At 47.4% G+C, this 288,358-nt stretch overlaps 2 protein-coding genes and 1 long non-coding RNA gene across 4 annotated transcripts in view; all 3 read right to left on the bottom strand.

Annotated features, from left to right (window-relative positions):
• Window positions 1–104,207: 104,207 nt before the first annotated feature.
• Window positions 104,208–240,441, bottom strand: LOC137561088 (zinc metalloproteinase-disintegrin-like halysase). Of its 2 annotated transcripts, none has more exons than XM_068272331.1 (23): window positions 240,370–240,441; window positions 201,901–201,974; window positions 200,864–200,940; window positions 186,169–186,247; window positions 183,475–183,551; window positions 177,574–177,754; window positions 175,093–175,155; window positions 173,780–173,851; window positions 170,101–170,270; window positions 168,214–168,298; window positions 164,639–164,769; window positions 163,159–163,336; window positions 150,826–150,915; window positions 145,729–145,924; window positions 123,415–123,511; window positions 123,189–123,333; window positions 120,437–120,520; window positions 118,639–118,720; window positions 117,017–117,113; window positions 113,650–113,746; window positions 111,563–111,784; window positions 109,791–109,853; window positions 104,208–104,417 (listed from the first exon to the last, which is right to left on the bottom strand). In XM_068272331.1, the coding sequence occupies exons 1-23, from the start codon at window positions 240,428–240,430 to the stop codon at window positions 104,391–104,393; spliced, it is 2,448 nt and encodes an 815-aa protein (XP_068128432.1). In that variant the 5' UTR covers window positions 240,431–240,441; the 3' UTR covers window positions 104,208–104,390. The 2 variants fall into 2 exon arrangements, with proteins under 2 accessions (XP_068128432.1, XP_068128433.1); XM_068272332.1 differs by lacking the exon at window positions 240,370–240,441 and adding an exon at window positions 218,789–218,857.
• Window positions 240,442–274,921: 34,480 nt separating this feature from the next.
• Window positions 274,922–279,346, bottom strand: LOC137561087 (uncharacterized). Its single transcript, XR_011029871.1, has 3 exons — window positions 279,174–279,346; window positions 278,351–278,413; window positions 274,922–275,529 (listed from the first exon to the last, which is right to left on the bottom strand). It is a non-coding gene; the product is annotated as an uncharacterized lncRNA (long non-coding RNA).
• Window positions 279,347–286,870: 7,524 nt separating this feature from the next.
• Window positions 286,871–288,358, bottom strand: part of LOC137562203 (zinc metalloproteinase-disintegrin-like 4a) — a 112,704-nt gene continuing 111,216 nt past the window's right edge. The window contains exons 22-23 of the mRNA XM_068273535.1: window positions 287,024–287,452; window positions 286,871–286,957 (exon numbers count right to left, since the gene is read on the bottom strand). Of these exons, the coding sequence (XP_068129636.1) occupies window positions 286,871–286,957; window positions 287,024–287,452 (516 nt within the window). The remainder of the gene's footprint in view (window positions 286,958–287,023; window positions 287,453–288,358) is intronic.

Raw genomic sequence — 288,358 nt, 5'->3', positions numbered from 1 at the left:
TGCTTATCAATTAGCGCTGTATTCACAGACATGTTCAAAGCATCTCTAGAACTCTCAATTGTTCCTGCCTGTTTTAAAAGCTCAACTATTGTACCAATTGCAAAAAAAAAAAAAAAAACTACATGCTTAAATGATTACAGGCCTGTTGCCCTGACATCATTGGTCATGAAAGCATTTGAAAAACTGATAATGACTTATCTGAAATCCATCACAGATCCCCTGCTGGACTGTTTGCAATTCGCCTACAGGCCTAATAGATCCGCAGACAATGCCGTGAACATGTGTATGCATTATGTACTACAGCATCTAGACACCTCAGGAACCTACACCAGGATTTTATTTATAGATTTCCGCTCTGCATTTAATACCATAATTCTATCACTGCTGCACAGCAAGCTCTCCCAGCTACACATACCTGAATCCATCTGCAAATGGATAACCGATTTCTTAACCGACAGAAGACAGCGTGTTAGACTTGATAAACACACATCAAGCTCTCTGACAGTCAGTACTGGTGCACCCCAGGGCTGTGTGCTTTCCCCACTGCTCTACTCACTTTACACCAATGACTGCATCTCCACAGATCCATCTGTTAAGGTTCTGAAGTTTGCAGACGACACAACAGTAGTTGGTCTCATACAAAATGGTGACGAGTCTGCATACAGGGATGTGGTGGGACAGCTTTCCTCCTGGTGCAGCAACAACAACTTGGAACTAAACGCTCTCAAAACTATGGAGATGATAATAGACTTTAGGAGATCCCCCCCCAAGCACCTACCCTTAACCATAATTGGATCCACAATAACCCAAGTAGAGTCATTCAAGTTTCTTGGGTCCACGATCTCAAACGACCTAAAATGGGACAACAACACTGCCACTATTGTCAAGAAAGCGCAACAGAGGATGTACCATCTACTGCAGCTGAAAAAGTTTGGCCTACTTCAAAATCTAATGGTGCAGTTCTACACTGCAATCATCGAATACACCATAACATCATCTATGACTGTATGGTTCGGCTCCTGCTCAGCATTAGAAAAGGGGAGGCTGCAGCGCATCATCCGATCAGCAGAAAGGATAATTGGCTGTAGCTTACCTTCCGTGCAGGATCTTTACGCTAGCAGGTGCAGAAAGAGAGCGACCAAAATTGCCTCTGACCCCTCTCACCCAGCTCACTCCATCTTCCAGCGCATGCCTTCAGGAGTAAGATTCCGGTTAATCGCTACCAAAACCTCTAGACACAGGAACAACTTTTTTCCTCAAGCGGTAGCCATACTTAATGCTGAACCACGTTAGAGCTGCTAGGACTTGAAAGTAATCAGCACAGAACTGAAAATGAACAATTCTCACATTGCTTACTGCCACTATACTTATAATGTCCTTGACTTGTAATATACACACTGTCTGTCCTTGTATTGTTTTTGTTTGTGTTTGTTAAGCAACTGCCAAGACAAATTTTTTGTAGGTGCAAACTTACTTGGCGAAAATAAATTGATTCTGATTCTGATTCTGATGCACTTTTATCACAGAAGCTAATGTAATTAGTTAATTAGTTACAATATTACTTAATTTGTTAATCCATTCTCCTGCTCCTTGAACTTTCAGCAGCTTTTGACATAGTGGACCATCCCCTATTCCTCCAGTCTCCCCAGTCCATGTGCATTCATGACCTCTCCATGGCCTGGCTTTCATCTTACCTCTCCAACCGCGCCTTAACGACCTCCTTCAATGAGTCCTCATCCACCCCCAACCACCTCTCGGAGGGAGTCCCCCAAGGCTCGGTCCTTGGCCCCCTACTGTTCTGCCTATACACATCCTAAACCCGCAGCTGAACTCTGGTCCCCTGCCTTTTGTGTTCCTACCTCCCCCTCTAGATTGTAAGCCTTCATCAGGGTCCTCCTCCTTATGTCTCCTACCTGTTCATGCACCTCCATTACTGTACAACCTTCCTATGGATCTGAGTAAACTCTTAAGTGAACCTAACTTACCTAATCTCCATGCTCCCATCCAGTGACTGACTAAGCATTACCTTGTACTCATACTGTGCTGCAAGATCTGGTTTGCATGTATTCCTGTTTTGTCGTATTGCTGTATGTCTCCCCTAAATATTGTCTGTAACCTTAACTAATGTCCAGTGCTGCGTGATATGTTGGTGCTTTATAAATACAATAAATAAATACATTGAAAGAGGAAATGCTTGCGTCACTGCTTTTTTAGTTGTTTGCTCATCTGGGTTAAAAAAGATGTTAGACTTGATTAAAGTGACCAGATTTTTGTGGGTCCAACCTGGGATGGGGAGGGGGAGCGCGGGGGGGGGGGGAAGTGGGGAGGACTGAGGAGCGCGCCGTGGTGAAAAATGGGCATGGCCATGACATTGTATGGGCGGAGCTAACGTAATGATGTAACAGCGAGGCATAAGAAAGCAGTGTTTACGCCATGATGTGGACAAACGAGACTTTGCTTCATGGGTGTGCAGAAACTGTGTGATGCTAATAGTATACCAGAACCACAAAGCAGCAAACATAGCCATCTATGACCATTAAATAATAAATGCAGTAACAGTTACCCCGGACACCAGAAAATAAACGCAATGGGCAACATGTCAGCAGAAAATAAACGCAATGCGGGCAACATGCCAGTATAAAATAAACGCAATGCGGGCAACATGTCAGTACAAAATAAACGCAATGCGGGTAACATGTCAGTACTCGAGATGTCGCGAACCTCTGATTTTCGGTTCGCGAACTTCTGCGGAAGGTTCGGTTCGCGTAAAAGTTCGCAAACCGCAATAGACTTCAATAGGGAGGCGAACTTTGAAAAATAGAAAAAATTATGCTGGCCACAAAAGTGATGGAAAAGATGTTTCAAGGGGTCTAACACCTGGACGGGGGCATGGCGGAGTGGGATACATGCCAAAAGTCCCGGGGAAAAATCTGGATGTGACGCAAAACAGCGTTTTAAGGGCAGAAATCACATTGAATGCTAAATTGCAGGCCTAACGTGCTTTCAAACATCTTGCATGTGTATACATCAATCAGGGAGTGTAATTAGAGGTCTGCTTCACACTGACACACCAAACTCACTGTGTAACGCACCGCAAATAGCTGTTTGTGTAGTGACGGCCATGCTGGACTACTGCGCAACATGGCGAGATTGCTCTTCCTCACTCAGTGATGTCAGGTAATGTGTGACTTCCTTCTCAACTTTCCATGGCATTGTTAAAAAGCTTACGTTTTGTTTTTAAATTACATTTTCTACTTGCTGTGTACTTGTGCAGTACCGCTACAATGAGAATCCTGTGGAGGCGGGCAAGTCTGCCATTGTGACCCCGGGTAATGGCCGGGGAATGAGGGGTTTGAATCCGGTGTGGAGCCTGAGCAACGGCTACCACTACACATCCAAGGAGGGCAGCGGGCAGGCATGCACGCCCGCCCGCCCCGAGGTAGTGACCAAAAATAACAATACAGGAGGAGGACTTTCGAGGTCCTGCTGTGTATTTGAAATGAATGTACTTTAAATCCTTGAACGAGAACCAGTTATGGCGGGCAAAGATGACACCACATTCCTTTCACGAGAATCATATGGAGGCGGGCAAGTCTGCCATTTGTGACCCCGGGTAATGGCCGGGGAATGAGGGATGGAATCCGGTGTGGAGCCTGAAAAAAGGCTACCACTACATATCCAAGGAGGGCAGCAGGCAGGCATGCACGCCCGCCCCGAGGTAGTGACCAAAAATAACAATACAGGACTCAGGAGGACCTTTTGCGGCCCTAATTGAAATGAATTGACTTTAAATCCTCTAACGGGAATCCGTTATGGCGGGCAATTCTGCCATTGTCACCGTGGGGAATGAAGGTTGGATTGTGGCCCAAAGTGGGAGCCTGCTGAGACCCATGCTGTAGCTGCCCTGACCGTGCTTTGCAGACCAGGCATCTGTGGTCAGATGGACCCATGAGCCAGCGGAAGACAAACCAAGTGGAAAGCATTTGCCAAGAATGTTTGACGGAGGGCAAGTTTTTTTTGCCCTCTTTTTAAAATTTTTTGAAAATGATAGATGGTTGTATTTTTAAATTGTTTGAAAGTTTAGATGGTTGTATTTTTAAATTGTTAGAAAGTTTAGATGGTTGTATTTTTAAATTGTTTGAAAGTGTAGCCATTCTTCCTCCCCCCAGCCACGAACAATACCATGGGAACGTGGAGCAGCAGAAGCCCCCTGTGACGGCTGCCGCGGTTGTTCTCCGCGGCGTGTCTTTTGAGGGGTGCTGCTTTTCCTCAGGTGTTCTTGCCATAGCTGTTTGTGCCTTCCAGGGCCGGCCCGCCCATGAGGCGGGGTGAGGCGGGTTCCTCAGGCGGCAGGAAGTGGAGGGGCGGCACCAGGCATTAAGAGGAAGTGCCTGCGCCTGGTTCTTGCCGCCCTCAGGAGAGACTGGAGTGTCACTGTAACCTACCGGCTACTGCCGCCCGCCTGCCTGGCCGCCTCAAGTGCTGCAGTGAAGTCTCCAGGTGAGTGACCCTGGCCTCCTGTGTGCAAAGTGACGCGGCGGCGGCGCCAGCCTGGCCCCTGCCACTTGCGTGACGGCCCACGCCCACCCACCATGCCGGACTTCCGCGGCGAGCTCTGCCGCCTACTAGGCTTCTGACTGTGAGGCTGTCCTGGCTGCTCCGCTGCGCTGCCTCCGCTCCACCTGCAGAATCCGGCGGGAACGGAAGTAACTGAAGTCACGCAGCACGCTGCCTCTGCCCGCCGCCCGCCAATGCGATGATAGTCACGGTCACTGAGTGCTGCCGCTCGTGACCGTGACAATAAAGAGCCCGCCGTTGCCCCCCGGCCTTGCCCGCCTGCTGCCCTCTGCCCGCCGGCACAAGATGGATGCTGCCTGGCTCGTGCCCGCCGGCTGGCCTGCCCTCCGCCATCGTCGTCGCGGTCCGGACCCCACCATCCCTGGACCCTGGAGAGTCACTTTGCTGCGGCTCAGCGGCTGCCCCTGGCTCTGGCTGCTCTGCTCTTAGCGGTGGGGTCGGGTCGGATTCCGATTTTGTATTTTAATGTTTTGTGATTGTGACTGTAGTAGTCAGTCAGACTGACTGGCGGATGAGGTGGTGGTATATTTATTATTTGGAATGGGTGGGGAGGAGGGTAAGGGTGCCTGCTGTGGGTGGGGAGGAGGGTGATGGTGCCCATGGGTGGGGAAGATGGGGATGGTGCCTGCTGTGGGTGGGGAGGAGGGTGAGGATGGCCATGGGTGGGGAGGAGGGTGATGGTGCCTGCTGTGGGTGGGGAGGAGGGTGAGGATGGCCGTGGGTGGGGAGGAGGGTGATGGTGCCTGCTGTGGGTGGGGAGGAGGGTGAGGATGGCTGTGGGTGGGGAGGAGGGTGATGGTACGTAAAAATATATGCAACCATCAGCAGGAACCACACTGGTCAAAAAACCAAGTACAAAACACCACACACTACCAGTATATGTCGCTCAACTGCTGGCAATTTATTCAGTTACAAAAAGAAAAAAGGTCAGACATAGATTGCATAGATATAATATAATGGCAGACCATTACATTCACCAATAGCTGCATATACCTTTTCTGTGCAGCAAGAACTATGGTGGGGCGATCCATACCAATTGGGAACAATTGTTCCTCTTTGAACTGAATAGATGGACGTGGGTGAGGAGGAGGGTGATGGTGCCTGCTGTGGGTGGGGAGGAGGGTGAGGATGGCCGTGGGTGTGGAGGAGGGTGATGGTGCCCATGGGTGGGGAGGAGGGTAAGGGTGCCTGCTGTGGGTGGGGATGAGGGTGAGGATGGCTGTGGGTGGGGTGGAGGGTGATGGTTCCTGCTGTGGGTGGGGAGGAGGGTGAGGATGGCCGTGGGTGGGGAGGAGGGTGATGGTGCCTGCTGTGGGTGGGGAGGAGGGTGAGGATGGCCGTGGGTGGGGAGGAGGGTGATGGTGCCTGTTGTGGGTGGGGAGGAGGGTGAGGATGGCTGTGGGTGGGGAGGAGGGTGATGGTGCCTGCTGTGGGTGGGGAGGAGGGTGAGGATGGCCGTGGGTGGGGAGGAGGGTGATGGTGCCCGTGGGTGGGGAGGAGGGTAAGGGTGCCTGCTGTGGGTGGGGAGGAGGGTAAGGATGGACGAGGGTGAGGAGGAGGGTGATGGTGCCTGCTGTGGGTGGGGAGGAGGGTGAGGATGGCCGTGGGTGGGGAGGAGGGTGATGGTGCCCGTGGGTGGGGAGGAGGGTAAGGGTTCCTGCTGTGGGTGGGGAGGAGGGTAAGGATGGACGAGGGTGAGGAGGAGGGTGATGGTGCCTGCTGTGGGTGGGGAGGAGGGTGAGGATGGCCGTGAGTGGGGAGGAGGGTGATGGTGCCCATGGGTGGGGAGGAGGGTAAGGGTGCCTGCTGTGGGTGGGGAGGAGGTTGAGGATGGCTGTGGGTGGGGAGGAGGGTGATGGTGCCTGCTGTGGGTGGGGAGGAGGGTGAGGATGGCTGTGGGTGGGGAGGAGGGTGATGGTGCCTGCTATGGGTGGGGAGGAGGGTGAGGATGGCCGTGGGTGGGAAGGAGGGTGATGGTGCCTGCTGTGGGTGGGGAGGAGGGTGAGGATGGCCGTGGGTGGAAAGGAGGGTAAGGGTGCCTGCTGTGGGTGCCTGGGGCCCGGGGGGGGGGGGGGGGGGGCGCCTTCACGATCTTTGCCTCAGGCAGCAGAAAGTCCAGGACCGGCCCTGGTGCCTTCTCTCCAGGTGCCTTCGTAAAGCACTTGTCCCGACTCCCTACGTGACAGTTGGCCTTTCCACGGCTCAATATTTGCTGGCAGAGTCCGATCTGAGGCACACACGTTAAAAAAAATTCCAAACCGCTGAGCCCCCCTGGGCTGATGGCGCTACGGTGGCATCAGCAGCTGACGTTGAAGGGCATGTTGGCTGTCTGGCCATAGCGGGCGATACATGGCGCCGGACACTGCCCCCAGCTGTTTCTGAGGACGAGCTCCCTCTTGTATTGCGTTCCGGATTTGGAGCCTGATCAACGGCTACCACCACACATCCAGGCAAGGAGGGAGGCAGGCAGGCATGCACGCCCGCCCCGAGGTAGTGACCAAAAATAACAATACAGGACTCAGGAGGACCTTTTGCGGCCCTAATTGAAATGAATTAACTTTAAATCCTTTAACGGGAATCCGTTATGGAGGGCAAGTCTGCCATTGTCACCGCGGGGAATGAAGGTTGGATTGCGGCCCGAAGTGGGGGCCTGCTGAGACCCATGCTGTAGCTGCCCTGACCGTGCTTTGCAGACCAGGCATCTGTGGTCAGATGGACCCATGAGCCAGCAGAAGACAAACCAAGTCGAAAGCATTTGCCAAGAATGTTTGACGGAGGGCAATTTTTTTGCCCTTTTTTTAAATTGTTTGAAAATGATAGATGGTTGTATTTTTAAATTGTTTGAAGGTTTAGATGGTTGTATTTTTAATTAAATTGTTTGAAAGTTTAGATGGTTGTATTTTTAATTGTTTAAAAGTGTATCCATTCAAGTGCAAGTTATGCACTGACTGCCAGGTATAATGTGCAGTCACAGATGCAGTGAAAGGTATGCAGTGACTGCAAACAGCCGTTTGTGTAGTGACGGGCGTGCTGGACTGGTGCGCACCATGACGAGAGTGCAGGTGATGGTGTCTTTTCAGCCCATATGCTCGCCCGGCTGATGTAGCTGAATGACAGAACAGTGACTGTCCAGCTGATCAAATTTGGTCTGATCACAATGAAACAACGACCTTATTATCTTTGGTGTGCCACCCCCACCCGAGACACTCATATAGCCAGCGGTCATTGCTTCATTGTGATACGCAAGCCCCTTCACCGCGGCAAGGTAATGATCACGAAGGGGGATGGGCACATGTACACGCACCAGAAAAATTAGTGTAGCGGCCGCTGCTAGCAGCGGCCTTAAAAATTCAGGAATCCGCCTAGAGTCCTGGACCCTGTTGGTGGTGGTGGAGAAGGCAGTCAAGCGGCCTGCAGGCAGAAATGCTGTGTGTGGGGACTGACTTAGTCTTCGGTCATGCAGTAGCCCTCCGTGATCCATTCCTCATTCATTTTGATAAAGGTCAGGTACTAAACACTGTCGTGACTTGGGCGACTTCTCTTCTCAGTAACTATGCCTCCAGCTGCACTGAAGGTCCTTTCTGACAGGACGCTTGCGGCAGGGCAAGAGAGAAGTTGTATGGCAAATTGGGACAGCTCTGGCCACAGGTCAAGCCTGCGCAACCAGTAGTCCAAGGGTTCATCGTCACTTTTCGCAGAGTCTACATCCACACTCAAGGCCAGGTAGTCGGCTACCTGCCGCTCCAGGCGTTGTTTGAGGGTGGATCCAGAAGGATTATGGCGAGGAGTTGGACAAAAGAACGTCCGCATGTCCGACATCAACCTGAGATCGCTGGAACGTCCTGTCCTTGCCTGCGTGGACTTGGGAGGAGGAGGGTTACTGCTAGTGGTACCTTGATTGCGTTGTGCATCCACATCACCCTTAAATGCATCTTAAAGCATCATCGACAGCTTGTTCTGAAAGTGCTGTATCCTTTCCGCCTTTTGTTGAGTTGGTAACAGGTCGGCCACTTTGTGCCTGTACCGAGGGTCTAGTAGCGTGGCCACCCAGTACAGGTCATTCGTCTTGAGTTTTTTGATACGTGGATCCCTCAACAGGCTGGACAACATGAAAGAGGACATCTGCACAAAGCTGGATGCAGACATACTCTCCATCTCCTCTTGCTCTTCCTCAGTGACGGGACGCAACTCCTCTTCCTCCCCCCAGCCACGAACAATACCACGGGAACGTGGAGCAGCAGAAGCCCCCTGTGATGGCTGCTGCAGTTGTTCTCCTTCCGCCGCCTCTTCCTCCTCCACAGAAACACCTTCCTCATCATCACCATCATCAGAGTCGGACTCCTCTCCTTCCCCACACGACTCCTCTTCTTCCTCCTCCTCCCCCCTCTGTGCTGCCGCCGGTGTGGTGGAAACATCGGGTTCGGGTGTAAATGGCTCCCTCGACTCCTGCTGCCGTAACTCTTCTCGTTCACGCTCCTCCACAGCTGTATCCACCACTCTACGCACGGCACGCTCCAGGAAGTAGGCGTAGGGGATCAAGTCGCTGATGGTGCCCTCATCGCGACTCACCAGTTTGGTCACCTCCTCAAAGGGCTCCATGACCCTGCATGCATTTCGCATCAGTGTCCAGTTGTTGGGCCAGAACATAGCCATCCTCCCAGATTGTGTCCTTGTACTGTAATTATACAGGTACTGGGTGACGGCTGTTTCCTGGTCTAGCAGGCGAGAAAACATCAGCAGGGTGGAATTCCAGCGAGTCGGGCTATTGCAAATCAGGCATCTCACCGGCAAGTTGATTCTACGCTGAATCTCCGCAAAGCGTGCCATGGCCTTGTAAGAGCGCCTGAAATGCCCACACAACTTCCTGGCCTGCTTCAGGACGTCCTCTAAGCCTGGGTACTTGGACACAAATCTTTGCACGACCAGATTAAGCACATGTGCCATGCAGGGTATGTGTGTCAGCTTTCCCAAATTCAACGCAGCAATGAGATTGCTGCCGTTGTCACACACCACGTTGCCGATCTCAAGCTTGTGCGGGGTCAGCCATTGCTCCACCTGTTTGTTAAGAGCAGCCAGCAGAGCTGCTCCAGTGTGACTCTCCGCTTTCAGGCAAGACATGTCTAACACTGCATGACACCGTCGCACCTGGCATGCAGCATAGGCCCTGGGGTGCTGGGGCTGTGTAGCTGGAGAAGAGATGGCGGCACCAGCCAAGGAGGAGGAGGAGGATGACGACAGCGAAGCGGTGATAGCAGGTGGAGAGGAGGTGACTGGAGGCCTGCCTGCAAGTCGTGGAGGTGTGACAAGTCGGTCCTCTGCGCAGCCACATACTCCCTGCTTGCTGCCATCGGTCACCAGATTGACCCAATGGGCTGTGTATGTAATGTAGTTGCCCTGCCCGTGCTTGGCAGACCAGGCATCCGTGGTCAGGTGGACCCTTGACCCAACGCTGTGTTCCAGAGATGACACCACTTGCCTCTCAACTGCACGGTAAAGTTTGGGTATGGCCTTTTGTGAAAAATAATTGCGGCCTGGTATCTTCCACTGCGGTGTACCAATGGCCACAAACTTACGGAAAGCCTCCGAATCCACCAGCTTGTATGGTAATAGCTGGCGAGCTAATAGTTCCGCCACGCCAGCTGTCAGGCGCCGGGCAAGAGGGTGACTGGCAGACATTTGCTTCTTCCACTCAAATACTTCCTTCACGGACAGCTGGGTACTGCTGTGGGCAGAGGAGAAGGAACCGCTGAAGGGAAGAGGCGGTGTGGAGGAGGGTGGCTGTGTAGGTGCAAGGGAGAAAGTGGATGAAGATGATGCACCTGAAGGAGGAAGAGGAGAAGGAGGGTGGCTTGTCTTCTGAGGGTGCTGCTTTTCCTCAGGTGTTCTTGCCATAGCTGTTTGTGCCTTTTCTCCAGGTGCCTTCGTAAGACACTTGTCCCTACGTGAGAGTTGGCCTTTTCACGGCTCAATTTTTGCTGGCAGAGAGAACAAATGGCTTTGCTCCGATCTGAGACACACACGTTAAAAAATTTCCAAACCGCTGAGCCCCCCTGGGGTGATGGCGCTACGGTGGCATCAGCAGCTGACGTTGAAGGGCATGTTGGCTGTCTGGCCATAGCTGGTGATACATGGCGCCGGACACTACCCCCAGCTGTTTCTGAGGACGAGCTCCCTCTGCTTCTATCATGGAGTCGTCTCCTCCTACTCCTCTCTGACTCCTCCTCTGAACTGTCCCCCTGGTCATCTCCTCTACCGGGAACATATGTGGTATCCGTATAATCGTCATCATAATCCTCCTGGCCAGCTGCACTTTCCTCAGACACCTCCTCAACTGCACCAACTTCAGGTGTTTCATCAGCCCCCTCCACACACGTTATGTCCATACTATCGCCACCTAACTCAGACGTAGGAGGTGGTGTACCTGCGCCTTCTTCTTGTTGTTGCAGTAGTGGCTGTGAATCAGTGATTTCACCACCACCACCACCACCACCAAATAACTCCTGCGAAGTGTCAAATGCAGCGGATGTGGTGCTTGTTGTAGCGCTAATGGCTGCAGGAGATGAGGTGTTCTGTGTTAAATACTCAATCACCTCCTCACGATTTTGGAAAATGATGACACGTGCCTTCTTCTGAGCACTGTATTTTGGGGCAGGTCCGCATGAAATCACAGCAACACCACCTCGCACAGACCTGCCGGTGCATGGTGGGCTTCCTCTGGGTCTGCCTCTACCTCTTCCTCTACCTGGTTTGTCAATTTTGTCCATCTTGGGGGGATGCTGGGTATATGCAGTGAGCTGGGTTCACTGAACAGTAAAGGTACTAGGATGCAGTGAGGTGGGTTCACTCCACACAATAGGTAGTAGGATGCAGTGAGCTGGGTTGACTGAACAGTAAAGGTACTAGGATGCGGTGAGGTGGGTTCACTCAACACAACAGGTAGTAGGTATATGCAGTGAGCTGGGTTCACTCAACACTACAGGTAGTTGTGTGCAGTGATGAGGTGGGTTAACTAAACACAACAGGTAGTAGGTGTATGCAGTGAGCTGGGTTCACTCAACACAACAGGTAGTAGGTATATGCAGTGAGCTGGGTTCACTCAACACTACAGGTAGTTATGTGCAGTGATGAGGTGGTTTAAGTAAACACAACAGGTAGTAGGTGTATGCAGTGAGCTGTGTTCACTCAACACAACAGGTAGTAGGTATATACAGTGAGCTGGGTTCACTCAACACTACAGGTAGTTGTGTGCAGTGATGAGGTGGGTTAAGTAAACACAACAGGTAGTAGGTGTATGCAGAGAGCTGGGTTCACTCAACACAACAGGTAGTAGGTATATGCAGTGAGCTGGGTTCACTCAACACTACAGGTAGTTGTGTGCAGTGATGAGGTGGGTTAAGTAAACACAACAGGTAGTAGGTGTATGCAGAGAGCTGGGTTCACTCAACACAACAGGTAGTAGGTATATGCAGTGAGCTGGGTTTACTCAACACTACAGGTAGTTATGTGCAGTGATGAGGTGGGTTAAGTAAACACAACAGGTAGTAGGTGTATGCAGTGAGCTGGGTTCACTCAACACTACAGGTAGTTATGTGCAGTGATGAGGTGGTTTAAGTAAACACAACAGGTAGTAGGTGTATGCAGTGAGCTGGGTTCACTCAACACAACAGGTAGTAGGTATATGCAGTGAGCTGGGTTCACTCAACACTACAGGTAGTTGTGCGCAGTGATGAGGTGGGTTAAGTAAACACAACAGGTAGTAGGTGTATGCAGTGAGCTGGGTTCACTCAACACTACTGGTAGTTATGTGCAGTGATGAGGTGGTTTAAGTAAACACAACAGGTAGTAGGTGTATGCAGTGAGCTGGGTTCACTCAACACAACAGGTAGTAGGTATATGCAGTGAGCTGGGTTCACTCAACACTACAGGTAGTTGTGCGCAGTGATGAGGTGGTTTAAGTAAACACAACAGGTAGTAGGTGTATGCAGAGAGCTGGGTTCACTCAACACAACAGGTAGTAGGTATATGCAGTGAGCTGGGTTCACTCAACACTAGTGTTGGGCGAACAGTGTTCGCCACTGTTCGGGGTTCCGCAGAACATCACCCTGTGCGGGTGATGTTCGAGTTCGGCCGAACACCTGGTGGTGTTCGGCCGAACTGTTCGCGTTCGTCCGAACGGCTCAATTCCTGGCCGAACCTGGCCGAACAGGGCCCCTGTTCGGCCGAATAGGGCCCTGTTCGGCCGAATACGGCCCCCCTATGGGGTCGCAGGCATAAGGGGGGAGCATGCCCCGATCGCGGGGGGCGGGGGTCGGAAATTCCCCCCACCCCCTCCGCTAGCGCTCCCCCCTCTGCCCACTTCCCCATACAAAAGTTTAAGCAAAGTACCTGTAATAGTGGATGGCCTGGCAGTGGCACTGTGGAGTGAGGAGGAGGAGTCCGGAGAGTGACGCGTTGAGGGAGGCCAGGCAGCGAGCGTGAGGTCAGAGAAAGGGCGGAAGTACCACAAGGGTACTACCGCTGAACCGCCCGCTGCCCGGCCTCCCTCAACGCGTCACTCTCCGGACTCCTCCTCCTCACTCCACAGTGCCACTGCCAGGCCATCCACTATTACAGGTACTTTGCTTAAACTTTTGTATGGGGAAGCGGGCAGAGGGGGGAGCGCTAGCGGAGGGGGTGGGGGGAATTTCCGACCCCCCCCCCGCGATCGGGGCATGCTCCCCCCTTATGCCTGCGACCCCATAGGGCCCCCAAAAGCAGGATGTTCGGGAAGTTCGGGGTTCGGCCCGAACATGCCGAACATCTCGGCCATGTTCGGCGAACTTTCCCGAACCCGAACATCCAGGTGTTCGCCCATCACTACTCAACACTACAGGTAGTTATGTGCAGTGATGAGGTGGGTTAAGTAAACACAACAGGTAGTAGGTGTATGCAGTGAGCTGGGTTCACTCAACACTACTGGTAGTTATGTGCAGTGATGAGGTGGTTTAAGTAAACACAACAGGTAGTAGGTGTATGCAGTGAGCTGGGTTCACTCAACACAACAGGTAGTAGGTATATGCAGTGAGCTGGGTTCACTCAACACTACAGGTAGTTGTGTGCAGTGATGAGGTGGTTTAAGTAAACACAACAGGTAGTAGGTGTATGCAGTGAGCTGGGTTCACTCAACACAACAGGTAGTAGGTATATGCAGTGAGCTGGGTTCACTCAACACTACAGGTAGTTATGTGCAGTGATGAGGTGGGTTAAGTAAACACAACAGGTAGTAGTAGGATGCAGTGAGCTGGGTTCACTCAACACAAAGCTAGGTATATGCAGTGATGAGGTGGGTTAAGTAAACACAACAGGTAGTAGTAGGATGCAGTGAGCTGGGTTCACTCAACACAAAGCTAGGTATATGCAGTGATGAGGTGGGTTAAGTAAACACAACAGGTAGTAGGTGTATGCAGTACTGGGTAGTACAATGTGCAGCTCCCTGTTACACACACAGGTCACTGAATGTGCTGGGCTGCTGGCAGTGGCACACACACACTATCAATTAGCAAGGCTGTGCATGCAACAAAAGTGTCAGTTTGACACACAGTAAAAAAAAAAAAAAGTACAGGATGAACTCTGACAAAAGCTAGGGTGCTAAAAAGCAATAACAATCAGCCAGGAGCAAACTAAGCAGCCAAGAACCTAACTAATCTGTCCCTAGAAGCACAAGTCTGCAGCAGCTGTCCCTTTCCTCTCACTAGCAGGCACACGAGTGAGTGTAATGGCCGCCGGACCCTGCCTTATATAAGGGGGGGTGGGGCTCCAGGGCTTACTGTAGCCTGAATGGCTACAATGTGCCTGCTGACTATGATGCAGAGGGTCAAAGTTGACCCTCATAGAGCATTATGGGGCGAATCGAACTTCCGGAAAAGTTCGCCTTGCGCAGGCGAACGCGAACCCCCAATGTTCGCCTGGAACCGTTCGCCGGCGAACCGCTCGCTACATCTCTAGTCAGTACAAAATAAACGCAATGCGGGCAAACATGTCAGTACAAAATAAACGCAATGCGGGCAAACATGTCAGTACAAAATAAACGCAATGCGGGCAACATGTCAATACAAAATAAACGCAATGCGGGCAAACATTTCACCAGAAAATAAACGCAATGCGGGCAAACATTTCACCAGAAAATAAACGCAATGCGGGCAAACATTTCACCAGAAAATAAACGCAATGCGGGCAAACATTTCACCAGAAAATTAACGCAATGCGGGCAAACATTTCCCTAGAAAAGAAACACAATGCGGGCAACATGTCAGTACAAAATAAACGCAATGCGGGCAAACATGTCAGTACAAAATAAACGCAATGCGGGCAACATGTCAGTAAAAAATAAAACGCAATGCGGGCAAACATTTCACCAGAAAATAAATGCAATGCGGGCAAACATTTCACCAGAAAATAAACGCAATGCAGGCAAACATTTCACCAGAAAATAAACGCAATGCGGGCAAACATTTCACCAGAAAATTAACGCAATGCGGACAAACATTTCCCCAGAAAAGAAACGCAATGCGGGCAAACATTTCCCCAGAAAAGAAACGCAATGCGGGCAAACATTTCACCAGAAAAGAAACGCAATGCGGGCAAACATTTCACTAGAAAAGAAACGCAATGCGGGCAAACATTTCACCTGGAAAAGAAAGCATTTACTCACCTGGCAGAAGTCTCTGGCCTCTGACGCGCTGCTCCTGGGACCACCTTCCTCCTGCTCGTCTCCCGCGCTGACAGGGCTACGGCAAGATGGCGCCCGAAGCCCTGTACTGGAGACACAAATAGTCTCCAGTACAGGGCTTAGGCAGCCATCTTGCCGTAGCCCTGCTCGCCTGCCGGTGTCGGAACAGACACCGGAAGACTAAGGAGGCTGGAGCGGGGCTGCAGGCAATGAACTGGCATCTATAGACGCCGCTGCCAGTTCATGAGGATAGAGTGGCCAGAGTCCCGAGGCCGGGACGTCCCGCTGCTGAAAGCGGGTCGTTTCCCGGGACCTCATGCAGCCTGGGACAGCGGACCCCGAATCCGGGACGCGTCTCGGGCAATCCGGGACATCTGGTCACTCTAGACTTGATGCAATTTACCCTATTTGTATAGTTTCCCCTTTAAAAGAAGAGTGTTCAGATATTTTTGGGCTCACATGGTCTCTCTCTCCTCCTTTCTCTATCCCTTGATTTAGTTTATAGTAAATCGAAGGAACCCGCTTCTCCGTATACCAAGCCAATACCCTTATTTGGCCACAAGATGGCAATGGTGCAAACCAACATACAGGCCAAAATAAGGAGGTTTTGCTGCACATCATTGCTTGGCAACCACTAGTGTTGGGCGAACAGTGTTCACCACTGTTCGGGTTCTGCAGAACATCACCCTGTTTGGGTGATGTTCGAGTTCAGCCGAACACCTCATGGTGTTCGGCCTTTTTAGTTCGGGTTCGCCCGAACAGCTTAATGCCCAGCCGAACAGGCCGAACAGGGCCCCTGTTCGGCCGAACAGGGCCCTGTTCGGCCGAATACTGCCCCCCTATGGGGTCGCAGGCATAAGGGGGGACATTCCCCCCACCCCCTCCGCTAGCGCTCCCCCCTCTGCCCGCTTCCCCATAAAAAAGTTTGATGAAAGTACCGGTGGCTGGCCTGGCAGTAGAGTGAGTGAGGAGGAGGAGTCCGGAGAGTGACGCGTTGAGGCCGGGCAGCGGGCGGTTCAGCGGTAGTACCCTTGTGGTACTTCCGCCCTTTCTCTGACCTCACGTCCTCTGCATACGAGGGTACGCGTCACGCGTACCCTCGTATGCGTCATCACGTAGAGGACGTGAGGTCAGAGAAAGGGTGGAAGTACCACAAGGGTACAACGCTGAACCGCCCGCTGCCCGGCCTCAACGCGTCACTCTCCGGAACTCCTCCTCCTCACTCACTCTACTGCCAGGCCAGCCACCGGTACTTTCATCAAACTTTTTTATGGGGAAGCGGGCAGAGGGGGGAGCGCTAGCGGAGGGGGTGGGGGGAATTTCCGACCCCCCCGCGACTGGGGCATGCTCCCCCCTTATTCCTGCGACCCCATAGGGCCCCCAAAAGTGGGATAATCGGGGAGTTCGGGGTTCGGGCCGAACATGCCGAACATCTGGCCCATGTTCGGCGAACGGACCCGAACCCGAACATCCAGGTGTTCGCCCAACACTAGCAACCACCACGTGAGACAGAGGCCTGAAATGCAGCACGTTGAGTGACGAGGATACGCCAAAAAAGACAGAAGTCGGCAGCCTGTGCCACACTGGAATCCAATGACACGCTGGTATGAGGGCCCTCATCTGGAGCTCTCTTCCACACAGGGTTGCCAAGCGTCCGTCAATTCACGGACAGTCAGTAAAAAATGAGGCAAATTAGTCCCGTCCGTACTGCCCGTACTTTTGCACTTTGGCCTCAATTCACGTAACTTAACTCCTGTCTTTAATAACTCTTCTGAGCTGTTTTACAGTTATCACAATTATATCACCATGGTGATAACTGTAAAACAGCTCAGAAGAGTTATTAAAGACAGGAGTTAAAGAGAAACTGACCAAGAATTTAACTTTATCCCAATCAGTAGCTGATACCCCCTTTTACATGACAAATCTATTGCATTTCACAAACAGACCATCAGGGGGCGCTGTATGACTGATTTTGTGCTGAAACCCCTCCCACAAGGGGCTCTGGTACCGCGGTACTCTGGGCAAACTGCCACAATGTAACAATGTTCACAGACAGGAAATGGCTGTTTACAGCTGTCTGCAAGGCCAGAACAGCTAGAAACAGCTACATAACCTGCACACAGTAAAAATGTCACCATGTAATACATGTCAGAATGTGAATCTGGGAGAGGAAACATTTTACAATGAGCAAACACTGACTAAATCATTTACACATAATTATTGTAAAAATGAAGCACTTTTTTATTACAATATTTTCACTGGAGTTCCTCTTTAAGGTTAGTGAATTGAGGCCTGTGTGTCCGTTTAATTTACTTAGCAAGTCGGCATGTGCATTCTTCCAATTGTGATGTACTGCAGCTCCTCCCTCTTGCTGCAATACATCACTCGGCCTCACCCCTTGCAGCCAGTAAGATCCCTTCTCTCTGTAGTCTGTACTGGCGTCCTCCAGCGTGCCTGGCTCCGCCTCCAGCCTCGTGAGCTTTCTTCAGATGACTGGGACAGCATGGGACAGAAACAAGTGAGTCACAATTGGGCTCACTACACCTCGGAGGGTCTGGCCAGCATGCAGCACAGTAGCTGGCTCAGTAAATGCTGTCCCTCCTCACATTCCATCGGGGCTGCTCTGGTCTGGCTGACGGTGTGGTGAAATTTTTTGCAACTTTATCAGATTTTGCAACCGGTTGCACTTATTTATAGGTATAGCTATCGGAAAGTGCAACCTAACCATTGACTTTAACCTATCTGTATCAGAAAATGCAACCCAACCAAACCCTATTCTCACACAGAACCCTCCCCTCTTGCTCAACTAATAACCCCCCCCCTGGTGGGAACAATCCCCCCTCTTGCCCAACTAATAACCCCCCCTGGAGGGAACAATCTCCCCTCTTGCTCAACTAACCCCCCCTGGAGGGAACAATCCCCCTTGTACAGGGGTCTAGTCCTGGGAAAAGAAGTGAGTGGACTTACGCGGCGCGCCAAAAAATGGGCGTGGTCAAGCACACCGTGGGCGTGGTCATGGGTGGGGCCAAATATACATGACCTTAGCAGTGATGTAAAAGGTCTGCCAAGGAAGTTTGAGCTCTGCCGTAGTGTATCCCCCAAAAATTGATGTAATCTGACAGCATTTCACCAAAAAGACACATAATCTGGTAGAAGTTCCTCCAAAATACAGATAATATGGAAGTGGTTCCCCCAAAATAGACAATGTGGCAGCAGCAGTTCCACCAACATACACATAATTTGGAAGCAGTTCCCCAAAATACGCGAAACCTGACAGCGGATCACCCAAAATACACGTAACACCCAAAAGACATAATCTGGCAGTAGTGGTCCCCCAAACATACACAATCTGGCAGCAGTTCCCCAAAATACACGTAATCTGGCAGCAGCCGTTCCCCTAACATACACATAATCTGGCAGCTGTTCCCCAAAATACATAACAGCGATTCCACAAAAATGCAGATAATCTGACAGCAGTTCCCCCAAAATAGGTACCCCCAGGTAGCCAGGTCTATAGGTGTCCCCAGTATAAGTAGCCATGAGTATAGTAGTCCCCAGTATATGTAGCCAGAGGTATAGTTGCCTAGTGTACAGTATGTAGCCAGGGGTATATGTGCCCAGTATATGTAGCCAGTGGGATATGTCCCCAGTATATGTAGGCAGGGGTATATGTCCCCAGTATATGTAGGCAGGGGTATATGTCCCCAGTATATGTAGGCAGGGGTATATGTCCCCAGTATATGTAGGCAGGTGTATATGTCCCCAGTATATGTAGGCAGGGGTATATATGCCCAGTATATGTAGGCAGGTGTATATGTCCCCAGTATATGTAGGCAGGGGTATATATGCCCAGTATATGTAGGCAGGTGTATATGTCCCCAGTATATGTAGGCAGGGGTATATGTCCCCAGTATATGTAGGCAGGGGTATGTCCCCAGTATATGTAGGCAGGTGTATATGTCCCCAGTATATGTAGGCAGGTGTATATGTCCCCAGTATATGTAGGCAGGGGTATATGTCCCCAGTATATGTAGGCAGGGGTATGTCCCCAGTATATGTAGGCAGGTGTATATGTCCCCAGTATATGTAGGCAGGTGTATATGTCCCCAGTATATGTAGGCAGGTGTATATGTGCCCAGTATATGTAGGCAGGTGTATATGTCCCCAGTATATGTAGGCAGGTGTATATGTCCCCAGTATATGTAGGCAGGGGTATATGTGCCCAGTATATGTAGCCAGTGGGATATGTCCCCAGTATATGTAGGCAGGGGTATATGTCCCCAGTATATGTAGGCAGGGGTATATGTCCCCAGTATATGTAGGCAGGGGTATATGTCCCCAGTATATGTAGGCAGGGGTATATGTCCCCAGTATATGTAGGCAGGTGTATTTGTCCCCAGTATATGTAGGCAGGGGTATATATGCCCAGTATATGTAGGCAGGTGTATATGTCCCCAGTATATATAGGCAGGTGTATATGTCCCCAGTATATGTAGGCAGGTGTATATGTCCCCAGTATATGTAGGCAGGGGTATGTCCCCAGTATATGTAGGCAGGGGTATGTCCCCAGTATATGTAGGCAGGTGTATATGTCCCCAGTATATGTAGGCAGGTGTATATGTCCCCAGTATATGTAGGCAGGTGTATATGTCCCCAGTATATGTAGGCAGGTGTATATGTCCCCAGTATATGTAGGCAGGTGTATATGTGCCCAGGTAGCCAGGTGTGCCCCCAGCCCCCCACCCGGAGGGAGCAGAGCAGGGAAGGCGAGCTATAGGGACAGCGGGGATGGGCGGACATCTCCCCCCCCCCCATCCCTCACCTTTGTGCTCCCCTTCCTGCCTCTCCTCTCCGGCGTTTTTAAGTGTCGGCCCGGCGGCGAAAGTGGGCGGAGACTTACCTAGTTCCAGTCGCATGGGACGCTCCGCTCTGTGTGCGGCTAGAAGACCAGACTAGCCGCACACAGAGCGGAGCGTCCCATGCGACTGGAATGCAGGAAGTCTCCGCCCACTTTTGCCGCTGGCCCGACACTTAAAAACGCTGGAGGGGAGAGGCAGGAAGGGGAGCACAAAGGTGAGGGATGGGGGGGGAGATGTCCGCCCATCCCCACTGTCCCTATAGCTCGCCTTCACTGCTCTGCCCCCTCTCCACACAAGCCAGGGTGAACGGCGTTCACTTTGAAGAAAAAGTGGGTGGACGCCGTTCACCCGCGTTCACGCAGGACTCGACCCCTGCCCTTGTAGCTCAATGGGATCTGTGATTGCAAAAAATTACAGGCGTGTTAACATAGAGGAGCCACGCCTACACAGTCATACACTGTCCTCTATGGCAAGTTGCAAAATATGATGGGTAGCTAAATTTTTCACTACAGCGGCTGTCTGTGACCACTGACCAGGTCACATATAGGCCTTTCATGCCTGTATTCAGCATCAAATGCAGAGCAAATTCACAGTTCCTTCTATTTAGGGGTTTCCTGCTGCAGTGTATGTGTGAGAGGTGAGGAACAGTTCAATCACTGCTAAATGAGTGAAAAAAAAAAAAATAATAAAATATATATATATATATATATATATATATATATATATATATATATATATATATATATATTCAATGTGTAGTGGCATTGTTTTCTCCCATCCTGCCACTTCTGCCAGCATCTTTCTAAGGGGTTTGTTCACTGCTCTTTCTATACAGTATAGCAGACCTCCGCTGTGGCAGCGCTGATGAATTCAGGGACATGAGCATATTATCTATCGTGACAGGAAACTATGAACTGCATCAGCAAGGATCACTTATTATTTAGCATTTATATAGTGCTGATATCTTCTGCAGCGCTTTACAGAGTACATAGTCATGTCGCCGATTGTCCTCAGAGGAGCTCACAATCTAATCCCTACCATAATCATAGTCTAATGTCCGACCATATTATTATTATTATGTATTTACATATGTATTTATATAGCACTGACATCTTCTGCTGCACTTTACAGAGTGCATAGTCATGTCACCGACTGTCCTCAGAGGTGCTCACACTCTAATCCTAGCATAGGAGGAGGAGGACGTGTGTTGAGAGAGCTCCTGGACTTCCAGGGGAGGTCTTTTTGCCTGTAGAGCCGGATCCAGCCTTGGAGCATCTTTTCTGGGCACAGCTTTCACCTGAAGTCCCTGCTCCGGGCCTTGCCGGGCAGGGGCTTACCCTAAGCTAACTGGCCGCTCCAGCCATGGAGCGGCCAGCTCATTCCCCCCCTACGGCTTCATCAACTTACCTAGGGGATGATGAGGTTTCCTCAGGAGGGGATATCGCCAACAACGCTATAGCCTGGGTCAAAGCCGCGAAGACCTGCGAAGAGACCCTGAGCCAGCTGAGGTATAACTTTGCAAGGGCGAGATTCCGTTATGGCATCAAGTGGAAACCTGAAATGCTGTGGCAGGACGAAGAGATGTTAGAGCTGAGGAAACAGATAAAACAGCAGAAATCAAGGTTGGTAGAACTTGAAAAAGTTGGCGGTCCCTTTGCCGAGCAATTGGGATACAGGAAGCGATTTAAAAAAATGTTGTTACCTGAGCAGTATGTCGATGATAGCGACACGGATGATGAGTGCGTGATTGTAGAGGAGGAATGCACCCCCCCGGAGAGACCACTTTGGGTGAAGGAGGAAGTGTCCCAGTCTCCCATCCCACCCGGGCAGAGGGTATGTGATGAAGACCCCATGGAGGGCAGCTGTGCGAGTGAGGTGCAAGGGATGCCGGTACCGGGCTCTGTGGCGAGTGCCCAGGTGAGTGCTGATGGTGCTGGTGCCGCTACCCCTGCTGCTGGGGGTCCTGGTAGCATGGGTGCTGCTGGGGCCCTCGGTGGGGTAGTGGGTGGCGGTGCCGGTGCTGTCCCCGCTGTGGCTGTGGCTGGCATGCCCCCCTCTAACTTACCTGGAGGTGGTGGTGTGGCTACAGCTGCAGGGGCCTCCCTGGGTGCTCGCATGGTCTCTGCTCCTGGTGGACCCCTGGTCCTTGCATCAGGGTCACCTATGGTGGCCGGTGTAGGGTCAGGGGTAAAGCTGGGAGCGGGGCTGTGCGCCCAGGGTCAGTGGGAAAGCTCCCCACCTGGCATTACATTCAAGCAAGATGGCGCCGGCTCGCCGCGAGGTGCCCCGTCCACGCCGAGCCAGCTTCCGGTCGGCGGGGCGGATGTGACGTCAGCGGCTGCCGTTCTGTCTGAATACAGAACCACCATTGAAAGCAATGAAGAGGAACGCGGAAAGTTTGTATGCGTTGACGCGGCGGTATTTCCGCGTCAAGGCGAAGTTTGTATGGCGGTTGACGCGACTGAGAAGCCGCATGGAGGCGAAATTGTCAGCAATGTCAATGCGGTTGACGCGACCGAGAAGCCGCATGAAGGTGGAATCATCAGTAAGGCCAATGCGGTTGACGCAGCCGGGAGTCCGCATAGAAACGGAATCACCAGCACTGTGGATGGAGATGGATGCGGAAACTGCCGTGATGACGGAATCTCCATAGGGATGAATGAGGAAGAAGGCGGAATGCAGCAAAGGGATGCAGGGGATGCATCTACACCACTGTTGGAGGCAGGGGATGCAGGAAGTCAATTGCCAAGCGGTGAAGTGCAAGCTGAGACGGCTGCTGTGGGCGGCGATGATGCAAATGAGGAGGAGGATGGTATTAGAGCCCAGAGAAGACAACCTGGAGCTGCACTGGCAACCACGACCACAATGCTGCGGGAGGACCTGGACGAGAGCGGGACAGCTTTCCTAGGTCTGATAAACTCATCCCTCAGCAAAGAGCAAAGCAGAGAAGTCTTGTGTATGGCCATGCAACCAAGTCTGGAAATGGACTTGACCGTGGAGGAGTTTATGGACGAGGATGTTCTTCAGAATGACAGATCAGAGCAGCTTGAGCCTGCTGGAATAAGTGAGAGCGACGCTGATCAGCTAGCTCAGGAATTCTTCCAGACCTCTGCTGAGGAGGGCAACTCCAGCTTTTCTGAAGCGCAGAGTGGGGACGAGGACACTGAGCACCGGATAGGTGAGATGAAATCCTCTTTACCTGATAAACTGCCTAAGAAAAAGATTAAGAAAAAAGGGAAAAATAGAGTAAGCAAAGTTAAGAAATTACGCATTGATGTTGGTGGGAGGAGGGGGAAAAGTGGGAAAGTGTCAGTGGTGGAGGAGACTGATATATCTTCTCAGGGTTCTCAAGGTGGAGAAGGTGCTCAGGGTGAAGAGGGTCCCCCCGCCTTTGTGCAGGAGAATGAGGGTGGGGAGATTCTAATGGTGCAGAAAAAAGGGGGAAGTGTCTCCGGGAAGAGAGGTGATGGATATAGGGATCTTGATTCCCTTTTTGAGAGAAACCTCCTCTCAGACCTAATATCTGAGAGTAGTAAAAAAGGAGGGAAAAAGAAGCAAAAGACAGATAGATACCCAGAACCTCCCCCTGTTGTAAGTGGCGATGTTGTCACAGAATTTAAAACCACTGACATGACATACCGGTTAGAGAAAACCAGATTAATAGTCGTGAACGAACACTCTGGTGAGGCTGTTGTTATGGCGGTGGAGCCGGGGGGTTACTATGGGGGCCTGCACCTGGTAGGCTCGGGCGACCCCCAATGTGGCCTCCAGCTCGAGTTTCGAGCAGATGGAAAGAAATTTACGGTCCGTAATGATACGATTACGAGATTTTCCTTCTCAGGGGAGATGGAGTGGATGGAGGCCATATTCGGGCTCGGGCCGAATGCCCCCAGGTATAGGTCCCCCCCTCCCCCCGTCTCCACTGCAGCCAGCTTAAGCCAGACAGGTGTTGAAACCCCTACAGCCACAGTTGATGCTGGCAGGGAAGGTGTTAATGCGGATGTGCGTATTGACACTGGTGATGATGTTGTGGTGGATGTTGGGAGGGATGTTGTGGCTGGACCGGGGCTGCCAGAGTTGGAAAGTGTGATAAGAGTTGGGTTCCCTGAGTTGGGTCCTGCCCAGAATCCTGGGGCGCTTGCTCCTCTGGCAGCCTCGGCCCAGGGTACTTCAGCGGCTCGGCCGGTGTCTTATTCAAGAGTGGTTAGGAGCGCTGCTCCTGGTAGGAGGGTGTTGGCTCCCCTGGAGACAGGATTGGAAGATGGCACCCCAGGTCGGAGGAACGTGATCCGCCTCAAGTGGGACCATACGCATACTCCTATCCCGAACAAAAAACAGTTCGTAAAGTACCTCCTTGATCTGGGGATAAGGCCGGCAGACCTCTTTGCGATCCTGGCTCCAGGGGACCCTCCGCCTTACTACGATGTGTCCTTTCTTTCCCAGCATGGCATGGAAGCCTTTCTCGAGGAGCGTTTAAGGCATTCAGATGGTAATGAATGGCATGGCTTTAAAGTCATTCCCTTATCCAGGCAAACGCTGGAAAGAAAGGCACACATCGTGGTGCAGAACGAAAGCATTCCGGTGCGGGACCTGATGACTTGGGTCCAACATTACTCGGACATAATGTCCCCGCCGCACAGGGTCCTGGATGAGCTCGGGATCTGGTGGGGGGAGTATGAGGTGGCGATCCGGCTCCGTACAAAGGAGGGGGTCGTCACCCATATTCCCCGTTCCGCCCTCATAGGGCTGGACAAAGTTATAACCTATTACCCGGGCCAACCCAGGACCTGCAACAGGTGCGGCAAGAGGGGACATTTGGCCAGTGGCTGCCCGGATCCGAGGTGCAGTCGCTGCCAGGAGTTCGGGCACTCTGCGTCGTCTTGCAAGAGAATTAAATGCAATTTTTGCTTTGAATTCGGTCATCCCTACACAGAGTGCCCGACCTCCTGGGCGACGATGCCCTCGGATCTGAAAGTCGCCATGTTGACTACTATGGTAGAGGACCAAGATGTCTCAGTGGCTGATCCTAGTGTGTGTGTTGAGTCTATCCCAGCTCCTACCGTGTCTACGTCTAGTGTGAATCCGTCCTCTGTAGTCCCTTCCCTTGGTCCTCTTTCAGTTGACATGGCTTCTGATAGGCAGCCTGGGCCTGAGTCATCGGCTCCCGCCCGGGGTGCTGTTCCAAAAAGCGGAGGTCACCCTCCTCCCAAGGAGCAGCGACTCAAACCCACAAGGAGTAGGAGAGATGGTGGCCTTCGGCCCCTCATTGCTGCTCCTCAGGGTCGCTCTCTAACGCCTAAGTCTCTCTCTCGGAAGACAAGGGCTCCCCCTGCCACCGCTCCTCCTGTTGGTGGCTCTACTTTGCCCCCTTCCACTCCTGCCCCTTCAGTTCCTGCCCCTCCAGTTTCTGCAGAGCCCCTTCCTTCTCCTGCCCCCTTGGTTCCTGCAGTGTCCCCCCTCCCTCCTAGTCCTGTCATTCCAACTGCCCCGGACCCCCCCGCCCCTCCTGTTGTTGTCTCGTTCACTCCCCCCCCCCCCCACCCGCCCCTCCGTGTCAGCCATTAGTAGTGGATTTACTATGGCTGGCCCTGTTCCTTCTGGATATGCCTTTTCGGCCCCTTGTCCTACAGATGCGGCCCTTGCCCCTTGGAAAAGGGAACACCTCTCGCAGGAAGATAAGTTCTACCTTGAGGAGCGATTTAAAACCAAAAAGAAAAGGGGTGTTAAACCCCTGTGTAGGGGTCTCCCTGAGGATCCGAGAGAGGCAAGCAGGACAGCTGCCTACCTAAGGAGACAAAGGGACAAGGAGATTAACCTGACCAACAGGTATGAGTTATTAGCCACTTCTCCTCTTGCTTCCGAAGAGGAGGAGATGGTGGTGGAAAGTCCTGTTTCCGTAGGGGCGGCATTGTGATTTGTGTTCTGTTTATTTTTGTAGACGTTGTCTTTTTGCTTTGGTTTTTGTCTTCGTCTAAAGAAGGATAAAGGGAAACTTTAATCACCCTGATGGCGGTTCCCCCACCACTTATATTGGCTACAATCAATGTTGCCGGTATCAAAATGACCAGAGCTCGAAAATTGGCTTTTTCGATTTTGGCTGCCCATGAGGCTGATGTGTTTTTCCTGCAGGAGACCAGACTCACCTCTGCAGCCGACCTCTGGTTGGCTGAGAGGGATTGGGTGTCCGGTCCGAGTTTTTGGTCCCTTGCGGGAGAGCCTGGTAGTGGTGTGGCGGTCCTCTTTAGGGCCGACATGGTAACTTGCCGGCGGGTAATTGAGGTGGAGATGGGTAGGTGTCTGGTCCTAGACGTCTGTGTGAGGGGGCAGGATCTCAGGCTTATTAACATCTATGCCAGCCCCAGATTTAAGGGGGAGAGAAAGCGCCTTCTTACACAGGTCAGGCCATACCTTTTTTCAGCCTATCCAGTGATCCTGGGTGGTGATTTTAACACCATCACTAGGGCCATGGACAGGGCAAGGGCCCAGGTCCGGATAGGTGTAGATAGCAGGTTTTTAGTGAAGATAGTTACTGAGTCCGACCTGGTGGATGTGCACGTTCGTCACTCCCCAGGTCTCACAGGTTTCACCTTTCAGAGAGGTAGTAGTAGGTCCAGGATAGATAGATTTTTTGTTTCAGAGGGCCTCATCACTTCAACTCCTAAGTTGTTGGCGGTGGAGTTCTCGGATCACCTTATTCTGTCGGTGGGCTTAAATGCTTCGGATGCTCCTCCCAGGGGTCGGGGTATCTGGAGAATGAATTCGTCCCTGTTGCTGGAAGATGAGGTGAGACAATCCTTTGAGGAGTTTTTTCAAGCACAAGTTTCCATCCTGGACTGCTTTGACAATAGGTCTGAGTGGTGGGAGGAGGTCAAAAAACGTGTTGTCAGATTTTTCAAGGGTCTAGCTACCCGTAGAGGTGTTGATAGAAACTTGGCTTACCAGGCTCTAAGGGAGAGATTGACTATCCTTGTCTCTGAGGGCGGAGATCCGGGGGAGATCTCTGAGGTCAAACTTCGCCTTAAGCAGCAGCAATACGACCGGCTGGCTTCTTTGGCTTTGGAGAGGGATCATGGTAAGTACCACTCGCCTGACCCTTACCAGAGTTTTAAACAAAGTTCAGCGCTTAAGACGGTCATCGGTCTCAGGGATGGTTCGGGGTCTCTGGCAAAGTCCAGGTCGGAGATCCTAGCCATCGCTAGAGAGTTTTATGCTGATCTGCTTGGGGAGAAGCCACTTGACCAGACAAGGATGGAAGACTTCTTGGATTCCACACCGGGTCTGGGAGATATTGATATTTCTGCCATAGACTTGACAGCGGAGATTACTGCAGATGAAGTAGCAAGAGCCATTGGTGGCCTTGCGCCTAAAAAGACCCCGGGTCCAGATGGACTGACGGCTGAGTTTTACAAGGCTTTTGTGTCCATTCTGGCTCCTCAATTGGCTGGAGCTCTTAATGATTGCCTTGCTGAGGGTCGGTTACCACCCTCCATGAGGCAATCTGCGGTAATCCTGCTGTCAAAAGGTCGTGATCCGGAGATGATTGAGAACTGGCGTCCCATCAGCCTTCTCAACGTCGACAGGAAGATCCTGGCGAAAATTTTGTTCTGGCGGTTGTCCCAGGTGACAGATGTGCTTTCCTGCCATCAGCACTGCTCTGTTGTGGGAAGGAGCACGCTCTCAGCACTGTTAGCTGTCCGGGAGGTCCTGGAGCGATGCAGAGCTGAGGGTTGGGGAAAGTACCTGCTGACGTTGGATCAGTCCAAAGCTTTTGATCGGGTCAATCACAAGTATCTGTGGCGGCTACTTACTGTGTATGGTTTGCAGGGGAGGTTTGTAGATTGGTTGCGAACTTTATACAAGGAGGCTGAGAGTTTTATGCTGATCAATGGATGGATAGGCCAGCCTTTTGAGGTGAGCTCGGGGGTCCGCCAGGGTTGTCCGCTGAGTTCCCTGCTGTACGTGTTCGCCATCGACCCCTTCGTGAGAAGGCTAGAGGGCAGCATGCTTGGTGGGGTTCCGGTGGGCATCTCTGGGAACTCATCTTTGAAGGTGGTGGCATATGCTGATGATGTCACTGTGGTGGTCTCGGATGCAGAGGAGGCGCTGGTGGTTGCTGAAGAGATCACCCGGTACTCATTGGCATCTGGTTCCAAGATTAATCCGGATAAGTGTGAAACTCTCTGGATGGGCAAAGATGGAGAGTCCTTTAGTCTTCCCGGATCCTTTCCCGTGCCTCAGGATGAAATCAAGATTCTCGGCATCAAATTTGGCCCAGGCGATTATGGCCTGCGAAATTGGGTTAGCAAACTATCAGATGTCGACAGGAAAGTGGTTCGCTGGAAAGGTTGGAGTTTGACCTATAGAGAAAGGATTGACCTGATCAAGACTTACCTGATACCAATATTGTTGTATGTCAGTTACGTCACGATTTTGCCAGCATCCCTGTATACCAGGGTCAATGGCTTGTTTTTCCAGATGTTATGGGGAAACAAGCTAAACCATGTGCGTAGAAATATTACCTATAAAACTAGACGGGAGGGTGGCCTAGGCATGGTCAACCCGATTGTTTTCTTCTCCTTAATTTTTATTAGGTACAATATTGGTAGTATGTTAATGGAGAACCCGCCTGGTTGGGTAGGGATCTTTCAGATTTGGTGTGAGCCTTACCTTGGGGAATGGAAGAGCGGTGGCCCAGTGAAAAATCTGAGGAGGCGTCATGGCTACCTCCCGGCCTATGTCTTGCCGTGTTTGAAGAAACTGTTGCAGTGGGGATTGACAGTGGAGGACATCAAATCGGTCGACAGGAAAGCCCTGTCGGCATGGGTGGTGGACTCCTACTTTCCTGACTCACTGGCCTTGAGGGATTGCCCAGGCACAATTTTGGAGGAGGGATTGCGTTTATTGAATTCGCCGCGGATTCCGAACAAATTGTGGGACATCGCCTGGCTTACCTTCCAGGGCAAGCTTTACGTTAGAGGGCTCATGAAGTATCGGGATGTGGAGGAACGTGGTTGTCCTCGGCAGGGGTGTGCTGTTGAGGAGACCATGGACCATTTCTTGATGTCATGTCCCTTTAATGTAGAAGTTTATAATCAGGTGGGGAGGGTTCTGAATATCCCGTTTCTGGCGCATCTTGGTTATGCCGAGTGGGCCTATGGAGCTTTTAATCAGCGCCAGGGTTATGATTTGTGCACTTTGTATATAGTTAGTCTAGTGGTCAGGAGACACTTATGGTTAGCACGGTGTGATTTAGCTATTAGGAAGAAAGACTTGCCCGTCCAGGTGGTGGTGAGCACTATTCTCGGTGAGGTGGGAACCATTCGGTACTTGGAGAGGAAGAAGCTGGGGAGAGGGGCTTGGATTCTGGCATGGCAGAATATCAAGCCTCCTTGACTTGGTGGAAATCTCTCCTGGGTGCAGCTTACTGTCTCTTTCTCTTTTTTCACCCTAGATTTTGATTTTTCTTGATTTTTGAAGTATTGGCCGCAGGCACACAGGGAGCATCCCTTTGTGTTTCTCTTTATGTGTAGGTGAGGTGTTGTCTTGTCTTTAGGTATTATTTTAGTTTCTGTCTTGTCCTGTGTCTTGTCCTCAGTCTTATGTTGCTGGGTATTCTTGGGCGTAAAAGTCCCATGGTATGTGTGAGGTGTGCATGGTGTTTTGTTGGTGCTGTCTTTCACTTTTTTGGAGTGGGATATGTTGTATTTTTTGTGGTTATGTTGGTTATGTTAGTATGGATGGTAGTGAATGGTGTCTCCCCTAATACGGTACATTGTGTTGTTTTCTTTTATTGCTTATGGTACAGTGCAAGTGTTGTTCTGTTTCCTTTCTATATATATACATGGAATATACATGGGATAAAGCTTGTCCTTGATTTGTTGTGTTTTATTGCATACCTTATTTTTTATATTATGTGCATTGGAGTTATCCTTTCAGCCTTATGATGGCATACCTTTTAACCTTATTTATTATTTGTGTATGCTTCGATTTACTTTAATAAAAATTCACAATCTAATCCCTACCATAGCCTAATGTCTTATAATAATATTATTATTATTATTATTATTATTATTATGTATTTATATAGCAGTAACATATTCTGCAGTACTTTGCAGAGTACATAAGTCATGTCACTGACTGTCCTCAGAGGAGCTCACAATCTAATCCTACCATAGTCATAGTCTAATATCTTACCATATTATTATTATTATTATTATTATTATTATTATTATGTAGCATATAGCACTGACATCATGTTTCTTTTATGGGTAAACAATTCTTCTTAGTTCAGTAGGGCTGTTTCACATGACCTTTATGCAGTAATCACTTGCTTTAGCTATGTTTCTTCTTCCCGAAATAAACAATAAGTTCTCTAAAAAGCCCCCTACTGACTCCACCCTTGACTCCGCCCCCTGTCCGGCCAAAATTTGGGGTGTCCAAATTTTTTTACCATTTTGTCCAGTAAAAATGAGAAATTGGGTTGCCATCCCCGCTTCCACAGCCTGTTCGTCATGCTCCAAACCTGGTCATCTTCCAACGCACTCTTAAAACACACTTTTTCAGACAAGCTTATAACATTTTATAGCCCCTATTTACTTACTGTTCACAATGTAATCAGAAGCAAAGGCTCACTGCCTCATCTAGCCCCCCCCCCCCCCACCTAGTGTGTCCCCTGCCCCGCAACCCTTTAGATTGTAAGCTTGTAAGGGCAGGGTCATCCTCCTAATGTTTACTGTTTTTGTTGCAATATTTGTGCTGCTTGAGACTCTGCTGTACATTTTTTTGGGTTGTACCTATGTTCCCCTTGTCGTCTTATTGTGCTTTATAAAGCGCTACAAAATATACTGGCGCTGTATAAATAATAATAACACAGCAAGTGAGCACTTCACTCCCTTGGACGAAATGGCTGTTAGGTTGCTCCGCCCCTGGCACGGACTAAGTAGATGCCATCCTTACACACCGCCAATCAACATCTAAGAGATGCAAGTATTATGGAGGCTTGCACCGCACAGCTCCACTCCATGTCAGCATGCTTTGCGATATAACTGAATGTGTTCACAGTATATGGAATAGGGTCTTTTGAAGAATCACAAGTAAAGAGGTGTCTTTTTATCCATCTTGTGCCTGCCTTGTCTTTGGTACTTCAGCAAACAGAATGTGCGCTCACTGCTCCAACGTGTGAGAGATGGATCCAAAACCAGTTCTCCAGGACGTGCTCACAGCTACAAGGAGATCCAGGCTGGACAGTGAAGCATACATGAACAACATTCACCAAGTACAGTCCAAATGCAGGTCATTTATTGAAAAGTCCTATGCAATTCCCTGTCATGCATATGCATTAATACTGGATTGGTGTGTGGTGCAGAGATGTCGGTGCTCAGGCACAAAGGATCGGCAGAGTAGACCCGGATGTCTCCCCAGACCCTCCACAGCAGAGTAACGCAGCAGGCAGCATTACTCTCCATCTCCAGCGTCCACTCTCCAAGTCCGGAAACATCTTCTCTTCCAGGCGTCTCCCCCTAGCATCTGAGAATTATAGGATTTCTAGCGTCTGATTCATTCTCAGACACTAGGGGGAGAGGCCTGCAAGAAAAGATGTCTACAGACTCCGGGGACTAAGCGGCCGGAACAGCTGAGTACTGCAGCCTGCTGTACAACTCTGCGGGAAAGGGGGAGGGGAGAACATCCAGGGCACCCCAAAATAGATCAATGGCACATGCTATCACTGGCGTAGTTAAGGAGCTGTGGGCCCCGATGCAAGTTTTACATTGTAGCCCCCCAAGCACTCTATACCTAACAGTTGGTACGGCGCACCAAAACCTGCCAATGGCATTTACAGTGTCCGAGGTTCAAAAAAGGAATGGGGAACAGTTTGCTAATGATTACCACTATAAAAAGTATCTATAGAAGTGATTGTTATGAGCACAGGACCATTAGAAAGCAAACACTGCAGTTGAGGGAGGGCCCCTCCGGCCCAAGGGTCCCGATGCTGTAGCAGCCTCTGCACCTCCTATTGCTACGCCCCTGCATGCTATACAAACAGATCTATTGCACTTGCTTGGTGCTTTTAGTAAACTTCCAAGCCTTCTTACTGATTGCGATTTTGCATTGCAGTATTCTGCAATTTTTTGGTAAATACATTTTGTGACTCTCATTTTAGTGAATGAGAATCACAACACAATCACTAGGAAAATGTTACATGCAGCACGTTTGCGATTGTCAAAAATCACAAGCATGCCGTAATCACAGCAGTGTGAGTAATCCCATAGGATAATTCATATAGCAGCACTTTGCTGATCACCTGCAGTCACCAAAGCACAAATCGCAGGCCAAAAGTGCCAGAGGGTGAAGTCAGCCTTCAGATGTTTTGTCTGTCTACAACTACACAACTATACACTTACAAAATAAAAGTTGGTTGTTGGTTTTAAGACTGTGGGCCTGATTCACAAAGCGGTGATAACTCAGTTATCACGCCTAAAAGACTTTAGGCGTGATAACCTTTGCACTAGCAAAGTTATCACCGCTTTGTGCTCCAACTCGCGCGAAGCTACCGCGCGTACGCGCGCAAAGTCCCATAGGGCTTAATGGGAGCATCGCGCGAAGCGCCGGGTCCCGTCATTACCGCCAGTCGGCCGGCGGACGCGTCCAATTCTCCGCATCACAGTGGGCTCCCTCCATACAGGTACGCGTGCGGCTGCCTACTGCGCGAGTTTCTTCTTATCATGCCTAAAGTGAGTTTAGGAGTGATAAGGGGCTTTTCACTCGCGTGCAAACACTTTGCACCGCTTTGTGAATCAGGCCCTGAGTCTCTTCTATAACACTGGTCAGGGCCGCCATCAGAAATTTTGGGCCCACCCACTGGTTGCTGTGCCCGCCCACTAGCCACCCCACCCTGGTGTCTGTGCGTGAAGTGCGCTGCGGCAAAAAATGTGCATGGCTCCGACACTGAAGAAAGCAGTATGCACAGCGTGATGCGGCAAAAAGTGGGCGTGACCATGGCATGTTGTGGGTGGAGCCAAATACTAGCAAAATACAGGTATTCCCCGGTTAACAAATGAGATAGGGATTTGTAGGTCCGTTCTTATCCTTTATCCATTCTCTTTTGTCCCCCTCTTTTCTTCCTGTGCCTCTTTTGTCCACCTCTGTCTCACCTCAGTTTGTGCCTCTTTTGTGTCCTTCTGTGTGACCTCATGTTCCCATCTCATCTCTTTTCTCCCTGTGCCTCTTTTGTCTGCCTCTGTTCCCCCTGTGCCTCTTTTATCTCCCTGTGCCTCTTTTGTCTGCCTCTGTTCCCCCGTGCCTGCCTCTTTTATCCCCCTGTGTTACCCCAGATGCCCTGGGCCCATCACTGCAGTGTCAGTTGTCCCCCCTGATGGCTGCCCTGACACTGGTACTTCATTCCTCTTTGGGCAAAGACATGTAGGACCACAAGCGTGTCTGCTACTCCTTATTGGTGGGAGCTGCCCTTCCATTTGTTGTTGCTAAATTGTATCTTGTATACATTAAATTACAATCTCAGAATTTAATACAAAAAGACAAGTTACATTTTTTTTTTATTATTTTATTATAACTATGTAAATATTATAATGCTGTTGCCCAAGTGAGTAGATGGCTGGTGGAAGCTGGTATGTGTCCCAAAACAACTCACCAACCCTCACTGGCAAATTATATACGACTTAAAACGTTCAGCTTCTATCTGGCGGGACTTCTGTGCCTCAGATTTGTGATATCCAGCACAGTTATGGTCTCGCTTGGTTTTTCCTGTGGTGGTTATGGAATGGGGGCCGCTCCTCTCCGGACTCCACAGCTTTCCAGACTATGGGGCTGAAGAACGGCTCTTTCCTCAGGTTTTTCACCAGTTTTTTACGCTGGTCCTGGTCTTTGCACAGGAGCTTCTCTAGGAAGTCTTCCAGCGTGAGGTCCATCGCCTGTGAGAAATCTGGTAAATCGTTACAAATGGAGCGTCTAATGGCAGATTCTTCATCATACCAATCCTCCATGAATGGGTGTTTGTTGCATGCCATCTCACAAAGCACGACTCCCATAGAGAAGTAATCTATGGTGTGGCCGTAGTCCATCTGTAGGCACACCTCCGGGGCCATATAGTGCAAGGTCCCTTCACATGATCCTTTAATCCTGTCGTGCTCAAACACATTTTGTGCTGCTAGGCCGAAGTCAGCGATCTTTATATTCCCGACTCCGTCCAGAAGGATGTTATTCGGCTTGATGTCTCGGTGGATTATACCCTTGGAGTGGATGTACTCCAGGCCGATGACCATCTGTGCAGCAAATAGTCTGATGGAAGAGAAATAAAATAATTATTAGCATCACATGTTCAATACACAAATAAAGCAGAAAGATGTATCCATGTGGCTAGGTGCACACATAGCAAAAACGCTAGCGTTGCGCAAACCGCTGCGTTTTATGCACCAATGGTACTCCATGGGCCGCATAAAAAAAATGCATGGGTGTGCGTTTGTACTTTAGCATTTTTAAAATCGCTAGTTTTGTTGGATATTATGCATGAACGCATCAAAAACGCACAAAATGAAAGTGAATGGAAACGCAATGTATTAAGTTATGTATGCGTTTTTGATGCTTTTTGTTTTAAAAAAAATAAAGATATCTGATGTATTTCCGCTTCCTGTTGTCTTCTTAGTAATTTTCATAAATGGAAATATTAAACAGCATAAAATATGCATACAAATCTCATATGCGTTTTGTACCTGCAAACCGCAAACGCATTAAAACGCACGCAAAACGCTTGAAAAACCGCATTTGCGGTAAAAAACGGAAACGCACCAAAAAATGCACACAACTTAAAATGAAAACATGACAAAATGCAGCCTTTTTTAACGTTATGTTATGTGTGCACCCAGCCTGACTCATTCTAAAAAGATCTAATACAAATTTCAGTGTGTGTAAAATGACTTCTCCACAGTGATGTGATGTAAATAAAGCATTTTACCACAACCTTTTCTAATAAGGGTAATTTACAATATGGAATAGTTGTAACAGGAAGACTAGCAGATAACCCCCCCCCCCCCCCCACACACACACACACACTAGTATGCAGAGCAGTGCAGGAAGAAATGTATGCTACCTGCTTGCAGCACCATGTTGCTCTGATATCCTCTCCACAGTGGGTGGCCTCTGTGCTGCACACCTCCACATGGCTACTGGCTCCTCTTCCATGTCATGTGACAGGTATGCAGCATAATGCACAGCTGCTGTGAGGAGGGGAGTGGCACAAGAACAGGTAACATACGCTGCTCCCTGCACTGCTCTGCATATTGGGGATGGGGAGGTGGGCCCCCATGGGCTACAGGGGCTTTTATTAACTCCCCAGAGGGGCAGTTGTTAGCTTTATAAAATAGCAGAGCAATCTTACCTCAGGGTTGTTATGTCAAAGCGCTCGTCAGCATCTTTTATCAGTTCCATCAGTTCCATCAGTTCTCCCCCGCTCAGGTACTCCATGGCAATGTAGAGGTAATCCTGTAAAAAAATGGCAGAACAGAAGACAGGTTAAGCATATTATACGGCTATTTTCTCTTTCTGAGGGGTTATATCAAAGACAGCACCAGCACATAAAGGAATGGAGCAGAGGTGATTTCCTTAAATTTTTTTGAAAAACAGCTTAAAGGGAACCAGAGAGGAATGGAGCCTGGAAAATAGAAACAGCTTTTATACATACCTGGGGCTTCTTCCAGCCCCATAAGCCTGGATCGCTCCCACGCCGCCATCCTCCGCTTCCTGGAACCGCCGGTACCGGGCCCGTCACTTCCGGCGGACGCGGCCAATTGTCCGCATCACAGGGGCTCCCTCCATACCCGTAAGCATGAGGCTGCGCAGTAGGCAGCCTCATGCGTACTTGTATAGAGGGAGCTCCGTGTGATGCGGAGAATCGGCCGACTGGCCGACTTGTGGCAATGACGGGACCCGGTGGCGGCGGATCCAGGCAGCAGAGGACGGCGGCAGATCCAGGCAGCAGAGGACGGCGGCGTGGGAGCGATCCATGCGTATGGGGCTGGAGGAAGCCCCAGGTATGTATAAAAGCTGTTTTTTTTATCCTATCTGGTTCCCTTTATTAGTTGTAATTTTACATTGTGTTCAACAATTCATACAAACATTGAAAACGTTGTCTGTCAGCTAATCTTGAAAGAGACTTCTCCCTCTAGTGGTGAGATGCAGCACTGCCCCGAATAATATGTCTGAGCAGGTGTCCCATGTGCAATTATTATAACCAAGTCCAGATTTCTGTAAAGCAAATTTATACAAGAAGACGCAAACTATGCGGGATTGTGAGGACTGTAGCCAAAGTCCAAGAAATTTCAAAAGGTCCGCACACTCAGTCAGCTCAAATAAAGCTGTTTATTAACCATCAGGTATCAAATGAACTGACAGGAGGTTTTCGGGGCCACAGCGGGTCCCCTTTATCAAGGCATGTACAGAATGGTAACTGTTTGGTTGCAGTGCTGTACATGCCTTCATAAAGGGGACCTGCTGTGGCCCCGAAACATCACGTTGGTTTATTGAATGGACATTTGGCACCTGATTGGTTTAATAAACAGCTTTGTTTGAGCTGACGGAGTGTGCAGACCTTTTGGAATTCCTCAGATTTCTGTAAAGGCCACAGAGGCCCGGGCCTTGGGTGGCTCCCGCCTGAGGTGGCATGGCTGGACATGGAAGAGAGTTTTCTGCATATTGTAGAGGAGGCTGCAAATAGAATATGAAGGCTGCATGTGGGCAGCAACAAGTGGAAGAGGGAAGATGCCGCCTTAGGTGGCTGTACAAGAAAGAGAAGGGCTGCTGATCATAGAGGGGCTATAAGAAAGCTGGTCTAGTGCTGGAAAAAGTATAAATCTGGACTTGTTTATACCATTGCAGCACCAGGATAAAGGGGTCTCCTACTACATGGGCATGTGCAGAGCTGGCACACCTCATGACAGGTATGTAAGTGCCAGCTGGGCATTTATGCTGGATAATCATCTGTTTTACAGAGTGCTGTCTTTATACATTTATCTCTATAAGCTCTTGGGGAATGGAAGGGATGCATGGGTACGGGATCTGGTGAGAGAGCTGATAGTAGAATGGAATAATACTTACCTCTGACTGGAATGTACCAAATAGCTGGGTGACGAAGGGACCCTTCCTAAGGGTCTCCAAGACCTGACATTCCCTGAAGATGAGCTCGGAGTCTTTCTTTTTGACCATTTTTATGGCCATTTGTTGGTCACTGGCTAGATGGGAAGCAAGGTGAACCTGGAAGAGACAGAGAAGAAAACTTAATGTTCTATAGATAAGATGGACCGTCACAATACAACAATGCTGCAGGCCGAGGGCTGCCTGTCTATATCTAGTTCCACTGAGACCAATAAAGATGACTATCTAAAGCCATATATGGTCTGACATCCCCTCCCCCTCCCTCCAGGGAAATCTGTCCAATTACTCACCTTGCCATAAGCTCCCTCTCCAAGACGGTGATGGAACTTGAAGCTGTCCACAGTGAGTGGCGTCCTGATGGTCTGGATTCCACTCGGGCCTTGGAAAAGAAAGAGAAATCACATTAATATCATCATCTACTGAGATTTCCTATAAGCCAAAGCGTATACATAATCAAAGCTTATACATGGTTGTAAAGGTAGCCCTACACTGGCAGATGTCTCGCTGAGATTAATAGGTAGTGAGAGATCTGCTTGTGCTCATCCACATCTTTCCTGCCGGGACCTTCTCACACTTATCTCCACTCCTCTATATGTCAGCCAGCATTCTCCCGCATGTGGCCTCTGTGAAATAGTGATGAACCTTCTACCCTAGAATTTCCCCTAAAGGAGAGGTCATGGAGAAATGTGATGGGCTGGTCATGTGATCACAGTGCATGGGCTGTGTTACCCGGGGATAACTTACCTAGGCCGCCACCTCCATTCTAAAGCTCACCATGCCGCTCTTCATCTTCCGGCACTTCCACCTCCTACACTGGAAGTCCTTCTGTAAAGGAAGTGTCAGAGGATGGAGAGCGACGTGCAGCACATCAGAAGGCAGGTGGCAGGCTAGGTGAGTTAGCCCTTGCTTACACTGCCCCACTCACTCCGGGACAATTATTTTTTGTGTGAAATCAATTGGACCAATCATACTGCCTGATTGGGCCCATCACATTGCACAATTTGACCAGTCACATAGCACAATTAGACCAATCAGATAGGACCAATCAAATAGCAAAATTGGATCAATCAGTTTGGACCAATCAAATTGCATGATTGGGCCAATCAGATTGGACTAATAACATTGCACAATTGTATCAATCAGATTGGACCAGGCACATTGCATTATTGGACCAATCAGATTGGACCAATCACATTACATAATCAGACCAATCAGATAGGACCACTCACTTTGCACAATTGGACCAATCAGAGTGGCGCAATCAAATTCCACAACTGGATATATCAGATTGGACTGATCAAATTACATGATTGGACCAATTACATTGCATGATTGGGCCAATCAGATTGGACCAATTACATTGCATGATTGGACTAACCACATTGCACAGTGGACCAATTAGCTTTAGGGCTGTACGGTTGGCGGTAGTTTGAAATTCTCCAATTAAAATCTATGAGACAAAGTTGGGTCTTTGGTGGGCTGGCCCAGGGGCATGGAGGGTGGAACCATTAAAAAAAAGTGCAAGTAAACCTAAACCGCTAAAGGCCAAAGATGTGCAAAGTTTCACAACTATCCTCCTAAAACTGTAGGAGAAAAAGAGTGTAGAAAATAATTTTTACTGGCTGGGTTTTTAGCCCCGCCCACTTTTGGGTATCCCAAATAAATGTCAAAATTTCCGCATCAAAGTCAATGAGGCGAGTGCAAAGCACACACAGACACACAGATGCTGGCTGGAAGTTATTATGACATGATGAACCCCTTTTTGAAAGATGTGGTTTACAGTGTAGATTTTTATTAGAAAAATATTATTTACAATTATAATTCAAATAAATAAATAAAATAATTTGAACAATTAATCATACCAATTGTAACAAAAAACAAGATCAAAGAAACAAGAAAAAACAATCAATTCTGCATATATATGTGCAAATAAACGCAGGACTTCTATGTCCAAAAACAACAAAATCAAGATAACATTATAATACAATATTAATCTGTTATGAAAACCTGAGCAGAAGAATGCTCAAACATACCACCGATTCAAACAACGAGACATGACTAAACAACACAGACCCAACACCTGAACATATGCAACAAATGACAATAACCAACACCACACAATACCTGACATCACCTAAGAGCCTAGAATCATGACTTTGTACATGTAGAACAAATTAAAACCACTTCCCTACCACAGGTTATTTCCCCTTAACAACAAGGTTAACCTGTTAGCGGGGGTTAAAGGACAACTGTAGGGAGCGGGATATGGAGGCTGCCAAAGTTATTTCCTTTTAAACAATACCAGTTGCCTGGTAGCCCTGCTGGTCTATTTGGCTGCAGTAGTGTCTAAATCCAGGGCCGGCCCTAGACTTTTTGCCGCCTGAGGCAACATTTTAAAAAATCGCGCCCCCCCCCCCCCCCCCCCCCCGCGGGTGGGGAGGAGGGTCGGACCTTCCCTCCCTCGCCTGGGTCACCCGATCTGCACTCCTCTCCAGCTGTAAATGGTTAAGTACCAGCGGCAGTGTATAGATTAAGAGGCAACGGGCGGGGATCACTCACCTTTTCTGCGTTCCAGCGAGCACTCCACTGACGTCACTTCCTGCAACGCCGCCCAGTAAGTGGGCGGCGTTGCAGGAAGTGACGTCAGTGGAGCGCTCGCTGGAACGCGGAAAAGGTGAGTGATCCCCGCCCGTTGCCTCTTAATCTATACGCTGCCGCTGGTACTTAACTATTTACAGCTGGAGGGGAGCGCAGATCGGGGGACCCAGGCGAGGGAGGGGGGATCCGACCCCCCTCCCCACCGCTAGGCCCAATACCCCCTTTCTGCCCGCTACTCCTCCCGCTCGGTGGGCGGCCCCCCACCCACGGACAGGCGGGTGCCGCCCCACCAGATGTGCCACCTGAGGCAAATGTTTCACCCCGCCTCATGAGCGGGCCGGCCCTGTCTAAATCACACACCAGAACCAAGCATGCAGGTAAACTTGTCAGATCTGACAATAATGTCAGAAACAACTGATCTGCTGCATGCTTGTTCATCGTCTATGGCTAAAAGTATTAGAGGCAGAGGATCAGCAGGATAAGCCTGGAAACTGGTATGGATTAAAAGGAAATAAATATGGCAGCCTCCACATACCTCTTCCTGCAGTTGTCCTTTAACTCACCTAGGCCGCCGTCTCACTCTCGGTGCGCTCCATGCCACTCTTCATCTTCTGACACTTTCATCTTCTAAACTGGAAGTCCTGCTGTACAGGCGGAAGTGTCAGAAGATGGAGAGCGACGCGGAGCGCATCAGAAGTGAGGCGCCGTGCTAGGTGGGTTAGCTGTTGCTTACATCCACACACACTCCGGGACGATTACTTTTTAGTGAAATCGATTGGACTAATCACATTGCACGATTGGACCGATCACATTGCACGACTGGACCAATCACTTTGCACAATCGGACCAATCATATTGCATGATTAAACCAATCAGATAGGACCAATTACATTGGACAATTAAACCAATCAGAGTGGACCAATCAAATTGCAAGTGTCTCAAGGAAATAACACACTATACTGAGCACAGGGCCAGTGCTTCCAGAGGGGAAAACAAGGCAATTTCTCAGGGCCCTAGAGCAGGCTGATGCCCCCCCAGGTCTATCCCCAAGATAATAGTGTCCACTCCCTCAGGGAGTGTATTGATGCAGTACTTACGGTGAAGCACACTCACCTTTCCAGCCAACACGCCCCCTTCCTATGTTCTGCCGACTACTTGGTTGCAGTGCGCAACCCGGCTTTGTGAGTATACTTGAATATCTCTTATACTTAGCCTGTCAACCTACGATAATACACCAGATCGGGCTCCCGGTGTCCTCCCGCTCCTTTTTTCTATTTTTGTAGTATCCAGCCTAATAAGGGCTTAGCTATTCAAGACAATGTGGTGGCAGCAAGAATGTGCACTGAGAGGACACAGAACACAGGCCTACCTAACTCTCTCCCTGTCAGCAACACACTGCCCCTGCTCTCACTAACACTGCAGCCACAGAAAGAGTCTATCAAGGCTGACTTCCTGGCATTTTTATAGGGGATTGTGGTCCAAAAGGGGGTGCAATCTGATTGGTCAGCGCACATGCACGGCACACGGGCAGACGTTAGGAAGAACATGAGGACAGGGAAGGGGGGGGGGGGGGGTGATCGAGTGTGTGCTGTGCACGGTGTGCGGGCGTGTACGCTCTGACCTGCGGTTGATGCTGCGGCGATGGTGACGAAAAGAGTGGGAGGTGAGGGGGGTTGTGAGGAGTGTAGCGACAGAGGCCTAGTGCCAATTATCGTAACGGGCCCAATGCCTATTAACAGATCATGATGTAATGCTTACCAGCTTCCTCTGCTTTGACAACATAAAGGGAGATATCCGACAACTGATATCCCGGTGCTGGATTCTCAGCTACTTCCTCCACCACATGACCGGAATCACCTGTGAACACATAGATAAAAACAATGATTAGCCTAGAATCATGACTTTATACATGTAGAACATATTAAAACCACTTCCCTACCACAGGTTATTTCCCCTTAACAACAAGGTTTACCTGTTAGCGGGGGTTAAAGGACAACTGTAGGGAGCAGGATATGGAGGCTGCCAAAGTTATTTCCTTTTAAACAATAGCAGCTGCCTGGTATCCCTGCTGGTATATTTGGCTGCAGTAGTGTCTAAATCACACACCAGAAGCAAGCATGCAGGTAATCGTGTCAGATCTGACAATAATGTCAGAAACAACTGATCTGCTGCATGATTGTTCATCGTCTATGGCTAAAAGTATTAGAGGCAGAGGATCAGCAGGATAAGCCAGGAAACTGGTATGGCTTAAAAGGAAATAAATATGGCAGCCTCCACATACCTCTCCCTGCAGTTGTCCTTTAACTCACCTAGGCCGCCGCCTCACTCTCGGTGCGCTCCATGCCACTCTTCATCTTCTGACACTTTCATCTAAACTGGAAGTCCTGCTGTACAGGCGGAAGTGTCAGAAGATGGAGAGCGACGCGGAACGCATCAGAAGTGAGGCGCCGGGCTAGGTGGGTTAGCTGTTGCTTACATCCACACACACTCTGGGACGATTACTTTTTAGTGAAATCGAATAGACTAATTACATTGCACGATTGGACTAATCACATTGCACGATTGGACCAATCACTTTGCACAATCGGACCAATCATATTGCATGATTAAACCAATCAGATAGGACCAATTACATTGGACAATTAAACCAATCAGAGTGGACCAATCAAATTGCAAGTGTCTCAAGGAAATAACACACTATACTGAGCACAGGGCCAGTGCTTCCAGAGGGGAAAACAAGGCAATTTCTCAGGGCCCTAGAGCAGGCTGATGCCCCCCCAGGTCTATCCCCAAGATAATAGTGTCCACTCCCTCAGGGTCCTGTATTGATGCAGTACTTACAGTGAAGCACACTCACCTTTCCAGCCGACATGCCCCCTTCCTATGTTCTGCCGTTTCCATCACCGAACACTGGCGCCTGCCCTATGTGACCCGGCAGCATGTACATACTCACATAGCATGCTGCAGGGTCAGAGAGAACAGCCTCCAGTGTTAGGGGATGGTGACAGAAGGACACAGGAGGGTGTCTGGCTACTGGAAAGGTGAGTGCACTGCTGCCATTCTGCATCAATACAGGGTCCTGGATGACCACTATTAGCTTGGAGGGGATACCTTGGGAGGGGCAATCAGCTGGCTCAGGGCCCTGGGGGACAACACTATCTGGGGTGTGGGGAGCAAAGGGAACAACTATTGCTGCATTGGAAAGTGTAGAAACATTATGTAATGCGCCTTGATAATAGCAATGAGTCAGCACTCATTATTGGTGTCCCTGCTGTACACTCATTGCTATAGATTCCTCAGTATTAACCTATATAGTTGAGATGTGTAATAACCAATAATGATGTAGTACTTACCAGCTTCTTCCTTCTCCTCCACATCCACAGGAGGAGAAGCATCAGACAGCTGATTTCCTGGCGCTGGAGCCCTAGCTACTTCCTCCACCACATGACCAGAAACATCAGCTTCTTTCTGCTCCTCCACATCCACACGAGGTGGAGCATCCGACAACTGGTATCCTGGCGCTGGATCCCCAGCTACTACCTCCACCACATGACCAGAATCACCTGTGAACACAAAGATAAAAAAATGATTAGCCTAGAATCATGACTTTGTACATGCAGCAAAATGCAACCTTTATTATCATTATTATTATTTACTGTATTTATAAAGCGCCAACATATTACACAGTGCTGGACAATTTATCTATATCTATATATATCTATATCTATATATATCTATATCTATACATATATATATACACATATATATATATATATATATATATATATATATATATATATATATATATATATATAATCGGATGTGTGTGTATGTATGTCCGATTTGAACAAAACTTGGTATACCGATCCCTTACTACCTGGGATGATAGGTTCTGGGGGTCTTGCGTCCCCCCTGCACACCTGGGCGGAGCTAAAAAACAGCAAATCAGATTTCAACCATTCATGTAAATGGAAGAAATGTACAAGGCTGCTATTCTCACAGAAATCAAGCCAGAATCCCCACACTTAGTCATTTGGTGACCGAGGTTAAAAATTCAGAAAAGGTGGGTGGAGCATAAAAAAGCCAATCACATCTCAGCCATCCATTTTAAATTGGAAAATGTAAACAGCAGCCATTGTTACACTGTTAATCACAGGTTTTTCAAACTTGGTACATTAAGCCAATTAGATTTCCTTGGTGGATAAACTGCTTACTTTCACACATTTTTGATGCAAGGAAAGAAACGTTCACAGACTTGGTCATTGAGTGACTGTGTGTCAAGGTTACAAAAAGTGGGCGGAGGCAAAACTAATTTCACTGGGAAAATATAAACTGCAACCCTTCTTACACTCTGAATGGCAGAGTTCTTAAACTTTGCACAGTTGGTCACTGGGTGACTGGAATTAATATTCAGGAAAATGGATGCAGCCTACAACAGCCAATCAAAATTCACCTGTTAATTTTCAACACGAATATTTAAATTGCTGCCTTTCATACACTGTTAATAGCAGATGCCTCAAATCTGGTACAGTCGGTCACTAGGTGACTGGGGTTCAAATTCAGAAAGGGGTGGAGCCACAAACCACCAACCATATTTATTTAATTTCAATGGGAATATACAAATTGTTGATACCAAGGACCCAAAGGTCATAAACTTGGTAATTGAGTGACTATAAGTCAAGGTTAGAAAAAGTGGGCGGTGCCAACAACAAAACTTTTGACATTGGAAAATATAAACTGCAACCATTCTTAGGCTCCCTGCACACTGCATGCAATTCCGATTCCAATTTTTAATCGTTTTTTTACATCCAATTCTGATTTTTAATCGTTACTGCATGCTGAGTTTTTTCCTCCCCCTTTTTTTGTTGATTTCATTCAGGGAAAATCGGAATTGCAAATCGGAAACGTAATCAGAATGGGAAAACTGATTTTCAGTGTGCAGGGACCCTGTATGTCAAGGTTAGAAAGAGTGGGCGGAGCAAAAAACAACTAACTTTTTACATGAGAAAATATAAACTGCAGCCATTCTTACACTGTTAATGGCAGGGTTCTCAAACTTGACACAGTTTGCCACTACTATCTATTGATTTTCAAGGGGAATATTTACATTTCTACCATTCTTACACTGTTAATAGCAGAGGCCTCAAATCTGGTACAGTCAGTCACTGGGAGAATGGGGTTTAAATTCTGAAAAGAGGGCGGGCCACCAATCAGATTTATTTAATTTCAATGGGAAAATGCAACTTATTAATACCAAGGACCCCACAGCTCATAAAATTGGTCATTGAGTGACTGTATGTCAAGGTTAGAAAGAGTGGGCGGAGCAAAAAACAACTAACTTTTTACATGGGAAAATATAAACTGCAGCCATTCTTACACTGTTAATGGCAGGGTTCTCAAACTTGACACAGCTGGTCACTGGGTGACTGGGATTCATATTCAGAAAAGGGGGTGGAGTCTTAATCAGCCAATCAAAGTTCACCTATTGATTTTCAAGAGTAATATTGAAAATGCTGCCATTCTTACACTGTTAATGGCAGAGGCCTCTAACCTGCTACAGTCAATCATTAAGGGACTGGGGTTAAGATTCACTGAAGGAACAGAGCCACAAACAGCCAATCAGATTTCTTTGCTGAATAAACTGCTTCCATTCTCACAATTTTGATGCCAGGAACCCGAAAGCTCACAAACTTGGTCATTGAATAACTGTGTGTCAAGATTACAAAAACTGGGTGGAGTCAAAACAGATTTCCCTAGGAAAATGTAAACTGCAGCCCTTCTTCACTGTTAATGGCAGGGTTCTCAAACTTTGTACAGTTGGTTACTGGGTGACTGGGATTAATATTCAGAAATATGGGTGGAGCCTAAAAAAGCCAATGAAAATTCACATGTTGAGGGGAATATTAAAATTGCTGCCATTCTTACACTGTTAATGGCACAAGCCTCAAACCTGGTACAGTTAGCCATTGGGTCACTGGGGTTCAAATTCAGAAAAGGGTGCGAAGCCAGAAACAGCCAATCAGATTTGTTTCATTTTACGGGGAAAATACAAATTATTGATGCAAAGGACCTCAAAGATCACAGACTTGGTCATTCAGTGCTTAATCATGCTATGTGATTGGTCCAATCTGATTGCTTCAATCCATTTCACAAAAAATGAAATCATCCCAGAGTTAGCAGGGGCACACTCTGGCTGTAAAGGCGAAAGTGTCAAAAGATGCGGGCTGGGAACGCACTAGGCATTGCGTGAAAGGTTGTGTTTTGCTGCATATGTGTTTCTGCATTTTTTGTCATAATGAAGTGCATTTCGAGTGCATTTGCGATTTGCAGATGCGTTTCACATTTGTATTTGGCTGCGTTTTACTGCATTTGTGTTTCCCACATGAGTCACAAGTGCATTTTTGTGCATTTTGTTTGCGTTTTGATATGCATTTTATGCAATTTTTTTGAATGTGGCCAGTATGGAAAGTGCCGGAAGGTCCCATCTGCTTCCACCAGGCCCCTCTGGTGATGTCAGGAAAGTGATGTCATAATAGCAGCCTGTATACCTCTGGTGATATCAGGGAAGCTCAGCACCTGCTTACATGCACAGGCTGCTATTATGACATCACCAGAGGCATACAGGCTGCTATTGTGACATGCCACAATGCAGCAAAACTATATTTTTACCGCAACAATTTTAACAGTGAAAACACGAAAAAATCAATACTGATTGGTGAAACAGCCCAAAAACCACAAAAAATAACTGAACACATTGTCAATGGAGTTTTCACTCGATAATCAAATTATTTTTGCAAAATGTATGCGAAGAAAATATTGGCATTTTCGCTCATCACGGCACAGCATCACTGGGGCGAGGGAAGGGGGGGATCACTGGTTGGCCTTCTATAAATTTGGCATCATAAAAGTTTACATTAGATTTTTGATAATTAGGGACTGGGAAATGAGAATCTGATCACAGCTTATCACTTCTATGTAAATAGACTCCTAATGTATATAGTCCTTACCTGCAGCAGTAGCTCTAGACCGACGGGCTTTGCAGCAGCAAAGTCTGTCGAAAAAAGCTCTGACACGGCCCACAAATCTGCTAAATCTGCCTCCCTTCCTAGCTCTTGGCTGGGGGTCAGCAGAAACATCATCAGTGGGCTGGAGCTCTGATTCGGCATCCCGTCCTTCCACTGGATCCACAGGAAGGGCAGGCTCATCTTGAATGTTAGCAAGATTTGCACTTTCCTCTTCCTGGATCTCCTCCAAAGGTTCAGCTTCCTCAAGGATGGTAGAGAGAGGTTTCAGCTGCACCTTTTCATACCTGGCCCACAGCCGTAGAGCCAGGGGTGTGCGCCTCATTAAGAGGGCCATTGGTACCTGATTGGTGGTAATCTCAAGTACCAGATCCTCCTCCATACTTGGATGAGGGTTGTTCTGAAAAGAACAGTTGGGGTGTGTTCTGAAAAGAACAGTTGGGGGGTTGTGTTGTGAACACTTCACTAGCAAGTAGTAAAGCACGCTCAAGCAACGCAAGGAAAATCGCCTTCACTGTACAGTGAAAACAAAGCAAGTGACAGCTGGTCTGAGTGACCAGGTATATATACAGCAGGTCAGCATTGTGACATCATCACTCAGCCTTCCTGGGCAGCTTCTGATTGGCCAGCAGCAGTGCCCTGTAAGCATTGTGACATCATCAGCTTCCGGTATGTTCTGGTGGTCTCAGCTGCCTGTTTTCAGGCTTTTGTATTCTATATAATGATATTAAAGATAAACCAACCCACGGAATGTTATTTCATACAGGAAACCACACTTAACAATGAGAACACTGCATTTATTTTTAAATTGATATTGTAAAGATGATTGTTAGTAATAAATACATGTCTGTATTTAGTGACAGCTCTGACTCCATGTAAAATGTGTAATGATCAGAGGTGTAACAGCTGCTGTGTCCTCCCTCAGTGGCACACGGACGGCAGTTGATGCTGTGCCACATCTCTAACCGCTCTGAATAATTTCACAACTGTAAGAGGGGAACCAGTAAAGTAACCTCAGCAGCAGTTGACCTGCGTGTCTCGCCTACTGCAAATACTGCTCAGCCAATGGGAAATGTTCAAAGAAGAATTTAGGGCCCTACTCCACTGTGTGCTGCCATGCGTCTTGCAAGACGAATCCCTCTAGTTGTGCCATGCATGGCTATAGGGAATTTTATGCGGGATGCAGAAAAATGACACATGCTGACCAATTTTTTTCCCTGCATGCAAATCAGACAGCAGCCTATTGATTTCAATAGCCTGCGTTTCCCCATCCTAATTCACATACAGGGAAACACAGTGAATTCAACTAAATAGAAAAAGGCCCAGAGGCCTCGCTCACATTGGGTGCGTTCAGTATTTAAGCGCATGACAAAGAGGCATATATTGTTGCGCGTTTCATAAGGCATTTTTAGTAGGCTGCACTTCTAAGCGGAACCCACACGTTTTACAGGCACCTAAACACTCTTGAGCGCATTTTTGTTCAGCACGTTTTGCTTATTTGATGTAGCAGTTGTCAATAAAGATTTGTTTTCATTTGAAAATGTTTTTGTTTTTAATCAGGGGTAAAAAAACGCATCTCCAAAGCGCATTGCTATTCTTGTCTATGGGCAAAAAAAGCACACCCATTCCCAATAACCAAGCTCATAGATGTGAACGTGGTACATTAGAATTAATGGAAAAAGCTTGTCCCTAGCAAAGCACACAGTGCAATGCGCTGGGAAAAGTGTACAGCAACGTCCCTAGTGTGAGCCAGGCCTAAGGCTTGGTGCACCTTATACACATAACAACTGATACACAAACTGTCTAGAAGTAACACAGCCGTGGCAGGTTTTATTTCCCTGTTGCAGCCACTTTCACAGCCTGGTCACTACAGTGAATGATGCTGTGCAGATAATTGACATAAAGCACACCTGCACGCAAGTTTCACAACCAGAAACTCTAATCTCATGTAGATAGAGCTGTCCCATTGGAATACACTGAAGGACGTTTATCATGGGGTTTCCACCAGACGAGAAATTGTGTACAAAACCAAACACAAAGAAGAATTATATGCACATAGCTATGAACCCATCTAAATATACAGCATTCTGCTACTTCTCACTACGTCAGCACTATAGGCTATTATAGCATGATAGGTTATTAACAGAATTTTAGGTTAGCTACTGTCAGGGTCGGACTGGGACACCAAGGGCCCACCAAGGAAGTTTCAGCCTGGGGCCCGCCCCCCTCTCCTCCCCTCCCCCTTCCCATTTTGGGCTCACATACACATGTACTCTAGAAATTTTGCACGACTGTATGGTAGGGAATAGATTTTGAGCAATTCTGAGGACATTCTCCAATAGGGATATGTCTAAATGCGGCGCGCACAGCGCGACGCAGCGAAACTAAATGGGTGTCACCACGCACTGGAACATCGGCATGGTCATGAAGAGTCATGGGCAGACTTAAAAAAAAAATACAAAGCACAAAATAAGTAGCGGTGTTATTCACAGAGATTAGGTCTGACCAGATACATTTTAGATAAAATATTCAAGTAGTTACATGCCTCATGATAGTTCATAAAGTAGTCAAATGGCAGAAAATACCCCCACAAAATGCAAACAGGTTGGCTGCAGATACCCCGACAAAATGCAAACAGGTTGGCTGCAGATACCCCCACAAAATGCAAACAGGTTGGCTGCAGATACCCCCACAAAATGCAAACAGGTTGGCTGCAGATACCCCCACAAAATGCAAACATGTTGGCTGCAGATACCCCCACAAAATGCAAACAGGTTGGCTGCAGATACCCCCACAAAATGCAAACAGGTTGGCTGCAGATACCCCCACAAAATTCAAACAGGTTGGCTGCAGATACCCCCATACAATGCAATTCCGGTTGGTGGCAGATACCCCCACAAAATGCAAGTCCCCCCCAGCTTGGAAGGGGTGTCAGCGGGCACAGATCAGCGGGGAAGCCTCCCCCTCCCTCACCTAGGGGCCCCCCCTTCCGCACACACCCCTCCTCCAGAAGTGCAGCCAGCAGCGAGCGGAGAATAGCTACAGAGCTTCAGATGATGCTAGCTCCGCATGCTGCTGCTGCCCTGCTGGTCTCCGTCTCCTGTAGTCAAGACAAGACAAATAACATTTATATTGCGCTTTTCTCCTTGCGGACTCAAAGCGCCAGAGCAGAGCAGCAGCCACTAGTGCGCGCTCTATTGGCAGTAGCAGTGTAAGGGAGACTTGCCAAAGGTCTCCTACTGAATTAGTGCTGGCTTACTGAACAGGCAGAGCTGAGATTCGAACCCAGGTCTCCTGTGTCAGAGGCAGAGCCCTTAACCATGACACCATCAGCCAACTGTAGGAGACAGAGACCGGTAGGGCAGCAGTGGCATGCGGAGCGGAGCTAGCATCATCTGAAGCTCTGCAGCTATTCTCCGCTCGCTGCTGGCTGCACTTCTGGGGACCATCGGTGGTTTGGTGGCTCAGTCCGAGCCTGGCTACTGTTATAAAGGTAAATATGAAACCTTACATGCTGCATGTCAGTAATGGTGACAATGGCTAATAAGCATAATTACATACCCAGCTTTTCAGTCTGACTGGGTATCATCAGTCCCAAGAGTTTTTTCAGATGGGGCCACTACAGATACCAAACGGAGTGAGTCCTTTTTTGGACTCGGCGCGCTACTGCGACATCAGCACTGTTCTGTGTGCCGGGTTTTTCAAACCCAGCACACAGTAGTCAAATATCAGACCACAGTAGTCAAATATCAGACCAATTTTCCTGCGAGTCATCCAATGTTGTATACATGATACGCTGAATGAAATGCCCCTCAAGAGGAATCTATATAGGAGAAACAGGACAAAAACTGCGTACAAGAATGAACCATCACCGTTTTAAAATCAATGAAGGTAAAATGGACACACCAGTAGGCCAACACTTCTATGAACCAGGACACAGCATGCAAGATCTCAAAGTACTTATTCTTAAGGGTAACTTCAAAAATGAACAAGCAAGAAAGATTTCTGAGTACAAATTTATGAAAATGTTCAAGACATTAACAGAAGGTTTAAATTGTGGAATGGGATTCATGACTCCTTATGTAACATGATTGACTTGGCTTCACTATCTTCAGAAACCTGCTTGTTTCATGTTTGCTTGCATAAGCTCACTGGCTCCAGCCTGCTGATCACCTGATATCTAACTGCTAAATAGTGATGCTCGGATGTGCCTCATCCACGAATTCGGCAATCCGCGTGGTTGCAAAAAAAAATCCGCCGCATGCGGATTTTCGTCCGCGTCCACGCAACCACGCGGATTTTCTGCCGTGAATGGCGTAATCATGCGTGGATTCCCGCCCGGAGGCGGATTTTCTTTAAACGTTAATAACAAAGCCCCCATACATGCTGCAATCCCCCAAATTGCATGGATTATCGAGGTGATAAGGGGCAACATAACTTCAACATAAAAAATTCCAAAACTTTTTTTTTTTTTTTTTTAATGGCTTTTAAAGACCAATCACCACTGTAAATGGGGCTATTAATTGGTAGTACGTGGTTTTAAAAAGGGATATACGCGTTAAGCAGTCAAAGAGGTGAAGGCGAGTTCCAATGGCACTTGGCGGCGGAGGTACCGCTGGAGGAGGATGAGTGGCTGACGCCAAAAAGGCCCCAGAGAGGTTTTTGTAATTTTTTTTTTTTTTTTGCAGCAATTAGCAATGACATCGCAGCAGAGTTGTCAGTGGACACGGGCAGTGTGAACGCAGAGTGCAGTGGTGGTAGCGACTGAGTCAGGAGAAGGACTATGCGGGCGGTCAGTTCAGCAGCACAGAAGGACCACGGCAACATACTGGTAGTAGTAGTAGCAGCACAGCATCATAGTGCTGGCCAAAAAATTAAATGCACCCGGTGACCCGGGCAGTGTGAACGCAGACAGAATACATTGGTGGAAGCGAGTGAGTCAGGAGGAGGAGGACAATGCGGGCGGTCAATTCAGCAGCACAGAAGGACCATGGCAACATACTGGTGGTAGTACTAGTAGCACAGTGTCATAGTGCTGGCCAAAAAATTAAATGCACCCAGTGACCTGGGCAGTGTGAACGCAGAGTGCAGCAGCGGGAGGCGACTGAGTCAGGAGGAGGAGGACAATGCGGGCGGTCAGTTCAGCAGCAGCAGCACAGAAGGACCATGCCAACATACTGGTGGTAGTAGTAGTAGCACAGTGTCATAGTGCTGGCCAAAAAATTAAATGCACCCGGTGACCCGGGCAGTGATAACGCAGACAGAGTGCATTGGTGGTACCGTGGTAGCGACTGAGTCAGGAGGAGGAGGAGGACAAAGCGGGCGTTCAGTTCAGCAGCAGCAGCAGCACAGAAGGACCATGGCAACATACTGGTGGTAGTAGTAGCAGCACAGCGTCATAGTGCTGGCCAAAAAATTAAATGCACCCGGTGACCCGAGCAGTGATAACGCAGACAGAGTACATTGGTGGAAGCGACTGAGTCAGGAGGAGGAGGACAATGCGGGCGGTCAGTTCAGCAGCACAGAAGGACCATGGCAACATACTGGTGGTAGTAGTAGCAGCACAGCGTCATAGTGCTGGCCAAAAAATTAAATGCACCCGGTGACCCGGGCAGTGATAACGCAGACAGAGTACATTGGTGGAAGCGACTGAGTCAGGAGGAGGAGGACAATGCGGGCGGTCAGTTCAGCAGCAGCAGCACAGAAGGACCATGACAACATACTGGTGGTAGTAGTAGCAGCACAGCGTCATAGTGCTGGCCAAAAAATTAAATGCACCCGGTGACCCGGGCAGTGATAACGCAGACAGAGTACATTGGTGGAAGCGACTGAGTCAGGAGGAGGAGGACAATGCGGGCAGTTAGTTCAGCAGCAGCAGCACAGAAGGACCATGACAACATACTGGTGGTAGTAGTAACAGCACAGCGTCATAGTGCTGGCCAAAAAATTAAATGCACCCGGTGACCCGGGCAGTGATAACGCAGACAGAGTACATTGGTGGAAGCGACTGAGTCAGGAGGAGGAGGACAATGCGGGCGGTCAGTTCAGCAGCAGCAGCACAGAAGGACCACAGCAACATACTGGTAGTAGTAGTAGCAGCACAGCATCATAGTGCTGGCCAAAAAATTAAATGCACCCGGTGACCCGGGCAGTGTGAACGCAGACAGAATACATTGGTGGAAGCGAGTGAGTCAGGAGGAGGAGGACAATGCGGGCGGTCAGTTCAGCAGCAGCAGCACAGAAGGACCATGCCAACATACTGGTGGTAGTAGTAGTAGCACAGTGTCATAGTGCTGGCCAAAAAATTAAATGCACCCGGTGACCCGGGCAGTGATAACGCAGACAGAGTGCATTGGTGGTACCGTGGTAGCGACTGAGTCAGGAGGAGGAGGAGGACAAAGCGGGCGTTCAGTTCAGCAGCAGCACAGAAGGACCATGGCAACATACTGGTGGTAGTAGTAGCAGCACAGCGTCATAGTGCTGGCCAAAAAATTAAATGCACCCGGTGACCCGGGCAGTGATAACGCAGACAGAGTACATTGGTGGAAGCGACTGAGTCAGGAGGAGGAGGACAATGCGGGCGGTCAGTTCAGCAGCAGCAGCACAGAAGGACCATGACAACATACTGGTGGTAGTAGTAGCAGCACAGCGTCATAGTGCTGGCCAAAAAATTAAATGCACCCGGTGACCCGGGCAGTGATAACGCAGACAGAGTACATTGGTGGAAGCGACTGAGTCAGGAGGAGGAGGACAATGCGGGCGGTCAGTTCAGCAGCAGCAGCACAGAAGGACCATGGCAACATACTGGTGGTAGTAGTAGTAGCACAGCGTCATAGTGCTGGCCAAAAAATTAAATGCACCCGGTGACCCAGGCAGTGATAACGAAGACAGAGTACATTGGTGGAAGCGACTGAGTCAGGAGGGGGAGGACAATGCGGGCGGTCAGTTCAGCAGCACAGAAGGACCATGGCAACATACTGGTGGTAGTAGTAGCAGCACAGCCTCATAGTGCTGGCCAAAAAATTAAATGCACCCGGTGACCCGGGCAGTGATAACGCAGACAGAGTACATTGGTGGAAGCGACTGAGTCAGGAGGAGGAGGACAATGCGGGCGGTCAGTTCAGCAGCACAGAAGGAACATGGCAACATAATGGTGGTAGTAGTAGTAGCACAGCATCATAGTGCTGGCCAAAAAATTAAATGCACCCAGTGACCCGGGCAGTGTGAACGCAGAGTGTAGTAGCAACTGAGTCAGGAGGACAAAGCGGGCGGTCAGTTCAGCAGCTCAGAAGGAGGACAATGGCAACTTACTGGTAGTAGTACCATAACACCAAAAAATTAAAGAAGGTAGGCACTAGGCAGGTAGTAACTGTCTTTATAAAGGCAGGCATAGTTAACAACAGCACATGCAGCAGCCACTTCATGTCCCCCTGTGTCCGACAATAGGGGCCAGGAACTCACCTTCCACCCAAGCCTGGTTGATTTTCAGGAAGGTGAGTTTGTCCACAGAGGCGTGGGAGAGCCTTCTCTGTGACCACACCACCGGCCGCACTAAAGCATCTCTCTGAGAGGACACTGGAAGGAGGGCAGGATAGGAGTTCCAGGGCGTACTAGGAAAGCTTGCTCCAGATGTCCAGTCTCTTGACCCAGTACTCCAAGGGGTCCACGGGGCTGTCGGTGTCATTGAGCCCGCTGGATGACCCCATATAGTCAGACACCATGGTGGTCAGTCGTTGCTTGTAATGGTTGGTGGTGGATGCTGTGGCGGGCACCTCTGTTCTGGGCTGCTGCACTGCATACAGGCTCTTGCTTAGGCTCTTTAGGTCTTCGGGGCGCCAATTGCTGCTGCTGCTGCTGCTGCTGGTGCTGGTGGTTGTTGTGCTGCTAGTGGCAATGGCAGGCACCTCTTGCTGGCTTGGCAGAGCAGTTACAGTGGGGGTGAAAGGCTGGGGGAATGCTTCCAGTAGTCTGCGCACAAGGTCCTCCTTCAACTCCCTTGTGCATTGCTCGGTGGTGGATGGCGTCATTAAGTCTCCCAGCTTCCCCTTCAGACGGGGATCAAGCATCAAGGTAATCCAGATGTCCTCCCTTGAACGCATCTGGATCACCCGGGGGTCCCTGCGAAGGCAGCGCAACATGTGCACAGCCATGGGAAACAAGTGGGCCCTGCCAGCAAGATCTTCCTCGTCCTCGCCATTTTCCTATAATGCATGCCTGTCCTCTTCCTGTGCCATGTCGTTGTCCTCCTCAAACCGCCATCCACGTACAACGCCTGCTGCACTCTGCTCCTCCTCCTCCTCCTCATTCAGGTTAGGGACCTCCAACTCTTCCACTACCTGCTGTGAGCCCTCCTCTGAGCTGGACTGTGCTGCCATCTGCTCCTGTTCTTCCAACTGCCTCAGGGCTTCATCCCCACGCTCAATTAAATTGTCCATTGCCTGCTCCAGTAGACAAACCCAGGGCACCCACTGGCACACAGAGGCCCGCTCCTCACTGACCACCTTGGTTGCCTCCAGGAAGGGACTCAGCACCAGGCATACTTGCTGCATCAGTGTCCACTGAGTGGCAGTAATCATGGGGACTTGCTGGTTGCTGGGGACACTTGGGTCTAGCATGTAGGCCCTAAGAGCCAGCCTGTGCTGACACAGCCGCTCCAACATGGCCAGAGTCGAATTCCAGCGAACTGGCATGTCGATTATCAGCCGGTGTTGTGGCCTTCCATTACTGCTGCTGTAAGGTGGACAAGAGTGCAGAGGCAGTGGCTGACAGGCGGAAAAAGCGTACCACCGCCCGGGCATCCTGCAGCAGCTCGCTCATCCCCTGGTAGGTGCGCAAGAAGCGCTGCACCACAAGATTGAGCACGTGGGCCAAGCAGGGGATGTGCTGGAGGTTTCCCTGCTGCACTGCTGCCACCAGGTTGGCCCCGTTATCGGCTGCCACATACCCCACTTCCAGGCCTCTGGGGGTCAGCCACCTCCGCTCCTGCTTCCTGAGGGCGGCCAGGACGTTGGTGGCCATAAGCCTCTCCTTCCCCAGGGTCACCAATTTTAAAAGGGCTTGGCAGTGCTGAGGCTTGGCGCTGCTGCTGCCGAGGCGGGCTTGCTTTCCGGGTGCAGAGGGAGTGTCATGACAGGACCCTTCTGCATCCCCCCTGATCCCGCGTGGTGGCACCACTAGCTGGGCTGATGCGCTCTTGTCCTCCCTCCCTTCCATCAGTGTCACCCAGTGGGCCGTAAAGGACAGGTAGCGACCTGTCCCAAATCTGCTACTCCACGAGTCCATGGTCACGTGGACCCGCTTGCCCACAGAGTAGTCCAGGGAACGGGCCACGTTTTCCACCGCAAACTTGTGGAGTGCTGGGATCACGCTCCTGCTGAAATAGTGGCGACTGGGGACTTGCCACACGGGGATGCCAAATTGGAGCAGCGTCCGCATGGCGCTCCCCTCCTGCACCAGGGAGTAGGGAAGCAGCTGTGATGCCATGGCCCGGGCCAGCAAGCCATTTAGTTTGCGGATCCGCCTGTGGCTTGGAGGCAGAGGCTTGGTCAGACCCTGAAAGGTGTCGCTCAGAAGGGTCTGACGACGCTGGGATGCAGGGGAGACAGAGGAGAGAGACGAACACTGGCTGCCAGCCTCAATGTCTGTGTCCTGAGTAGCTGAGGTGGAAGAGCGCTTGCGTGCTACTACTGCTGCTGCTGTGGGGGATTCACGACCCTGAGGGAGGGATGATGCTGCTGCGCTGGTGGGCCTTCTGCTCTCAGGAACCCCTGCCAGCAGTGCCTGCTTCCTCTTAAAGTTCGCATACTCGCGGCAGTGGCGGCTTCTCAGGTGGCCCTGGAGGGAAGAGGTACCCATCTTGCTCAGACTTTTCCCACGGCTCAATCTTTTGCTGCATAACCTGCACACCGCATACCTTTTGTCATCAGTACATTCGTCAAAGCAATCCCACACTGGTGACTTTAATTTACTGCGGCCCCCACTAGCAGAGGGTGCAGCGGAACAATGTGTGGTAGTAGTTGCCGGGGGTTGCATGGTGGTGGTGCCGGCTGAAGCAGTGTCCTGTCTACTTCCTCCACGGCCACTGCTGCCGATGCCCCTGCCCTTGCCTGACATATGCGATATCCTTGCCTAGGCCGAGGTGACTCGTCATCCTGCTCTGACCATTCTTCCACGGACTCAGCAGGCTGCACATAGTTAGGGTCCACAACGTCGTCATCATCAGCAGCATCATCATAATCCAGCTCTTCCTCTGACTCCCCCACCTCCTCTTCTGTCCCTACATCCCCAGACACAGATCCCTCTTCTTCATCACCAGAACTCAACAACGCTTGTGATTGTGGCCCGATCTCAATCTCTGCCACATCAGTCCCCAGTAAGTCCTGAGCTTCTTGCATCAGCAGGTTCCCAGATGCCGGACTGAGGGACAGAACACTGTCATCCTGGGAGGGCTGCTGACCAGTGGGTGCTGGGGTGGATGTCACAACAAGCGTGGGACATTGGCTGCTGCTGCTGCTGCTGCTTGGAGTGGTGCTCACAGTAGAGGTCTGGGAGGAAGTCATGATGTCCATGAGTACGTCAGGTTCCATTTGCTCAACCACCACACGGGGACCAGAAACTTTAAAATATTTGGACAATGGCGTCCGCTGACTGGGCCAGGCTTTGCTGCCCCCCTTCCTGCTGCATCACGACCACGTACAGCTGGGCGTCCTCTCCCTGGACGTAGAGCAGTCCCAGAAGTGGCTGAGGCAATTGAACTCCCTTTCCTCTCACCCCGCGAAACCCTGCCAGACATGTTGCTAGTAATGAATCACTGGATGCAGTGGGCACAGTACAAGGTCACTGAAAGATGCAGTTGGCACAGCAGTGGGCACTGGATATACAACTAGGTCACTGAAGGATGCAGTGGGCACAGTACAAGGTCACTGAAGGATGCAGTGGGCACAGCAGTGGGCACTGGATATACAACTAGGTCACTGAAGGATGCATTGGGCACAGTACAAGGTCACTGAAGGATGCAGTGGGCACAGCAGTGGGCACTGGATATACAACTTGGTCACTGAAGGATGCAGTGGGCACAGTACAAAGTCACTGAAGGATGCAGTGGGCACAGCAGTGGGCACTGGATATACAACTAGGTCACTGAAGGATGCAGTGGGCACAGTACAAGGTCACTGAAGGATGCAGTGGGCACAGCAGTGGGCACTGGATATACAACTAGGTCACTGAAGGATGCAGTGAGCACAGTACAAGGTCACTGAAGGATGCATTGGGCACAGCAGTGGGCACTGGATATACAACTAGGTCACTGAAGGATGCAGTGGGCACAGTACAAAGTCACTGAAGGATGCAGTGGGCACAGCAGTGGGCACTGGATATACAACTAGGTCACTGAAGGATGCAGTGGGCACAGTACAAGGTCACTGAAGGATGCAGTGGGCACAGCAGTGGGCACTGGATATACAACTAGGTCACTGAAGGATGCAGTGGGCACAGTACAAAGTCACTGAAGGATGCAGTGGGCACAGCAGTGGGCACTGGATATACAACTAGGTCACTGAAGGATGCAGTGGGCACAGTACAAGGTCACTGAAGGATGCAGTGGGCACAGCAGTGGGCACTGGATATACAACTAGGTCATTGAAGGATGCAGTGAGCACAGTACAAGGTCACTGAAGGATGCAGTGGGCACAGCAGTGGGCACTGGATATACAACTAGGTCACTGAAGGATGCAGTGGGCACAGTACAAGGTCACTGAAGGATGCAGTGGGCACAGCAGTGGGCACTGGATATACAACTAGGTCACTGAAGGATGCAGTGGGCACACAAGGATGTCACACTGTGTAATGAGATGCTTATATGCCAGCGAGCGAGCAGTGGGCACTGGGCACGGCACAAGGTCACTGACAGAATGAATGAACAGCGCTGGCAGAGAGTGGCGGCGCCGGCGGTGTGACTGGCTGCCTGCAAATAGTACAAGTGTATAACTGTCACTGGAATATACAAGTGAACACTGCAGCTGCACTAAACTGCCTGCCTGCACTACACACAGATAATCCCCACTCCCACTACACTGACTACACTGCAGCACTGAACCTGCCTGCACTACACACAGTTAAATAATCACAAGACTCCCACACTCCCACTACACTACACTGACTACAACTAACTACAGCAATCACTCACTGACTAGCTAACTGTGTACCGGATCAGTGAATAATGGCGCACAGCGCCTATGCATAAAAATGGTGCCGCATTAAAAAGATACGCTTATCGCTATTTATCGTTAGTACTGCATAATAATGGCGCACAGGGAAAAAAAGAAGAAAAACGGCACACACTAACGTTATTTATCAATAGTGGCACACACTAACGTTATTTATCAATAGTGGCACACACTAACGTTATTTATCAATAGCGCCCTTCATAAGCCAAACTGCAGACAGTATTTAACTGCAAAACAGTGAATGGATTTAATGTAACACTGTCAAGGTTAGGGTTAGGCACCACGGGGGGGGTCTTAGGGTTAGGCACCATCAGGGGGGTCTTAGGGTTAGGCACCACCAGGGGTTGGTTAGGATTAGGCACCCCCAGGGGGGTCTTAGGGTTAGGCACCACCAGGGGGGTGGTTAGGGTTAGGCACCACCAGGGGGGTCTTAGGGTTAGGCACCAACCGGGGGGTCTTAGGGTTAGGCACCACCAGGGGGGTCTTAGGATTAGGCACCACCAGGGGGGTCTTAGGGTTAGGCACCACCAGGGGGGTCTTAGGGTTAGGCACCACCAGGGGGGTCTTAGGGTTAGGCACCAACCGGGGGGGCTTAGGATTAGGCACCACCAGGGGGGTCTTAGGGTTAGGCACCACCAGGGGGTGGTTAGGGTTAGGCACCACCAGGGGGGTTTAGGGGTTAGGGATAGGTTCAGAGAGGGTTCTGTGTGTTAACGCTAAATAACGATAAGGCTTTAACGCTAAATAACAATAAGGCTTTAATGTTAAATAGCGATAAGCGGCAAACGGATTAGCGGCAACACCATGCGCCATTATTCTCAGGCGCCATTTTCAGATGGATCCCTCTGTGTACAGTATAAGAGCAGTGTTAGCAAAAAAAACGCTTTGTTTTTAACACAATAAATGCACTTGCTCAAACAACAATGGCCTGGAGATAATCCTCTCAGCACCACAGTCTAGCAAGGACAGAGCTTTTCCATCATGGCCGCCGCTTTATATTCAGGAGGGGAGGGCATAGCTCCCCTCCTGTGATTGGTTGCTAGGGCCTGGCTGGGGCCCTCTGATTGGCCTGCAATGTGTCACTTCCGCATAATTTGACGCATTTCCGCTAACCACGACTTCAGCGCCGGGTTTCACGAGCGTGAATGCGGATTTCTGTCCGCATTCACGCGTAGCCGAAGCAGATTTTCGTGGTTGAAAATCTATTCACGGCTTAGTGTGTCCGAGGCGGAATGCGTCAAAATGGTCGTGAATCCACGTGTAAGCGTGATCACGACCTGGCGGTGAGCACCACTGCTGATGAAACCGGTCTCATCTCAAAATAAGAGAGACATCGGTTCCTGAAATTCTGGAAGTCTGACTTATGCCCTGAAAACCTTTCAGGGAGAGGCATCCTAGGCTCAACGACTGCAGGGGATTGCACTGATGCAGCTGGAGTCTGGAGGGCACGTACAGTCTCAGTCAGCTGATTGATCTGAGTCTGCTGGGTATTGACAGTGTTGGTTAACACATTCACTGCCACAGTCAATACCTGGACCCGGCTACACAGTGCTTCCATTGTCATATTGATCTGCTGTTATGTTACAGTGGTGTTAGCAGGATACTGATATCTGATTATTAGGTGATCTGCAGTATCACCAATAATACAGAATCTACTCCTGATAATGTGGTGATCTGCAGAATCACCAATAATGTAGGTACAGCAAGACAGGTAAACAGTTACAATGTACAGGATGTGCTTGGTGCAACAATAAGTACTGACAGATTTGGATATACCTCACCAGAGGAGCTGGTGGGCACTATCAGTACAGCGAGCGCCTCACCAGTGACGAGGGCTCACTGGTGAGTAGAGTGGTCAGACAGATCGAGTTGGCAGCAGATAGGCAAACACAGTACACAATCAGCAGGCAGAGACGAAACGGTAAACAAGCAGAGTCGGCAGAAAGATCAGATAGGCAAAGGTACAGAAACACTGAGCGGAAGAGTAGTCAGAACGAGCCAGAGTCATACACAGAAAAATCAATACAGTCCACAATCGTTTATGAGTATAGCTATCAAAAGGTCTGAGCGCTAACACGAGGTATTCGCAACAGCAGACAAGTTGCGAGTGAAGCCTCTGCGCTTAAGAGGCTACGGAGACCCTGAGGAACGCCCCCCCCCCTTCCGACGCCAGCCAATCAAAGCCGGCGGATGCGACCTGTGACGTCAGCCGACCCGTAGGTCAGCTGATACGTCTCCTGCCCGCATAAAGGTCGCGACGGTGAGCGCGCGCACGCGCTAATGTGACCTTGTGAGCAGCTGAGATACCCTTCCTCGGAGCACGAGATGCCCGAGGAGCGGGAACCGAGTCAGGCAGGGAGGCCGAGGCAGCCGGGGTGGTGGCACTGTTCGCCGCGGCTTCCTTATTTCTATTTGTTACAATGGTATGCATGACTAGGGATTTGTCAGGGGCATGTTTAGGGGTGTGGCTTGTGTCCAGCTTTCTTATCCCAATAAGTTGGGCAGTAGGGTCACATGGGAAAACGGCAACATTTTCTTGTGGCCAAATCTGCATTTTGGGCTGGCAGCCAGCTGAGAGCAGTTGACTGTCAGCAATGGGGGAATCACATGTGCGATAAGACACAACAGTGTCAGCTTTTTTTTCCCGCGGCGGAAAACCGTACAATGCTCCCAGTACACTGCGATTATGCATTAGGAAGCATTATGTGTGATTTTTGCCTAGTGTGCCCTAAACCTCAGTGTCCTTTGGGTCCATGTTGCGCCGCTGGCCTTCCGAAAGATCTTCCACTAGAACTCCATTTGCAGGCTATAGTCCTGTCCACGCGCCTCGTGAAGCATGCTCCAGCATCCATGTGCATTCTGTGCATGCAGAGTTCTTAAAGTGTGCAATGTTTGTGCAAACGCTCCTGGTGATGAGTGCGCAGTCAGGGAGTAGAATAGAGTAGCCCGCAACTGGACTTTTAGTTCATAGGGGGCAGCTGTACAACAGAGGGGACCTGGAGGACACTAAGTGATCTGAAAGACTATGTGAGGCTGGAAGAAGCCACAGGTAACTAAAAATCTTTTTTGGGCCACTTCAGGTGTGCTTGAAATGCAAACATTATTTCAGCTTGCTAATTTTGTTTTTCTGTGCATTTGAAATGCAGATATTCACCAGTGATTGTAATTAGGGCTAGTTTACACTAAGATGGCAAAATCGCAATCTCTATTTAGCCGCGATTTGCATTGTGTTTCCCGTTCAACAGAACAAGAATCACATCGCAATTGCCCCCAAAGCGCTGCATGCAGTACATTTGCGCTTTATGCAAATCGCAAATGCTGCAGTGAGAATGATCCCTAACAGAAACTGGCAGATCTCAAGTTCAAAAACACACGATTGGTTCACACGATGGCCAGGGGCCCCGGACCTCTCTCACTGGCCGGGGCCCCAAGGCCAACATGCGATACCTGGAGGGGAGTGCAGGTGGTCCTGGACCTCTCACACCCAGGCTCTGGACCTCTCACTAGTGTTGGGCGAACAGTGTTCGCCACTGTTCGGGTTCTGCAGAACATCACCCTGTTCGGGTGATGTTCGAGTTCGGCCGAACACCTGATGGTGTTCGGCCAAACCGTTCGGCCACATGGCCGAACTAAGAGCGCATGGCCGAACGTTCCCCGAACGTTCGGCTAGCGCTGTGATTGGCCGAACGGGTCACGTGGTTCGGACCCGAACGCGCTCTGATTGGCCGAACTGTCACGTGGTTCGGGTAAATAAATACCCGAACCACGTCATATCTCCGCCATTTGTCTGTGGGTTTAGCTTTGGGTAGGCAGGCAGGGTAGTTCGCGCTCCAGCCACGCTAGCCAGGGTCCCCCCTGTCACTGTGTCGCTGCTGGGAACAGTAGTACACCGCTTGCTCAGCCACACTATATAGCATTGTGTTTACTGCCACTCTGTGTACCTCGCTCAGCCACATTATATAGCATTCTGTTCACTGTTCTGTGTCTGCTGGGAATAGTGGTACACCGCTCGCTCAGCCACACTATATAGCATTCTGTTCACTGTTCTGTGTCTGCTGGGAATAGTGGTACACCGCTCGCTCAGCCACACTATATAGCATTCTGTTCACTGTTCTGTGTCTGCTGGGAATAGTGGTACACCGCTCGCTCAGCCACACTATATAGCATTCTGTTTACTGTTCTGTGTCTGCTGGGAATAGTGGTACACCGCTCGCTCAGCCACACTATATAGCATTCTGTTTACTGTTCTGTGTCTGCTGGGAATAGTGGTACACCGCTCGCTCAGCCACACTATATAGCATTCTGTTTACTGTTCTGTGTCTGCTGGGAATAGTGGTACACCGCTCGCTCAGCCACACTATATAGCATTCTGTTCACTGTTCTGTGTCTGCTGGGAATAGTGGTACACCGCTCGCTCAGCCACACTATATAGCATTCTGTTTACTGTTCTGTGTCTGCTGGGAATAGTGGTACACCGCTCGCTCAGCCACACTATATAGCATTCTGTTTACTGTTCTGTGTCTGCTGGGAATAGTAGTACACCGCTCGCTCAGCCACACTATATAGCATTCTGTTTACTGCCACTCTGTGTACCTCGCTCAGCCACATTATATAGCATTCTGTTCACTGTTCTGTGTCTGCTGGGAATAGTGGTACACCGCTCGCTCAGCCACACTATATAGCATTCTGTTTACTGTTCTGTGTCTGCTGGGAATAGTGGTACACCGCTCGCTCAGCCACACTATATAGCATTCTGTTTACTGTTCTGTGTCTGCTGGGAATAGTAGTACACCGCTCGCTCAGCCACACTATATAGCATTCTGTTTACTGCCACTCTGTGTACCTCGCTCAGCCACATTATATAGCATTCTGTTCACTGTTCTGTGTCTGCTGGGAATAGTGGTACACCGCTCGCTCAGCCACACTATATAGCATTCTGTTTACTGTTCTGTGTCTGCTGGGAATAGTGGTACACCGCTCGCTCAGCCATACTATATAGCATTCTGTTTACTGTTCTGTGTCTGCTGGGAATAGTGGTACACCGCTCGCTCAGCCACACTATATAGCATTCTGTTTACTGTTCTGTGTCTGCTGGGAATAGTAGTACACCGCTCACCCGCCACTGTATAGCATTGTGCTCTGTGTCGCTGCTGGGAATAGTGGTACACCGCTCACCCGTCACTGTATAGCATTGTGCTCTGTGTCGCTGCTGGGAATAGTGGTACTGTATAGCATTTCTGTACTGCCACTGTACTGCTGCCAGTCAGCGTGTACTGTAAGGATAAGTGAAATGAGGAAGAAATCCGGTGAAAGAGGGAGGGGCAAGGGAAGAGGTGTTTCCCCTGACGGTTCACGTACAGGCCCCAGGGGAGCACCCAAGAAAACCCACTCAATACCGCCCATGTTGTCCAGGACAACAACCCTCACAAATCCAAAAGAACAGGACCAGATAATTACTTGGATGACCTCTCAAGCGTCCAGCAGTGGGTTAAGCAGCACCAGCACATCACGCACGAGGTCCGAGTCCTCAGCCAGTTACAAGGAGCCAGTGGGCACAAAGCTGACACAACCGGCAGCGACACCACGCACACAACTGCCAGATAACCAGTCCGATGAATTACCTCAGGACACAATGGGGTATTCGCAGGAGCTATTCCCAGCCCAACAAACTTCCACCTTTCAAAGGTCAATGGAGGAACAGCCAGAAATGTTGTGCCTGGATTCACAACCGTTAACTGTGGGAAATGCACCGCGCACTGAAATACAAGGCGAGTCCGAGGAGGACTCGGAAACCCAAATCCCAGAGCAATTTGGGCAGGAGGGGTTGCAATTGCAGGAGGTCGGCCGACAAGATCTGGAAGACGACGTTGGAGTGTGCTGCGCAGAGGTTGTTGTGGGGAGCTCTACTCCACGGCGGCGGCCCACAATGACATATGACGAGTTTGAGGAGATGGAAGAGGAGGGTATGGACAATGTGGACAGAGACCCAGATTTTGTTTGTGAACGAGAACATCGCCGTCGTAGCAGCAGCACAGATGAGTCTTTTGAAGAACCCACTGCTGCACGAGTTCGCCTTGTGCCACAAGGTAGGCGGCGCGCTATTTCAGGCACCACAAGCGTGGAAGTTCAAGTGAGAGGCAAAAGAGGAGCAAACAGAAATCGCCAGCAAGGAGGCAGGTGCTCCAAAGTCTGGGCTTTCTTTGAAGACTGCACTGAGGATGTTACCATGGCGATTTGCAAGGTGTGCAAGACCCGCCTGAGCAGGGGGAAAAATATTAACAACCTCTCCACCACCAGCATGAGCCGTCACATGCTATCCAAACATCCCACTCTGTGGGCAAACGCGTCAGGACAGGGTACCAGCAACAACACTGCCTCCCTTGGGTTCACCAGACTCACCACCAGACCCGCCTCAGCAGCAGCAGTAGCCCAGCCATTGCGTGGTTCACAACATTCACAAACATCAGACGACGCTGACACTGTCACTTTCCGGAGTAGTGCTCTTGAGGTCTCCCAGTGTTCATCAAACACAACAACCAACAGCCCTTCCGTGTGCAGCGCTACGGTTCAGTTGTCTGTGTCGGAGATGTTTGAGCGCAAGAGGAAATTGCCAGCAAATGACCCCCGGGCCGTGGCAGTAACAGCCAGCATAGCCAAGCTTCTGGCCTGCGAAATGCTGCTATATCGAGTGGTGGAGACAAACAGCTTCAAGGGCATGATGTCAGTGGCCATCCCACGTTACGTGGTTCCCAGCCGCTACCACTTTGCGCGCTCTGCAGTGCCTGAGTTGCATGAGCACGTGGTCAGCAAAATAACCCGAAGCTTGAAGAATGCCGTTGCCTGCAAGGTTCACCTCACCACTGACACCTGGACGAGTGCGTTCGGCCAGGGTCGATACATCTCCCTTACCGCGCACTGGGTGAACCTTGTGGAGCCTGGCAGCGATTCCTCACCTGCTACGGCGTGGGTGTTGCCCACGCCGCAAACAGCTGCACCGCCGTCCCTCCCACTGGATAACAACAGCAGCACCTACCTCTCTGACTCCTTCTCCTCCAACGCATCTCAAAGCTGTACCTCATCCGGAAACGCTAACCCAGCAGCAGTAGGATCGTGGAAGCAGTGCAGCACAGCTGTTGGCATGCGTCAGCAAGCGTTGCTGAAGCTAATCTGCCTTGGGGATAAGCAGCACACAGGGGAGGAAATTTGGAGGGGAATAAAGGAACAGACGGATTTGTGGCTGGCACCGCTGGACCTGAAACCGGGCATGGTTGTGTGTGATAATGGGAGTAATCTCATTCGCGCTTTAAGGTTGGCTAAGCTGACACACATCCCTTGCCTGGCGCACGTGATGAACCTAGTAGTTCAGCGGTTCCTGAGGACATACCCAGGCGTGGCCGATCTTCTGTTGAAGGTGCGTCGAGTGGCCAAACATTGTAGAAATTCCAGTACTGCTTCGGGGGCACTCGCCAAGATGCAGGAGCGCTTCAATCTCCCCCACCATCGCTTGCTGTGTGATGTCCCTACGCGCTGGAATTCTACGCTGCACATGCTAGCCCGCTTTTGCGAGCAGAAGAGTGCAGTGGTCCAGTACATGACGGCGCAGTACCGAGGCGCATCCGGCCAGCTGCCAAGCTTCTGTGGATCCGATTGGGCCAACATGTTGGACCTCTGCCAAGTCCTCCAAAATTTTTAGCAATCCACGTTGCTTGTGAGCAGTGACAACTCTTCAGTCAGCATTACCATACCACTGCTGTGTTTACTGAAGAGGTCGATGTTAAAAATCAAGGAAACAGCTGTCATGATGCAACTGGGGGAATCTGAAGGAGAAAACGATCAGCGTGATGGTACCAACATCAGGCCATCCGCCTCAGGGAACGCTGGCCCCAGCAGCTATGACGAAGAAGAGGAGGAGGAACAGCTGGAGTTGGAGCAGGAATTTCATACCACCACTGACGAGGGCCAGAGCGGTGCACGTTGGACTTCCACAATTCAACGCGAATGGTCAGCAGAAGCAGACCAGGAGGAAGGTGACGACTATGATGCATCACAACAACTATCACAACGCTCACAAGAGGATGATGAGGATTCTGGTAGGACTCTGGCACACATGGCTCAATTCATGCTAGACTGCATTGAACGTGACCCACGCATTGTGCGCATTCTGGACAACACCAATTACTGGGTTTATACCCTTCTGGATCCACGGTACAAACACAATGTTCCAAAACTGCTTGAAGAAAGAGTCAGACAGGTCAAAATGGAAGAATACCAGCAGGCCCTTGTGGAGACTTTAGAGAGGAGATTGACATCCTCCCCCTCCTCTAGCCAGTTGTACGCAGACAGACTGACTTCCGCAAACCCAGGACGACCAGGAGGGCAGCAAACAACGCAAGCCGCAGCTAGTACCCAAAAGGGAACGGTATCGGAAGTGTCCTTGGAGTGGGAAAATTTTCTGACACCCATGCAGCAGCAGCCCACTGAACAGCAAGTGTGCAGATCCACCTCCAACACCGATCGCCTGGAGAAGATGGTCAAGGACTACATGTCAGATGACGTAGCTGTGTCGAACAATCCATCTGCACCCTTCAACTATTGGGTATCGAAGCTAGACACCTGGCACGAACTGGCAATGTACGCAATAGAGGTGCTGGCTTGCCCGGCAGCCAGCGTTATGTCGGAACGCTGTTTCAGTGCTGCCGGAGGCATCATCACAGATCGGCGTATCCGCCTCTCTACAGAAAATGCAGACCGTCTGACTCAAATTAAAATGAATCAATCCTGGATTGGAAATGACTACGCAACACTCCAGGACCCCAACCAAGTAACATGACCAATGAACATCTGGGATGGTGTAGCGTTTCCGGTCCCTGTTTATTGAACCTCTCATCTGTATTACATTTATGACTGCATGGCGGCAAAAAGCATTGCTGCTTTATCCACACACTTTTTGTCCTCATGCAAGGCCTGGGTTGTTGTGTCTCAAAAACCGTGGCCTTCTCCTCCTGCGCCTGCTCCTGTTCCATCATGTCTGCTGCTGCTGGGTTAGCGTTGCCGCGTGGTCCCTGTTTATTGAACCACTTATCTTTATTACATTTATGACTGCATGGCGGTACAAAGCATGCTATCCGCACGCTTCTTGCCCTCATGCAAGGCCTGGGTTGTTGTGTCTCACAAAGCGTGGCCTTCTCCTCCTGCGCCTCCTCCTGCTCCATCACGTCTGCTGCTGCTGGGTTAGCGTTGCCGCGTGGTCCCTGTTTATTGAACCACTTATCTTTATTACATTTATGACTGCATGGCGGTACAAAGCATGCTATCCGCACGCTTCTTGCCCTCATGCAAGGCCTGGGTTGTTGTGTCTCACAAAGCGTGGCCTTCTCCTCCTGCGCCTCCTCCTGTTCCATCACGTCTGCTGCTGCTGGGTTAGCGTTGCCGCGTGGTCCCTGTTTATTGAACCACTTATCTTTATTACATTTATGACTGCATGGCGGTAAAAAGCATGCTATCCGCACGCTTTTTGTCCTCATGCAAGGCCTGGGTTGTTGTGTCTCACAAAGCGTGGCCTTCTCCTCCTGCGCCTCCTCCTGTTCCATCACGTCTGCTGCTGCTGGGTTAGCGTTGCCGCGTGGTCCCTGTTTATTGAACCACTTATCTTTATTACATTTATGACTGCATGGCGGTACAAAGCATGCTATCCGCACGCTTCTTGCCCTCATGCAAGGCCTGGGTTGTTGTGTCTCACAAAGGGTGGCCTTCTCCTCCTGCGCCTCCTCCTGTTCCATCACGTCTGCTGCTGCTGGGTTAGCGTTGCCGCGTGGTCCCTGTTTATTGAACCACTTATCTTTATTACATTTATGACTCCATGGCGGTAAAAAGCATGCTATCCGCACGCTTTTTGTCCTCATGCAAGGCCTGGGTTGTTGTGTCTCACAAAGCGTGGCCTTCTCCTCCTGCGCCTCCTCCTGTTCCATCACGTCTGCTGCTGCTGGGTTAGCGTTGCCGCGTGGTCCCTGTTTATTGAACCACTTATCTTTATTACATTTATGACTGCATGGCGGTACAAAGCATGCTATCCGCACGCTTCTTGCCCTCATGCAAGGCCTGGGTTGTTGTGTCTCACAAAGCGTGGCCTTCTCCTCCTGCGCCTCCTCCTGTTCCATCACGTCTGCTGCTGCTGCTGCTGCTGGGTTAGCGTTGCCGGTCCCTGTTTATGGAACCTCTTATCTTTATTACATTTATGACTGCATGGCGGTACAAAGCATGCTATCCGCACACTTCTTGCCCTCATGCAAGGCCGGGGTTGTTGTATCTCACAAAGCGTGGCCTTCTCCTCCTGCGCCTCCTCCTGTTCCATCACGTGTGCTGCTGCTGGGTTAGCGTTACCGGTCCCTTTTCCTGGAACCTCTTATATGTATTACATTTATGACTGCATGCCGGCAAAAAACATGTTACCTGTGCAAAGAAAACAGACATTTCCCGCATTTAAAAGACAGTTTTCCCTTTGAAACTTTAAAATCGATTTTCTCAAAAACTATAAGCTCTTTTTGCTAATTTTTTTTTCCTCTTGTACCCACTCCCAAGGTGCACATACCCTGTAAATTTGGGGTATGTAGCATGTAAGGAGGCTTTACAAACCACAAAAGTTCGGGTCCCCATTGACTTCCATTATGTTCGGAGTTCGGGTCGAACACCCGAACATCGCGGCCATGTTCGGCCTGTTCGGCCCGAACCCGAACATCTAGAGGTTCGCCCAACACTACCTCTCACATCCAGAAAACCCACCAACACTGCCTCCATACTGAATGCTAAATTCAACACACACAAGCAATAGAACACAGCAGTACATGCATCCAGCTACATTTAAGTGGTCAGCAGGTGCTCATCAGCTAATCAGGATGCACTGTCATACACCCTTTACCTGCCATACCACATCTAGCAGCCATTAGCATTCAGGTGGGAGGCTTCAGTTGGACGCCATCGCAAGATGGCGTCGCTAGCAGGACCGCCCCATGCAGGCATCCCTCCCACAGGGGTCCCTCCCTAACCGCTCACCTGTCCGCCATGTCCTAGAGCTGAGAGGCCCAGAGCCTCCCACCTGAATGCTAATGGCTGCTAGATGTGGTATAGCAGGTAAAGGGTGTATGACAGTGCATCCTGATTGGCTGACGAGCACCTGCTGACCATTTCAATGTAGCTGGATGCATGTACTGCTGTGTTCTATTGCTTGTGTGTGTTGAATTTAGCATTCAGTATGGAGGCAGTGTTGGTGGGTTTTCTGGATGTGAGAGGTCCAGAGCCTGGGTGTGAGAGGTCCAGGCCCACCGGCACTCCCCTCCAGGTATTGCATGTTGGCCTTGGGGCCCCGGCCAGTGAGAGAGGTCCGGGGCCCCTGGCCATCGTGTGAACCAATCGTGTGTTTTTAAACGTTTTCTTTCAGCTCTAGGACTTGGCGGACAGGTGAGCGGTTAGGGAGGGACCCCTGTGGAAGGGATGCCTGCACGGGGCGGTCCTGCTAGCGACGCAATCTTGCGATGGCGTCCAACTGAAGCATCCCACCTGAATGCTAATGGCTGCTAGATGTGGTATGGCAGGTAAAGGGTGTATGACAGTGCATCCTGATTGGCTGACGAGCACCTGCTGACCACTTACATGTAGCTGGATGCATGTACTGCTGTGTTCTATTGCTTGTGTGTGTTGAATTTAGATCTCCAAGTTCACTGTATTAGTTCAGGTGTTGTGCCTTGTGCAGCTAACTTCTCCTGCAGCATGGTGGGGATTCCTGATCAAACTTGATAGTTCACACTGTGAGCGATTGTGCTCAGTTTGCAGATTGCCAGTGATCGGCAAAGTGCTATTTTGAGCACCCTATAGGGGCCCATTCACCTAACGATTTTCCCGCTAATATACAGCAGATTCAATCACTGTGATCAAATCTGCTGTGAAATCGTTGCGCAAATGCAAACGATTGATTTCTGTCCAAAATCAGTCGTTCCCGTCGAGCCGTCCGTGTGGAAGATTTTGGTCGATTGCCGGCAGGCCGGGAGTGCGCGTCGATAGCGGCGTTCGAATGCCCAACGACCGACGCATTACAGCGGCAATACATTACCTGCTCCGGCCGACGTGTGTCACCGCTGTCTTCTACTCCGCTGGGTTCCGGTATCCGGACCGGCTGGCTACTTCCTGTCCCGGCAGGAAGTTTAAACAGTAGAGCACCCACTACTGTTTAAACTTCCCCGGACAGAAAGAAGTGAAGCCAGCCGGTCCAGAACCCGGAACCCAGCGGAGTAGAAGACAGCGGTGACAGCAGGACACGCGCTGGCCGGAGCAGGTAATGTATGCGGGGGGGGGGGGGGGGGGGAGATATCGGCAGCACCACCACAGATTGTGAGCGGTTTCATGCTAAAATCGATTCACAATCTGTTTGCAGTAAAGGCGGCTATACGATCCCTCTCTGATCAGATTCGATCAGAGAGGGATCTATCTGTTGGTCGAATCTGATGGCAAATCAACCAGTGTATGGCCACCTTATGAGGGTGTTCTCACTGCAGAAAACGTGCTGCCTGTGCCATTTTAGAGCAATTTTTCTTAAAGGAATCTACAGAGACACATTCCTTTAAAAACCGCTCTGAAAATCGCAATAGCTAAGAGTTTAGCAATTGTGTTGCCTAGTGACCAGGCTATTTTTTACAATTTAGTGCTCTGCAGCTTTAAGAGCACACACATACTGTATGAATCCTCCCCCTTTTCTGCCCACCAACAGAGATTTCTGTTGGTGGGCTCTGATCGCTCCTGCAATGTTTGTTTGTTTTTTTATTATTTATTTGTTTTTGTTTTTTAAATCTGGCTATTTTCTTTATATATTTTTTTACACCCTCCCTCCCTCCCCCACCAGCCAATGACAGCGATTGGCTGTCATAGGCATAGGCACCAGCCTATGAGAGCCGATCGCTTTTCAGCCTCTCTAGGGGACAACCGAGTGACACGGCTGTCCCCAGTACACCGCTGCTGTAGATTGTAGCAATGTACAATGTAAATAGACGGCAGCTTCGCCGTCTATCAGTCTGCTAGTGGCGATCGCCGCTGGGAGATGATGTATTCAAGCGGAGATGCACGATATCCTGCAAAACCCTGCCCCAAAACTTGATGCCTTTTGGCATTACGCGGTCCTGGGGCTGCAGTTAATATCATGCATTATTTTGCATTTAAAGCAGGATTAAACTCTATATGTGATTAAAAAAAAAATACATGATTTGCCATCCTCACAATCAATTTACTGTACCGGGCTGTAACTACATTTGGGGCCATTTGATGATGGTACTGGATAAGGAACTTTAGGCTGGGCGCCCACTTGCGATCACAAGTCTAAAAGTACTAAAGAATTGTGATTGCAAAATCACACTCAAAACGCTCTAAAAAAGAGCGATTTTGCAACTTAAAACTGAGCGATTCCCGGAGTGATTAAGAGGAAAGCAATTTTGGGCCCTCATTGTCCTCTATTAAATCGCTCTGATAATCACACAGGACATACATTTGCAATTTTTGGCAAATCACAATCGTTCCGCTCTATCCAATCGCATTTGTCTAGGTCTTTTGGATTCACTGGCAATAACGCAATTCCAAAGCACAGCTAAAAGCGAGTGCTGTAGTGGGCCACAGCCCTTTCTCTCTCCTCCTGCTTGCCATTCCTGTGGTGAGATTTCAGTTTTGAAAACAACTTTGTTCAATCCATGATCAAAATGTGATTACTGTGCCACAACGCCAAGTGCTTTTTGATCCGTTTGCGTTTAAAAAAAAGAAAGTTTCCAATGACTTGCATTAAAATTGCATGGCAAAATTGCAGCGATCGTGATTTTTAAAAGTATCGTGATCACTGGTATTTTGCCGCAATTTTAATGGAGGATTAAAAAAAGGATCAAAACGTGCTTGGTAGTGTGTCTCTGCCCTGTTACTCACACTGCATTCCTTCAAGCTAAATCGTTCCAAAAAATTCTACATGTAGCAAGATTGCTATTCTGAACAAATCGCAATGCTGCTGAGGGAACACCCTCATAGGGTGACACTGCACTAGCGCTTTGCCGATCTCACCCCCCAGTGAGAAGCAGCCCAAAGTCAAATCAAAGATAGCTTTATTGGCATGACCAAGATTCATACAGGTATTGCCAGGGGCGTCCGCAGAAAATTTTTCCAGGGGGGGGGCAAAAAGGGGGGAGGAAAAAGTGGGACAGTGCGCAGCGTGCCGCGCCGAAAATTTGGGGTGGTGTCGTGTAGCGCGCTAAAAATCGGGGCTATGTCACGCCAAAAAATGGGTGTGGTCATGAACCAGAATGTGGGTGTGGTCGTGGGTGGAGACAACTTTACATGAACTAAGCAATGGTGGGACATTAGATTAGGACAGTGGTGGTGAACCTTTTGGAGGTCGAGTGTCCAAACTGCAAAGTCACTTTACTATCACAAAGTGCCAACAGCAATTTAAACTAAATACAAACGTTTTAACTCATACATGAACATTATGGAAAATCCAAGTTGAAAATAAACTGTAAAGATAAACAATTTCATCCATCCTACTCCTGAAAAATGTATTCATTTTTTTTAGAACCTCCCAGTTTCATTTTCTGTTTTAAAAAGCGGAAAAAGTAGGTTTAATGCTATTGTCTCATATGATGATGATTCAGCTTTTTCCATAGTCTCGCAGTTGGCAATCATGTGACCCCCAACAAGACAAATTCAGCAATCCTGAGGCCCCCAACATGACCAACTCAGCAATCATAAGGCCCCCAACAAGACAAATTCAGCAATCATGAGGCCCCCAACAAGACAAATTCAGCAATCTTGAGGCCCCCAACAAATAATGAGGCACCCAACAAGACAAAGTCAGTAACCATGAGGCCCCCAACAAGACAAATTCAGCAGTCATGAGGCACATAAATAGACAGCATTTCACATAAATAGGCAGAATGCCCCCTTAATATGGTAGACACTAGAGATGTAGCGAACGGTTCCAGGCGAACATTGGGGGTTCGCGTTCGCCTGCGCCAGGCGAACTTTTCCGGAAGTTCGATTCGCCCCATAATGCACTATGAGGGTCAACTTTGACCCTCTGCATCACAGTCAGCAGGCACATTGTAGCCATTCAGGCTACAGTAAGCCCTGGAGCCCCACCCCCCCTTATATAAGGCAGGGTCCGGCGGCCATTACACTCACTCGTGTGCCTGCTAGTGAGAGGAAAGGGACAGCTGCTGCAGACTTGTTCTTCTAGGGACAGATTAGTTAGGTTCTTGGCTGCTTAGTTTGCTCCTGGCTGATTGTTATTGCTTTTATAGCACCCTAGCTCTTTTCAGAGCTCATCCTGTACTTTTTTTTTTTTTTTACTGTGTGTCAAACTGACACTTTTGTTGCATGCACAGCCTAGCTAATTGATAGTGTGTGTGTGCCACTGCCAGCATCCCAGCACATTTAGTGACTGACTGCCTGTGTGTGTGACAGGGAGCTGCACATTTTACTACCCAGTACTGCATATGCCCAGTACCTGTTGTGTTTACTTAACCCACCTCATCACTGCATATACCTAGCTTTGTGTTGAGTGAACCTAGCTCACTGCATCCTACTACTACCTGTTGTGTTTACTTAACCCACCTCATCACTGCATATACCTAGCTTTGTGTTGAGTGAACCCAGCTCACTGCATATACCTACTACCTGTTGTGTTTACTTAACCCACCTCATCACTGCACATAGCTACCTGTAGTGTTGAGTGAACCCAGCTCACTGCATATACCTACTACCTGTTGTGTTGAGTGAACCCAGCTCACTGCATATACCTACTACCTGTTGTGTTTACTTAACCCACCTCATCACTGCACATAACTACCTGTTGTGTTGAGTAAACCCAGCTCACTGCATATACCTACTACCTGTTGTGTTGAGTGAACCCAGCTCACTGCATATACCTACTACCTGTTGTGTTGAGTGAACCCAGCTCACTGCATATACCTACTACCTGTTGTGTTGAGTGAACCCAGCTCACTGCATATACCTACTACCTGTTGTGTTTACTTAACCCACCTCATCACTGCATATACCTAGCTTTGTGTTGAGTGAACCCAGCTCACTGCATATACCTACTACCTGTTGTGTTTACTTAACCCACCTCATCACTGCATATACCTAGCTTTGTGTTGAGTGAACCCAGCTCACTGCATATAACTACTACCTGTTGTGTTTAGTGAACCCAGCTCACTGCATATACCTACTACCTGTTGTGTTGAGTGAACCCAGCTCACTGCATATACCTACTACCTGTTGTGTTTACTTAACCCACCTCATCACTGCATATACCTAGCTTTGTGTTGAGTGAACCCAGCTCACTGCATATACCTACTACGTGTTGTGTTTACTTAACCCACCTCATCACCAGTGGTGCTCACCGCCAGGTCGTGATCACGCTTACGCGTGGATTCACGACCATTTTGACGCATTCCGCCTCGGACACGCTAAGCCGTGAATAGATTTTCAACCACGAAAATCTACTTCGGCTTCGCGTGAATGCGGACAGAAATCCGCATTCACGCTCGTGAAACCCGGCGCTGAAGTCGTGGTTAGCGGAAATGCGTCAAACTATGCGGAAGTGACACATTGCAGGCCAATCAGAGTGCCCCAGCCAGGTCCTAGCAACCAATCACAGGAGGGGAGCTATGCCCTCCCTCCTGAATATAAAGCGGCGGCCATGATGGAAAAGCTCTGTCCTTGCTAGACTGTGGTGCTGAGAGGATTATCTCCAGGCCATTGTTGTTTGAGCAAGTGCATTTATTGTGTTAAAAACAAAGCGGTTTTTTTTGCTAACACTGCTCTTATACTGTACTCAGTTAGCTAGTCAGTGAGTGATTGCTGTAGTTAGTTGTAGTCAGTGTAGTGTAGTGGGAGTGTGGGAGTCTAGTGATTATTTAACTGTGTGTAGTGCAGGCAGGTTCAGTGCTGCAGTGTAGTCAGTGTAGTGGGAGTGGGGATTATCTGTGTGTAGTGCAGGCAGGCAGGTTAGTGCAGCTGCAGTGTTCACTTGTATATTCCAGTGACAGTTATACACTTGTACTATTTGCAGGCAGCCAGTCACACCGCGGCGCCGCCACTCTCTGCCAGCGCTGTTCATTCATTCTGTCAGTGACCTTGTGCCGTGCCCAGTGCCCACTGCTCGCTCGCTGGCATATAAGCATCTCATTACACAGTGTGACATCCTTGTGTGCCCACTGCATCCTTCAGTGACCTAGTTGTATATCCAGTGCCCACTGCATCCTTCAGTGACCTTGTACTGTGCCCACTGCATCCTTCAGTGACCTAGTTGTATATCCAGTGCCCACTGCTGTGCCCACTGCATCCTTCAGTGACCTTGTACTGTGCCCACTGCATCCTTCAGTGACCTAGTTGTATATCCAGTGCCCACTGCTGTGCCCACTGCATCCTTCAGTGACCTTGTACTGTGCCCACTGCATCCTTCAGTGACCTAGTTGTATATCCAGTGCCCACTGCTGTGCCCACTGCATCCTTCAGTGACCTAGTTGTATATTCAGTGCCCACTGCTGTGCCCACTGCATCCTTCAGTGACCTTGTACTGTGCCCACTGCATCCTTCAGTGACCTAGTTGTATATCCAGTGCCCACTGCTGTGCCCACTGCATCCTTCAGTGACCTTGTACTGTGCCCACTGCATCCTTCAGTGACCTAGTTGTATATCCAGTGCCCACTGCTGTGCCCACTGCATCCTTCAGTGACCTTGTACTGTGCCCACTGCATCCTTCAGTGACCTAGTTGTATATCCAGTGCCCACTGCTGTGCCCACTGCATCCTTCAGTGACCTTGTACTGTGCCCACTGCATCCCTCAGTGACCTTGTACTGTGCCAACTGCATCCTTCAGTGACCTAGTTGTATATCCAGTGCCCACTGCTGTGCCCACTGCATCCTTCAGTGACCTTGTACTGTGCCCACTGCATCCTTCAGTGACCTAGTTGTATATCCAGTGCCCACTGCTGTGCCCACTGCATCCTTCAGTGACCTTGTACTGTGCCCACTGCATCCTTCAGTGACCTTGTACTGTGCCCACTGCATCCTTCAGTGACCTAGTTGTATATACAGTGCCCACTGCTGTGCCCACTGCATCCTTCAGTGACCTTGTACTGTGCCCACTGCATCCTTCAGTGATCTAGTTGTATATCCAGTGCCCACTGCTGTGCCCACTGCATCCTTCAGTGACCTTGTACTGTGCCCACTGCATCCTTCAGTGACCTAGTTGTATATCCAGTGCCCACTGCTGTGCCCACTGCATCCTTCAGTGACCTTGTACTGTGTCCACTGCATCCCTCAGTGACCTTGTACTGTGCCCACTGCATCCTTCAGTGACCTAGTTGTATATCCAGTGCCCACTGCTGTGCCCACTGCATCCTTCAGTGATCTTGTACTGTGCCCACTGCATCCTTCAGTGACCTAGTTGTATATACAGTGCCCACTGCTGTGCCCACTGCATCCTTCAGTGACCTTGTACTGTGCCCACTGCATCCTTCAGTGACCTTGTACTGTGCCCACTGCATCCTTCAGTGACCTAGTTGTATATCCAGTGCCCACTGCTGTGCCCACTGCATCCTTCAGTGACCTTGTACTGTGCCCACTGCATCCTTCAGTGACCTATTTGTATATCCAGTGCCCACTGCTGTGCCCACTGCATCCTTCAGTGACCTTGTACTGTGCCCACTGCATCCAGTGATTCATTACTAGCAACATGTCTGGCAGGGTTTCGCGGGGTGAGAGGAAAGGGAGTTCAATTGCCTCAGCCACTTCTGGGACTGCTCCACGTCCAGGAAGAGGACGCCCAGCTGTACGTGGTCGTGATGCAGCAGAAAGAGGGGCAGCAAAGCCTGGGCCGAGTCAGCGGACGCCATTGTCCAAATATTTTAAAGTTTCTGGTCCCCGTGTGGTGGTTGAGCAAATGGAACCTGACGTACTCATGGACATCATGACTTCCTCCCAGACCTCTACTGTGAGCACCACTCCAAGCAGCAGCAGCAGCAGCAGCCAATGTCCCACGCTTGTTGTGACATCCACCCCAGCACCCACTGGTCAGCAGCCCTCCCAGGATGACAGTGTTCTGTCCCTCAGTCCGGCATCTGGGAACCTGCTGATGCAAGAAGCTCAGGACTTACTGGGGACTGATGTGGCAGAGATTGAGATCGGGCCACAATCACAAGCGTTGTTGAGTTCTGGTGATGAAGAAGAGGGATCTGTGTCTGGGGATGTAGGGACAGAAGAGGAGGTGGGGGAGTCAGAGGAAGAGCTGGATTATGATGATGCTGCTGATGATGACGACGTTGTGGACCCTAACTATGTGCAGCCTGCTGAGTCCGTGGAAGAATGGTCAGAGCAGGATGACGAGTCACCTCGGCCTAGGCAAGGATATCGCCATATGTCAGGCAGGGGCATCGGCAGCAGTGGGCATGGAGGAAGTAGACAGGACACTGCTTCAGCCGGCACCACCACCATGCAACCCCCGGCAACTACTACCACACATTGTTCCGCTGCACCCTCTGCTAGTGGGGGCCGCAGTAAATTAAAGTCACCAGTGTGGGATTGCTTTGACGAATGTACTGATGACAAAAGGTATGCGGTGTGCAGGTTATGCAGCAAAAGATTGAGCCGTGGGAAAAGTATGAGCAAGATGGGTACCTCATCCCTCCAGGGCCACCTGAGAAGCCGCCACTGCCGCGAGTATGCGGAGTTTAAGAGGAAGCAGGCACTGCTGGTAGGGGTTCCTGAGAGCAGAAGGCCCACCAGCGCAGCAGCATCATCCCTCCCTCAGGGTCGTGAATCCCCCACAGCAGCAGCAGTAGTAGCACGCAAGCGCTCTTCCACCTCGGCTACTCAGGACACAGACATTGAGGCTGGCAGCCAGTGTTCATCTCTCTCCTCTGTCTCCCCTGCATTCCAGCGTCGTCAGACCCTGCTGAGCGACACCTTTCAGGGTCTGACCAAGCCTCTGCCTCCAAGCCACAGGCGGATCCGCAAACTAAATGGCTTGCTGGCCCGGGCCATGGCATCACAGCTGCTTCCCTACTCCCTGGTGCAGGAGGGGAGCGCCATGCGGACGCTGCTCCAATTTGGCATCCCCGAGTGGCAAGTCCCCAGTCGCCACTATTTCAGCAGGAGCTCGATCCCAGCACTCCACAAGTTTGCGGTGGAAAACGTGGCCCGTTCCCTGGACTACTCTGTGGGCAAGCGGGTCCACGTGACCATGAACTCGTGGAGTAGCAGATTTGGGACAGGTCGCTACCTGTCTTTTACGGCCCACTGGGTGACACTGATGGAAGGGACGGAGGACAAGAGCGCATCAGCCCAGCTAGTGGTGCCACCACGCGGGATCAGGGGGGATGCAGAAGGGTCCTGTCACGACACTCCCTCTGCACCCGGAAAGCAAGCCCGCCTCGGCAGCAGCAGCGCCAAGCCTCGGCACTGCCAAGCCCTTTTAAAATTGGTGACCCTGGGGAAGGAGAGGCTTACGGCCACCAACGTCCTGGCCGCCCTCAGGAAGCAGGAGCGGAGGTGGCTGACCCCCAGAGGCCTGGAAGTGGGGTATGTGGCAGCCGATAACGGGGCCAACCTGGTGGCAGCAGTGCAGCAGGGAAACCTCCAGCACATCCCCTGCTTGTCCCACGTGCTCAATCTTGTGGTGCAGCGCTTCTTGCGCACCTACCAGGGGATGAGCGAGCTGCTGCAGGATGCCCGGGCGGTGGTACGCTTTTTCCGCCTGTCAGCCACTGCCTCTGCACTCTTGTCCACCTTACAGCAGCAGTATGGAAGGCCACAACACCGGCTGATCATCGACATGCCAGTTCGCTGGAATTCGACTCTGGCCATGTTGGAGCGGCTGTGTCAGCACAGGCTGGCTCTTAGGGCCTACATGCTAGACCCAAGTGTCCCCAGCAACCAGCAAGTCCCCATGATTACTGCCACTCAGTGGACACTGATGCAGCAAGTATGCCTGGTGCTGAGTCCCTTCCTGGAGGCAACCAAGATGGTCAGTGAGGAGCGGGTCTCTGTGTGCCAGTGGGTGCCCTTGGTTTGTCTACTGGAGCAGGCAATGGACAATTTAATTGAGCGTGGGGATGAAGCCCTGAGGCAGTTGGAAGAACAGGAGCAGATGGCAGCACAGTCCAGCTCAGAGGAGGGCTCACAGCAGGTAGTGGAAGAGTTGGAGGTCCCTAACCTGAATGAGGAGGAGCAGAGTGCAGCAGGCGTTGTACGTGGATGGCGGTTTGAGGAGGACAACGACATGGCACAGGAAGAGGACAGGCATGCGTTATGGGACAATGGCGAGGACGAGGAAGATCTTGCTGGCAGGGCCCACTTGTTTCCCATGGCTGTGCACATGTTGCGCTGCCTTCGCAGGGACCCCCGGGTGATCCAGATGCGTTCAAGGGAGGACATCTGGATTACCTTGATGCTTGATCCCCGTCTGAAGGGGAAGCTGGGAGACTTAATGACGCCATCCACCACCGAGCAACGCACAAGGGAGTTGAAGGAGGCCCTTGTGCGCAGACTACTGGAAGCATTCCCCCAGCCTTCCACCCCCACTGTAACTGCTCTGCCAAGCCAGCAAGAGGTGCCTGCCATTGCCACTAGCAGCACAACAACCACCACCAGCAGCAGCAGCAGCAGCAGCAACTGGCGCCCCGGAGACCTGAAGAGCCTAAGCAAGAGCCTGTATGCAGTGCAGCAGCCCAGAACAGAGGTGCCCCCCGCCACAGCATCCACCACCAACCAGCACAAGCAACGACTGACCACCATGGTGTCTGACTATATGGGGTCATCCAGCGGGCTCAATGACACCGACAGCCCCGTGGACCCCTTGGAGTACTGGGTCAAGAGACTGGACATCTGGAGCGAGCTTTCCCAGTACGCCCTGGAACTCCTATCCTGCCCTCCTTCCAGTGTCCTCTCAGAGAGATGCTTTAGTGCGGCCGGTGGCGTGGTCACAGAGAAGCGCTCTCGGCTCTCCCACGCCTCTGTGGACAAACTCACCTTCCTGAAAATCAACCAGGCTTGGGTGGAAGGTGAGTTCTTGGCCCCTATTGTCGGACACAGGGGGACATGAAGTGGCTGCTGCATGTGCTGTTGTTAACTATGCCTGCCTTTATAAAGACAGTTACTACCTGCCTAGTGCCTAACTTGGTTAATTTTTTGGTGTTATGGTACTACTACCAGTAAGTTGCCATGGTCCTCCTTCTGAGCTGCTGAACTGACTGCCCGCTTTGTCCTCCTGACTCAGTCGCTACTACACTCTGTGTTCACACTGCCCGGGTCACCGGGTGCATTTAATTTTTTGGCCAGCACTATGACGCTGTGCTACTACTACTACCACCAGTATGTTGGCATGGTCCTTCTGTGCTGCTGCTGCTGAACTGACCGCCCACATTGTCCTCCTCCTCCTGACTCAGTCGCTTCCCGCTGCTGCACTCTGCGTTCACACTGCCCGGGTCACCGGGTGCATTTAATTTTTTGGCCAGCACTATGACGCTGTGCTGCTACTACTACCACCAGTATGTTGCCATGGTCCTTCTGTGCTGCTGCTGCTGCTGAACTGAACGCCCGCTTTGTCCTCCTCCTCCTCCTGACTCAGTCTCTACCACGGTACCACCAATGTACTCTGTCTGCGTTATCACTGCCCGGGTCACCGGGTGCATTTAATTTTTTGGCCAGCACTATGACGCTGTGCTACTACTACTACCACCAGTATGTTGGCATGGTCCTTCTGTGCTGCTGCTGCTGAACTGACCGCCCACATTGTCCTCCTCCTCCTGACTCAGTCGCTTCCCGCTGCTGCACTCTGCGTTCACACTGCCCGGGTCACCGGGTGCATTTAATTTTTTGGCCAGCACTATGACGCTGTGCTGCTACTACTACCACCAGTATGTTGCCATGGTCCTTCTGTGCTGCTGCTGCTGCTGAACTGAACGCAAGCTTTGTCCTCCTCCTCCTCCTGACTCAGTCGCTACCACGGTACCACCAATGTACTCTGTCTGCGTTATCACTGCCCGGGTCACCGGGTGCATTTAATTTTTTGGCCAGCACTATGACACTGTGCTACTACTACTACCACCAGTATGTTGGCATGGTCCTTCTGTGCTGCTGCTGCTGAACTGACCGCCCGCATTGTCCTCCTCCTCCTGACTCAGTCACTTCCCGCTGCTGCACTCTGTGTTCACACTGCCCGGGTCACTGGGTGCATTTAATTTTTTGGCCAGCACTATGACACTGTGCTACTACTACTACCACCAGTATGTTGCCATGGTCCTTCTGTTCTGTGCTGCTGAACTGACCGCCCGCATTGTCCTCCTCCTCCTGACTCAATCGCTTCCACCAATGTACTCTGTCTGCGTTCACAATGTCCAGGTCACCGGGTGCATTTAATTTTTTGGCCAGCACTATGACGCTGTGCTGCTACTACTACCACCACTATGTTGCCATGGTCCTTCTGTGCTGCTGAATTGATCGCCCGCATTGTCCTCCTCCTCCTGACTCACTCGCTTCCACCAATGTACTCTGTCTGCGTTCACACTGCCCGGGTCACCGGGTGCATTTAATTTTTTGGCAAGCACTATGACGCTGTGCTGCTACTACTACTACCAGTATGTTGCCGTGGTCCTTCTGTGCTGCTGAACTGACCGCCCGCATAGTCCTTCTCCTGACTCAGTCGCTACCACCACTGCACTCTGCGTTCACACTGCCCGTGGCCACTGACAACTCTGCTGCGATGTCATTGCTAATTGCTGCAAAAAAAAAAAAAACCAACTCTCTGGGGCCTTTTTGGCGTCAGCCACTCATCCTCCTCCAGCGGTACCTTGCCGCCAAGTGCCATTGGAACTCGCCTTCACCTCTTTGATTGCTTAACGCGTATATCCCTTTTTAAAACCACGTATTACCAATTAATAGCCCCATTTACAGTGGTGATTTGTCTTTAAAAGCCATTAAAAAAAAAGTTGAAGTTATGTTGCCCCTTATCACCTCGATAATCCATGCAATTTTGGGGATTGTAGCATGTATGGGGGCTTTGTTATTAACGTTAAAAGAAAATCCGCCTCCGGGCGGGAATCCACACGTGATTACGCCATTCACGGCAGAAAATCCGCGTGGATGCGTGGACGCGGACGAAAATCCGCATGCGGCGGGGCCGAATGCGGATTTTTTTTTGCAACCACGCGGATTGCCGAATTCGTGGATGAGGCACATCCGAGCATCACTACTCATCACTGCACATAACTACCTGTAGTGTTGAGTGAACCCAGCTCACTGCACATACCTACTACCTATTGTGTTGAGTGAACCCAGCTCACTGCATATACCTACTACCTGTAGTGTTGAGTGAACCCAGTTCACTACATATACCTACTACCTGTTGTGTTTACTTAACCCACCTCATCACTGCACATAACTACCTGTTGTGTTGAGTGAACCCAGCTCACTGCATATACCTACTACCTGTTGTGTTGAGTGAACCCAGCTAAATGCATATAACTAGCATCCCCCCGAGATGGACAAAATGGACAAACCAGGTAGAGGAAGAGGTAGAGGCAGACCCAGAGGAAGGCCACCGGGCACCGACAGGTCTGTGCGAGGTGGTGTTGCTGTGATTTCGTGCGTACCTGGCCCAAAATACAGTGCTCAGAAGAAGGCACATGCCATCACTTCCCAAAATCGTGAGGAGGTGTCTGAGGAAAGTGTCTGAGGAAAGAGGATTATGATGACGATTATACGGATACCACATATGTTCCCGGTAGAGGAGATGACCAGGGGGACAGTTCAGAGGAGGAGTCAGAGAGGAGTAGGAGGAGACGACTCCATGATAGAAGCAGAGGGAGCTCGTCCTCAGAAACAGCTGGGGGTAGTGTCCGGCGCCATGTATCACCAGCTATGGCCAGACAGCCAACATGCCCTTCAACGTCAGCTGCTGATGCCACCGTAGCGCCATCAGCCCAGGGGGGCTCAGCGGTTTGGAAATTTTTTAACGTGTGTGTCTCAGATCGGAGCAAAGCCATCTGTTGTCTCTGCCAGCACAAATTGAGCCGTGGAAAGGCCAACTGTCACGTAGGGACAAGTGCTTTACGAAGGCACCTGGAGAGAAGGCACAAACAGCTATGGCAAGAACACCTGAGGAAAAGCAGCACCCCTCAAAAGACAAGCCGCGGAGAACAACCGCGACAGCCGTCACAGGGGGCTTCTGCTGCTCCACGTTCCCATGGTATTGTTCGTGGCTGGGGGGAGGAAGAATGGATACACTTTTAAACAATTTAAAAATACAACCATCTAAACTTTCAAACAATTTAAAAATACAACCATCTAAGATCTAAACTTTCAAACAATTTAAAAATACAACCATCTAAACTTTCAAACAATTTAAAAATACAACCATCTAAACTTTCAAACAATTTAAAAATACAACCATCTAAACTTTCAAACAATTTAAAAATACAACCATCTATCATTTTCAAAAATTTTTAAAAAAGGGCAAAAAAACTTGCCCTCCGTAAAACATTCTTGGCAAATGCTTTCGACTTGGTTTGTCTTCCGCTTTCTCAAGACTCCATCTGACCACAGATGCCTGGTCTGCAAAGCACGGTCAGGGCAGCTATAGCATGGGTCTCAGCAGGCTCCCACTTCGGGCCGGAATCCAACCTTCATTCCCCGCGGTGACAATGGCAGACTTGCCCTCCATAACGGATTCCCGTTAAAGGATTTAAAGTTGATTCATTACAATTAGGGCCTCAAAGTCCTGTATTGCATGCCTGCCCGCTGCCCTCCTTGGATGTGTAGTGGTAGCCGTTGCTCAGGCTCCACACCGGATTCCATCCCTCATTCCCCGGCCATTACCCGGGGTCACAAATGGCAGACTTGCCCGCCTCCATATGATTCTCGTGAAAGGAATGTGGTGTCATCTTTGCCCGCCATAACTGGTTCTCGTTAAAGGATTTAAAGTTAATTCATTTCAAATACACAGCAGGGCCTCGAAAGTCCGCCTCCTGTATTGTTATTTATGGTCACTACCTCGGGGCGGGCGTGCATGCCTGCCTGCTGCCCTCCTTGGATGTGTAGTGGTAGTCATTTCTCAGGCTCCTCACCGGATTCCATCCCTCATTCTCCGGCCATTACCCGGGGTCACAAATGGCAGACTTGCCCGCCTCCATATGATTCTCGTGAAAGGAATGTGGTGTCATCTTTGCCCGCCATAACTGGTTCTCGTTAAAGGATTTAAAGTTAATTCATTTCAAATACACAGCAGAGCTTTGAAAGTCCGCCTCCTGTATTGTTATTTTTGGTCACTACCTCGGGGCGGGCGTGCATGCCTGCCTGCTGCCCTCCTTGGATGTGTAGTGGTAGTCGTTTCTCAGGCTCCACACCGGATTCCATCCCTCATTCTCCGGCCATTACCCGGGGTCACAAATGGCAGACTTGCCCGCCTCCATATGATTCTCGTGAAAGGAATGTGGTGTCATCTTTGCCCGCCATAACTGGTTCTCGTTAAAGGATTTAAAGTACATTAATTTCAAATACACAGCAGGGCCTCGAAAGTCCTCCTCCTGTATTGTTATTTTTGGTCACTACCTCGGGGCGGGCGGGCGGGCGTGCATGCCTGCCCGCTGCCCTTTCTTGGATGTGTAGTGGTAGCCGTTGCTCAGGCTCCACACCAGATTCAAACCCCTCATTCCCCGGCCATTACCCGGGGTCACAATGGCAGACTTGCCCGCCTCCACAGGATTCTCATTGTAGCAGTACTGAACAAGTACACAGCAAGTAGAAAATGTAATTTAAAAACAAAACGTAAGCTTTTTAACAATGCCATGGAAAGTTGAGAAGGAAGTCACACATTACCTGACATCACTGAGTGAGGAAGAGCAATCTCGCCATGTTGCGCAGTAGTCCAGCATGGCCGTCACTACACAAACAGCGGTTTGCGGTGCGTTACACAGTGAGTTTGGTGTGTCAGTGTGAAGCAGTACTCTAATTACACTCCCTGATTGATGTATACACATGCAAGATGTTTTAAAGCACGTTAGGCCTGCAATTTAGCATTCAATGTGATTTCTGCCCTTAAAACGCTGCTTTGCGTCACATCCAGATTTTTCCCCGGGACTTTTGGCATGTATCCCACTCCGCCATGCCCCCCTCCAGGTGTTAGACCCATTGAAACATCTTTTCCATCACTTTTGTGGCCAGCATAATTTTTTCTATTTTTCAAAGTTCGCCTCCCCATTGAAGTCTATTGCGGTTCGCGAACTTTTCCGCGAACCGAACCTTCCGCGGAAGTTCCGAAAATCAGAGGTTCGCGACATCTCTAGATAGACACCTCTCACCTGGCAGCAGTTCCCCAAAATACACTCAATCTGACAGCAGTGGTTCCCCAAAAATAGGTAGCCCCAGGTCTATAGGTGTCCCCAGAATAAGTGGCCAGCAGTATAGATGTCCCCAGAACTGGTAGCCAGGGGTAGAGATGTCCCCAGAAAAGGTAGCCAGGGGTATATGTGCCCAGTATATGTAGCCAGGGGTATATGTCCCCAGTATATGTAGCCAGGGGTATATGTGCCCAGTATATGTAGTCAAGGGTATATGTGCCCAGTATATGTAGTCAAGGGTATATGTGCCCAGTATATGTAGTCAAGGGTATATGTGCCCAGTATATGTAGCCAGAGGTATATGTGCCCAGTATATGTAGGCAGGGGTATATGTGCCCAGTATATATAGTCAGGGGTATATGTGCCCAGTATATGTAGTCAGGGGGATATGTGCCCAGTATATGTAGTCAGGGGGATATGTGCCCAGTATATGTAGGCAGGTGTATATGTCCCAGTATATGTAGGCAGGTGTATATGTCCCAGTATATGTGGGCAGGTGTATATGTCCCAGTATATGTAGGCAGGTGTATACGTCCCAGTATATGTAAGCAGGTGTATATGTCCCAGTATATGTAGGCAGGTGTATATGTCCCAGTATATATAGCCAGGGGTATATGTATGCAGGTGTATATGTCCCAGTATATATAGCCAGGGGTATATGTCCCCAGTATATGTAGCCAGGGGGTATATGTCCACAGTATATATAGCCAGGGGTATATGTCCCAGTATATGTAGACTAGCCAGCAGTATATGTCCCAGTATATGTAGCCAGGGGGTATATGTCCCCAGTATATGTAGCCAGGGGGTATATGTCCACAGTATATATAGCCAGGGGTATATGTCCCAGTATATGTAGACTAGCCAGGGGTATATGTCCCAATATATGTAGGCAGGTGTATATGTCCCAGTATATGTAGGCAGGTGTATATGTCCCAGTATATGTAGGCAGGTGTATATGTCCCAGTTTATGTAGGCAGGTGTATATGTCCCTTTATATATAGCCAGGGGTATATGTGCCCAGTATATGTAGGCAGGGGTATATGTGCCCAGTATATATAGCCAGGGGTATATGTGCCCAGTATATGTAGGCAGCGGTATATGTGCCCAGTATATATAGTCAGGGGTATATGTGCCCAGTATATGTAGGCAGGGGTATATGTGCCCAGTATATATAGCCAGTGGTATATGTGCTCAGTATATGTAGGCAGGGGTATATGTGCCCAGTATATATAGCCAGGGGTATATGTGCCCAGTATATGTAGGCAGGGGTATATGTGCCCAGTATATGTAGGCAGGGGTATATGTGCCCAGTATATATAGCCAGGGGTATATGTGCCCAGTATATGTAGCCAGAGGTAAATGTGCCCAGTATATGTAGCCAGGGGTATATGTGCCCAGTATATATAGTCATGGGTATATGTGCCCAGTATATGTAGTCAGGGGGATATGTGCCCAGTATATGTAGTCAGGGGGATATGTGCCCAGTATATGTAGGCAGGTGTATATGTCCCAGTATATGTAGGCAGGTGTATATGTCCCAGTATATGTAGGCAGGTGTATATGTCCCAGTATATATAGCCAGGGGTATATGTAGGCAGGTGTATATGTCCCAGTATATATAGCCAGGGGTATATGTCCCCAGTATATGTAGCCAGGGGGTATATGTCCCCAGTATATGTAGCCAGGGGGTATATGTCAACAGTATATATAGCCAGGGGTATATGTCCCAGTATATGTAGACTAGCCAGGGGTATATGTCCCAGTATACGTAGCCAGGGGGTATATGTCCCCAGTATATGTAGCCAGGGGGTATATGTCCACAGTATATATAGCCAGGGGTATATGTCCCAGTATATGTAGACTAGCCAGGGGTATATGTCCCAGTATATGTAAGCAGGTGTATATGTCCCAATATATGTAGGCAGGTGTATATTTCCCAGTTTATGTAGGCAGGTGTATATGTCCCTTTATATATAGCCAGGGGTTTATGTGCCCAGCAGGGGCGTCGCTAGCCCTATTTTGGGGGGGCACGTGCCCCCAATGTGTCCTTCGGTGCCACGGATCTCTTCGCGTCGCCCGGCCGCCGCTCACCCCCTCTGTCAGCGGCTCCCTCCAGCCGCCGCGTCACTCAGACCTCAGGATCAGGCGGCGAGCCGGCGACCAATCGTGCGGGCGCTAGGACCCAGCGCCCGCACTGATATGCGGAAGTGACATCACTGCCTGAAGGGGCTCCCTGGCACTCACTCACTACCTAAAGGGCCTCCCTGTCACTCACTCACTGCCTAAAGGGGCTCCCTGGCACTCACTCACTACCTAAAGGGGCTCCCTGGCACTCACTCACTACCTAAAGGGCCTCCCTGTCTCTCACTCACTACCTAAAGGGGCTCCCTGTCACTCACTCACTACCTAAAGGGGCTCCCTGGCACTCACTCACTACCTAAAGGGGCTCCCTGGCACTCACTCACTGCCTGAAGGGGCTCCCTGGCACTCACTCACTGCCTGAAGGGGCTCCCTGGCACTCACTCACTACCTAAAGGGCCTCCCTGTCACTCACTCACTACCTAAAGGGGCTCCCTGGCACTCACTCACTACCTAAAGGGGCTCCCTGTCACTCACTCACTACCTAAAGGGGCTCCCTGGCACTCACTACCTAAAGGGGCTCCCTGGCACTCACTCACTACCTAAAGGGGCTCCATGTCACTCACTCACTACCTAAAGGGGCTCCCTGGCACTCACTCACTGCCTGAAGGGGCTCCCTGGCACTCACTCACTACCTAAAGGGCCTCCCTGTCACTCACTCACTGCCTAAAGGGGCTCCCTGGCACTCACTCACTGTCTAAAGGGCCTCCCTGTCACTCACTCACTACCTAAAGGGGCTCCCTGGCACTCACTCACTACCTAAAGGGCCTCCCTGTCACTCACTCACTGCCTAAAGGGGCTCCCTGGCACTCACTCACTGCCTGAAGGAGCTCCCTGGCACTCACTCACTGCCTAAAGGGGCTCCCTGGCACTCACTACCTAAAGGGGCTCCCTGGCACTCACTCACAACCTAAAGGGGCTCCCTGTCACTCACTCACTGCCTAAAGGGGCTACCTGGCACTCACTCACTGCCTGAAGGGGCTCCCTGGCACTCACTCACTACCTAAAGGGCCTCCCTGTCACTCACTCACTACCTAAAGGGGCTCCCTGTCACTCACTCACTACCTAAAGGGGCTCCCTGGCACTCACTCACTACCTAAAGGGGCTCCCTGGCACTCACTCACTACCTAAAGGGGCTCCCTGGCACTCACTCACTACCTAAAGGGGCTCCCTGTCACTCACTCACTACCTAAACGGGCTCCCTGGCACTCACTCACTGCCTGAAGGGGCTCCCTGGCACTCACTTACTACCTAAAGGGCCTTTCTGTCACTCACTCACTGCCTAAAGGGGCTCCCTGGCACTCACTCACTGCCTGAAGGGGCTCCCTGGCACTCACTCACTACCTAAAGGGCCTCCCTTTCACTCACTCACTGCCTAAAGGGGCTCCCTGGAACTCACTCACTGCCTGAAGGGGCTCCCTGGCACTCACTCACTGCCTAAAGGGGCTTCCTGGCACTCACTCACTACCTAAAGGGGCTCCCTGGCACTCACTCACTACCTAAAGGGGCTCCCTGTCACTCACTCACTACCTAAACGGGCTCCCTGGAACTCACTCACTGCCTGAAGGGGCTCCCTGGCACTCACTCACTACCTAAAGGGCCTTTCTGTCACTCACTCACTGCCTAAAGGGGCTCCCTGGCACTCACTCACTGCCTGAAGGGGCTCCCTGGCACTCACTCACTACCTAAAGGGCCTCCCTTTCATTCACTCACTGCCTAAAGGGGCTCCCTGGAACTCACTCACTGCCTGAAGGGGCTCCCTGGCACTCACTCACTGCCTAAAGGGGCTCCCTGGCACTCACTCACTACCTAAAGGGGCTCCCTGGCACTCACTCACTACCTAAAGGGGCTCCCTGTCACTCACTATCGGGGTCCCTGTCACTCACTACCTAATTGGAGGCGCCTGTCACTCACTAGCTAACCTGGGGGTCCCTGTCACTCACTACCTAACTTGGGGGGCTACCATATTAAGGGGGCATTCTGTCTATTTATGTGAAATGCTGTCTATTTATGTGCCTCATGACTGCTGAATTTGTCTTGTTGGGAGCCTTATGATTTGTTGGGGGCCTCAAGATTGCTGAATTTATCTTGTTGGGGGCCTCATGATTTGTTGGGAGCCTCATGATTTCTGAATTTGTCTTGTTGGGGGCCTCATGATTTGTTGGAGGCCTCATGATTGCTGAATTTGTCTTGTTGGGGGCTCATGATTTGTTGGGGGCCTCATGATTGCTGAATTTGTCTTGTTGGGGGTCACATGATTGCTAACTGCGAGACTATGGGAAAAGCTGAATCCTTATCATATGAGACAATAGCATTAAACCTACTTTTTTAGCTTTTTAAAACAGAAAATAAAACTGGGAGGTTCTAAAAAATTGAATACATTTTTCAGGAGTAGGATGGATGAAATTGTTTATCTTCACAGTTTATTTTCAACTTGGATTTTCCATAATGTTCATGTATGAGTTAAAACGTTTGTACAGTATTTAGTTTAAATTGCTGTTGCCACTTTGCGATAGATAAGTGACTTTTGGGTTGCAGTTTGGGCACTCGGCCTCCAAAAGGTTCGCCACCACTGTCCTAATCTGATGTCCCACCATTGCTAGGTTCATGTAAATTTGTCTCCACCTGTTACCACACCTATATTCTGGTCCATGGCCCACCCATTTTTTGGTGTGGCGCGATAAGCACGCCGCACAACGTGATCCTCATATTTTTGGCACGCTAGCTGCAGTGTGCTGAATTCTGCTGCCTACAGTATGTACAATATACGCTGTTCTCTAGTGCCTGCACTGTGTGCTGATTTACCTCCAGTGTGTACAGTGTAAGGTGTTACTTTGTGCCTTTACTGATTGTAAACCAGCTATATTGTATGCTGATCCCTGCTACTTTCAGTATGTACAGTATTAGCTGTAAAGCCTGGTACACACATACAATTTTGATTAGCCAATTTTAGCTCTGTTCATAAAATTCATTGTCTTTTGGCCCACTTACTGCACGGGGGTCAGTGATTGACCAATCAAAATTGTATGTGCGTATACATCTTTGATCTATGCCTATACTGATTGTAAATTATCTAAATAAAGGACAGGGGGCTCCATCCAATATTTCGATGGGCAGGCCCGTTATCTGTAGCTTACACCGCTGCTAAGTTCATGTACATTTAACCCCACCCATGGTCACGCCCACTCACCTCATGGCCACGGCCATTTTTACCTCCCCACCTGGTGCCCACAGGTGCCCCCGATCTCCAAGGACCCTAGAAACGCCCCTGGTGCCCAGTATATGTAGGCAGGGGTATATGTGCCCAGTATATGTAGGCAGTGGTATATGTTCCCAGTATATATAGCCAGGGGTATATGTGCCCAGTATATGTAGGCAGGGGTATATGTGCCCAGTATATATAGCCAGAGGTATATGTGCCCAGTATATGTAGTCAGGGGTATATGTTCCCAGTATATATAGGCAGGGGTATATGTGCCCAGTATATGTAGGCAGGGGTATATGTGCCCAGTATATGTAGGCAGGGGTATATGTGCCCAGTATATATAGCCAGGGGTATATGTGCCCAGTATATATAGCCAGGGGTATATGTGCCCAGTATATGTAGGCAGGGGTATATGTGCCCAGTATATACAGCCAGGGGTATATGTGCCCAGTATATATAGCCATGGGTATATGTGCCCAGTATATGTAGGCAGGGGTATATGTCCCCAGAATACGTAGCCAGGTGTGCTCAGCTGGGGATGCTCATTCGGATTCCGCGGAAATGCAATTTCCGAAATTCCGATCGGAAATTGCATTTCCGTATCGGAATGCGGAAATCGGTAATGCAAGTGCCGTAGGCGGATTTCCGCCGGAAATCACGGAAATTTCCGCCGGAAATCGCGGAAAATCTTTAACATCGATTTTCTCAAAAACTATAAGGTCTTTTTGAAAACTTTTTTTTGCATCTTGTTCACAAGATTTGGTTTAATTAACGCTGAAAATTTGGTGTTTCTAGGACTTAAGGGGGCTTTTCTATTAACCACTAAAGTCGGCGTTTTTTTACTGTAATGTGAAATGCAGAAAATCTGCATCTGCCTATTTTCTGCATTTTACATTACAGTAAAAATCCGCCGACTTTAGCAGTTAATAGCAAAGCCCCCGTAAGTCCTAGAAACACCAAATTTTCAGGGTTTATTAAACAGAACCTTCTGAGCAAGATGCAAAAAAAAAGTTTTTAAAAAGACCTTATAGTTTTTGAGAAAATTGATATTAAAGTCGGGAGGAATTTCCGCGATTTCCGGCGGAAATTCCGGCTTGGAATGCGGAAATTGGTAGCGGAAAGCGGAATCGATAATCGGTACATGACGGAATGCGGAATTACCACGGAATCGGAATTTGGCGTTCCGACCATCCCTATGCTCCAGCAGGAGGGGAGCAGCGCAGTGGAGGGAAAGCCATGGGCTCAGTGGTGAAGGGCGGACGTCTTCCCCCCCCTTCCCTCACCTTAGGAGGCTCTCCCACCCTCGCTCTCCCCTCCGGAACGAAGTGTGCAGCGGCTGGCAGCGGGCGGAACTTACCTCGTCTCTTCGCAGGCTCCGGATGGATTAGCCGCTACTCTGGTCTGGTCCAGACCAGAGTGCGGCACCAGAACTTCAGGCGCAGGAGCGAGATGAGGTAAGTTCTGTCTGCTGCCAGCCGCTGCACACCTCGTTCTGGAGGGGAGAGCGAGGGAGGGAGAGCCCCCTAAGGTGAGGGAAGGGGGGGAGACGTCCGCCCTTCCCCACTGTGCCCATAGCTCTCCCTCTCCTCTGCGCTGCTCCCCTCCTGCTGGCTGCACAGGCACGCGGCCAGGGGGGAGCAGCGGGCGGCCAGGGTCGGGCAGATGCCCGGTTTTGCCATATGTGTGGACGCCCATGGATAGGCACCTTCCCCCAGTATAGATTAGATAGGCAGCTGTCCCCAGTATAGATTAGATAGGCAGCTGTCCCCAGTATATATTAGATAGGCAGCTTCCCCAGTATAGATTAGATAGGCAGCTGTCCCCAGTATAGATTAGATAGGCAGCTGTCCCCAGTATAGATTAGATAGGCACCTTCCCCCAGTATAGATTAGATAGGCAGCTGTCCCCAGTATAGATTAGATAGGCAGCTTCCCTCAGTATAGATTAGATAGGCGACTGTCCCCAGCATAGATTAGATAGGCAGCTGTCCCCAGTATAGATAAGATAGGCAGCTGTCCCCAGTATAGATTAGATAGGCAGCTTCCCCCAGTATAGATTAGATAAATAGCTTCCCCCAGGGAGGCAAGAGTAAGGAGGAGGGGGCACTGGGTGGAGCGGCGGGGGGCAGTGGGCAATCCAAACGCACCTCTGATCGCCGCAGACACAGCCTCCAGCTCCTTCCGACTTCCTCCTCTGGTGTAGCTCGCATTGGTAACAGCGCCCCCTGTGCGTCATCACAGGGGGCGCTGTAACCAAGGTGACGGATGCCGGTGGGAGGAAGTCAGAAGCACATAGAAGCTGTGCCTGCCTCGATCTGAACAGAAGGGGAGTTTTAAACTGCTCGCTCCCCCCGCCGCTCCGCCCAGTGCTGCCTCCTGCCGCTGAATTGATCTGGGGCACCATGGCAACAGGTTCTGGGAGGTGCCCCGGATAAAAGGTCCTAGCGACCCACTACATCTCTCAGCATGCTTTTGTTTGGGGAGACATGAGGTGGCTATACACCATACAATTTTTTCTTTTTATCTTTTAAAGAGGAACTTTCTTGAATATAACTTAAAGAAAACCTGTAACAACAAAAAGTTCCCCTGGGGGGTACTCACCTCAGTAGGGGGAAGCCTCATAGTAGGCGGAGGCCTCCGGATCCTAATGAGGCTTCTCCCGTCCCCCTGTGTCTCACGGCAGTCTCGCTGTGCCCTTCCGAACAGCGGGGATGTAAATATTTACCTTCCCGGCTCCAGTGCAGGCGCAGTATCGGCTCTCCGCTCGGAGATAAGTGGAAATAGCCGATCGCTGTCGGACCATTCTACTGCGCAGGTGCAAGTCTCATGCGCCTGTGTAGTAGAGCGGACCCGACGGAAATCGGCTATTTCCGCCTATCTCCGGGCTGAGGGCCACAACAGCGCTCCCGCTGGAGCCAGGTAAGGTAAATAAATTCAGCTTGTCAGGCTTGTCGAGCCCGGATTGGTGGAGACTTCGGGGGAGTATTTATACACCTTGTAGCCTTGGACAGGTCTTAAAGCTATGTCTGTATTTACTACAGGCCAAAGGGTTGAGTTTAGATATAGTAGGAATGAGGCATAAGGTATATTTTATATGCATCTCATAAGATCTCAGAGTTTTAGGGTTGAGGCCCATGTCTTGTGTATTCTTTTTAGTCACAAACTGAATCAAAAGCAATTACATTTTCACATATTCTGTACCAAAATAAAAGACTTGTAAAATTAAAACAAAGTAACAGAATTTAACCACTTGCCGACCGCACGCTTATACCGTGCGTCGGCAAAGTGGCAGCTGCAGGACCAGCGACGCAGTACTGCGTCGCCAGCTGCAGGCTGATTAATCAGGAAGCAGCCGCTCGCGCGAGCGGCTGCTTCCTGTCAATTCACGGCGGGGGGCTCCGTGAATAGCCTGCGGGCCGCCGATGGCGGCTCGCAGGCTAAATGTAAACACAAGCGGAAATAATCCGCTTTGTTTACATTGTACGGCGCTGCTGCGCAGCAGCGCCGTAAGGCAGATCGGCGATCCCCGGCCAATCAGCGGCCGGGGATCGCCGCCATGTGACAGGGGACGTCCTGTCACTGGCTGCACAGGACGGATAGCGTCCTGTGCAGCCCGGATCACCGGGGGGGGGGGAAGGTAGGAGAGGGAGGGGGAGAATGTCGCCGCGGAGGGGGGCTTTGAGGTGCCCCCCCCCCTGCAACATGCCTGCACGCAGGAGCGATCAGACCCCCCCTGCACATAGATTGGCTTACTGACATTCAAATCCTTGCACAATCTGGGCCCTGGATACCTGAAGGACTTGTTGCAACTACATCACACCCCCCACAATCTTAGATCAAAAGGACGTAACACCTTGGTCACCCCCAGAGTCCACCTCAAAACCTTTGGAGACAGAGCCTTTTGTCATGCTGCCCCTACACTTTGGAACTCCCTGCCACACCCAATCAGGACAGCCCCATCCCTGGAAACATTTAAGTCTAAACTGAAAACCTACCTTTTCAGTCTGGCATTCATGAACATCTGACTATCCCCTCTGTAACACAACCCAGCCTGAAACCCTGTATTAATCTGAGACACAGCTATGCGCTTTGAGTCCTATGGGAGAAAAGCGCTTTACAAATGATATTGTATTGTATTATATTGTATTGTATTGCACATCATCCCCATAGGGGGGAAAAAAGGGGGGCGATCTGATCGCTCTGCGTGCACCCTGATCTGTGCTGGGGGCTGCAGAGCCCACCCAGCACAGATCACAACAAACAGCGCTGGTCCTTAAGGGGGGGGTAAAGGGTGGGTCCTCAAGTGGTTAAGAGAAACAACATATATTGTTACCTTAGGAACGTGGATTTTTAAATATGTATACCATGATGGTATATTACTATTATTTTTTGCTAATAAGGTCTCATAATCATCGATGGTGTACAATGAGAAAGCAAAAGACACAAAACATAAAAAAAGACACTAACTTATAGTTAGCACTGTTTATTGTAAATCTACAGTGGGTGTAAATGGAAAAATAGTGCGTTTTTTCTATTTTTTACATTCATTTCCCTTTAAAATGCATAGAAAATAAGGTATTTACTATACAAAATTTTCACACACTAAAAGCCTAATTTGTCCTCGAAAAAACAATAAATAGATCATTTAGCTGTGATAAGGAGTAATAAAGTTATTGGCAAATGAATGGGAGCAGTGCTGGTATGTGAAAATTGCTCTCGTCCTGAAGTAGTTAAATACAACAAATGTGTGTCCTCCACCCTTGAGACCATTGCTCCTCTGCGCACCAAACATCTTACTCCACACCATCATGCACACAGTGGTTTGATAACTCTATTAAAGAGCTGAAAAGACAGGGCTGGAAACTTGAAAGACAGTGGCGCAAATCTCAGTCCCCAGAAGACAAACATGCCTTAATCCTAAAACTGAAGAACTACCAAGCAGTAGTCACCAAGAAAAAGTCATCCTTTCTATCAGATGAGATTGCAAATGCAGTAAACAAACCAGCTCAACTGTTCCGCACAGTAGAAAAACTCTGCAACCCGGCATGCCAAAAATTCAATATCCAGTCCTCAAAGGACCTCTGTGACAAATTTGCCCATTTCTTCTCAGACAAAGTTTCTGCTATTCGGTCCGCCATCCAGCTTACAGCATCTGAGCATAATATAGGACCAAAGACCATTAGCAGAGACAACGTAACACCTTGGTCATACTTCAAGGTAATTGATGAAGTCACATCAAGCATCCTCCTCCACCACCTCCGCCAGACTACCTGTAACCTGGATCCTGGCCCAACACAGTTCATGTTGAACTGCCCCGACCTGTTTATATACCGGTATTCCTCAAAAATGTAAACTGTTCCTTACAATTGGCACCGACTAACCAGCAAGCTCGTGGTGACCCAGAACTCATTGGAGTGTGTAAGGGACTACAATGGTCCTAAAAGCCCCCTTACTAAGATGTTAAGAAAAACAAAAGTTTGCTTTCCTAAAACAGAAAGAATTTGCGATAATTCAGGTTGGAGCGAGCTCGAGATGTCTCCCAGGCACCACTGCTGAATATATGCAAATTAACCATTGTACCCTTAGAAGCTAAACACACCTCCAGAACCGCTGGAATGCAATGATGTGTCAGCTTGTTAATATGTACAGAGCCATAATAATCCAACATGCATACAGACTGTTTCAGATTGTTTGATCCTCATCAGTGCATGGCATGGATTAATTTGGCTCTATGGAGTAGGGCTTGTAAATCCGAGAGGCACAGACTAACCAGCAAGCTCGTGGTGACCCAGAACTCATTGGAGTGTGTAAGGGACTACAATGGTCCTAAAAGCCCCCTTACTAAGATGTTAAGAAAAACAAAAGTTTGCTTTCCTAAAACAGAAAGAATTTGCGATAATTCAGGTTGGAGTGAGCTCGAGATGTCTCCCAGGCACCACTGCTGAATATATGCAAATTAACCATTGTACCCTTAGAAGCTAAACACACCTCCAGAACCGCTGGAATGCAATGATGTGTCCATGCCATGCACTGATGAGGATCAAACAATCTGAAACAGTCTGTATGCATGTTGGATTATTATGGCTCTGTACATATTAACAAGCTGACACATCATTGCATTCCAGCGGTTCTGGAGGTGTGTTTAGCTTCTAAGGGTACAATGGTTAATTTGCATATATTCAGCAGTGGTGCCTGGGAGTCATCTCGAGCTCACTCCAACCTGAATTATCGCAAATTCTTTCTGTTTTAGGAAAGCAAACTTTTGTTTTCCTTACAATTGGGGATATTTCCTACTTTACTGAAGGAAGCAATCATCGGCCTCTTAGATCCACAGGCTCCAATATGCTAGTCATACCCAGAGTCCACCTGAAAACTTTTGGTCCCAGAGCCTTCTGTCATGCCGCTCCTACATTACGGAACGCCTTACCTCAGCAGATCAGGACAGCTCCATCTCTGGATGTGTTTAAAATCAGACTGAAAACTTACCCGTTCAGTCTGGCATTTGCAGAAATATCATTTTGTTGTATTAACACTTCATGTTACTACCAATTACTGAATCTGAGAGAGCCTAAGCGCTTTGAGGTCCTATGGGAGAAAATCGCTATAGAAATGTTATTGTATGGTATTGTATTAAGATTTAACACTTATTGAACAATCTCAAATAAAGTGGCGTAACTATAGTGACCATGGGGTGCCTGCTCCTCCCCCTTCTCCAGAGTAGTGCAGTGGAGCAGTTTAATATTTACCTGCTCCCGTGATGCTTTCGAGTCTCCTATGATCCTCCTGTCAGCCACGCGCTCTATGCTGCATACCTCTGGTTCCTGGGGCAAGACACGTGAATAGAAGAGACACAACGCATCGCTGAAGCAGGTAAATATTACACTGCTCTGCTGCACTTCTCTGCTATGGTGTCAGGAAAAAAGGGAAGGGTGGAAGTTTGATTCAAGGAGGACGCCCCATGCTAGTTTCGCTGGGTAACTCTCATGGGTTGTTGTTCCCCCTTGGTTAAAACTGAAAACATTTAAATCAGAAAAAACATTTCACCAGTGTGCTCCGCTAGATGGGAAGACAGTGTACTATTCTTTTACGTCTTACAATAATGCATATTTTAAGCTCTCAAGGGCCACATAATATGGCAAGGAGGGCTACATTTGGCCTGCTGGCCTTATGTTTCACACATGTGCCATAGAGGGTTCCCGGCCATCTGTACAAGCTTGTTGTCGTTGCAATTCCGTGCCTTCCTTGAAAGCCTTTGGAATCACTGGCGTCCCTGAGTGCTTCCGGAGATGAGCGCATCCGGACTGCGCATGCACAAGCCCATACTCACAAGTGTGCACTCATCTTGGAAGTACTCTGAAGCCTTCATGAGGACTCCCGAAGGCGTATTCGAAAAGTTGGTTGAATAACTCCAACAGAGACAGCAGTGGACCAAGGATACAGACAGAAGGCTAGGAAGGATCTATGGGCTCTAGAGCCTTCCCTCTTCTTAGGTGAGAATCTAATCCTATACAATAAAGCGCAAGTGTCCCTGAGTCTGTCCCTGTGTTGGTGCGTTGCGCTACTGCGCATGTCAAGCACTGGCAGCCATTGGGACAGGACGCAGGGCGGGCGGGCTGAGCGTGCTGATGTGTGTGCGCGTGCCGGGCGGCAGACGGGTGTGCACTCGGTGGACGGGTGCGTACGCGCACTGACTGGCAGCGGTGGTGGCGTGAAGAGACCTAGACCCCGTTTTTAAACGGCTTAAGTCAACTAGTTTTTTTAAGAAATTTGCTGATTTTTTTTTACCAATATTTATTTATAAATTGTTTAGTCATTGTTTGCCCATTGTAAAATCTTTGCTCACCGTGATTTACATTCTTAATGGACACCTGAGATGAAAATAAACTAATTTAATAAACAATTGTATCTATCTCCATTCTTCTAAAAATGAGTTTTTAAGATATTCCACAGTTTTATTTTATATTTTAATCTACGTTTTAAGTTTTTACTGTTTTATTGTTTTTGGTCAATGACACATTCATTGAAGTATGCCAGAGCTAAAATCTATGAACTATTGACCTTTTTATCTCTTTCCTGCTCTCAGAAGCTATTTTCTGCTAGGAAAGTTTTTTATAGTTGTAATTCTTATCAGTGAGGGTCACACTGTAGTCTGACCAAGTCATGACAGGAACTGCCACTTACATACCTGATGTTTAACTCTTTTAGGGAGAGAGAGAAAAAAAGGAACACTGCATAGTTATTTGTGTGCTAGGCACTGTCCATCTCATCATGTCACATGTCACCTCGGGTATCCATTAAAAGTTTCATAGGCGGCAACATCTTTAATGCTAATGACTGTTGTGTGTTCCAAAGTGAGTAGAAACAACTGGTCTCCCAGAGCGCTCTGGAGCAGAAGACTGTGTGACCCCATAGCCTAGGCTATACATTACGGGGGGAGGGGGGGGGTAACATATCAATGTACAGCAATATATAGATACTGTATAAAGAGAGTTGCTGATGCCAAAAACAGGATAACTAATATAAAATGGGGTACCATGAATAGTGTATTACATTCTATATGTCATTACAGTGCCTCTTTTTAAATTCAGGCTGGGTTCACAGTGGTCAGTTGCATAGCACACGGGTTATAATGAGTGTGAACTGCAATGGAGACTGGACGTAAACATTAATGCAAAACCTGCATGCAGCGAGTTAAAACAACAACAACAGCACCATTTCTATAACGCTTTTCTCTCATAGGACTCAAAGCACTTAGGCTCTCTAAGATTCAGTATTTGGTAGTAGAATGAAGTATTAACACAACAAAAATGGTATTTCTGCAAATGCCAAACTGAACAGGTGGGTTTTCAGTCTGGATTTAAACACGTCCAGAGATAGAGCTGTCCTGATCTGCTGAGGTAAGGAGTTCCATAACGTAGGAGCGGCATGACAGAAGGCTTACGGGACCAAAAGTTTCCCAGTGGACTCTGGGTATGGCTAGATTATTGGCGCCCGTGGATATGAGATTGCAGGGATTGCTATGCAGCTGCAACGCTGCAACATTTTGTTCATGTATCCAGGGCCAAGATTACGAAGTGACTTAAATGTCAGTAAGCCGAACATGATCAGTTACAACGCAGTACTGTAAACAAGCCCATAGAACTGTGTGGGCAGTGAGTTGGCATGCAGAATTATTCTGTAACACGCAAAAGCATATCTACATCAGGGGCGGACTGACCATTAGGGCACTCGGGCACGGACCGAGGGCCCGTGGTCAGGGGGGCCCGCCGCCCGCCAGAGAGCCCTGAGCACGAGGGGAGACAGCCAGCGAAGGAGGGCGATGGGCAGAGCAGCGGAGAAGGGGGGAAGTTCCCCCCCTTCTCTCACCTTGGGGCCCCCCTTCCTGGCTCTCCCCTCCAGAATCGGTAATGTGTCGGCACAGCGGCTGACAGCGGGCGGAGACTTACCGCTGTTCAGCCACCGGAGGGAGCGCTGATCTGTGTGCCACTAGTCTGGGCTTCTCAAGTAGTCCCCCCCCTCCAAACCTTGTCTGAGTTTGGAGGGGGGGGGGGAGACTACAAATAACTGTTGCCCATGGCCCCATTGTAGCTAGAACCGGCCCTGAGTATCAGCTGGAGCTCTATAATGGGGAACACTATAACGCTATAATGGAGGGCTGTACAGTGGGAGCACTATAATGGGGAACACTATAACGCTATAATAGAGGGCGGTAGAGTGGGAGCACTATAATAAGGGGTTACTATCCGGGGTAGCTCTATTACAGGAGGCACTATAAATAAGACCACTATGGAAGAAATGATAACAATATATTGCAGGGCAGGTATAATGGGAGCACTAAAACAGGGGGTCACTGTAAGTGGAGGCTCTATTACGGGGGAAGCTATAAACAAGCACTATGGGGGACATTGTAACAGAGGACACTATAGCTGGAGGAATGGAGGAATTCAAAGTAAAATGAAACTTTTTTGATAATGTCACATTATGTAACATGTTTGTATATTCATTGCGAAGATAAAGTACATCTAAATGATTAATTTTAGTTTTAATTAGTGTGGAAAATGGTTACAACTTCTTAATGTTCTTTATTTCCGCACTTTCTGTCCTAACAGGATCTGGGAGAAATCCCTCTAACGCAGGTAAAGTGCAGGAGGAAAAGGCGGTGCATCTGTGTTACATCATTTCCTGTCAGCTGACACTTCCAAGATTCTTGAATTCATTGATGTACACAAGTGGTACAGCATTCTTGTCTCTGTCCCACTGTCTTCCTCATTTCTCTCTTTCAGGACCGATTAAAGCGGACTGAACTCAGAACTTCCTCTCTGCTCTGCAAGATATGCAACAGCATAATAACCTAAAAAAATTCTTTGATTAGACACAGATGGGGGGAATTAGACAGGCTAAACTCTCTAAATACGTACAGAGTGCATGTCTCTCTGTTTTTCTTCTGTCCTATGTCAAGTGTTCAGGTCCACTTTAAAACAGAATTTAGCCTTCTTAAAACTGAAGTTATTTGCAATGAGTCAGGTTGGAGTGAGCATATGAGGTGTTCCACAGTGCATTGCTGCTGAATAAGTAAATGCCTCTTTGTTGTCGCTGAAAGCTAGCCACACCTTCAGAACCGCTGGAATGCAATGATGTGTCAGCTTGTTAATTGTACAGAACCACAGCGATCCAACATGCAGCCTACAAACTGTTTCGGACTGGTCTGATCCTCAGCAGTGCATGGCATGGATTAATAAGGCTTTATGGGGTAGGACTTGAAACACTAATAATTACAGATTGCCCAACAAGCTCATGGTGAAGCTTCCTATATAATAACAGCCCTGTCGCTGCATCCTCCTGTGTCTGTGCATTGTGCCTAGCGCGCATGCGCAGCACACGGACGGACTTCAAACAGCGAGGAGACCGGTGCAGGGGAACAGGCGGACATGTGCATTTGTGCCCATGCATTGCGGCTGTGCGCGGGTCACGAACGTGTGCACGTTGCGCAAGGGGGAGGTGGTCCACCCGTTTTTCAATGGGCTAGCCTTTAACTAGTAGGGCCATATTACTGTATATACTCGCGTATAAGCCTAATTTTTCAGCACAAAAAATAGCTAAAAAGTTACCCCCTCGTCTGATATGCGGGTCATTGGAGCAGAACGGATGGTGCAACAGGTTTTGTTACTGGCAGAGGAGTGTAAGGATTGAGCACTAGTGATCCTGCTCTTGCCAGCTGGCTCCCTGCTGTGCCCGTGCCCCCCATCCCCTGCAACGTGGTGTGCAGAGTGCACTGCTTAGGACTACCTGTATCCCCTGGCTTGTGGAGAGGAGCGTGCAAGCAACATGTCAGCGGGGCAATGATCGGGATTCTTCCTGTGTGGCAACTGCTGTGTCTCATATCTATGACACCATCTAATGGTGCCTTAAGACACAGCTGTATCATCCTTGGGACACATCTGGCTATGGGGAGAGGGGCTGACTTGCACTGGGGCATATCAGGCTACTGTGGAGGGGGCTGTACTGGGTAGGGGGCTAATACGCGAGTCAATCACTTTTTCCTGGTTTCTGAGGGAAAGTGTGTACCTCGGCTTATACACGGGTCGGCTTATTTGCGAGTATATACGGTAATCCAAAACCAACAAAATTTTTTGCTGGGATTTGCCTTTGAATTACTGTTAACACGTGTAAAATTCTGTCAAGGCAACAAACTAGATACCCCGGTTTTCTTGAACACAACAAATGCTTCAAAAGCCTGCAGACATAAAAGGGATCACAATAAATGGATAGATATTTATTGTACAAAGCTGAAAAATAACTACCCAATTTTCCAACCTCAGGTGATTTTGGCAGGTGCAGCAGATCAGTCACAGTAATGTTGAGTACAGTTAGGTGGTTTCCATAGATATAAATACAACATTTACAATAACACCATAATCATTAAAAAATAATAATCACATAAATAGCAAACAATATGAATAAAAAAACAGGTAAAGTGCAAAATTTTATTTTCAGAGATTCCTAGATCCCGAGATGGATTATGTAATGCAGCCTTAGGCAAGGTAGTAGATTTGGCGACCCCTTGTGGTCCTTTTGGTCAGCTGAATCATTGAGAGGTCAAAGAAGGTGACAGATGGGCCCCTTGACACCCACTATGCCCCAAGTACCTGCCTAGGCGGCCTGGTGGATGATCCTGCTCTGCTGTGATGGTTGAAGCACTGGATAGTAACAGAGCAGGATCATCCACCAGACAACCTAGGCAAGTGCCTGGGGCCTAGTGAGTGTCAAGGGGCCCACCTGCTACCTTTTCTGACTTCTCTCCACTTCCGCTTACCAAAAGCACCACAAGGGGGCACCACACCTAATCTAGTACCTTGCCTAGAGCCCCATTACAACTTTACAACTTAATCCACCTCTGGATAGTAACAGCTATAGGTGACACCGCCGATGTAAACCCAACACATGTAATGCATTGCTTCTTTGGCTGCACATCCTCGTTATCTTCTGTAGTTTGGCATCACAGCCTAAAAATAAAAAGGATAACTTGTCATTAATTATCTGCATAAGAAGGAACTGTATAGTACAAAGATGTCACATATTGCAACACACTTCAGGAAGAACTGATAGGCCAGTCCAGTATCCAGTACAGCTTTTACTATTGAGAGCTATTTATAAAGAAGTTGTGATCTGCTAACAGATCAGCCCGTATTTGATTGTTGTTATTTGAAATCAGATCAACGCTTAAAGCAGGGGTATCAAACTCAAATACAAAGTGGGCCAAAATTGTACACTGGGGCCTAGTCGTGGGCCAACCTCAATGTCCACCTACCTCCTTTATAAAGTTCCCAAGTGTTTAATGCCCCCCCCCCCCCCTCTCCTATACAGTTCCCTAGTGTTCAGTGCTTTCCCCCTACCTTCTGTGAGAAAACGCGGAAAAGCCGCCGCGAGTACTCTTAGTAAGGCGGCTAATTCCGCGTCCCACATGGCAGCTTGCGCACATAGGCCTGCATCCACCAGCCTGACGGAGCGCGGAGTGGCCGCCGTATGCCCAGTGAACAGGGCGGCGGATTCCGTGTCCGACGCGGCGGTTTGCATGCATGGGCCTACCACTAGCAGGGAGGCTGAACGCGGGGAAACCGCCGCATGCTCTGACAGCGGTGCGGCTGGCCCCGCGTTCAAGCCAGCAGATACATTACAACACATGTCTGGTGTGGCTGGGACTGATAGTCCACACAGGTTCAGAAGGACGTGCGCGCGCGCTGAGAGGAAGAGCCTTTATGACAGTCAGAAGGGTGTCAGCTGATCCAGCCGGTCAGCTGACAATTCTACCAGGTTTCATTGGTCCAGCACTTAGGGGAGGCGCAGGAGAGCACTGGTGTATATATACTGGGTGCTGGTTATTTCTCAGGTGTCTGGCGTTGCGATCACTACGTGGTAGCACTCAGACCTTATCAGTATCTGTGATATTATCTGTTATATTTCAGACTAGTTCCAGGGTGTTGATGATCAAGGAACTCACACCCAAGACTAGGGAACTGTATTATCATTCTGTTATATATTAGACTAGTTCCAGGGTGTTGATGATCACGGAGCTCACACCTAAGACTAGGCATTGTTATTATCTGTTATGACTTTCTGCTTTCCTGACCACTCTCTTGATCTCTGATTTGGTACCTCACTACATCTGATACTCTGTTGCTGAACCCTGCTTGTCTTAAGATTCCGTATCTGTCTCCTGTCTCTGTGTATGAGCTGTCTGTCTGTTACCGACCTGGCCTGTCCGACCTCGAGAACTATCTTCCCTGTTGGGAGATAGTTCACAGACCTGTCAGTGACACTTCACCTTTGGTGTCACTCACACTCTGGTCCTTCCCATTCTCAGCCTGGCTCCGCCCCTTGGGGAGCATCAGACCATTGGAAGGAACCTGTTCTTTGAACAGTATCTCGTACTGCCTAGCACCCTCTATAGGGGTGCTCTCCTCAAAGTATTACTGTTGCACCAAACACTCATATTACTTAGGTGTCCAGAGGTTAGAGATATATCTGATTATCAGTGATACTGCAGATCATCAATAATCGGGTATATATCTGTATTTTCGGTGATACTGCAGATCACCGGTAATCAGATCCTCTCTGTGTTACACCGATCGGTACACCTTCCCCATATGGCTTCCCTGGTGATCTAGGGCTTCATCTCCAATATAGCTCCCCCTGGTGGTCTGGAGGGGACCAGACATAATGCAAAGTGGGGAATCTGCTTGAAGGCCAAATTCAATGGCTTTGAGGGCCAGATTTGGCCCGTGGGCCGGAGTTTGACATGTATGCCTTAAAGTGAACCTGAGGTGAAAATAAAATTATGATATAATGAAATGTATGTGTAGTACGGATGAAAAAAGAACATTACTAGTAAAGAAAAGAATCTCATATTTTTATTTTCAATTTTATAGCTTTATTTTAACCGGTTCAGCGCCACAGTGCCGAAAATCTCATGCATCCGAGCAACGTTCACCTCCCATTCATTCGCCTATAACTTTATTGCTACTTATCACAATGAATTGATCTATATCTTTTTTTTTCCACCACTAATTAGGCTTTCTTTGGGTAGTGCATTTTGCTAAGAATTATTTTTTTCTAAATCTATTTTAACAGAAAGATTAAGAAAGAAATGAAAAAAAATCATTATTTCTCAGTTTTTGGCCATTATAGTTTGAAATTAATATATGCTACTGTAATTAAAACTCATGTATTTTATTTGCCAATCTGTCCCGGTTATTACACCGTTTAAACGATGTCCCTATCACAATTTATGGCGACGATATTTTATTTAGAAATAAAGGTGCATTTTTTCAATTTGCGTCCATCACTATTTATAAGCTTATAATTTTAAATAATATAATAACATATTCTCTTGACATGCATATTTAAAAAGTTCAGACCCTTGGGTAACTATTTATGTTGTTTTTGGTTTTTTTTTTATTGTATTTTTTTTTTTTTATTAAAAAAATGTATGTGGGTAATTTTTGGTGTGGGAGGGAAATTGCTAAATTTAAATGTAAAATAATATTTTTTTTTAATTAAAAATGTATGTGGGTGCAGTTTACTATTTGGCCACAAGATGGCCACAGTGAAAAAAGTCCTGGATGCGAACGATCTCGCATCCAGGAACTAAAATGCTGGGGAGAAGTTTCCTGGGGGCAGAAATACCGCGCTCTCTGGATAGAAAGCTCTCGGTATTTCTGCGGGGAAGTTCGATCGGCGAATGGGAATTATATTCCCATTCACTGATCGGTGGGCTAGCGGCCGGAACGCGCGCGGGGGCGCGCCCGATCGCGCGCACCAGCCGGCGGCAGCAGCAGTGCCTATCTGGACGAGGAAGCTCGTCCAGATAGGCCGAACTGGTTAAAGATTGCATCAGACTGTCACTTTGGCAGTTTAGAATCCACACTCTGCCTTTTAAGCTGAAAAAGATAAGATAGAGTAATGACCCTTTGAACTGTCCTGCAGTAAAGGCTCATTACCTGTATTATCCCTGAGAGATATCAGCCCTTTGGCTTCTATTTACTTTTCAGGAAGTGGATTGAATTCAACAAGCTTTTCCACAAGCTCTTTTGTAGAGATAACAACTCAAGTGTTTTAACTTTTGTTGTATGGGAAAACAGAATGGGACTTAAAGAGACACTGAAGCGAAAAAAAATGATGATATTATGATTTGTATGTGTAGTACAGCTAAGAAATAAAACATTAAGATCACATATATCAGTCTAATTGTTTCCAGTACAGGAAGAGTTAAGAAACTCTAGTTGTTATCTCTATGAAAAAAAGCCATTCATCTCTACGACTTTCAAAGTCCTGGAGAGGGCTGTTATCTGACTTTTATTATCTCAACTGTAAGTGAACTAATTACTTTTTCTCTGCCAGAGGAGAGGTCATTAGTTCACAGACTGCTCTGAAAGAATCATTTTAAATGCTGAGTGTTGTGTAATCTGCACATATTATAGAATGATGCAATGTTAGAAAAAACACTGTATACCTGAAAATAAAAATATGAGGATATTTTCTTTGCTGCTAATCTTCTAGTAATTATTCATAGTACACAACCAATTCATTATATCATATTTTTTTTTTCGCTTCAGTGTCTCTTTAAGGACAACTGATGTAAGAAGAATATAGAGGCTGCCATATTTATTTCCTTTTAAACAATTATATGGAAATAATGCCAGAAACATCTGATCTGCATATGTTTGTTCAGGGTCTATGGCTAAAAGTATTAGAGGCAGCAGGGATAGCCGGGCAACTGGCATGGTTTAAAAGGAAACAAATATGGCAGCCTCCATATGCCACTTGTTTCAATTCTCCTTTAAGATAATTCCCCTGTACGGCTAATACTATAGGTGTGTATGTTTATCTCATCATGCCTCATGTTACTTCAGGTACACTTTAAAGATCACCCTATTTATAAAGACGTGAACTGAGTGTTTCACAGTACCTTACTGCATATATCATAAAGTAGTGCACTGTGGTTGCATTCACTTGAATGGAAAATAAGATTGCTAATGGCAAAAATAATCCAGGGCTCATTGACCTGCAGTGTGTCTGCCAACTGGCTCTTTCAAAAGTAGCAGATGGCAGCTAAGTGGTGAGCGGAATATTTGGAACAAACAACTCTTTTATAAAAGTGGAAATCATTTAAAGTCCACCTAAGAGGGATATGGAGGCTACCATATTTATTTCCTTTTAAACAATGCAGATTGCCTGGCTGTCCTGCTGATCTCTTTGGCTGAAGTAGTGGCTGATTCACACACCTAAAACAAGCATGCAGCTAATCCAGTCTGACTTCAGTCAGAAACAGAAACATTTGATCTGCATGCTTGTTCAGGGGCTATGGCTGAACGTATTGGAGACCATCAATCCGCAGGACAGTCAAGCAATCTGTATTGTTTAACGGGAAATAAACATGCAGCTTACATATCCCTCTCAATTCCGGTGTGCTTTAAACTTTCCCCCACTTACTTTCACCTGTCATGAGTTCTACTTGTAACAAATGCAGTCTTTCCTGGCTGCACACATCACACTACCTGTGCTTATAATTGTCACAGAACCACCACTTCCAGGACTGTCCTCCTCCATCTGTTCCAGACCCGCATCCCTTCTGTGCTGGGCCACACCACGGGATGAGAGAACCATAAGACCATAAAGAATGGAGATTTCTGAACATCTGCTATAACATGGCAAAAGACTGTTAGGGCTGGAACCCACTAGAGCGTTTTTGGCCACATTTATGCTTCCAAGTGGGCAGAGCGACGGTAATTCAGTGACATACTTCCTGTCCAGCAGGAAGTATGCCACTGAGCGGCATATTACCCTTCCAGCACAGTCAGCCGCAGGGTGATATCCATGGAGCAATGGTGCAGTGCGATCACCCTGCCGCAGGACAATTGTGGAGGCCGATTACTACTGTGCTTGCATGAAATGCCGACAATTGCTTGTTGGTGTACTTTCAGGGGTCACAGTGCTGGTACAGATGGACGGGGGTGGGGGTTGGAAGCCTCTTCAGGATCCAGAGGCTTCCCCCTCTTGAGGTAAGTACCCCCCAGGGGCTCTTGTTTCCCTTACAGGTTTTACAGGTTAAATCACACAATCCTATTAATATTTTAAAGTGTACAATATTGTTGTACAATCTTACCACTTATGTGTAATGTGAGGAACTTCCTAAAGTATCCTCTAAAAGTATATTTACTCAGTTAACTCTTCTACTACATAGATTAGGTGAGATTGTACAATCAAAATTGTATAATGAATGGGAACCTTTACAGTTGACCGGTCGCTACAAGTTACAGGTATCCTTTGCATCATGTTAGATAAATCCTGCGTTGCTTCTGCAGCTTATTCTGCCATACCTGTGGTGGAACTGGGGGGTAGGCCGGCCTGGCTGGAGGGGCAGCGGTGTGTCTCAGAAATGCCTAAAAATTAGAAACAAACAATTGAACATGTTAATATTTAGAAGCCACACTGAAAACAGGGCTACTTATGTGATTTGTATTGCCTAACTATTGTTTGTGTTGTAACTATAAATGACCACAGAACAGATTGAACACTCGCAGTTACGTAATTAAAAATCCTCCCCAACCCCCACAAAACTTTAAAGTCCCCCCCCAAATGTTTGCACCCTTTCCCTTGCCTATCCCTGGTGACTCTCAAAGCCCTGAGGCCTTTCTTGTTAAGAGTCATATAACAAAGTGTTAACATCATAATCTTCACACCATGACATACATATCCACAAAAGCACCTGATCTGGAGGATGGACCATTTTATCAGAGGGAGTAAAGTAGTAGTTGGGGCTCCCTTACAGCTCTGCCCCCCCCCCCTTTCCGGTGGTTGCAGGGGCTGAATGAAAAAACTCTACCATGTATGGGTACCATTAGGAAGACTTCTGTACTTCCATAGCTGGGACAATGGTGTTTACCTAATTGCTCCAAATTTGAAGCAATGTGATTGCTCCACAATCCCTCCCCATTTTACTAATGGTTGTCCCAGCAGTCCAGGGGATGCCTGAAGAGCTTTACTCCTACAATCAATAGGCACAGTGCTTTGCGGGGAAGGGGGAGGGGTTCTGGACTTTGCTACCCTATTGCAAGTCACCTCAACTCACCACTGATGGCCATAATAAGCTGGAAAACGAAGCTGAGGGGGACCCTCAAACTCTTTGTTCATTTACTAGCCACTATGGCTGGAGGGCAGGGCAGTACAGTACATCTCTGAGGGGGACTCTAGTCTCTAACACTTCATGTTTTTTTCCCTTTTTTGTCACAGCTGAACATATTCATCTTCTTTGAAAGTTTCTGCATGGTGGCAACTGAGCTACCAGCCTAAGGTAGTTGTGTCAGACAATGAGTGGTGCAGACTCAGGTCACACCACCAGCTCATATGTGAAATAAAGCTCACATAAATACAATGCATCAAGTAAAAGTTTATTTGCTAATCAAAGCAGCCTCACAGAACTTTAATGCACCAGGGAACTTGATTTGAGTTCCGTATTTGGAGCAAGCAGGCAGCCAGTGATATCAGAGATGCATGATCTAAACAACTGATTGGCATACCCATTCTGGGTAACACCCTTTTCATCCTTCTTTTATCCATCTAACATTGGGCTTACCTTAACCCTCCTGGCGGTCTTTTGAAAACCGCCAGGGGGCAGCGCAGCAGTTTTTTTGTAATTTTTTTTTTTAAATCATGTCGCGAGCCTAGGGCCACTTCGATCGCCTCCGGCAATCGGCAATCAGGAAATCCTGTTCAAAGAACGGGATTTCCTGGAGGGCTTCCCCCGTCGCTATGGCTGGTGACGAGGCGGGATGACGTCGCAGAGAGTCCCGATCCACCCCTCAGCGCTGCCTGGCACTGATAGGCCAGGCTGCACAAGGGGTCTAGGGGGGGGCGGTGCGGCGGATAGTGGCAAATCGGTGCGGAGCGGCGGAGATCGGTGTGCTCACGCAGCTAGCAAAGTGCTAGCTGCGTGCAGCAAAAAAAAAAATTGTGCAAATCGGCCCAGCAGGGCCTAAAAAAAATTCCTCCTGCTCGGCTTACTCCCTATGTTCGGGGTTACCGCCAGGAAGGTTAAGTATATGAGATCAAGGTTTCTTTTGGAGAATGTTACTCATATTATGGTACTCACTTGTGCGCCTTGAGGCTTCTGAGCGGATGCAGGTGGCATTGGAGGGTACATAGCAGAGACTGGGGGCTTCTGAGATGATGCAGGTGGGATTGAAGGGTACATAGCAGATCCTGGGGGCTTCTGAGATGATGCAGGTGGCATTGGGGGGTACATAGCAGAGACCGGGGGCTTCTGAGATGATGCAGGTGGCATTGGAGAGTGCACAGCATGATTCCTATGTACCTGGTAGTGAAAGAAACAAAAACGTCTTTGTTACTTTTCTAACTTAAACTGGGTTTATTTTGTGTAGATGTGTTACGTTTCTTACCAAGAATGAATAATTACTTTTCTTGGTTGCACATGACATTACTGGGTAGCATTACATAGGCCATAATAGTTATTGCTGTTTGTGCATACTGAAACATTTACATCTACAACATACCCCAGAATTTACTCCAGAAACATGCTTGTAATCCAGGAGCACTCTTATATCAAAGCACATTTCCCCATAAGAACTACTGAAAACTCAGATGATTTGTTACACAATACAAACACATTTATAGAAAAATATTTCATAGAAACTACTGTACTGTATAAATGAAGAACGCATACAGTAAAACAAATACAAGTCACATTAAGTACAGTCCTGCAGTGTCAAAGAGAGAAGAACCATCGGCTCAGTTGTGATGACGTGACGTGCGTATATGTACTGCGCTTGTCTTGCTGCTACTTGCTCATCAAGTCCAAATTTCTTGCAAAGTTTGGAGCAGTTAAAAATGGCACAAGACATGTCCTGTTGAAAAGGGCACCCGCTATGTGAGCTGAGACTACAAATAGCCCCAATGCTGCTACTATAGAGGGTGCTGTTTTCAACATGATGCTGGTGGTTACGGTTTTACGGTTAGGTGCTGGAGAGTGGGGCATTATGGTTAGGTGCTCACAGGGAGGGGGTTAATGTTGGGCACCCACCGGAGAGGGTTAAAGTTAGTTGCGGGGGTTAAGGTTAGGCACTACGGAGAGGGGGGGTGAGTAGTTGAGGTTAGGCACTATCAGGGCGGGGCTCTGAGCGAGAATGGGAAGAGGTTAGGTCACAGTAAAGAATCGGTGAGGCAGGGAACACACTTGCAGGGCCGTTTTCCCCTGCGTTTCCCAGGTTTCCGTCGGGTTTTGCGGTCGCGTCTAACGCGTGCATTTTTCCGCGTGCGTTTCTGAGTTTCTGCGTTTGCATGGCATGTAGTGTCATGCAATGTGCGGAAAAAAGCAGAAAACTGTGCGGGTACAAAACGCGGAAAAAAACGCGAACGCAAACGCGCACAAACGCATGCGGCGCAGCGTTTCCTGAGCTAGGCTATTATTTTCAATAGGCTTTAAAATCGTGCGCGTTTTGCCGTTCGCGGCAAAACGCGCAAAAACGCATGTAGTGTGTTCCCTGCCTAAGTATTACAGATACTTCACTATATGAATGAAGTAGCAGAACGTTGGTAAATTTACCAGTATTCTGCTACCGACAATTTCCTTTCAACTAGTCCCTTTTTCAAATGTTTCAACCCAAGTTACACTCACACACTAGGGGCCTGATTCACAAAGTGGTGCTAACAGTTAGCACACTGGTGAAAAGCCCTTTATCATGCCTAAACTCAGTTTAGGCGTGATAAGTTTAGGTGTGATAAGTTTAGGTGTGATAAGTTTAGGCGTGATAACTATAGCACCAACTGGGTTAGCACCGCAGTGCACAGCTGATCAAAAGTTTTGCGCTACCAAAGTCTGGTGCACTTCGCATAGAGTTTAATGGCGCTGCTTTGCGTGCAGGACTTTGCGCGCGATCTAAACTTATCTAAACTTGTAACGCCTAAACTTATCACGCCCAAACTGGCTTTTCACCAGCGTGGTGAAATGGTTATCACGCCTAAAGTCTCTAACTGGGTTAGCACCGCTTTGTGAATCGAGCCCCTACACTTATCTAAAGGTTTTACTGTATTTAAAAGGAAGAGCAAGCTGCAGTTCTCATTGCACATTTTTCCCTAATATTTATAGTGGTAGAATCCAGCAGCTGAATTGCGGTGAATTTTACCCCTTGCTCCTTATCTTGATTGCCATGGTTATCTCACCTGTGGAGAGGAGGGATATGGAGCGTGTGGTTGTCTCATCTGATTGGTGATATTGAATGTGGGATTGGCAACACCGGAACTATCTCCAGGAACCCGCCTGATGCAGGAAAAAAATAATCTCTGTTATTTAAATCCTTAAAATCATGTAAGCAAATCAATCTATCTTCATGTCTACAGTATCTATCTATCTATCTATCTATCTATCTATCTATCTATCTATCTATCTATCTATCTATCTATCTATCTATCTATAGTCTGCAATGTTGTTTGCAGATTTTGGCCTAAGTAATTTTTGTAACAAAAATGGCATTTTTGATGATTTCGAGAAAATGTTTGCAAAAATACATTGTATTTGCACACAATTGTGAAAATTCAGGAACATGCAAAAATATCATTATCTTTGCAGTGAAAACATAAACAATCATGTCCCCCCCCCCCCCACCCCCTCGAATATGCAAAAACATTTATTTTTAGCGAGAAAATTCACGAAAAATTTGAAAAACGACAAACTTATTACAAAATGATTTGATGGCATTTGTTGAACTTAACACTATTTTTGCAAAAATTAAGGTAAAAAGAATGCCGTCATTTTTGCTCATTACTGATAGTTGGCAACCTTGTTATATTTATGTCAGAAAACACACTGATTCTCACAGAAAATAGTTGCAAATACAAATGCTTTGCTGTGGTATTGCCATGTTTATTTATTTTGTTGCTGCTGAAAGAACATGAAGTAGCAGAGGGGAAAAAAGGTCTGAGACAAGGCCATTCCTCACACAACCTTAAAAATGGCCTGGAAAGAAAATATTGGCACCTTGGTAGCACATCGTTTGCAGTCTCCTAGGAGATAATGTTTCACCTTCCTTTTAAAATTATCTTTTAGCACATTGCGCTTGAAAAGGTACCAAAAAAGTAGTTGAAAAAGAATCTTAAAAATCACTTTGTTTTGTTTTTTTGCTTGGTTGTGGCCATATGCAATTATCTCCTAAGTTTTCTTCTAACAAATTATTTTCCTCTTGTATTTAAAATAATTTTTCAGCACTCTGCAATTGAAAAAGTACCAAAAAGTAGATGAATAAGTACTGTCTAATTGTTTTGAGTATTTTCTTGTGGTTTAAAAAGCCGTTTATTTACAAGGTGTGAAAATTTCACCTAGGAGAAAAAGTTAATTGCCTATCGGCCAACTAATGTTAATTGCTTTCTGTAACAATCAAGGGCCCCTATTTGATTAACTTTTTCTCCTTGGTGATATTTTAACACCTCATAAATAAAATGTCTTATAAGCCGCCAGCACTTTTGTTATTTGCAGAATACTGGGAAGTAAAAAAAAAAAAAAAGTTAAATAATCTCCTAGGAGAAAACTTAGGGTCCTAGGGGTTTGTGACCTGGTGGGCACCAGGCAGCAAAGTAGTCCGCCACCCATTAGAGGTGAGGGCCCATCATCCCTTGTGGGGTGCGCTGGTGAAGACCCGTACCCACTTAGACTCCACGGCCTGGGAGTGCCAGTACCAATTACCAGTGCTGAGATCAACAGGACCCTGATAGTAGTAGAAGGGTAGATACATTGATTATACTTTGAACAGAGGTCTAACTCACTTATATTACATAGAAGTGGTAAAATTGTACAATCAAGATGTCTTTAATGGAGAACTTTAGTGTGTCCTGGCCTCAGTGCAAATTACATTTTAGAAAGAGTTTCTAAAGCAGGCCATACACTGGCTCGATTCACGGCCGTTTCGACAGCAGATCCGATCCTGGGATCGGATCTGCTGCCAATCGCTTGCGCTAAACGCACCCGCCGATCCGATTCCCTCCCGAAATCGGATCGGTCCGTCGATCGCGCCGTGCGGGAAATTACCCTCGATCGCCCGGCGGTAGGAGCGCGTCGCTTGCGGCGTACGATTCGGGGCCGATCCGAGCATGTATACATTACCTGAAGCTGGCTCCGGGGTCCTCTTCTCCTCGCTGCACCGCATTTCCGCATGTCCCAGTGTACGCTTATACTTCCTGTGTCACTCCGGTGACCAGGAAGTTGAAATAGAGGGCGCTCTATTTGAACTTCCTGGTCACGGAGTAACACAGGAAGCGCCGGGATGGAGCAAGAACAGCGGTGCGGTGCAGTGCGGAGAAGACGCCCGGGAGCCAGCCTCAGGTAATGTATACGGGGGGGGGGGGGGGGACAGGCGGCAGGAGCAGCTGAACAGATTGTGATCGGTTTCAGGCTGAAATCGATTCACAATCTGTTTGCAGTAAAGGCAGCCATACGATCCCTATCTGATCAGATTCGATCAGATAGGGATCTGTCAGCTGGTCGATCTAATGGCACATCGACCAGTGTATGGCCACCTTAAAGCTCTTGTGGGGCTAGCAAAAGATAAGCAAGTTCCCCCAGGTAGAGTTTATTGTTCCTGAAGGTGACTCTACTATCTCTGAAGGTGACTCTACTATCTCTGAATGTCTCAGCCAAGATATGGGTCCTGCCAGACTAATTCACAGACATTATAATTAATAATGCTGATTAACGTCAGTCTGAACACTATTCATAAATAAATGTTGCCCCAAACCATCTTTCATGATCATTTTAATTGACATTTTACTTGCAGTTAGTGTATAGCAGTTTGTCCCATTGATGAACAGCTTATTTTGTTTGATAGAGAGTGGAGGGGGATGTAGGAGCCAGAGAGGCGCACATCACAAGGGGAACAATAGTGAGTGGACAAGAATGATCCACCTCTATCTTCAGATGACTGAAGCCAGGGCTGGTGCTTCCATAGAGGCAAATTGCCCCAGGATCCCAGAGCCTGTAGGTGCCCCCAAGGTGTGTGTCTTCTCCCCTCCAGCTATGGTGACTCTATACATGACTGCAGGGAATGAGGAAGAGAGGCGCCGTGGGGAGAACTCTGGAGTGTAGAGCATGGTGCTGCCTACTGTGTTCTGCCTGGATTAGGTAAGACTCCAATGTGTGTACACTCTGCATTTGTAAGGGAAAGGAGGAGAGGAATAATAGGGTCCCTAGTGCTTTTGGGGACATATGATGGACACCTAAAGATTTTTGTGTGGCCGGGAATGTGTTGGGATGAGTCCTGGGAGACAGCTCAGAGGCTGCGGGAGGGGGAAGGGCATTGCTGGGGGGGGGCTTCCAAGTTTCTTTTGCCCCAGGGCCCCATTGTAGCTAGAATGACTGAAGCAGGAGGCCGCTGATGTCAGGGGACTGGTGCTAGATTGTCACCTGAAATGATCAGAAGTGACTATTTTGGGGTGACAACAATCTAGGATCTGTATGTAACTTCATGCTTTCATGTCTTGTGCTGTGCTTTCTAGTTGTCTGCAAGTTGTGCTACTGCCCAATCTCCTATGGTAGTCATACCTTTGTTTCCTCCGCCAGGTTCTCTTGTACACTACAAACACCACAATGATGATGACGACCAAAACAATGATGACGATGAGCACAGTGTAGCCACTATCTAGAGACAGAGGGATAGTCAGAAAAAAACTCTGCCCTAAATGATTTACTTTAACGTTGTGTAAATGATAGAAGACCTTACAGCACAGAGTAGAAATTACAACCAGAAATTCTACTATAGACACAAGCATTGGGTGTTATTTAACATGATGCATTCTTGTAGCGTACATACGAACCCGCAATTCAGTTGGGCGCAGGGTTAGCTGAAAGATGGCCAGGGCCGGTTTTAGACTTTTTGGCACCTGAGGCAAACTTGTGAGGATGCCGCCCCCCCCCCCCCCATAGGTAGCCTGAAGGGGGTAGCAGCCAGGATGGGGGAGCTGCGGGCACAGCAGGGGGGGGGGGGGGGGGTGTCAGGATAAGGTGAGTCCTCCCCGCCCGTGCCTCTTACGATCTGCAAGCGGCTGCTTCCTAATTACAGCTGGAGGGGAGCGCAGATCGGGGGACCCAGGCGAGGGAGGGGGGTGGGTCCGACCCCCCTCCCCACCGCTAGGCCCAATAACCCCGACCTGCCCGCTACCCCTCCGGCTCCGCGGCCCCCCCCCCCGCACCCACGGACGGGCGGGGGGGGGGGGGGGGGGCGTCAGCAATTTTCTCCTAAATTTGCCTCAGGCGGCAAAAAGTCTAGAGCCGGCCCTGGCCGTTGCATTGTGTTCCCTGTGAAAGCAGCAATGTAACAGAACGGGATTGCGGTGATGTAGTATATACCCGTATAGACTACTGTATATGCCAGCACTACATTGATACATCATTATAATACCTTGACCTCCCTCCTTCCAGTTCACAAGCCTCCCCACTCCTTCTGTAATGAGACAGGTAATTCCCTAACCAACAGGAGGCTCAGAATTTTAAAGAGAAACCGTAACCAAGAATTGACCTTCATCCCAATCAGTAGCTGATACCCCTTTCCCATGAGAAATCTTTTCCTTTTCTCAAACGGATCATCGGGGGCTCTGTATGGTAATATTGTGGTGAAACCCCTCCCACAATGTGATGTCAGGACCACGGTCCTGACAGTTTCCTGTCTGTGAACCTCATTGCATTGTGGGAAATAGCTGTCTATAGCTGTTTCCTACTGCCAAAAAAAGCAAGCAGCATCTCCTTCCACTGACATCACCTGCCAGCAGTAAAAAATGTCACCAAGTGATAAAAATCAGAATGTAAAACAGGGAGAGGAAAGCTTTTACAATGTACAAACACTGACTAAATCATTTATACATAATTATTGTAAAAATGAAGCACTTTTTTATTACATTATTTTTACTGGAGTTCCTCAAATTGTACTTCCATTCGTTTCTTTTTAACTTTCACTGTCAGCCTACCTTATTTGTAAATCTACTGATCACTTCGGCATGCGGTTATTATTAAAGGTAGCCTCTGACCGTATATATTGTCACCACATCTTCAGTATTGTCCAGATTTGTGCTTTGCTTAACTATTGTATTGTGTAATGAAAGTGTCTGTGGATTCTCTCAGGGTGATGTGTGCTATGCATACAGGATTCACAGGTGTCCCTTGTTACTTACTAAATTGCTGTGGTGCGCTGCTGCTACAGTCAGGGGGCGCCCATCCATTCTCGCACTGGCACTGCTGCTCATCGTTGCACACCTGACACAACACACAGATGGTCCGTCAGACTCTCTTCCACCCCACCCACCTCATGCTTAAAGAAAACCTGAACTGAAAATTAAAAGTCTTAATAAAAATACACAGGTCATACTTACCTCCTGTGTAGTCTACTCCTCAATCTCTTTCTCCTCTCCCGCGTCCTGTTTGTCCACTGTAATCAAGGGATTCTCCATCCTCCATTTTGAAAATGGCCATTACCCCATAACAGCTTTCTGGTCAGCACATTGTTAAACTGTAGCATTGCCCATTTGAGCCATAGGGAAACATGGACATTACCTGGCACATCAGTTGTCCTCTCAGCTATAACTGACAGTAACTGATATATAACTGACAGCAACTGATACATTTCAGTTCTGACAAAATGCTGTCAGAACTAGAAGGGATCATTGTCAGAAGAAAATAGTGAGCTTTTGAGAGGAAATAATGGCAAGGTAACTACGTAATTTGAATTTTCATTTGAAGTTACCTCGTGTGTTTATTTTGAATAATTTTACTCAGTTCAGGTTCCCTAAAATGCCAGCCATATACATTTTTCATGTCATTTCTGTTACTCAAAGCGATCTACTATCCATCTAACTAAACCAAATACGGCGTTTCAGTCAAAAGGGACCAGACCATTTCTATACGTTTATTCTATGTATTTACATTTTTTTTTTTTAAATGTACATTGAAACAAATATAATTCATTATTATTAAAATGTTTAAATTGTTAGTCTCCTGTTCAGTTTTGCATGGGTGGTGCTACACTGGGGTGTGCTGAATGCTCCCCCCCCCCCCCCCCCCCGGGCATTTTGCTAGCAATTAAGGATTACAGCATCCCAGCAAACCAGCCAAGTGCATCTGTAGCTGTGTAGGTAACTTTCCTTCAATAATAGCTCCATCATTTGGACAATCTGCTCTGCTCAAAAGAGTTCTGTTTGTGATGTTTACATCTGGTTACTATCATTGCTGAACTAGCTAGCCTTAATTTTATCACCTGAATTAGGCAAAAAAAATCTAAAGTTCACCATGCAAACATCAATTTTGATCACCCAATGGCACACACCTGCCAACCATCATGCCCCCTTTTTGCCCCCCCTCCCCCCAATAAATTGAAGCTGGAGCCATCACTGCTTTTATGGAATGATCACATACTCATTGTGGGAACCATTGCAAATGATCTGCAAATACAACTGTGATTACAGCAATTCTGGCCATTTTGGTGGCCCAGTAAGGACAGCTTTTGTCCCCTCCAACCTGGTGAATAGGAAGGTCGTAGCCTACATGAATTATTTTTGCAGGCACTAATAATAAATTGGTAGCATATTTACAGAAGTAATGTTGTTTCTCAAAATGAATGTATAAAGGGTACATAAGTCTCTAGATGCAATGCTAGGCTACTTCTTCTCTACTTGTTCTCCCATCAGTGAAAACTATAATTTGTCAATGAGGACACTGGTGCTAAATTTGAGCATCAATGTCTCCATGTGAATGAGCCCTCCACATGCATTTCTTACAAGATGCTTTCATATATGGCATCTTCATGAGTGCATTTCGCCCGTAATAACCACAGGCTGCTACAAGACCTTGATGTACTAAGTGCTCAGTTCTCCCTCCAGAATTCAGAATTCTGTAGAATATATGGAGTCATTTCTATACACACATGCACGTTTACTCCTTGCAAATCACATAGGTATAATCACCACCAGAACGTACCGCATTTTTTTGGCACTTGGCAGAACACCTGGCATTAAAAGCAAACAGAGCATTAATGCTGGTACATCGTCCCCCTTGACATGTCTGCAAAAAAGATATATAAAAGGATAAGAACAGGAAACAAACTGTGTTAACAAAACACACAGTGTGTGTGTGTGTGTGTGTGTGTGTGTGTGTGTGTGTGTGTGTGTGTGTGTGTGTGTGTGTGTGTGTGTGTGTGTGTGTGTGCATACAATGCATGTATGTACAGTGTGCATGCACAGTGCGTTTGTGTACAGTGTCTGTGTGTGTATACAGTGTGTGTGTTTGTGTAAACAGTGTGTGTGTGTGTATACAGTGTCTGTGTGTGTGTGTGTACAGTGTGTGTACACAGAGTCTGTGTTTATGTAATGTGTGTGTATGTATGTGTATGTATGTGTGTGTGTGTGTGTGTGTGTGTGTGTGTGTGTGTGTGTGTGTGTGTGTGTGTGTGTGTGTGTGTGTGTGTGTGCGTGTGTGTGTGTGTTACTTTAAAGGGAACCTAAACTGAGAAGGATACGGATTTTTCCTTTTAACATAATACCAGTTGCCTGACTCTCCTGCTGATCCTGTGTTGCCAATACTTTCAGCTACAGCCCCTGAACAAGCATGCAGATCAGGTGCTCTGACTGAAGTCAGACTGGATTAGCTGCATGCTTGTTTCAGGTGTGTGCTTCAGCCCTACTTCAGCCAAAGGGATCAGGACTGCCGGGCAACTGGTATTGATTAAAAGGAAACATCCATATCCCTCACAGTTTAGGTTCCCTTTAAAGGGAACCTGAAGATGCTTTAAAAAAAAAATAAAGAGTTCTGCCAGACCCTTGCATCTGCCCTGTGCCTGCACCTTTCTGGAACAATCCACCGGCCTCCCACTGTGGCTAAATTTTGGTATTGCCGAATTGCAAGTAAACTGCCACTGCGCCTGCGCCCTTACTCTTGCTCATGTTGCAGACGCCGTCCTATAGGACGGGCCTAGACGTGCACGTCCTCGCTCATGTCGCCATCGCCATCCTGCACATGCGTAGGAAGAGGTTTATCTTCTTGCACATTTACAGGATGGTTATGTGAGCAAGAGCGAGGAAGTGTGCGGTCAGGGCAGGTGCACTGACTCGGCAACTAGCTAGTCACCGAATACGAAACTTAGCCGCGGCAGAGGACTGGAGGATCGTTCCAGGATGGCACAGGCACAGGGCAGCTGCAGGGGGCTAGCAGAAGCCCCAGGTAAGTAAAACTTTTTTTTAAAAGTATCTTCAAGTTTCCTTTAACAATGACTGAGAATCTCCTCTAATCCTGTACTCTGCAGAAACTTGATATTGCAGTCCTAAAACTAGGAATTATGTATATTAATATATTAAGTGGCACTTATACGGAGCTACAGGAATTGCAGCAATAACTGAATCCCTTACAGGAATTGCAGCAATAACTAAATCCCCTACAGGAATTGCAGCAATAACTAAATCCCCTACAGGAATTGCAGCAATAACTGAATACCCTACAGGAATTGCAGCAATAACTGTAATGAGAAGAATGGAAAAACAATCGAGAGCCCCCGATAGTGTATTATTGTGGATAAGTGGTTATACGTAAAGGTAATAAAGATTTATACTCACAAGTGTAGGTTGCCGAGAATAGGCAACCACTCGTATCGCAGTCGGGGAGATTAGACCTGTCCCCGCTCAGGTTAAGAAGTCGCTCTCTGTGCGGAAAAAAGGGGGGTGTCCACACCCATCCACCAGGTGGATAATCACGTAATAGGAAATACAGAGGCGCCAATAGAATAAAAAATAGTGCCAATTAAAAACCATAAAATTGTGGGTGGCAATGGTGGAATTGCCCACCCTACAAACAACACAAGACCACTTCGTGTGGTAAAACAAATTTAATCAATTTTGTACTCCTAATAACAAAAACAATTTGCAACGCGTTTCACGGGACCCAAGCCCGCTTCCTCAGGCAAAAGCAATTACAAGCAGGAGCAACCAGCCGTGGTCTGAACTGACTTGGCACCTCACAGAGGTGAGGTGCCAAGTCAGTTCAGACCACGGCTGGTTGCTCCTGCTTGTAATTGCTTTTGCCTGAGGAAGCGGGCTTGGGTCCCGTGAAACGCGTTGCAAATTGTTTTTGTTATTAGGAGTACAAAATTGATTAAATTTGTTTTACCACACGAAGTGGTCTTGTGTTGTTTGTAGGGTGGGCAATTCCACCATTGCCACCCACAATTTTATGGTTTTTAATTGGCACTATTTTTTATTCTATTGGCGCCTCTGTATTTCCTATTGCAGCAATAACTGAATCACCAGGGTGGGGCCAAGTGAAGATTTAGGCTGGTTTCAGACTGGGGTGTTGCACTGAGTTGCAGTATAACCTGCACATAATGCAGTCAAAAACAACATTTACACCTTCATTGACTAACACTGTGTGCACCAACCTGTGTGATTCTAGCAACGCACTTCATGGGCTGTGTTGTAGTACCAGACTCAGTTACATCACATCGTAGCTGATTGGGGTGTGAAATGTTCATAGACTTGGAATCGCACCACAATGTTTCAATGCGCTACACAGTGTCCGCTACAACACACCACAACATGTCAGTGTGAAAGTACCCTTAGTGTACGGCCCTTTGGTGATGTCAGGGTCCTCACATGAGGCATCTACGATCTATATCTAATGGTTAAGCACCACCAAAAAAAAAGAAAGAAAGAAAAATGGCAATCCTGTTGCTGAGAATACTTACACTGTTCTCTGCACAGCGGGTTCCCTCCTCCACCAGCACCTGCGGATTCAGACTGCTGCAGCTTCCTTCTCTGAAATAGCCATAGTTTGATACAACAGGCAAAGTGCTGCCCCCAGAGCAAAAGAGGACCCCGCACTTCACATCCCTGTGTGCACAGACATTGCGCTGATAAGAGTGAGAATTACACATAGTACACCAGTCACAGACTCACACAGACGGTACTCACTGGGCTGGGCAAACCACATTGGCTCCAGAGTGACGGCAAAACCCAGGACTTCCTCTTCTGTTTATTGCGAAGCAGGAATTAGACCCCGGTACCGACCCTGGGGTAAAGGAGAGAATGTGTAAAACCTTACTCACGTTTGGGGCTTGATTCACTAAACTGTGATAACTCAAATATCACACCTTATCAAAGATATCACACCTTATCAAAGTTAACACGCCTTATCAAAGTAGCATAGGAGCGCTACGAACCCGCAGGGGCTCAGGGCAAGAGGAGTGCCATTGCCAATTAGCAGGCATAAGTTCGTAGCGCTCGCTATGCTACTCTGATAAGGCATGTTTTACCTTTGATAAGGTGTGATATCTTTGATAAGGTGCGATATCTTTAATAAGGTGAGATATTTGAGTTATCACGGTTTAGTGAATTAAAGCGCTTTGTCTGTACTTCACAATCTTTGGAAGAGGAGCATTTGGAGGTGCAGCAGATTTATTGGTAAAGCCTAAGCATAATGTTCTGCAAACGTATGTAAATTGTAATGTTAATTTTAGCGTGTTTTCGCGTGAAAAAACGGGTTTCGTGCGAAAAATTCGTGTTAAAGCAGGGATGCGAATTTTTGCGCGTGATAACCGTTATCATGCGAAATTTCGCGAGAAGCATTTTTCACAGTGTGCTAACAGTTAGCACCGTTTTGTGAATCAAGCCCATTATCTGTTGTTATTATAATGCAGTATGAGTATGACACTGAGGCCAGTGTTTAGCCCTGACTCTACAGTCGCCTATCTGTAATATGCCAGCTATCCAAAAATCCAAAAGTTAAACAGAACTGTCATGCAACCAGGAAAAAAAGTCCTATTTCAAAAAGGAGGAATCCGCACAACAGTCTTCAGGAACAATAATAATCTGAACATTTGTATAGCGCTTTTCTCCTGTTGGACTCAAAGCGCTCAAGAGCTGCAGCCACTGGGACGCGCTCAGGAGGCCATCCTGCAGTGTTAAGGAGTCTTGCCTTGAACTCCGTACTGAATAGGTACTGACTCTAGCCAGGATTCTAACCCTGGTCTCCCACATCAAAGGCGGTGCCCTTAACCAGTACACTATCCAGTCAACTTCCATAAAGGTCTGATCAGGTGGCCATCTGGTCAGATCTTTATTGCATGCAGGGCCGCCATCAGAAATTTTGGGGCCCCTCACACAACATCAAGCCTGGGCCCCCCTACAGACTGCTGTGCACGCCCAGTACAGTGCCCCAGTATAGCCAGTACAGTGCCCCAGTATAGCCAGTATAGTGCCCCAGTATAGCCAGTACAGTGCCCCAGTATAGCGCGCCAGTATAGTGCCCCAGTATAGCTAGTATAGTGCCCCAGTGTAGCCAGTATAGTGCCCCAGTATAGCCAGTATAGTGCCCCAGTATAGTGCCCCAGTATAGCCAGTATAGTGCCCCAGTATAGCCAGTATAGTGCCCCAGTATAGCCAGTATAGTGCCCCAGTATAGCGCTCCAGTATAGCGCCCCAGTATAGCTAGTATAGTGCCCCAGTATAGCCAGTATAGTGCCCCAGTATAGCCAGTATAGTGCCCCAGTATAGCTAGTATAGTGCCCCAGTATAGCCAGTACAGTGCCCCAGTATAGTGCCCCAGTATAGTCAGTATAGTGCGCCAGTACAGTGCCCCAGTATAGCCAGTATAGCGCGCCAGTATAGTGCCCCAGTATAGCTAGTATAGTGCCCCAGTATAGCCAGTACAGTGCCCAGTATAGCCAGCACAGTACCCCAGTATAGTGCCCCAGTATAGCCAGTACAGTGCCCCAGTATAGCCAGTACAGTGCCCCAGTATAGCGCGCAAGTATAGTGCCCCAGTATAGCCAGTATAGTGCCCCAGTATAGTGCCCCAGTATAGTCAGTATAGTGCCCCAGTATAGCCAGTACAGTGCCCCAGTATAGCGCGCAAGTATAGTGCCCCAGTATAGCCAGTATAGTGCCCCAGTATAGTCAGTATAGTGCCCCAGTATGGGTAGGTGGTGCTCGTCCCCGCCGCTGTTGTTACCTTAACAGCAGCGCTCTCCCCTCTCCGGCGCGTACTTTCCAGCAGCATCTCCCGGCTGCTCTGTGTGAGGCGGCAGGAAGCATGGCAGCGGCTTCCTGTAACGGCGATCTGTATCGCCGTTACTATGGGAACCGAGCCATGCTTCCTGCCGCCTCACACAGAGCAGCCAGGAGATGCTGCTGGAAAGCACGCGCGGCGGTGAGGGGAAAGCGGCCGCTGCTAAGGTATTAACAGCGGCGGCCGCTGGGGGAGGGGAGGTGGGAAAAGACCTCTCAGGAGAGGGGGGGGAGGGTGGCCCGAGGCTGCGGGCCCTAGGCCCGCCCCGGGCCCGTGACGGCAGTCACGCTTGTACCCCCCTGATGGCGGGCCTGATTGCATGTGTGCATAATGGGACAATAAACTTGCAGTTTTGTTCCTGGAGACTGTTGTGCAGAGTCCTCCTTTTTAATATTGGATTTTTAGTGCCTGGGAATCCTGCACTGGCTGATCCACACACTAAGGTGTGCGGTTATTTTGTTTCCCAGGAAAAACATTCCTGGCCTTGCAGCAGCGTACGAATTATGCGGCCGTGCGCGAGTTGGGCGCTGGGAGAGCCGAATGACGGCTGGCTGCTGCCTGCTATGTGATCAACGTGTACTGTTACCATGTAACACCAACATCCCTGTGACCACACTGTGATACAAGAAAAAGTATCCATATTGGCAATAGTACAATATCTCACTGAAGCCTCCGATGTGTCAAATAATGAGATTTTATTAGGTAACATACAGTGGGATGCTAAAGTTTGGGCAACCTTGTTAATTGTCATGATTTTCCTGTATAAATATTTGGCTGTTACGATAAAAAATGTCAGTTAAATATATCATATAGGAGACGCACACAGTGATATTTGAGAAGTGAAATGAAGTTTATTGGATTTACAGAAAGTGTGCAATAATTGTTTAAACAAAATTAGGTAGGTGCATAAATTTGGGCACCACAAAAAAGAAATGAAATCAATATTCAGTAGATCCTCCTTTTGCAGAAATTACAGCCTCTAAACACTTCCTGTCGGTTCCAATGAGAGTCTGGATTCTGGTTGAAGGTATTTTGGACCATTCCTCTTTACAAAACATCTCTAGTTCATTCAGGTTTTAAGGCTTCCGAGCATGGACAGCAGGGGCGTAACTAGAAATCACTGGGCCCCCCTGCGAATATTTGGATGGGCCCCCCCCCATAGGTGCCAAATAATCGTAATGGGGCAGCGTTTCACTGTAAATTAATTGTAAAGTGGGCAGCATTTCACCAGACAATCGTAATGTGGGCCAGAAAATCATAATGTGGGCCAGAAAATCGTAATGTGGGCAGCAGTCACCAGAAAATTGTAACGTGGGCAGCGGTCACCAGAAAATTGTAACGTGGGCAGCAGTCACCAGAAAATTGTAACATGGACAGCATTCACCAGACAATCGTAATGTGGGCAGCGTTCACCAGAATATCGTAATGTGGGCCAGAAAATCGTAATGTGGGCAGCGTTCACCAGAAAATCGTAACGTGGACAGCATTCACCAGACAATCGTAATGTGGGCAGCGTTCACCAGAATATCGTAATGTGGGCCAGAAAATCGTAATGTGGGCAGTGTTCACCAGAAAATCGCAATGTGGGCAGCAGACACCAGAAAATCGCAATGTGGGCAGCAGTCACCAGAAAATCGCAATGTGGGCAGCAGTTACCAGAAAATTGCAATGTGGGCAGCAGTCACCAGAAAATCGCAATGTGGGCAGCAGTTACCAGAAAATCGTAATGTGGGCAGCAGACACCAGAAAATCGCAATGTGGGCAGCAGTTACCAGAAAATTGCAATGTGGGCAGCAGTCACCAGAAAATCGCAATGTGGGCAGCAGTTACCAGAAAATCGCAATGTGGGCAGCAGACACCAGAAAATCGTAATGTGGGCAGCAGACACCAGAAAATCGTAATGTGGGCAGCATTCACCAGAAAATCGCAATGTGGGCAGCAGTTACCAGAAAATCGCAATGTGGGCAGCAGTTACCAGAAAATCGTAATGTGGGCAGTGTTCACCAGAAAATCGTAATGTGGGCAGCAGACACCAGAAAATCGCAATGTGGGCAGCAGACACCAGAAAATCGCAATGTGGGCAGCAGTCACCAGAAAATCGCAATGTGGCCAGCAGTTACCAGAATATCGTAATGTGGGCAGCAGTCACCAGAAAAAAAAATGCCCCTGTAAAAAAAAAACCAAAAAAACAATTCACTTACCTGTCAGCAGACTCTCCCGGCCTCTGGTGCGCAGCTCCTCCAGTGACGATCCTCCTGTGCACTGCAGCACATCTCCCGCGCTGAGTCTGACAGGCAGAGTGCAGGGCTACGGCAAGATGGCCGCCGAAGCCCTGTAGTGGAGACACAAATAGTCTCCAGGGCAGGGCTTCGGCGGCCATCTTGCCGTAGCCCTGCTCTGCCTGCCGGAGGAATATGCAGGCTGCTGGAGCGGGGCTGCGGGGAATGAACTGGCGCAGCGTCTATTAGACGCTGCGGCCAGTTGAGCACCTTGCTGGGGGGTCCCGAATCGGGCGGGGGCGGCAGCGCTCCCCCCGCGCACAGTGAGCGGGCCCCCGAGCAGCCCCGGGCCCCCTGCGGCTGATGGGGTCGCATCCCCGGTAGGTACGCCGGTGATGGACAGCTCTCTTTAACTCACACCACAGGTTTTCAGTTATATTCAGGTCTGGGGACTGAGATGGCCTTTCCAGAACGTTGTTCTTGTTCCTCTGCATGCATGCCTTAGTGGATTTTGAGCAATGTTTAGGGTAGTTATCTTGTTGAAAGATCCAGCCCCAGTGCAGCTTCAGCTTTGTCACTGATTCCTGGACATTGGTCTCCAGAATCTGCTGATACTGAGTGGAATCCATGTGTCCCTCAACTTTTACAAGATTCCCAGTCCATGCACTGGCCACACAGCCCCACAGCATGATGGAACCACCACCATATTTTACTGTAGGTATCAGGTGTTTTTCTTGGAATGCTGTGTTCTTTTATCTGCATGCATAATGCCCCTTGCTATGCCCAAATACCTCAATTTTAGCTTCATCAGTCCACAGCACCGTATTCTCAAATTAAGCTGGCTTGTCCAAATGTGCTTTAGCATACCTAAAGCGCATTTGTTTTTGCTGTGGGCGGAGAAAAGGTTTCCTCAGCATCACTCTTGCATACAGAATCTCCTTGTGTAAAGTGCACTAAATGGTTGAACGATGCACAGTGACTCCATCTGCAGCAAAATAATGTTGTAGGTCTTTGGTGCTGGTCTGTGGGTTGACTGACTGTTCTCACCATTTGTCGCTTCTGTTTATCCAAGATTTTTCTTGGTCTGCCACTTCGAGCCTTAACTTGAACTGAGCCTGTGGTCTACTATTTCCTCAATATGTTCCTAACTGTGGAAACAGACAGCTGAAATCTCTGAGACAGCTTTCTGTATGCTTCCCCTAAACCATGATGGTGAACAATCTTTGTCTTCAGGTCATTTGAGAGTTGTTTTGAGACCCCCATGTTGCTAATCTTCAGTGAAAATTAAAAGAGGAGGGAAACTTACAATTGACCCCCTAAACATACTCCAATTTGAGTTCCAATAATTAGTTCTGGAGGTTTTGGAATCAATAAAATGACAACAGTGCCCAAATTTATGCACCTGCCTAATTTTATTTAAACAACTATTGCGCATTTTCTGTAAATCCAATAAACTTAATTTCACTTCTCAAATATCCCTGTGTGTGTCTCCTACATGATATATTTAACTGACATTTTTTACTTATTTATACAGGAGAATCATGACGTTTAACAAGGTTGGCCAAACTTTCGCATCAGAGTATATCCCAAAAGAATCATAAGAACAATTCAAATTATTTAAAAATCATAGAAGGGTAAGCAACTCCACTGGGATTAATATTCAGAAAAGTGGGTGGAGCTTACAAAAGCCAATCAAAATTCACCTATTGATTTTCAAGGGGAATATGTAATTCCTGCAATTCTTGCACTGTTAATGGCACAAGCCTCAAATCTGGTACAGTTGGTCATTGGGTGACTGGGGTTCAAATTCAGAAAAGGGGGTGGAGCCTCAAACAGCCAATCCGATTTGTTTTATTATAATGCAAATTAATTGATGCCAAAGACCACAAAGCTCACAAACTTGGTCATTTAGTAATTGTGTATTAGGGTTAGAAAAAGTGGGTGCAGCCAACACCTGCCAAATACATACCCGGGCAATGCCCGTTCATCAGTGGCCAGCGAAAAATACAAATTTCACTGCGAAAATGTAAACTGCAGCCATTCTTACACTGTTAATGGTAGGTTTCTCAAATGTTGCACAGTTGGTCACTGGGTGATTTGGATTAGTACAGTGATGTGAAAAACAATTTGTCCCCTTCCTGATTTCTTATTCTTTTGCATGTTTGTCACACTTAAATGTTTCTGCTCATCAAAAACTGTTAACTGTTGGTCAAAGATAACATAATTGAACACAAAATGCAGTTTTAAATGATGGTTTTTATTATATAGTGAGAAAAAAAACTCCAAAAAAAACTCCAAATCTACATGGCCCTGTGTGAAAAAGTGATTGCCCCCCTTACTTCATATCAAAGAACAGGAAAAAATCTGGCACTGCATCAAGATTTCTTATTTTGTCAAACAAATCCATTCCATGGTGTCAACAAAATCTTCTACTGACATACCCTTCCAGAGTCCTGGCTGTGGGGCAATGTGGGGGCGGCAGCGGCCTGCCTGACGACCGTTTCGCTCAACGAGCTTCCTCTGAGGCTCCGTGCGCGGTGTTCACCCCATTATGGGGAATTTTATACTCACGGGCGAAATCTCCGTGTTCCGGGCACGTAACGCCGCTACGTATCACTTCCTGTTGACGCCGGCCGCGCGCACGCGTCCCATTGGACGCGTGTCACGCGTACCTCCAAACAGGAAGTAAATCCGCGTCACCTCCCGCCCCAGTCCGCCATGCACATGCGTCCTATTGGACGCACGTCATGCGCACATCAGGACAGGAAGTGTATGCGTTCCACCGTGGATAGCTTTGATCCAATACATGTTTGGATCTCCGTATCCTCCACAAGATGGTTCTCAAAACATACAGAAAGGCCCTGTATACCTACACTTTCTAATCTATACAGATTTACAATAAAAACATACTTTTAATTCCAACCTTTTTCTTAAAAAACTGTGATTAAAATGTATACTCCTAGGTATATATTCAAAATCTAATGTACATCATATCTAATTTGCTTTATCACGATTTACATTTTCTCTTACACAAATGGGGGGAGAATTTTAAATCTAGTGGTGCACAAATGATGCTGTCTGGTTTTTCTAAACCCTATAATTTCCACTATATATTCCTTCTCTGGATATTTGAGCACCATATATGTAACTCTCCCACATTACCCCGTTTGATTGTACATTATTGTCTAAAAACATAATTCAGTGCCCTGGGCTAATTTCACTTATCACAACATGGTACATAAACAAATAATTCCACTCCACTAAGGATCTAGGAAGCATTGCATGTCTAGGTGATCATGCAAACCTAGAGGTCCCATAGCATCACTATCCACTATCCACCTACTCTCCTTCCTCAATAATAATTGCTCTCTATTCCCTCCCCTATTCGGGACAGGTACTTGTTCCAAACCTGCAAAGGAGAGACATCATGTTGGATCCCAATTATGTTCACTTCTACAGTCAGTGGCGGCTCCAGCTTCAGATTTTTGGGGGGGCTCAAAGGGGGCACAAGGGCTGGCAGGCCGGGCTTGGCGGGGGGGGGGGGGGGGGGGAAGGGGGGGTGTTAATTGGGCGTGGTCATGATGTCATGTAGGCGGGGCTAACTGTAATGTAGTTGTACCAGCTAACGTAGTTACATTAAAAAAATGAAGTAAACGCACACAATGACAGATAGCCTTTCACCAGTAAATGCACATAAGAGTCAGCTTTTCACCAGTTAATGCACGTAATGACAGACTGCATTTCCGCAGTAAATGCACATAAGAGACAACTTTTCACCAGTAAATGCATATAATGACAGACAGCGTTTCCCCAGTAAATGCACATAAGAGACAACTTTTCACCAGTTAATGCATGTAATGACAGACTGCATTTCCCCAGTAAATGCACATAAGAGACAACTTTTCACCAGTTAATGCACATAATGACAGACAGCATTTCCCCAGTAAATGCACATAAGAGACAACTTTTCACCAGTAAATGCACATAATGACAGACAGCCAGTGTCCCCAGCATAGGTAGCCAGGTGTATAACTGTCCCCAGTATATGTAGTCAGGCTGGTGGTGGACTGGGGGCCCCAGGGCACCTCAATCCTGACTGGTGGTGGGCTGGAGGCCTCAGGCCTGCGTGGCTGGTGGTGGTCTAGGGGCCCCAGAGCAGCTCAGGCCTGGCTGGTGGTGGTGGGCTGGGGGCCCCAGGGCAGCTCAGGCCTGGCTGGTGGTGGTGGGCTGGGGGCCCCAGGGCAGCTCAGGCCTGGCTGGTGGTGGTGGGCTGGGGGCCCCAGGGCAGCTCAGGCCTGGCTGGTGGTGGTGGGCTGGGGGCCCCAGGGCAGCTCAGGCCTGGCTGGTGGTGGTGGGCTGGGGGCCCCAGGGCAGCTCAGGCCTGGCTGGTGGTGGTGGGCTGGGGGCCCTAGGGCAGTTCAGGCCTGGCTAGTGGCGGTGGGCTGGGGGCCCCAGGGCAGCTCAGGCCTGGCTGGTGCGGTGGTAGGCTGGGGGCCCCAGGGCAGCTCAGGCCTAAATGGTGGTTAGGTAGGGGCCCTAGGGCAGCTCAGGCCAGGCTGGTGGTGATAGGCTGGGGGTCCCCCAGGGCAGCTCAGGCCTGGTTGGTGGTGGTGGGCTGGGGGCCCCAGGGCAGCTCAGGCCTGGATGGTGGTGGTGGTGGGGTAGGGGCCCTAGGGCAGCTCAGGCCTGGTTGGTGGTGGTGGGCTGGGGGCCCCCCCAGGGCAGCTCAGGCCTGGATGGTGGTGGGGTAGGGGCCCTAGGGCAGCTCAGGCCTGGCTTGTGGTGGTGGGCTGGGGGTCCCCCAGGGCAGCTTAGGCAGACCTGGTGGATGGTGGTGCCGGGCTGGGCTCAGCTCAGGGGGCACCTCAGGCCTGGGTGGTGCAAAAAAAAAAATTGGGCAATTGGCTGGCTGGACACCCACCTTGAGCAGCTGAGCTGGCTTGAGTCTTCCTCAGAGTTCCTCCTGCTGCTGCTGAGCTCTGGCTCGGCTCCAGTCCGACTCCCGAGTGGCTCGGACATTTCCTGTCCTGTGCTGGGTGGGTGTGAGCGCTGGCTCTGGCTAACAGCCAGTCCAGCTAAGTGATGCCGACTGTCTTCGGCCATCGGCGGCAAGTTGCTGAAGCTGTCTGGGTGGGCGGGCCAGGCGAGGTGACCAGCTTTATACAGCACCAACGCGTACCCTTGCGGGCTGCTCTGCGTGGCTGCCAGCCAGCATGTGACCCGGGTCGAGGGTAGTGTTGGGCGAACATCTAGATGTTCGGGTTCGGGCCGAACAGGCCGAACATGGCCGCGATGTTCGGGTGTTCGACCCGAACTCCGAACATAATGGAAGTCAATGGGGACCCGAACTTTTGTGGTTTGTAAAGCCTCCTTACATGCTACATACCCCAAATTTACAGGGTATGTGCACCTTGGGAGTGGGTACAAGAGGAAAAAAAAATTTAGCAAAAAGAGCTTATAGTTTTTGAGAAAATCGATTTTAAAGTTTCAAAGGGAAAACTGTCTTTTAAATGCGGGAAATGTCTGTTTTCTTTGCACAGGTAACATGTTTTTTGTCGGCATGCAGTCATAAATGTAATACATATAAGAGGTTCCAGGAAAAGGGACCGGTAACGCTAACCCAGCAGCAGCACACGTGATGGAACAGGAGGAGGGTGGCGCAGGAGGAGAAGAAGGCCACGCTTTGTGAGACACAACAACCCCGGCCTTGCATGAGGGCAAGAAGCGTGCGGATAGCATGCTTTGTACCGCCATGCAGTCATAAATGTAATAAAGATAAGTGGTTCAATAAACAGGGACCACGCGGCAACGCTAACCCAGCAGCAGCAGACGTGATGGAACAGGAGCAGGCGCAGGAGGAGAAGGCCACGCTTTGTGAGACACAACAACCCAGGCCTTGCATGAGGGCAAGAAGCGTGCGGATAGCATGCTTTGTACCGCCATGCAGTCATAAATGTAATAAAGATAAGTGGTTCAATAAACAGGGACCACGCGGCAACGCTAACCCAGCAGCAGCAGACGTGATGGAACAGGAGCAGGCGCAGGAGGAGAAGGCCACGCTTTGTGAGACACAACAACCCAGGCCTTGCATGTGGACAAAAAGCGTGCGGATATAGCAGCAATGCTTTTTGCCGCCATGCAGTCATAAATGTAATACAGATGAGAGGTTCAATAAACAGGGCCCGGAAACGCAACACCATCCCAGATGTTCATTGGTCATGTTACTTGGTTGGGGTCCTGGAGTGTTGCGTAGTCATTTCCAATCCAGGATTGATTCATTTTAATTTGAGTCAGACGGTCTGCATTTTCTGTAGAGAGGCGGATACGCCGATCTGTGACGATGCCTCCGGCAGCACTGAAACAGCGTTCCGACATAACGCTGGCTGCCGGGCAAGCCAGCACCTCTATTGCGTACATTGCCAGTTCGTGCCAGGTGTCTAGCTTCGATACCCAATAGTTGAAGGGTGCAGATGGATGGTTCGACACAGCTACGCCATCTGACATGTAGTCCTTGACCATCTTCTCCAGGCGATCGGTGTTGGAGGTGGATCTGCACGCTTGCTGTTCAGTGGGCTGCGGCTGCATGGGTGTCAGAAAATTTTCCCACTCCAAGGACACTGCCGATACCATTCCCTTTTGGGTACTAGCTGCGGCTTGCGTTGTTTGCTGCCCTCCTGGTCGTCCTGGGTTTGCGGAAGTCAGTCTGTCTGCGTACAACTGGCTAGAGGAGGGGGAGGATGTCAATCTCCTCTCTAAAGTCTCCACAAGGGCCTGCTGGTATTCTTCCATTTTGACCTGTCTGACTCTTTCTTCAAGCAGTTTTGGAACATTGTGTTTGTACCGTGGATCCAGAAGGGTATAAACCCAGTAATTGGTGTTGTCCAGAATGCGCACAATGCGTGGGTCACGTTCAATGCAGTCTAGCATGAATTGAGCCATGTGTGCCAGAGTCCTACCAGAATCCTCATCATCCTCTTGTGAGCGTTGTGATAGTTGTTGTGATGCATCATAGTCGTCACCTTCCTCCTGGTCTGCTTCTGCTGACCATTCGCGTTGAATTGTGGAAGTCCAACGTGCACCGCTCTGGCCCTCGTCAGTGGTGGCATGAAATTCCTGCTCCAACTCCAGCTGTTCCTCCTCCTCTTCTTCGTCATAGCTGCTGGGGCCAGCGTTCCCTGAGGCGGATGGCCTGATGTTGGTACCATCACGCTGATCGTTTTCTCCTTCAGATTCCCCCAGTTGCATCATGACAGCTGTTTCCTTGATTTTTAACATCGACCTCTTCAGTAAACACAGCAGTGGTATGGTAATGCTGACTGAAGAGTTGTCACTGCTCACAAGCAACGTGGATTGCTCAAAATTTTGGAGGACTTGGCAGAGGTCCAACATGTTGGCCCAATCGGATCCACAGAAGCTTGGCAGCTGGCCGGATGCGCCTCGGTACTGCGCCGTCATGTACTGGACCACTGCACTCTTCTGCTCGCAAAAGCGGGCTAGCATGTGCAGCGTAGAATTCCAGCGCGTAGGGACATCACACAGCAAGCGATGGTGGGGGAGATTGAAGCGCTCCTGCATCTTGGCGAGTGCCCCCGAAGCAGTACTGGAATTTCTACAATGTTTGGACACTCGACGCACCTTCAACAGCAGATCGGGCACGCCTGGGTATGTCCTCAGGAACCGCTGAACTACTAGGTTCATCACGTGCGCCAGGCAAGGGATGTGTGTCAGCTTAGCCAACCTTAAAGCGCGAATGAGATTACTCCCATTATCACACACAACCATGCCCGGTTTCAGGTCCAGCGGTGCCAGCCACAAATCCGTCTGTTCCTTTATTCCCCTCCAAATTTCCTCCCCTGTGTGCTGCTTATCCCCAAGGCAGATGAGCTTCAGCAACGCTTGCTGACGCATGCCAACAGCTGTGCTGCACTGCTTTCACGATCCTACTGCTGCTGGGTTAGCGTTTCCGGATGAGGTACAGCTTTGAGATGCGTTGGAGGAGAAGGAGTCAGAGAGGTAGGTGCTGCTGTTATCCAGTGGGAGGGACGGCGGTGCAGCTGTTTGTGGCGTGGGCAACACCCGTGCCGTAGCAGGTGAGGAATCGCTGCCAGGCTCCACAAGGTTCACCCAGTGCGCGGTAAGGGAGATGTATCGACCCTGGACGAACGCACTCGTCCAGGTGTCAGTGGTGAGGTGAACCTTGCAGGCAACGGCATTCTTCAAGCTTCGGGTTATTTTGCTGACCACGTGCTCATGCAACTCAGGCACTGCAGAGCGTGCAAAGTGGTAGCGGCTGGGAACCACGTAACGTGGGATGGCCACTGACATCATGCCCTTGAAGCTGTTTGTCTCCACCAATCGATATGGCAGCATTTCGCAGGCCAGAAGCTTGGCTATGCTGGCTGTTACTGCCACGGCCCGGGGGTCATTTGCTGGCAATTTCCTCTTGCGCTCAAACATCTCCGACACAGACAACTGAACCGTAGCGCTGCACACGGAAGGGCTGTTGGTTGTTGTGTTTGATGAACACTGGGAGACCTCAAGAGCACTACTCCGGAAAGTGACAGTGTCAGCGTCGTCTGATGTTTGTGAATGTTGTGAACCACGCAATGGCTGGGCTACTGCTGCTGCTGAGGCGGGTCTGGTGAACCCAAGGGAGGCAGTGTTGTTTCTGGTACCCTGTCCTGACGCGTTTGCCCAAAGAGTGGGATGTTTGGATAGCATGTGACGGCTCATGCTGGTGGTGGAGAGGTTGTTAATATTTTTCCCCCTGCTCAGGCGGGTCTTGCACACCTTGCAAATCGCCATGGTAACATCCTCAGTGCAGTCTTCAAAGAAAGCCCAGACTTTGGAGCACCTGCCTCCTTGCTGGCGATTTCTGTTTGCTCCTCTTTTGCCTCTCACTTGAACTTCCACGCTTGTGGTGCCTGAAATTGCGCGCCGCCTACCTTGTGGCACAAGGCGAACTCGTGCAGCAGTGGGTTCTTCAACAGACTCATCTGTGCTGCTGCTACGACGGCGATGTTCTCGTTCACAAACAAAATCTGGGTCTCTGTCCACATTGTCCATACCCTCCTCTTCCATCTCCTCAAACTCGTCATATGTCATTGTGGGCCACCGCCGTGGAGTAGAGCTCCCCACAACAACCTCTGCGCAGCACACTCCAACGTCGTCTTCCAGATCTTGTCGGCCGACCTCCTGCAATTGCAACCCCTCCTGCCCAAATTGCTCTGGGATTTGGGTTTCCGAGTCCTCTTCGGACTCGCCTTGTATTTCAGTGCGCGGTGCATTTCCCACAGTTAACGGTTGTGAATCCAGGCACAACATTTCTGGCTGTTCCTCCATTGACCTTTGAAAGGTGGAAGTTTGTTGGGCTGGGAATAGCTCCTGCGAATACCCCATTGTGTCCTGAGGTAATTCATCGGACTGGTTATCTGGCAGTTGTGTGCGTGGTGTCGCTGCCGGTTGTGTCAGCTTTGTGCCCACTGGCTCCTTGTAACTGGCTGAGGACTCGGACCTCGTGCGTGATGTGCTGGTGCTGCTTAACCCACTGCTGGACGCTTGAGAGGTCATCCAAGTAATTATCTGGTCCTGTTCTTTTGGATTTGTGAGGGTTGTTGTCCTGGACAACATGGGCGGTATTGAGTGGGTTTTCTTGGGTGCTCCCCTGTGGCCTGTACGTGAACCGTCAGGGGAAACACCTCTTCCCTTGCCCCTCCCTCTTTCACCGGATTTCTTCCTCATTTCACTTATCCTTACAGTACACGCTGACTGGCAGCAGTACAGTGGCAGTACAGAAATGCTATACAGTACCACTATTCCCAGCAGCGACACAGAGCACAATGCTATACAGTGACGGGTGAGCGGTGTACCACTATTCCCAGCAGCGACACAGAGCACAATGCTATACAGTGACGGGTGAGCGGTGTACCACTATTCCCAGCAGTGACACAGAGCACAATGCTATACAGTGACGGGTGAGCGGTGTACCACTATTCCCAGAAGCGACACAGAGCACAATGCTATACAGTGGCGAACGAGCGGTGTACCACTATTCCCAGCAGACACAGAACAGTACACAGAATGCTATATAGTGTGGCTGAACGAGCGGTGTACCACTATTCCCAGCAGACACAGAACAGTACACAGAATGCTATATAGTGTGGCTGAACGAGCGGTGTACTACTATTCCCAGCAGACACAGAACAGTACACAGAATGCTATATAGTGTGGCTGAACGAGCGGTGTACTACTGTTCCCAGCAGACACAGAACAGTACACAGAATGCTATATAGTGTGGCTGAACGAGCGGTGTACCACTGTTCCCAGCAGACACAGAACAGTACACAGAATGCTATATAGTGTGGCTGAACGAGCGGTGTACTACTGTTCCCAGCAGACACAGAACAGTACACAGAATGCTATATAGTGTGGCTGAACGAGCGGTGTACTACTGTTCCCAGCAGACACAGAACAGTACACAGAATGCTATACAGTGTGGCTGAACGAGCGGTGTACCACTATTCCCAGCAGACACAGAACAGTACACAGAATGCTATATAGTGTGGCTGAACGAGCGGTGTACTACTGTTCCCAGCAGACACAGAACAGTACACAGAATGCTATATAGTGTGGCTGAACGAGCGGTGTACCACTGTTCCCAGCAGACACAGAACAGTACACAGAATGCTATATAGTGTGGCTGAACGAGCGGTGTACCACTATTCCCAGCAGACACAGAACAGTACACAGAATGCTATATAGTGTGGCTGAACGAGCGGTGTACTACTGTTCCCAGCAGACACAGAACAGTACACAGAATGCTATATAGTGTGGCTGAACGAGCGGTGTACTACTGTTCCCAGCAGACACAGAACAGTACACAGAATGCTTTATAGTGTGGCTGAACGAGCGGTGTACTACTGTTCCCAGCAGACACAGAACAGTACACAGAATGCTATATAGTGTGGCTGAACGAGCGGTGTACCACTGCTCCCAGCAGACACAGAACAGTACACAGAATGCTATATAGTGTGGCTGAACGAGCGGTGTACTACTGTTCCCAGCAGACACAGAACAGTACACAGAATGCTATATAGTGTGGCTGAACGAGCGGTGTACCACTGTTCCCAGCAGACACAGAACAGTACACAGAATGCTATATAGTGTGGCTGAACGAGCGGTGTACTACTGTTCCCAGCAGTGACACACAATGACTGGGGGGGACCCTGGCTAGCGTGGCTGGAGCGCGAACTACCCTGCCTGCCTACCCAAAGCTAAACCCACAGACAAATGGCGGAGATATGACGTGGTTCGGGTATTTATTTACCCGAACCATGTGACAGTTCGGCCAATCAGAGCGCGTTCGGGTCCGAACCACGTGACCCGTTCGGCCAATCACAGCGCTAGCCGAACGTTCGGGGAACGTTCGGCCATGCGCTCTTAGTTCGGCCATATGGCCGAACGGTTTGGCCGAGCACCGTCAGGTGTTCGGCCGAACTCGAACATCACCCGAACAGGGTGATGTTCTGCAGAACCCGAACAGTGGCGAACACTGTTCGCCCAACACTAGTCGAGGGCGGTGACTGATCGCTGGTGGTCATACTGACAGTCAGCGCCAGGCCCTCCTCCCAGGCTCCAGTCCAGACAGTCCTCCTCCTCCTTGTGCGAAGCAACTTGCCACGGTGAGGGGGGACTTTAGCAGGGGCTGATGAGTCGCCAGCTGGGGCTGAAGCCTGGGTAAGCCCCAGTGTGGCGCCGCCCTCTGTCTACACTGTTCAATCAATCTACTACAACCTTTCCCCGTTCTTACTGATTTCACGTGTTCCTGTATGTGTTCTCGCATTTCCCTTGTTGTCATACCGATATAAAACCGGTGACAGGGACACCAGATAATGTAAACCACGTATTTTGTGCGACATGTTATAAAGTCCTTGGTTCTATTCTCTATAGGTCCCACTCTCAGGTATTTCCCTGGTTGCATTTGTGGACAGAGGGAGCATCGACCACATCGATAGTTCCCCCTCTGTCGCAATTTCTCTAGCCACATCGGTTCTCTAGGCGTCTTAAACTCTGTTGCTGTTAATTTACTACCCAGGGTGGGCGCTCTTTTAAATTATTATGTTTTTAGGCAATAATGTACAATCAAAGGGGGTAATGTGGGAGAGTTACATATATGGTGCTCAAATATCCAGAGAAGGAATATATAGTGGAAATTATAGGGTTTAGAAAAACCAGACAGCACCATTTGTGCACCACTAGATTTAAAATTCTCCCCCCATTTGTGTAAGAGAAAATGTAAATCGTGATAAAGCAAATTAGATATGATGTACATTAGATTTTAAATATATACCTAGGTGTATACATTTTAATCACAGTTTTTTAAGAAAAAGGTTGGAATTAAAAGTATGTTTTTATTGTAAATCTGTATACATTAGAAAGTGTAGGTATAAAGGGCCTTTCTGTATGTTTTGAGCACCATCTTGTGGAGGATACGGAGATCCAAACATGTATTGGATCAAAGCTATCCACGTTGGAACGCATACACTTCCTGTCTTGATGTGCGCATGACGTGCGTCCAATAGGACGCATGTGCATGGCGGACTGGGGCGGGAGGTGACGCGGATTTACTTCCTGTTTGGAGGTACACGTGACACGCGTCCAATGGGACGCGTGCGCACGGCCGGCGTCAACAGGAAGTGATACGTAGCGGCGTTACGTGCCTGGAACACGGAGATTTCGCCCGTGAGTATAAAATTCCCCATAATGGGGTGAACACCGCGCACGGAGCCTCAGAGGAAGCTCGTTGAGCGAAACGGTCGTCAGGCAGGCCGCTGCCGCCCCCACATTGCCCCACAGCCAGGACTCTGGAAGGGTATGTCAGTAGAAGATTTTGTTGACACCATGGAATGGATTTGTTTGTATGTGAATGGAAATTAAAACTGACAAAATAAGAAATCTTGATGCAGTGCCAGATTTTTTCCTGTTCTTTGATATGAAGTAAAAGATATCTATTTAATCCATCTGAGCACGCAAAAGGTGATACCCTGTACTCTGATACCAGGAAGTGAAACCCTCCCTAAGGCGGATATCCACTGTGCCTACTTCTTTTTTCTTCTTTGCAACTAAAAAATAACTTAACTGTGGTTTATCACACCTGAGTTCAATTTCTGTAGTCACCGCCAAGCCTGATTACTGCCACACCAGTTTCAATCAAGAAATCACTTAAATAGGAGCTATCTCACACAGAGAAGTAGACCAAAAGCACCTCAAAAGCTAGACATCATGCCAAGATCCAAAGAAATTCAGGAACAAATGAGAACAAAAGTAATTAAGATCTATCAGTCTGGTAAAGGTTATAAAGCCATTTCTAAAGCTTTGGGACTCCAGCGAACCACAGTGAGAGCCATTATCCACAAATGGCAAAAATATGGAACAGTGATGAATCTTCCCAGGAGTGGCCGGCCGACCAAAATTACCCCAAGAGCGCAGAGAAAACTCATCCGAGAGGCCACAAAAGACCCCAGGACAACATCTAAAGAACTGCAGGCCTCACTTGCCTCAATTAAGGTCAGTGTTCACGACTCCACCATAAGAAAGAGACTAGGCAAAAACGGCCTGCATGGAAGATATCCAAGGCGCAAACCACTTTTAAGCAAAAAGAACATTAAGGCTCGTCTCAATTTTGCTAAAAAATTATCTCAATGATTGCCAAGACTTTTGGGAAAATACCTTGTGGACCGACGAGACAAGTTTAACTTTTTGGAAGGTGCGTGTCCCGTTACATCTGTTGTAGAAGTAACACAGCATTTCAGCAAAAGAACATCATACCAACAGTAAAATATGGTGGTGGTAATGTGATGGTCTGGGGTTGTTTTGCTGCTTCAGGACCTGGAAGGCTTGCTGTGATAGATGAAACCATGAATTCTACTGTCTACCAAAAAATCCTGAAGGAGAATGTCCGGCCATCTGTTCGTCAACTCAAGCTGAAGCGATCTTGGGTGCTGCAGCAGGACAATGACCCAAAACACACCAGCAAATCCACCTCTGAATGGCTGAAGAAAAACAAAATGAAGACTTTGGAGTGACCTAGTCAAAGTCCTGACCTGAATCCTATTGAGATGTTGTGGCATGACCTTAAAAAGGCGGTTCATGCTAGAAAACCCTCAAATAAGGCTGAATTACAACAATTCTGCAAAGATGAGTGGGCCAAAATTCCTCCAGAGCGCTGTAAAAGACTCGTTGCAAGTTATCGCAAACGCTTGATTGCAGTTATTGCTGCTAAGGGTGGCCCAACCAGTTATTAGGTTCAGGGGGCAATTTCTTATTCACAAAGGGCCATGTAGGTTTTGAGTTTTTTTTCTCACTAAATAATAAAAACCATCATTTAAAACTGCATTTTGTGATCAATTATGTTATCTTTGACTAATAGTTAACGGTTTTTGATGAGCAGAAACATTTAAGTGTGACAAACATGCAAAAGAATAAGAAATCCGGAAGGGGGCAAATAGTTTTTCACATCACTGTACTTTTTAGTACTTTTTTTTCTCTCTTTCCACTCACCTCTGAGCTTCACTCTTGCTGGGTAAGAGGCGGAGGACATGGGCACTACCGGTCCTGCTCCATATCAGCCATGGATTGCAGGCTGCGTGAGGATCAGCTGTTGAGGATCAGCTGTTCGGGGCAATGTGTTGTGCGCAGGTATGGAGAGGCAGCACGGAGTTCCGCTGGTCTGCCGCCGCTGCCTCCAGATCATCACGGTCTCCACCTGCGCCGATCACCGCAGCTCGTCACCCAGGACGGTTCCCAGCGGTGAGGACCCCCTCAGGTGGCTGGAAGCTGCCGCTGGAGGAAATCAGGACGTCGCATGGAGGAGCCCACAGCCATCCCCCTGCCACAGTTCACAGCGGCCTGAAGCCGCTGCCATGGAGACCCGGACGCCACAAGGAAGGCCCTCCCCCCCCCAGCTATCAAGCGTTGCAAATGGATCCAGGCCAGCGGAGGGTCACAGCTGCTCCCAGCCTCTCACTGCACGAGGGACACGCCACGGCAGGCCCCATCCACCAAGGCCGGAGGATCCTTTTGTCTACCTGGATTCCCATGGTCCCTGGAGCTCGGACCTTTCTCCACCAGTCCTGGCTCTGTATGCTAAAGCTGTCAGAAGCACAGGGTCCCATCTGCCTGCATCCACCATAGATCCCTGCACAACAACTGGGCCTGCATCCACCATAGATCCCTGCACAACAACTGGACTGGACTGGACTGATGGCCGGACCCAGGGGTGCTTTTCAATCTGCAGCCCCATGGACTCTGCCTCTGTCTCTGTCTCTCTCTTCTTGCCTTGGTCTTCTCTTTGTCTCTCTCAGCTATCCTTTCTCTCTCTCTTTCTCTATCCACTCTTTCCAGGACACACTGCGGGGCATCTGGAGCTGCTGTGGAGCGCCGCCGATAGTTGGCAGGCTGCTCCCCTCACATAGCACTCCAGTTTTCCCCACGCGTCCTTCACTACAGTTACTGGTAATATGTATATATAGGTATATGCTTAATTGTACTACTGTACCTGATTGTATGTGTTGAATTACTGCATGTGTTTGTACCATCTCCGCCCCTGTATGAGCCAAAAATAATTCCGGGGACAACCCCCATTGTACTTGGCGAAATAAATTTGATTCTGATTCTGATTATTATTCAGAAAAGTCGGTGGAGCCTACAAAAGCCAATCAAAAGTCACCTATTGATTTTTCAGGGGAATATTTAATTGCTGCCATTCTTGCACTGTTAATGGAACAAGCCTCAAACCTGGTACAGTTGGTCATTCTGTGACTGGGGTTCAAATTCAGAATAGGGGTTGGAGCCACAAACAGACAATCAGATTTGTTTCATTTCAATGCAAATTATTGATGCCAAAGACCTCAAAACTCACAAACTAGGTCATTGAGTAATTGAGTGATTGTGTGTTAGGATTAGAAAAAAAGTGGGCGGAGCCAACACCAGGCAAATTCATACCCGGGCAACACCTGACCATCAGCTAGTAAACATATAAGAGAGAGAAAGGGTAGTGGACCATATACTTCACTTAGATTTGAAGTGACAATGCCTTAAGATAATATACCATCTACCAAGACAGTGATGACAGGGCTGTTCAAAGAAATATGGAATCAACATGTAAACATTCAAAGTAAACCATGTGCTCTTACCCAATCCTGCAATCTCTGATGTGTGCGCTATCCTCCTATGCTCCTTCACTACTCATACTGTGTGTAATCTCAGTGTGCCAAAACATAGTAAAACAGTGTCACAGACATTTGTGAGTGTGACAATACCCCTTTGTTGGCCACTGTGTGCTGCGTGATCAACGTGTACTGTTACTGTGTTATACCAACATCCGTGTGACCATACTGTGTGTTATAGGTGATCTCAGTGTGCCCCCCCCCCCCCCAAAAAAAAATTATATTTGTAAATTGTGACAATGAAGATGAGGGAGGATGGAAAATACCTCATGGGGGGTATTAGTTAGGTCTACTTTCAGTAATAACTCTCAAGCAATCAGAAACTACATTTATAGGGTATTTACTAGTACCCATAGCCATAGGTCAGCGATGACTAACCTTGCCATTCCAGCTGTGGTGGAACTACTATGAGGCATTGCAATACTCTGACAGCTCTAAGCATAACTCGGGGAGGCAGAGGCATGATGGGATTTGTAGTTTTGTCACAGCTGGAGTGTTAAGGATAGCCATCACTTCCATAGGTGAAGGATAAATAAAGCAGGCAGGGCCGGCCCGCTCATGAGGCGGGGTGAAACATTTGCCTCAGGTGGCACATCTGGTGGGGCGGCACCCGCCTGTCCGTGGGTGGGGGGCCGCCCACCGAGCGGGAGGAGTAGCGGGCAGAAAGGGGGTATTGGGCCTAGCGGTGGGGAGGGGGGTCGGATCCCCCCTCCCTCGCCTGGGTCCCCCGATCTGCGCTCCCCTCCAGCTGTAAATAGTTAAGTACCAGCGGCAGCGTATAGATTAAGAGGCAACGGGCGGGGATCACTCACCTTTTCCGCGTTCCAGCGAGCGCTCCACTGACGTCACTTCCTGCAACGCCGCCCACTTACTGGGCGGCGTTGCAGGAAGTGACGTCAGTGGAGTGCTCGCTGGAACGCAGAAAAGGTGAGTGATCCCCGCCCGTTGCCTCTTAATCTATACACTGCCGCTGGTACTTAACCATTTACAGCTGGAGAGGAGCGCAGATCGGGTGACCCAGGTGAGGGAGGGAAGGTCCGACCCTCCTCCCCACCCGCGGGGGGGGGGGGGGCGCGATTTTTTAAAATTTTGCCTCAGGCGGCAAAAAGTCTAGGGCCGGCCCTGAAAGCAGGCCATACACTGGCTCGATTCGCGGCCGTTTCGACAGCAGATTCGATCCTGGGATCGAATCTGCTGCCAATAGTTTGCGGTAAACGCAGCCGCCGATCCGATTTCCTCCCGAAATCGGATCGGTCCGTCGATCGCGCCGTGCGGGAAATTACCCTCGATCGCCCGCGGGTAAAGTGCGCGTCGTTAGCGGCGGCCGATCCGATCAAGTATACATTACCTGAGGCTGGCTCCGGGCGTCTTCTCCGCGCTGCACGGCTCTGTTCCGGCTCCATCCATCCCGGCGCTTCCTGTGTCACTGCAGTGACCAGGAAGTTCAAATAGAGTAACACAGGAAGCGCCGTAATGGAGCCGGAACAGAGCCGTGCAATGCGGAGAAGATGCCCGGGAGCCAGCCTCAGGTAATGTATACGGGGGGGGGGGGGGGGGGGGCAGGCGGCAGGAGCAGCTCAGCAGATGGTGAATCGGTTTCAGGCTGAAATCGATTCACAATCTGTTTGCAGTAAAGGCAGCCATATGATCCCTCTCTGATCAGATTCGATCAGATAGGGATCTGTCAGCTGGTCGATCTAATGGCACATCGGCCAGTGTATGGCCACCTTAAGAGTCCACTGTATGTCTGAATGGAAAATTGCTTTCTGCTTACCTGATCCCCAGTATGTTAGGCATTGACTCTGGAGAGTGGGACACTTTCCATTATAGCAGTGACCATTTCCATTACTGCAGGCGAATCCATTCATACGGAATCTATCAGCCGGACACACGGAGGACTTCCCATCGCACATTTCAGACAGGTCACAGTCATCTTTTGCTTCTCTACATAGCGACCCTGCTTGCTTTAGCTGGGGAAGAGAAAGCAAACAAGATCTGGATGATGCTGACTTTTACCTCTCTTGAGTAAGGGTGAACAGATTATTATCCAATCATGCAAAGCTACACTGACCCAGGAAGCTAAAGCCGTCCTAGCAAATTAAAGCCACATACAACTAATCAGTTAGCCAGCAACTGTGTTAGTTAACCAGCAGCCCCAGCACACTGACTGGCCAGTTGTTAGTTTAATTTGCTAGCATGACTTCCTATGGAGAAATATCTGCTCATCCACAGTGCTGAGCAGGGCCGAGGCATAGGCTGGAGAGGCTCCAGCCTCAGGGCGCAGTGTAGGAGGGGGCGCACAATTCATTCAGCTGTCATTCCTAATTGTGTTTGAAGCAGAAAGAAATAAGAAAAGGGGATACATAGCATTGACTGCAAGCCAGATAACTAGATATTAAGGTGCTGGGGAGGTTGTGGGCCCTGTGACCCTCTTAGTCTAATAGCAATCAGTGTGTGATGGCTGGTGTGGGAGGGATGGAGGGGCGCACTTTGGTGTCTTAGCCTTGGGTGCTGGAGGACCTTGTCCCTGCTCTGGTGCTGAGTGATAAGCATACTGATTTCCATGCTTGTCTGCATGCCTAAATTCTGACAGTAATACCCAATACTAAGTAATACTCATTTGCTTCTATAAACATGGCCGGCGTTACCATAGAGGCAAAGGGGACAATCACCCCATGGCCCCAGAGCCATGGGAGGGAGGGACAGCAGCCGGCTCAGGGGCCCTGGGGGGGAATTTGGCTGCAGCAAAGACCCGCTTTTTGTTTGGATGTCTGTTGGGGGAGGGGGGGGAGAGTAATTGTGCCCTGGGGATCCACTGTTACTAGAACCGACTCTGTCTATAAACAATGGTCCCCTACAGGTAATCTATATACTTGGATGTGTGTTTTTTTTTAATATAGGTCCCTCCACATCGTTTAACACAATTACCTTCACTATCTGCATATGTATGTTGTCATTGTCAGCATAAGTGGGTACAGGATATCACAATGAATGGTGTCACCCCAACATGCAGACATTGTATAACTCTACATGGGCTAGCCTAATCCCCCCTTGCATTATACTCTGATAATCTTCCTCTCTCCTTTACTTAAAGTCAATCTGAAGTGAGAAGCATATGGAGGCTGCTATACATATTTCCATTTAAACAATACCAATTGCCTGGTAGAGATGGCCTGGTGAACGGTTCCCGGCGAATTTTGGTAGTTCGCGTTCGCGGATGAACGCAAACTTTTCTGGAAGTTCGGTTTGCCCCCATAGTGCATCATTAGGGTCAACCAGACCCTCTACATCACAGTCAGCAGGCACATTGTAGCCAATCAGGCTACACTCCCTCCTGGAGCTCCACTCCCCCTTATAAAAGGCAGGCAGCGTCAGGCATTGAACTCACTCGTGTGCCTGCAGTAATTAGAGAAGAGAGAGCTGCTGTGCAGAGACCTATACGGAAAGCTTAGTCAGACTCTTGTAGGCTTCTTAGCTTGCTCCTGGCTGATTCTTATTGATAAAAAAGCACCCCTCAACAGCTCTTTTGAGAGCTAATCTTGTTCTTGTGATGTATTTTTTTTTGTGTGTGTGTGTGGCCCACTTGCATTATATACAGCTCTGTCAGTCAGTCACAGCTGGCCTTAGACCCCTTGGTGGTAATTACTACTGTGCCAGGTGCAGATTTGTAATACCCATCACCTGTTGTTCACTTCAGTGCACCCACCTACCCACGTGAGCGCACACAGTGTCCCTGTTAGGGATGATCGGAAAGAGCAAATTCCGTTCCTCCGGAATTCGCAGATTCCACCAGCGCTGAGTTCCGTCGCTATGAAGATTCCGCCGTATTTTTGCAAAAAAATTAAAATAATCGCAAATGGAACCTTGTTTATGCTATACGGTTGCCCATAGACCCTATTGACTGTTCCCTTAGTCCTTTTTCCCTTTCCTCCCTCCTCCTGGAGGGAGGAGGGTCTCATCTTCCAGGGAATTGTAGGATTTAAAAAACCAGCTTACATACCTTGGTCGAGAATTGAACCCAGGTCTAGTGCTCGGTAGGTAGCTCTCTTCACCACTATACCACCACCAACACTACATGCTGAAGCCAGCCTAGCATGTACCATTATGATATATCCAAGAGAAAAATGAGCTTGCTTAGGAATTTGTAGGCTGTCAAAAGCCAACTCACATACAATGGCCAGGCCCAGGAATTGAACCCAGGCCTACACCAACACAACACACTACAATCCTACATGCTGAATCCAGTGTAGCATGTACCATTGTGATATATCCAAGAGAAAAATGAGCTTGCTTAGGGAATTGTAGGATTTCAAAAGCCAGCTTACATACATTGGCCGGGAATCAAACCCAGGTCTAGTACTCGGTAGGCTGCTATCCTAGGTAGGGTGTCTCGGTGGGTGTCATTGCTTTATTGTGGACAGACCAGATTTGATCAGCTGGACAGTCACTGTTCTGTCATTCAGCTACCTCAGCCCGGCGACCATATGGGCTGGAAAACCGCCATCACCTGCACTCTCGTCATGGTGTGCACCAGTCCAGCACGGCCGTCACTACACAAACAGCTGTTTGTGGTGAGTTACACAGTGAGTTTGGTGTGTCAGTGTGAAGCAGTACTCTAATTACACTCCCTGATTGATGTATACACATGCAAGATGTTTTAAAGCACTTTAGGACTGCAATTTAGCATTCAATGTGATTTCTGCCCTTAAAACGCTGCTTTGCGCCAAATCCAGATTTTTCCCCGGGACTTTTGGCATCTAACCCACTCATGCATGCAAAAACTCAGATGTTAGACCCCTTGAAACATCTTTTCCATCACTTTTGTGGCCAGCATAAGTGTATCTAGTTTTCAAAGTTCGCCTCCCCATTGAAGTCTATTGCGGTTCGCAAAAGTTCGCGTGAACCGAACTTTTGTGGAAGTTCGCGAACCCGGTTTGTGAACCTAAAATCGGAGGTTCGGGCCATCTCTATTGCCTGGCAGTCCTGCTGATCCCTTTGGCATCAGTAGTGTCTGAATAACACACCTGAATCAAGCATGCATCTAATGCAGTCCGACTTCAGTCAAAGCACCTAATTGACATGATTGTTCAGGGTCTATGGCTATTTGTATTAGGGCTCGTTCCCACTGTTGCGACGCGATTTCGGCCGCATTCCGACGCTTGTAAAAACGCATGCGGATGCGTTTCCACATGCGTTTTTACCCGCGATTTCGCATGCGATTTCGCATGGCAGGGTGCCATGCGAAATTAACCATGACACTGCCAGGGCTAAATAAAATTGAAAAAGGTGCGAAATCGCACGCGAAATCGCACGCGAAATCGCGGGTAAAAACGCATGTAACAAACGCATGCGTTTTTACTATTAAATACATTAGCGGCGATTCGCACGGATTCCCGACGCAGGCGAAATCGTTGGCTCTTTTGTGCGTTTTTTTCACGCTGAAAAAAACGCACCTCAACAACGCTACAGTGGAAACAGGCACATCCACTTGTATTACATGTGCGGATCTGCATGCGTTGGACGCATGCAGATTCGCGATAGTGGAAACGAGCCCTAAGAGGCAGAGGATCAGCAGGACAGTCGGGCAGTCTGCAATTTTTAAAAGGAAATAAATATGTCAGCCTCCATGACCATATCCCTCTCAGTTCATGTTTGCTTTAATGCTGACTGTAACCCCTTCATTTTACTCTGCCATTTCCGCTGTATTTAACCTTAAAGTGGACCCAAATTAAAAATACAAGATTTCAGAAATAAAATCTATTTTCTAAATTATAATAATAAATAGTAGCTTTTTTTCAGCTGCATGATGACAGATATAAAATATTTTACATTTATTGGAGGAACCCCTCCCTTCCTTTCATATTGCCGGGACAGAATCTGGCAGACTGGTGGAGTAGGTGGTATCCGGCAATGGAGGAATTGCTAATGGCTGCCACCTAATAACTCTAGTTAGGAAAAGAGAAGGGTTAAAAGCATGCACTGAAATGCTCATAGGCTTGAAGGAGTGTTTAAAAAAATATTTGGTTTGGGTCCGCTTTAATGTTTTACCACCTGATTGCCTTTCCTTAATGTAACTTAATCCAATCCCTAACCTATTTATTGCTAACACTTGATTTTCCCCAATAAAACTTTCCTTATTCTTAACCATAAGGGCTATGTTAAAGAAACATGATTTTAATGCTCATTTAAACACTAGTAATTACCCGTTGATGTAGGAGGTCATAGGACACATTGTAGGACGAGATAGCAATTACAACAAGATTTGGTGCTTTAAGATATGTATGTGCTATTTTTGATTTTAATGCATTTAGACCCCATTCACACTACCGGTATATTGGCTGCCCAGTATTTTGGCAATCCAGACAGCAGACTCAGAATAGACAATAATATTCTATGGGTCAGTTCTACTAATCTGTTCTGTTTTTGTCTATTGCGGAAAAGTCCTCCTGTGCACATTTTTCGGACAGCAAGCGTTATTATTTGAGAGGTTACAATCAGGGCCGGTTCTCTCATGAAGCAAGGTGACTTGTATCATGAAGCACTTGCATCAGGCGCAGAGATTTCAGAGGCAGCATTTTTTGTATTGTGTGTAGGAGGAATGGAGTGGCTGAGGGTGAGTAGTTTGTATGTCACAGACTTACATCCAGCCAGTGTGCTATTGTATTGAGCTGCAGCATGTCATGTGAGAACATTAAATGAAGCAGAGTAAATTGTTGGCTGATGTGTGATTATTCCAAAATGAGCAAAATGTGGGGGGTGGGGTGCATCCTCACAAGTTTGCCTCAGGCAGCAGAAAGGCCAGAATCGGCCTTGGTTACAATGTGAAGGAATGGGAAGGAAACAAAAGGACGTGGCAATAAACAATACTTACACGACAGTCCGAGCAGCACTCCCCCTCTGCACACTGAGCTCCCTCCTTGATTTTACAGGTAGCGGCGTCACAACACTTGTCGGTACATTCCTGTGGAAACAAGAGAAGGTAGTTATAGTTATAGGGCTTTGATTTTACACACCTTTTAAGTTCACGAGTAACATAAAGAGCAAATTCAGCCATTACGTGCTTTTTGTTGTTGCATAATGCTTGTTGTTTAAAATAACGCATTATGTAATTGTATTGGGCATGCATGTACTTTGTACTGTGTTTTGGTCTATTTAGAAAGTTTCATTCTATGGCAAGACACAGAACATTTATATTGCGCTTTTCTCCTGGCGTACTCAAAGCGCCAGAGCTGCAGCCACTAGGGCGTGCTCTATAGGCAGTAATCACTTTATGCACAGAGATGTAGCGAACGGTTCCCGAACCATTTGCCGGCGAACACGTCACGCACATGCGCAGAGAGTGCCCGGCAACAGGAGCGCGATCTAGGACGCGCACCGCCGGGCAGCGCTGGCGTACTACTCTGGGTCATAGCGACTCGGAAGTAGTAGAAGGCCCAGAGATGTTCGCCCGGCGAACGGTTCGGGCCATCTCTATTTATGCAGACGTGTTATTCTACAGACATTTTCTGAGGCTTACTGACATTTGCTATGCTGCCTACCTACATTATGCTAAGGGTAAGTACAATGTGCACCAGTGTCTTATGATTTAAAACCTTTCCCAGTCTCATAGACTTCTATTATTTTCTTTATGAAGGGCTTCTTCACACTGATTAGCATCTGTGATTCTCGTTCAAAAAATGCTGAAATGTTGCAGAATGGCAAAATCACCGCTGGTGTGAAACAGCTCTTAGGCTTTGTTCATATTATAAATCGCAAGCGCGATAACAAGTGCTGAACACGTTTGTGCGCAATTACTTTAAGTGATTCTTGGCGTTTTCTGAGCGTTAAGGCAATTTTAAGTAAGCGATTTCCTAAGCGCTTTTGTTGAGCGATTGAGATTTTCACTTTCTGGCGTCAGTCAGGAAGTGAACTCTTTGACCCGGAAATGAATAAATACAATGCATTTATTCTTAAAAGCGTGCAGGAAATCGCTATACAAACCACTTTTTCAAGCACTTAGCGATTGCCCTATAAAATTCCATTGAGCCAAAGCGCTCAGAAATTGGTACTGGCAGCTCTTTTCAGAATGGCACACAATGTAGACGCTCATATGTGAACACTCTCATAGGAAATCATTGCACATGTGCTCTGGGCGATTTTCAAAATTGCCAGCGCTTAAAAAAATCTCCAAATGCTCTTAGCGTAAACAAGTCCTTAGTGAACTTTTGCATGTAGGCATGGTGATATCATGATATCACCCCCTAGACAGGTCTCACCTTAAATAAAAGCTGGCAAAAAGCCGGTCCCTACGGCGGCTGGTACCCAAGTTTCTTCCGATAGCGGGCACCCACATTTCCTGCGATATCTCACCTGACACACAGAAACTGTGAGAGCCTGAGCCCACTAACGCATTTGTGTCCGCTTATGTCCTCTTTCCAACATGTATTAGGCCCCCTGCACACTGCAAATCTGATTTGTGATTCCTATTTACAATGCCGATTTTCACTGGATGCTAGCAACACAAGAAGAAAATGCAGACAAAACGCAGCATGCAGTACCGATTCAAAATCACAAATCGGAATCGCATTCCAATTTCTATTTACATGATTTAGTCCACCCACCTGACTCCAATTTCAGGTGTTTTAGGTAATGATAAAGAAAGAGGTCTACTTAACAATGTAAATGGTGAATGATACTTAACCACTTTCTCCTCCTGGACGTAGAGCCATGTCCAGGAGGCCATGTGCGCTCCCGCGGCCAATCGCGCGCGTGCATGCGTGCTCCTGGCCGCGGATCGTTAGCCCAGGAATCAATGAATTGGGCCATGGTGCCCAATCACTGATTCCTCCCCCCCCCCCCCGCAGAAAAAGCGACAGCTTCTCCCGGAAGCCTTGCTTTTTCTGCCCCCTACGTACCCCTACGTCCCTCTAAGCATACATGTTACGCTTAGAGTGACGTCATGTAAACAAACCTAAGGTTGCCATCTTGTGGCCAAAAAGTAAAACTACATCTACATAAAAAAAAAACAAAAAAGTAAAAAACATAAATTTACATTTAAAAAATTACAATTTACTTCCCACCTTCCCAAAAATACCCAAATAAAATGTTTAATAATAAAAAAAAACATTACAATTAAAAAAAAACAACACACACATAAATATTTACCTAAGGGTCTAAACTTTTTAAATATCTATGTAAAGATAAAATAGTTCTATTTTTTTATTTTTATTACAAGCTTGTAAATAGTGATGGATGCAAAACGTAAAAAATGCACTTTTATTTCCAAATAAAATATTGTCGCCCTACATTGTGATAGGGACATAATTTAAACGGTGAAATAACCGGGACAAATGGGCAAATATAATACGTGGGTTTTAATTATGGAGGTATGTATTATTTTAAAACTATAATGGACGAAAACTGAGAAATAATGAATTTTTTCATTTTTTTTCTTATTCTTACTGTTAAAATGCATTTACAGTAAGGTAGTTCTTAGCAAAATGTATCACCCGAAGAAAGCCTAATTGGTGGCGGAAAAAAACAAGATATAGATCAGTTAATTGTGATAAGTAGCAAGTGCAAAGTTCCAGGTCAGCACACCAATTCAAGATTAAGAAGTTTTCAGTTTATTGCTTCATGAGCACAAAAAATGACAATTGTTTCGGGGCCACGGCGGGTCCCCTTCTTCAGCTAGTGCAAAAAACAAAAAATTGTGATAAGTAGTGATAAAGTTATAGGCTAATGAACGGGAGGTGAACATTGCTCGGAAGCATAAAGTGAAAACGACTGAGGGCTGAAGTGGTTAATAGTATACTGTATATTTTATCATGATTATTGAAATGGAGATCAAATATCTGAATGTGGAAAAAGTAAATAAAAAATACCCATGGGGTGCATATACTACAGTATATCACATGACTGAATATGCAATTATTTTTTCTCCCAAGTTACCTCCTAGGAGATAATTTTCATATTTTCTTTAAAAAGACACTGAGGAGTGCCCAAATTTAAAAGAATACACTTACCTGTGGCTTCTTCCAGCTTACCGTAGGTGGTGAGGTCCCTCGGCGTCCTCCTAGCTCCTCTCCCTCAGCCTCCACGGCCCCCGTTACCGGCGTCACCCGACGACACCTGGGCCGGGTGTCGGACCGGCTCTTCCCCGCATGCGCAGACCTGTCACGCCGGCCATCGTGATCACGTGAGGCGGCCGGCGTGATGACGCCATGTGTCATTAACCAGGAAGAGCCGGCCCGATGACCGGCCCGGGTGTCGCGGATGACGCCAGTAACTAGGGGCCAGCGGAAGTTGAGGGAGAGGAGCCAGGAGGATGCCGACGGACTTCACCACCTATGGTGAGCGGATCAGTGAATAATGGCGCACAGCGCCTATGCATAAAAATGGCGCCGCATTAAAAAGATACGCTTATCGCTATTTATCATTAGTACTGCATAATAATGGCGCACAGGGAAAAAAAGAAGAAAAACGGCACACACTAACGTTATTTATCAATAGTGGCACACACTAACGTTATTTATCAATAGCGCCCTTCATAAGCCAAACTGCAGACAGTATTTAACTGCAAAACAGTGAATGGATTTAATGTAACACTGTCAAGGTTAGGGTTAGGCACCACTGGGGGGGTCTTAGGGTTAGGCACCACCAGGGGTTGGTTAGGATTAGGCACCACCAGGGGGGTCTTAGGGTTAGGCACCACCAGGGGGGTGGTTAGGGTTAGGCACCACCAGGGGGGTCTTAGGGTTAGGCACCAACCGGGGGGGTCTTAGGGTTAGGCACCACCAGGGGGGTCTTAGGATTAGGCACCACCAGGGGGGTCTTAGGGTTAGGCACCACCAGGGGGGTCTTAGGGTTAGGCACCAACCGGGGGGGCTTAGGGTTAGGCACCACCAGGGGGGTCTTAGGGTTAGGCACCACCAGGGGGGTCTTAGGGTTAGGCACCACCAGGGGGGGGTCTTAGGGTTAGGCACCACCAGGGGGTGGTTAGGGTTAGGCACCACCAGGGGGGTTTAGGGGTTAGGGATAGGTACAGAGAGGGTTCTGTGTGTTAACGCTAAATAACGATAAGGCTTTAACGTTAAATAGCGATAAGCGGCAAACAGATTAGCGGCAACACCATGCGCCATTATTCTCAGGCGCCATTTTCAGATGGATCCGAGCTGGAAGAAGCCACAGGTAAGTGTATTCTTTTAAATTCGGGCACTCCTCAGTGTCCCTTTAAAATAAGCATTTTACAGCTGAAAAAGTAACCAAAACTTGATTTAAAAAGTACTATCAAAATCACTTTGAGTATTTTCTTGCTTGCTGGTGGCTTAAAAGGAATTTGATGAGGTGTAAACATATCACCTAGGGGAAAACTCAGGAGAAAAAGTGAATTGCATATGGGCTTGTATGTCAGTGTGATATAATTAGTTATTGTATTGCAGTGCATGAAAAGCCTTTGGTAAAGTTTGTTTTCTTCTGGTGACAGCTTGGCCCAGTCTACACAGCTGAGCCTTGATATGTGTGGCTGAATATTTAATGTTATTATGAGGGTATGGTGCAGTTAGTGGTGCTCAGTTCGAGCTCGGTATTCGAGCTCCGAATAGCTGCAGCTATTCGAATGGGCTATTCGCGTACACTCGAATAGCCCATTCACTATTCGAGCTATTCGAGCAAACGGCGCTATTCGAGCTCGGTACCGAGCTCGAATAGCGTCATAGCCCAGATTGATGTCCTTAGAGCCAATCAGAGGGCTCCCAGGCCCTCTGACGGCAGCCAATCACAGAGGGGGACCCTGGCCAGCCCCTACCCTATAAATAGCGGCCGCCATGTTACGTTTCTCCGTCCTTGCCTGAGACTTGCATAGAGAGAGAGTTGCTCCTTTGTGCTTTGGCTTAGCAAGAGCTTTATTGTGGTCATTTACCTAGCGTTTTTGCTCACATACACCTCCTATACACACCTATATTGTTGTTAGTTAGTTAGACATTGTATTTTAGTTAGTAGCTTTTGTGTTACATAGAGACAGACACAGCTGCTGCAGGCTTACAGCTTTAGGCCTCAGGGCCTGCCTGTGTGGGCAGCTGTCCTCCTGTCCTCTGTTTATTTCTCTCTATTCTATACCAGTATTTCTGCTGTCCTTTACTACTGATTGTATTAGTATTGTAGTTATATACTGTAACTGTACTAGGACACTCACTGTCACTGTTCATAGGCTACTAGCTGCTCCTGCGTGTGTGCACTCACTGTCTGTGTACACACACTACACACACTCTATTTCCAAGTTCTGATAACTGATTGATTATTGTAATTGAATATTGTAATTAGTTAGTTGTACTCACTGTTACTACTTACTGTACTAGGAGTCTAGGACACTCAGTCACTGTTCATAGGCTACTAGCTCCTGCGTGTGTGCACTCACTGTCTGTGTACACACTACACACACTCTATTTCCTTTTGATAACTGATTGATTATTGTAATTAGTTAATTGTACTTACTGTTACTACTTACTGTACTAGGAGTCTAGGACACTCAGTCACTGTTCATAGGCTACTAGCTCCTGCGTGTGTGCACTCACTGTCTGTGTACACACTACACACACTCTATTTCCAAGTTCTGATAACTGATTGATTATTGTAATTGAATATTGTAATTAGTTAGTTGTACTCACTGTTACTACTTACTGTACTAGGAGTCTCGGACACTCAGTCACTGTTCATAGGCTACTAGCTCCTGCGTGTGTGCACTCACTGTCTGTGTACACACTACACACACTCTATTTCCTTCTGATAACTGATTGATTATTGTAATTAGTTAGTTGTACTTACTGTTACTACTTACTGTACTAGGAGTCTAGGACACTCAGTCACTGTTCATAGGCTACTAGCTGCTCCTGCGTGTGTGCACTCACTGTCTGTGTACACACTACACACACTCTATTTCCAAGTTCTGATAACTGATTGATTATTGTAATTGAATATTGTAATTAGTTAGTTGTACTCACTGTTACTACTTACTGTACTAGGAGTCTCGGACACTCAGTCACTGTTCATAGGCTACTAGCTCCTGCGTGTGTGCACTCACTGTCTGTGTACACACTACACACACTCTATTTCCTTCTGATAACTGATTGATTATTGTAATTAGTTAGTTGTACTTACTGTTACTACTTACTGTACTAGGAGTCTAGGACACTCAGTCACTGTTCATAGGCTACTAGCTCCTGCGTGTGTGCACTCACTGTCTGTGTACACACTACACACACTCTATTTCCTTCTGATAACTGATTGATTATTGTAATTAGTTAGTTGTACTTACTGACTGTTACTACTTACTTACTTACTGTACTAGGGACACTCACTCAGTCACTGTTCATAGGCTAGCTCCTGCGCATGTTTGCGCGTGCGTGCACTCACTGTCTGTAGTGTACACACACTAAATTTACTTGTGATTACTACTGATTATTGTAAGTTGTAACTGCTAGTTGTACTTCCTGACTGTTACTACTTACTTACTGTACTAGGGACACTCACTCAGTCACCTCACCCACCAACCCACTCCATTAAAGTACCCCACTTTTCACCCGCCCTTTTAAAAAACTTTTGTCTATACGCCCAAAACATCGAAGATGTCTGGAAGTGGCAGCCAGCGCGGTTTGGGCAAGGGGAAGGGCAGCAAGGGAATCAGGAGGAGAGGGAGCAGCATTGTGGCAAGCCGCGGGCGCGGGCGCGCCACCATGCACAGTTCCGCAGCAGCAGCAGCAGCGTCAGTGGCTAACATTCCTCCCATAGCCACTGGCCGTGGACGCCTTGGGCGCCGCCCAGCAGGAGCATCTGCAACTCACGCTGCAGAGACACAGCAGCAGCAGCGTGTAGCACCTGCTCCGATTTTCCTCCAGCCGGGTCGGAAACGTCCCATTGAGGAAAAGCATGCAGACACTGTGGTGCAACTCATGACGGAGGATGAGCAGCCCGCCATCAGCTCTGCATCTGAGGCCTCCACCCTCACCACCACCACCACCACCCCTGTTCGCAGCAGCCGCCCAGCAGGGCCTGGGGAGGAGGCCAGTTCACCGTCAGTTGGCGACCTGTCATTCAGCAGTCTTTTGACCCCAGGCATCATAAATCAATTGTCTGCTGTTGTTGGCGATTTTGAGGAGGAGATGCTGATGGGCACTTTGGGGGATGAGGGATTGGACAGCAAGACTGTGGCGACAGTCAAGCAGCCCATCCATGCATCAGGAGAGGAGTTTGGGGGGTCCTCATCCCAGCAGGACATGTTTCAGGAGGGGGAGGATGATGATGACCCGGTGACAGACAGAGACTGGGTGCCACCACCTCCAGGGGATGTCGTCCTCAGCAGCTCTGAGGAGGAGGAGGAGGATGCTCTTGTGGGCCTTGCAAGGAGGCGCATCATTGCAAGCATTGGCAGCAGCAGTAGGCAGGTCCCACAGCCTGCTGGTGTCTCAGGCTCAGCAGCAGCAGCAGCAGCATCTGCCAGTACCACCACCAGCCGCACCCAAGCCCCCCCCCCAACCACCACAGGGAGACAGGCAGCAGCGCTTCCATGCCGTAGGGGGATGTTTCTGTCACCAATCTGGCGCTTTTTCACCATGCCCACAGTGTACAGCAAGTATGCCACTTGCAACCACTGTCAGCGGAAGTTGAGCAGAGGTGCAGACCCCTTAAAGTTCTGCACCAGCTCGCTCATCAACCACCTTGCTGCGAAACATTTCCACCAGCATCAGGAGTTCCAGAGGCTGAAGGCATCTGGTGCTGGCAGTGGCACCACACCCATCACTGCACAGCCTTCAGCAGCAGCAGCAACAGCAGCCACCCGCCCTCCTGCTCCTCCAGCAGCACCAGCAGGAGTGCGGAAACGCACTGCTCCTCCCCCCTCTGCAACTCCTGCCGCCGACACTGAGGCCTGTTCTGGCAGCCAGTCCTCAGTGGCCTCCTCCGCTGTGTCTGCTGATTCCCGTGCCAGCAAAAGGCCACGCCAGAGCCTTTTGAGCGAGTCCTTCCAGGGGGTGGTTAGGGCTCTGCCTCCCAGCAGCCGTCGCGTGCGGCAGCTGAACGGCTTGCTGGCACGGGCCATGTGCTCCCAACTCCTGCCGTACACGCTCGTGCAGGAGGGGAGCGACATTCGTGCGCTGCTTGCTTGCGCAGCCCCAGACTGGCAGCTCCCCAGCAGACACTTTTTCTCCCGCAAGGCCATTCCTGCACTGCACCGCTTTGTGATGGCCAATGTGGAGCGAGGGCTGGAGCACGCGGTTGGTGAAAGGGTCCACGTCACCATGGACTCCTGGAGCAGCCGCTTCGGGACAGGCCGCTACCTGTCCTTCACTGTCCACTGGGTCAGCTTGGTGGAAGGGGGTGAGGATGGGAGAGCAGCAGCGGGCACAGCAGCAGCAGCAACACAGTGGGTGGTGCCACCCCGCAGGGTCAGGGGAACTGCAGCAGGTTCTTCCGATCCTCTGCCATCCTCCGGCACACCTGGCCAAACCCCCCGCCTCAGCAGCAGCGTGAAGGCCCGCCACTGCCAAGCGCTGCTGCACTTGGTCAGCCTTGGGAAGACCAAGCTGACGGCAACCCATGTGTTGGCCAAACTCCAGGAGCAGGAGAGGATTTGGCTGACCCCCAGAGGCCTCAGAGTCGGAGAGGTGGTGGCCGACAATGGGGCCAATCTGGTTGCCGCAATAGACAGGGGAAACCTGACCCACATCCCCTGTCTTGCCCACGTGCTGAACCTGGTGGTGCAGAAGTTCTTGCGCACCTACCAGGGGATGGGCGAACTGCTGGAAACGGCAAGGAACGTTGTGCGTCACTTCCGGCGCTCGGCTGCAGCCTGTGCGAGCCTGGAAGACGTGCAAAAGGAGCTGGATCTGCCACGCCATCGGCTGATCCTTGACGTTCCGACTCGCTGGAACTCCACCCTGGCGATGTTGGAGCGTCTGGTTGAACAGAAGCGCGCTGTCAAACAGTACCTTGCCCTGGCCACTGTTTCCGCCGCTCAGAGAAGGGACAAGACCAGCAACATCCCGTCCATCGTCCCCGATGATGACTGGAGGCACATGCAGCAGGTGTGCTTAGTGCTGGCTCCCTTTCTGCAGGCCACTAACATGGTGAGCAGGGACCATGCTATGGTCTGCGAGTGGGTGCCCCTGGTTTGTCTGCTGAACAGGGCCCTCGATGCTTTGCTGGAACAGGGAGCGGCAGCCTTGGACCAGCAGGAGTGGCAAGCAGCTGCACAGTCCACCTCTGAGGGGGAGGAGGAGGAGGACTTGGTGGAGGTCCCTGACCTTGCTGCTGATGAGGGGGATCAGCACAGTGCAGCTGAGTTGGTGCGGGGGTGGAGAGAGGATGAGGCTGACGAGGCAGAGGAGGAGGATGAGGACAGCAGCACTGCCGTCGATGTGCCAGCAGACGTGGCCCGCCTCTTCCCAATGGCAGCGCACATGCTGACGTGCCTGCGCAGAGACCCCAGGGTGATCCAGATGAAGCAGAGGGAGGACATCTGGATCAGCATGATGTTGGACCCACGCCTCAAGGGGAAGTTGAGCCAGTTCCTGCCGCCTGCAGGAGGAGACCCAGCGCAACAAATAAGGAGCTTGCAGCAGGCCCTTGTTGAGCGCTTGGAGGAAGCCTTCCCCCAGCCTTCCACCCCCACTGTCCAGCAGCCAGCACAGAGGCAGCAGCAGGTGCCTGCATCCAGCAGCAAGCGCCCCACAGACCTGCTGTCTCTCAGCCACGAGCTCTACAGGACTGTAGAGGCTCCGGCAGCAGTGACTAGAGAGGAGGTGCATGCAGCAGCATCCTCCACCGGTCACAGCCAGCGCCTGACCCGCATGGTGGCTGACTACATGGGGTCCTACAGCGGGCTTGACAGCGATGCCCCTGTTGATCCCATGGAGTATTGGGTCAAGCGCCTGGAGATCTGGAGCGAGCTGGCGCAGTACGCCCTGGAAGTGCTGTCCTGCCCCCCTTCCAGCGTGCTGTCCGAGCGCTGCTTCAGTGCAGCTGGTGGTGTGGTCACCGAGAAACGCTCACGTCTGTCTCACAAGTCTGTGGACAGACTGACGTTTCTCAAGATGAACCAGGCGTGGGTGGAAGGCGAGTTCCTGGCCCCTGTTGTCGGCGAGAGGGGGACATGAACTGGCTAAGAACCATCGTTAATGTGCCTTACCACCCTTTACCACCTCCTGGCTCCTGCTCACTAAGCCAGCCTGGTTCACTTTGACTATTACGTCGCCTGCAGCCACACATTTTACACCTACAGTGGGCTGCTGTGTACTGCCCTTCTGCTGTCTGTCTGTGTTTCCCACTGCCAGGGTACACAGATTTACCTTCTGCTGCCACTCTGCCACCAGCTATTACGTCAAACAATAGCTATATCTGTCTGTGTAATTAGTTGTAAAACCAAAACTACAAAACCATAAAAAAAAAAAAAGGTTTAATTTTTCTGAGGTGCCCGGGTTGAAAACTGTGTTGTCCCAGTTGTGTATTGGACACAATGTGGGCTGCACGACCGCTGTCTGGGACCTCCTGCCTGCTGTGTTTATTTACAGCCCTGGTATCACCGCTAGGTACCAGGGCTATTATGTCACGCTGCCTGCCTCATTGACTGCCTGCTGCCACACACTCATCCTCCTCCTCCTGCTGCTGAATTTACCTCCTGCTGTCTGTGTGTTTCCACTGCCAGGGAGCACATACAATGGCGCTTCCAACATGCGTGCGCCACCAGCTATTTGTTACGCTCAAAAATAGCTGCATTTCTTTAAAAAAAAAAATTTGAAAAGAGAAATAAGTGAAGAAGAAGACGATATAGAAGAAGATGAAGAAGATGAAGAAGAAGAAGATGAAGATGATGAAGAAGAAGAAGATGAAGAAGAAGAAGATGAAGATGATGAAGAAGAAGAAGATGAAGAAGAAGATGAAGATGATGAAGAAGAAGAAGATGAAGAAGATGAAGAAGATGAAGATGAAGAAGATGAAGATGATGAAGAAGAAGAAGAAGATGATGAAGAAGATGAAGAAGAAGAAGAAGAAGATGAAGAAGATGAAGATGAAGAAGATGAAGAAGATGAAGAAGAAGAAGATGAAGATGATGAAGAAGAAGAAGATGAAGAAGATGATGATGATGAAGATGATGAAGAAGAAGAAGATGAAGAAGATGAAGAAGATGAAGAAGATGAAGAAGATGAAGATGATGAAGAAGATGAAGAAGAAGAAGAAGATGAAGAAGTTGAAGATGAAGTAGATGTAGAAGAAGAAGAAGAAGAAGATGAAGAAGATGAAGAAGATGAAGAAGAAGATGAAGAAGATGAAGAAGAAGATGAAGAAGATGAAGAAAAAGAAGATGAAGAAGAAGAAGATGATGATGAAGAAGATGAAGAAGAAGAAGAAGAAGATGAAGAAGATGAAGAAGATGAAGAAGAAGAAGATGAAGATGATGAAGAAGAAGAAGATGAAGAAGAAGATGAAGATGATGAAGAAGAAGAAGATGAAGAAGAAGAAGATGATGATGAAGAAGATGAAGAAGATGAAGAAGATGAAGAAGAAGAAGAAGATGAAGAAGTTGAAGATGAAGTAGATGTAGAAGAAGAAGAAGAAGAAGATGAAGAAGATGAAGAAGATGAAGAAGAAGATGAAGAAGATGAAGAAGAAGATGAAGAAGAAGATGAAGAAGATGAAGAAAAAGAAGATGAAGAAGAAGAAGATGATGATGAAGAAGATGATGATGAAGAAGATGAAGAATAAGAAGAAGAAGACAATATAAAAGAAGAAGATATAGAAGAAGATATAGAAGAAGAAGATATAGAAGAAGAAGATATAGAAGAAGAAGAAGAAGATATAGAAGATAAAGAAGAAGAAGAAGAAGTATATACAGTACTGAACAAATTTCTGGACACAACTTCTCTTTTTTAACTTTTTTTTTTTAAAGGAACATCCCCACATAATCACTTGCTGTTGTTACTTGGAAAAAAAGAGGTTTCTTGCATCATTCACCCTCAAAACAAGTGTTGGAAGCTATTTAAGGCCATTTCGAATAGTCAGCTCGAATAATGAGCTCGAATACCGACTCGAATAGTGAGCTCGAATTCCGAGGTCGAATCGAATAGTAAAAATTATTCGACTCGAATATTCGACTGATCTCGAATAATTTACTATTCGAATTCGACCTAACTCGAATTTTGAAAAGGGGTATTTGAGCACCACTGGGTGCAGTTACCTCCACTGTGCCACAATCACATTCCTCTCCATTTTCTGTAAATTTGTTCCCACACACTGGAGGAGTCATAACATCCTCTCTCTTTGGCTTGTCCTTCATGCAGCGCGGCATGCTATTCAGGATAAAGTCTTGATAGTTCTGGTGGCTGCAGGAGCTGAACTCTCTTGGGGTATTGTGACTGCAAAAGATAAAAAGCATAACGTAGAGGTAAATAAAACTTTAAAGCTGGCCATCCCTCCGTCCTGCCGTCTCTGCCAGCCGGGCCCCATACAAGTGTAAAGTACCTCCCCCCCGCCCGCCCATGCGCAACTCCTGGCCTGGTCGTTCAGCGCCACTTAGAGTGCCAGTATCACGTGGCTCAGCACATGTGATGTCACACACATGCGTCAGTGTCAGGTGTTACCAATGTTAGCAGTGACAGCGGACATCAGCTGAGACCAGGACTCACACTGCCCACCCAAGCATGGGAAAGGGGGTGTGGCATTTTACACAACCCTTTTGCTGCAATGCACCTTACAACCAAGATTTTTCAGCAACCCTATATCCATTTTGGGGGAAAACTGATCGAAAGATCAATTGGGCAGGCAGAGTTCTGCACCAATTCTCTTCCATTTGATAAAATTATCGAATCAAAAGGTTGATCAGGCTGCAATATCAAGTGATTTATGGGCACCTTAAGAATTGTTGTTACTCAATAGAAAACTCTACAGTAGTAAAGGATATAAAGCAGTTTTAAATTTAGCCACATCTGTATCTAGACCAAGCCTACTGCCTGGCCAGTCCAGTGCTGGCCCTGAGCATATACAGCAACCCACTTGTGATCTGGTGGAGTGGCTAGTGAGTTGTGTGAGCTAAGGGAAGGAGGTGGTGTCATTTCAGCAGTACAGTCTGGGCTGGATTTACCATAAGGCATTGTGGGCATGTGCCTACAGGCGCATCATGATGAAAAGGCGGCTCACTCATCCCCTAGTGCCTCCCTCCTTCCTTATGCAGAGTCCTGAGCAGATCATAAATGAGAGGCTACTCACCCAGCTCTTGGCATTCCACTGACCAGTCTTCAGTCTTAATACTGAGGATACTTTTGGTTACCTAATGCTAAGGGACACCTGTAGCTACCACACTGCTAAGGGACACCTGTAGCTACCTATGATGAGCAAAGAAAGTAAGGAAGAAGTGACAGCTGGGCCAGCCAACACACTTGCAGTGCTGTTTGGTGGGGGGTTGTAGGCTCATAGAGGGCGAAGTCTAGGGAGCCAGGACATCTGTGCCTATAGGCTCCAGTGAGGTAAATCCAGGACTTAGTACAGTAGTTCATAATAGGCAACTTATTTGCCTGGCCCTCTTGTATGTCACATACTAGGAGTTGCTGTATCTACTAGATAGAGAATAGGATTTTCAAATACATTTTGACAATACATAGTTACCAGTAAAAAGAAATAAAAAAAATATCAAGAAATGTTTGGTTCTTAAATTTACGCACCTTAAAACAGGGGCCATGATACAAGATTTAGAATCACATCTGCAGGAGTTACCATCGTGATCCATTCCCAGGTTGTGCCCCATTTCATGTGCCATAGTCGCACCCACGGCAATATAATTAGTATTGTGATCCTGAGGAACATATGGAAGGGACAAACATTTCACATTACAGCTCAACTAAAGCTAAGGAGTCATTTGTAAGTGTGGAAATGAGCAGCTCTGTGTATTTTGATTTGAGAATTACACTCATTGGGCTTGTTTCACTATGCGGTGCTAACCTACTTAGCACGTCTAAAGTCTTCAGGCGCGCTAACCAGGGTGCTAAGTAGGTTAGCACCGGTTTTCTCAATCAGATTGCGCGCTAAGTACAGCATGCAAAGTTTTGCGCGCGCAAAGTCCTATGCGCACGCTAAGTCCCATAGGCTTTAATGGGCACTTCGCGCAGAGCGCCCTAAAGTTTTGTGCGTGAAAAGCTCGTTTAGACATGCTAAGGGGGCTTTCACAGGCGTGCTAACAGTTAGCACCGCTTTGTGAATCAAGCCCATTGAGAGCTACACCTGCTGTGGCATTGCTGAGCCTGTCATTGTGTACAGGGCCGGATTTGTACTTTCCAGTGCCCTAGGCCTGCTGCCACCAACCGCCCCTCCCCCTCTTCCCCCCACACACACACACACCACCACCACCACCAAAAATATTCTGTCCAACACTCTGACTAGCGATCACTGGTTTGAGTGGGCTCATTTCAGTTGTGCTGCTCTGCCCCCCATTAAACAAATAATTCCTGTAATTTGCGCTCCTGCCCGAATGTGCACAGCAGCCGATAGTGTTCTGGGCATGCATACTTGAGAAATGACGCTGATGTATGACCGGTACTTGTCAAGGAACTGTAACATAAAAAGATCCCCTGGGGGGTACTCACCTCGGGTGGGGGAAGCCTCCGGATCCTAATGAGGCTTCCCACGCCGTCCTCCATCTGTCAGGGGTCTCGCTGCAGCCCTCCGTGGAGTCCGGGCAGCGGTGACGTCAATATTTACCTTCCTGGCTCCTGCGCAGGCGCTCTGACGGCTGTCGGCTCCGAACTACACGGAAATACCCGATCGCCGTCGGGTCCGCTCTACTGCGCAGGCGCAAGTTTCCTGCGCCTGCGCAGTAGAGCGGACCCGAATGAGATCGGGTATTTCCGTGTAGTTCGGAATGGAAAGCCGCCACAGCGCCCCCGCTGGAGCCAGCAAAGGTAAATATTGAAATGACAGTCGGCACAGTCGCCGGCTGTTCGGAGGGCTGCGGAGAGACCCCCGTGGGACAGAGGACGGCGTGGGAAGCCTCATTAGGATCCGGAGGCTTCCCCCACCCGAGGTGAGTACCCCCCAGGGGATCTTTTGAATGTTACAGAGTCTCTTTAAACTGTTCTAACCAGCAGGGGACTGTTCTGCATGATAGTAAGAAACTCCTCAAATCCTACATAATTGCAGCAGTTTAGAGTGGAATTCTAGAGCTGCAGTACAGTTAAGAAAAGTGCAAATCCATTCCTACACTGCTGCAGATTAAGAAGTGCTTCATAGCAGTTCTCCAGATAGTGCAGCAGTGCAGGCTAGATGTGATTTGTGAAGTGCTCCTCGCCCCTCACTCAGAGCCTGCTGACAGCAGATGTGTTGGTTACTTCAGCAACAGCAATTCCCCTCACACACTGCACTGTCTGAGAGACCTTCCTAGCTCCTCCTATTATACAACAGTTTTAGAAGGAATCTGCACTATCTAATGATTTCTTAAGATGTCTGAGACAGTTCTGCATGGAATTTCTAAAAACCTACTAATATTTTGTCTCAGTCACTCTTGGTTAATTTCCCTGTGTCTCTCTCCTCTAGCACTCTCCATGCTGGAGAAGGTAATAAAGAAAAATGGTGCATAATCCTAATTCCAGAAGACTAAATAGAGAACAAATGACTGCACCCCCTGACATTACCACCTTACGGAAATAACTTCTGTTCCCTATTCAGCTTGGTGTAAATCATCATAGAAACCCTCCCAGTGGCTGAGAGATGAAAAAATAATCCTCACATCTTGTTGTAGCTAGTAACCTTATGCATATTTCTACATAATTTCAGAGTGCTCTCCCCCGCGCTTTATGTTATCTTGTCAGGTACCACCCTTTAGAACACCGTTGAGTCTCCAGAATTCTGTCAGAGTGATGTAGGACTATGGTGATCTGGGAAATTCAGGCGCCTGCCATCGGAAGAAGTTTGGGCGCCAACTATTAAATACCGGGCTGAAGGGGAAATTTGGGAGGTTACGGCACCTAAAAATGACCTTTTTTCACTTCTTTTATGGGATTGGCACACAGTGTGTGTGTGGAGAGGGTGTAGTGGATGACGGTTTAAGTGTATCTGAGATGACATGTGATGAGATAGACATGTGTATATACAGTGGCGAGAACATTAACATCTATGCTGTGCTGTTTCTTTTTTCCATGCCTGAAAGAGTTAATATCCAGCTATGCATTTTTCTCCAGTTGGCACCCAATCAGGCTATAGCGTCCCTTACTGATAACAAATTACAGCTATAAAACACTTTCCAAAGCTGGACTTCTGACTGCAAAGGGTAGATAAAAAGGTCAATCGTTCATGTTGGCGCTTTGAGTCTGCTAGGAGAAAAGCGCAATATAACTGTTATTATATTATCTTATTATCTGTGTATTTTCCTTCTGGGATGCCTTAGACACTGCAATTGAGCAGAGACAATAAAACATTAAGGGCTTGATTCACTATGTGGCGCTAACCTACTTAGCACGTCTAAAGTCTTTAGGCGCGCTAACCAGGGTGCTAAGTAGGTTAGCACCGGTTTTCTCAATCAGATTGCGCGCCAAGTACCACGCGCAAAGTTTTGCGCATAACTTTCCGCGCGATACGGTTCGCAAATTAGCGCGCGAAAAGCTCTTTTAGGCGTGCTAAGGGGGTTTTCACAGGCGTGCTAATAGTTAGCACCGCTTTGTGAATCAAGCCCTAAGTCTACTTTGGAAATGTTTATAACTAAAATAAAACCAAGAGATGTCTAAAAAAGTCATTTTTAGGGACAGGACAGATTCAATTGATTATCTTATTAGTTTATTTTCACCTTGGGTTCACTTTAAGGTTAGCTGTGGGGGTGAGGAGTAGGTAAAGTAAGCTGTGGGGTGGGTGGTTAAGGTTAGCCATGGGGGAGTGGTAGTTAAGGTTTAAGGCTAGCTGTGGGGGGATGGATGGTCACGCCTTAGGGGTGACAAGTGGTTAAGGTAAGCTATTGGGTGGGTGGTAAGGTTAGCCATGGGGAGGAGGGGGGGTAGTTAAGGCTAACCATGGGGGGGATGGGTGATTAAGGTTAACCATGGGAGTAGGTGGTTAAAGTTAGGTATTGGTAGAAGAAGGGGTCAGTGTGAGAATGTGGTTAAATAGCTAGTGGGACAAAACAAACTCAGCTCTAAACCCTTTTTTCCTTGCCACCCTTTTTGCATAGAGGCGGATTTTGGTGCTCTAAAATGTATCTTGTACGAAGACATCTGAGGACCTCTGAATATCTTCTGTCATGTTACAGATGTCTCACCTGGATAACTCCTGCAGAGTGTGTTGTACTGCACAGTGTGCGGACCCAGGCCAGTCCCACAGTAGAACCATCAAAGTCAATGTGCCTGGAAGAGAAACATAGTGTGAAATCTCATATATCAACATAAGCTGCATCTGTAATAGCAATAACTGCAAGTTGCTTTAAGAGGCTTTGGGCCCTTAATCAATTCACTTTTTCTCAAGTTTTCTCCTAGGAGATCATTTTTCATCTTCTGCTTAAAGTATCTTTTGTACTCTGCAATTGAAAAAGTTCCAAAAAGGAGGAGAAAAAGTGCTGTCAACATTATTCTGAGTATGTTCATGCTTGCTAGTGGCTTAAAAGGCATTTTATTTATAATATGGAAATATGTCCTAGAAGAAAAGGTGAATTGGACCAGGCCCTTTTTCTTCTGGGAACAGATTTTGTCTTACCCTCTAGACCATGAACCACACTACACGGTAAAGCTGGCCTAGCATAAACCATACTACCATTATGATCAATTCAATAGAAAAAGTAGCATGATTAAGGATTGGTACTTTTTGAAAAGCATACTTATATACCATAGCTGGGATTTGAACCCAGGATGCAGTGTGCAGTAGGTATCTGTCTTACCCTCTAGACCATGAACCACACTACATGGTAAAGCTGGCCTAGCATAAACCATACTACCATTATGATCAATTCAATAGAAAAAGTAGCATGATTAAGGATTGGTACTTTTTGAAAAGCATGCTTATATACCATAGCTGGGATTTGAACCCAGGATGCAGTGTGTAGTAGGTATCTGTCTTACCCTCTAGACCATGAATCACACTACATGTTAATAGGTATCTGTCTTACCCCCTAGACCATCAACCACACTCAGGGCCGGGCCGAGGCAGAGGCTGGAGAGGCTCCAGCCTCAGGGCGCAGTATAGGAGGGGGTGCCCAATTCATTCAGCTGTCATTCCCAATTGTGTTTGAAGCAGAAAGAAATAAGAAAAGGTGATACATGGCAGTGACTGCAAGCCAGATATGTAGAGATTAAGGTGTTGGGGGGGTTGGGGGCCCTGGGGCACCTCTTAGTGTAATAGCAATCAGTGTGTGACGGCTGGGGTGGGAGGGATGGGGGGGCGCACTTTGCTGTCTCAGCCTTGGGTGCTGAAGGACCTTGTCCCACCTCTACATGCTAAAGCTGGCCTAGCATGTACCATACTACCATTATGATCAATTCAATAGATATGCTATGGTATATAAGCATGCTTTTCAAAAAGTACCAATCCTTAATCATGCTACTTTTTCTATTGAATTGATTATAATGGTAGTATGGTTTATGCTAGGCCAGCTTTACCATGTAGTGTGGTTCATGGTCTAGAGGGTAAGACAGATACCTACTACACACTGCATCCTGGGTTCAAATCCCAGCTATGGTATATAAGCATGCTTTTCAAAAAGTACCAATCCTTAATCATGCTACTTTTTCTATTGAATTAATCATAATGGTAGTATGGTTTATGCTAGGCCAGCTTTACCAAGTAGTGTGGTTTATGGTCTAGAGGGTAAGACAGATACCTACTACACACTGCATCCTGGGTTCAAATCCCAGCTATGGTATATAAGCTGTTTTGAAAATCTGCAATTCCCTACTGGATGAAATAAGAGGATGAAATAAGAGGATGAAATAATAATAATAAGAAGAAGAGAGAGAGAGAGACATAATGCCCAAAGCAAAAAACTCATGATTTTTAACCTGATTCAAAAAAGGTGGAACATTTTTGCCTTGGACATGGTGCAGAACTTCCTTCCTTTCTCGTTTTTATGGGTTCAGGTTGCCTGGTTCCAGCACTGTCCCAGCAACGGAGGTAGAGTGCGGAATTCACTTAATCTTTACCTTAACCCTCTACTCACGTTATGAACTGAGCGTTGTCATTGGGTTTTCTTGGCAACAGATTTTTTTCCCGCCATTCAGAGAACCTTCTGAGGTTGAGATCAGCTGATGAGACCACTTCAATCTGGTTTGTTCTATCCCAGATTTCAATCCCAGTCAGAGCCACAAATGTTTTTAAAGGTTTGTACACCTACAAAAGAAATCCACAAAAAAGATGAAGTTTTACAAAATATATTACCACTGCCTCAATTAATCATAATAAATAATGTATCATTTATCTACTGGCCCTTATTCATTTCACTTTTTCTTTTAAATTTTATCCTAGGATATCATTTTTTATATTTTATTCAAAATCATTTTTCAGCACTCTGCAATTGAAAAAGTAAGAGTATTTTCTTCCTTGTGTGTGTGTTCCTTGTGTGTGTGTTTTCCTTGTGTGTGTGTGTTCCTTGTGTGTGTGTGTGTGTTCCTTGTGTTGTGTCCATGTGTGTTCCTTGTGTGTGTGTGTGTGTGTGTGTTGTGTGCGTGTTCCTTGTGTGTGTGTGTTCCTTGTGTGTGTGTTCCTTGTGTGTGTGTGTGTGTTCCGTGTGTGTGTGTGTGTTCCTTGTGTGTGTGTGTGTGTGTGTTCCGTGTGTGTGTGTGTGTGTTCCGTGTGTGTGTGTGTGTGTGTTTGTGTGTGTGTGTGTGTGTGTGTGAGTGTGTGTGTGGTGTGTGCATGTGTTCCGTGTGTGTGGTGTGTGCATGTGTGCCGTGTGTGCGTGTGTTGTGTGCATGTGTTCCGTATGTATGTGTGTGTATATATATATATATATATATATGTGTGTATATATGTGTATATATATCTATATCTATATCTATCTATATCTCTATCTCTATATCTATAGCTATCTACCTATATCTATATCTATAGATAGATAGATAGATAGATAGATAGATAGATAGATAGATAGATAGATAGAGATAGATAGATAGATAGATAGATAGATAGATAGATAGATAGATAGATAGATAGATAGATACTAGATGATGGCCCGGGTATGTATTTGGCTGGTGTTGGCTCTGCCTGGTGCTTTTTCTAACCCTAACATACAATTACTCAATGACCTAGCTGGTGAGCTTTGCAGTCTTATGCATCAATAATTTGCATTGAAATGAAACAAATCTGATTGGCTGTTTGAGGCTCCACCCCCTTTTCTTAATTTGAACCCCAGTCATCCAATGACCAACTGTACCAGGTTTGAGGCTTGTGCCATTAAAAGTGCAAGAATGGCAGCGATTAAATATTCCCCTTGAAAATCAATAGGTGAATTTTGATTGGCTTTTGTAGGCTCCACCCACTTTTCTGTTTACATCTTCCCAGTGAAATTTGCATTTGTCTCCGCCCACTTTTTGGTTATGGGGATAAAAAGTATCATATATGTTACTCCAGGTAATGTAGTATGTGTGTGCCAAATTTCATTCAAATCCGTTCAGCCATTGTTGCGTGATTGAGTAACAAGCATCCAAACTTTTGCATTTATAATAGTGATATATATATATATATATATATATATATATATATATATATATATATATATATATATATATATATATACCAGTGTCGGGTAACATTGCCACATTTGAGAATTGTAAAATAATCCAGAACAGTCCTGCATGTGCTTGAAAAAGCTTTATTATAGAAAAATCACTGCTACTGCAGCAGCAGGATGCCCAAATTTAAAACCATAAAAATACAACAAGACCAGAGGGAGCGCTCCTTTACGTTTTTCCACCAGTCCCCAATCGGTAATTGCAGAAAACAGTCGCCCAGCGTACGCCTATGCAAACTGTATCTGCCACCTGTATGGTTGGACTGTGTGTGGACCCACCACCGACGCACACCATTAAGGCCTTGGTACTTGGCTGCCGCTGTAAAATAGTACATCAACACAGTTCTGTGAATGGCCACATGCATATGCCCAAATATGATCTTAGGCTGCTTCTTAATAAGGATCTTCACTCCAAATATGAACTACTGTTCCCACTGAGTGGCGTCTAATGTCTCCGGGCTGAATATTACTCTCTGCTGTAGAGATGAATACAACTCAGTTTGAGAAGACCCTGTTGCTGGGTTCTACTTGTCTGAAGGGATAATGTGTATCCATTTGTCCACTCAACTGCAGTCTTGCATGCCCTTTTTGATAACAAAATGACTAACTGCAGAGGCTCGCTCCAACGAGCTGGAGTCAGTCCTGCAACGATTAACCAGCGGGAGGTCTGAGACAGATGGGATTAGCCGAGGCGGAGCCAGCAGGTGCTCCAACATTTTGCCCTACGCGTCGATTTTGCCATACATTCCCTTCTGCGCGTGCTCAGTACTTTCCACGCCCACTCTGCACATGCGCATTTAGGTTTTCTCATTTCCCCTCATCGGTTTATCCTACGGGTGTGCGGAGTAAGCCTGTGGCTGGAGGGAGTGCAGCGGCAAGTGTGTCCTAATGAGCAGGCCCCTTTCTAGGGGTCATGCAGCCGCCCTGAGCACAAATTAATCATCTTTAACTGCTGCATTTTCAAACTTATTTCCGTTATTACTTTATTAGCAATAATATATAGTGAAACACATATACAATCAGCCTATTTTCATAGTAGGTTATTTCGATTTGTAGGTCTCCTCGATGGAGTTCTCCATCATTCTGTCATGAGCGTAGGACATTTCGACAATGTAGGACAAAACGTTGGAGCACCGGAGGTGCACATAGTTGTTCACCACACAAGTGGTCACCACTTGTGTGGTGAACAACTATGTGCAGCTATGCGTTGCATTGTAAAGAGTCTATGTCAAATTGGCATATCTCACAGGGCTGTATTGTAAACTCATGGCTCCTGGATATCTGTGCACCTCCGGCTGGCTCCACCTCGGCTAATCCCATCTGTCTCAGACCTCCCGCTGGTTAATCGTTGCAGGACTGACTCCAGCTCGTTGGAGCGAGCCTCTGCAGTTAGTCTCCCCAGCTAACGGCTGACGGCTGCTGCTGGCCTTCTGCGTTGTATGCCTGTTCCTGGTGATTGGCGCTATGGTGGAAGCAGCTCCGGCGTCAAAGGGGGGGTCACGTGAGCGCTCACTCTGGTCCTGACTCCTCCCACTGCCACAAATATTGCACCGTGGGTAGGAAGCTTTCCCCTTCCATAGCAACAGAACGTGTTGTTAGGCTCTAGCCATGTAATGCTTCTTTAAAGCCCCATACTGTTGCCTGACAAATATTGTGCATGTGCATACAATATAAGGGGCTGATTCACAAAACATCTCTCAGTTGACCAGGTGCAATAAAATGCATAAAGTTGGCATGCGCAGGGTGCATAGCAATTTTACTATTACTACCGCCAATGGAGCGACTCCTTTTAATTCCAGACATAACAGCAGTGTGCTGTGCACGTTGCTATGGTAATGTGATGTTAACGGTCAGTGCTCCACTGGCTGTATTAATGGTAAAATTGCTGTGCGCTCCCTGCTCATGCCAACTTTATGCAGTTTATTGCATCTGGCCCAATATCTTTTTCAACTCAAAATTTATCTCTTCTTATCTGCTATTCTCATGAATAATTTGCCCTTATAATTATATAATTATAATTGAGGTAAAAAAATAAGTAATTGAGATAATTCCTGAGAGAGGTTTTGTGATTCAGCCCCTAAATGTTTCTTATTATGGTACATTGACTTACCACGTTCACAAAGTTAACAATTCCAAATATTCTTTCCCGGATCGCGTTCATGTTGCGGTTGTATTTGATGTACTGGAAGAAACAATGGAATACATTAGTAAAACCAGTAGATTTAGGAACTGTGGGGATTACATGTGAAAACTGAAACGGACCGCAAGCGCTGGGTGCACGGACTAAACGCAAGCCTGTGAGAATACATAGGGCTTGATTCACAAAAGAGTGCTAACTGTTAGCACGGGCGTTTTCACGCAAATTTTCGCATTGGGAGCAATCACGAATTTTCACGCGAAACGCTAACGTTTTTGCACGCAAACGCGAATTTTCCTGCGAAATCGAAAATTCGTGATTGTGCGCAATGCGAAAATTTGCACAAAAACGCCAGTGCTAACAGCACTCTTTTGTGAATCAAGCCCTTAGTGTCACTAGGCTGTTCGCTGCAGGTGAAGCACAGAAACTTACCTGTGGATCCAGTTCCATCACCACTAGTACCCGTCGCTTGGGCCACTGATTGGGCAGAATCTGGTATACACAGATCAGAGGCTGGCAGAAGCATGGAACCCCTATTGGATGTCAGACCAATGGGAATCCTGCATAGCAACAGGGATGAGTCTCATTGTTTCATGGTGGCGAGCGCTGTAAAAACAGCATCGGAGATTTGGGTGCAGCCGCTGCCACCATAGACCGTAATAGGAATTACGGCTATATCGGTGCTCAGTGAGTAATTTGGGCGCCATCAAAAGAAGGAGCACAAATTACTACAAAAACACTTTAATTCAGCCTCCAGCAATAGCTGGCAGCCAAATTACATCTTTCCCCCACTATCCATGGCGGCCTGGGGGGGGGGGGGGGGGGGGATATCAATGAACACTTCCAGGACTTGTGTAGGAGCAGGTGAGCTGTTTCAGCTTTATCCTGCGCCCAAATCTCCTGGCAGCAAATTCATAGGCACGCCATGGTGGACCAATGAAAATCCTCCCTGTTGCTAGGGAGAATTGACCTCTTGCAAACCAGTGGGGAGCCCCATGCTTCCAATCTGTGTATAACGGCTATTCCTTGGACCATTGGCAATGTCAGCAGTGGTGTGCGGGGTGGGGTGGGGGTGGGGGCGAGGTGGATGGCAGCGGGCAAAGTGGACAAGAGGAAAAGCAAACAGAGCAGCTCAAAATGGCAGGAAATGTGAACTACCCCTGTGAGGAGATGGACTAGTCAAAAACCTGTCAGTTCTGTCTGATTTTAACGTTTTTTGTTTTTTTTTTGCTATAATGGTCCTTTAATGTAAAACTGGTACCATATACTATACAGTGTCCTCTTACCATTGAATTGTCAGCTACCACATACAGCTGGATATACTTTCTTGACTTGAGAAATTCCCTTTGCTATAGAAGAAAGAGAAAAAAAATTCAGTATGACATGTGCAATAAATAATGTATCACTTCAGATATAGCATGTATGAGAATGCTATGAGACCTATAGATATACAACATGAGGCAAACCGCAATCCTTTTGTCAACATTACTAGGTCAGGGACAGGGTAAGACCCAAGATAACAAGTCTGATTTAGTTCACAATTATACTCTAGAATGTTGGAAACCCAGTTAATTTTGACTTATTTCCACAAGATATGTTCCTCCAAACTACATGTGTTATTCACTGGCCACAGTATATTATGGGAGAAGGGTTTCATTGTCACCTCATGAGACATGAGACCATAACAAAGGTTGCCAAAAGGTTAGGTAATTAATGGAACAATATTGGTTAACATGCTTTTTTCAATTGACATAGGAATAGTCTGCAAATGATTTGCAACCAAGAGTGAAAGTTTGATTTATGATTATTATTCTGTCCCATTGCTTTTGGCCCCTTAACAAGTGGGAGTCACATATGCAAACTGTTGTAATTCCTACACCGTTCACCTGATTGGGATGTAAATACCTTCAAATTAAAGTTGACAGTCTGCAGTTAAAGCACATCGGGCTTGATTCACAAAGCGGTGCTAATTGTTAGCACGCTTGTGAAAAGCCCTTCCTCATGCCTAAAGACACTTTGTGCATGCTAACTAACGTTCACGCGCAAAGTCCCACGCGCAAAGTCCGGTGCGCGCGAAACGTTGCATCACGGTGCGACAAAAATGGTGCACCTAATGCGACGTTAAGGTCGCACCCAATGCGCCCTTATAGTCGCATCAGGTGCACCATTTTCGTCGCACCGCGATGCGACGTTTCATGCGCACCGGACTTTGTGCGTGCACAGATTTTGCGCGCGGGCCTTTGCGCGCGAGCTGATTCACTTTTCTTGGTGCTGACTACTTAGCACCCTAGTTAGCACACCCAAAGCTTTTGGGCGTGCTAACTGCGTTAGAACCGAATTGTGGATCAGGCCCATCGTGTTTCTTTCAATTCAAACTCAGTGTGGTTGTGTATAGAGCCAAAAATGTTAGAATTGTGTTGATGTCCCGATATTTATGGACCTGACTGTAGGTGTAATACCATTATTCGCTTTATATGAATAAAATGTGTGATGTTATTTGAGACGCTTTGCGTCTCCCCTCTAGATCTGATATACAGTAAACACTTGTGCCCTCCATGTACATGTCCTTGCTGTGCACAGAGGTGGTTTATGCTGTATTTTATTACATTGTATTAGTGTCCTTTTCTTTTAAGGCCTTTTACCGTTTACACTGGAGGCAAATGGAGATACAGGAAGAAATTGTCTGACAGTATTGACTCTGCCCTGGATGCTATGTCTGCTAACAGAAAATGTCCCCTGTGAGATACTGGTGATGAAATATTCCATCATCCATCTTTGTTATTAAATTTTATCACACAACAAAGGCATAAACTTAGGATGATTTTTTTTGCACAGGAGCTCCACCTGCTGGATCTAAATGGCAAACATGATACATTAATATCTAATATAGATATGCAGAATTTTACATCCCTGATTTTTAACACACACACACACACACCTACACACACACACACACGCGCATCTACATACACACACACACACATCTACACACACACAGACACCTACACACACACACACACACACACACACACACACACACACACACACACACACACATACATACATACATACATACACACACACACCTACATACACACCCACTCGCATCTACATACACACACACACACACACACACACTCGCATCTACATACACACACACACACACACTCACATCTACATACACACACACACACACACACACACACACCTATCTACATACACACACATACACACACACACACACTCACATCTACATACACACACACACGCACACACACCTATCTACATACACACACATACACACACACACACACACACACACACTCGCATCTACATACACACACACACACCCACACACACACACACCCACACACACACACACACACACTCACATCTACATACACACTCACATCTACACACACACACACACACACACACACACACACACACACACACGCATCTACATACACACACATACACACACACGCACACACACACACACACACACACACACACACACACACACACACACACACACACACACACACACACACACACACACTCGCACCTAGATAAATACACACACACACGCACACACGTATGTCAACCCATTTGTTTTAATTAAACATTAAATCAAATGTTAAGAAGAGGGATGAGTGAACAATCCTTGCATCATGCAAATCTCCACTAGTTCAGGAGGTTGAATCTATGCTAACAAATGAAAGCCACTACCTCCCAATTAGCTGTCTGGAGAGTATTTCCCTTACCTCAGCGCCATTGGTGGAAAATGATATTTTGGTCATTATAGAGTCATTATACATTGTTTGGTCCACACCACAGGTCTTGGGGGTGTCCTGCTCTTGGAAAGCATATACTGCATGGGCTCCACTTTCTGTATTGTTCAGTGGCTCTATTAACAGCCTTTGCTCTTGTGTTGTAATAACTCCACTGTAGAAGATAACAAAACTGTGTTAAGCAACAGTTATATAGAGTATCTACCTTATTTTCAGCACATAACATTAGCAAACAGAAGCATCTCCCAGTAATAAAGATTTTAGAAGCCTTGTTTTAGTTTCTGGTACTGAAAAGGGTGTTCCTGAAGGATATGTGCTTAAAGGGACTCCGAGCAGTGCAGAAACTATGGAAAGATGCATATCATTTTAAAGCTCTCTTTCTCCTCTTTCCAATGATATATAAATCACCACCCTACGTCTTTTAGTTTTCGCTATTTTCGCGATTGAAATTGCCGCGGCCGCGATTTTGATCGCGAAAATAGAGAAAACTAAAAGGTGTAGGGCAACGATTTAGGTGTCGTCAGAAATAGGAGAAAGAGAGCTTTAAAATGATATCCATCAAGCCATAGTTATATTGTATTACACAGGACGACACTTTCCTCAGTGTCAGCAGCTCCATTCTGCTGAATACAGCTGCTGACTTTGACTCCTCTTTCTGACGACACCTAAATCGTTGCCTTACGCCTTTTAGTTTTCTCTATTTTCGCGATCGAAATCGCGGCCGTGGCAATTTCAATCGCGAAAATAGCGAAAACTAAAAGGCGTAGGGTGGCGGTTTATATATCATTGGAAAGAGGAGAAAGAGAGCTTTAAAATGATGTGCATCTTGTCATAGTTTCTGCACTGCTCGGAGTCCCTTTAAAATCTTTAAATATAGTGACATGAAGAGAACCTGCATTTGTAAGGCCCGGGTCACATTAGAGATAAAAAATGGTCTGTTCCCGTAACAGATGGGAACGGATCCAATGTTAACCTATGAATCCGTTCACAATCGGCATCCATTCAAATGGATCCGTTCCGCACAATCCACTGAACAGACCACAAGTTTCCTGCTGCACTCATTTTTCCGGACCGCTGAGCCCAGTGGAACGGAAACGGAAGCGCTGAATTAGGGGCAATGAGAAAACAGAATGTGTCTTCACACTAGTGAAGAAACTAACCATTTTAGAAATAGAAAAATCTACTTTGGGGGTGGAGGTCTAGGGGGGATGTGGGGAAATGGAACGGAAAACGGATCCGATGAACCGATGATCAGATCCTTTTTCAAGGACCTGTTTGCCACTTCAATGCAAGTGTGAACCTGGGCCTAAACCATGCACTGGGGCCCATGGCCGGATTTCCGCACAGACCACCTAGGCCGGTTCCTAGGGCGGAAACCTGCCGACAGGAGAGCTGGGGCGGGTGTCACACACCGGCAGCAGAACAGCTGTTTTTCCGTAATCTGCTGTCTGTTGCTGCGCTGTCCCCAGTCTCCCCTGCGTGCATAGCACAGAGCAGAGCGCCCTTCCCTTCTCTCTGACACTGAGGGGCGGGGCTGAGAAGAGACAAGCCGTGAATAGAGATGGGAAGTTCGGATCTTTTCAATGATCCGGATGATTCGAATCGGATCATTGAAGAGATCCGGATCTTTGATCCGAATCTCGGATCATTTTACTACCGGAAGCATTCGGGGGTGAAATGAACAGCAGGACAGGTCTGTGGACAGGAGAAGGAGAGGGGGTGGACACACAGAGAAGGGGAGAAGATGGACAGAGGGCAGGGAGTGGACAGAGAAGGTAGGAGGCAGGAGCAGAGAGCAGAAATGTTTGCACGTAATACCCACATGCTGAAGTCATATGCTTTACATGTATTTCACCTATATGTTCATCTATATACCTTGAATGCAAATGTCGCACAGTGAAAGAAAGCATTCCCAGAAGATAAGTGCAGCTGTTTAGTGCCGAGTGCAGGAGGATTATATTGCCTTTCAATCACACTGTCTGCAAAGTTACTGAGCTGTGCTGAGCCAAAAGCTTCCCATGTGTTCACTGTGCAGCACTACGGAACAGCCAGCCTATAATGAGCAGCACGTTATAGCCAGTATGTGTGCTCTACACATATCTGGCAGTGGCACCCATGTCCCCTCTCTCTCATCTACCTGTCTCCCTGCAAGGCTGCCTCCCTTCTAACAGAGCGATCCATCTCAGCTCTGCTTCCAGGACCCCGCTGCCCGCTGAGAGGGGGCGTGTCGCTCCTGGCCCCGCCCCCTTTGCGATCCGAATCACTCATTTTGATGATTCGGATGATCGACTCATAAAATAGATTCGGATCAAAGATCCGAATCGTTCATGATCCGGACAACACTAGCCGTGAAGCCGGGAGATTTGAGCCCAGGAGGAGGAAGTCAGCAGACGGGTAGGCAACTGGAGTCAGCGCTGTGAGGATTGAGGAGGGAGAAGTGTGTGTGTGCAGAACTACAGGCATTTTACACACTTCGTCCTAAGCTGCTGTGGAGTCCTGAGTGACCAGCTGTCTCCCTCTCCCTCCTTCTTCCTCTCCCCCGGAGCCTGTCACTTTGTGACTTCTGAAACTGCAGGCTGCCTGACGCTCCCCTACTGTCCTGCTGGCTTCTATCACTCACTCACTCTCCATACAGCCCCCTCTCTCTTCCTGTGTTGTTAATCAGGCAGCTCTTCTCCTCCCCTCCCACAGTCATTTCCCTGTCACACAAACAAGGCTATTCATGTATGCCATGTTCCTTTTGTTATTCCTACTATAGTCACACTCTAATGTTCTACCATATTATTATTATGTATTTATATAGCACTGACATCTCCTGCAGCACATTACAGAGTACATAGTCATGTCACTTACTGTCCTCAGAGGAGCTCACACTCTAATCCCTACCATAGTCATATGTCCTACCATATTATTATTATGTATTTATATAGCACTGACATCTTCTGCAGCACATTACAGAGTACATAGCCATGTCACTAACTGTCCTCAGAGGAGCTCACAATCGAATCCTACCATAGTCATAGTCTAATGTCCTGCCATAATATTATTATGTATTTATATAGCACTGACATCTTGTAAAGCACTTTACAGAGTACATAGTCATGTCACTGACTGTCCTCAGAGGAGCTTACACTCTAGTCCTACCATAGTCCTAGTCTAATGTCCTATCATTATGTATTTATCTAGCGCTGATACCTTCAGCAGCACTGTATAGAGAACATGGCCATGTCACTGACTGTCATAGGAGCTCACACTCTAATCCTACCATAACCATAGTCATAGTCTAATGTCCTATCGTTATGTATTTATCTAGCGCTGATACCTTCAGCAGCACTGTACAGAGAACATGGTCATGTCACTGACTGTGCTCTGGGCAGCCCACAATCTAACCCTACCATAGTCATAGTCTAATGTCCTACCATATCATTATTATGTATTTATGTAGCACTGACATCTTCTGCTGCACTTTACAGAGTACATAGTCATGTCACTGACTGTCCTCAGAGGGGCTCACAATCGAATCCCTACCAAAGTCATAGTTTAATGTCCTACTAAATTATTATTATGTATTTATACAGCACTGACATCTTCTGCAGCACATTACAGAGTACATAGCCATGTCACTGACTGTCCTCAGAGGGGCTCACACTCTAATCCTACCATAGTCATAGTCTAATGTCCTACCATATTATTATTATGTATTTATACAGCACTGACATCTTCTGCAGCACATTGCAGAGTACATAGCCCTGTCACTGACTGTCCTCAGAGGAGCTCACACTCTAATCCTACCATAGTCATAGTCTAATGTCCTACCATATTATTATTATGTATTTATACAGCACTGACATCTTCTGCAGCACATTACAGAGTACATAGCCATGTCACTGACTGTCCTCAGAGAGGTTTACACTCTAATCCTACCATAGTCATAGTCTAATGTCCTACCATATTATTATTATGTATTTATACAGCACTGACATCTTCTGCAGCACATTAAAGAGTACATAGCCCTGTCACTGACTGTCCTCAGAGGAGCTCACACTCTAATCCTACCATACTCATAGTCTAATGTCCTACCATATTATTATTATGTATTTATACAGCACTGACATCTTCTGCAGCACATTACAGAGTACATAGCCATGTCACTGACTGTCCTCAGAGAGGTTTACACTCTAATCCTACCATAGTCATAGTCTAATGTCCTACCATATTATTATTATGTATTTATACAGCACTGACATCTTCTGCAGCACATTACAGAGTACATAGCCCTGTCACTGACTGTCCTCAGAGGAGCTCACACTCTAATCCTACCATAGTCATAGTCTAATGTCCTACCATATAATTATTATGTATTTATATAGCACTGACATCTCCTGCAGCACATTACAGAGTACATAGTCATGTCACTGACTGTCCTCAGAGGAGCTCACAGTCTAATCCTACCATAGTCATAGTCTAATGTCCTACCATATCATTATTATGTATTTATATAGCACTGACATCTCCTGCAGCACTTTACAGAGTACATAGTCATGTCACTGACTGTCCTCAGAGGAGCTCACTATCTAATCCTACCATAGTCATAGTGTAATGTCCTACCATAGTATTATTATGTATTTATATAGCACTGACATCTCCTGCAGCACATTACAGAGTACATAGTCATGTCACTGACTGTGCTCGGAGGAGCTCACACTCTAATCCTGCCATAGTCCTAGTCTAGTCTAATAACCTTCTGCAGCACTGTACAGAATGCATAGTCGCTATCCTCAGTCAATTTAATCACCTTAATCTTGTGATCAGACTCTCTAACCTGAGATGGTACACTGGACTTTATATATACTCACCTGGGACTTTCTCCAGCCCCATGAGCCCTGTGGCCTCCCTCTGGCCTCTTTGCCCCCTCTGTTCTGGCGCTATGACTCCCGGTAATCCCCTGCGATGTGGGCACCCTCTGTCACGCTCGTGTCCCCAGGAGCGTCCTGTGCAGTACTGCTGCGCAGGCACAAAATGCACCTGGACGCAGTAGCGCAATGAGGGGTGCACGTCTGGACGAGCTGCGCATGCGCAGAAGAGCACTTCCAGCCGGATTACCCGGAGGCATACATACCGGGAGGCTACAGTGCTCATTGGGCTGGAGGAAGCCCCAGGTAAATATAAATAAAGCCCAGTGTACCATCTCAGGGTCACATAAATTTTAACCCTTTTTCCCACAATCCTATTGTCAAATTCCTAGCCTTACCCTAAATTGCCAAAAGGCCTAGCCTTTAATCTCCACTAACCACTTTTTTTTTTGTAAATGCCTAACCCTAATATCCTGATCTATCAGATCCTAATTCCGCTGATTGACATGGGGAGGCTGAAGGTAGTGGGCCTTGGGCGGTAAAAAGTACAAATCCGGCCCTGCTGGGGCCCAAAGCTCCTTAGCGATGCCACTGAGCTCAAACTTATATCCTCTAGTCCTAGCTTATAACACTCTGCCTAGCTGACGCCTCCACACATCGCTCCATCACAGTTGTGACGTTTGTGGCAACAGTCTCCTCTTTCTATGCCTTCATTTGTGACTTCTCACAAGCCTCCCCTTTTCTCTAGAACTCTGGAAAATTTTTGGACATACTATTAAAAACGACCTCTTCCTGCAAGTAGATACATGATTTTGACTTGAGTATCATGGCATTTCTGCTATGCGTCTCCTAATGGGTGGGATTTAAGACTGTGTGTCGTCTGTAACACATTTGCTTATGACATGTGTATCAGATTTTACAGCTGGTGAAGATGTTGAAACCCCATAAATCTGTAGCAGTAATAACAGTAGTAGAAGGGGTAACTGGCATTGCTGAACTTGTTGGGTCTCTCAGGTCATACCTTAATCCATGGCACAAACTGAGGCTGACTTGAGAACTTTTGTCGTTTTTTACATGGCCCTGATAATAGCAGTGATCCTGAAAGGAAGAATAGACACAAATTAATTCCATCATTTCAAGCACAGATCTGGGACAATTTCGAATCCTAGACTTAAAGTGGAAATGAAGAACTCTAAAAAACAAAGTGTTTCACTTACCTGGGGCTTCTGCCAGCTCCTTGCTGCCTTACTGTCCCGTGCCGGTCCTCCACGATCCTCCGTTCTCCCACCGCCAGCTAGTTTCGTTACCATCGACTTGTAAGTTGATGGCAACTGAACCTGCGCGTCCCAGGCCACGCGTAGCTTAATTCGCGTTCCCGCCCTCTATAGCGTCCTGCGCTGTTAGTGCAGGACGCTATTGCAGGCTGGAAGGGGAAGGAAGCTACACGTGGTTTGGGGCACACGTGGGTAGTTGTTGTCGATTTACAAGTCGACGGTACCAAAGCTAGCTGGTGGCAGGAGAATGGTGGATCGTGGAGGATTGGTGCGAGACAGGAAGGTTGCAAGGGGCTGGCAGAAGCTCCAGGTAAGTTAAACACTTTGTTTTTTAGCGTTCTTCAGTTCCGCTTTAAATAGAAAGAAAATGCATGGCAAGAAATAATGATATTGTTGGAAGTAACAACAGGATGAATACCTAAACTGCAGTATAGTAAAACAACCACAAGATGTCACTGTGTTTAAAATGCAATGGTGATATTTATGGGATTGTTATTTCCTGTATTCACTCTGTGTTCATCTCTGTTCTAAGTAAGCTGAATTGCCTGATAGTGTTGTATGATACATTTCTTCATGTTTTTCTTCAGTAAAGAGTTCTAACTTGTTATACTGGGTACCTATCTGGGTGTATTGAACACGCTGCTCCATCAGATATCTCATCATAATTACTAATATCCAGCATGTATATAACAGGAGAATTCTAAAGCCTCTTCTGAAGTCTAGTTGTTTAATAGAATTATCAACTGAACAATGCAACTGAATTTACTGGAAATAAAAGTCTTCTCTTCGTTGGTTGTGTACTATCTTTTAATTGAATGTACAATTCTGAGCGCTCTTTCAGTGAATCACAATCTAACATTCAACCATTGTGATCAAATCATTAAACTGATCTTCCAAAGACCTACTTAACAATAACAATAATATTTATATAGCGTTTTTCTCTCTGGGGACTCAAAGCACAGTGACCCTGCATTATGCAGTCTCAAAGGCTTGGGAAAAGAGGTGAGTTTTTAGCCTTTTTTCAAGCTGTCCAGAGAAGGAGCCTCTCGCACTGATTGCGGAAGTGAGTTCCATAGAGTAGGGGCTGCATAGGAAAAGGCCCGAGCACCAAATGTTAAGTGTGCCCTGGGAATAACCAACTTTATCTTGTTGGCGGGGTGGAGGGTACGTGGAAGGGCATAAAGTTCCAATAGATCCGCTATGTATTTGGGTATCATGTGGTTTAGAGCCTTGAATGTCAGCAGGCAGATCTGAAAATTGATTCTCCATTTTACTGGCAACCAGTGAAGAGTTTGCAGTACTGGGGTGATGTGTGAGCTGCGGGGGGCATTGGCTAGGAGTCTGGCTGCAGCATTCTGTACTAGCTGTAAGGGGCGCAGAACCTTATCTGTAGATCCGATGAACAGGGAGTTGCAGTAGTCTAGGCGGGAGGATACAAATGCATGAACCAGGGCAGGTAGGTCTTCAGCTTGGATAGGGTGTTTGATTCTCGCTATATTTCTTAGATGGAAGAAGGAAGACTTGACGACAGCTGATACCTGCTGTCTGAGTTTTAGATTTCCATCCAGGATCACCCCAAGGTTTCGCACAGAGTCTTTATACTGTACGGTATCGCCCCCAATTGCTAGTTTGAGGTGGTGAGCGTTTTGAACTTTATTCATCATATGTGGACCACCTACCACCAACACCTCTGTTTTGTGTTCAGCCTCAACCAGCTGGTGTTCATCCAGTTTTGTAAATCCACTAGACACGCATTTATGGATGCTGATGGGTCTTGGGTGCCAGGCTTGAAGGACAGATACAGTTGTGTGTCATCTGCATAACAATGGTATCCTAGGCCACCTTTACTGCAAACGGATTGTGAATCGATTTAGGCCTGAAACCGATCACAATCTGTGGAGCTGCCGCTGCTGCTGCCCCCCCCCCCCTCATAGATTACCTGTTCTGCCGGCGCGACTCCCCTGTTCCCCGCTGTCTTCTTCTCCGCTCCGGGCTCCAGACCGTTCCTGCAGCTACTGAACTTCCTGTCCAGGGGAAGTTTAAACAGTAGAGGGCGCTCTACTGTTTAAACTTCCTGCCGGGACAGGAAGTTCTGTGTAGCTGCAGGAACGCTCCCAGCGCGGAAAGAAGACAGCAGGGACCAGGGGAGTCGCGCCGGCGGAACAGGTAATGTATTGCCGCTGTATTGCGTCGGTTGTCGGGCATTCGAACGTCGCTATCGACGCACTCCCGACCCACCAGCGATCGAGAAAAATCTTCCGCACGGACGGATCGATAGGAACGATCGATATCGGACGGAAATCGATCGTTCTGTCAGCGGTGTGCGTGGCGATTTCACAGCTGATTCGATCACTATGATCGAATCGGCTGTATATCGGCGGGAAAATCGTTAGGTGTATGGGCCCCTTAAGCGCTCTCTTTTGCTTCTGACTTCCACATACCTGTTGTGCTGGAATGGTGGTGACTGGACTGCCGTCATCCTGATAGCGAGTCTCTGTGTAGTTATCACTTATCAAATCTCTGTGGAAAGATAGAGAATTTGTATCTTTGAAAATGCTCAGCTTATAGAATAAATTCACATCATTATTCATTATTTCCGAACTCTTAGGGGCATATTAAATAGCAATATTGAGTTCAGCTTAAAGTGACACTTTAAAAAACTCTTGAAAAAGAATTTTACTCACTCAGCTGCCGGCGGGGAACAAGAGCATCTGACCGAGACTGCAAGGGCACAGGATGGCTGCAGGGGGCTGGTAGAAGCCCCAGGTGATGAAAACTTTTTTTCTTATGACTTAAAGAGACTCCGTAACAAAAATTGCATCCTGTTTTTTATCATCCTACAAGTTCCAAAAGCTATTGTAATGTGTTCTGGCTTTCTGCAGCACGTTCTACTATCACCATCTCTGTAATAAATCAACTTATCTCTCTCTTGTCAGACTTGTCAGGCCTGTGTCTGGAAGGCTGCCAAGTTCTTCAGTGTTGTGGTTCAGTGATGCATCTCCCCCATCCAGGCCCCTCTCTGCACACTGCCTGTGTATTATTTAGATTAGAGTAGCTTCTCTCTTCTCTCTTATCTTTTACAAGCTGGATAAATCCTCCTCTGAGCTGGCTGGGCTTTCACATACAGAGGAATTACATACAGGCACAGCTGTCTGCACTCTGCAGGAAAAAACAGCCTGACACTTCAGTGGAAGCGAGCTGCAGGGGGAAAGAAACACACAAATGATCTCTTGAGATTCAAAAGGAAGGCTGTATACAGCCTGCTTGTGTATGGATGTATTTTCTATGTGTGGACATACTGTACATCAATCTACTTCCTGTTTTGGTGGCCATTTTGTTTGTTTATAAACAAACTTTTTAAAACTGTTTTTAACCACTTTTAATGCGGCGAGGAGCGGCAAAATTGTGACAGAGGGTAATAGGAGATGCCCCTAACGCACTGGTATGTTTACTTTTGTGCGATTTTAACAATACAGATTCTCTTTAAGCATCCCTTTAACCACTTCGCATCCAGACCTTGTTTTCCCCTTATTGACCAGAGCAGTTTTGACACTTTAGCAGTGTCCCTTTTTAATCAGCCATAACTTTATCCTTACTCATGACACCTAACTGATCTAGGTATCGTTTTTTTCAGGACAAACTAGACTTTCATTGGCGGGTATTTTATCCCTAGACCCAAAAAGTTTTCTATGCATTTTAATGGGAAAAAGAGGGGGAAAATGAAAAAAATGCATTTTTTCTCAGTTTTTATCAATTCCAGTTTGAAAATAAAAAGTACCACAGGAGATAAAAACATGTCACTAGTATTATTTCTCCCAGTATTGAAAGCAAAATGTGTCCCAAGTATCAGACCCCCCCTTATAGCCAGATGTGTCCCCAATATCAGTCCCCCCAGTATAGCCCAATGTGTCCTCTGTGTTTGGCACCTCCCAGCATGGATAGATAGATGTATCCCCAGGATTGCTGCCCCTCATGTGTCCATATGTGTCCCCAGGAATAGTGGTCCCCCATTATAGCCAGATGCGCCCTCAGGATTTGCAGGTGCACCCAGGATTAGGGCCCCCCACCATTATAGCCAGATCTGCCCCCAGTATAAAATTATACATTTGAAAAAAAAAATATGTGGCCCCTCATACTTTATCCCCCCCCCCCCCCAGCTGCACATTTTACCCCCACCCCCCACCAGGGGTCCACACACCCCCATAAGACCCAGCCAGATTCCCCCCCCCCCCCCCCCCCGGCAGCCCCCTCGGTGGCAAGATCGCTATAAAAAATGATAAGAAAGCAGCCTGACTCACCTTATCTCGTTCCAGCGATCAGCCTGCAGCCCAAGCCTCCGATCGCCGCTCTGCACGCAGCCCTGTGATGCCGGTTACCGGGTCCCGGCTTGATGACGTCAAGCTATTCAGCATCACAGGGCTGCGTGCAGAGCGGGGATCGGAGGCTCGGGCTACAGGCTGATCGCTGGAACAGGAAAAGGTGAGTCAGACTGCTTTCTGATCCTTTTCTTTTAGCAGATCCGACCACGGAGGGGAGAGATGAATGATCACGCTGTTTGCTACAGCGGTGATCGTTCATCCGCGGGGGGGTTACTAATTGGCTACAAGGGAACATTTTCCCTTTTACCAATTAGTATTGCAGCTGTTAGTGCCAGGAGGTGCGCTCTGAAGCGCACCTGTTCCTGCACAACAGGGCTGCAAGCAGGTCAGTATATCTACGTCGCTGTGGCTTGGAGAGAGCCACACCTGACGTAGATATGCTGTAGCAAAGGACAAAGTGGTTAAGGTCTCAACCCTGCACCTCTTAGAACAGTGTTCAGTCCATACACTAAACACTGAAAAGACACCTGAACTGAAAGGGATATATGGAGGCTGCCATATTGATTTCCTTTTAAACATTGCACATTGCCTGTCTATTCTGCTGATCCTCTAATACTTTTAGCCATAGCCCCTGAACAAGCATGCAGATCACATGTCATCTGAAGTCTGACTGGATTTACAGCATGGTTGTTTCAGGTTTGTGATTGGCACTAGTGTTGGGCGAACAGTGTTCGCCACTGTTCGGGTTCTGCAGAACATCACCCTGTTCGGGTGATGTTCGAGTTCGGCCGAACACCAGATGGTGTTCGGCCAAACTGTTCGGCCATATGGCCGAACTAAGAGCGCATGGCCGAACGTTACCCGAAAGTTCGGCTAGCGCTGTGATTGGCCGAACGGGTCACGTGGTTCGGATAGAGTTGAGCCGAAATTTTCGTAATTTCGCATTACTATAATTACGCATGCGAAATTTGCGATTACGATGCGAAATTAGCGTAGCGTAATTGCCATTAAAATCGTAATTGAAAATACCGTAAGCATAATTTTCAACGCGTAATTTCATGTTTCGTTCATGCCGTAATTTCGCATTAAACGCTACCGTAATTTCGCGTTAAACCGTAACGCTCCGTATAATATAAAAAGCCGCCGACTTTAAGAGTTAATAGCAAAGCCCCCTTAAATGCTAAGAGCCTCAAATTTGGAGAATATATTAAGGAGATCAGGAGGAATAAGAGGAAATTTTTTTTTTTCAAAAAGACCTTACAATCGATGTTAAAGTGTCAAAGTAAAAAGGTATACATTTAAAAACCCGCCGACTTTAACGGTTAATAGCAAAGCCTGCTTAAAGTTTAGGAACACCAAATTCCTAGGGTATATTAAGGGGATCAGTGGGAATAAGAGGAAAAATTTTTTTTTCAAAAAGACCTTATAGTTTTTGAGAAAATCGATTTTTAAGTTTCAAGGGCAAAAATGTCTTTTAAATGCGGAAAATGTCCGTTTTTTTTGCACAGGTAACAATAGTGTATTATTTTCATAGATTCCCCCAAGTGGGAAGAGTTTTACTTACTTCGTTCTGAGTGTGGGAAATATAAAAAAAAAACGACGTGGGGTCCCCCCTCCCAGACCTCTTTAACCCCTTGTCCCCCATGCAGGCTGGGATAGCCAGAATGCGGAGCACCGACCGCGTGGGGCTCCGCACCCTGACTATACCAGCCCGCATGGTCCATGGATTGGGGGGTCTCGGAAGGGGAGGGGCAGCCAAGCTTTCCCCTCCCCCTCCGAGCCCTTGTCCAATCCAAGGACAAGGGGCTCTTCTCCACCTCCGATGGGCGGTGGAGGTGGAGGCCGCAATTTCCTGGGGGGGGGGGTTCATGGTGGAATCTGGGAGTCCCCTTTAAAAAGGGGTCCCCCAGATGCCCACCCCCCCTCCCAGGAGAAATGAGTATAGAGGTACTTGTACCCCTTACCTATTTCCTTTAAGAGTTAAAAGTAAATAAACACACAAACACTTAGAAAAAGTATTTTAATTGAACAAAAAACATAACCACGAAAAAAGTCCTTTAATATTCTTAATTAACCATTAATACTTATCTGTCCCTTTAAATAAATGATCCCTCGAAATAGCCTCGGAAATGTTCTATCAGTTATAATGTAACAAAGTTATTACAATGTAACAACTTTGTTACATTGTAACTACGCCGCACCCGACGTCACTCGCCGCTCAGCCGCCGCATACGCGTCTGCGCTGCACAGACCCGACAGAGCTCTGAGCTATATAGCTCAGAGCTCTCTAAGCATCTTTGAATTTGGGCTCCAAGGAGCCCCATTGGTCCTTAGCAGACCAATGGGGTTCCTTCTGTTCCTCTCGGCGAGTGACGTCGGGTGCGGTGTAGTTACAATGTAACAAAGTTGTTACATTGTAATAACTTTGTTACATTGTAACTGATAGAACATTTCCGAGGCTATTTCGAGGGATCATTTATTTAAAGGGACAGGTAAGTATTAATGGTTAATTAAGAATATTAAAGGACTTTTTTCGTGGTTATGTTTTTTGTTCAATTAAAATACTTTTTCTAAGTGTTTGTGTGTTTATTTACTTTTAACTCTTAAAGGAAATAGGTAAGGGGTACAAGTACCTCTATACTCATTTCTCCTGGGAGGGGGGGTGGGCATCTGGGGAACCCCTTTTTAAAGGGGACTCCCAGATTCCACCATGAACCCCCCCCCCCCCCAGGAAATCGCGGCCTCCACCTCCACCGCCCATCGGAGGTGGAGAAGAGCCCCTTGTCCTTGGATTGGACAAGGGCTCGGAGGGGGAGGGGAAAGCTTGGCTGCCCCTCCCCTTCCGAGACCCCCCAATCCATGGACCATGCGGGCTGGTATAGTCAGGGTGCGGAGCCCCACGTGGCCGGTGCTCCGCATTCTGGCTATCCCAGCCTGCATGGGGGACAAGGGGTTAAAGAGGTCTGGGAGGGGGGACCCCACGTCGTTTTTTTTTTATATTTCCCACACTCAGAACGAAGTAAGTAAAACTCTTTCCACTTGGGGGAATCTATGAAAATAATACACTATTGTTACCTGTGCAAAAAAACGGACATTTTCCGCATTTAAAAGACATTTTTGCCCTTGAAACTTAAAAATCGATTTTCTCAAAAACTATAAGGTCTTTTTGAAAAAAAATTTGTTTCCTCTTATTCCCACTGATCCCCTTAATATACCCTAGGAATTTGGTGTTCCTAAACTTTAAGCAGGCTTTGCTATTAACCGTTAAAGTCGGCGGGTTTTTAAATGTATACATTTTTACTTTGAAACTTTAACATCGATTTTCTCAAAAACTATAAGGTCTTTTTGAAAAAAATTTTTTTCCTCTTATTCCTTCTGATCTCCTTAATATATTCTCCAAATTTGAGGCTCTTAGCATTTAAGGGAGCTTTGCGATTAACCCTTAAAGTCGGTGGCTTTTTTATATTATACGGAGCATTACGGTTTAACGCGAAATTACGGTAGCGTTTAATGCGAAATTACTGCATTAACAAATACCCATTGTAATGCGAAAATTACGCGAAAAATTACGCTTACGCGAAATTTCGCGAAATCCTTCTTCATTACGATTATGTACTTACGGCCATAATCGTAATTACACTAATTACGCGAAATTTCGCGAAATCGTAATTACGTCATTACGCTTATCTCTAGGTTCGGACCCGAACGCGCTCTGATTGGCCGAACGGGTCACGTGGTTCGGGTAAATAAATACCCGATCCACGTCATTTCTCCGCCATTTGTCTGTGGGTTTAGCTTTGGGTAGGCAGGCAGGGTAGTTATCTCTCCAGCCAGGCTAGCCAGGGTCCCCCCAGTCATTGTGTCGCTGCTGGGAACAGTAGTACACCGCTCACCCACACTATATAGCATTGTGTTTACTGCCACTCTGTGTCTCTGCTGGGAACAGTAGTACACCGCTCACCCTGTATAGCATTGTGCTCTGTGTCGCTGCTGGGAATAGTAGTACACCGCTCACCCACACTATATAGCATTGTGTTTACTGCCACTCTGTGTGTTTGCTGGGAACAGTAGTACACCGCTCACCCTGTATAGCATTGTGCTCTGTGTCGCTGCTGGGAATAGTAGTACACCGCTCACCCACACTATATAGCATTGTGTTTACTGCCACTCTGTGTGTCTGCTGGGAACAGTAGTACACCGCTCACCCTGTATAGCATTGTGCTCTGTGTCGCTGCTGGGAATAGTAGTACACCGCTCACCCACACTATATAGCATTGTGTTTACTGCCACTCTGTGTGTCTGCTGGGAACAGTAGTACACCGCTCACCCTGTATAGCATTGTGCTCTGTGTCGCTGCTGGGAATAGTAGTACACCGCTCACCCACACTATATAGCATTGTGTTTACTGCCACTCTGTGTGTCTGCTGGGAACAGTAGTACACCGCTCACCCTGTATAGCATTGTGCTCTGTGTCGCTGCTGGGAATAGTAGTACACCGCTCACCCACACTATATAGCATTGTGTTTACTGCCACTCTGTGTCTCTGCTGGGAACAGTAGTACACCGCTAACCTACCAATGTATAGCATTGGGCTCTGTGTCTCTGCTGGGAACAGTAGTACACCGCTCACCCTGTATAGCATTGTGCTCTGTGTCGCTGCTGGGAATAGTAGTACACCGCTCACCCACCACTGTATAGCATTGTGCTCTGTGTCGCTGCTGGGAACAGTAGTACACCGCTCACCCACACTATATAGCATTGTGTTTACTGCCACTCTGTGTCTCTGCTGGGAACAGTAGTACACCGCTCACCCACCACTGTATAGCATTGTGCTCTGTGTCGCTGCTGGGAACAGTAGTACACCGCTCACCCACACTATATAGCATTGTGTTTACTGCCACTGTGTGTCTCTGCTGGGAACAGTAGTACACCGCTAACCCACCACTGTATAGCATTGTGCTCTGTGTCGCTGCTGGGAATAGTAGTACACCGCTCACCCACACTATATAGAATTGTGTTTACTGCCACTCTGTGTCTCTGCTGGGAACAGTAGTACACCGCTCACCCTGTATAGCATTGTGCTCTGTGTCGCTGCTGGGAATAGTAGTACACCGCTCACCCACACTATATAGCATTGTGTTTACTGCCACTCTGTGTCTCTGCTGGGAACAGTAGTACACCGCTCACCCACCACTGTATAGCATTGTGCTCTGTGTCGCTGCTGGGAACAGTAGTACACCGCTCACCCACACTATATAGCATTGTGTTTACTGCCACTCTGTGTCTCTGCTGGGAACAGTAGTACACCGCTCACCCACCACTGTATAGCATTGTGCTCTGTGTCGCTGCTGGGAACAGTAGTACACCGCTCACCCACACTATATAGCATTGTGTTTACTGCCACTCTGTGTCTCTGCTGGTAACAGTAGTACACCGCTCACCCACCACTGTATAGCATGTTTCTCTGTGTCGCTGCTGGGAACAGTAGTACACCGCTCACCCACACTATATAGCATTGTGTTTACTGCCACTCTGTGTCTCTGCTGGGAACAGTAGTACACCGCTCACCCACCACTGTATAGCATTGTGCTCTGTATCGCTGCTGGGAATAGTAGTACACCGCTCACCCACCACTGTATAGCATTGTGCTCTGTGTCGCTGCTGGGAATAGTAGTACACCGCTCACCCACACTATATAGAATTGTGTTTACTGCCACTCTGTGTCTCTGCTGGGAACAGTAGTACACCGCTCACCCACCACTGTATAGCATTGTGCTCTGTATCGCTGCTGGGAACAGTAGTACACCGCTCACCCGCCACTGTATAGCATTTCTGTACTGCCACTGTACTGCTGCCAGTCAGCGTGTACTTTAAGGATAAGTGAAATGAAGAAAAAATCCTATGAAAGAGGGAGGGGCAAGGGAAGAGGTATTCCCCCTGACGGTTCACGTTCAGGCCACAGTGGAGCAAGGAAGAAAACCCACTCAATACCGCCCATGTTGTCCATGAAATCAACCCTCACAAATCCAAAAGAACAGGACCAGATAATTAATTGGATGAGCTCTCAAGCGTCCAGCAGTGGGTTAAGCAGCACCAGCACATCACGCACGAGGTCCGAGTCCTCAGCCAGTTACAAGGAGCCAGTGGGCACAAAGCTGACACAACCGGCAGCGACACCACGCACACAACTGCCAAATAACCAGTCCGAAGAATTTCCTCAGGACACAATGGGGTATTCGCAGGAGCTATTCCCAACCCAACAAACTTCCACCTTTCAAAGGTCAATGTAACAGCCAGAAATGTTGTGCCCGGATTCACAACCATTGACTGTGGGAAATGCACCGCGCACTGAAATGCAAGGCGAGTCCGAGGACTTTGAAACCCAAATCCCAGAGCAATTTGGGCAGGAGGGGTTTCAATTGCAGGAGGTCGGCCGAGAAGATCTTGAAGACGACGTTGGAGTGTGCTGTGCAGAGGTTGTTGTGGGGAGCTCTACTCCACGGCGGCGGCCCACAATCACATATGACGAGTTTGAGGAGATGGAAGAGGAGGAGGGTATGGACAATGTTGACAGAGACCCAGATTTTGTATGTGAAGGAGAACATCGCCGTCGTAGCAGCACAGATGAGTCTGTTGAAGAACCCACTGCTGCACGAGTTTGCCTTGTGCCACAAGGTAGGCGGCGCGAAATTTCAGGCACCACAAGCGTGGAAGTTCAAGTGAGACGCAAAAGAGGCGCAAACAGAAATCGCCAGCAAGGCAGGTGCTCCAAAGTCTGGCCTTTCTTTGAAGACTGCAGTGAGGATGGTACCATGGTGATTTGCAAGGTGTGCAAGACCCGCCTGAGCAGGGGGAAACATATTAACAACCTCTCCACCACCAGCATGACCCGCCACATGGTATCCAAACATCCCACTCTGTGGGCGCCAGGACAGGGTACCAGCAACACTGCCTCCCTTGGGGTCACCAGACTCACCACCAGACCATCCTCAGCAGCAGCAGTAGCCCAGTCATTGCGTGGTTCACAACAACATTCACAAACATCAAACGATGCTGACACTGTCACTTTCCAGAATAGTGCTCTTGAGGTCTCCCAGTCTTCATCAAACACAACAACCAACAGCCGTTCAGTGTGCAGCCCTACGGTTCAGTTGTCTGTCTCGGAGATGCTTGAGCGCAAGAGGAAATTGCCAGCAAATGACCCCCGGGCCGTGGCACTAACAGCCAGCATAGCCAAGCTTCTGGCCTGCGAAATGCTGCCATATCGAGTGGTGGAGACAAACAGCTTCAAGGGCATGATGTCAGTGGCCATCCCACGTTACGTGGTTCCCAGCCGCTACCACTCTGCAGTGCCTGAGTTGCATGAGCACATGGTCAGCAAAATAACCCGAAGCTTGAAGAATGCCGTTGCCTGCAAGGTTCACCTCACCACTGACACCTGGACGAGTGCGTTCGGCCAGGGTCGATACATCTCCCTTACCGCGCACTGGGTGAACCGTGTGGAGCCTGGCAGCGATTCCTCACCTGCTACGGCGCGGGTGTTGCCCACGCCGCAAACAGCTGCACCGCCGTCCCTCCCACTGGATAACAACAGCAGCACCTACCTCTCTGACTCCTTCTCCTCCAACGCATCTCAAAGCTGTACCTCATCCGGAAACGCTAACCCAGCAGCAGTAGGATCGTGGAAGCAGTGCAGCACAGCTGTTGGCATGCATCAGCAAGCGTTGCTGAAGCTGATCTGCCTTGGGGATAAGCAGCACACAGGGGAGGAAATTTGGAGGGGAATAAAGGAACATACGGATTTGTGGCTGGCACCGCTGGACCTGAAACCGGGCACGGTTGTGTGTGATAATGGGAGTAATCTCATTCGCGCTTTAAGGTTGGCTAAGCTGACACACATCCCTTGCCTGGCGCACGTGATGAACCTAGTAGTTCAGCGGTTCCTGAGGACATACCCAGGCGTGGCCGATCTTCTGTTGAAGGTGCGACGAGTGGCCAAACATTGCAGAAATTCCAGTACTGCTTCGGGGGCACTCGCCAAGATGCAGGAGCGCAATCTCCCCCATCATCGCTTGCTGTGTGATGTCCCTACGTGCTGGAATTCTACGCTGCACATGCTAGCCCGCTTTTGCGAGCAGAAGAGTGCAGTGGTCCAGTACATGACGGCGCAGTACCGAGGTGCATCCGGACAGCTGCCAAGCTTCTGTGGATCCGATTGGGCCAACATGTTGGACCTCTGCCAAGTCCTCCAAAATTTTGAGCAATCCACGTTGCTTGTGAGCAGTGACAACTCTTCAGTCAGCATTACCATACCACTGCTGTGTTTACTGAAGAAGTCAATGTTGAAAATCAAGGAAACAGCTGTCATGATGCAACTGGGGGAATCTGAAGGAGAAAACGATCAGCGTGATGATACCAACATCAGGCCATCTGCTTTAGGAAACGCTGGCCCCAAAAGCTATGATGAAGAAGAGGAGGAGGAACAGCTGGAGTTGGAGCAGGAATTTCATGCCACCACTGACGAGGGCCAGAGCGGTGCACGTTGGACTTCCACAATTCAGCGCGAATGGTCAGCAGAAGCAGACCAGGAAGAAGGTGACGACTATGATGCATCACAACAACTATCACAACGCTCACAAGAGGATGATGAGGATTCTGGCAGGACTCTGGCACACATGGCTCAATTCATGCTAGACTGCATTGAACGCGACCCACGCATTGTGCGCATTCTGGACAACACCAATTACTGGGTTTATACCCTTCTGGATCCACGGTACAAACACAATGTTCCAAAACTGCTTGAAGAAAGAGTCAGACAGGTAAAAATGGAAGAATACCAGCAGGCCCTTGTGGAGACTTTAGAGAGGAGATTGACATCCACCCCCTCCTCTAGCCAGTTGTACGCCGACAGACTGACTTCCGCAAACCCATGACGACCAGGAGGGCAGCAAACAACACAAGCCGCAGCTAGTGCCCAAAAGGGAATGGTATCGGCAGTGTCCTTGGAGTGGGAAAATTTTCTGACACCCATGCAGCAGCCCACAGAACAGCAAGCGTGCAGATCCACCTCCAACACCGATCGCCTGGAGAAGATAGTCAAGGACTACATGTCAGATGGCGTAGCTGTGTTGAACAATCCATCTGCACCCTTCAACTATTAGGTATCGAAGCTAGACACCTGGCACGAACTGGCAATGTACGCAATAGAGGTGCTGGCTTGCCCGGCAGCCAGCGTTATGTCGGAACGCTGTTTCAGTGCTGCCGGAGGCATCGTCACAGATCAGCGTATCCGCCTCTCCACAGAAAATGCAGACCGTCTGACTCAAATTAAAATGAATCAATCCTGGATTGGAAACGACTACGCAACACTCCCGGACCCCAACCAAGTAACATGAACAATGAACATCTGTGATGGGTTAGCGTTTCCGGTCCCTGTTTATTGAACCTCTCATCTGTATTACATTTATGACTGCATGCCGACAAAATGCAAATTGCTATCCGCACGCTTCTTGTCCTCATGCAAGGCCTGGGTTGTTGTGTCTCAAAGCGTGGCCTTCTCCTCCTGCGCCTCCTCTTGTTCCATCACGTGTGCTGCTGCTGGGTTAGCGTTACCGGTCCCTTTTCCTGGAACCTCTTATCTGTATTACATTTATGACTGCATGGCGGCAAAATGCATGCTATCCGCACGCTTCTTGTCCTCATGCAAGGCCTGGGTTGTTGTGTCTCAAAGCGTGGCCTTCTCCTCCTGCGCCTCCTCCTGTTCCATCACATGTGCTGCTGCTGGGTTAGCGTTACCGGTCCCTTTTCCTGGAACCTCTTATCTGTATTACATTTATGACTGCATGGCGGCAAAATGCATGCTATCCGCACGCTTCTTGTCCTCATGCAAGGCCTGGGTTGTTGTGTCTCAAAGCGTGGCCTTCTCCTCCTGCGCCTCCTCCTGTTCCATCACGTGTGCTGCTGCTGGGTTAGCGTTACCGGTCCCTTTTCCTGGAACCTCTTATCTGTATTACATTTATGACTGCATGGCGGCAAAATGCATGCTATCCGCACGCTTCTTGTCCTCATGCAAGGCCTGGGTTGTTGTGTTTCAAAGCGTGGCCTTCTCCTCCTGCGCCACCCTCCTCCTGTTCCATCACGTGTGCTGCTGCTGGGTTAGCGTTACCGGTCCCTTTTCCTGGAACCTCTTATCTGTATTACATTTATGACTGCATGGCGGCAAAATGCATGCTATCTGCACGCTTCTTGTCCTCATGCAAGGCCTGGGTTGTTGTGTCTCAAAGCGTGGCCTTCTCCTCCTGCGCCGCCCTCCTCCTGTTCCATCACGTGTGCTGCTGCTGGGTTAGCGTTGCCGGTCCCTTTTTATGGAACCTCTTATCTGTATTACATTTATGACTGCATGGCGGCAAAAAGCATATTACCTGTGCAAAGAAAACAGACATTTCCCGCATTTAATAGACAGTTTTCCCTTTGAAACTTTAAAATCGATTTTCTCAAAAACTATAAGCTCTTTTTGCTAAAAAAATTTTTCCTCTTGTACCCACTCCCAAGGTGCACATACCCTGTAAATTTGGGGTATGTAGCATGTAAGGAGGCTTTACAAAGCACGAAAGTTCGGGTCCCCATTGACTTCCATTATGTTCGGAGTTCGGCTCGAACACCCGAACATCGCGGCCATGTTCGGCCTGTTCGGCCCGAACCCGAACATCTAGATGTTCGCCCAACACTAATTGGCACTACTGATGCATGAATGACGAGCAGGGTGCCAGGCAACTGCTATTGTTTAAAAGGAAATAAATATAGAAGCCTCCTTGTCCCTCTCACTTCGGGTGTCCTTGAAGTTACCCTGTGTAAAGGGGGCCACACACGATACAATAAAATGATCCAATTTTATGGCAATTCGATAAAAATGATCGGTTGTATAAAATAATCCAAACTTTTTTTTTACTCGTTTAAGAAACCTTATTGAATTTCCCATTTTCTTTTATAAATAAGTAGATCGGGAGTGGTGGATTTTTCTGATCAATTTTGAAATAAAAATGAAATGGTGTAGGGTAGATTGTCCATTCATTCATGTGTAGACCCAAGCAATTTTTTCAGAGTTTTAATTTTTTTTCATAATTGAGGGAAAATGCATTTTTTTCATAATTTGTGCCGTCTTTTGCTGGCGCCCACATAACCCTCTGAGCGCTGCTATAGCCATAATTAACATTACAGTCTATGGCGGTGCCCAAATATCCGGCCCCTTTTTTACCTGTCTCACCTGGAGACATCAGTAGCTGCTCAGCATTAAAAATAGTGTAATGAATATAATTTCCTTGTGCAAACTGCCAGTTTTCTAGCGCGTGAGGCGCCTCTACATTGATAAATGGAACTATCTATAACCAAGGCCTGATTTACACTTTTAGTGCCACTAGGCCAAGTATGTTGTGGCTCCCCTTTCTTGTGCAGCAGCGCCCCTCTCATTCCATGTGCAGCCCCCACTTCCAGGGCTATCATCCATATACAGCAGCCCCTCCCATTCCATGTGCAGCCCCCACTTCCAGGGCTATCATCCATGTACAGCAGCCTCTCCCATTCCATGTGCAGCCCCCTCTTCCATGTGTATCATCCATGTACAGCAGCCCCTCCCATTCCATGTGCAACCCCCACTTCCATGTGTATCATCCATGTACAGCAGCCCCTCCCATTCCATGTGCAACCCCCACTTCCATGGCTATCATCCATGTACAGCAGCCCCTCCCATTCCATGTGCAGCCCCCACTTCCATGGCTATCATCCATGTACAGCAACCCCTCCCATTCCATGTGCAGCCCCCACTTCCATGGCTATCATCCATGTACAGCAGCCCCTCCCATTCCATGTGCAGCCCCCTCTTCCATGTGTATCATCCATGTACAGCAGCCCCTCCCATTCCATGTGCATCCCCCACTTCCATGTGTATCATCCATGTACAGCAGCCCCTCCCATTCCATGTGCAACCCCCACTTCCATGGCTATCATCCATGTACAGCAGCCCCTCCCATTCCATGTGCAGCCCCCACTTCCATGGCTATCATCCATGTACAGCAGCCCCTCCCATTCCATGTGCAGCCCCCACTTCCATGGCTATCATCCATGTACAGCAGCCCCTCCCATTCCATGTGCAGCCCCCTCTTCCATGTGTATCATCCATGTACAGCAGCCCCTCCCATTCCATGTGCATCCCCCACTTCCATGGCTATCATCTATGTACAGCAGCCCCTCCCATTCCATGTGCAGCCCCCACTTCCATGGCTATCATCCATGTACAGCAGCCCCTCCCATTCCATGTGCAACCCCCACTTCCATGGCTATCATCCATGTACAGCAGCCCCTCCCATTCCATGTGCAGCCCCCACTTCCATGGCTATCATCCATGTACAGCAGCCCCTCCCATTCCATGTGCAGCCCCCACTTCCATGTGTATCATCCATGTACAGCAGCCCCTCCCATTCCATGTGCAGCCCCCACTTCCATGGGTATCATCCATGTACTGCAGTTCCTTTATTTCTTGGGTATCAGTTTTCCTTTTTTTCATTTGTTACTCCCCATTTGCAGCCTTCTCTTTCATATGCAGCAACCCCTCTTTCATGTTCAAGTGCCCCCTCGGGCTGCAGCATCCAAGGCCCAGGCCCTTGTGGCCTTTCCAGAAATCCGGCCCTGTCTGTAACTGTCTCTTAATGTAAATACCCATAAATTCAGCTTATAATAGCAGAAAGAAATTCTTCCAAACAGAAGGAGTTTATATGGTGGCTGTTTTTTTTCCCCTTTCTTGAAAGTCACAGAGGGTACTTACTCTGTCTTTTCCAGCTGAAGCTCCACTGGTCTTCCATTTAGCGCTAACCCATAATGCACCAGGTCTGGGTATTTGCTCTGTGAAGGCAGAAGAGACATTGAGAGGTATATAGCAACAACAACAAGTATCCTGAATGTGCTGACTATAAAAAAAACCTTCCAAAAATAAAGTTGGACTTCGATTTTATTTCTCCTGACAGTACATTTTCAGAACCAAGTATTTATTTTCTTTGTTGCATTATTTGTGTGGTTGTTACAAGTCAGTGTGTCTTAACCCACTTCTGTTTTTTGGTGCAGGAGAAGTTCTGTAAAAAGGGGGAACTGTAAGTCTTGTTTACATTTTTGTGACTTGCCATTCATTTCACCACCTCGCATGCAGTGAAGCGTGCAGTTTTTAGAAGTAAATATTGTTGCAAGGCACGTCAACAGCCACAGGCTGTCAAATTGTAAATTGTATTTATTTCTTTTTAAATAATTTAGAAATGCAGCACATGGGTGAGACAGCTCGCAATGCATATCAATTCATTTTCAAATAAGATGCAGTTCATGCCATTGTACAATACAGCAAAATGTACGGCAAGCAGGCCCGGATTTACATCACAGGAGCCTATAGGCACAGATGTCCAGGGAGCCTACACTTTGCCGTCCATGAATCTACAAACACACGCCGAACCGCACCATCATAGAGGGGCAGCGGGTGCGACGTTATCATCGCATTGCGCACTAACCATAGGCTGCTGCGCGCACTGTGTGGGGTCCTATGGGCGCAAACCACCTTACACTGTGGTTTGCGCCCACTATCTATTAGGGCTCACTAACCGGCTTAGCACTGGTTAGTGAATCAAGCCCAAAGTCTCTGAGAGAAAATTGACCTGAAAATGACAGGGCTTGAACCCAAAAGGATTCAGCAATGTCTGCCACAAATCAGATCTACTCGGACAATATTAAGAGAATTCAATATTAGTAGTAATACCTCTAACCTGTCTCCCTATAAGAACAGTGTGAGAAGTCTGCAGTGCATGTGATCAGTTACTGTACCTGAGTGTCTCTCTTGTTCCGAACGTGAAGTCGTTCAGGGTAGACAACTTCATATTTCTGCTCCTCAGGAAGTGCTGAAAATAAAACATACAGTAAATTATTAATGTTTTTCTTAGTTTCTTGCTGTTTTTTTCTTCTTAAATTGTTAATTTGAGGAACACTCCTTTGTCTGGACCCTTTGGCCTGGAACCCACTACAAAGCGATATCGCTAATCAGAATCGCTAGTGTTTTTAATGAGCGTTTTGTAAGCCATTTCATGAGCGTTTTCTGGCGATTTTGGTACCAATTTTAAAAAGTGTAAGCTTTTTGCCAGCGATTGTGTAGTGATTTGCGATTAGCGGTTTTAATTCTGATTGGTACATTCAATTAATTTTCATTTTTTTACAGTGTGCAGTAATTTTAATACGCTAGCAAATTGCTCTGTGTAGGTTTGACGAGCAATTACACCAGCGTTTATATACTTTACATTGCAGGAATGCTAACGCAAGACGCTAACACTAATAAATGCTGCATCTCCTACGTTTGTGATTTTGGTAATCGCAATGGCTCCAGTGGAATTTGGCCCATCCATTAACATTAGCTGACCGTTTAGGGCAGGGGTCTCAAACTCAATTTACCTGGGGGGCCGCAGGAGGCAAAGTCAGGATGAGGCTGGGCTGCATAAGGAATTTCACAATCGCGGCGCATTGCCGCCTCTGCCCGCCCCTCTCACTCTTCCTTCACAGAGAGGGGCGGGGAGAGGCGGCGATCCGGGCGGCGATTGACGTCAGGAAGGGCAGAGCTGAAGCTGAAAGCTCTGCCCCTTCCTGGAAATGCTGGCGGATTGCCTCCCGGGCCATTTGGGGGCTCTGCAGCCCTCGTTTAGCAGCGGGGATGCGGCGGATTACTTGGGAGCACTGAAGCGAACTATAAGGAAGCTTTTGCCGGCGAGGGCCACAAAATATTGTATCGAGGGCCGCAAATGGCCCGCGGGCCGCGAGTTTGAGTCCTCTGGTTTTGAAAACCTCCCTAAACACTCACAAAATCGCTCTAGTGGGTTCCAGCCCTTGTGTTTTTGTGAGAGGTTGTTAGGTGTATGCAGTCTTGTGAAAGAGTGAGTTTACTCCACTTAAAGCCTCTTCAAGCACATGTGGACTAAGGCTAGGTTCACAGTGGTCAGTTGCATAACGCACACATTATAAAGTGTTATAATGGCTGCCTGTGAACTATGGGAGACTGGACATAGACTTTAATGCAAAGCCTGCATGCAGCGAGTTAGAATAAAGTGATTATTTACACAGTACTGTGAACAGGCCCATAGAATTGTATATGCAATGAGTTGACATGCACAATTATTCTGCAATGCAACTAACCACTGTAAACCGAGCCTAAACAATTTTTTTTCCTTTATTCAAACTGGATATAAAGAGAAAAGTGGTGCAAATGAACAAACATGGATATGAGAAAAATGTCTTTGCAATCAATGAGTTAAAAATAACTAATAAAATGTACCAATACTTTCCTGAAAATTAATGTGAAGTAGAAAAATTAAGCTCTCTCTGCACTCTATTATCTGATAAAAACTATCTTAAATAGCCTTTTCTTATGAATAATTGAAATTAACTTGGAGATTTTTTTTCCAGTTCTCAAAGTATATTCTGTTTTAGAAGCTGAGGGTTCCTGGAATACACAGTCCATTTCATACCACCCCACAGCGTCATTCCTTTTTGGATTTACAGCAAGGTTTATAGTCATGTTGTATAGCAAGGTCAACTTTTACCCTAGGTTCAGTCTTCTGATAGATAATCGTATATTATTCTTTAGTATCTTCTGGTGCATTGAAGAATTCATGATAAATTCTGTGATGATGAACTTCCTATAGCCTGATGCAGGAAAGCAGTCACAAACTACCGTATATACTCGCAAGCAAGCCGACCCGCATATAAGCCGACCCCCCAACTTTTACCTGAAAAAACCAGGAAAATGATTGACCCTCATACAAGCCGGGGGTAGGAAATGCTGGCCTTGTGATCCCTGCAGTGTGTCCCAGTATAGCTAGTATAGTGCCAAGTATGGGTAGGTAGTGCCAAAGTATAGCTAGTAAAGTGCCCAGTATAGCTAGTAAAGTGCCCAGTATAGCTAGTATAGTGCCCAGTATAGCTAGTATAGTGCCCAGTATAGTGCCCCGTATAGCTAGTATAGTGCCCAGTACAGCTAGTATAGTGCCCAGTATAGTTAGTAAAGTGCCCAGTATAGCTAGTATAGTGCCCATTTTAGCTAGTATAGTGCCCAGTATAGCTAGTAAAGTGCCCAGTATAGCTAGTAAAGTGCCCAGTATAGCTAGTATAGTGCCCAGTATAGTGCCCAGTATAGCTAGTATAGTGCCCAGTACAGCTAGTAAAGTGCCTAGTATAGCTAGTAAAGTGCCCAGTAAAGCTAGTATAGTGCCCAGTCTAGCTAGTAAAGTGCCCAGTATAGCTAGTACAGTGCCCAGTATAGCTAGTATAGTGCCCAGTATACTGCCCAGTATAGCTAGTAAAGTGCCCAGTACAGCTAGTAAAGTGCCCAGTACAGCTAGTAAAGTGCCCAGTATAGTTAGTATAGTGCCCAGTATAGCTAGTAAAGTGCCCAGTATAGCTAGTATAGTGCCCAGTATAGCTAGTATAGTGCCCAGTATAGTGCCCATTATAGCTAGTATAGTGCCCAGTACAGCTAGTAAAGTGCCCAGTATAGCTAGTAAAATTCCCAGTATAGCTAGTATAGTGCCCAGTATAGCTAGTATCGTGCCCAGTATAGCTAGTAAAGTGCCCAGTATAGCTAGTATAGTGCCCAGTATAGCGTCCCAGTGTGGGTAGGTAATGCCCCCCACCCCCACGGCTGCCGCTGCTATTACCTTGCCCGGCGGCTTCCTCTATTCTCCTCTCCGTCTCCTGCTGCCAGTGCCCCGTGTAAATAATTCACAGCAGCTCGCCCCACAGCGGCTGCTGTGTGATGGGTGAGAAGCCGTAGAGCGAGCGGCTTCCTGTAGTGGCGATGTGTATCGCCGTTACTATTGGAACCACTCTCTACGGCTTCACACTCATCACACAGCAGCCGCCGTGGGGTAAGCTGCTGTGAATTATTTACACGGGGCACTGGCAGCAGGAGACGGAGTGAGGAATAGAGGAAGCCGCCGGGTAAGCAAATAGCAGTGGCGGCCGCGGGTGTGGGGGGGGGGGTCTATCGCAGACCAACGACTCGCAAGCAAGCCAACCCCCCAACTTTTGGCCCACTTTTTGGGGGTAAAAAATCCGGCTTGCTTGCGAGTATATACAGTATATAATTTCCACCACCATATCTTACAGTTGGTTCAAAATTCTTCTAGAGAAATGTGGTTTTTTTTTAATTTGCTAAATATATTGGGCTTGATTTACAAAATGGTGCTAACTTAATTAGCACGCCTAAAAGCCCTTTTTCACGCATTAAGTCCTTTAGGACGCGCAAAATTTCGGAAAGCTTAGTGATGTGCGGTGCGTGCGAAACGGCGCACCAGGTACGCCTAAACCGTTGCACCCGGTGCGCCTGAAACGTCACACAGTGCGACCTTTCAGGCGCAGCCGGCATGCCGTTTCGGTCACCCTGGTGTGATGTTTCGCGTGCACCGCGCAGCGCTAAACTTTGCACACGATAAATAAAAACTTTGGGCGTGCTAACTGCTTAGCACCATTTTGTGAATCGAGCCCATTGTCTGGTGCTGTATCTACAGTGGCTTGCAAAAGTATTCGGCTCCCTTGAAGTTTTCCACATTTTGTCACATTACTGTCACAAATGTGAATCAATTTTATTGGAATTCCACGTGAAAGACCAATACAAAGTGGTGTACATGTGAGAAGTGGAACGAAAATCAAATCATACATGATTCCAAACATTTTTTTACAAATCTATAACTGCAAAGTGGGGTGTGCGTAATTATTTAGCCCCCTTTGGTCTGAGTGCAGTCAGTTGCCCATAGACATTGCCTGATGAGTGCTAATGACTAAATAGAGTGCACCTGTGTGTAATCTAATACAGCTGCTCTATGACGGCCTCAGAGGTTGTCTAAGAGAATATTGGGAGCAACAACACCATGAAGTCCAAAGAACACACCAGACAGGTCAGGGATAAAGTTATTGAGAAATTTCAAGCAGGTTTAAGCTACAAAAAATTTTCTAAAGCCTCGAACATCCCACGGAGCACTGTTCAAGCAATAATTCAGAGATGGAAGGAGTACGGCACAACTGTAAACCTACCAAGACAAGGCTGTGTACCTAAACTCACAGGCCAAACAAGGAGAGCGCTGATCAGAAATGCAGTCAAGAGGCCCATGGTGACTTTGGACGAGCTGCAGAGATCTACAGCTCAGGTGGGGGAATCTGTCCATAGGACAACTATTAGTCGTGCACTGCACAAAGTTGGCTCTTATGGAAGAGTGACAAGAAGAAAGCCATTGTTAACAGAAAAGCATAAAAAGTCCCGTTTGCAGTTTGCCACATGCCATGTGGGGGACACAGCAAACATGTGGAAGAAGGTGCTCTGGTCGGATGAGGCCAAAATGGAACTTTTTGGCCAAAATGCAAAACGCTATGTGTGGCAGAAAACTAACACTGCACATCACTCAGAACACACCATCCCCACTGTCAAATATGGTGGTGGCAGCATCATGCTCTGGGGTTGCTTCTCTTCAGCAGGGACTGCGAAGCTAGTGAAAGTTGATGGGAAGATGAATGGAGCCAAATACAGGGCAATCTTGGAAGAAAACCTCTTGGAGTCTGCAAAAGACTTGAGACTGGAGCGGAGGTTCACCTTCCAGCAGGGCAACAACCCTAAACATAAAGCCAGGGCAACAATGGTGGAATGGTTTAAAACAAAACATATCCATGTGTTAGAATGGCCCAGTCAAAGTCCAGCTCTAAATCCAATCGAGAATCTGTGGCAAGATCTGAAAACTGCTGTTCACAAACACTGTCCATCTAATCTGACTGAGCTGGAGCTGTTTTGCAAAGAAGAATGGGCAAGGTATTCAGTCTCTAGATGTGCAAAGCTGGTGGAGACATACCCTAAAAGACTGGCAGCTGTAATTGCAGCAAAAGGTGGTTCTACAAAGTATTGACTCAGGGGGCCGAATAATTACGCACACCCCACTTTGCAGTTATTGATTTGTAAAAAATGTTTGGATTCATGTATGATTTTTGTTCCACTTCTCACGTGTACACCACTTTGTATTGGTCTTTCACGTGGAATTCCAATAAAACTGATTCATGTTTGTGGCAGTAATGTGACAAAATGTGGAAAACTTCAAGGCAAGGGGGCCGAATACTTTTGCAAGCCACTGTAAATAGCAATATTTGTGCTTGGAGCACATTGACCCAGAAGTCTAGGTCTACCCTACGTGTTTGTGGGCAAATTATTGTCTGGTCCTGATGTTCTTTCTGGACATCAAAGATTTCCACCTAGGAAGATATACAATGTATGTATTCATGAAAGCGCTGGTGAAATCGCTATACAAAGCACTTTTTCTGATTTCCCTATACCTTCCATTGAGGCAAATCGTCCCGAAAATGGTACAGGCAGCGCTTTGGTGAGCGGATCGTAATTGAACCGCTCAAATGTGATTATGTGAACACTCTCATAGGGAATCATTGCACAAGCGCTTTTAGGGCGATTTTGAAAAGCGTCGGTGCTTAAAAAAAAACAAAAGCGCCCTAGATGTGAACCAGCCCTTTCAGTCTAAGTGTGGTGATGTCACACATGTCATCAACAAAGGCCAAATTAAACAAAATTTAACAGGTTCCTTCAAGATCTTCCCTAATGAGGCACCTGATTCCGATTTTAAGTAATTGCAGTAGAAATTGTCAGTTTTTCCCACATTGCACACGAGTGGCATTTTAGGGTGTCTCTTTTCAGGGCATCACAACAGAATAGTGTCACCATCAGGGGTGTACAGGTGAAACATTAGTGCTGTGCCCACTGTGGGGTGGTCCAAGATTAAACCCTGTGCCCAAGAGGGTGTAGTGTAGTTTGTGTGGGACCCATAGTGATTTTATGGATTCTGATGGTAATGGTGATGGTATGCACACAGGACAAGAAGCTGGGCTTACACCTCTCTTTAAGATCCCACATCACATTCATATGCAGCCTGCAGTCACCAGTGCACAACAAAGTTATGTGGCTACCGTAGAGTAAACCACAAAACAGGCTTTAGTTCTCCATACAAAGAATCTCCATTTATTACAGTGAATATACAAAGTAAAACTACAGCTTACATTGATGGTCCATGTACACTGAAGCCCAATTGCTTAAAATTGCCTATAAGGTTTTTGTATAATCTGCCACAGTAGAGTGCACCTTATGATAAAATCATCACTGATCCTTTAAAGAGGAACTGTCACAAAAATCTTAAAATTTAAAACACATACAAATAAGAAGTACATTTCTCCCAGAGTAAAATGAGCCATAAAAGACTTTTCTCCCATGTTGCTGTCACTTACAGTAGGTAGTAGAAATCTGACATTACCAACATGTTTTGGGTTAGTCCATCTCTTCATGGGGGATTCTCATCATGGCCATTATTCTTTATAAAGACATTCCCTGAAAAAGATTTATATAATGATGCTGGCCAGCCTCCCTGCACACTGCACACTATTTTGGCAGTTGGACAGAGCAACTGCCATTCACTAAGTGCTTTTAAAAATAAAGAAAACCCTGAGAACCCCCCATTGAGAAGATGGGCTAGTCCAAAATCTGTCGGTAATGTCAGATTTCTACTACTTACTGTAAGTGATATCAACATAGGAGAAAAGTAATTTATAGCTCATTTTACTCAGGAAGAAATTGACTTCTTATATTTGTGTTTACAAGTATTTTAAATTTTACGATTTTTCGCAACAGAGGTCCTTTAAGGAATAGCCCGTTCTCCTCTCCTGACCAGGTTTGGGCTTCCGCATCACCAACCTCTGGCACTCACAGCTGCCTCCTCCATACTCAGTATTACCACATACAGTAAGTATATCCGCTTGCTGTTTGTATCAGGACTGTTACCTGCACTGGATTTGCACTTTATTTTGTTCGTATGCAATTTTGATATTAAAACTATAGTGCTGGATTTCCTCAAACTTTGGATTAAATACAAAATATGTATGTGCCATAATACTTTCTGTAAACACTTCCTTGGAGTGCACATAAAATATACACAGACTAGACATCTTTCAGTTTGATGTGACCTGTTTATCTTTTGAAATGGTAACTTGGAGACTATAACCTTGTTTGCTGTTATGCTGGGTGTAACTAGAATGTTTTTAAGGTGGAGAGCCTAAATATGTAATATCAGTACGGTAAATCAGTGTGACCAATCACTGTGGTTATTATGAGTTTCCGTAATTAAAGAAATTGTGCCTTTGCTCATAGGAAATGTTTTACTGAAGCCGTTGTGAAGAATGATTAATTCTCACCTTAGCTGCAGACCCTTGCCAGGTGTCAGGAAATGTCATTATGAGAGTTCCATAAGCATACAATGGTGCTGCACAAATGTGATTGTCATTTAATATGAGTGAAAATGAACTTTGCACTTCAATTTGCAGCTAGGTAAGAATTTTCAGAATAGACAGTAAGTTCAAATTATACATTGCAACAGTACTCCTTTGGGGTATAAAATGACTGTAAACCTATACCTTGCTGCATGAGAAATTAGATGCCTAGAGCAAAAGCCATTCTTACTTACTTTCAGACCTGGGCCCATATGTAATCACTGTATTTTTTGGACTATAAGACTCACTTTTCTCCCCCAAAAGTGACGTCTTATAGTCCAAATGCAGGGAGTGTCTGACTTGTGAACGCCTCCTAAAACCTCCAACCCGCCGCAATGTCGGGGACTCCCTGTACTGCGCCCATACAGAGGAGGACACAGGGGGACACAAAGGGCATAGAGCAAGACACAAGGAGGACAGAGGCGGACACAGGATGACACTAGGGGGACAGCGGAGGACAAAGGGAGACACAATAGGTACAAGGGGGCATGAGGTACAAAGGGGGCATAATCCACAAGATACCCCTTCACCATTTCTCCTGTGTTTTCTCTTAGGAGATAATTTTTCATCTTCTATTTAAAATAACTTTTCTATTCTTTGTAACTGAAAAAGTACTAAATGAAAGGTGAAAAAAGTACTGTCAAAATTATTTTGAATATTTTCTTGCTTGCTGGTAGTTTAAAAAACATTTTATTGACAATTTTGAAAACATCATGGGCCTGATTCACAAAGCGGTGCAAACTTTTTCGCTGACTTTTTCACACGCAATTTGCAGCGATTCGCGTGATCGCGGACTTTTGCACGCGCAAAAGTCCGCGATCGCGTGAATCGCGGCAAATTGCGCGCGAAAAAGTCCGCGAAAAAGTTTGCACCGCTTTGTGAATCAGGCCCCATGTATGAGAAAACGAGGAAGAAAAAGTTAATTAACTTTTTCTCTTGAGTTTTCTCCTAGGAGATAATTTTTCTTCTATTTAAAATAACTTTTTAATACTTTGCAATTGAAAAAGTTCTAAAAAGTAGGTGAAAAAGTAGTATCAAATTTATTTTAGTATTTACTTGCTTACTAGTGGATTAAAAAGCATGTTATTGACAATTTTGATCACAATCAGAAAATATCAGGCTAGGTCCACACTTGTCTGTTGCAGATCGGATCAGTTTCAAACGGAACTTCCTTCCTTGCATTCAACCGCTCACCGTCACTTCCTGCAACGCTGCCCTCTGTACTTAATTGGGCGGCTTTGCAGGAAGTGACGCACATGCAGTGGAACGCAAGGAAGTAAGTTCCCCGCTCGATGCTAGCTACATTACATTGAAGTACATTGGTTACATTTTAAAATAAACTAGCTGGAGTGGGAGCGGGGAAGGGGGGACCCAGGTGAGGGAGGAGGGCTGGCCCCGCTCTCCACCACTGTGCACGCTGCCCTCCTTCCTGCCTGCTACCCCCTCCAGCATGGCAGCCCCCGTCGCCACCCACGGTCAGGGCTGAGACACAGAAAACTGATCCGTTTATGTGTCTAAAGCTGCCTGTGTAAAGGGGGATCAATTTTTGGATTGACCTTCACTACCCCTCCGTGTATCCGGGGTCCGTGAAAATCCTGCAAATCCGGACCGTCTGTTCAGGTTTTCAAAACGGATCCGCTGGAACGGCCACAGATCTATTTTTTTTTTTGTGAAGACGGAAGCTATTTTTAACATTGGTATCTTTGGCTCCGGTTTTGATCTGAGCCAAAAACTGGAGCCACGGATACTTTTGTAGAATAAGTGTGAACCTACTCTCTCCTATGAGAAAACTGATGAGAAAAAGTGAATAGCATATGGGCCCTTGACTTACAGCAATGTTCCTATCTGTCAGACTACTATTGCTGTTTTATATGCACAATAATTATGGTAAGCAGTTTGAGATAAAGTCTTCTGTTGATGTTTGCAGCACATTGAGCTGAAATAACTGGATTATTTTGTTTTAACGAAAAATGGAAATTCCATGTAAATGCAATCTGCTACTTCCTTCCGCAAACTAAACACAGATTTTCCCCACGTTTTACGCATTTACTGCAAATGCTCTTCCTATTTTAATGCCAGCAGTCAGTGACCAGAGATTGGTAGATGAGTAATTTGGTAATTGTTTCATTTCTGACAATAACCAACCATCCATTTTCTGAGGTAATCTTCCTACTGCCCGCTTTTCCTCTCAGTTTCTCCACAGCTCATCATATGACTCTTTAGACCCACAGCAAGCATCAAGCATTCCTAATGTCAGGGTCTTCTGTCCATAATGAGGAGCTTTTCTGCACATATAGTAGAGTCACGGTTATCCGGCAATGATGGAGATCTACTGATGCTGGATAAGTGTGCTTTTTGGTTGTTTGAGGCTCAATGTTAAAAATAGGCCCAGCTAACATATTTCCCAATTTTTTGAGTAAATAAAGAGGGACACGCCTCTGCCACACCTCTAGCCACACCCCCATCATCAAATGCTAATATCATTCAGGATGAGATAATACATAGAAGGGCTGGTTTAAAAAAACAAACAATCCAGACTATTTTTTATGTTATAAAAATAGTTTTAAACATAGGCTTTAAAGTGCCACTGAAGAAAAAAAAACGTATGATATAATTAATTGTATGTGTAGTACAGATAATTAATAGAACATTCGTAGCAAAGAAAAGAGTCTCTTTTTTTAATATAGTTATTTTTTATAACATTGCATCATCATATACGCAATTTACAAACCACACTTGGGCCTATATGCAATTAACTTTCTCTCCTGTGTTATCTCCTAAGAGATAGTTTTTATCTTCACCTTGAAATAGCTTTTAATCAATTTACAATTGAAAAAGTACCTAAAAGTAGATGAATAAGTATTATTACAATTATTTTAAGTATTTTTTTACTTGCTGGTGGCTTAAAATGCATTTTGTGACAAGTTGTGAAAATATCACCAGAAAGAAAACTCATGAGAAAAAGTGAATTGCATATGGGCCTCTGTATTTTAAACTAAAAAACAGAGCAGCGTTAATGACCGTTTGAACGTCACTGCAGTAAAACTGTATCTGAAGCGGTTTTTCACAATTTCTTCTATATATAAGTGCTTCAGAAAACAGCACTGTAGCTGACCCAAGTTGGGTCGAAGAGCTCAGAGAAGGGCTTTTGCATACAGCAGATAACAAGTGAAGTTTCTTAACACTTCCTGTACTGGAAATAATATGAGACTCACATTATTATTATTATTATGATTTTTATTGATTTATAAAGCGACAGCATATTCCGTGGTGCTGCTGAATAAATCAATAATAATACGCATACAATTCATTATCTCATACGTTTATTTTCACTTTCGATTCCCTTTAAAGGCAACCACTGGTCTGCTTTATAAGGTGGAATAAAGGTTTATTCAACCAGCAGAAATATTTTTTGCTTACTACCAATTCAGAGCTGTTAATACACAGTAATATGTGTATACGCCTTAGTTTAAAAAGGTTTAAGGTCAACAGAAATGGTTGTCCATAAGCAACTGACACTGTGACCAAAAGTGCTGATAAATAACACCAAAAGTTAGTAACCAGCCTCATTCAAGATTGATATTTCGGGCCTATATGCAATTCACTTTTTCACCTACGTTTTCTCCAAGGTGATATTTTCACAACTTGTCAATGAAATGCTGTTTAAAGAGGCACTTAAGTCACTTAAAAAAAAGAGTTTTACTCACCTGGGGCTTCCCTCTGCCCCCTGCATCTGATCGGTGCCCTCGCCGTGTCTCTCTGATCCTCCCGTCCCCGCCGGCGACCACTTCCGGTTTCGCTGTCAGGACCCGACAGGCATGGGAACGCGAGTGATTCTTCGCGTTCCCAGCCAAAATATCGCCCCCTATGCTGCTATTGCGGCAAGGAGGCCGCAATAGCAGCATATAGCGATATTTTTTTCCGCAATAGCAGCATAGGGGGCGATATTTTTCCTGCCCACAATAGCAGCATAGGGGGCGATATTTTTCCTGCCCACAATAGCAGCATAGGGGGCGATATTTTGGCTGGGAACGCAAAGAGTCACTCGCGTTTCCATGCCTGTCGGGTCCTGACAGCGAAACAGGAAGTGGTCGCCGGCGGGGATGGGAGGATCAGAGAGACACAGCGAGGGCACCGATCAGCTGCAGGGGGCTGAGGGAAGCCCTAGGTGAGTAAAACTCATTTTTTTTAGGTGACTTAAGGTTCACTTTAAACCACCAGCATGCAGGAAAATACTCCAAATAATTTTGACAGTACTTTTTCACCAAGTTTTGGTTACTTTTTCAATTGTAAATGTTGAAAAGTTATTTTAAGTAGAAGATGAAAAATTATCTTCAAGGAGATAACGCAGGAGAAAAAGTTAATTGCATATGGGTTTCATCTCAAACTATTTTCTTGTATCTCTTGATCTTGCTAGTTGTACCCAGTTGAGGCCATTACAAAGGCTTAAGCCAACTTTAGACCTCAAATTTTAGCCTACATATGTATGGTTGTTCCACACACTGTAGATGACCTTTTTATTTATCACCATTCAACATGCAAGATACAAGGCACTTAAAGTAAACCTGAGGCAAAAAGAAAGATGTTAAGGTATACTTACCTCGATGCAGAGCAGGGACAAGGTCCCCCGGCACCCAAGGCTGAGACACCAAAGTGCGCCCCTCCATCCCTCCCACCCCAGCTGTCACTCACTGATTGCTGTTAGACTAAGAGGGCCACAGGGCCCACAACCTCCCCAACACCTTAATCTCTAGTTATCTGGCTTGCAGTCACTGCTATGTATCCCCTTTTCTTATTTCTTTCTGCTTCATACACAATTAGGAATGACAGCTGAATGAATTGTGCGCCCCCTCCTACACTGCACCCTGAGGCTGGAGCCTCTCCAGCCTATGCCTCGGCCCGGCCCTGCCTCGATGTTCTAGAGACCCATCAGACCTCTCCAGGCTACTTCTTTTTTTTCGGGCTATGCCTCTGTATTACTTCTAAATGCCCCATTTGGAACTCTTTGGGGCACCTGTGCAGTCCATATGAGCCGTCACCAGGAGTATCCTGCGCATGCCAATTTCCAAATATTTCCAAACTGCGCCTGCCCAGGATGTTCTCAGCTATGGCTACTGTGCACAGGGAGTACAATACACACGGGTGCACAGTATGAACAGTCACATGCGCTGGGCTGCAACTGGTCCCAGTCGTGGCCCAGAACAGAGCATACAACTGTATAAATATATATGTACTAGTAGTAAAAAGGCCCGTCCTTTAAAAAACAGGCGGGAAGCCACGGCAGGAGGGACACAGGAGGACGCAGGGACACGGAGGTTTTAATTCGTAGGATATCTTAATATATTTTTTTACCTCAAAAATTATCACCTGGATTATCACTTTTTGTTGCCTGGAGCAAGTGGATTTCCTGTACTTTAAAATCTTTAGTCATTTACTGTATAAAAAAGCCATTGAAACCTCTTCAGAACCACTGGGAGGTGTCCATTTGAAGCTGGGTGGTCACAGTCAGACCATGACTGAGCCAACTCTTTGCTCATCAGACAATACTTGAGACTGTTTTCAACATGCTGTTTAGTGATGGGCCGAATATAAAATTTGGGTAGTGAGTCTGGCGAATCTGCGAATCTCCATAGACTTCAATGGGCAGGAGAATTTTAGAACCTACAAAGACTGTTTCTGGCCACAAAAGTGATGGAAAAGTTGTTTTTAAGGGGCCTAACACCTGGACAGGGGCATGTCGGAGGGGGGTCCATGGCAAAATTCCCACCAAAAATGAGGTAGTTGACGCAGAGTTGGGTTTTAATCGTTAAAGGGCAGAAATCACATTACATTTCTAAATTGGTGGAATAAAATGATTTAAACTTCTGGCGTGTGTACATGTCGATCACACTGACAGACAAAATGCCACATTTAACGCACCGCAGCCCGAAAACAACCGCAAACACCTTTAGTGATTACATCAGGTGAGCATATCTTTGTTTTTACTAGTTGACACCTCCAGCACATAAATGTTAGTCCTCTCGGCGGCAGTCTTTCTGTAGTGGTGTGTAGTGGCCGTTGTGCTTGTGTGCACAATCGTGGCAGTGCAGGCGATTGCGGTTTTCCAGCCTTTATGGTCATGCTGAGGTAGTTCGATGACATTTAAGTGACCAAAAAAACACTGATTTTGCACTGAGGCCTTATACAGGGGGCAGTAGTGGATACTAGTTGCCAGTAGTGGTGTTAAGGTCGGTTATGGTTGGTGCACAACTAGGACCAGCAGACCTGTCTCTTACAGCACTGAGGTTTTACACAGGGGCCAGTGGATACTAGATGCCAGTAGTGGTGTGAAGGTGGGTTATGGTCGGTGCACTACTAGAACCAGCAGACCTGTCTCCAACAGCTCACTTGTGCACTGACCACAGAAGAGCAATACAATAGCAAGAAAAACAATGTATCAGCCCTAAGGGGCATAAGAAGGGCTTAGTTGTTCTGCACAATGTGGTAGCAGCAAGAATGTGCACTGAGGACACAGAACACAGCATTACCTAACTCTCTCCCTGTCACAACACACTGTCCCTCATCTGCCTAGCACAGAAGCCAAATACAGACTGCAAAATGGCTTCTGTGCTGACTTTCTGATAGGTGGGAGGGGTAGCTATTGGCTGCCATGTGTCTGCTGACTTTGGGGTCAATGTTTACCTCAATGATGATGTATAAGGAGCTAACCAAATCCACCATATATTTGCAAGAGGTGACGAATGCGAATATGCGATCTTCAAGATGAATTATTCGACTGGCATACTACGGCCCATCTCTAATGTTGTTGTTTTTTTTTTGCTATCAAACAGCTCATTCTGTTATGTGAATGGTACCTGGCTTGTAAATAAGCACAAAACAGGAACTGAAAAGAGGTGCTGATTTCTTTCAAAATAAAGCAGTGGCCAAGAGGTCTATGGTACCCTAGTCAGCACATAATGCATTTAGCATTATTGGTGTTTCTATTCAGATTTGCTGTTATTTTCTGCAGTGTGGCATAGTTTAAGTCCATGCGATGTGGGGCTTCAGGTATGGCCTCGGAAGACACTGTGGAGGAAAAGGACCTGTGCCACTGGATCGTCCAGGGGGAGAATAATACAACCGGGAATGCGTGGTCAAGTTTCCTAAATACAGTGGGTCTATAATAATGGTTGTGATGCTGATGCGAAAAAGAAGTTGCCTTGTGTGTTAAACCAACCACCACATTAGTTAGGATGCTGTGTGTAGGCATATCAATTGCTTCCTGTGACTGCGAGCTGTATTTAGGTACACAACTCACTTATCACCTATGGCTGGACTAATATAACTTGTCTATAATATGATAATTGTACAAGTTCTGTAATAATGTATTGTTCAATAATATAACTTGACTAATATAATTAATATATCTTAGCTAATACAGTTGTTTTTGTTATTTTTTATATTGTTAATATCCTTTTTTATTTTATTTTATTATTTTTTTTTCCCTCATTGAGGCTGCTACTGGCCACAAAGCCTGGGCCCATTAGCATGGGGTTCAGCTACCAGATCAATATCAACCCATCTTAACAGTATGATGGCGGGAATGGGGGGGTTAATTAATAGAACATTACGGTTAATTACGGTTAATTACCATTAATTATTAATCTATTTAGAATTGATGTGCTGTGCATGGAATGAATCAATCACAATTAAATCAGATTTTGATAAGAGAATGATCAATCGATTTGCTGCATCAGAGGGAAAGATGCGTGTATGTGTGCACTTTAGAGAATGACTACAAGCACATCATTGCTAATGGGGTATCTTGTTTGAAGCCCACGAGTCTCTGCAAGTTGAATAATGTCTACTTCTGTAGTATTTGACCAAATAAAGCATTAACACAAATATTCAGTAGTGATGAGCACGAATTTTGCATAATTGTAATTTTGCATCATAATTTGCAATTACGATGCAAAATAGTAATGCAACATTTTGGGGAAAACAACTTGTATGTAAATGTAATCAGGAACAGTCATTTTGAAATTTTGTGTAATTTGTGCCATCTTTAGTGGCTAAGCCCCCATAAATGCTATTGTCACCAGCATTGCAAAGTATGTTAAGGGGGGCACGGTGGCGTAATGGTTAGCGCTCTCGCCTTGCAGTGCTGGGTCCCTGGTTTGAATCCCAGCCAGGTCAACATCTGCAAGGAGTTTGTATGTTCTCCCCGTGTCTGCGTGGATTTCCTCTGGGCACTCTGGTTTCCTCCCACATCCCAAAAACATACAGATACGTTAACTGGCTTCCCCTAAATTGGCCCTAGACTACAATATATACACTACACGATACATACATAGACATATGACTATAGTAGGGACTAGATTGTGAGCACCTCTGCGGGACAGTTAGGTGACTAGACTATATACTGTACAGCGCTGCGTAAGATGTCGGCGCTATATAAATACTAAATAATAATAAATGTTTTTGGGAAACTTTATTTTAAAAATGCAAAGGAAAACTGTCTTTGAGGGCTCATTTACACTACAGGCATTCTCTCAATTTTTTCTCCCACGTGCGCTTTTTAAAAACGCCCTCCCACCCCAAACTTTTGTGCAATGAATGTCTATGAGAAGGTTCATATCAGCGCGGGTCGTGTGCTGTGCGGGCAGCAAAACGGTGCGTGGACCATTTTTGGGGCGACTCTGCCTCAATGGAAGGTATAGGAGAAATGCAAAACGCTCACAAAGTCGCTTTTTGCAGTGATTGCGTTTGTGTTTTTAAGAATAAATACATTGTATTGAGTCAAAGAGTTCACTTCCTGACTTACGTCAAAGAGTGAATTACAAAACCGATTGGGAAAAACGCTTAGAAAACCGCTGAGCACAAAAACAAATCGCCCACCCAAGCGACAGGAATTGAAAAAAAAAGACGCGTCAAAAACCGCCCAATGCTAACGGTCACGTGAACGGAACGCAATATGAACAAGGCCTTAAACTGTCATTTTTTTCTGAGTTTGAAAACCATTTTCCTTTGCATATTTAAAATCAATTTTCTTAAAACTACAAGGTCTTATTGTAAAATTATTTTTTGACGTATTATTATTCCAACAATTCCCCTTAACATACCCATCAATTGGTGATGATAACATGTATGGGGGTTTTGCTATTAATAGCTAAAGTCAGCACAAAAAGTATGTGAAACTACGAACGTGCATAAACGGGATTTAACTGAGCTTCAGTTTTTTTCTATTTGTACAACAACTTTGTGGGGAAGATTTCAAAGATTATAAAGAAGTTTGTAAACCAAATTGAAAAAATAACTTCATTAAGTTAGAATCCATCAAGTGAAGCAGCAGTCAGTATGAAACACAAGGTAGTGTGAAAAGACCCACCTAAAGCTTTGCTATCCAGCAGTACCAGCAGTAACAGAGCCGCTCCCAGCATTACCATAGTGTTCCAAAATTTCTCTGTTGTGTTACCAACAAAGGAAGTGTCTTTTAAAACTTGCAAGGTACGGGATTGCTCAATGATTCATTACATTGGGCAAAAACTGTGGTATGTCAACACCATCAGCACATCAGCATTTCCTCAAATACCTTATAAGTACCAAAGTTAGGACATAAGACCGTTGGTAATTACAATGCTTAGTAACTGATATCAATGACGTATATTTTTGTAGGTTTGGTTAATAACTTGGACAGTTTGTGTCAGTTTTAGCCAGTGGGGCTCACCGCCAGGTCGTGATCACGCTTACGCGTGGATTCACGACCATTTTGACGCATTCCGCCTCGGACACGCTAAGCCGTGAATAGATTTTCAACCACGAAAATCTACTTCGGCTTCGCGTGAATGCGGACAGAAATCCGCATTCACGCTCGTGAAACCCGGGGCTGAAGTCGTGGTTTGCGGAAATGCGTCAAACTATGCGGAAGTGACACATTGCAGGCCAATCAGAGTGCCCCAGCCAGGCCCTAGCAACCAATCACAGGAGGGGAGCTATGCCCTCCCCTCCTGAATATAAAGCGGCGGCCATGATGGAAAAGCTCTGTCCTTGCTACTAGACTGTGGTGCTGAGAGGATTATCTCCAGGCCATTGTTGTTTGAGCAAGTGCATTTATTGTGTTAAAAACAAAGCGTTTTTTTTGCTAACACTGCTCTTATACTGTACACAGTTAGCTAGTCAGTGAGTGATTGCTGTAGTTAGTTGTAGTCAGTGTAGTGTAGTGGGAGTGTGGGAGTCTAGTGATTATTTAACTGTGTGTAGTGCTGTGCAGGCAGGTTCAGTGCTGCAGTGTAGTGGGAGTGGGGATTATCTGTGTGTAGAGTGCAGGCAGGCAGGTTAGTGCAGCTGCAGTGTTCACTTGTATATTCCAGTGACAGTTATACACTTGTACTATTTGCAGGCAGCCAGTCACACCGCCAGCGCCGCCACTCTCTGCCAGCGCTGTTCATTCATTCTGTCAGTGACCTTGTGCCGTGCCCAGTGCCCACTGCTCGCTCGCTCGCTGGCATATGAGCATCTCATTACACAGTGTGACATCCTTGTGTGCCCACTGCATCCTTCAGTGACCTAGTTGTATATCCAGTGCCCACTGCTGTGCCCACTGCATTCTTCAGTGACCTTGTACTGTGGCCACTGCATCCTTCAGTGACCTTGTACTGTGCCCACTGCATCTTTCAGTGACCTTGTACTGTGCCCACTGCATCCTTCAGTGACCTAGTTGTATATCCAGTGCCCACTGCTGTGCCCACTGCATTCTTCAGTGATCTTGTACTGTGGCCACTGCATCCTTCAGTGACCTTGTACTGTGCCCACTGCATCCTTCAGTGACCTTGTACTGTGCCCACTGCATCCTTCAGTGACCTAGTTGTATATCCAGTGCCCACTGCTGTGCCCACTGCATCCTTCAGTGACCTTGTACTGTGGCCACTGCATCCTTCAGTGACCTAGTTGTATATCCAGTGCCCACTGCTGTGCCCACTGCATCCTTCAGTGACCTTGTACTGTGGCCACTGCATCCTTCAGTGACCTAGTTGTATATCCAGTGCCCACTGCTGTGCCCACTGCATCCTTCAGTGACCTTGTACTGTGGCCACTGCATCCTTCAGTGACCTTGTGCTGTGCCCACTGCATCCTTCAGTGACCTTGTACTGTGCCCACTGCATCCTTCAGTGACCTAGTTGTATATCCAGTGCCCACTGCTGTGCCCACTGCATCCTTCAGTGACCTTGTACTGTGGCCACTGCATCCTTCAGTGACCTAGTTGTATATCCAGTGCCCACTGCTGTGCCCACTGCATCCTTCAGTGACCTTGTACTGTGGCCACTGCATCCTTCAGTGACCTTGTGCTGTGCCCACTGCATCCTTCAGTGACCTTGTACTGTGCCCACTGCATCCAGTGATTCATTACTAGCAACATGTCTGGCAGGGTTTCGCGGGGTGAGAGAAAAGGGAGTTCAATTGCCTCAGCCACTTCTGGGACTGCTCCACGTCCAGGGAGAGGACGCCCAGCTGTACGTGGTCGTGATGCAGCAGAAAAGGGGGCAGCAAAGCCTGGGCCGAGTCAGCGGACGCCATTGTCCAAATATTTTAAAGTTTCTGGTCCCCGTGTGGTGGTTGAGCAAATGGAACCTGACGTACTCATGGACATCATGACTTCCTCCCAGACCTCTACTGTGAGCACCACTCCAAGCAGTAGCAGCAGCAGCCAACATCCCACGCTTGTTGTGACATCCACCCCAGCACCCACTGGTCAGCAGCCCTCCCAGGATGACAGCGTTCTGTCCCTCAGTCCGGCATCTGGGAACCTGCTGATGCAAGAAGCACAGGACTTACTGGGGACTGATGTGGCAGAGATTGAGATCGGGCCACAATCACAAGCGTTGTTGAGTTCTGGTGATGAAGAAGAGGGGTCTGGGTCTGGGGATGTAGGGACAGAAGAGGAGGCGGGGGAGTCAGAGGAAGAGCTGGATTATGATGATGCTGCTGATGATGACGTTGTGGACCCTAACTATGTGCAGCCTGCTGAGTCCGTGGAAGAATGGTCAGAGCAGGATGACGAGTCACCTCGGCCTAGGCAAGGATATCGCCATATGTCAGGCAGGGGCAGGGGCATCGGCAGCAGTGGGCGTGGAGGAAGTAGACAGGACACTGCTTCAGCCGGCACCACCACCATGCAACCCCCGGCAACTACTACCACACATTGCTCCGCTGCACCCTCTGCTAGTGGGGGCCGCAGTAAATTAAAGTCACCAGTGTGGGATTGCTTTGAGGAATGTACTGATGACAAAAGGTATGCGGTGTGCAGGTTATGCAGCAAAAGATTGAGCCGTGGGAAAAGTCTGAGCAAGATGGGTACCTCATCCCTCCAGGGCCACCTGAGAAGCCGCCACTGCCGCGAGTATGCGGACTTTAAGAGGAAGCAGGCACTGCTGGCAGGGGTTCCTGAGAGCAGAAGGCCCACCAGCGCAGCAGCATCCTCCCTCCCTTAGGGTCGTGAATCCCCCACAGCAGCAGCAGCAGTAGTAGCACGCAAGCGCTCTTCCACCTCGGCTGCTCAGGACACAGACATTGAGGCTGGCAGCCAGTGTTCGTCTCTCTCCTCTGTCTCCCCTGCATCCCAGCGTCGTCAGACCCTGCTGAGCGACACCTTTCAGGGTCTGACCAAGCCTCTGCCTCCAAGCCACAGGCGGATCCGCAAACTAAATGGCTTGCTGGCCCGGGTCATGGCATCACAGCTGCTTCCCTACTCCCTGGTGCAGGAGGGGAGCGCCATGCAGACGCTGCTCCAATTTGGCATCCCCGAGTGGCAAGTCCCCAGTCGCCACTATTTCAGCAGGAGCGCGATCCCAGCACTCCACAAGTTTGCGGTGGAAAACGTGGCCCGTTCCCTGGACTACTCTGTGGGCAAGCGGGTCCACGTGACCATGGACTCGTGGAGTAGCAGATTTGGGACAGGTCGCTACCTGTCCTTTACGGCCCACTGGGTGACACTGATGGAAGGGAGGGAGGACAAGAGCGCATCAGCCCAGCTAGTGGTGCCACCACGCGGGATCAGGGGGGATGCAGAAGGGTCCTGTCACGACACTCCCTCAGCACCCGGAAAGCAAGCCCGCCTCGGCAGCAGCAGCGCCAAGCCTCGGCACTGCCAAGCCCTTTTAAAATTGGTGACCCTGGGGAAGGAGAGGCTTACGGCCACCAACGTCCTGGCCGCCCTCAGGAAGCAGGAGCGGAGGTGGCTGACCCCCAGAGGCCTGGAAGTGGGGTATGTGGCAGCCGATAACGGGGCCAACCTAGTGGCAGCAGTGCAGCAGGGAAACCTCCAGCACATCCCCTGCTTGGCCCACGTGCTCAATCTTGTGGTGCAGCGCTTCTTGCGCACCTACCAGGGGATGAGCGAGCTGCTGCAGGATGCCCGGGCGGTGGTACGCTTTTTTCGCCTGTCAGCCACTGCCTCTGCACTCTTGTCCACCTTACAGCAGCAGTATGGAAGGCCACAACACCGGATGATCATCGACATGCCAGTTCGCTGGAATTCGACTCTGGCCATGTTGGAGCGGCTGTGTCAGCACAGGCTGGCTCTTAGGGCCTACATGCTAGACCCAAGTGTCCCCAGCAACCAGCAAGTCCCCATGATTACTGCCACTCAGTGGACACTGATGCAGCAAGTATGCCTGGTGCTGAGTCCCTTCCTGGAGGCAACCAAGATGGTCAGTGAGGAGCGGGCCTCTGTGTGCCAGTGGGTGCCCTTGGTTTGTCTACTGGAGCAGGCAATGGACAATTTAATTGAGCGTGGGGATGAAGCCCTGAGGCAGTTGGAAGAACAGGAGCAGATGGCAGCACAGTCCAGCTCAGAGGAGGGCTCACAGCAGGTAGTGGAAGAGTTGGAGGTCCCTAACTTGAATGAGGAGGAGGAGGAGGAGCAGAGTGCAGCAGGCGTTGTACGTGGATGGCGGTTTGAGGAGGACAACGACATGGCACAGGAAGAGGACAGGCATGCGTTATGGGACAATGGCGAGGACGAGGGAGATCTTGCTGGCAGGGCCCACTTGTTTCCCATGGCTGTGCACATGTTGCGCTGCCTTCGCAGGGACCCCCGGGTGATCCAGAGGCGTTCAAGGGAGGACATCTGGATTACCTTGATGCTTGATCCCCGTCTGAAGGGGAAGCTGGGAGACTTAATGACGCCATCCACCACCGAGCAACGCACAAGGGAGTTGAAGGAGGCCCTTGTGCGCAGACTACTGGAAGCATTCCCCCAGCCTTCCACCCCCACTGTAACTGCTCTGCCAAGCCAGCAAGAGGTGCCTGCCATTGCCACTAGCAGCACAACAACAACCACCAGCAGCAGCAGCAGCAACTGGCGCCCCGGAGACCTGAAGAGCCTAAGCAAGAGCCTGTATGCAGTGCAGCAGCCCAGAACAGAGGTGCCCGCCACAGCATCCACCACCAACCAGCACAAGCAACGACTGACCACCATGGTGTCTGACTATATGGGGTCATCCAGCGGGCTCAATGACACCGACAGCCCCGTGGACCCCTTGGAGTACTGGGTCAAGAGACTGGACATCTGGAGCGAGCTTTCCCAGTACGCCCTGGAACTCCTATCCTGCCCGCCTTCCAGTGTCCTCTCAGAGAGATGCTTTAGTGCGGCCGGTGGCGTGGTCACAGAGAAGCGCTCTCGGCTCTCCCACGCCTCTGTGAACAAACTCACCTTCCTGAAAATCAACCAGGCTTGGGTGGAAGGTGAGTTTCTGGCCCCTATTGTCGGACACAGGGGGACATGAAGTGGCTGCTGCATGTGCTGTTGTTAACTATGCCTGCCTTTATAAAGACATTTACTACCTGCCTAGTGCCTACCTTGGTTAATTTTTTTGGTGTTATGGTACTACTACCAGTAAGTTGCCATGGTCCTCCTTCTGAGCTGCTGAACTGACCGCCCGCTTTGTCCTCCTGACTCAGTCGCTACTACACTCTGCGTTCACACTGCCCGGGTCGCCGGGTGCATTTAATTTTTTGGCCAGCACTATGACGCTGTGCTACTACTACTGTGCTGCTGCTGCTGAACTGACCGCCCACTTTGTCCTCCTGACTCAGTCGCTACTACACTCTGCGTTCACACTGCCCGGGTCGCCGGGTGCATTTAATTTTTTGGCCAGCACTATGACGCTGTGCTACTACTACTGTGCTGCTGCTGCTGCTGAACTGACCGCCCGCTTTGTCCTCCTGACTCAGTCGCTACTACACTCTGCGTTCACACTGCCCGGGTCACCGGGTGCATTTAATTTTTTGGCCAGCACTATGACGCTGTGCTACTACTACTGTGCTGCTGCTGCTGAACTGACCGCCCGCTTTGTCCTCCTGACTCAGTCGCTACTACACTCTGCGTTCACACTGCCCGGGTCACCGGGTGCATTTAATTTTTTGGCCAGCACTATGACGCTGTGCTACTACTACTGTGCTGCTGCTGCTGAACTGACCGCCCGCTTTGTCCTCCTGACTCAGTCGCTACTACACTCTGCGTTCACACTGCCCGGGTCGCCGGGTGCATTTAATTTTTTGGCCAGCACTATGACGCTGTGCTACTACTACTGTGCTGCTGCTGCTGCTGAACTGACCGCCCGCTTTGTCCTCCTGACTCAGTCGCTACTACACTCTGCGTTCACACTGCCCGGGTCACCGGGTGCATTTAATTTTTTGGCCAGCACTATGACGCTGTGCTACTACTACTGTGCTGCTGCTGCTGAACTGACCGCCCGCTTTGTCCTCCTGACTCAGTCGCTACTACACTCTGCGTTCACACTGCCCGGGTCGCCGGGTGCATTTAATTTTTTGGCCAGCACTATGACGCTGTGCTACTACTACTGTGCTGCTGCTGCTGCTGAACTGACCGCCCGCTTTGTCCTCCTGACTCAGTCGCTACTACACTCTGCGTTCACACTGCCCGGGTCACCGGGTGCATTTAATTTTTTGGCCAGCACTATGACGCTGTGCTGCTACTACTACCACCAGTATGTTGCAGTGGTCCTTCTGTGCTGCTGAACTGACCGCCCACATAGTCCTTCTCCTGACTCAGTCGCTACCACCACTGCACTCTGCGTTCACACTGCCCGTGTCCACTGACAACTCTGCTGCGATGTCATTGCTAATTGCTGCAAAAAAAAAAAAAAAATTACAAAAACCTCTCTGGAGCCTTTTTGCCGTCAGCCACTCATCCTCCTCCAGCGGTACCTTCGCCGCCAAGTGCCATTGGAACTCGCCTTCACCTCCTTGACTGCTTAACGCGTATATCCCTTTTTAAAACTACTTATTACCAATTAATAGCCCCATTTAAAGTGTTGATTTCACTTTAAAATCCATTTTCTCTAGAAAAATTTTTTTGGGGGGAATTTTTTATGTTGAAGTTATGTTGCCCCTTATCACCTCGATAATCCATGCTATTTGGGGGACTGTAGCATGTATGGGGGCTTTGTTATTAACGTTAAAAGAAAATCCGCCTCCGGGCGTGAATCCGCGCGTGATTACGCCATTCACGGGAAAAAATCCGCGTGGTTGCGTGGACGCGGACGAAAATCCGCATGCGGCGGGGCCGAATGCGGATTTTTTTTTGCAACCACGCGGATTTCCGAATTCGTGGATGAGGCACATCCGAGCATCCCTGGTTTTAGCTTGAATTTGTTACCCACTGTAACCTATGCTAGAAGTCTTGCAAATACTGTAAGATGGGCAGACTACAGTTAGATTTCAAAGGCTATGACATTGTGGGAATAACGAAGATATGGATTGATGAAAGCCATGGTTGAATAGCAAACTTAGAGGGATGCAATGGATCATATGCAATTAACTTTTCTCCTGAGTCTTCTCCTAAGTGATATTTTCACACCTTGTCAATAAAATGTCCTTCAAGCCTCCAGCAAGCGAGACAATATTCAAAATTATTTTGATTTCACCTACTTTTTAGTACTTTTTCAATTACAAAGTGCTGAAAAGTTTTTTTGTAAAAGAAGCTAATCTCCTAGGAGAAAACTGCATATGGGCCAATTTGTTTAGGAAGCTAGAGACTCTTAACCACTTGAGGACCTAGGGCTTTCTACCCCTTAAGGACCGGCCACTTTTTTTCCATTCAGACCACTGCAGCTTTCACGGTTTATTGCTCGCTCATACAACCTACCACCTAAATGAATTTTGGCTCCTTTTCTTGTCACTAATACAGCTTTCTTTTGGGGCTATTTGATTGCTCCTGCGATTTTTACTTTTTATTATATTCATCAAAAAAGACATGAATTTTGGCAAAAAAATGATTTTTTTTAACTTTCTGTGCTGACATTTTTCAAATAAAGTAAAATTTCTGTATACATGCAGCGCGAAAAATGTGGACAAACATGTTTTTGATAAAAAAAAACCCATTCAGTGTATATTTATTGGTTTGGGTAAAAGTTATAGCGTTTACAAACTATGGTGCAAAAAGTGAATTTTCCCATTTTCAAGCATCTCTGACTTTTCTGACCCCCTGTCATGTTTCATGAGGGGCTAGAATTCCAGGATAGTATAAATACCCCCCAAATGACCCCATTTTGGAAAGAAGACATCCCAAAGTATACACTGAGAGGCATAGTGAGTTCATAGAAGATATTATTTTTTGTCACAAGTAAGCGGAAAATGACACTTTGTGAGAAAAAAAAAAAAAAAAAAAGTTTCCATTTCTTCTAACTTGCGACAAAAAAAAATGAAATCTGCCACGGACTCACCATGCCCCTCTCTGAATACCTTGAAGGGTCTACTTTCCAAAATGGGATCATTTGTGGGGTGTGTTTACTGTCCTGACATTTTGGGGGGTGCTAAATTGTAAGCACCCCTGTAAAGCCTAAAGGTGCTCATTGGACTTTGGACCCCTTAGCGCAGTTAGGCTGCAAAAAAGTGCCACACATGTGGTATTGCCATACTCAGGAGAAGTAGTATAATGTGTTTTGGGGTGTATTTTTACACATACCCATGCTGGGTGGGAGAAATATCTCTGTAAATGACAATTTGTTAATTTTTTTTACACACAATTGTCCATTTACAGAGATATTTCTCCCACTCAGCATGGGTATGTGTAAAAATACACCACAAAACACATTATACTACTTCTCCTGAGTACGGCGATACCACATGTGTGGCACTTTTTTGCACCCTAACTGCGCTAAAGGGCCCAAAGTCCAATGAGTACCTTTAAGATTTCACAGGTCATTTTGAGAAATTTCGTTTCAAGACTACTCCTCACGGTTTAGGGCCCCTAAAATGCCAGGGCAGTATAGGAACCCCACAAATGACCCCATTTTAGAAAGAAGACACCCCAAGGTATTCCGTTAGTAGTATGGCTAGTTCATAGAAGATTTTATTTTTTGTCACAAGTTAGCGGAAAATGACACTTTGTGAAAAAACACAATTATTACAAATTGGGGCCTGATCTGATGGGTAGGTGTGCTAGGGGGTGACAGGAGGTGATTGATGGGTGTCTCAAGGTGTGATTAGAGGGGAGAATAGATGCAAGCAATGCACTGGCGAGGTGATCAGGGCTGGGGTCTGAGGGCATTCTGAGGGTGTGGGCGGGTGATTGAGTGCCCTAGGGGCAGATAGGGGTCTAATCTGATAGGTAGCAGTGACAGGGGGTGATTGATGGGTAATTAGTGGGTGTTTAGGGTAGAGAATAGATGGAAACACTGCGCTTGGGTGGTGATCTGTTGTCGGATCTGCAGGCGATCTATTGGTGTGGGTGGGTGATCAGTTTGCCCACAAGGGGCAGGTTAGGGGCTGATTGATGGGTGTCAGTGACAGCGGGTGATTGATGGGTGTCAGTGACAGGGGGTGATTGATGGGTGATTGATAGGTGATTGACAGGTAATCAGTGGGTTATTACAGGGGAGAACAGATGTAAATATTGCACTGGCGAATTGATAAGGGGGGGTCTGAGGGCAATCTGAGATTGTAGGCGGGCGATTGGGTGCCCGCAAGGGGCAGATTAGGGTCTGATCTGATGGGTAACAGTGACAGGTGGTGATAGGGGGTGATTGATGGGTGATTGATGGGTAATTAGTGGGTGTTTAGAGGAGAGAATAGATGGAAACACTGCGCTTGGGTGGTGATCTGATGTCGGATCTGCGGGCGATCTATTGGTGTGGGTGGGTGATCAGTTTGCCCGCAAGGGGCAGGTTAGGGGCTGATTGTTGGGTGGCAGTGACAGGGGGTGATTGATGGGTGATAGGTGATTGGCAGGTGATTGACAGGTGATCAGTGGGTTATTACAGGGAAGGACAGATGTAATTAATGCACTGGCGAATTGATAAGGGGGGGGGGGGGGGGTCAGAGGGCAATCTGAGCGTGTGGGCGGGTGATTGGGTGCCCGAAAGGGGCAGATTAGGGTCTGATCTGATAGGTAAAAGTGACAGGTGGTGATAGGGGGTGATTGATGGGTGATTGATGGGTAATTAGTGGGTGTTTAGACAAGATAACAGATGTAAACGATACATTTGGGAGGTAATCTGACGGCGGGTTTGCGGGCGATCTAATGGTGTGGGTGGGTGATCAGATTGCCCGCAAGGGGCAGGTTAGGGGCTGATTGATGGGTGGCAGTGACAGGGGGTGATTGATGGGTGATAGGTGATTGGCAGGTGATTGACAGGTGATCAGTGGGTTATTACAGGGAAGAACAGATGTAATTAATGCACTGGCGAATTGATAAGGGGGGGTCTGAGGGCAATCTGAGCGTGTAGGCAGGTGATTGGGTGCCCGCAAGGGGCAGATTAGGGTCTGATCTGATAGGTAACAGTGACAGGTGGTGATAGGGGGTGATTGATGGGTGATTGATGGGTAATTAGTGGGTGTTTAGAGGAGAGAATAGATGTAAACAATGGATTTGGGAGGTGATCTGATGTCGGATCTGTGGGCGATCTATTGGTGTGGGGGGGTGATCAGATTGCCCGCAAGGGGCAGGTTAGGGGCTGATTGATGGGTGGCAGTGACAGGGGGTGATTGACGGGTGATTGACGGGTGATTGACGGGTGATTGACAGGTGATTGACAGGTGATCAGGGGGATAGATGCATACAGTAAACAGGGGGGGGTGGTCTGGGGGGGGGGGGTCTGGGGAGAATCTGAGGGGTGGGGGGTGATCAGGAGGGGGCAGGGAGCAGGGGGGGGGATAAAAAAAAAATAGCGTTGACAGATAGTGACAGGGAGTGATTGATGGGTGATTAGGGGGGTGATTGGGTGCAAACAGGGGTCTGGGGGGTGGGCAGGGGGGGGGTCTGATGGGTGCTGTGGGCGATCTGGGGCAGGGGAGGGAGAAATCAGTGTGCTTGGGTGCAGACTAGGGTGGCTGCAGCCTGCCCTGGTGGTCCCTCGGACACTGGGACCACCAGGGCAGGAGGCAGCCTGTATAATACACTTTGTAAACATTACAAAGTGTATTATACACTTTGTATGCGGCGATCGCGGGGTTAACATCCCGCCGGCGCTTCCGTATAGCCGGCGGGATGTTGCGGCGAGCGAGCGGTGACAGGCGCCGGCGGAGGATCGCGTCACGGATGACGCGATCGCTCCGCCCATGCCCTTAAATGGACCGCCGCCTCTGTGGGTGAGGCCGTCCTGCAGGGCTCCACTTCCCCGCCGCCCCTGTGTAGTGGGCGGTCGGGAAGTGGTTAAAAGATGACTCCTAAAAAGATGAAGTAGGAAACTCTATGGTGGATATCCAAAGTAGGTCAAAGCTATGGAATGCTTGCTTTGCTTCTTTCTGCACAAGGGACACATCTTTGTTGCATATAACAGATGAAAAGGGTCCCAGTCTTCTGATGTTAATATTAAATACAGGAAGAAGTGAAAGCAAGTCTAAGTAAAATCAAAGTGGTAGTGATAGTTCTCATTGACTAGTGTATAGCCCACATTTTCCCATTATTTAAGAAGGCAAAACAATCAGATCTGGGAAATTATTTGAGGGTTTCTTAAGGGATGCTATACAATACTTTATATCAGAGAATAATCTAATTTCCTAACATCAACATGGATATACTAATAAGTCTTGTTTGAATAGCATGCTCAGCTTTTATGAAATGGTGAATGCTAATGTGGATATTGGGTTTGCTGTAGATGTAATATACTTGGTCTATGCAAAGGACTTCTATACTGTTGTCCACAACAGTCTGGTGCAGAAGTTGAAGATGCAAGGATCGGGGAAGAATCTACATGCATGGATAAGGAAATTGCTAACAGAAAAAAAGCAAGGAGTTGTGGTTGTTGGATCATATTCAAAATGGGTGACTGTTAGCCGTGGGGTCCCACAGGGGTCAGTACTGGGTCCAGTACTCTTCAATGTATTTATTAATGACCTAGTAGATGAAGTAGAATGTAATGTTGCCATTTTTGCAGATAACACAAAGTTGTGCAGCATTATTAACACACAGGAAGATAGTGACATATTGCAGAAGGATATGGATAGGATGGCTATATAGGCACATAAATATTAGATGGAATTCGATGCTGAAAAATGTAAAGTCATGCATAACAGGAGGGACAATTCAGTATTAGAGAAGGTGCAGAAATGAGTAGCACAAAATGGGGGGGGGGGGGGGAATAGGCACCAGGAAGGGAGGCCTTCAAGTGAGAATATAAGTGCCAGGTAAGAGCATAGTCAAATATTGGTAAATTAACTATAGACATTAGGAGAGATGGCAAAGGGGTTAGCAGACAAGGCAATGAGCCTTAAATTAGCTATAACAAATTCTAATCTTGTCTGAATATGTGTCTGGACAGTGCATTTGAAAATTTTCAAGCGTGGAATATGACAGACAGGCTGTGGGAGAAAGTTCCAAAGGAGAGGTGGCACTCATGAGAAGTCTTACATTTGAGAGTGAGAGGAGGTGAACAAGCTGGAAGACAAGAGGGTCTCATGGGAGGAGCGAAGGTTCCCGGTAGAGATGTAGCGAACGGTTCGCCGGCGAACGGTTCCAGGCGAACTTAGGGGATTCGCGTTCGCCTGCACCAGGCGAACTTTTGCGGAAGTTCGATTCGCCCCATAATGCACTATGAGGGTCAACTTTGACCCTCTGCATCACAGTCAGCAGGCACATTGTAGCCATTCAGGCTACACTAAGCCCTGGAGCCCCACCCCCCCTTATATAAGGCAGGGTCCGGCGGCCATTACACTCACTCGTTTGCCTGCTAGAGAGAGGAAAGGGACAGCTGCTGCAGACTTTTTCTCCTAGGGACAGATTAGTTAGGTTCTAGGCTGCTTTGCTTACTCCTGACTGATTATTATTGCTTTTAAAGCACCCAGCAACAGCTCTTTTCAGAGCTCATCCTGTACATATTTTTTTTCTGTGTGTCAAACTGACACTTTTGTTGCATGCACAGCCTTGCTAATTGATATTGTGTGTGCCACTGCCAGCAGCCCAGCACATTCAGTGACTACCTGTGTGTGTGACAGGGAGCTGCACATTGTACTACCCAGTACTGCATATACCCCAGTACCTGTTGTGTTTACTTAACCCACCTCATCACTGCATATACCTAGCTTTGTGTTGAGTGAACCCAGCTCACTGCATCTAACTACCTGTTGTGTTGAGTGAACCCACCTGGCCACCTCACTGCATCTAACTACCTGTTGTGTTGAGTGAGAACCCACCTCACTGCATCTTAAGTACCTTTACTGTTCAGTGAACCCAGCTCACTGCATCTAACTACCCAGTACCTGTTGTGTTTACTTAACCCACCTCATCACTGCATATACCTAGCGTTGTGTTGAGTGAACCCAGCTCACTGCATCTAACTACCTGTTGTAATGAGTGAGAACCCACCTCACTGCATCTTAAGTACCTTTACTGTTCAGTGAACCCAGCTCACTGCATCTAACTACCCAGTACCTGTTGTGTTTACTTAACCCACCTCATCACTGCATATACCTAGCGTTGTGTTGAGTGAACCCAGCTCACTGCATCTAACTACCTGTTGTGTTGAGTGAGAACCCACCTCACTGCATCTTAAGTACCTTTACTGTTTAGTGAACCCAGCTCACTGCATCTAACTACCCAGTACCTGTTGTGTTTACTTTACCCACCTCATCACTGCATATACCTAGTGTTGTGTTCAGTGAACCCAGCTCACTGCATCTAACTACCTGTTGTGTTGAGTGAGAACCCACCTCACTGCATCTTAAGTACCTTTACTGTTCAGTGAACCCAGCTCACTGCATCTTACAACCTGTTTTGTTCAGTGAACCCAGCTCACTGCATCTAACTACCTGTTGTGTTGAGTGAGAACCCACCTCACTGCATATAGCTAGCATCCCCCCGAGATGGACAAAATGGACAAACCAGGTAGAGGAAGAGGTAGAGGCAGACCCAGAGGAAGGCCACCAGGCACCGGCAGGTCTGTGCGAGGTGGTGTTGCTGTGATTTCTTGCGGACCTGCCCCAAAATACAGTGCTCAGAAGAAGGCACGTGTCATCACTTCCCAAAATCGTGAGGAGGTGCTTGAGTATTTAACACAGAACACCCCATCTCCCGCAGCCACCAGCGCTACAACAAGCACCACATCCGCTGCATTTGACACTTCGCAGGAGTTATTTGGTGGTGGTGGTGAAATCACTGATTCCCAGCCACTACTGCAACAACAACAAGAAGGCGCAGGCACACCACCTCATACGTCTGAGTTAGGTAGCGATGGTATGGACGTAACGTGTGGGGATGGGGATGATGGTGGACCACCTGAAGTTGGTGCACTTGAGGAGGTGTCTGAAGAAAGTGCAGCTGGCCAGGAGGATTATGATGATGATTATACGGATACCACATATGTTACCGGTAGAGGAGATGACCAGGGGGACAGTTCAGAGGAGGAGTCAGAGAGGAGTAGGAGGAGACGACTCCATGATAGAAGCAGAGGGAGCTCGTCCTCAGAAACAGCTGGGGGCAGTGTCCGGCGCCATGTATCGCCAGCTATGGCCAGACAGCTAACATGCAACTTGACCTTCGGTACAGGCACAAAGTGGCGGACCTGTTACCAAGTCAACACAAGGCGGAAAGGATGCAGCACTTGCAGAACAAGCTGTCGATGATGCTTTACAATGCGTTTAAGGGTGATGTGGCTGCACAACGCAATCAAGGTACCACTGGCAGTAACCCTCCTCCTCCCAAGTCCACGCAGGCAAGGACAGGACGCTCCAGCGATCGCAGGGTGATGTCGGACATGCGGACGTTCTTTAGTCCAACTCCTCGCCATAGTCCTTCCGGATCCACCCTCCACCAATGCCTGGACCGGCAGGTAGCCGACTACCTGGCCTTGAGTGTGGATGTAGAATCTGCGAAAAGCAACGATGAACCCTTGGACTACTGGTTGCGCAGGCTTGACCTGTGGCCAGAGCTGTCCCAATTTGCCATACAACTTCTCTCTTGCCCTGCCGCAAGCGTCCTGTCAGAAAGGACCTTCAGTGCAGCTGGAGGCATAGTTACTGAGAAGAGAAGTCGCCTAAGTCACGACAGTGTTCAGTACCTGACCTTTATCAAAATGAATGAGGAATGGATCACGGAGGGCTACTGCACGACCGAAGACTAAGTCAGTCCCCACACACAGCATCTCTGCCTGCAGGCCGCTTGACTGCCTTCTCCGCCACCACCAACAGGGTCCAGGACTCTAGGTGGATTCCTGAATTTTTAAGGCCGCTGTTAGCAGCGGCCTCTACACAAATTTTTCTGGTGCGTGTACATGCCTGTCTAATTTTTCTGGCTGCACTGCGGGCGGCTGCAACAAAAAAACAAAAGGCATGTACATGTGCCCATCCCCCTTCGTGATCATTACCTTGCCGCGGTGAAGGGGCTTGCGCATCACAATGAAGCAATGACCGCCGGCTATTTTAGTGTCTCGGGTGGGGGTGGCACACAAAAGATAATAAGGTTGTTGCTTCATTGTGGTCACACCAAATTTGATCAGCTGGATAGTCACTGTTGTTCTATCATTGAGCTACCACAGCCCGGCGACCATATGGGCTTGAAAAACGCCACGGCCTACACTCTGGCCACGGTGCGCACCAGTCCAGCACGGCCGTCACTACGCAAACAGCTGTTTTCGGTGCGTTACACAGTGAGTTTGGTGTGTCAGTGTGAAGCAGAACTCTAATTACACTCCCTAATTGATGTATACCCATGCAAGATGTTTGAAAGCACTTTAGGCCTGCAATTTAGCATTCAATGTGATTTCTGCCCTTAAAACACTGCTTTGCGTCAAATACAGATTTTTCCCCGGGACTTTGGGCATGTATCCCACTCCGCTATGCCCCCCTCCAGGTGTTAGACCCCTTGAAACATCTTTTCCATCACTTTTGTGGCCAGCATAATTTTTTCTATTTTTCAAAGTTTGCCTCCCCATTGAAGTCTATTGCGGTTCGCGAACTTTTACGTGAACCGAACCTTCCGTGGAAGTTCGCGAACCGAAAATCAGAGGTTCGCGACATCTCTAGGTCCCGGTAGAAATAATATATTGAGATTAATGAGGAAATGTATGGAGGGGATAGCTTACGTAGTGTTAGCAGTTTGAAGTGGATCCTTTTGGTGATTGGCAGCCGATGGAGGGATTGGTAGAGAGGGGCAGCATCAGATGAGCAGGAAGAGAGATAGATGAGACAAGCAGCAAAGTTCAGTAGGGACTGGAGAGGTGCCAGTCTGTTTTTTTGGTAAGCCACAGAGTAGGGTATTACAGTAATCAAAACGGGAAATGATTAGAGAATGTACAAACATTATAGTAGCCCCTTGTGTAAGGAAGGGATGAATTCTGGAGACATTTTGAGATGGAAGAAGCAGTAGGTTGTTAATGTGTTAGTACGTGGTTTAAATAAGAGTTCAGAGTCCAGAATTACCCCCAGACAACGAGTTTTAGGATTTGCAGTTATTGAGGTATTTTCTTTATTAATGATGGTAACTATGAGTGGAGAAGCAGAGAAAGATGGAGGAATATCACAATCTCCATTTTACTTATGTTAAAGGGACACTTAAGCCAGGAATAAAAAAATTAGTTTTACTTCCTGGGACTTCTACCAGCCCCCTACAGCCTTCCCGTGCCCTCGCAGTCACTCACGGAGCCTCCGGTCCCCTGTAACCAGCTAGTTTAGTTTTCGCTGACAGGCCCAACAGGCCTGGCCACGGGCATTTTTCTTTGCATTCCCGTCCACAATAGCATTTGCGCCTGTGCAGGATGCTATTGAGGACACGAACATGAAGAAGGATGCGTATGGCCAAGCCTGCGCAGTCACAGAAAGCCCGCCGACTTCCTGTCAGCGAAAACAAAACTAGCTGGCGGCGGGGGACCAGAGGCTTGTGAGTGACTGCAAGGCCATGGGAGGGGTGCAGGGGGCTGGTAGAAGCCCATGGCAAGTAAAACTGATTTTTTATTCCTGACTTAAGTGTCCCGTTATGTTTGAGTATATTGTATGACATAAATGCAGAAGCAGCAGACAGGCAGTCAGGGACTCAAGATAATAGTGCAAAGAGATCAGGAGCTGAGAGATAGATTTGGGTGTCATCAACGTAGAGGTGATCCTGGAAACCAAAAGAGCATATACATTGTACCAGTCCATGGGTATAGACGTAGAATATAAAAGGTCCAGAGAGGAGCCTTGTTGTGCATCATCTAACACGGAGACAGTGAGGGCCCTTTTCCACCAGCGCGTTTGCGCTGGCTGAATCGGAAAGACACAAACCGCTAGCGATTTTACAATCGCTACGGTTTGCTTTTTAACATAGGAATCGCGGTAGGTCATTTGCACTACCGCGATTCGTTTTTGACGGGAATGCGAACGCGCGGCGGAGCGATATTTGCCGCGATTTTGCTATGCACTGCATAGCATAGCAAAATCGCGGCCGCAAACGTCGGGGAATCGCCGGTAATTGCGATTCAGCAATCGCTAGCGTTCAGCGTGAACGCTAGCGACTGCTAGTGGAAAAGGGTCCTGAAAGAGTGTCCAGACAGAGAGGAGCACATCCAAGAATGTGCTGGCCCCTGACATGTCAGGATAAGTAGATAATGATCAACAGTGCCCAAGGCAGGGGTAAGGTCAAGGAGTACTAATACAAAAAATTTGCCTCTGGATTTTGCAATGAGGAGGTAATTTACAACTTTAATGAAGGTTCTTTCAGTGTAATGACAAGACCGAAAGCCAAACAGCAGGGCCCATTTGCAATTCCCTTTTTTCCAAGTGATTTTTCACACCTTGTCAATAAAATGCATTTTAAACCACCAACAAGCAAGAAAATACGCAAAATAATTTAGATTGTAGTTCTTCAACTACTTCTTGGTACTTTTTTCAATTGCAAATTGCTGATAAGTTATTTTTAACAGAAGTTGAAAAATGATCTGTTTTCTCCAAGGTGATATTTTCACAACTTGTCATAAAATGTCTTTTAAGCCACCAGCAAGCAAGCAAACACTCAAAATACATTTGATAGGGCTTTTTCACCAACTTTTGGGTACTTTTTCAATTGTAAAATGCTGAAAATTTTGTTTAACCACTTCACCACTGAGGGGTTTTACCCCTTCAGCATCCGAGCAATTTCCACCTTTCAGCGCTCCTTCCATTCATTTGTCTATAACTTTATCATTACTTATCGCAATTAAATGAACTATATCTTGTTTTTTTCACCACCAATTAGGCTTTCTTTAGGTAGGACATTATGCCAAGAATTATTTTATTCTAAATGCGTTTTAATGGGAAAATAGGAAAACATTTTGAAAAAAATTATTATTTTTCTGTTTTCGGCCATTATAGTTTTTAAATAATGCATGCTACTGTAAATAAAATCCATGTAACTTATTTGCCCATTTGTCCCGGTTATTACACCGTTTAAATTATGTCCCTATCACAATGTATGGCGTCGATATTTTATTTGGAAATAAAGGTGATTTTTTTGAAAATTTGCGTCCATCACTATTTACAAGCCCATAATTTATAAAGTAACAGTGTTATACCCTCTTGATATAAATATTAAAAAAGTTCAGTCCCTAAGGTAACTGTTTTTTTTTTATTGTAATATTTTTTTTTTATTACAAAAAAAAAATGGTAACAATTGGGGAGTGTGGGAGTTAATGAGTTAATTTATAATGTAGAATAATGTATTTGTATATGAAAAATGTTTTTGGGTGTAGTTTTACTTTTTGGCCACAAGATGGTCACAGTACATTTTTGGGAATGCGTCCTGTAAGTGTCGGAAATACATTTACAGGATGTTCAGGGAGGCTGGGAAACTTTTTTTTTTCACAATGATCGTGCTGCTTCTCACAATGATTGCGCTGTGGCGGCGGTAGCAGCGGGGGGTGCGTATATCTATGCTCCGGGCGGGGAACTCAAGTCCAAAGGAGCATAGGTATACTGTACCCGGGCGGCGAAGTGGTTAAAGAGAAGATGAAAATTATCTCCTAGGAGATAATTCAGGTGAAAAAATGAATTACACATGGGCCCAGGTGTCTAATAATGAGTTAATAGAAAGAAAGTCAGACAACTCTAAATACCAGATCTAGGAGTGTGGCCTGAACTCTTGCACAGCACAGAAGGAAAGCATAGGGAAAGGTACCCTGTATGTATTTAGAGAGTTTAGCCCGCATAATTCCCCCTCATCTGTGACTAAGCACAATTTGTAATTTTTAATTTGATCCCTCGGATGTGTCAGCTGACTGCCACAGCAGAGAGGTAATTGGTAAACACAGGATGTTAACAATACTGTATGTCTGCTTCCATTAGAGCAGGAAGTAGAAACACTGCAAATGTATTGCAGGATTTGTATCAGCCGTAGCAAAGAAACGTTTTTCTTTAAAGATTATTATGCTGTTGCTTATCTCTTAGAGCAAAATGGAAGTTCTGAGTTCAGGTCTGCTTTAAGCCTAGGGCAGCTGCAGACACAGTATCAGATAAAGTTAGCCTGGGAGCCCCGGCTGTCGTGCGTTCCAGTGTTTGTGATTTTACATTTCTTTTTTGCAGCTTCCAGGATGCGGGTGACAGGTGAATGGTTAGGGAGGGGACCGTGTGGGAGATGTGCCTGTTTTGCAGTTAGCATTCAGTATAGAGGCAGTGGGGGTGAATTCCCTGGTGGTGAGAGGTCCAGGGCCCACCTGCACTTCCCTCTGGGTATTGCATGGTGGTTTGGGGACCCCAGCCAGTGAGAGAGACTGGGGCCCCCGGCCAGTGTTTGTAGAGTTAGCCACAGTATCAGATAAAGTTAGCAATCCGCGCTCCTCCGCCTCTGTTCCCGCAGCTGACCACCTCAGTGAGCTTCCTCTAATTGGAAGCTGAGCCGCGACTCAGGAAGTACCTCCCCGGTCGCGGCTTAGCTTCCGATTGGAGGAAGCTCACTGAGGCAGGCAGGCGGGGGAGTGTGGATTGAATGACATGCCGCAGGTAAATAGAAGGCTAGCGTAAAGGAGATTGTCGCTAGCCTGGCGCTTTTTACAGGGGAGCACAGCAGACTGGGGGGGGGGGGGGGGGAACTGGAGGCGGTAATATAGAGACACAGAGGCATGTGATTATGCACAGAACATGATACAAAAACACAATCGCGCTGACGCCTGTAGAAGAATAGTATACCCCCTCAGTATTATATACAATCTTGGTTCGCCTCCTCCACTCTATCACAAAAAATTACACACTTAGAGGTAGCGCCACTCAAGACAGTATAAACAGTCCATAGAAGTCTTTATAATACAACTCAAGCACAGTTCTCATAGATCCAATATCAGTTATATCCTCTGGCAGCTTCTGAAATCTTCATCAACACTTCAGAGACTGATCTTCACAATATAAAGAGACACCCTAATCTCACCCTTTGTGCCAGACTCACCGTCTGCTTAGACCCTCTGGTGGGTCAGATGCAGCCTTGGGACCGTTAACTGGTCGTCCCCCACCTCTCTGGCAACTCCTGGGCAGCACCTGGATCACCATCCAACATACCATCTTCTTTATGTATTGCACTTTTCTTCAATAACCTCAATAAAACAGGCCTCTCATAGTGTAAAACTGTATGACATTTATTCAATATAAAATCCTATTGCACTCACTTTTTCCAATGGTATAAAAACAGCATAGAGTTTTTTCTTGCAACGGGCTCCCCCTCCCCGCAATGTTGGCCGCAGGCAGGCTTGTATCTGTAGTCCCTGGTGCTGCCCAGGAGTTGCCAGAGAGGTGGGGGACGACCAGTTAACGGTCCCAAGGCTGCATCTGACCCAGCAGAGGGTCTAAGCAGACGGTGAGTCTGGCACAAAGGGTGAGGTTAGGGTGTCTCTTTATATTGTGAAGATCAGTCTCTGAAGTGTTGATGAAGATTTCAGAAGCTGCCAGAGGATATAACTGATATTGGATCTATGAGAACTGTGCTTGAGTTGTATTATAGAGACTTCTATGGACTGTTTATACTGTCACCTCTAAGTGTGTAATTTTATGCACAGAACATGCCTCTGTGTCCTCTTAAAGGGAACCTAAACTGAGAGGGATATGGATGTTTCCTTTTAAACAATACCAGTTGCCTGGCAGCCCTGCTGATCTCTTTGGCTCCAGCAGTGGTTGAATCACAGACCTGAAACAAGCATTCAGCTATTCCAGTCTGACTTCAGTCAGAGCACCTGATCTGCATGCTTGTTCAGGGGCTGTGGCTAAAAGTATTAGAGGCACAGGATCAGCAGGAGAGTCAGGCAACTGGTATTATTTTAAAAGGAAAAATCCACATCCTTCTCAGTTTAGGTTCCGTTTAAGATTTAAAATACCAGCCTTTGGATCTCTTTAAATCTGAATTATTGCAAGTACCCTCTGTTTTCAGAAGGCAAACCACACTAAGCAAACAAAATAAAGAAAATTTGTTAAACAAAAAACACAGCAGAATGACAACTTCCCTGTTGTGATCAATAAATGAAGCAATCGGTGTATATATAATTCCTTATGAAATAACATGAGGTAGCATAACATAAGACTCACCTAAAGCTTGGCCACCCAGCAGCACCAGCAGTAGCAGAGCAGTGAGAGCCGGTCCCAGCATTACCAGAGTGCTGCTGCAATGTCTCTGATGTGTTACCAACAAAGGAAGTGTATTTGGCTTTTCAACTTTTCAACTTGCAAAGACTTGCATGGTACAGGACTGCTCATTGATTCTTTACATAGATTAAAACTGTGGTATGTCAGCATAATCAGCATTTCCCAAATTCCTAAGTACCAAAGTTAGGACCTGAGCACGGCCAGGGGTAATTAAGCTGTTTCTAGTAACTGATACCAATCATATACTTGTGTGGGTTTGCTTAATAGCTTCGACAGTTTATGTCAGTCTTGGCTCGAAGTTGCCAGTAAGAAGGTCCAAGGCAAAAAGTGGTCAATACTCAGGCTCCACCAGCACACCCAGGCATTACCAGCATACCCAGCAATGGATAAAAGGTCAGTACCCAGGCTTCACCAGCACACCCAGGAAAGTATGAGTGGCAGTACCCAGGCTTCACCAGCATACCCAGCAATGGATAATGGTCAGTACCCAGGCTTCACCAGCACACCCAGCAATGGATAATGGTCAGTACCCAGGCTCCACCAGCATACCCAGCAAGCGATAATGCACATCCAGCAAGTGATAATGGTCAGTACCCAGGCTCCACCAGCACACCCAGCAAGTGATAATGGTCAGTACCCAGGCTTCACCAGCATACCCAGCAAGGGATAATGGTCAGTACCCAGGCTCTACCAGCATACCCAGCAAGTGATAATGGTCAGTACCCAGGCTCCACCAGCATACCCAGCAATGGATAATGGTCAGTACCCAGGCTCCACCAGTACACCCAGCAAGTGATAATGGTCAGTACCCAGGCTTCACCAGCATACCCAGCAATGGATGGCACAAGAAAGTATACAAATATCCGGGCACCAGTCAGCAAGATAATGCACAAACTCCTTTAATCCTTCCCCAAGAATTCTGACAGACAAATTGTATGGCCTAACAGCCGTTTCACAGAGAAATCTGCTTCTTCAGAGGCAACACCTTTGTTGCCTCTGAAGAAGCAGATTTCTCTGTGAAACGGCTGTTAGGCCATACAATTTGTCTGTCAGAATTCTTGGGGAAGGATTAAAGGAGTTTGTGCATTATCTTGCTGACTGGTGCCCGGATATTTGTATACTTTCTTGTGCCATAAATTGTACCTACCCTTCCGGAGGCACGGTCTCTAACCCCTGCTACCCCCTTGGGGCTGCCTACCAGGGCATCTAGTGCCACCCTATCCACTCTTCTGGTTGCTGAAAATACCCAGCAATGGATAATGGTCAGTACCCAGGCTTCACCAGCATACCCAGCAAGTGATAATGGTCAGTACCCAGGCTTCACCAGCATACCCAGCAAGGGATAATGGTCAGTACCCAGGTTTCACCAGCATACCCAGCAAGGGATAATGGTCAGTACCCAGGCTCCACCAGCATACCCAGCAAGGGATAATGGTCAGTACCCAGGCTTCACCAGCATACCCAGCAAGGGATAATGGTCAGTACCCAGGCTCCACCAGCATACCCAGCAAGGGATAATGGTCAGTACCCAGGCTCCACCAGCATACCCAGCAAGGGATAATGGTCAGTACCCAGGCTCCACCAGCATACCCAGCAAGGGATAATGGTCAGTACCCAGGCTTCACCAGCACACCCAGCAAGTGATAATGGTCAGTACCCATGCTCCACCAGCATACCCAGCAATGGATAATGGTCAGTACCCAGGCTTCACCAGCATACCCAGCAAGTGATAATGGTCAGTACCCAGGCTCCACCAGCATACCCAGCAAGGGATAATGGTCAGTACCCAGGCTCCACCAGCATACCCAGCAAGGGATAATGGTCAGTACCCAGGCTTCACCAGCACACCCAGCAATGGATAATAGTCAGTACCCAGGCTTCAGCAGCATACCCAGCAAGGGATAATGGTCAGTACCCAGGCTTCACCAGCACACCCAGCAAGTGATAATGGTCAGTACCCAGGCTCCACCAGCATACCCAGCAAAGGATAATAGTCAGTACACAGGCTCCACCAGCATACCCAGCAAGGGAAAATGGTCAGTACCCAGGCTCCACCAGCATACCCAGCAAGGGATAATGGTCAGTACCCAGGCTTCACCAGCACACCCAGCAAGTGATAATGGTCAGTACCCAGGCTCCACCAGCATACCCAGCAATGGATAATGGTCAGTACCCAGGCTTCACCAGCACACCCATCAAGTGATAATGGTCAGTACCCAGGCTCCACCAGCATACCCAGCAATGGATAATGGTCAGTACCCAGGCTCCACCAGCATACCCAGCAATGGATAATGGTCAGTACCCAGGCTTTACCAGCACACCCAGCAAGTGATAATGGTCAGTACCCAGGCTCCACCAGCATACCCAGCAAGAGGTAATAGTCAGGATTCAGGCTTCGCCAACATACTTAACAAGGGATAATGTCAGTACTCCCAGGCTTCCCCAGAACACTCAATAAGGGATGGTGGACAAACCCAGGCTTCCTCTGCACACTCAGCAAGGGATTACACCTGCAATGTCATAGGTGAGGAGGGATCAAGTCCCCATCCCTGCCGGACGACATGCCTTGGACCTGCACTAGGCTTTAGAAGCAGGAGTTCAAAAAGACAGTTGACAATGAACCATTGTACTTCTCTCAAGGGAAATAAAAGAAGCCAGTAGGCTATTGTAGATCCCTCATATAGATGTATTTATCCTGTTTATTACAGCACGAAACATTTGCAAAGCGATCTGTAGGCCCCAAAGTGATTAGATCCACCGGAAATCTTCCCTGCACTGATTCAGCGTTATGGAATTGTTTCAAAATTCAAACCTTCAGCACAGGTATAAATAAAGAGCTATTTTTTTTACATTGTAAGTGATGCTGACTATCTCCTTCTCTTCAAGATTGAGGTCTTAGGACATAGAGACCAATAGTCGTGGTACACTCCTCCTCCTTTTTTGTTGGTGCCTTTCCCCTCCTTTCTTGCATTTTATGGTACAACTTGCCAAATTTTTTTTTTTTTCAACTCTCCTGTCTGTACTCGAAGGTGCAGAGTTCCCAATTTCTTGTAAAGAGCCCATAGGCCTACCTGTACTTTAGTGATTTACACACATGTAGCTTGCATTTTTTTTATGCAATGCAAATTCGCATATGCCTATAGACTTGCATCACATGCGTTTCCACGTGCGTTTTTTGTACGCTGCAAATTGAGAATTGAGAGAGAGTGCTCTAAAGGTTTTATGACCTGATGAAACGGAGGACGTACCTCTGAGAAACGCGTTGTCTATTTGCTCAATAAACCACGCACTGTTGGCAGACTGATAAGGCTGTGTCAGAACGATCTGCTGGGCGGATCGCTCAGACACAGCCTTATCAGTCCGCCGACAGTGCCTACACACGCGCTACTGTCGCCTGAATGTCCGCCCAGCGGAAGGGTCTGACGGACCCGTCTTTGGCGGCCGTAGTGCGTGTGTATGCACCTTATAGCACACTGGCCTATATGCGATTAAATATTCCTCCTGAGTTTTCTCCTAGGTGATATTTTCACACTTGTCAATAAAAGTCTTTTAAAACTACCAGCAAGTGAGAAAATATTCAACATAAATTTGATAGTACTTCTTTGCCTATTTTGTAGTACTTTTTCAATTGCAAAGTGTTGAAAAGTTGTTTAAAAAAGAAGTTGAAAAATTATCTCCTGGGAGAAAACTCAGGAGAAAAAGTGAATTGCATATGGGCAACTGTCTGTATCCTTGAAGTATGAACAGCGTGCTGTTAAGCCTTTCGCCAGCAGCCCCTCCCACACAGCCTGACATAAACTGCTTCAGCTTGTCTTCTTTTGGCCACTTAACCAGATTTTTATTGAAAAGCATGATTTGTAACTGCAGAAGCCCATTTAAAGGGAACCAGAGATAAGGCACCCTCATGTATTTTACCATATATATCAGTGGGAACATTAGAGAAAACACCTACCCTGCTCTCTGTTTCATTCTGCACTGTACAGCTTGCTTCTAATCAGCCCTGATAAAATCCCCAAGTGAGCATTCTGTCTGGCTTTGCTCATGAAAATTTATAGCTCAGTCTGTGTTCTCTCATGTCTTTTCAAGTCCAAGCCTGCAGGGGGCAAGTCCAAGTCTGCTGGCTCTGCTCAGGAATCATTATAGCTGAGTCATTATAGCAAAGCCAGACTGAATGCTCAGTAGGGGATTTTATCAGGGCTGATTAGAAGCAAGCTGTGCAGTGCAGAATGAAACAGAAAGCAGGGTAGGTGTTTTCTCTAATGTCCCCACTGATCTATATGGTAAAATACATGAGGGTGCTTCGTCTCTGGTTCCCTTTAAACTAAAAAGGGCACTTTCATGTGATCCACTTACAAAGCTATCAGATGGTATATTGTACTGGATATGTATCTGATACTGGGTTTTATACTAATCAAAAACAAAATGACTAACTATAGAAAGCAAGTGACACAGGACATCCTTCTGTAATACTGCAAATGAAAAGCTTACTCATAGTGTAAATACTAATTTTAGCTTCAGCCAGAATTGTGCCCTGGAAGTTTTTTGATTACAAGATAAAAGAAAAGCTAATGTAAGCATTAAAGTGAACCTGTGCTCATTTCTCACATTTTCAGCAGTAAGCATTACAAGGCACAAGGGCTGAGCCTGCATATCCATTCAGACGGCATGAAGAGTACCTTAGGAATAGAAGAAGGCCCATCTACACTAGGGTTGAATTGCTCCGGACCAGAAATGACAGCCTATGGAGATCAATAGGCTGCTTCTGATTTGCATGCCGAGGAAGTTTTTTGGGGGGAAATCAATAGTTTTGACGATAGTTTTTTTTACCTACTTTTTTGGTATTTTTAAATAGCTGAGTGATGAAAAGTTTTTTTAATGAGTTGATAAAAATGTATTGCCTAGGAGAAAACTTAGGAGAAAAAATGAATTGAAAAAAGGCCTGGGTTATCTTACCACTCTAGTCCTTAAAGAGAAACTCCGACCAAGAATTCAACTTTATCCCAATCAGTAGCTGATACCCTTTTACATGAGAAATCTATTCCTTTTCACAAAAAGACCATCAGGGGGCGCTGTATGACTGATATTGTGGTGGTGAAACCCCTCCCACAAGAAACTCTGAGTACGTACTCTTGGCAGTTTCCTGTCTGTGAACCTTGCTGCATTGTGGGAAATAGCTGTTTACAGCTGTTTCCAACTGTCAAAAAAGCATGCAGTAGCTACATCACCTGCCAACGGTAAAAATGTCACCATGTGATAAATGTCAGAATGTAAATCAGGGATTTAAAAGATTTTACAATGGGCAAACACTGACTAAATCATTTATACATAATTATTGTAAAAATGAAGCACTTTTTATTACATTATTTTCACTGGAGTTCCTCTTTAAAGACGATGTCCATGCAAAAAAAAATAAAAAAATCCGTCAGCGCTGCTGTATTGAAAAGTTATATTTACCTCCGGAGTCTTGTCCCACAAAGCCGCCCCGTAGACCCCGCTTCACTCCACTTCCGGTGCCTGGCCCCATCTCCCCTCTCTCCTCGGAGAAAAAACGCCGACCTATTTACTGCTATTTAAGCTCATTTGAAAGCATAGGATGTTAACAATATGTCTGCTTCCTGAATTTGTATCAGCTGTAACAAAGAAATGTTTTTTGTTTAAAGGTTAATATGCTGTTGTGTATCTTTTAGAGCAGAGAGGGCCTTCTAAGTTCAGGTCCGCTTTAAAGACAGGAAATAAGCTTAGTGAGTTGTGGCCACAGAAGCCTAAGTTGAGGGCTTTGGTTTCGTTTATCTATATGTGATTTTGTACATTTACCTTTTTACCCCTTAGAAAGTGTGTACTAGCTAATATATTCCTTTTTAAAATATTTACAACGGTAACTACTTACAGTCTCATATTTTATATTAAAAGAGAATATGGATATATGTGTAGTTTCTGTAAGCACTAGTAAGGAGCTAAGTATATTTTAATTAAAATATTTATTAAATAAATATTGACACAAAATGGGACGTACTTAACTGACAGTTCAGGCTCTCTTCTTTCAGAAAATATTTTGTCTAGGATTCTTTAATTAGTGTTAAGTTCTTTATGTGTAATTTCTTGGCAAATGCAAAAAAAAAAGAAGTTAAAAATAGCCTGACTACCAGAGGTCTATATAGGTATGAACAGCGCTGAGAGTAGTAGTTGGATAATATAAGCTTTAATAGATTGTTATGGTCTGTATATATTCAGGATAGATTTCAAAGCACAAGGTCAAATGTTAAAAATACAAAATTTGAAATCTGTAAAAAGTCTCACAGCATATAGCTAGAGTGCATATATTGCATACACGTACCCTGTATGTGTTTAGGATTAATATTCAATCAAAAAAATCCCTATTCAAAGGTGCAAAAAATATATAAAATCGCATAGCATGTAATTCAAATCCATATATTGCATACAGTTGTGTTATAAATGGAGTCTAGATAGGTATGAACAACTCTGAGAGTAGTAGTTGGATAATATACGCTTTAATAGATTGTTATGGCTTGTGTATATTCAGGATAGATTTCAAGGCACAAGGTCAAATGCTAAAAATACAGAATTTAAAATCTATAAAAAGTTGCACCGCATATAGCTAGAGTGCGTATAATGCATACACATACCCTGCGTATGTTTAGGATTAATATTCAATTAAAAAAAGATCACTATTCAAAAGTTCAAAATATTTAAAATCGCATAGTACGTAATTCAAATGCATATATTGCATACAGCTAACTGGGTTGTTATAAAAGTTGTAAAAGTTCACACCGCATTGGGAGTATTCACCATAAATTCTGTGACAAAGAATGCAATATTCAGTCTACATTCAACAATCAACCCCCATTCACTCCTGAGCCACCCGATGCTGTTTATGCACAAAAATGTGCAAAAAAAAAAAAAAACAAAAAAAAAAAAGGTCAGATAATTCTAGGACCAAAATGTCCGAAAGCAGGGGGGGGGGGGGGGAAATGATAAATGATGGATATTCTAGCAGTAGAGACTGAGCTTAGAGTACTTCTCGTGGTTGCGCTTCAATTGCGCTTGCGGAATTCCGCCGGATGTAGATAATGGTGGATCACAAACTTGATGAACGGATCTTTTCCCCGATCAGCGGGGGTACTCACGCTCCTGCAGCTATCCAGGTGTACAGCGGTTGGTGTCGTCCTGTGCGGGGCTCCGAATGTCCTTGTCCGCAATCCAGGTGCGTATCTTCCGCTGGTTGCAGCGCTCCAGTTCCAGTGTAAGTGCTCCCTGACAGCGTGAGAGCTGTGCAGTGTGACAAGAGTCCTTCCGGATCTGCCTAGACGCCGGTGGTATGCTTCCGGGTATGGATGGTGACGTCACCCTTCTAGCGTGTTCGCAAGCGTTGGGTCTTCTGGTCTGCAGTACCTGATGGCCCTGCTCACACGCTATATCCCTCCAGCTGACGCGTTTCTGCGGTCCCGGCCGCCTTTATCAAAGCTTAATGGAAGTATACCAGTGTCTCAGCAAATCCTGGATATATTGTCTTTTCTGGTCACATGTCTGGTCACATGTCTTTCCCATAATGCACTCCAGTCTTAAAGAGACAGTAGTCCTTTCTCTTCCTCAATCCCTTTGTATTAGTTACATAGTTCTTTGTTTATTGAGGTAACTTAAACACCACTCAAAACGTGATTTTGACACCATGCATAGGGGCATGAGGCCAGGTTATCACACATGTTGTAAGTTCAATTCCCCCCCCGCTTGTACTTTGTCCCATCTTCGGTTCATATATTACACATGCTGATTTATGCATGTGTCCCTACCAACTCCAAGTGTTAGTGAGGAGGGTAGGAAGGAGGGGGAGGTGGGTGGGAGCGGGGGAAAGGAGTGTGGAGCAGTGGGGGAAAGGGGGGAGAGAGAGATTGGGGAGTGGTATGGGAATGGATTGATCAGGGGGGTGGGGTACCAGGTGTGGGTGGCACCACAGAAGAGGAGGCGTGTATATAGAATGGAGGGCCCCGGGGTAGGGAGAGTGCCAGATGTAGGTGGCGCCCCCGATGGAGGGAAATCCTGGTGTTATACCTAGGCATCGGATGGATCAGTGCATCGGTGGCTCCACCCCACTCATACTCACAGGAACCCAAACAACTCAAACTCCATGTTCAGTCCCTTTGGTGCCATGGAGTCTAGTTCAAAAATCCAGTATCCTTCCCTACAGGACATTTTTGAGATGTAATCGCCCCCCCTACTGTCCTTGGTCACAATTTCTAACCCCATAAATTTTGTATCCAGGACACTGCACTTGTGATGCCTTTTGTAGTGCTTAGAGAGTGGGTGGCCGTTCCAACCCTTTTCAATATTACGGAGATGTTCATTAACCCTCTCTCTGAGGCACCTCTTCGTCCTCCCTACATATATCTTATCACAGGGGCAAATGATGCTGTAGATTACCCCTTTTGTGTCACATGTTATAAGGTCTCTAATTTTATACTCCGTTTTGCCTGAGTTGATTGTGGTGATCTTACTGTATCCTCTTGTCCTTCGGCAGCATTTGCATCTCCCACAGCGTACAAACCCACCGTTCTTTGTTTTTCTATTCTCTTCTCTTTTGCTATTGGCTGCTGTGGCAATCTTGAGTCCAATTGTGCCTGGTTTCCTGTAAATGAAAGATGGTTTCTCTGGGATAATCTCATTCAGTAGCCTGTCGCCCCTCAGGATATCCCAGTGTTTCTCAATGATTTTCCGGGTTCGTTTACTTTGTATGTTGTATTTTAAACTAATTTTCAAATTGTGCTCCTCAGTGTCCCCCCTTATTCTCTTCTTGAGTAGGTCACTCCTTCCTACTCTGTCCACAGTCTCTCTTGCTCGTCTCAGGATGTCTTCCTCATATCCTTTGTCCTTGAATCTCTGGATCATATCTCCTGCCTCTTTAGTGTACTGAAGATCTTCAGTGCAGTTCCTCTTAATTCTCATTAATTGACCCTTCGGTATGTTACTTAACCAAGGAGGAAAGTGGCAGCTCTGTGCTAATATGTATCCATTAACGTCTGTGGGTTTTGTGTAAGTCTTAGTCTTCAGCTGATTATTCTCCACAAAGATCTCTAAGTCTAAGAAGTGGATGGAGGTCTCACTCACCTCTGCTGTGAATTTTAGTCCCAGCTGATTGTGTCCAATTTCACTCAGAAACATATCTAATGAAGTGCGGTCACCTCTCCATATAAATATGATGTCATCTATAAACCTCCTCCAAAGGACCAGGTTTGCGCCCGGGCCTTCCGGTCCATATATACATTTAGACTCCCAGTTGGCCATAAATAGATTTGCGTACCCCGGCGCAAACCTGGTCCCCATAGCTGTTCCGCTGATTTGTAGGTAGTGGTCACCATCATAGTCAAATGAGTTGTGAGTGAGGACAAACCGAATGGCATCTAGTAGGAATTTCTTCTGTTCCTCTACTAGAGATGTATCTTGCCCCAGGAAATTTTCCACTGCTCTTAGTCCTTCCTCATGTTCTATGATAGTGTACAGTGAGGTGACATCTAGTGTTCCCATCAACCAATTATTTTCCCACTCGAGGTCTTCCAGGATATTAAGAACGTGCCTCGTGTCTTCTAAAAAGGCTGGAGTGCTTTTCACATACTTCTGCAGGAAATTGTCAATGTATCTTGAGAGGTTGGAGGTGTTTGAGCCAATCCCTGAGATGATCGGGCGCCCAGGTGGATTTGAGAGCCCTTTATGTATCTTGGGCAAATGATAAAAGATTGCTGTTCTGGGGTGTGGTATATTGATGAATTCGAGTTCCTTCCTATTCAGGATCCCCTTGTCATAAGCTTCTTTGGTGAGGGTCCTCAGTTCCTTCATATATTCATTCTTTGGGTCCCTTCTCAATCTTATATAGGTTCTCTCGTCATCTAGGAGTCTCTTAGCCTCCCTCATGTAGTCCTCTTGGTCCTGTATCACTATGCCCCCCCCTTTGTCTGCAGGGCGTATCGCTACATTTTTGTTCTTCTGGAGATCTTTGAGGGCCTGTGTTTCCAATGCACTGAGGTTATTTAGGCTTTTATCATTCCGTGGTCTCAATCTTTTCAGATCTCTACCCACTAGGTTCTCAAATGTCCTAATTTCTTTACTCATCTCTTCAATGGGGTAAAATTTGGACCTGTTCTTCAGGGTAGTATGTTGGAAGGCGTCACTTTCTGTGTTCTTTCTTGTTTCTGATTTGTTCTTCATGAAGTATTTCTTCAGGCATAGTTTCCTCACATACTTCTTTATGTCAATATAGGTTTCGAATTTATTAGTTCCCTGTGTTGGTGCGAACTTCAATCCTTTGGAGAGTAGGCCCTTTTCTGCCTCTGTGAGCTCCTGTTTGCTTAAATTGAAGATGCCCATTTCACGTTCAGTTTTCCCCATTGGTGATGCTATCTTCTGGGCCCTTTTTCCTTTCCGCCTCCCCCCCCTGCATCCCCTCCTACTCTTCCATCCCCTAAAAAATACCTATCGAGTGTGTTTGGGTCTGAGTTCATGTGGGTCTTCCTCCCTGGTTTTGAATGCGCACCTTTGGGGTATTGTGTCTTCGGCTTTCTTCTCATACTCCTCTGTGTGGCCCCTGAGTCTTCTCTCCCCCCACCTCCAGTACCAGCTCCCCGTGTGACCGCACCTCTTGTTTCTGTTGCATCTTGCAGGCAGGAGAACCTGTTTCGGGTAATTACATTGTAGGGGACTCCATTCCTGTCATCCTTGTGGGGATTGGGATTCTGTTTCCTATTCCTTGGCGATGTCACTCGTATTTCTGATTGGGGGTCTCTTTTCGTACCTCTTTTGATGTTGCCCTTGTGCTTTTTTTCTTCTTTCTCTTTGGTGTTCTCTTTGTATCCTGAGCCCCTAGATTTGCGTTTCCCCTCAAGTTCGTCTAACCCCTTCGATTGTCCTTTGTTCTGGTCCTGAGCTGGTCCACCCACAGTGGTTTCTTCATAGTCTTGTTCGTCCCAGTCTGCTATATCGTCTTCCGATACAGTTTCCTCTATTGCTGCACCACCCCACGCTCCAGGTTCTTCTGTATTACTTCCTGTGCAGTAGGAGTTCCTCGTCTCTGTATTGGTGTCTACTTCTATGTCAGAATCTTCACTATGTACAAATCCAGTTTGATCTAGTGTTTCATAGGAAACTAGAGTGTCTTGTGAGATCTCATGTACACTCCATGCACACTCTTCTTTCTCCGATGTTCTGTGTGTTTGTTCCAGGCTGTGGGTGGGGATGGAATCCCTGATGAACTTTTTCCTCTTTTTTTCCACGATTTCTTTCTCTAGGGTGACAAGCCAGATGACTACCAGAGGTGCAATTTAAAAAAAAAAAAGAGCTTAGCAACCAAAAAGTTATTGCAAAACATTTCTTACAGGTGTTACATTTTAGTGCACCATGAGAATTTCTCAAGACATTAGAAATAAAAGGCAAGATGTTTAGGACAACATGGGCTTGATTCACTAACCGGCACTAAGTTTTAGCGCCGGAGTGAAAAGCCCTTTTTGGCCGCTAGTGTGCGCAAAGCTAGTTTACGCGTGGCCTCCTGCACTGCGCGCGCAGCGCGGGTGCGCCGATCTTAGTGTGCGGTGCGAGGATAACATTGCACCCGCTAGCCTTTAAGAGTCGCATCCAATGCAACAAAAATTATGCATCGGGTGCCCCCGAAGTGGCGCATCATAGCGCTGCTTAACGGGCACCCGATGCATCATTTTCGTCGCATTGGGTGCGACTTTTAAAAGCCAGCAGCGCGCACTATTACCCGCGCTGCGTGTGCAGTGAGTGGGCTTGTTTCAACTGTGTGGGCGCAAACCACCTAACGCCGTGGTTTGCGCCCACTAACACTTAGGGCACACTAACCGGCTTAGCGCCGGTTAGTGAATCAAGCCCCAAACCTCTTACCAGTAAAATGCCTATTGAACTGCGGGATTTCCTTTGTGCACAGTAAAATGCCTATTTAACTTCCAGCTAGCCAAAAAGTGCTAAATTTAGTTTAATCAAATTTGATTATTGATATTATTTTTCTTACATATGGTACTTTTTGCATTTTTTTCACTTATTTAGTGCTGAAAAGGTATTTTGTGGATAAGATGAGACAACATCTGTGAGAAAACACACAAAAAAAAAAGTTTACCGAAACAGTGCCCATGTCTATTTTAGGTCAAGTACCAGTATTCTTTTAAGAGTAAATATTGTCTTTCTCTCAAATTGAGTTAGTTAAGTTAGTCTTATTGTTATTATCCTATATAATAAAGCCCCAGTGTCCTCCTGTGTCCGTGCCTTTTGCCTAGCCCGCATGCGCAATACGAGGGTGGACTTTGGACAGCAGGAGAACAGGTGCAGGGGGGGGGGAGCGGTCAAGTGTGCACGTTACCAACATTCCTCATGCATGTGTACAAGGCTTAAGGGTCTGTCACTGAAGGCCTATTACTGGAGGTCTGTCACCGAGGCCTTATCACTGGATTTTTATCACTGGAGGTCTGTCACTGAGAGCCTATCATTGGAGGTCTGTCACTGAGGGCCTATCAGTGAGGGCCTGTCACTGAGTGCCTAATACTGGAGGTCTGTTGCTAAGGGCTTATAACTGGATGTCCGTCACTGGAGGTCTTTCACTGAAAGCCTATCACTGGGAGTCTGCCACTGAGATCCTATCAGTGGAGCTCTGTCACTGAGGGTCTGTCACTTAGGGCCTATCACTGGAGGTCTGTCACTAAGTGCCTATCACTGGACGTATGTCTCTGGAGGACTGTCAATGAGGGCTTATCACTGGTGGTCTGTCACTGAGGGCCTATCACTGGAGGTCTTTCACCGAGGGCTATGACTGGTGGTCTGTCACTGAGCACCTATTACTGGAGGTCTGTCGCTAAGAGCTTATCGCTGGACGTCTGTCACTGGAGAGCTGTCACTGAGAGCCTATCACTGAGGGTCTGTCACTGAGGGCCTATCACTGGAGGTCTGTCACTGAGGGCCTATCACTGGATGTCTGTCACTGGAGGTCTGTCACTGAGAGCCTATCATTGGAGGTTTGTCACTGAGGGCCTATCACTAATGGTCTGTCACTGAGTGCCTATCATTGGTCTGTCACTGAGGGCCTATCACTGGAGGTCTATCACTAAGGGCCTATTACTGGATGTCTGTCACTGGAGGTCTGTCACTGAGAGCCTATCATTGGAGGTCTGTCACTGAGGGCCTATCACTGGAGGTCTGTCACTGAGGGCCTATCACTGGATGTCTGTCACTGGAGGTCTGTCACTGAGAGCTTATCATTGGAGGTTTGTCACTGAGGGCCTATCACTGACGGTCTGTCACTGAGTGCCTATCATTGGAGGTCTGTCACTGAGTGCCTATCATTGGAGGTCTGTCACTGAGGGCCTATCACTGGAGGTCTATCACTGAGGGCCTATCACTGGATGTCTGTCACTGAGAGCCTATCATTGGAGGTCTGTCACTGAGGGCCTATCACTGGATGTCTTTGACTGAGGGCCTATCGCTGGAGGTCTGTCACTGAGGGCCTATCACTGGAGGTCTGTCGCTAAGGGCCTAACACTGGAGGTCTGTCACTGAGGGCCTATCATTGGAGGTCTGTCACTGGAGGTCTGTCACTGAGAGCCTATCATTGGAGGTCTGTCACTGGAGGTCTGTCACTGAGGGCCTATCACTGGAGGTCTGTCACTGAGGGCCTATCACTGGAGGTCTGTCACTGGAGGTCTGTCACTGAGGGCCTATCATTGGAGGTCTGTCACTGAGGGCCTATCACTGGAGGTCTGTCACTGGAGGTCTGTCACTGAGAGCCTATCATTGGAGGTCTGTCACTGAGGGCCTATCATTGAAGGTCTGTCACTGAGGATCTGTCAGTGGAGCAGATGAAGCTGGAAATTGAAACTGCTCCAGCAGTAAGCTTAATCTTTAGAGGATTGGTCATTTTTTCACTGATCATCCGAGGATTGATTGGTATGAACCCTGTTATCCTGTTTCTTACTGATTTTATATGTGTCTGTTTCTGTTATGTGTAGTACAGTAGAATGTTCTCAGTATTGTGTATATTCAGTTTTGTGTGTTCAGGTAACACTACTGAAGATAAGCCCTAATAAGAGTAGTTACTGAGAGGACTGGAGTGTACATCCTGGCATTTCATTCATGTACAGAGTATATTGTCTTGTCACTTAACTGTCCCTCAGAGCGGCTCACAATCGAATCCCTACCATAGTCCTATGTACGTATTGTGTAGTGTAGTGTATGTATGGTAGACTAGGGCCAATTTAGGTACGGTGACCATGCGTCCTGCTTTACCCGGGACGCGTCCCGCCTTCGGGGGGCGCTGTCCCAGGCTGCATGAGGTCCCGCGAAACATCCCGCTTTCAGCAGTGGGATGTCCCGGCCTCGGGACTCTGGTCACCGTACAATGAACTAGCCGCTGCGTCTCATAGACGCTGTGATAGTTCATTCCCCGCAGCCCCGCTTCAGCAGCCTGCATTGTGCTCCGGCAGGCACAGGCAGTGCGGGGCTACGAGAAGATGGCGTCCGGAGGCGGAGCCCTGTACTGGAGACTATTTGTGTCTCCAGTACAGGGCTCCGCCTCCGGACGCCATCTTGCCGTAGCCCCGCTCTGCCTGTGAGAGGAGAACGGGAGATTGAAGGAGGATCGTCCGGAGGAGCTGCACACACACCAGAGGCCGGCTGTGTTAGGGGACTTCTGTCAGGTGATTACATGCTTTTTTTTTTCCAGGTGAAATGTGCCCCCATTGCGTTTTTGTGCTGACATGTTTGCCCCCATTGCGGTTTTGTGCTGACATGTTTGCCCCATTGCGTTTTTGTGCTGACATGTTTGCCCCCATTGTGTTTTTGTGCTGACATGTTTGCCCCTATTGCGTTTAATTTGTGCTGACATGTTTGCCCCCATTGCGTTTAATTTGTGCTGACATGTTTGCCCCCATTGCGTTTTTGTGCTGACATGTTTGCCCCCATTGCGTTTTTGTGCTGACATGTTTGCCCCCATTGCGTTTGTGTGCTGACATGTTTGCCCCCATTGCGTTTTTGTGCTGACATGTTTGCCCCCATTGCGTTTTTGTGCTGACATGTTTGCCCCCATTGCGTTTTTGTGCTGACATGTTTGCCCCCATTGCGTTTAATTTGTGCTGACATGTTTTCCCCCATTGCGTTTAATTTGTGCTGACATGTTTGCCCCCATTGCGTTTTTGTGCTGACATGTTTGCCCCCATTGCGTTTTTGTGCTGACATGTTTGCCCCCATTGCGTTTTTGTGCTGACATGTTTGCCCCCATTGCGTTTTTGTGCTGACATGTTTGCCCCCATTGCGTTTATTTTGTGCTGACATGTTTGCCCCCATTGCATTTATTTTGTGCTGACGTTTGCCCCCATTGCGTTTATTTTGTGCTAACATGTTTGCCCCCATTGCGTTTATTTTGTACTGACATGTTTGCCCGCAATGCGTTTATTTTGTACTGACATGTTTGCCCGGAATGCGTTTATTTTGTACTGACATGTTTGCCCACAATGTGTTTATTTTGTGCTGACATGTTTGCCCGCAATGCGTTTATTTTGTGCTGACATGTTGCCCGCAATGCGTTTATTTTGTGCTGACATGTTTGCCCCCATTGCATTGATTTTGTGCTAAAATATTGCCCACAATGTGTTTATTTTGTGCTGAATTAAATGTTGCCCGCAATGCGTTTATTTTGTGCTGACATGTTGCCTGCAATACGTTTATTTTGTGCTGACATGTTGCCCATTGCGTTTAATTTGTGGTGTCCGGGGTAACTGTTACTGCATTTATTATTTAATGGTCATAGTTGGCTATGTTTGCTGCTTTGGGGTTACGGTATACTATTAAATAGCATCACACAGTTGCTGCACACCCATGATGCGATTCCTCGTTTGACCACATCACTGCGTAAACACTGCTTTCTTATGCCTCGCTGTTACATCATTAGGTTAGCTCCGCCCATAGAATGTCATGGCCACGCCCATTTTTCGGCGCGACACCACGTTAGTTGGCGCAGCAGTCCCCCATTTTTTGCCCCCCCCCCTCCCGCCGCCCTGTCCCAGGTTGAGCCTACAAAAATCTGGTCACTCTAATTTAGGGGAGCCAATTAACTTATCTGTATCTTTTTGGGATGTGTGAGGAAACCAGAGTGCCCCGGAAGAAAACCCACTCAGACACGGGGAGAACATACAAACTTCATGCAGATAGTGCCCTGGCTGAGATATAAACCGGGGGCTCAGCGCTGCAAGGCAAGAACGCTAACCACTATGCCAACGTTCTGATCTTTTAATTTAGTCTTATGATTAGCTGGAAAGCCTTCAGTGCTTTTTGATGGCAGTAATTGCGTGTTTGAATATACATTAAAGGGAAGTGAGTATTTTCAAACAAATATTGTTTCTGGAAACAATCACTAACAGCTTTCACACAAGAAGTCCAAAAACATGGTCTGACATACCACTGCTATGCTGATGACACCAAACTATAATTATCATTCAAACTTAGCGTGACAGACCCTACTCCAAAAATAAATGTGTGCTTAGCTGATCTTCAGGAGTAGATGTATGACAACTGGCTAAAACTAAAAACTGACAAAACTGAGGTTCTATCAGAGGTCAACCTAGCAACAAAGCAGCTCCAGTCTCAATCAGCACCAATAAGGATATGGAGTTCAGACCTGAACAGCTCAGACTTGGGGCTCAAGTCAACAAAAGGGTGCTAACTCAGTTAGCACGCCTAAAAGCTTTGGGCGTGCTAACCAGGGTGCTAAGCAGTTAGCACGGGCAAAGCTTTCATTGATACGCGCAAAATTTGGCGCTGTGCGGTGCGCACGAAACGTCGCACTGGGTGCCCCTAAACCGCTGCACCTAGTGCGCCTGAAATGGTTTGCGCGCACCCGGTGCAACGTTTTAGGGGCACCCAGTGCAACGGTTAAGTCACACCCGGTGCTATGTTTCGCGCTCACCGCGCAGCGCTAAAACTTTGCATGTCTTAAAGCGCTTTAGTCATGCTAAAGGGCTTTTAGGCGTGCTAACTAAATTAGCACCCTTTTGTGAATCAAGCCCATTGTGCACAGCCTGGGTGTACTGATTGCTGGGGAATTAAACTTCAGGAATCAAATCTTAGCTGTTCTGTAATATTCCTTTTTTCACCTAAGGAATGTTGCATAAATGAAGCACCTCATGCCACCAACAGATCTTTCAACCCTAGTTCATGCCATCATCACATCACCGCTGGACTGTTGCCCTCTATCCAGGCCTTCCAAATAAAGACCTACACTGCCTGCAATAAGTACAAAATGGCACCGTAAGGCCGTTAACAAGCCAACCCTGCCATGTACACATAACTGTAGAGCTTTTGTCCCACTCAAAACCCAGGGCGAGGTTTTTTCAGCAATCCTCCTCTACAAGATGTACTGGCCCATCCTCCATCCACCAAACTTCACTTCTGGATCAGATACATTTCCACTCCTCAGAAATGCTATCTACCGCAATTTTTTTGCACGCGATAACCGTTATCACGCAAAATTTTGCGTGAAGCACTTTTCACAGCATGCTAACAGTTAGCACCTTTTTGCGAATCACGTCCTTTGTCTATACTTCTTTCCCAGATCACTCCCTCAGTTGAATACAGAGGTCAAATAACCTTTTCTTCTTCTTCATTCCATCGTTGTCACCCCCACTGTAGGTATTCGCCCACTGATTGCATACCACTCCAGGGATCCTTGGGAGGCCTCAGAAGCAATCGTATCTCTGAGTGATTCTGAAGATGGGTGACTTCGTATTGCGCATGTGCAGGGACACACTCACATGCAGTTGCACATGCACAGTACGGAGCCGACCATCTTAGGAATTGCTCGGGGATACGAGTGCTTCAGAAGCCTTTTGTGGGCTCCCGGGACAGGGCTTGAACAAGGACAACGAAAAAGGACATGGAAAGCTGTATGAGATCAGGAGCCTTCCATCTCCATAGGTGAGTATGTTACTTTCTTTCCCTTACAGTGGCTTTAGTTTTGCTTTAACGTTAAGATAACTTTAGTGGCAAAGCTTGGGTGTGGCTAAGGTCTAGGCAGGGGATGGGCTTGTGCTTCAATGTGTGTTTTTTTCTATAGAAATGTTGAAGTGTATGTGGCAGACACAAACTGATGGTTAATGAGTGACTGGTGGTGGGTCATTGTGAAGATATTCTGGTAACCAGAAAACGTCATCAGACAGTGTTCCCAGACATCATTCATTATGCATCATATGTAAATTTCGTAAGTCAGTTCCTTGAGTTTATGGTATAGTCTTGTGCAAAGTGCGCTGTGTATGTGCTTACATCACAGATGTATATAGGGCACGTTATTTCTCTCTGTGAGAAGAGCTGCCTGCCTCCATTCTGTGGTTTTCAGCTGAAGAGGAAGATGATGAAAACTTCCTGTTGGAACATCCTGTTTTGCATTAGTAGCTTGTTCAGAGGAACTAAACAAGTGGTTGCAGTTGCCAAATCACAGGTGACATATTGGCAGCAAGATATAATCACTATATTGAAGATATAAAAGATATAAGCCATATCACCTGTTGTTTGTGACACAGGCCCAGTATTGGACTGGGAGGTGATAAAGCTGAGGAAATCCACCTGCTGGTCCAGCAGCAGTAATCAGGTGTTGCTGCTCACAGTGAAGACTTGCTGCAGGTTTCTATTGGGAGTGATAACACAGGGTTTATGCTGCTTAGCCAGCAGCTGAATTTCCTCAGTTTTTCCACCTCCCAGTGTGAGGGCTGGGGCACACCGAGCGGGTTTTCAGGCGTTTTTGCAACAGTTTGCGGCTGCGGATACGCTAGGGTAATGTATTTCAATGGGGTGGGTCACACCAGAGCGGGAGGCGTTTTTCAGAAACGCATACTCCCGGGGTTAGGCATTTTTTGGATTGCGGAGGCTTTTCTGCCTCAATGTTAAGTATAGGAAAAACGCAAACCACTCTGAAAAACGGCAGAGCAGAGCGGTTTGCCAGGCGGTTTTGTTACAGAAGCTGTTCAGTAACAGCTTTACTGTAACAATATATGAAATATGAACTAGGGAAATTTTACATGAAATTAACCTGAAGAGAACCGAATTGAACTCTATACCCAGAATCAGAATCAGAATCAGAATCCTTTTATTTCGCCAAGCACGACTGGGTCGTGCCCGGAATTGGTTTTAGCAACAAAACAGGCACAAAAACAGAAAATTTGGCGATAGCATTGAATTGCAGCAGTAGAAAGACAGTGAGAAAAGGACAGTGCGAGATAAAGGCAGACATTGCATTGGTAGCCGTAACAGTAACAGTGCAAAGAGAACAAAAGATAAGTAACAATGAGGGACAAAAAATAACAGACTTTTTACATAAAATTAAAACTTAAAGGTAACACTTTCAGCAACATGGGCTCAGCAGCTAGAAAGAAAGGTGCAACATTGGGGAGGGGGGGGGGGCTTAGTCGGAGTTTAAGAGTCTCACTGCTGTGGGGAAGAAAGTGTCTCTGTGTCTCGTTGTTTTGGTGTGGATAGCGCGAAACCTCCGGCCCGATGGTAGCCGTGAAAAGAAACGATGACCTGGATGTGATGGATCATTGGCAATCTTCTTTGCTCTGGAGCCCATCCTGGAGTTGTGAATGAGCTCCAGTGGGGGGAGGGGCTTCCCAATTATTCTCTCCGCTGTTCTGATGACCCTCTGTAGTTTGTATCTGTCACCGGCCGAGGCACCAGAGTACCAGACGAGGATGGAGGAGCAGAGGACCGACTCGATAGTGGCAGAGTAGAAGGACTTAAGAAGTTCTTGGGCCATGCCAAACTTCTTTAATTGACGCAGGAAGAACAGCCTCTGCTGGGCCTTCTTTTGGGTTAAGGTAGTGTTCGCCTTCCAGTTCAGGTCATCTGAGATTGTTGTGCCCAGGAGGCGAACGTTGGGTACTCTTTCAACTTCGGATGCATCTATGTAGATCGGGCCGGGGCTGATGCTCTGCCTTCTGAAGTCAATGAGCATCTCAACAGTTTTGGTAGTGTTGAGAACCAGCTTGTTCTCCTGGCACCAGTGGCAGATCCTGTCCACCTCCTGCCTGTAAGCCCGCTCGTCGTTCTTGTTAATGAGGCCAATAATGGTGGTATCGTCGGCGAATTTGATTACCTTAACGGAGTTGGTCATGGATGTACAATTGTTGGTATAGAGCGAGAACAGGAAAGGTGACAGGACACAGCCTTGAGGGGCTCCAGTGTTAGTAGTTCTTGGCCTGGACGAGATGTTGCCCAGCTTAACAATTTGGGACCTGCCTGTTAGGAAGTCCATGATCCAGCAGCGAAGGGTGGGGTGAACGTCAAGGTCTACAAGGTTATTATGCAGTATCCAGGGGCTGATGGTATTGAAGGCCGAGCTGAAGTCCAGAAGGAGCATTCTGGCATATGAGTCTGGTCTGTCCAGGTGGTCTGTGATGTACTCCAGGCAGATGTTGATCGCGTCGTCAGTGGATCTATTTGCTCTGTACGCAAATTGAAACGGGTCCAGTTGGTGCAGTGTGGAGTCCTTAAGGAAGGATAGGATCACTTTCTCAAAGATCTTCATGACAACGGATGTGAGGGCCACTGGTCTGAAATTATTAATGTCCGTGACACCTTGCTTTTTGGGGACAGGGATAATGGTGGATTTTTTAAAACATGTAGGGACCTTGCCTTCATTTAGGGACTTGGAGTATACGGGAGTAAGGATGGGAGCCAGCTGCCGTGAGCAGGTTTTCAGGCAGGCTGGGGACACACCATCAGGGCCTGAGGCTTTCCTTGCATTCAGCATCGACAGGTGGCGCAGGACCACAGCCTCGCTTACTGCTGGGGTGGGAGAGCTTGGGCTTCCAGAGAGGGGGGCAGTGTGTGTAGGATGCCGCTGCAGTTCCGTTGGGTCTTCGAACCGGCAATAGAAGTCACTTAGTTCCTCGGCTAGCTCAATGCTTGGTGTGGCATGTTGAGGGGGAGGCTTGTAGTTTGTGGCCAACTTGAGCCCTTTCCAGACAGCCCTCTTGGGTCATTTGAGCTGAGGTTCTGTCTTAACCTCTCCGCATACTCCCGTTTTGCTGCTCTCAGTTCCTTGCTGAGGGAGTTCCTGGCTGTTCTGAAGTCCTCTAGGGAGCCAGACTTGTGGGCAGCTTCTTTGCGCTTCCGCAGCTGTCGTAGCCGGTTAGAAAACCAAGGTTTGTTATTTGGGTAGATTTTGAAGGACTTAGAGGGAATGCAGGATTCCTCGCAGAATCTTATGTAGGAAGTGACAGTGTCCGCCCACTCGTCCAGGTTTAGAGATTCCAGGGCTTCCCAATTCGTGCTGTCAAAGCAGGCCTGGAGTTGGTTCTTTGCCTCAATTGACCACACTTTAGTGGACTTTAGCACCAGCTTTGCTGATTCCAGTCGTCTCCTGTAGGTGGGGACCAGGTGGATGAGGCAATGGTTGGAGGAACCCAGTGCAGCCCAGGGGATAGCCTTGTAAGCCTCTCTCAGAACCGTGTAGCAGTGGTCAAGAGTGCTAGTGTTCCTGGTGGGGCAGGCTACATGCTGGTGGAACCGTGGCAGCTCCCTGCGAAGGTTAGCCTTGTTAAAGTCGCCCATGACAATGAACAAGGAGTCTGGGAGGGTCATCTCCCACTGAGTGATGATGTTACTAAGGTCGTGTTCGGCAAGTTTTACGTTTTACGTAGACGCCTACGAGGACATAGGAGGAGAACTCTCTGGGTGAGTAGGTCGGCCTACAGTTGACAAGTAGGAGTTCAAGTTCGGGGGTACACTTCCTGGCAAGTAGTGACGTGTTCTGGCACCATGAGGAGTTTATGTAGAAGCAGACCCCCCCGCCTTTCTTTTTCCCTGAGAGAGTGGTGTCGCGGTCTGCCCGGATGAGGTTGAAGCCCGATAGAAGAAGGGCATTGTCAGGGATGCCCTCATGAAGCCATGTCTCTGTGAAGCAGAGGACAGGGGTGTTGCTGCCAATCTCCCGCTTGTCGCCAAGGAGGCGAAGCTCATCTAGCTTGTTGGGGAGGGAGCGAACATTCGTCAGGAGTGCTGAAGGGATGGCTGAACGCAGGCCCTTTTTCCTCAGTCTTACAAGGGCACCTGCACGGCAGCCCCGTCTGCGCTGGACCATACGGGGTTCTGGGGTGGAGCTGGTGATCTGCTGGATGTGCCTCCAGACAGACTTGCATAGGAGCCCGTGCCCCGACTGAGGGGCCCCGCAACGCTCCCACTGGATAAGCTGTGCCCTTGTGAAAACAGTGCGTGGTGTGTGGGTGGGTGGGTTGGCTTGGGGGTTACAGTCCCTGTGGTTGCAGACATGATGGGGGGCTTGTGGACAAGGCAGACTGGTATGGAGCATGTCGTGGCAGGGCAGAAGCAGGCCAGCGGTTAGGGAGACAGGGCAGCAAGCAACATGGAGAGCAAGCATTCCTGTGAAGATACATACATATGCAGGGGGCAACTGGCAACTAGATAACTCTCATGCCAAAGCGTTGAAGTTCTCCAAAGCAAAGTTCCTCCTACGAGGCAATAACCCCTCTACTCAGTTTGCACGTAAATTAAATCAATATTATAAACCCCCACATGTTTTTAAATTAAAAAGTCCTGGAGGCGGAGAGGAGGTACTACCTCCTAAAGTCTTAAAAATATTTGAGGAATATTATAAAAATATGTTGGGAACCGAAATATCATCCAACATTACGGAACTTAAAGCATGGTTGGACACCTTACAGTTGCCCTCCCTCTCACCAGATCAGCTGCATGCTCTTAATGCTCCGATCACCCCCATGGAAGTATTAGCTTCAATTAAGTCGCTTAGATCCTCTACTGCCCCGGGCCCAGACGGGTTTTCTCCTTTATATTATAAAAAATTTGCTGACACACTATTGCACCCTCTGACATCTATGTTTAATGCTGTTCTCCATGGTGAAAAACTCCCTTCTGAAATGCTATTGGCCAATATGACCCTGCTTCCTAAACCGGATATGGATCACTCTACCCCGGCAGGATTCAGACCTATATCTATCCGTAACAATGATATCAAACTCTTTGCTAAAATCCTAGCTTCTAGATTAGGCTCTATGGTGCGTGATCTTGTCGCTCCTACTCAAACTGGATTTATCCCAGGCAGGCAAGGCTCTGATAATGTTAGATTAGCTGTTAACATTTTACAGGATGCTGAACTTAAAAACTCAAAGTTTATGATGTTGGGTTTAGATAATAGTAAGGCATTCGATTCAGTGGGTTGGCAGTATTTGACCGCTGCTTTGGAAGGCTTTGGCCTAAATGGCCCTATAATTACAGCAGTTTCAGCATTGTATGACTCCCCATCTACAGTGATCCGCATCCCTGGTGCATCATCTGCTCCTGTTCAACTCAAACGTTGGACCCGTCAGGGTTGCCCTCTCTCCCCATTGCTATTCGCTCTCGCTCTAGAGCCTCTGGCGGTGGCGATTAGACGACATCCTGACATCCATGGTCATGGAATTGACAATATTAATTTAACCTTGTATGCTGACGATGCTCTCCTGTTCTTGACTAGACTTATAACAACCATGCCCAATTTGTTCCAAATACTGGATAAGTTCGCCAAATTTTCTGGCCTTAAGGTAAATCCCTCTAAATCCACAGCCCTCCCGATTAATCTCTATCCACATACAATTAAATGGTTAGACTCTACTTACGGGTTCAAATGGAGTAAAACTAAATTTAAATATTTGGGAGTTTTTCTCACACCCGGCTACGGGAACCTGTACAGTACTAACTTCTCACATGCAGTTAATAATATTACTCAACTCTTGAAAACATGGTCCTCATTTAAGGTTTCATGGCTAGGTAGATGTGTGTCATGAAAAATGATCATTCTCCCCAAGCTGTTATATTTGTTCCGCATGCTCCCAATAACTATATCTAAAAAATCTTTATCTAGCATACAGTCACAGATTAATAAGTTTATTTGGGATGGCAAACCAGCTAGAATTCGAGCACAAGTCCTGTACAGACCCCCTTTACAGGGTGGTATTGGTTTACCCAGCCTATGGCATTATTACTTGGCTTCTAAACTTAGTCAAATCTTAGATTGGGGAATAAATTCTAACCCCCCCACCTGGTATCAATTTGAATCTACCACAGTCTTCACATTTTACTTATCTACATTGGTCACGGTTGTATCTAAAAGAGACATATCAACTCTCACTGGCAAGAACAGGATTGTATCGTCACTAACTAAGCTGTGGATCTCAATTGCCACTTCATATAAGCTTATGACCCTTCCCTCCTCCAGGATCTCCATTTTTGGTAATCCTCGTTTTATTCCGGCTTTTAGGAACCCACAACTGTTTTCCTGGTGGAGGGATAAAGGCCTTTTTACTGCTTATAAATTCTGGATTAGTGATGTTACAATTACATTTAACATGCTCAGATTTAGTCAAGACGCTCCCCCGTAGGAGGTATTCTGCTTTTGTCAAATAAAACATTACTTCTCCTCCATTTTTCCTTCACCCCCAGAGTTTGAACCTTCAATGTTTGAGTCGCTCTATTTTGGATTTTCACGACGAAAAGGATTAATTTCATCCCTATACGCCCAGATGCTAGGTTGCGATAGTGAGAATAAATTGATATATATGAGAGCCTGGGAGCGCGACTTAGGAACTCAATTTGATCTAACAGATTGGTCTTATATCCGAACCGCTGTCTCTGGTGTAGTCAAATCTAATATGGTTAAAGACACGGCGCTCAAGATCTTGTTTCGCTGGTATTACACCCCGGCTAAAATTCATAAAATATATCCCTCGGTCCCATCGACTTGCTTTAGAGGGTGTGAAATGGAGGGAACGATATTGCATGTCTTTTGGGACTGCCCCAGAGCACAGCGGTTCTGGGACTCATGGAAAACCATGATTCGGGAGGTGTTTGGCTTTCCAGTTTCGTTATCCGCCTCCCAGGCCCTGTTATATACCTTCAATGATGATGTGCCAGGTAGATTTAGGCCTTTATATAGATATATGCTACTAGCCGCTCAGTGGTCAATAGCCTTCAAATGGAAATCCACAGATCTAGAGTTATCACTAGTTACCCAACGTCTATACCTAATGATGATAATGGATCGGGTATATTTTTATAGTATTGAGAATATGACAAGATTTGATCTCATTTGGGAACCCTGGAAAACATATAGGAGTTCTTAACCCCCCTTGGACATATGTATTCGTTTATTATAGAATGATATACGGGATTGGAATTATTCAGGACTCCGGCAACCAGATACCATATGCAGGAATGTATCTCGATAGCTTGTTCTTTCCTTTTTTTGTTTTCTGTCTCTTGTGTTTATGTATGTTTTTTTTTAGTTCTATGTATGTGTCAGAGGGAGCAATATAATCATACATCAAGGGCGGATAGGACGGACTGACCCCTGGGATCTCAGAAGGAGGTACTAGATACCCCATTTCCCAGGCCGGACGGCCCAACTATCCCAGCTATGTCCTTCATATGCTCCCCCTTATCTTCTTGATGTTTAGTTGGTATGTTAATACCTTGTGTTTTATTTGTTCTGCTTTCAAAAGCTTTGTACATCTGTTGATCTGCTCAATAAAGCTGTTTAATACAAAAAAAATATATGAAATATGCTACACTGAAATCCGCAGCAGCAATCCGCAAAACGCTAGCAAAACGCCTCATAATAATAAAAAAAAAGCGTTTAAAAATCTGCTAGCATTTTGCAAATCTGCTTTGGTGTGCACCGGGCCAAACACTGTATAGGCCTGTGGAATAAGGCAGAGCAAATTGCAATGATGATTTAAAAACAACGGTATGTCAATTTACTCATCAATCTAAAAAGAGGAATACTCTTAGATGTGGAAAACGATCAATTTCTACCTGATATAATTTCTACCTGATATTAGTGGTGCTCCTAGTAGGTCAATTATGATTATGCAAAATTTCACATAATTTTTTGCAATTACGCTCGTTGTCACACGTAATTTAATTTGCGTAAAAATATTTGCATCAATTCGCCAGTGTACTGTGCATGCACGGTTATTAGTTAAATATTCTATGCAAAAAAATGCATTTGCATGCAAAAACGAATTCACTTTCATCAGCCAGCATACTGTTAATGAGTGGCTATTAATTACTGTATTTTTCGGACTATAAGATGTTCCTGACCATAAGATGCAGCTAGGTTTAGAGGGCAAAAACCAGAGGAAAAGTGTATATATACTAAACCTGGTGCATCCTTGGTGAAGGGGCATCTTGTGGATTATGCCTCCTTTGTACCTCATGCCCCCTTGTACCTCTTGTGTCTCCCTGTGTCCTCCTGTGTCCGCCTCTGTCCTCTTTGTGTCCTCCTCTATGCCCCTTTGTGTCCCCCTTGTGTCCTCCTCTATGCCCCTTTGTGTCCCCCTTGTGTCCTCCTCTATGCCCCTTTGTGTCCCCCTTGTGTCCTCCTCTATGCCCCTTTGTGTCCCCCTTGTGTCCTCCTCTATGCCCCTTTGTGTCCCCCTTGTGTATTCCTCTATGCCCCTTTGTGTCCCCCTTGTGTATTCCTCTATGCTCCTTTGTGTCCCCCTTGTGTATTCCTCTATGCCCCTTTGTGTCCCCATGTCCTCCGTTTGTCCCCCTGTGTCCTCCTCTGTCTCCATGGACACAGTACTGGGAATCCCTGACATTACGGTGGGTTGGAGTTTTGTATGGGCAAGCGTTCACAAGTCAGGAACTCCCTGCAATTTGACTATAAGATGCAGTGACTCCCCCCCCCCCACACACTTTTGGGGGAGAAAAAGTGAGTCTTATAGTCCAAAAAATAATATTCAATGGGCTTGATTCACAAAAGAGTGCTAACTGTTAGCACGGCCGTTTTCGCGTGCAAAGGCGAATTTGTGCGCAAAATCGTTATTGTTTTTTGCGCAAAAATTCGTGCTTGCGCGTGAAACCATTAACAATTTCGCACGAAACTACGCAATTGAGCACGAAAACGTTTAATTGTGCGCAAAAATTCGCAATCGCGCACAAACGCGAAAATTCACTCGAAAACGCCCGTGCTAAGAGTTAGCACTCTTTTGTGAATCAAGCCCAATGTGAAAAATGAGTTTGTATGTGAAAAAAAATTGCTTCAACAGCCAGTATATTGCAAATGAGTGGCTATTAGTTAAATATTCAATGTAAAAAATGCATTTGAATGCAAAAAAAATAAAAATAAATATATATACGCTTAACAACCAGTATACTGCACATGCATAGATGTTATTTTAAAATTCAATGCAAAAAATCCATTCATATGCGTAAAACGTAATTATGCATGGGCGTAATTTCTGCCCACCACTACCTGATATCGATCATACTTACATAGTTTGGTAAAAAAAAAAAAAAGACATTCTCCCATCAAGTCCAACCAGAAAATAATAATAATAATAATAAAAACATAAATAAATAAGTGTGCATTCAGGTACCTTTCTCTCCTGCAACCGCACATATACTAGTTGATACAGAGGAAGGCAAAAAAAAACAAACAAATAAACAAACAAAAAAAAAACCTTCTTGAACCAATTAACCTTTAGCCTGGATTCACAGTGGTCAGTTGCATAAAGCATGTATTAAAATGTGCCATACAGTGAAAAAAAAACAACAAAAACCTTTTTTTAAAGTTAAAGCGACAGTATTAATAAAGTGTGTTTTACTCAGAAAAAAACACTTTACTAGACTAACCAGACTAATTAACCACTTGGCCGATATGCAATTAACTTTTTCTCCTGAGTTATCTCCTTGGAGATAATTTTCATCTTCTTTTAAAATTGACTTTTCAACATTTTGCAACATTTTGAAAAAGTACTGAAAAGTTGGTGAACTTTCAAAATTATTTTGAATATTTTCTTGCTTGCTTGTGGGTAAAAAAAGGCATTTAATTTTATGGCAAGGTGTGAAAATATCATCTGGGGAAAACTCAGGAGAAAAAGTGAATTGCATATGGGCCCTTGTCATAAAATATATTTGAAACCACCGGCAAGTAAGAAACTACTCAAAATAATTTTGATAGTACTTTTTCACCAACTTTTAAGGTAGCCATACACTGGTCGATTTGCCATTAGATCGACCAGCTGACAGATCCCTATCTGATCGAATCTGATCAGAGAGGGATCGTATGGCTGCCTTTACTGCAAACAGATTGTGAATCGATTTCAGCCTGAAACCGATCACAATCTGTGGAGCCGCCGCTGCCGCCTGTCCCCCCCCCCCCCCGGCGCATACATTACCTGACGCTGTCTTCTCCGCGCTGCACCCGCTCCATCCCGGCGCTTCCTGTGTCACTCCGTGACCAGGAAGTTCAAATAGAGCGCCCTCTATTTGAACTTCCTGGTCACTGCAGTGACAGGAAGCCCCGGGATGGAGCGGGTGCAGCGCGGAGAAGATGCGGAGAAGACGCGGAGAAGATGCCCGGGAGCCAGCGTCAGGTAATGTATACCTGATCGGATCGGCCGCCGCTAGCGACGCGCTCCCTACCCACGGGCGATCGAGGGTAATTTCCCGCGCGGCGCGATCGATGGATCGATCGATTTCGGGAGGATATCGGATCGGCGGGTGCGTTTAGCGTGAACGATTGGCAGCAGATTCGATCCCAGGATCGAATCTGCTGTCGAAACGGCGGCGAATCGGGCCAGTGTATGGCCACCTTTAGGTACTTTTTCAATTGTAAAATGATTAAGGCTTGTTACACACCAGGACGTTGCGTTTAGGGGACGTTATAGGGCACATAACGTGCCCCTAACACAACGCCTGCTGCTCTCTGGTGTGGACGTCGGAGTGAGCCGCGTTATGCAGCTCACTCTGGCGTCCGTGATGCCGTGATGCGTACTCTTGGACGCATGCGGCCGCTCCAGGAAGTAAACACTGCATGTCACTGAGTGCAGTGAATATTAATTAGCCATGTGCCCGGCCACTCTCCCCTCCTCCCCAACATGACTGAGCATGTGCAAACAGTCTAACGCGGCTTAGCCGCGGAGAACGCACAGCATGCAGCACTTTGCTGCGTTACAATGTAACGCAAAGTGGGCAGTGTGAACAGCCCACTTGTGTTACATTGCTGTGCGTTGGGGGAGCGTTACAGGCTGCACTAACGTGCGCCTGTAACGTCCCTGTGTGCAAGAAGCCTAAAAGTTATTTTAAAAGAAAATATGAAAATTATCTCCTAGGAAATAACTCAGAAAAAAAGGTAATTGCAAATGGACCCTTGAGTCTATACTTGGCCTTAAAGTGGACCCAAATTAAAAATACACGATTTCAGAAATAAAATCTATTTTCTAAATTATAATAATAAATAGCATCCTTTTTTAACCTCCTTGCCGGTTATCCCGAGCTCAGCTCGGGGTAACCTGCGCAGGAGGATTTCTCAGGCCCCGCTGGACCGATTTGCATAATTTTTTTTCCCTACACGCAGCTAGCTGCGTGTAGTACGCGATCGCCGCCGCTCGCCGTCGATTCGCCTCTACCCGCCGCGCCGAGCCGCCCCCCCCCCCCCGCCCCAGACCCCTGCGCAGCCTGGCCACTCAGTGCCAGGCAGCGCTGAGGGGCGGATCAGGGTTCCCTGTGACGTCCCAACGTCCATGACGTCGGTGACCTCATCCCGCCCCATCGCCATGGCGACTGGGGAAGCCCTGCAGGAAATCCCGTTCTCAACGGGATTTCCTGCATACTCTGATCGCCGAAGGCCCTGGGCTCGCTACATGATTTAAAAAAATCTTTGTATGTGTCAGAGTGGTCCAACTAAATATTTTGAATTAAAAAAATGTTTGGTTTGGGTCCGCTTTAACCACTTTGCATCTAGACCTTGTTTCTCCTTTATGGACCAGAGCAGTTTTTACATTTTATCTATGTAATCCATGTAATCAGCAATAAATTTATCCCTACTTATGGTGCCTAAATTAAATATATATTGTTATTTTCAAGAACAACTAGGCTTTCATTGTATGGCATTTTTTCACTCGAACAATTTAGTTTTTTATGCATTTTTAATGGGGGAAAAAAACAGAAAAAAACAGATTATTTCTCAGTTTTACCAATTCCAGTTTAAAAATAAAAAGTGCTACTGTAGATAAAAAACACACATTTTGTTTGGCTTTTTCTACTGTTTATCACAAAACTTAGATTATGTTCCTGTCTCAATTTATGGTGAAGATGCTTGATTCTAAAATAATGCTACTGTGTAAATGGATTTTTAATGGTAAAAATCAATCTTATTGGCTCAGAGAACATATATTCCCTTTCACCAATTAGTGCTGCAGCAGATAGTGGTGGAGGCTTGCACAGGAGCAAGCCCAGTCCCGCAAAAACACTGCTTCAGCTACAAGACGTATATCTACTGACTCGTGGCTTAGATGAAGTCACAGAAGACATAGATATACTGTAGTGGTGGATAAAGAGGTTAAGATTCACAGACACCTGGAATGGCTTCGACATAGCAATCGGATGCGATCACTAGGGCGACAGCTCGGGACTCAACGCTGCATAGATGCATCGCTAAGTTGTTGCCTAGCAATGCATCTACACAACACTGGGGTCCTCAAACTGTGAACCCTAGCGATGGCATGCATCGCTAGAGATGCACAGGCTGGTGATATTGGTACGCTACCTCCCCAACTTGTGATAAAATATGGCATATAATGTATTGTTTTAAAATAAGGGTGATGAGTGGGCCTACCACCAGGACGTAGAGAGTCTGTAATTGGTTTAGAGAGCAAGGCTAGTCCTAAACACAGCCAAAACTATTGAGATGGTCATTTACTTCAGAAACCCACCTCCACTCTATATTGATGGAACTGAAGTTGGAAGGGTACCTAACGTCCACCTCCTGGGCACAACCATTTCAGACGATTTGACCTGGAGGGCTAACACCATCTCAACTCAGAAGAAGGCACAGCAAAGACTCTTCTTCCTTCGCCAACTAAAGAAGTTTGGTATGGCCCAGGAACTTCTGAGGTCCTTCTACTCTGCCACCATCGAGTCTGTCCTTCGCTCATCGATCCTGATCTGGTACGCTAGCTCTAGTGACAGATACAAAATTCAGAGGGTCGTCAGCTCAGTGGAGTCACTCATGACGTCACACACATGCGCAGAGAGTGCCCGGCAACGGGAGCGCGATCTAGGACGCGCTCCGCCGGGCCAGCGCAGACGTACTACTCCGGGTCATTGCGACCCGGAAGTAGTAAGAGCCACAGATAAATGACAGCTTGGGCAGCCGAACAGTTCGGCTGCAGTTCGGCTAACACAGCCGAACTGTTCGCCCAACTCTAGTTAGCGCCCACAGGACCACCCACATCACGCGCAGTGTGGGTGGCCAGTAATAGTGCGCGGTGCGACGATAACGACCAGTATGCAGAGATGGCCCGAACCTCCGATTTTAGGTTCGCGAACCTACCGTGACAGTTGAGTTCGTGCGAACTTTCGCGAACCACACTAGACTTCAATGGAGAGGCGAACTTGGAAAATTGAAAAAAATTATGCTGGCCACAAAAGTGATGGAAAAGATGTTTCAAGGGGTCTAATACCTGGAGGGAGACATGGTTGAGTGGAATAGACATCAAAAGTCCCAGAAAAAAAATCTGGTTTTGACACAAAGCAGTGTTTTAAGGTCAGAAATCTCATTGAATGTTCAATTGCAGGCCCACACTGCTTTACAAAATCAGGAAGCGTAATCCTCCCTCCGTCTTGCCTTCCTGGGAATTGTAGGATTTCAAAAGCCAGCTTACATACATTGGCCGGGAATCGAACCCAGGTCTAGTGCTTGGTAGGCAGCTCTCCTCACCACTATACCAACACTACATGCAGAAGCCAGCCTAGCATGTACCATTATGATATATCCAAGAGAAAAATGAGCTTGCTTAGGCCTGGTTCACATTAGCGTTCGCTGTCCGGACTCGCCTGATCGGATCCGGACCGTATACTGTACAAACGGAACGTACGTTCCCCATAGCAATGCAAAGTCTATGCGGACGTTCACATGCGTCCGTTCCGTACAGAACAGAGCCGGATCGGATCCAGACTCCGGACACTTTTCCAACATGCGCTATTTTTTGGGTCCGGATCATCCGAACGACGCACCCGGACCGGAGGCTGACTGCACCATCCGGAAATAGAAACCAATGGGAAACGGAAAGCACAGAACACACTGGCTACAAACACCTGACGTTCTACCCCACTTCCTATGCGCATTCTAGCGGCCATTTTGGATGGGGACATATGGGCCAAGCATTTCTGGAGTGGAGCAGCAGTGACTAACGTGCTGGAGCTGTTTGGCAGTATGTCAGAGGTGGAGGTGAGGCCTAAACAGAGGAGGACCAGATTCTAAAGGTGCACCTTCTGCTGACCTCCCAGACCACAACAATTATATAGTTTTATTTATAACTTTTACCAAACGGATCTGGATCGCAGCCGTATACATACCTGATGCAACCGGACCGGATCCGGATCGGAGCCATCCGGTTCCGATCCGGATCTGGTCCGGTCATCCGGTCCGTTTGGCACAGAAACGCAAGTGTGAACGGGGCCTTAGGGATTTGTAGGATGTCAAAAGCCAACTCACATACATTGGCCAGGAATCAAACCCAGGCCTACCATTTGGTAGGCTGCTATCCTAACCATTATACCACCAACACAAAACACTACTATGCTACATGCTGAAGCCAGCCTAGCATGTACCATTATGATATATCCAAGAGAAAAATGAGCTTTCTTAGGGATTTGTAGGATGTCAAAAGCCAACTCACATACATTGGCCAGGAATCAAACCCAGGCCTACCATTTGGTAGGCTGCTATCCTAACCATTATACCACCAACACAAAACACTACTATGCTACATGCTGAAGCCAGCCTAGCATGTACCATTATGATATATCCAAGAGAAAAATGAGCTTTCTTAGGGATTTGTAGGATGTCAAAAGCCAACTCACATACATTGGCCAGGAATCAAACCCAGGCTTACCATTTGGTAGGCTGCTATCCTAACCATTATACCACCAACACAAAACACTACTATGCTACATGCTGAAGCCAGCCTAGCATGTACCATTATGATATATCCAAGAGAAAAATGAGCTTTCTTAGGGATTTGTAGGATGTCAAAAGCCAACTCACATACATTGGCCAGGAATCAAACCCAGGCCTACCACTTGGTAGGCTTCTATCCTAACCATTATACCACCAACACAACACACTACAATGCTACATGCTGAAACCAGCCTAGCATGTACCATTATGATATATCCAAAAGAAAAATGAGCTTGCTTAGGGATTTGTAGGCTGTCAAAAGTCAACTCACATACATTGGCCAGGAATCAAGCAAGCTAACAAGTCTACAAGAGCCTAACTAAGCTTTCCCTAGCAGAGTCTGTCAGCAGCTGTCACTTAACTAATTACTGTAGGCAGACGACTGAGTAAAACGGCTGGAGAACCTTGCCTTTTTTAAGGGGGGGTGGGGCTCCAGGAGTGAGTGTAGTCTGATAGGTGACAATGTGCCTGCTGACTGTGATGTAGAGGGTCAAAGTTGACCATAATGGAGCATTATGGGGCGAATCGACGTTCCGTAAAAGTTCGCCTTCACTGGCAAACGCGAACCACCCAAAGTTCACCTAGAACCGTTCGTGGGTGAACCGTTCAGGCCATCTCTACCAGTATGGTCTGTGCCTGCGCAGTACGCTCTTGGTGACAACAGCGGGAGCGAGGACACAGCAACACAGGCGCAGTGGTTTTCAGACTTTAGAGAGGAACTCCAGTGAAAATAATGTAATTAAAAAAGTGCTTATATTATTTTTACAATAATTATGTATAAATGATTTAGTCAGTGTTTGCCCATTGTAAAATCTTTTAAATCCCTGATTTACATTCTGACATTTATTACATGGTGACATTTTTACTGTTGGCAGGTGATGTAGCTGCTGCATGCTTTTTGGCAGTTGGAAACAGCTGTAAACAGCTATTTCCCACAATGCAACAAGGTTCACAGACAGGAAACTGCCAGAAGTACCACGGTCCTAAGAGTTTCGTGTGGGAGGGGTTTCACCACAATATCAGTCATACAGTGCTCCCTGATGGTCTATTTGTAAAAGGGGGTATCAGCTACTGATTGGGAAGTTCAATTCTTGGTCGGAGATTCCAGAAGTGAACCAGAGGCGGGGCCGGAGCATCTGTGAGTGGCTGTGCGGGCACTGGATGTCTGCGGGGGACCATTAGAAGCCCAGTGTAAGTTCAACTCATTTTGCCCCGACCCCCCTACAGTATTCCTTTTAAAAAAAAAATCAAATGTACATGTTTGGTCCTGCCACTCTTTCTTCCTTCATTCAGAGAAATCTGTTACATACTGCTACAATGACTTACAAACCCAAGATGAGAAAATAAACCATCAGTAAAGCTTGGGAGCAACCAGCGCCATCTTGTAGTAGGCTGGAAGAATGACATATGATAACACAGTTGTAACTGAAGAATGATTTTATTACAATAATACATTTGGGTTCAAAGTCACTGGACTCCATCCCTTGGAGTGGGGAGGAGGGATGATGGTGCTGCACTTGGCCTTCACTTGATTGAGGTGATCAGACACTCTGGAACCAGGACAGCTGTACACACCATAGACTGTCCTCCGAGATGGCCCCGACCGGCATCCTCTACCATGTGTTTGAGGGTTCAGATGATGTAAGAGCAGTGGGAGTGAGGTTTAATCATTGATAACTTGGCTAAGCTGAATCAACCCAATGCCTTCAAGCCCTAAACATCATAAATAAATAAAACATACAATAATATAATAATTATATAAAAGAATTGTATGTTCCCTTCCATTTAAGAGAAACCAAAGAGTAAACTAACTAATGTTGCTGTAGGAAAATGTAAACTTGCTGAGTTACACAAATGCATAAAAATAAAATGAGACATTGAAGACCAGTAAAATACGCCTCGCTACAATCATTCTGTCATGGAATATTTTCATAGGGCAGAGGCATGGGGTAGAATGAGCACCAAGAAATGTGGAGGAAGGCTGTAAAGGCATACAACAGGTTTGTATAAGATGTTGCTTCTTCTGTTGAAGATCTTTATTATCTTCTGTAATTGGGTTTCATAGCCTGAAACAACAGGGAGAATAATAAACACCACTGAGTAGAGTTATATAGGTTGCTACAATCAGGAAACAGAATAGGGAACCACTTAAAGGGACTCCGAGCAGTGCCTGTGGGTATGCCTTTAAGCTTATCCACAACTAATTCATTATATCCTCACACCTACCAGCATGATGTTTGTAACTATATCCCCCTGGGTTCCTTGTATTTCATTGCATTGTGCTGAATGGAGCTGCCGACTTTGGGGAAAAGTCATCCTGTGTAATAAAATGCTGGACTCCAAAAAGTGCAGAAACTATGGAAAGATGCATACCATTTTGAAGCTCTCTTTCTCCTCTTTCCAATTATATATAAAACGCCGCCCTACGCCTTTTAGTTTTTGCTATTTCCGTGATCGAAATCATGACCGCTGTAATTTCGATAGCGAAAACATCGAAATTGCCGCGGTCATGATTTCGATTGCGAAAATAGCGAAAACTAAAAGGCGTAGGGTGGCGGTTTATATATCATTGGAAAGATGAGAAAGAGAGCTTCAAAATGATATGCATCTTTCCATAGTTTCTGCACTGCTCAGAGTCCCTTTAAAGTAAACCTAAAACTTCCTGCTTTCATGGAAGCAGAGAAAGGGTTAACCTCCTGTGTTTTTTTTTTTTTATTTAACATGTCATCTTTATTGAGATAATGCAGTGATGATACATAATAGTTGTTGTCCGCACGCAGGCGGTATACTCATAGTAATGACAGTTTAATATAGGGATAAAGAAGACATTAATGTTAAAAGTCATTGGAGTAATTGACAGGATAAGAAAGTCCTGGAGGAGAATTTCCTGAACAGAAGGATGGAATGAGCAACAAAGAGACATGTTATAACATAAACCGAATATAAAACCTAGTAAACGGTAAAAAATATATACAGACATAACCTCCTGTGTTTACATATTAGTTGTGTCTGCTGGAACTGCCAAATTCCTGTGCTGACACAGCTGAGAGCTCACGTTACACTTGTGATTTCTTGAAGATGAGGGGGAATTAGACAGGCTCTTCCCCCTAAATACACACAGGGTGGAGTTTCCTGTATTTTCCTTGTATTCTGGCAATAGTTCAAGTCCACTTTAAGGTCCCGAACTGGTTAAAATCACTTTTGTGAAAGTTACGCTCGAATCAAACAATTTAGGCAAAAGCGATGACTATGAAAATCAGGAACCACTAAAGGCATCCATATAAAAATACTAAAATACCAACTACAACTGCAAATTTGGGCATGGGAGGTGCCCAATAAAAATAGTGGGCACCAGAGGCACCCGTGGAAAATAGCTGTGGCAGAGTTCCGCTAAGTTGTAGTGGAACTCTACAGGAAAGGTAGTGGGCATGCTGGGAGCAGTAGTTCACTGGCATTTGGCTACACTGCTAAAGCCCTCTCTAACTAGTTTTTTTGTTACTTTTCACAATTTCAATGAACTTAGGACATTTTCTTTTCAGTAATTTGCTCATAAAATGTGGTGAAAAAAACCAACAACTAATGAAAAGAATATAAAGCCTAAAAGGCATGGTAAGTTGACCCTAAAGTTGCTTTGTACACCATACTGCTCAATAAACCTCAGTGTATTTATTTCTACATATAGGGCATGAGTTGAAGAACATTGAAGAATAAAATTATTTTACAGACACAATTTAATAAAAAAATAGCCTGAAGTGAGAGGGATATGGAGGCTGAAATGTTTATTTCCTTTTAAGTAATGTACATTGCCTGGCAGTCCTGCTGATCAGTGTCGGACTGGGGGGTTGGGAGGTGGGAAAGATGAAGAAATCCACTTGCTGGCCAAGCAGCAGTAATCAGGTGCTGCTGCTCACAGTGAAGACTTGCTGCAGATTTCTATTGGGAGTAGAGATGTTGGCGAATGGTTCAGGAACCATTCGCCGGCGAACACCTCACCCTGTACTACTTCCGGGTCGCTATGACCCGGAGTAGTACGGCTGCGTTGGGCCGGCGGTGCGTGTCCTTGATCGCGCGCCTGTTGCCGGGCACTTTCTGCGCATGTGCGTGACGTCATGAGCAACGTCACGCTCATGCGCAGAGAGTGGCCGGGAACAGGCGCGCGATCAAAGAAGCGCACTGCCGGCCCAGCGCAGCCGTACTACTCCGGGTCATAGTGACAGGGAAGTAGTAGCGACCCATAGGGGTTCACCCGCGAACGGTTCGCCCACATCCCTAATTGGGAGTGATAACACAGGGTTTCTGCTGCTTGGCCAGCAGGTGGATTTCCTCAGTTCTTCCACCTCCCAGTCCGACACTGCTGCTGATCCTCTGCTTCTAACACTGTAAGCTATAGGACCTGAAAAAGCATGCAGATCAGATGTCTGTGACAAATCTGACAATATTAGCTGCATGCTTATTTCAGGTGTGTGATTTAATCCCCACTGACCAGAAAGATCAACAGGATTGCCAGGCAAATGGTATTGTGTAAAAGGAAATAAATATGGCAGCTTCCATAGATCCCAAACCTCGGGTTCCTTTTAAGTTCCATCAGAGCATAGCAAAGGCTGCAGAAAGGTTATTGCATCAGCCTTTCTTCAGTTGCAGTGATGTGTGGGTTTGGGGGATTTTTTTGGCTGCAGAAGGCCACACAGTAATTGGTTAACCTTACAGTAATCATCACTATAGTCTGGTGTGACCCTAACTTTTGCCACCTAACAACAGATAATTTTTGCAAGATTAAGACCAGGTTCAATGGATTACCCATGTTCCCAAGTCTGGAAAACCCTTAGTAAATCAGACCTGCTTTGTCTTGTTCATTAGGTGAGGGTAAAGCACAAAGTTGGACAATACCTGTGGTGGAGCTACAGGGTAGGCTGGTCTTGGTGGTGGAGCAGCAGAAGGCCTCAGTGGAGCCTAGAGTTAAAAAAGTTAGAGAAAGTAGTCAAGGTCACCCATGGAAAAATAAGTGAATTTAGCTATAAATATATCAACATAGAAGCGTCATCTGACGGGACAAAAAATGTGAGGAACAGTAAAGATGACATGTATAATACAGTATGTACTACGGTTACATAATGCACATATAGGGCCTGATTCACAAAGCGGTGATAACTCAGTTATCACGAATAAAAGACTTTAGGCGTGATAACCTTTGCACCGCTGAGTTAGCACCGCTTTGTGCTGATTATCGCGCGCAAAGTCCCGCAAACGCGCACGCGCGCGCAAAGTCCCATAGGCCTTAATGGGCGCTGCGTTTCTTATCATGTCTAAACTGAGTTTAGGCGTGGTAAAGGGCTTTTCACTGGCGTGCAAACACTTTGCACCGCTTTGTGAATCAGGCCCCTAGTATATTGTAGTATTAACCAAAACTGTGCAGGCAGAGAATTACCAATTTTTCACTTTAGTAATGAGCATTTCAAAATGGCTGTTGTGAGCAGTACTGTGTCTCCATCTCTCCCTAGTGGCAATGGCATCTGTGGTGGTAAAGGGGGCAGCTGAGCCTCAGACTAAGATATACAGAAGTAATTACCACTCTTTGGGTATGCTACTCTAAAGGTCAGGCCCAGACTTCCACCCGACCAAGCGTCGGACTCGGTAAGGACATGAAACAGCTGTCATAGTGTCCAACTAGTTCCCTTGTCCCCACCTCCACTCCCACATTCTTTCCACTTACAAGCAATTCACCGGGAACGGCTTTCTGCAAATGTCCTGTTATGATATGTGGACAACAACAACAAACAACATTTGTGAAGCACTTTTCTACAATAGGGCTGAAAGCGCATAAGCATGGCTCAGCCCAGTAATTAGTTGAATGGTAAATTGGGGTACAGAGGAAGAATTCTATAAGTCTGCATATGCCACACTGCACGGCACCAATAAAGTATCCTTGGAAACGGAAGGTGCCCACTTCCTGGTTCTTTGATCCTATCTGAAATGAATTGTGTGAGTTGTGACTGTATACCCTGAGGCTTTGGGCCTGTTTTCACTACACGCAGATTGGATGCAGAATGGCTGCAGAAAAACTGATACCAATGAATGCCTATGGGCCTGTTTCCACGAAATGTGATTTCTCTGATGCAGATTTTCCCATAGGCATTCATTGGAGTCAGTTTTTCTGCATCCATTCTGCATCCAATCTGCATTCAATCTACGTGCAGTGGAAACAGGCCCTTTCTTTGTACTATTAATAAGTAAAACTTTGGAGTCCTGCGGTTGAATATTTTGATGTTGTAAAGTCGCACTGGCAGACGTGACTTGTGTTTGTAGTGCAGTATTGACAAATGCTGACTAATAGATTGTAGTTGGTACACATTTCACAATCTTCTTGTCATTTTTTTCCCTTAAATGTGAAACTTTGCCAAACTTGAATATGAATGATACTGTATATATATATATATTGGTATGACAGTCTGGCTAAGATGAATTTGTTCCACTGCAACTAATAGCTTTATCCAGTATTTTTCATTGCAACATAAAAATATGAAAAATATGCAGTCATTGATTTCCCGGCTCTCCTTCCTCCCTGTCTAGGAGAATCAATCAAACTTCCATTGTAAACTGTCCATAATCAATCTCAAATGTATTTATAGGGACTGCGAATTTGTAGTGTATTTATCGAATATACATGGAAATTGATCCCATGTTTGGCCTCACACAGAGCAATATGCTATGCAAAACAACTGAAGAGTTGGCTTTTTTAAACGCTAACAAACATCTATATGCGTTTAAAAGCAGCTGTACTGCAAATGCAAACTATACTGTAACCTTTTCTTCAAACCAATAACCTCTGTCTTAACCTTAAACAAAGGGAATGCATGCATTTGTGTAAAGGTTAGAACCACAATTGCCTCAGTCTGAAACTCGGTCTTTGCAGAATTAAGTTTGCTTGCGTGATTTAGATGGCGTAATGATAATTTCTAAGGCGAGAACCTTGTTGTGGTGAATTAGCCCAGTATAAAATCACGGCAGTCAACTTTGGAAACTAAAAGCCTCCATTTTGATAACCTTTTATTACTATTAGTGTTCCAGCTTGTTGTAATGTAAATGCAGAGGGTTAATAATTGTGTGCATGTAAATCTCTCAATACCTGTTTTCACTTTAAGTCACAGCATGATGAGCATGACCCCTACCCTTGTTTGTGTATGTATTTTAGAGTTGCAACAGTATGAAATTCCACGGTATGATAACCGTAAAAAAAATACCACGGTATGACGGTATTACGGTATACGGTATTATACAATTATTTGGACCCGGGGCCCCCCTCTGCAGCCAGTGGTAAGTGGCCGCAGCATAGGTAGCCAGGGATAGGTGTAGCCAGTATTAGGTGGCCGCAGTATAGGTAGGAGGGGATAGGTGTAGCCAGTAGTAGGTGCTCGCAGCAAAGGTAGCCAGGGAGAGGTGTAGCCAGTAGTAGATGCTGGCAGCATAGGTAGCCAGGGATAGGTGTAGCCAGTAGTAGATGCTCGTAGCATAGGTAGCCAAGGATAGGTGTAGCCAGTAGTAGGTGCTCGCAGCAAAGGTAGCCAGGGATAGGTGTAGCCAGTAGTAGGTGCTCGCAGCAAAGGTAGCCAGCGATAGGTGTAGCCAGTAGTAGGTGGCTGCAGTATTCGTAGCCAGGGATAGGTGTAGCCAGTATTAGGTGGCCGCAGTATAGGTAGGAGGGGATAGGTGTAGCCAGTAGTAGGTGCTCGCAGCAAAGGTAGCCAGGGAGAGGTGTAGCCAGTGGTAGATGCTGGCAGCATAGGTAGCCAGGGATAGGTGTAGCCAGTAGTAGATGCTTGTAGCATAGGTAGCCAGGGATAGGTGTAGCCAGTAGTAGGTGCTCGCAGCAAAGGTAGCCAGGGATAGGTGTAGCCAGTAGTAGGTGCTCACAGCAAAGGTAGCCAGGGATAGGTGTAGCCAGTAGTAGGTGCTTGCAGCAAAGGTAGCCAGGAATAGGTGTAGCCAGTAGTAGGTGCTAGCAGCAAAGGTGGCCAGGGATAGGTGTAGCCAGTAGTAGGTGCTCGCAGCAAAGGTAGCAAGGGATAGGTGTAGCCAGAAGTAGGTGCTCGCAGGATAGGTGTAGCCAGTAGTAAGTGCTCGCAGCAAATGTAGCCAGGGATAGGTTTAGCCAGTAGTAGGTGCTCGCAGCATAGGTAGCCATGGATAGGTGTAGCCAGTAGTAGGTGTATCCAGTAGTAGGTGCTCGCAGCAAAGGTAGCCAGAGATAGGTGTAGCCAGTAGTATGTGCTCGTAGCATAGGTAGCCAGAGATAGGTGTAGCCAGTAGTAGGTGCTCGCAGCAAAGGTAGCCAGGGATAGGTGTAGCCAATAGTAGCTGCTCGCAGCATAGGTAGCCAGAGATAGGTGTAGCCAGTAGTAGGTGCTCACAGCAAAGGTAGCCAGAGATAGGTGTAGCCAGTAGTAGGTGCTCGCAGGATAGGTGTAGCCAGGAGTAAGTGCTCGCAGTAAAGGTAGCCAGAGATAGGTGTAGCCAGTAGTAGGTGCTCGCAGGATAGGTGTAGCCAGTAGTAAGTGCTCGCAGTAAAGGTAGCCAGAGATAGGTGAAGCCAGTAGTAGGTGCTCGCAGGATAGGTGTAGCCAGTAGTAAGTGCTTGCAGCACAGGTAGCCAGGGATAGGTGTAGCCAGTAGTAGGTGCTCGCAGCATAGGGAGCCAGGGATAGGTGTAGCCAGTAGTAGGTGCTCGCAGCAAAGGTAGCCAGAGATAGGTGTAGCCAATAGTAGGTGCTCACAGCATAGGGAGCCAGAGATAGGTGTAGTAGCCAGAATTAGGTGGTTGCAGCACAGAGAGCCGGGAGGGAGGGAGAGGGGAAGCAGCAGCAGGGATAATTACTCACTTGCCGACAGCAAGGTCCTTCACCGATGTACGGGATTCATTCTACTTCCTGTTCTTGCATCATCTTGTAATAGCACCCAGGGGGGGCTGTTTCAGGGAAATGTGATGCAAGAACAGGAAGTTCATCAAGCCAGTACATCGTTCAGGACGGAGCTGGCTGCCTGCCTGCAAGTGAGCATTTGTATCCCAGCCGCTGTTCGTGCGCTCACTACTGCGTCGCATCCCCGCCACTACATCGCCCCGCCCACCCTGCCGCCTAAAACCGGTAGAAGGAGATTGTGCACGGTATGGTTACCATGCACAATCAAACCGTGGTATATCGTAAAACCGGTATACCGCGGCAACCCTAATGTATTTAAGCAGCAAATGTGGTCTGGTTATAGGCTTTTGCCCCTATGCCAGCATAGCACATTTATTTAACCACTTTACCCACCACTACAGTATATCTACGTCCTCTGTGACTTCATCTAAGCCACGAGTCAGTAGATATACATCTTGTAGCAGAAGCAGTGCTGTGCAGGATTGGGCTTGCTCCTTTGCACATTTCTGGCACTATCTGATGCAGCACTAATTGGTGAATGGAAATATATGTTTCCTGAGCTAATGAGATTAATTTTTACCATTAAAAACACATTTTCTTAGTTCATAGTGAAAAATACACTCTGTAGCATTATTTCAGAATCAAATATCTTCACCATAAATTGTGACAGGAACATAATCTAAGTTTTGTGATAAGCGGTAAGAATAGCCGAACAAAATGTGTGCTTTTTATCTACAGTAGCACATTTTATTTTTAAACTGGAATTGGTAAAACTGAGAAATGATGTTTTTTTTCAATTTTTTTCCTTGTTTTCTCATTAAAATTCATAGAAAACAAGATAGTCTGAAAAACTCGATGATGGCATGATCACATGATGGCCACACTTGATTTATGACCCTTGTGAGATGGGCCCCAAGGCTGTTAAGGGTACCAAGGGGAGGCAAGGGATAGGGTGTGAGCATTGGGGGGGGGGGGGGCATCAAAGTTTCGCTGGGGGACCCGACGAATTGTAGTTACACTACTGTATAGGAATACTGAAAGCCAGCAATTCTGGATTCCTCCTGGGTCTCAAAGACAAAAGCTAATGAGCTGCATAACCCTGCCCACTGTTCTAATGTAAGGTTTAATGGTTACCCTCTGTTTTTAAGAACCCAATACTGCATATAAAAGTTCAGCTATCCCAACAATTCCACCAGAAAGTGACTATCCCGTTATGGATGGACGCTGTTGGAAACACCAGCCAGCTTTATGTCTCCTAGAGACTTCAGTGGCAAAACGTCCTGTCTGAACCCGTCTCTGTCACTCACCATCAGTTACATTGCTGTTGCGTGCTGCTACAAAAATATCATCAGTTCTCAGTAGATAATAATAGATTTAAATTTAATCTGCAAAATCAGCACAAAATGCTGTTAAAAGTGGTCAGAGCTAGGAAGTCAGATGTAGAGATCTGAAGAGATGCAAACAGGAAATGGATGAATCATTCCGTTATGCACACACAAGCCTCAAATACAGTATCACGACCTTCTCATCCAAAAGTCTGGGAAGAGGCAATGGTATACTGTTGCATGGAATTGTTCATATTGTTCATATTGAATGGTATGTAAACATTAACATGTGCACATGATACAGGGCTGGATTTCCAGAAAGGCCACAAAGGCCCAGGCCTTGGATGGCAAGTGCATATGGGAGAGGGGCTGTAAATAGAATAGAGAGGTTGCAAATATGAAGCAACCCATAGAGATAGGGAGCTGCTGTCCAAGGCATCTGTGTATAACTGAAGGGATCTTACATATGGAACGGGGGGCTGCACATGGAATGGGAGCAGGCTGCTGTACATGAATGTTAAACTTGGAAGGGGCAGCACAAGGAATATGAGGGTGGCTGCTGTACATGGAAGGGGAGCCACAAGAAACTTTGCCTAGGCCCGGGAAAACTATAAATCCAGCCCTGGCGTCACACAAGGAAGCTTACATATTGCCTATTTGGTTGTCTTTTTTTCTGTTAAATTGGGCTTTGAAATGCTATTAAATTCTTAGTTGGGTGCCAGCTCTGGACGGTGTTAATGTTTTAATAGAAAATGGACACTTACTTGTCTTTTCCTTTAGGTTTGACCCCCTTGACTTCTCTATTCAGTAGCTGATTATGTGTCCAGAGCCTGCCCCCTCCCCTAATGTGGTGACTTCATTTTCTTTACACTGAAACCTCCCTGGAAGCCAGAAAGTCCCAGTACTTTTCACAAGTGCATGTGCAATAGAGGAATTCAGGTGCTACAGGGGGCCTGACAAAGTATTTATGAGGGTGGGGAACAGCTCAGCATGGACAGTAAGGTAACATTTGTCGGGGTCATACTAATTCACTCACCTTATACATACTACTAAAAAAAAACTAAAGTTTCTCTAAAGCCGTTTACAATTTCTTATTAATTGTGCTCTGCTCTATCAGTGATTAGTGTGTAGTCTTAACTTAAAAAGTGTTACTACAGTTTCCCTTTTTCTTACTTCTGCCCCTCCCTTACCTCAGATATCTGAGAATTCCTAAATACAATTTTAGAAGGTTCATGCAGCTAAAGATATAAAACTTCTGCATACATTTCAAACCTCTGCATTGCCTTTCAGTGATTAATTATGGATAGATGACTGGCAACCCCGCCTGCCATTTTTTGAAAATGTCAGCAGTGGGTTGTGTCAATATGTAGACTACATGTCCGAACAAGCATCTGTAACAGTATTAACGAAAATCCTTGCAAATGATAGAGCTGACCTTGGAGAGATTTCCTTTTTCTGAAATTATGGAATTTCCAGTGGCGTAGCTACAAACCTCTGGACCCCGATGCGGAATCTGGATGTGCCCCCCCCCCAGGGCAACAACAACCCCCCTCCCCTGGCAACACCCGACGCACACACATATCCAAATCCCTATAGCCAGCTATAGGTCCCCCCAGTATAGGTAGCCAGGCATAGGTAAGCCAGTATAGTTGCCCCCGGTATAGGTTAGCCAGGTAGGTGCCTCCAGCATAAGTAGCCAGTATAGTTGCCCCCAGTATAGGTTAGATAGGCAGGCGCCGCCGGTATAGGTTAGATAGATAGGTGCCCCCAGTACAGGTTAGCTAGGTGGGTGCCTCTAATATAGGTAGCCAGAATAGTTGTCCCCAGCATAGGTTAGATAGGTAGGTGCCCCCAGTATAGGTTAGTTAGGTAGGTGCCTCCAATATAGGTAGCCAGTATAGTTGCCACCTGTATAGGCTAGCTAGGTGCCCCGAATACAGGTTAGACAAGTAAGTGCCTCCAGGTTAGATAGGTAGGTGCCCCCCAGTATAGGTTAGATTAGGTAGCTGCCCCCCAGTATAGGTTAGATGAGGTAGGTGCCCCCCAGTATAGGTTAGGTAGCTGCCCCCCAGGATAGATTAGGTATCTTTCCCCCAGGATAGATTAGATTAGGTAGCTGCCCCCAGGATAGGTTAGAGTAGGTAGCTGCCCCCCAGGATAGGTTAGAGTAGGTAGCTGCCCCCCAGGATAGATTAGGTAGCTGCCCCCCAGGATAGGTTAGATTAGGTAGCTGCCCCCCAGGATAGGTTAGATTAGGTAGCTGCCCCCCCCCCCTAGATAGGTTAGGTAGGTAGCTGCCCCCCCAGGATAGGTTAGGTAGGTAGCTGCCCCCCCAGGATAGGTTAGGTAGGTATCTGCCCCCCCCCAGGACAGGTTAGGTAGGTAGCTGCCCCCCAGGATAGGTTAGGTAGGTAGCTGCCCCCCCAGGATAGGTTAGGTAGGTAGCTGCCCCCCCAGGACAGGTTAGGTAGGTAGCTGCCCCCCCAGGATAGGTTAGGTAGGTAGCTGCCCCCCAGGATAGATTAGGTAGCTGCCCCCCAGGATAGGTTAGATTAGGTAGCTGCCCCCCAGGATAGGTAGGTAGCTGCCCCCCAGGATTAGGTAGGTAGGTAGGTAGGTAGGTTCCCCCCCCCCATAATGAAGGGGGGAGCCGCAGCTGCGGGGAGAGCAGCCCGACCTCTCCCTCCCTTCCTCTCCCCGGGCCCCCCCCCTTCAAATGCAGAGTGCGCGGCGCACGGAAGCGCTGTAGGCAGAACTCACCTCCGTCCCTGCGCCGCTGGTCTCCTTCCGCTCTGTATAGATGTTGTTACACACTGCTTCCTGTTTAGCCGGAAGCAGTGTGTAACAACATCTATACAGCGAGAGGAGATCAGCGGCGCTTGGAACGCAGGGACGGAGGTGAGTTTCAGCCTACAGCGCTTCCGTGCGCGTCACTCTGCATCTGAAGGGGGGGGGGGCCCGGGGAGAGGAAGGGAGGGAGAGGTCGGGCTGCCCTCCCCGCGGCTGCGGCTCCCCCCTCCCAATAGCGCGCACGGCGCACGGGCCGCACTCAGTCCTGGCCGCACTACAAAAAGACATGGGCCCCCCGGGCCCCTCCCCCGCCTCTTCAGGAGCCGGGCCCAGTCGCGCATGCGACCGCTGCGACCTCTATTGCTACGCCCCTGGGAATTTCACTTTAGCCACGTCAAGGACAATATATCCAGCAGTGTGGACTCTGAACTCTTTGTTACTTGGCCATCTATGGCATTATTAGAGTACTATTTTAAATAAAGAATGTGGTACATCAGTCATAAACAAGACATTTGGTATTTTGAAGCACTTACTTGTGAAACTTGAGGCTTCTGAGATTGGGCTGGTGGTTGAAGAAAGTTCCTCATAGGATGTATCAGAGGCTTCTGAGACTGTACTGGTGGTAGAGGAGGGTTCAAATGGTGTACCAGAGGCTTCTGGGACTGGGCTGGTGGTTGAGGAGCGTTCAAAGGTTGTACTGGAGGCTTCTGGGACTGGGCTGGTGGTTGAGGAGCGTTCAAAGGTTGTACTGGAGGCTTCTGGGACTGAGCTGGTGGTTGAGGAGTGTATAATGGTTGTACTGGACGCTTCTGGGACTGGGTTGGTGGTTGAGGAGCGTTCAAAGGTTGTACTGGAGGCTTCTGGGACTGAGCTGGTGGTTGAGGAGTGTATAATGGTTGTACTGGAGGCTTCTGGGACTGGGTTGGTGGTTGAGGAGGGTGAGCAGGAGTGACCAAAGGTGCCTGAAGAGTTAAGAAATATATATTATTTCACGATTTACCAAAGCTTTCCATCCCCCTGTACCTTTTCGAAGTGTTACCCTAATGACACTACAGAATGACATCACTGAATACTATAGAAAATTTGGGCAGTAAAGATGAGTTATTGCTGATGGTTCAGTACTGAAAGTGAAGTGAATTCAAAAATTTTGTTTTAATCTGTCACCAGAACAGGAGTTGGAAATAAGTCTCCAAATGTGAGTACCTCTACCAGGGGCTTGATTCACAAAGCAGTGCTAACCTACTTAGCACGTCTAAAGTCTTTAGACGTGCTAACCAGGGTGCTAAGTAGGTTAGCACCGGATTTCTCAATCAGGTCGCGCGCAAAGTTTTGGCGCGCAAAGTTTTACGTGCGCAAAGTCCTGTGCGCGCGCTAAGTTCCATAGGCTTTAATGGGCACTTTGCACGGTGCGCCCTGCGCTCTGTGCAGTGCGCGCGTAAAACTTTACGCGCATAAAGTTTTACCCGCATAAAGTTTTGCGCGCGAAAAGCTGGTTTAGACGTGCTAAGGGGGTTTTCACAGGCGTGCTAACAGTTAGCACCGCTTTGTGAATCAAGCCCCTGGTGTGATTTCCTCTTCCTTTAGGCCTCGTTCTGCTAGATACAGCTTTTTCCATTGATTCCAATGTAACAACTTCTAGGGCTTGATTCACAAACCCGTGCTAACTGTTTAGCACGGGGCGTGCTAAACAGTTGGCATGTGAAGTGCCGCTCGTGGACTTTTGCGCGCGCAATCTGCGCACGATCACGCGGACTTTTGCACGCGACCACGCGGACTTTTGCACATGCAAAAATCCACGTGATTGCGTGCAAATGTCCGCGATCGCGGGACTTTGCGCGCGCAAAAGTCCACGAGCGGCACTTCACGTG

The sequence above is a fragment of the Hyperolius riggenbachi genome, chromosome 3 (assembly GCF_040937935.1).
Source record: "Hyperolius riggenbachi isolate aHypRig1 chromosome 3, aHypRig1.pri, whole genome shotgun sequence".
NCBI lineage: Eukaryota > Metazoa > Chordata > Amphibia > Anura > Hyperoliidae > Hyperolius > Hyperolius riggenbachi.
The sequence above is the reverse complement of the archived record's forward strand: the minus strand, read 5'-3'. Positions and strand labels throughout refer to the sequence as shown.

Bases quoted from the DNA above. Each gene is read 5' to 3' on its own strand.
- LOC137561088 (XM_068272331.1), bottom strand. From the start codon at position 240,430: ATGCTGGGACCGGCTCTCACTGCTCTGCTACTGCTGGTGCTGCTGGGT. The intron at 183,552-186,168 runs GTATGTGGAAGT...TCTTCCTTTCAG, and splicing joins CCACCATTCCAGCACAACAG to GATCACTGCTATTATCAGGG. The intron at 117,114-118,638 runs GTAAGTAACAAG...CTCTGTCTCTAG, and splicing joins CAGCGCACCACAGCAATTTA to ATAGTGGCTACACTGTGCTC.